This window comes from Vidua macroura, chromosome 3 (assembly GCF_024509145.1).
Source record: "Vidua macroura isolate BioBank_ID:100142 chromosome 3, ASM2450914v1, whole genome shotgun sequence".
In the NCBI taxonomy this organism is placed as follows: domain Eukaryota; kingdom Metazoa; phylum Chordata; class Aves; order Passeriformes; family Viduidae; genus Vidua; species Vidua macroura.
Window position 1 is genome coordinate 12,346,582 of NC_071573.1, and position 280,333 is coordinate 12,626,914.

The 280,333-nt window shown below is 45.5% G+C and overlaps 14 protein-coding genes and 2 long non-coding RNA genes across 32 annotated transcripts in view; 11 read left to right on the plus strand and 5 right to left on the minus strand.

The window, feature by feature from the left end:
- The first annotated feature begins 39,675 nt into the window (after positions 1-39,675).
- Positions 39,676-54,687, plus strand: LOC128805676 (plasminogen-like). 3 transcript variants are annotated; one of them, XM_053974526.1, is made up of 12 exons: positions 39,676-39,756; positions 42,592-42,727; positions 43,363-43,469; positions 44,527-44,641; positions 45,677-45,840; positions 46,410-46,539; positions 46,663-46,781; positions 48,217-48,379; positions 49,242-49,372; positions 50,210-50,369; positions 51,779-51,969; positions 53,449-54,076. In XM_053974526.1, the coding sequence occupies exons 1-12, from the start codon at positions 39,708-39,710 to the stop codon at positions 53,499-53,501; spliced, it is 1,518 nt and encodes a 505-aa protein (XP_053830501.1). In that variant the 5' UTR covers positions 39,676-39,707; the 3' UTR covers positions 53,502-54,076. The 3 variants fall into 3 exon arrangements, with proteins under 3 accessions (XP_053830501.1, XP_053830499.1, XP_053830500.1); XM_053974524.1 differs by lacking the exon at positions 39,676-39,756 and adding an exon at positions 39,980-40,134 and having other exon boundaries at positions 53,449-54,077; XM_053974525.1 differs by lacking the exons at positions 39,676-39,756; positions 53,449-54,076 and adding exons at positions 39,985-40,134; positions 54,101-54,687.
- Positions 54,688-59,138: 4,451 nt separating this feature from the next.
- LOC128805677 (epoxide hydrolase 1-like) lies at positions 59,139-68,494 on the plus strand. The gene is given in 11 exon segments (XM_053974528.1): positions 59,139-59,241; positions 59,244-59,277; positions 60,614-60,637; positions 61,513-61,726; positions 62,525-62,705; positions 63,482-63,712; positions 64,080-64,209; positions 64,533-64,747; positions 66,635-66,743; positions 67,081-67,200; positions 68,168-68,494. Coding segments are annotated over 11 exon segments (1,563 nt in total). The 3' UTR covers positions 68,370-68,494.
- MAD2L1BP (MAD2L1 binding protein) lies at positions 68,438-71,798 on the minus strand. Its single transcript, XM_053974535.1, has 2 exons — positions 71,578-71,798; positions 68,438-70,995 (listed from the first exon to the last, which is right to left on the minus strand). The coding sequence occupies exons 1-2, from the start codon at positions 71,761-71,763 to the stop codon at positions 70,465-70,467; spliced, it is 717 nt and encodes a 238-aa protein (XP_053830510.1). The 5' UTR covers positions 71,764-71,798; the 3' UTR covers positions 68,438-70,464.
- Positions 71,799-73,009: 1,211 nt separating this feature from the next.
- GTPBP2 (GTP binding protein 2) lies at positions 73,010-83,655 on the plus strand. 2 transcript variants are annotated; one of them, XM_053973784.1, is made up of 13 exons: positions 73,010-73,192; positions 75,411-75,437; positions 76,048-76,232; positions 76,515-76,623; positions 77,164-77,361; positions 77,638-77,812; positions 78,451-78,670; positions 79,096-79,231; positions 79,639-79,697; positions 80,429-80,600; positions 80,877-81,041; positions 81,423-81,630; positions 81,727-83,655. In XM_053973784.1, the coding sequence occupies exons 1-12, from the start codon at positions 73,010-73,012 to the stop codon at positions 81,618-81,620; spliced, it is 1,827 nt and encodes a 608-aa protein (XP_053829759.1). In that variant the 3' UTR covers positions 81,621-81,630; positions 81,727-83,655. The 2 variants fall into 2 exon arrangements, with proteins under 2 accessions (XP_053829759.1, XP_053829758.1); XM_053973783.1 differs by having other exon boundaries at positions 81,423-83,655.
- Positions 83,656-85,720: 2,065 nt separating this feature from the next.
- On the minus strand, positions 85,721-95,455 carry POLH (DNA polymerase eta). The gene is made up of 10 exons (XM_053973772.1): positions 95,088-95,455; positions 94,853-94,987; positions 94,522-94,763; positions 94,094-94,263; positions 90,761-90,864; positions 89,770-89,889; positions 89,032-89,155; positions 88,330-88,395; positions 87,502-87,665; positions 85,721-86,711 (listed from the first exon to the last, which is right to left on the minus strand). The coding sequence occupies exons 1-10, from the start codon at positions 95,453-95,455 to the stop codon at positions 85,853-85,855; spliced, it is 2,352 nt and encodes a 783-aa protein (XP_053829747.1). The 3' UTR covers positions 85,721-85,852.
- Positions 95,456-95,530: 75 nt separating this feature from the next.
- XPO5 (exportin 5) lies at positions 95,531-125,489 on the plus strand. Of its 6 annotated transcripts, none has more exons than XM_053973765.1 (33): positions 95,531-95,635; positions 95,891-96,012; positions 96,661-96,733; positions 97,303-97,440; positions 97,751-97,933; positions 98,841-98,882; positions 99,724-99,750; positions 100,046-100,231; positions 100,917-100,993; positions 101,427-101,526; positions 102,950-103,033; positions 103,432-103,557; positions 103,785-103,875; positions 105,465-105,593; positions 106,368-106,483; positions 107,262-107,417; positions 107,823-107,864; positions 108,464-108,571; positions 109,852-110,051; positions 110,682-110,781; positions 111,630-111,811; positions 116,899-116,999; positions 118,054-118,150; positions 118,774-118,910; positions 119,496-119,593; positions 120,040-120,086; positions 120,263-120,357; positions 121,205-121,267; positions 121,765-121,847; positions 122,482-122,589; positions 122,773-122,910; positions 123,075-123,239; positions 123,780-125,489. In XM_053973765.1, exons 1-33 carry the CDS (start codon positions 95,531-95,533, stop codon positions 123,918-123,920), a joined length of 3,660 nt encoding a protein of 1,219 aa, XP_053829740.1. In that variant the 3' UTR covers positions 123,921-125,489. The 6 variants fall into 6 exon arrangements, with proteins under 6 accessions (XP_053829740.1, XP_053829743.1, XP_053829741.1 ...); XM_053973768.1 differs by having other exon boundaries at positions 108,482-108,571; XM_053973766.1 differs by having other exon boundaries at positions 99,727-99,750.
- Positions 125,490-125,511: 22 nt separating this feature from the next.
- POLR1C (RNA polymerase I and III subunit C) lies at positions 125,512-129,969 on the minus strand. 4 transcript variants are annotated; one of them, XM_053973775.1, is made up of 9 exons: positions 129,841-129,968; positions 129,687-129,758; positions 129,412-129,519; positions 128,763-128,895; positions 128,539-128,658; positions 128,201-128,296; positions 127,881-128,030; positions 127,248-127,364; positions 125,512-126,936 (listed from the first exon to the last, which is right to left on the minus strand). In XM_053973775.1, exons 1-9 carry the CDS (start codon positions 129,907-129,909, stop codon positions 126,818-126,820), a joined length of 984 nt encoding a protein of 327 aa, XP_053829750.1. In that variant the 5' UTR covers positions 129,910-129,968; the 3' UTR covers positions 125,512-126,817. The 4 variants fall into 4 exon arrangements, with proteins under 4 accessions (XP_053829750.1, XP_053829749.1, XP_053829748.1 ...); XM_053973774.1 differs by having other exon boundaries at positions 128,201-128,353; positions 128,539-128,655; positions 129,841-129,965; XM_053973773.1 differs by having other exon boundaries at positions 128,201-128,353; positions 129,841-129,958.
- Positions 129,970-129,987: 18 nt separating this feature from the next.
- On the plus strand, positions 129,988-135,184 carry YIPF3 (Yip1 domain family member 3). 2 transcript variants are annotated; one of them, XM_053973777.1, is made up of 9 exons: positions 129,988-130,095; positions 130,167-130,373; positions 130,456-130,562; positions 131,167-131,212; positions 131,496-131,588; positions 131,927-132,058; positions 132,575-132,688; positions 133,149-133,272; positions 134,679-135,184. In XM_053973777.1, the coding sequence occupies exons 1-9, from the start codon at positions 130,015-130,017 to the stop codon at positions 134,798-134,800; spliced, it is 1,026 nt and encodes a 341-aa protein (XP_053829752.1). In that variant the 5' UTR covers positions 129,988-130,014; the 3' UTR covers positions 134,801-135,184. The 2 variants fall into 2 exon arrangements, with proteins under 2 accessions (XP_053829752.1, XP_053829753.1); XM_053973778.1 differs by having other exon boundaries at positions 130,021-130,091.
- Positions 135,185-139,919: 4,735 nt separating this feature from the next.
- Positions 139,920-146,230, plus strand: LRRC73 (leucine rich repeat containing 73). The gene is made up of 6 exons (XM_053973779.1): positions 139,920-140,302; positions 140,772-140,932; positions 141,972-142,094; positions 143,297-143,397; positions 143,947-144,130; positions 145,791-146,230. The coding sequence occupies exons 1-6, from the start codon at positions 140,031-140,033 to the stop codon at positions 145,859-145,861; spliced, it is 912 nt and encodes a 303-aa protein (XP_053829754.1). The 5' UTR covers positions 139,920-140,030; the 3' UTR covers positions 145,862-146,230.
- Positions 146,231-147,615: 1,385 nt separating this feature from the next.
- Positions 147,616-188,737, minus strand: TJAP1 (tight junction associated protein 1). 4 transcript variants are annotated; one of them, XM_053973687.1, is made up of 12 exons: positions 188,704-188,737; positions 187,493-187,567; positions 170,881-171,002; positions 165,611-165,705; positions 162,774-162,827; positions 160,559-160,717; positions 157,481-157,509; positions 156,646-156,807; positions 155,964-156,030; positions 154,049-154,156; positions 153,298-153,381; positions 147,616-151,612 (listed from the first exon to the last, which is right to left on the minus strand). In XM_053973687.1, exons 6-12 carry the CDS (start codon positions 160,682-160,684, stop codon positions 150,296-150,298), a joined length of 1,893 nt encoding a protein of 630 aa, XP_053829662.1. In that variant the 5' UTR covers positions 160,685-160,717; positions 162,774-162,827; positions 165,611-165,705; positions 170,881-171,002; positions 187,493-187,567; positions 188,704-188,737; the 3' UTR covers positions 147,616-150,295. The 4 variants fall into 4 exon arrangements, with proteins under 4 accessions (XP_053829662.1, XP_053829660.1, XP_053829663.1 ...); XM_053973685.1 differs by lacking the exon at positions 188,704-188,737 and adding an exon at positions 188,584-188,697; XM_053973688.1 differs by lacking the exon at positions 170,881-171,002.
- LOC128805171 (uncharacterized) lies at positions 154,996-166,371 on the plus strand. The gene is made up of 3 exons (XR_008436312.1): positions 154,996-155,046; positions 155,219-155,335; positions 166,105-166,371. It is a non-coding gene; the product is annotated as an uncharacterized LOC128805171 (long non-coding RNA).
- A 214-nt stretch (positions 188,738-188,951) lies between the features above and the next one.
- LOC128805150 (uncharacterized) lies at positions 188,952-192,901 on the plus strand. The gene is made up of 2 exons (XR_008436305.1): positions 188,952-189,229; positions 190,697-192,901. It is a non-coding gene; the product is annotated as an uncharacterized LOC128805150 (long non-coding RNA).
- A 6,274-nt stretch (positions 192,902-199,175) lies between these two features.
- DLK2 (delta like non-canonical Notch ligand 2) lies at positions 199,176-209,340 on the plus strand. Its single transcript, XM_053973449.1, has 6 exons — positions 199,176-199,260; positions 201,380-201,481; positions 203,036-203,099; positions 205,575-205,705; positions 206,304-206,448; positions 207,041-209,340. Exons 2-6 carry the CDS (start codon positions 201,409-201,411, stop codon positions 207,816-207,818), a joined length of 1,191 nt encoding a protein of 396 aa, XP_053829424.1. The 5' UTR covers positions 199,176-199,260; positions 201,380-201,408; the 3' UTR covers positions 207,819-209,340.
- A 601-nt stretch (positions 209,341-209,941) lies between these two features.
- Positions 209,942-226,662, minus strand: ABCC10 (ATP binding cassette subfamily C member 10). The gene is made up of 22 exons (XM_053973448.1): positions 226,435-226,662; positions 225,682-225,876; positions 223,389-224,757; positions 221,957-222,184; positions 221,615-221,771; positions 220,771-220,910; positions 220,220-220,299; positions 219,900-220,071; positions 218,811-218,909; positions 218,415-218,604; positions 217,966-218,043; positions 217,420-217,611; positions 216,852-216,987; positions 216,279-216,474; positions 215,204-215,547; positions 214,875-215,044; positions 214,411-214,571; positions 213,739-213,992; positions 213,283-213,428; positions 212,734-212,831; positions 212,427-212,539; positions 209,942-210,443 (listed from the first exon to the last, which is right to left on the minus strand). The coding sequence occupies exons 2-22, from the start codon at positions 225,840-225,842 to the stop codon at positions 210,308-210,310; spliced, it is 4,620 nt and encodes a 1,539-aa protein (XP_053829423.1). The 5' UTR covers positions 225,843-225,876; positions 226,435-226,662; the 3' UTR covers positions 209,942-210,307.
- Positions 226,663-232,462: 5,800 nt separating this feature from the next.
- ZNF318 (zinc finger protein 318) lies at positions 232,463-258,875 on the plus strand. Its single transcript, XM_053973565.1, has 10 exons — positions 232,463-232,828; positions 237,860-238,005; positions 242,911-243,544; positions 244,603-246,027; positions 248,486-248,585; positions 249,325-249,611; positions 252,754-252,957; positions 253,428-253,527; positions 254,515-254,633; positions 255,097-258,875. Exons 1-10 carry the CDS (start codon positions 232,463-232,465, stop codon positions 257,848-257,850), a joined length of 6,135 nt encoding a protein of 2,044 aa, XP_053829540.1. The 3' UTR covers positions 257,851-258,875.
- An 11,533-nt stretch (positions 258,876-270,408) lies between these two features.
- FAM98A (family with sequence similarity 98 member A) overlaps positions 270,409-280,333 on the plus strand; it is a 17,854-nt gene continuing 7,929 nt past the window's right edge. The window contains exons 1-5 of one of the 2 annotated variants that reach the window (XM_053974061.1): positions 270,409-270,488; positions 270,952-271,030; positions 273,931-274,079; positions 275,611-275,745; positions 278,565-278,749. In XM_053974061.1, coding sequence (XP_053830036.1) covers positions 270,978-271,030; positions 273,931-274,079; positions 275,611-275,745; positions 278,565-278,749 — 522 coding nt within the window. In that variant the 5' untranslated portion in view covers positions 270,409-270,488; positions 270,952-270,977. Of the gene's footprint in view, positions 270,489-270,656; positions 270,748-270,951; positions 271,031-273,930; positions 274,080-275,610; positions 275,746-278,564; positions 278,750-280,333 lie in introns of those variants that run through there. The other variant, XM_053974060.1, reaches the window with a different exon arrangement.

Below are 280,333 nucleotides of genomic sequence, written 5' to 3' on the forward strand. Positions count from 1 at the left end.
TTATTTTTATTTTATTTCATTTCATGTCATTTTGATTTAGAAATGTAATATTTCTGTTGTAGAAAATGGGGGCATGTTTAAGAAATATGTAACAAATACAATTACAGCCACGACAGGGCACATCTAAGTGTGGTATTTAGTGGTAGGTTCTATTAGTAATCATAGTTATAACCAGCAGATATAAAAAGGATGGAACAGCAGAAACAAGAGGGTGTTGTAAGTACTGCCATTCTGGTGTAACTTGAGCCTTATCTTAACCTGGGTTAAGTATTCATTTAATGATGGTTGCTTGCACTGAATTCAACTGATTTTTTTTTTCAAAGTAAGAAGTCTGTCTTAAAAATAACTGATTGATGTTTATATTATGTAATTTATTATGATGCCTTTATGAACCATGCTTCTCACCTCTGCATAGTGCTGGATTTTTTCACCTTCCACATGCTTGGATTACATGGTACTTTGTTCCCAAGCATTCTCCTTGAGAGTGCCCTTTATTTCTGTGCAATCTGACAACTGAAAAAAATTTCTTGGTGTATTTATAGTAGTGGGGCAAACTGGCAGAGCTATGAATACAACTCCAGCATTGCTTATGAACATAATTGAATTTCTTCCCATTGCAACATAAAACTATAATAATGTGTTCATTTTTTACCAGTATAACTACATCAATAATAGGGCTGCTACTGCCATACATTATAGACACCCATCATTAGCTTGCTGTGAAAGTGTCATTTATTGTGCTTACAAGAAGGAAAAAAGTTTATTCTGGTCAATAAACAAATTCCCATCTTCAGAGCCAGAAAGATGCATTTTTTTTTTCTTTGCCAAGGGCAAGGGCCTCTCTGAGGAACAGGCTGCACGGTTGAGCTGCTGAATCCTTGTCCAGCTGCACGCTTCCCATCAGCCAAATATATTATCAGAGCAGTACCCAGATTCTTTTGCTATAAACAAAAGCATGCATGTACTTTTTTGTGCCACTAACAACCCTTGATGTTCAAGGTTCATATTTCCTTAAAGTGCTAGATTAGAAATTTTTCAAACCCCTCAGACTCCATCCATATAAGATAATTAATACTAACAATTTCATTCTAATTCAAGGTCTTAAAACCAAGCTGGTCTGGTTTCCATTTTCTGTGTAAAATAGAAAGGCACAGAGGTAAATGCAATGTTTAGTATCTGTGAACACCTTTGCAAAGGTAGGTAGGTAGGTAGGTAGGTAGGTAGGTAGGTATGCATTTAATCTGCATTTGGTAGGGCCAAAGCTTAAACAGAACACTGGCAAAATCAAAGAACTACAAATTCAGCAGCAACTGGGCAAGAAGTGCCCGTGGTTTTGCAGGAGGGTGAAGCTGCAGCAGAAGGCCAGGCTTGTCCTGGGCCAGCTCATGTTTGCTGCAGGCTGCCTTGCTCCTGGTCTGTGGAGTGCTCTGACCTGCCGGGAGCCCGAGGGGAATTGTGCTGCAGAGCTCCTGCTTGTCTCTCCTTTGCACAAGCGCTCCATCCCTACCTCTGTGGGTCACAGCAGAGCGCGTGGCCCGTACCAACCTGACTTTCAGGGTGCGCTGGGGTGCGTCACAGCCGCGCCACAAGCTGGGCGGTATCTGCAAGGGTAGGGCACACACAGGGTGACGGGGAAGGGCTCTGCCTCTGGCTGGACATCAGCACTCAGCCACAAGAAGAAAGCCCAGAAGAAATTGTTCAGGGACTCTTGATTCTGACGTCCCTGCTGTCTAGTACACTAGGAGGAGCATTCAAGTTCCACCTGTTTAGGGAAGGCGTAACCTCTGACTTGGGCTGTAGAGCTGGCTCAACAAGCAGGAACGGGTCAGGGTGATGCAAGCCCTGCCCTTGCCCTTCCCTGTCAGGCTATTTGTTTCCTCAAAGGTATCAAGCAAACTCTGAAGCTTTTAAGCAGGAGGGAGGGTTAAAGAAACACATAACCTTCATTGAGAGCTGCAGGCAAAAATAGCCTGGCATTATTTTTACAGAAATGCATTTAGTCAATTTATTAAGGCAAAAGGATGCCCCTGTAAAGCAAAACATGTAGCTCACGAGAGCAAGGAGAAATTAGAACAGGTATTTGATGAAAGACTACTGAACTAATAATAGATATTAGGTGCTAGGACAACTTTGTTAATTTTCAGCAAAGACCAGTTTGCAGAAGAAAGGGATGCTGGGAGTATTTTATAAAAGAGAAATTTGCTAATCTGCACTGTTAAAAAGGCCAGTATATTCCCATGTATGAATACGGTTTCGAGGTGTTTCCAGGAAAAATACAATAGTGAATGAAGGGTACTTTGTCCACAAAAATATATTTGCAAGGGCTCTTAGACACGAGAGAGTCACCAGCTCTTGTGACACTGATGGCTTAAAAATGGGTTGTTTCAAGGGAATGACAAGAAATGACGAGACAATTAACCATTCTTGCAGGAAGTCTCAGGCAGTAGCAACATTGGCCAAGTTTAAAATTTGCTGAGGGTAGAAGCTGGGGATGTACTAAAACATATTGCACTTAAGGTTACAACTGAACAAGCAATATATTATTTTCCTTTCACTGGACAAAGACCCATGTTCTGCTTATGAACTGCTTTTAAAATTGCAAAACAAAAAAAAAAAAAAAAACAACCTCCCAAATGCGTCACAAATTGGAATTACTTGTACAAAACATTCATCAAACGAGTTCATGCTAATGCCTGTTGTAAGAATTGCTCAGAGTATTTGACATTTGTGCCACGATATTTGTGTGCTGTGTGACATTCACGATGCGTTTCTGCCCTATGAGCAAGCGCCTCTCTCAGAAGGTTGTTGCTGCTCTGCCGGGGGCTGAGTGTCAGCCCTGCACAGGGCAGGCACTGTGCTCCCCTCACATCTAATTTGTGAAAACAAAGGAAGGTGGGAGATGAATGGTGCCTCGGTCCTCTGCTGCTCTGTCTGCTTACTGTTGACATTTGATTCTCTTTAATCTTTTTAATTTTTTAATTAAAGAGATTTCAGCTACTTTTATAACAGACACTTAGGCAGATAAGCGAAGAAATTCTCTTGCCTCAGAGCACTGGGAATATTTTTTTTTTCAAGTCACAGGTCCAGGAACCATGTGAATTAGAGACAAATACAAACTCAGATTAAATTATTGTCTTCAGTTTTGTAGAATTGTTCTTGAAGACATGATCCAGAAATATTCTGAAGTTTCAGTAAGCAAACCAGAGTGAAAATAAAAAAGGATTTACATATACTTTGGCCAGCCTTTTCATTTTGGGGACCTGAATCATGACTTCTGAATGCCTGGATTAGCAATTCTGTATTTAGCAGTGACCAAAATATTCAAAAATAGCTTCTCACTATTTGTGCAGTCTATATTTATGCTTTGTAAAAGCCATCTAAGCTGCTAAAAAAAGAAACACAGACCTTGGCAGCTAGCAGGGCATGTCCACAAAAACCAATATGCAACATTGCCACTTGGATCTGAAGTTCTCTTCTGTTGCCTCTCAGCAGCAGCAGAGACTGACAGGAGCTGCTCTGAGACACTCCTCCTCATCTTCTATCACTTATCCTTTAAGTGTGATGCATAAAGCAACATTATTCAAAGTGATAGCACTTCCAAAAGGGCAGGATCATCAGGCAAAAACTTCATTTCTTTTTGAAGTGGGGAAAAAACTGATCTCAGAAGCCACATATTTGGAAAACTGTAGAAGGTGTTCCTGACTGAGAACAGACCAGCAAGCCTTAAGCAATTACCTGCTCTTTTCTGCCCAGTTCTGATTTATTTGTTGATTTTATCCAGTCACATATGTCTTATCTTTTACACAGTCCATCCTTTGGGACAGAAACCACCATTTACTTTTTTTTTTTTTTAATAACAATGCTGGATAATCTGACTGAAGTTTTTCACTTGCTATACTGTAAGTGTTAAATAAATAACAATTTTAGCCAATTCCTCATCTCACCTAACTCCTTTTGGGCTATTGTATCCCAAAGCTATAATAAGCAAATGAAGCAATTTAGTCAGGCTTCTATCTGGAAGAAATCCTCATTCCAGAATACAGAGTTTTAAAGCTGACATCTGGAGTGATACAGGCAAGTTTTCTTATTGTCCATATGTGCCTCCTGACACATTTATGTACTTAAGATGTAAACTAAGACTATTATGTTAAAAATGTGCCCCTCCTTTTCTGTTTTGTCAGCCTCTACACTACAGAAACTCCTTACAACTCCTCTAGTACAAATCCCAAATATGTGTTCTTTAATGTCCAGAATCAGAACCTGTCCAACACTTCCTCAGAGTAGCAGCCAGCCTCTCTCACCTGAGTATGGCTTGTGCAAGTGCCAGCCGCTCCCAGCTGCAACCCCACAGGGCACCAGCTCTTCCCTGAGTGCTTGCCCAGGAGAGCGGGACAGATCACAGGCAGGTCTCTCACTGTATTGATCAGTGCAAAAAAACCCTTCTAAACCACAAACAAAAAAAAATCTAGAAAAAGAGGATTTACAGTGCTTTAATCATAACAGGGAGTCCTTGTGGGAAACTTTCCAAGATAAAACTGAGCAATATTGCAATACTCTGGCCCATAAACAAGCCTGTGCCCATGCTGTTGCCTCAGAGATACTATGATGGAAATTTCTCCATGTCTCATTTTCATTTTAAGTAACTTATTCTGCCTAGAATTCCTGTGTGTGCTTCCTTTCTAAAACTTGTATCATCCTATTTCTGTGGTGCAAAACTCATATGTTCTGTTGTTTGCTATTTATTGCTATCTGTACATTTCTTATCTGTACATACCCCTAGGAATACATTATCTATACTTTAATAGGATGTGTTTGTAAAATACACTGGTGTGTGCAACTCCAGCAATGAATCTAAAGATGAATAGATTTTAAACTATGCCCAAGGTGGTTTGGATTACTGCACTGCCAAAAGTAGCTGGCTGTGTTGTGATGTTTTAATAGCTCCTGCATGGCAGATTCTTGCACATTATTCAATAGTCCTTAACTTTTTATTAAGTATAGACAGGAATAGCATGGAAAAATCCCTGATTTTTATCTCTCTAGTGTCCTCCAGGAATCAGCTACCGTTATTCAGGAGAAATCTTCTTAGAATCACTCCATATTACACCATTAGTGTATCAGTGAGAGGTTAAGACACATTGATTTATCCTGTTAGCATTAGAAACTACAATTATGTGTAAAATGAAAAATTATGCAGAGTGAACTATGCCATGACTACGCAATGTGACCTGCCAGAGCAGCCCTTCTGCATTGGTTCCTCCAAAGATCTTCTGTGACCCAAGAAGCTGCACTTCCTTCCCACTTCCCCCCTTCTCTCAGAGTCAGCAAGCTGTGCCATCAACTGAAAAGCAAACAGGCCTGAGCATGCAAGAAATCTGTCCTCCTCTGGGTTCTGTCTCTGTAGAATTGAAATCCTGCCCTTCAGTCAACATTCACACCAGCTGCCTGGGTAACCACATGTGATGTCCCAGCCTTTCAAGACTATCTAAAAACCATTAAGAAAGATTCTTTTCAATTGAGTTCCTTCAACCTGATGCTGAGATATATATATATATGGATATCATTATGTAAACACATATATATGTTTTTAGCTACGTAGAAACTAAAAACTAGATATAAAGAATTGCAAAATACTTGATTGTACTTTGTTTTGATATTAGCATATTTAGTACTTCTGTCACATTAAATAAAGACAAAAACCACTTTATTAATGGCAATAGCTATTATGCTACCCAGTTGCCTAATGAAATGCTTTAGAGGGAAATGCAAAACTCATATGTTCATCCACAGGATCTAAAAAATGTGGTTATACTAACACACAGTCTATCGGTCCATCTTCCAACCCTGTACCCAACAGAAAAAGTCACAGTGAACACAGTGAAGCATGGAAAAAAATATGTAAAAGGTCCTTGCTAGCGTTACATTTGTGCATCTGTAGCGACAAGCATGACAGCCAAGAGTCCCAAACACTCAATTTCTCCTTTGAGAGAAACTGCGTTCACGGTTTTTTTCTCTACAAAGACGCCTCTGAACTTGGATTCTTTCCTATGATGCTGAATGCCAGCTTGTTCCTTGAAAAGAAGGGGATTTAAAAGGCCATAAAACTAGGAGGACTTCTTCTGGATAGACAGACAATTAGAAGAAAAGGAGGTTTGCATTATATATAGAGGCAGATCTTCTTACTCCATTTCAGCATGTACACGAGACAATTTTATTTCCGTTAATTTCCTTTGTTTGTAATGCCCTTCTTGTGTCCTAATGATTCCTCTCCATGTAAAACTAAATAGCTATTAGAATGGCAGGAGGAGGTTCTCATCAAAATTGTGTGACTTTTTTTTTTTTCCATCTGCACTAACATATGACCCAGGGAAACTGGCTGAAAGTGTAGAACCCTTCTCTGCCATTCTTGATATTTATGAAGTGTTTCCAAACTTGTTTGCCAATTTTTTGGCTTTACTGTCTGTGTTGGACCCCTCAGTTCTCCGTCCCTTTTTTCTTTACTGCTTATCCCCGGCAGAGGAGCAGCATGAAGCAGAACTGGCTCCAGCAGCTCAGGCTGAGTGTAAGACCCTTTCTTGCTCATCAGTGAAACGGATGGATGGGCTCATTGGTTCAGCTCATTCACCAAACTTCCTGGTCAGAGCAGCCTGTCAGGCTCCAGGAGCTGCACTCAAGCAGGAGAAGTTGCACCTTTTTCTGTGCCCATCTAAATGCATCATGTGGTGAGCCCAAGTCATTTTCCTCCAACCCTATATCACAAGACAAGTAAAAACCAGGCTTGCTGTAAATTTGCTTACCACTCTCCAAGGAATGATTTGCTGCCTGACTTTTTATGGGCAGAGGGAGCCAGCTGGGGCACCCCAGAGAGAGACAAGCCTGGGTGAGCCATGCTGGGGCAGGAGCCAAGGGATCAGCAGCAGCAGGACATTGGAAGAAAAGACGATTCACAAAAGGAGACTGTGCCTTCCCACGCTGGGCTGCAGCTGGGGGCTCCGTAGCCAGCAGCAAGGCCAGACAGAGGTGACTCACTGAGGTGACTCAGAAGTGACCTGTGACAGAGTTTGTCTCTGACAGTATCTGCCCTTCTGACCAGAGTTATTATGGATGACCAGCTGAGAGGAACAACTGCTGTGGGGAATTCCTCGGTATTGATGGGAACTATGGCATTGTCTTTGGGGATAGGGAGACTTCACCTCCCTTTCCCCGTGGCTCCCACCACCCTGCTGTCTGCTACAGAGCAGCACTGGCACCGACTCTGCCTGGTTAAGCAGTCCCTGTGGCCCGAGCCCACGGATTTTGTGTGGGCAGAGCACTCAGTGATCCACTGCTGACAAGCACAGAGAGGTGTGGGAGCTCACACCAGCCTGTGAGAAAGCAAGCAGACGTGTGGGAAGCAGTCACATCTCTGGCCATCTGAGGATGGCCTCATCCCTACCAGTCTGGCGGTCACACAGCCAGGGACTGACTGGATGGATGTACCATAGGCACATCTGCTACCACTGCAGGTCCCACCTCTCACTCTCCTCTGCTGCCTTAGTCCCGTCAATGTGCTCCATAAAGGAGAATGAGGTGAACTCTTATGATGAGCTGGATGAAAAGATTATCATCCCAGCTGTTTGCTGCTGCCTCATCATCCAGTGCTTTTTCTGCCCAGCTCCCCTCTTCCATTACGTTCTATGAACAAGAAAACAAACCAGCCCATTAATGGAGGGACGGGTTAATTGTGTGAATAATCTGAGGTGTGATCTGGTCTCAGGGACAGCTGAAACATTTTATCTGGCTGCCATCTAAATCAGGTTTTATTTGGAAACAGCTGTAATGGCTTGAAAAGTGACCATTTCCTAGCTGCCCCTTGCACTGCAGGGATTGCTGCAGGTGACTGCTGCCATTCTACCCGAGTGTCACTACCTCTGTCACTCACAGGTTGCTTGCCTGAGTGCAAGGCAGGCAGCTTGGGCTGAGCCCCAGCACATGGGGGCTTCTAAAACCAGCCAAGCAACTTTGCCCAGAGGCTGGCATGCAGGCTCAGATGATGTGCTCTTTTAGGAGGATGACCCTTCAGAGCAGACAGCTGAAAGCAAATGGTCCAACACTGGCAATACTGTCTTAAAGCATCAAAGCTTTTTGTATTGTGAAGGTTAAGCCATCCTGTTTGGCACTTTAAATTCCAGATTATCTGAATTTTCCATGTACTTGGAAAAGGAATATTTTACTAATTAATCAAAGTAGTTTTAAAAATTCAAAATCTATTTTGATTTTTTTTTATATAGAATGGGTTTTTTAAGTTGCCCTCATATGTCCCTGAAAGTTTTGAATTTGCATACATTAGATACATAAGAAAAGCTGCAGCAGACCATCATCTCTTGGTTTTATTTGCCAGCAAAATCCTCTCTAAATACAGAAATTATTTAAGTTCTTACTACACTGAGATAAGCTTCATGTAAGTAGCTGTAATATTGTACAGTAATAATATGTAGGCACCTCAGTTAATTTTTCTCTAATCCAGAGGACATTGACATCTTCAAATAATCCATTCTAATAGCTTGTTCTCATCCATAGGATAACAAATCCACATCCCAAACACCAGGGAAAGAAAAAAAATAAAAGAGAAAAACTTTTTTTTTTTTTACTTCCCCTAAGATGTAGCACCCAGCCTATCCTAAAGCACCTCTGATAATATACTAGACCTTTGGGCTTCTCAGATCAGGAAAGCATGAACAAGTACAAAATAAAGTTTTATGACCAGAAAAGAATTCACTTTCTACTGAAAACACAAAGGTTCTTTTATTTTTGAGTTGAACTCAGTTCTTTAGTGATCTGGACACAATCATAGAGGCTAGATATTTAAAATACCAGCTGCTCCACATATTCAGTAGGAACATGCCTTGAGGCTCACCAGTAACTCATGTAACCAGAACTCTCAGCAGACAGACAATACTTTTCATTTCTAAAGCTGTGAACAAGCAAAACCTCACAAATCACAAATCAAGGAAGCAGACAAGCACATGTTGACACCCTTGCTTTACTCGCAGGGAGTGCACGAACGCTGCTTTGTGCAAAGTGGGGCATCTGGTGCTGGCGTTCAGCGTGCAGGACTGGGGGTGCCATCCCACAGGGGTGTCCAGACCAGAGGCACCTGCAGAACACAGCAGACCCCCTGCTCCTCTGCAGGCTTCCAGCAGGGATGGAAAGGTAGGTGGTATGGCATTGTGACAGGCACTATGTAAGGAAGATGCACAGAGCTCTGCCAAGGGCGTAAGTGACCAAGGCTTTTGGCCTTGCCACCCTCTTGTCCCCTAAACTTGATCAAGATTTTTTTATCCTTTCCACTCCATTTTACCTCCAAGACCCTTTCTCCTGCCATGCTGAGCTCTATGGCACCAAGCCCTGGGTCCCAATCACTTGCAGGAGAACTCATAGCAATACTGATCAGGATGATAGTCACAATTAATAATAAACAGTTCTTTCAGATCTTGTACAACAAAAGAAAAAAAGAGCAACCAAAGCAATCAAAAACCCCAGGCAAGACTGGAACCGAAAGAAAGCAAACCACAAAAGTTTAAAAAAACTTTTCTACTTACTTCATATATAATGGCCTGTTCCAGAACTGTGATGTGTCGAACATGTAACAGGGTCCAGTGGCTTGGGTGGAGTGGCAGTGGGTAAAAAACAAACTGCAGAAGCAGCAGAAACAGATTTAAAGGTCACTAAGCTCATTCACTTTGGAAAACAAGTGAACACTGCAACACTGTGAACAACACTGTGCCTACTGTCTGTTACACCACTCCTCATGACTGCTATCCTACTTCTTTTTCACTGTCATTGCAATATATTTATCAGTGGAGAGCTGTGAAACATCAGATATCAGAAGGAAAAAATGCAAAGTGGCAAAGGAACTAGCTTTGCCTGTATGTGCATGGTGGAAGGAAGCTGTGCAGGTACTTGCACTCCATGGAGACCATGACTTGCTGCTGGCTCTGTATAACATCAGCCTGAGAATGTATGAAGAGCTGGGTATTTAAATGATTTTTCCTACCCTAATAAAATACATTTAAAATTGAAGCTGTGTGTTGAATTTTCCATTTACTTGTCTAATAAAAACTATTGTTTCTTTTCACGTTCCCTACACTTGCTTTCTTCCAGTACTGGTTTTGACTGGGATAGAGTTGATTTCCTTCACAGTAGCTGGTAAGGGGCTGTGGTTTGGATTTGTGCTGGAAACAGTGCTGATAACACAGGGATTTTTTGGTTATTGCTGAGCACAGCTTACACAGAGCTGAGGCCTTTTCTGCCTCTCACACCACCTCACCAGTGAGTGACTGGGTGTGCACAAGGAGCTAGGAAGGGACACTGTTGGGAGAACTGATCCCAACTGACCACAGGGATATCCTGTATCATATGGAGTCATGCTCAGCATATAAAGCTGGGGGAAGAGGGAGCAAGAGGCAACATTCAGAGTGATGCTGTTTGTCTTCCTAAGTGACTGTTACATGTGGCAGAGCCCTGCTTTCCTAGGGATGGCTGCACACCTGCCTGCCCATGGGGAGTGGTGAATAAATTGCATGTTTTGCATTGCTTGCACGCGTAACTTTACTTGTCAAACTGTTTTCATCTCAGCCCACGAGTTTTCTCACTTTTACCCTTGTGGCTCTATCCACCACCTCACAAAACTCTATTTCTGCTTGTTGCAAATAGTGGCATTTTATTCTGTGTATGGAAGTTAAAGCGCAGCAACTGGAGTGAGACCACAGGTCATACTGGGAGAGAGAGCAATGAATGTACATGACGTGTGAGTATGCATGACAGGGTGTATGCATGGTGTATATGCTGTGTGTACAGGTTTTTTCTGTAAAATATGTTTGCACATTAAATAAAATATTAAGGCTCTTATAATTACTGGATACTGAGGTCTTCTAGATCTAGTGGATGCAAAACCTTGATTTTTGTCTTTGTATTTAAGGCATTTCGTAGCATTTTCATAGTTTTGTCTTATTGTCCTTTTATTGCCAATGTTTCTGTCTCTGTCTTCTGAAGTGTTTAGTCTTCTGCTTTTTATTTTGTGTCTGCACCTATTTTTTTCACCTGGTTTTAATGACACAGGAATCCTTCAATACACTTGCCAGGGTCAAACCTTTGCACCCTCACGAGTAGGACATATTCAAAGCAAAGCTATTGTGAGCTGTTCTTACTTCAATAACCAGTTACTTTCCTGGGAAGAGAAGGAAAGTGCCAGTGATTTAGTTATCCATCTCACAAGCTGCAAGATAAGAAAAAGACCTTGAATTTTCTTACCTTTTCTCATACCTTCCTTGTTGTTACTCTGCTTATCATTGCAGGCCAGTTCAAATTAGCAAGACACCACTCATATCATGGAAGCCATCCAGCCCCCATAGAAATAACTGCTACAGTGCTCTGCAATGTTTCTGTGACTTCGCAAAGGAAAGCAGGTGAAAATCTCTCTCTGGGTATCATGTTTAAATTCTCCATTGCACAGCTCTCCTCTCCATCAGCACTGACATTTCAATCTTGAGTCACTCCTCTTTTTCCTTTCTGGTCCTTTTAATCACTTCAACGAGGGAGAAAGAAGTGAAGGGAAAAGAGAAGGGACTAGAGTCAAGTTTCCATATAAATTTAGCTCAGTGGGATGGGCTAGGAAATAGCAAAGGAGTTGGAAATTAACTCAGTTAGAAACCAAAGACCTCCTGCCTACACACGATGTTGTGGTTACCAGGATCTTTGTAATTTTTGAACTTGTCCTGTTAATGCTTTTCCAAATAAAAATTCACAAGCAGCACTATTCCATGCATCCACAGAACAGCCCTTTCTTAAGGAAAATTTATGCATATATGTAGTAAGATCAAAGGGTGAGTTGGAGCAGCAGAAGTTCAGTTTCAGTGCTTTTAAACACAAAGCCTACTTTAACTTCCATCCCTTTGACTGATCCAAAGACCAAGGCAAATTCAGGAACAAAAAAGCATCTGCCCAAACTGAAGTATGATTTCAGATCACATGTCTGTACTTACACTGTATGTCTTTTTGCTGCCTAAGGACAAAAGGCTGCCTCCCACTTTTCTTATAGAATGCTCATTAATTGCAACCACAGTAAAACATTTTGTAAATTGGAGGTAGAACAATTAGAAGGTATATGGAAGGTATGCATTTTACTCCTATTCTTGCTTTTTCCCCTCAGGAAATGAAAACAAATTGTGGAGAAGGGAGATATTTGCATTGGTGTTACACATTCTCGAATGGTGATTTTCAGTCCTCACTATCCTCAATAATAAACAAATATAGTGAGTATGACAAATTTGATATAGTTAAAAAAAATGGGCACAACTATGGAAATGAAAGAGTAACAGTGGAAGTTAGCATGTCAGTGTTACTATAATACTTGTGCAGCCTTTAACTGAGAGTTCTCCTGATTCCTTGAAAGAAAAGGCTCTTCTTCCTTATAGTTTCACATGATGCCTGCTACAGAAAAGAGCTGAACATGTGACATGTGTGTGTGCTTCCAATGGGAAAAAAAAAATTACTTTCTTACATTATTCTTTGTCCTCAGACATTATTACTGGATAAGGAATTGTGAGAATTTCAGAAAGATGTATGTCATTTCTCAGTATTCTGAGTGTATAGTAAAACAGATTTTTTTGGTCACGTTTGACTCAAGATATATTGAAACATGAACTGAATTCATCCACAAACAGAAATAATAATATTATAGGTTTTTTTTTAATATCAGCACATATATTCTCAACAGTTGCAGTGTACACCGTTATTTTAAAGAAACAAATGATGGATGATAACATCCAAGATATTTCAGTGAACTAACCTGAGTTTTACAAGTGTGCATGAGTTTAGACTTGGATGCCATACCTTAAGCAGATGTTCTGGAGAAAATCTTTTTGTTAAACTCATAACAATGCTTTAGAAGAAGCACACAAAAAAGTTATGTAACTTTGAACTGAAAATTTTGATAAAGCACTGCAAATAGACCAGCCAATGTTTCTCTTTTTTACACATTTACATTTTAAAGTGTGGTCAGTTATCTGTACATATTGCCAGCAATGATATTTTGACAACATTGAAGTCTGTGACAACTCCCTTAGACCGTAGCAGCACTTTGATGATCTCATTTTCATGTACATATTGAATGAAATACAGCAGTAGTTCATTCATTTGCCTGTTTAGCTTTTTTTTTTTTTTTTTGGTTTGTGCAAAATAATGAATATCTTACCAGTTAATGATGGGACAATAAAAGCTAAATAGTAAAAAGAATAAAGCAGTTAGTGATAAGCTTAACACATAGAAAAGTCAAAAACCTGTTTTGATAGTATGAACATATCTGTAATATTGAAAATAAGGAAACTTTGTCCAAGTGTCTATGAGGGCTACTACTATGGAAAACTGCACAAATTAATGCTCTATCAATTTTACATCCTGACCAAAGTTTTGAGTGGCAAAGCTGCTTAGATATTGCAATCATCATAAGTAATAGTCTGCACCACAGGACCTCACAGGTCATCACAGAAAACATCACAGGCATGTACTGTCCTGTTTCAAGAAAATGTCAAAATGCTCAAACTTTAGCAGCTTCTGTGGATCTTCAAAGCCAGCTAGGTGACTCCTGCCTATAATGTAAAATCTCTCTCACTCCTGTAAATCTCCCTCCCTCAGAGTCTCTTCCTTTTCCAGGCAAGGGAAAGTACTTCAGCTTTTTTTGTTTTCTCGGCTATCTTTTGCCACATTACTGCCAGTATTTGTCCCCAAAACTTAATGAAATGGCTGAAACTACCTATTTATAAGAAAGAAGAAATGTCAATAAAAGTGGAAAGGCAGCACACATAAGAGTCTGTAGTCATATATAAAAGCTTGCATTACGGTAGAAGAGATTCTTCTTGGCTGCCTGGCTCAAAGAAAGCATGTATGGTCAGCCCAAACCAATTTGATGAGAAATCAGTTCTTTCACCTAGTATCTCAGCATTAAAAAAAAAAAAAAAAAAAAAAAAAAAAAAAAAAAAAAAAAAAAAAAATTTAAATGTCCAAAGGTTCTCAGCTCTTCCCACCCCATTAATGGCAATATGGTGAGCATGTTGAAGTAGAATGAGAACTTGCTCAGCATATTCTTGGGAACAAATGGAAATGAAGCAAGCTTTCCTTCAATGCAACTAGGTACTCTGTAGGTGGATTTATCTGATCAAATGCAGAGATGTGCAGTGTAGATGTCTCCTGACAAGTTCATCACACTAAATCCCTTTTGTAGTCAATGAGAGAAATGAGAATTCCCAGGATGTGGCTCATCCCAAAGTAGACATATATGTTTACTCAGACAAACTGTTTCCAAATACCTCTTCCTCAGCTGGTTGGAAAGGGAATCTGAATGGTGACTAATTAGTTACAGACTAGTTAGAAATCAGTATTTACCTAATATCTTAACTTCATCTAAAGTTAAGTGGGTTGAACTCTACATTTCTTTTTTAGTACAAGTAAAACACCAAAAGATTTTCCTGTATATTCTCCAGGTGCTGTCATTTCACCTGACTGAATGCTGGGGCTCCAGAGAGGACCTAAGTTTCAGAAAGTCCCTCTATTAATCTATCTTTTGGACAGTCCCTTCATCCTCCTCTTCATTTTGGGTAATGTTTCCCCTCTAGAATTCTGAGGTTTCACTATTTGAATTTGGTAAGTAGAATTAAAAAAAAAAAAAAAAAAAAAAAATCTTATTTTGGCTGTCCATTCCAAAATTCAAGCCCACCTCTTCTAGCCTTCTCTCCTACAATAGTGCAACTTTTTCTTCATCAGTCCTATGATAAGTTTGTAACCTGTCCTTAAGACATCTTTTCAGCTGATTTAATTCAGAATTTTCTTTTTGTGTCACGACAGATCACAGAATATGCAGGGTTGGAAGGGAGCCACAAGGGTCATCCAGTCAGTCTCCTGGCCCTGCACAGCACCACCTCAAATAGTCACACCAGGTACCCGAGAGCTTTTTGTCCAAAAGCTTCTCAAACAGTGTCAAGGCTGGTGCTGTCATCACTTCCCTGGGGAGCCTGTTCCGAGGCCCAACCACCCTCTGGGTGAAGAACCTTTTCCTAATATCCAACCTGAACCTCCCCTGACACAGCTTCAGGCCATTCCCTTGGGTCCTGTCACAGAGCAGAGATCAGTGCCTGCCCCTCCTCTTGCCCTCACAAGGAAGTTGTAGCTGCAGTGAGGTGTCCCCTCAGGATTCTCTTCTCCAGGCTGACCAGAACACGTGCCCTCAGCTGCTCCTCAAGGCCCTTCACCATCCTCGTGCTCCTCCTTTGGACACCCTAATAGCTTTAGATCCTTCTTAGATAGTGGCACCCAAAAGTGCCCCCAGCACTCGAGGTGAGGTCACACCAGCACAGAGCAGAATGGAACAATCATCTCCCTTGAGCAGCTGGTGATGCTTTGTGTCTGCCTTGAGTCTTCCAAATTTAAATTTAAGCCTATCCATCATGAAAACAGAGCCTCTTGAACATCTGAGTATCTACCTACCCACTGTCACAAACTGCTAATTTTCTCTTGATGTCAAGAAACCTATCTTGCAGGCTTTTTTCACAAATAATATCTCAAGACTGGCTATTCTTAGCATCCTCTCTCACACTGCCTTTGGAAATACTATGCCAAAACTGGATGATCTTGGTACTAACCCTTCTTCAGCTTGTGAACAGAGTGATCAGTCTCCTTTTCACACATTTACCTATTTTCCATAATTATTTTATCTGGATAAAATTAAGGCCTTTATACTGCCCTTTTTCCCCTGACTGCACCACCAGCTTGTCAAGATAATGTGGAATGCTACTGCTGTCCTTGAGTGTACCTGAACATGGCCAAGCTTGCAATCAATGGTAAATATTCCATCATACAGCCAATCTATGGAGACCCTAAGTGCTTGAGAGCCTGGCTGGTAAATTTGACCAGAGGTCAAATGACAGGGCTGTTGTGCATTTTGCAGTATTTTCCGTCCTTCTTTCTGGAAAACTGCATTTGCATAGCAATTGACAAGCCAAAGGAGAATTAAACCTTAAGTGCTGCTTTTCCTCCCTCTGTTGAACTGGTTTTCACCATCTGCCATGAGCTTGGTTTCCAGGTGGCACCTACGCCCCACCCCCCCCCCCCCCGACTAAAGCATCTTTCCTCTGTTCATGGAGCTAGGAACTTCCACAAGTGAAAGTCACTTTAAATAAGCCATGGGACTCCAGGGAGAGCCTGTCTCTATGGAGACCATGCAATGCTAGGCTTTGCAGGCACTTTCAAACTGTTTTCAGCACACAGACTTCTGTTAGGAGATCCTCTTAGAGAAGTTTTAAGTTAGAGACTGCTTCCCAGTTTGCCTCAGTCCTTGCTTTTATGGTTTTTACCAGGTCTGTAAGAGTTAAAAGGAGCCTTCCAGCTTGAAGTAGTATATAGGAGATAAGATTTCAACATGCACCATTCTATAATGAACTTTGATAATTTTTTTTATGTGTGATGGCATAATACAGCTCTCCAATTGCAGGGAAATAGATTGAAGGTCCTTTTCAGTCCTGTATTCCTTATCACGTGGGTAACCCTTTTATAGCACAGACAATTGGGCTTGACCATGCAGAGACCAGGATTCTGCTCAGAGACATTGTCCATGATTCTCAACAATATTATCTACATTTCAGTTAAGATAAATAAGCTTATTTAGTAAGACAAAAGCACCTTTTACCTTTCCCAACACCTAGTACAAACATTTAAATGTTATTTTGTAACATCTTACATTCTAGGTCATGTTTGGAGATTAAAAAATGGATATTGGAACAGAGGAAATTATTAACTTCATTTATCACATTTGTTTGCTGATGTGTAACACTGGTGGGAATCAATAAAAGTTTAGGCACTCACACACACAGCTTCAAGCCCAACCAGCTGGACTGAAATAGGGATTAGGAAAGCTGTCTTTCTCTTGCATTTCTGTGCCCGGGAAATATTTATTTGCCCTTACATTTGAATTAGTAAAGTCAAATCCAGGTATTTTTAGCATCAAGTTTGTGAAGTCACATCATGATTTTCAGATTTCCTGACCAATTCCAGTCACTGCCAGAGCATCAGACCTACAACAGCTAAGAATTACAAAAATCAAGAGTCTTTATTAAATTATCAACCTATTTTCTGAAAATAGTCATATGTAGATTTAATGTATAACTATTAGTAATTGCATTCCACATTAAAGACCTATCAACATAATCTGCAGATTTAACTTTCTTTGAGGAATAACTTTTGGAGGTGCTTGCATAGGCATGAAAATGAGTGCCATGCTCCTAACAAGCTGCTGCAAAATTCTCTATGATTTCAGGAGGGGATTAAGATATAGAATCCAAATACCACTAAAGTAGTATCAGGCTTGAGAAATTAGGCTGTAATCACACTGGTATGAAAATGGCTGGCTGGGGTAGTGCTAGAGAAACTGCCCTATTTGGATACCCTGTTAACCAGGGTCACTTCCCTGGTTATTCCTTTATAGTTATTTTTTAGGGTAGATAGATACAGTCTAGATGCCAATGTGTCCCTGACATTCTTAGAATAAGACTTTTAAAAGTCTAAAACAAAGTTTTATTTAATCTCAGTTAAGATGACATCTATTAACCACCACTGAAATGTGGAACTTCTCCTGTATCTGCTCATCTGTTGCTAAGAAATGTTTCAAAATTTAGCAATCCTAATTTCAATCCTCCTTTTCTGAAATCCAAACTTTTTAAAAGCACTATGAGTAAAGGCACAAAACATTCACTCTTTTCTACAACTGCATGTTGATGAAGATTTCTTACTGCATATAGAAATAGGACCAAAATAGACTTCAGGAGAGTTAAAAATCATTTACAGATCTTGCAGGATTTGTTTTTTTAGGGAAATGTAACTACATTTACAAAATGCTAAGTAATATGATAAAATTTAAAAAGTATTTATATTGCTTTTTAGTTTTTCTGTAAGAGTTTTGAACATTTGGGTAAATAGTTCAGTAAACACGGTACACAATCAGCTTTTGTATAGCATCAAAAATGTATGTTTTCACTTAAACATTAAAAAGCCTATTTCGCTGTGGCAACTGCATTTTTAAGATATAGCAACAAGCAGCTAAATACATTTTGCACAATTCTGCAGTAATTCAGATACACCATGTGACAAATACATAGAAAAATTATAAAGCATAGCAAGGATGTGCTCTGTATACTTTGGGTTATTAAAAAACTGTTATTAAATCTGATTATCTTTATTACTTCCAGTTATTGCAGTATTGTGCTATCAGAACCCATCCCTGTACGGGCCACCAGTTGTTGATGTCAGCGCTTGGCACCAATCAAGAGTGGATGGGAACTGACTGTCACTGTTAGTTTATTATCTACTGTAAGACTTTCATACCTTCTCTCTGTGAGTTCCCACAGGCAGCACCTCACAGCACTGACTCCTTTTCTTTCACACGACTGCCTGACTTCTCCCTGTCCCTAACACAAACACCTGACCCTTTCTGCCCCTAGCAGCACATTCTAACCCTCACTGTCCCTAACACAAACACCTGACCCTTTCTGTCCCTAGCAGCACATTCTAACCCTCACTGTCCCTAACACAAACCCCTGACCCTTACTCCTCACAGCAGCACAACCAACTGACTCCAGCTCTCCTCTCAACCAGCTAACCCACTCTTGTAACACTCATCCTTATTGGACCATCCTTACTGGACACAGCTGTGACTTATTAAGGGCAGGCCTGTTCCTACTCTTTGGTAATTAGTACAGCTGCAACTCCTCAGGGGTGAGATTGCCTTCAGCACTATCTCTATTCTCCTACAATCCATCCTCCCACATTGTGCCACTTAAATATCTTGGATTATCCAGCTTCTTTTCTAAGAGAAGTGTCTGCAAAACAAATAGATCCATTTATTTTTGTTGTTGTCCTAATCAATTTTCCTGTGCTTATAATAGAATGGGCTTCAAACCATGATGATAAGTATTGCTGATATTTTGAAATCAGTTCTTTACATTTTAAAGTCCCTGTCAGACAGGTGTTTAAGCCGCATTTTCCTTTTCTTGCTGCTGCTTAGAGATTCAATTAATTCTCACTTCCACTTGAGTATGCATCCTACCCAAATAGTCTTCTGTTCAGCTTAAGCCAGCTAGAATGCACATTCCTTTATGAGAAAAAAATGAATGAGTAACTGAACTGGAACTATTTTTGAGAATAGAATTTGAGATTAGAGATTCAAAGAGTCACAGATGGCTCACAAATTCATTGCTTTATAATCCTGTAAGGGGTTGTCAGAGAAGTGTTCTGCCTCACTGTCTACATACTTCCAAGGCCCTCCTTCATATCACATTTGATTAATTTATAATTTTGCATATATTTGTCCTCATGGCTCTGCTGTGAACAAGGCATCCCAGGTAACTGGAAGTGAGATCTAAAATGGCATAGTGCAAAGTCTCAAGGCATTGTTTGGGAAGAACCCTCTGCTATGCACTAAGCTAATATCCATCTTCAGATGAACTGCTAAAGGCTCTGTCTTTGCCCTGCCTGTTCCTGTGTTCCTCACTACCTATTCCAGCAATGTTACCCTGTACCACTCCCAGGAGAATGAGCTTTATTCTGTTTGTCACCATTAATGCAAATGAAAGAAATAACATTTTAATGCAAATGCTACATGGGAAACTGGAGATAAAGTCACATGCTGTCAGAAATAGGAGAACAGCTTGATCAAAACAGCCTATTGACCTTCATGTGTATTCTTCTCTTGGTTTCAACAGGGTCTTCCTGTTGAAAACAATAGAATTTTAATGAGTTTCCCTCCATAAGTACTGTTAACATTGCTAATTTTGCTTTATTGATGGTGGTGGAATAACATGCATGTTTCTGTAGGACCAGGGTTTGAAATTTGCTGAATATGTTATAACAAGTGCAGAATGTCAGGTAAGGCATATATAAAGTGATACTGATTCATCAGTGGTGTATTTTGTTTCAGTTTATCTCCTAGAGTGAAAAAAAGAAAAAAAAAAAGAAAAAAAAAAAAGAAGAAGAAAGGAGGGGGCAGGATATTATAGAGGCATAAAAGACAGAACTCTAAAGAGGGTGCTGTGCCAGAACATCAGTGTTTGATCTTGTCATATTTGTCTAAATATTATGAGTGATCATTTCTGAAATATCCATTAATAGCATACTTTAAGCAATACTATACTATAGATTATCAAAGACAGTTGCTTTTTGCTGAGGTAATTTATAGTGAATAATTTCTTCCACATATGTCTCAGTCTGACTTTTATCTCTTACCACAAAAGTAAGAAAGACAAATATGCTTTGAAGACACTGTGTAATTCACCCCATTTTGATTAAAATGGTATCATATGCTTCCAGTTTTGTGGTTCTTGTTCAGGCAAAACACACACTTGGAAAAAATACCACATTCTTAAATGGAGACAGGATTTCTTTGGTTAGGTAACAGATAGTATGTGATAAATGAAACTGAAATAGTATCATTACATTGATGCACCTTTTTCTGCCAATATGTTGATGTTACTATATGAGAAGCATGCAAGAAGGCCTGTTTGCTCTTCAGGTGGATTCAAACAGGTATGATGTGTGTTACTGGAAAATTCTGTTCTTTAATCACTTTGCTCTCTATATTAAAAGAAAATGTCAACAGTTCTTTATGGGAACCTCTTTTAAACCTTGTAGATTAGAACAATAGGTATGGCAATAAAAGTCAAATAGCTGATGCTGCACGAAAATACAGAGGAGTACTGTTGCATACAGTAATATAAAATTAAATAATAATAATGTAAATAAATAAATAATTTTGTAATTTAAAAAATACAGAGGATACTGTTGAATTCTCTGTAAACTGTGGATATGTGTCTGGTGGTTCTTCCAGGGCAGGCAATGGAGAGATAGATAAGCTTTTTATGACAGCTTATCTTATGGAAAAATATTCAGGCAAACACAGCAGATCCACAAGGGGAGTATCCATTTTCTTGGCTTTCAGGTTGCATGAACTGAGCCACAAACATTTGGAAAAAATAAAACCAAAAAAGCTTCACTAATTCTGTAATGATATTTTCCTTTCTATTTCAACTTTAGAGATTAAATTTTCATTCATGTGGGGTTTGAGAAAAAGTACTGCAGGAAACCTGATGGGACTGAAAATAGACCATGGTGTTTCACAACTGGTCCTGACACCACACTGAATTACTGTGGCATCCTGGAGTATAAACATGAGAGCAAGACATATTTAAATATGAAACAGCATTCAGATCCTTCTGTGTTTGTTTAATTTTGAATTTTTTTACATGTGAATTTAGAGCATTTTTATAGATAAGACTGAATTTATTCATATTAGTCACTAAAATGTAGTTTGATAAAGTCCAGTTACTATGCATAGAAGAAAGGACTTAGGTTTGGCTTCTCCTAAGGGTAGAGTACTTCTACTTCTCTGTAGCCTGTAGTGCTTCTCATCATACCTTTTTCTTGTCTCTTATTCTCACTTTTTCCTGCTCTCTCTCCAGTTTTGCTTTTCCAACTGACTTTTCACATTTTTCTTTTCAGCCTCTCATTCATCTCCCTAATGCTACAGTTCTGAGCCTGGTGGAGTGGGATCATGTAAAAGTCTCTACTAAAACTCTCTTCAGCACCACTGATTGTTTATTGATCTTGTGTGCATGCTGCAAATCTTTCTCAGGGTAGCAAATAGAGATTTTTGATCACTGGGGGATCTGACACTGAAGATTTTGAGTCTGCTGTTTGACAAATTAGAGACTTCTACTTTTCCTTTTACCTGTAAGAAAAGATAAGGATTTATCAGAAAGAACACAACTAAAGATATGTGGTAAAATTAAACTGCTGGACTTCACATTTCTTATTTCATGTGGGTGGGGGGAAAGTGAAAATGAGGAGAGAAAAAAAAAGAAAAGATAACAATTTATTTTTTTTTTTTAATCCTGGACATTAATGTCCTACATCTTACTAATGAAAAATTATATTTCAATAAATTTTTGAGCTGTATGTGAAGGCTTTGCATACAAACAAATGCAGCATGCCAAAGTGAAATTGAAATGCAAGTGCTCCTACCAAGTACCATCTGTTGCATGAAGTTGTTCCAGACACTCTTAAAAATGCCTTCTGGTCTCTGTTCTCAATCATTCCTGTGACTGCTTACTAATCTGTCTGCTTTTTCTAACTCACTTTTACCTATTTCCTAAATACTGAGAGGGCAGGGGGGAATTTTTAAATTTAAATAATAAATGAAACTAAGGGACTGATTTCTGCTGTTCATTACACACGCTGATATGTCAATGCAGAAGTTTGAATTACCACGGGTCAGTTTCTTTCACAGGAAAGAAATGGCAAGCCTGGAGCTTGGTGATGCCACATTGTCACAACAGAACAGGAAGGGGTTTCCCAAATGCGTATGTTTGGTTTGCATTGTTTGTTTTATGTCAGCCAGCTGCTCTTACTTTCCACACAATTGCCTTACAGTGCTTAAAAGTAGAGGAGAATGTGATGGATTTTTACAAAAAAATCATGTTTCCAAATATTAAATATAACCCTTCAGTCATTTTTTCACAAATTATGGGCTAAATGTAAATGAAGAGGATCCCTTTAAATTGCCCTTGAAATTTTAAGAGTTGTCATTACTCTTCAGGAACATATTGAAGAACAGCAATTCAGACATATGGCAAAATAGCTGTCTGCTTTTCAAAAGCATCTCTTTATAAATATTTGTGAGAACTGCAATAGCCTTTAAAGTGCTTTAGAGAGCAATAAATGTAAAAATTGAACAGCTTGTCATTCATCAGTGGCCTGGACTGTGTTTTATACAGCAAAGTAATCACAATTTGTAGCAAGGCTACCATTAGCTGTAAACTGTAATGGCAACGATAAGACAAATACTGTTAATTTAACTTTTTCAGCTTTCTCATCAGTCTTTTTTCCCCAAATCCTCCCAGTGTGTTCTGACTTCTTCCCACATAAATCTCTGTTCAAACCGGCCAACAACCCATGTCTTATTTTATGTTCTATCCTAAATCACTAGTTTCTGATCAACAATTTTTTGTGTGTATGAAATGATTCTGTTTGTGAAACTGTTGGAGATTCTGACCTTGTTCTGACTCAGGACACAAAAATTAATTGAGCTCTTTTAAATTCTAGGGGAGAGAAAGATCATTCCCCTCACTGTCCCACCCAGTGATTGCTGTCCTATCCAGTCATCACAGTGCAAGCTCTTATGTGGGGAAATGCTCACTGAATTCATTATAACTATTGTTGATTGGGAGTCCTCACTCAAATTCACATGCATATGTGTTCATATGTCCTTCAAACTAAAAATTACACAGGTCTTACCTTTTGTTTTCTCAATTTCTGATAAAGAAAAAGAGAATTTTTTTACTTTTATGGTAAAATCCTACTTATGAAAGAAGTGGTTCAGTTTAAATGGGAATTCAAAGGGGAAAAAAAGAGAATTTGTTTATACAGTTGCATAGATGTTCTCATGAATGTCAATAAGCAGGAATGCTATGTTGTGGGGCATTACTTCTCCAGTCAGAACATTTGTACAGCTGGTGGTTAAGACTCTACCAACACTGCTGGGTTTTATCAAGAAAGAAGTGGACAGTTGCCCTGCTCACTGAAAAGGCCCCCAGACTCTGTCAACTCCCAAACTATGGCTTGGCACTCTGTGAGACCATGGGCCAGAGCTATGCCAGGGAATGTGCCAACATTTGAACAGCTTGCATCATCATGGGATAGTGTGCAGGTCCAGGCTCTGGTCACGTTTACTTTACTGGGATAGACGTAGTCTTTGTCCCCTCTCCAACAAAGGACATCCTGAAATACTGAAATCATTACCAGTTGGGCTGGGAGGATTAGGATCATTGCACAAACATTCCAGCATTGGGATGAGGGAAGTACAAGGAAAAGCCACATCTATTTATCGAGGGAGTTCGCAGTACACCCAGTTCTGGGCATGGACACAGATCCCCTCTGAGACGGGCTGCTGAGGAGAAGATGGTCATTTGTGCAATTATCTGAATCAGCAAGAGAAAGTGTGATCCTGGCACTGTGGCAGATTACACCTGAGGTCTGGCAAGAGTGGCAGATGGTTTAGGACTGGAGAGTGGGCTAGGGCAAGGCAGATGTCACAAGGCACAACCACAGATTAATGAAAGCAAATTCAGAAAAAAACAGAAAACCATAGTGCTTCCTCAAGTTCAAAGGATTAAAACTCTCAATAAAAGGGGAAGAAGAAGGTAGAATTCTCGGGAAAAGGAAAATTCAGCTTACAAAAATTCCCTTTGAGTACTGCAAAATAAAAAAGTTCTCAAACTTAGTCTTTTTTATGCACACTTATTTACATGCATAATTATTTATAATTGCCCACCTAGACAGTACACTGTACCACTGAAGAGTAGGAGGAAACAGAGACTGTGGTACAGTCATTGTTGCCCTTTGGAGGATACATCCTCCTGCCTACCAAACACTCTTACCTTCAGCACCTGTCTCAGACTGTGAAGGAACTTGTAGAAAGTGGATTTGACTGTAATGTGGGTAGATGGTGCAATAGTAAATGCACTAAAAATAATTTAGGAAATATCTAGGTATAATTTCCAGATCAAATAGTGAACTGAGATTAAATTCAAAGCTTTATAGATATTCCTAACCTAATAGTGCTTTCCTAATAAAAACAACATGTACGCTTCCCTGGCAATGAATTCCTCTGCTCTTCGTGTCTGTAGTATGAAGATTTTCATCCTAGCCCACTGACAATGATTATCTTTTTCTGTCCTTATTACAAGCCTGTAGAAAGTACACTGCTCTTAGAAGTTTATTTTTCTAATAATTTGATCCTGTCAATATATTCACTGATTTGCTGTACTATTGTTTATGACTGTATTTCAAGTTTCTGTTTGATTATCCAAGCAAATCAAAATATTCTATTAGTCTTTACAGTTCAATTCTTATATTATTACTCAGGAGATAATATGCTTTAGCCTTCAACTAAAATGTGAGAGCTGAAAGGTATGTATTGTGCCTTGACCTTCCTTTTATAGCACTCCAACTACATGGCTGCACACCCCATTGTGCCATTCCTTTTTCTGTAAATGATCAGGAAGACAGGCTGCAGAAAAGGATTGCCCCATTACATCCCTGACTCCTAAATTATGTGAAAGATCTGTCCAAAAACCTTTTAGCCATTGCAAACCAAAAATAACCATGAAGACATGATGAGGACTCAGGTGCCAGAATCCCTTGTGCCCCACCAGTGATCCTGGGCAGACCACTTGGATGCAGAGGTCCAGGCCTCTGCAGAGGTGCAGCCTCTGAAGAGGTGCTCCACATGTGTGTAGGAGCATGAGCAAATGGATTTCATGAGTTTGAGATTTGAAAGGGTTAAAATCAACTCCTTTGACATTTTGTGGAAGAAATCACCTTCTCCTTCCTTGCGTGCTATTACATTTATAAATTACATTTATTATATCCTGCAGTGCAGGTTACAATGCAGTGCCACAAGAGCACTCACTAACTGCTGCTGAGCACCTCACTAGTGCTGCCACAGCAGCTCAGGAGTCAGTGTCTGCTGTGGATATCAGTACCCTGAAATGCCATTCCTGAGCACACTATCTCAGACAAGCTCGGGAGTGTCTCCTCCAGACGCTGTTAAGGCTAATTACTTTAGCTGCTGTATCTTGTTGATGTGGCTACCCTGCTTTTTACTCCAGAGCACACTTCAAAGCTCTCTTGGGTGAATCACATACCTGGCAGAGACAAGTAGAAGAAGCACAGGCATGATTGTAAGGGAAGAAACACAGCCTGACTCAATACATTGTGTTTTCAGGAAAAAACCTGACATTGTTCCATAAAAATATGAAAAGTAATGAAATTAATTGAAGAATGAAATTACATTAAATGAAAGTTCAGTCTTAGCTCCTGTCTGTGTTTAGAGCTTTTATGTCCTTAGAGAATCATAGAATCATAGAATATGCTGAGTTGAAAGGGACCCAGCAGGATCACTGAGTCAAACTCCTGGACCAGTGCAAGACACCTCAAGACTCACACCATGGGCCATGAGAGTGTTGTACAAATGTTTCTTGAACTCTGTCAAGCTTAGTGCTGTGACCATATCCCTGGAGAGCCTGTTCCAGTGCCCAATCACTCTCTGGGTGAAAAATCTTTTCCTAATTTCCAACCTAAATCTCTCCAATTCAGTTTCAAGCCATTCCCTTGAGTCCTGTCACTGGTCACCATAGAAAAGAGATCTGTTCCTGCCCCTCCTCTTCCCCCTGTGAGAATGTTAAAGAACACAATGAGGCCTCCCCTCAGTCATTTCCAAACTCAGTGAACCAAGTGACCTCAGCTGCTCCTCGTAAGTCTTCCTCTCAAGGCCCTTCACCATCCTCGTGGCCCTCCTTTGGACACTCTCTAGTGGCTTAATGTCTTTTTTATATTGTGGTACCCGACACTGCCCCCAGCACTCGAGGTGAGGCTGCCCCAGCTCAGAGCAGAGCAGGACAATCCCCTCCCTTGCCTGGCTGGTGATGCTGTGCCTGATGCTCCCCAGGACAGGGTTGGCCCTCCTGGCTGCCAGGACACTGCTGACTCTTGTTCCGCTTGCCACTGACCAGGACCCCCGGGTCCCTTCCCACAGCACTGCTCTCCAGTTTCTCATTCCACAGTCTGTACACACAACCTGGGTTGCCCTGTCACACATGAAGAATCTGGCACTTGCCCTTGTTAAACTCACAATAACTGTGTAATAGAGAGAACTTTTCACTGGCCAAAGTTCTGGATATGGCATTCATTAGCCCTTGTACAGCTGTAGTCATACATTCATTCCACTTCTGTGCCTCCTTTTTGCACATTACTGGTTACTGATGTACTTCCAGTAGCATATTTGCATTCTTTCTTCTTCGGGGAGACAGCGGAGAACCTTTAGTTTTCCTTATCCAAGACAGCTTTGTATGAAATGCAGCCACATCTTGGGGTCTTGGTTGTGCCCTGCCAAAAAAAAAAAAAAAAAAAAAAAAAAAAATTCTGTCTTTGGACACTTCTCAGATTAAGAACATGGTGGGAGCCAACTGATCCTGGGAATGGACTGCCCTCTCCTGGAAAGCAGTATGCATATTCAAAATACAAGATTTCAACTGCTACAAAAAAAAAAAACTTACATAAAAATATAAGGGAAAAAAAATCATCCATTATAAATTAAAATAAACTAACATTCTAATAATTAGCCAAAGGGATGGTTTGTTCCCCACTTTCAGTGTGCTCTGTATTTCGGTGAATTCTACAATAAAAACAGATGAAGCATCCATTTAAAATATCCCTTCTCTGTGCAGCTGAATCTCACACCTATTTCTAGCTCTCATAAAGGTTGTATTTGTTCTGGGTCCTTTGTGCTCTCAACCTTTTCACTGATCTGCTGTATTATTAAAGGCCATACTTCCAGTTTTTTCTCAGGGACTCCCATAGACTGTGAAGACATCAAGCTAAATTATGGGAGAGAGGTTCTCCATTGGCAGGCTTTGGCTGTGAAAGCCTTTTAGACAGCAAGTATGTGGCTTTGGTAATCTCCAGCCTCTAGAACTTACCTAACAGCCATCACAGCAATTGCTAAGCATGAGGATTATTTTCCCCTCCAAGATGCTGTGCAGGCAAAATAAATAGTCAGCAAAGAAGCCTTCTGTTTTAGAACTTTCTTATATTTGGCAATTGGCACTAGCTGTGATTTTTTTCATGGTCTGATTTGGTGCAAATGGAAGGGACTCTTTCTTCCATTTTGTGTATGGCAAATTCAGAACTGTTGCTGAGTCTCAGCACTTTAGGACACAAGATCCAGTAACACATGGGGTGTCCAGCTCAAAGACTTCTCCATCGGGCAGACTGAGGCAAGTCTTCAGTGTTGCTGACAACCAATTACAGTGCAAAGCAAAAATGGTATCAGATCCTTAGTACCCACCTTGTCTCAGTCTGTACACATCAGAGGCAGGATTTAACTACCCAAAAAGAAATTATTAGGGTCATTTAGAAAATTTCAGGTTTTTGCCAGCAAAAAAAGTTACAGGATGTGAAGGAGACCCAGTTCTTTCTCAAGTGACAGCTGGAGCCTCATGAGAATTCCCTAGGGAGTCTAAAATAGTAATAGGTACTTTGCTTAAACAAGTCACATCCCAGCTGTAAATCTTCTGCCCTATATGGAAATAATTTATATCACAGTGAAGCTGTCAAAGGTTGTCCCATTATCTGTAAGGATACATAAATAGGTTTTACTTCTCCATAATTTAAGACATGTAATAGAGGAAAAGAAAACAAAGAAGCTATAATGCATTTAATTCTTTACCATGCAGTTTAATACTGAAGAATCATCAAATCTTAGTATAGTTATTTAAATATTTTGATTTGCACTGACACATTCATTCTTCAGTGCCTTGTTCCAATGAGAGTTGTCCCTGTATACAAACAATACCATTCCTGGAATGCAACACAAGGAGCATTGCTTTTATTTCTGAGAACATAATGAAGCATCATCTTTAAGAAGAAGACTGACAAGCCATCTAGAAATATCAATATGCCCAAAAAAATCATCTGCACTCACAGCCCCAAGAGTAATTTTCACCCTGTGTTTAAGTAACTACTACTCTGGACTAGATTCAAATATCCAATGCACAAGACTTTCATCCTCTTGATCTTCTCCTTGGAGAACACAGAATAGTTAGAAATATTTTTTTTTAACTTTTCACTGAGTGGTGAATTTTGCTGTTTGTAATATTAATTTACTTTTTTTTAATGAATTTTTTTGTTAATTTCTCTGTAGAGTCAACAAAGACATCCAAAGCCAGCCTGACTCCTTTTTTAATTCTTCAGGATCTGTTTTGTAAATTCCAATGGCCAAATTTTTATTGCTTACAATGACATGTATGGATAGAAGTGCACTATTTCATTGCAGTTCCAAAGCCAGGTTAGCTGTACAATATTATCACTTAAGAGATTGCTGTCTTTTATCCAATGTCCTCATTTGCTACTTCTACTTCAGTTCAGTAGAGCTGAAAAAGCTTCTGAGCAAATGCATTGATTATTTCCCACATTGCATATTCTGTACAGATGAAAAAGAGCAATTGAATAGCTATTCCCTAAAAATATGTATAGGGGTTATTTATTATAATAAATGCACATTTGTAGACTAGAAAGGCATAGGACAAGTATTATTACATAGTAAGTTTTCAAAGAAAATAAAACCCTAACAGGTGTTAACATCTTGGCAAGAGCTAAGCAGATGTTATGTATCAGAGAGAGCACTAATGCAACAGTTCATTTTCTAACTGAACACCAAACTTGCAGTTTTTATCATTAAAGATTCCACTTTACACATGCAATATGCATTAGAGGATATACTCAGGAGACTTTCATTATCTTATTTGATTGGATAATACTGTACTTTCAGCACTCCTATTATTAAAAGAGTAACAGTAGTTGAACATGAATTTTTCAAGTGTCTTGACTTCATTATCTCAAAAGATGCAAGACTAAAAGTTCTTTCATTACTTGATTGCAAAGCTTTCAAACTCAAAGCATTAAGGCATTACAAAATTTAATATCTATATCACTCCCCTAAAAATATCACTGTTCTTTCATTTAATCACTATGCACTCGGTGTCTGTGGTTTCACTCATGCTGTGCTTAACAACCTTACATGTACATAACAGAAACTGGTAAACCTTTTAACTAGGTCCTTCAAAAACTTACCTTGTTTCTATGTTGATTTTCCCTCACATTTTTACTAAAAGACTCACTCTAAATAACAAAGACTAACAGTGCGTAGATATTCATTTTATTTCTCATATGAAAGTCCTATAAAATGGGGAGCTAGAGAGAGAGAGGGATAAAAACCCAAACAACTCAAATAAACAAAAAATACTTTGAAAACCAGAAGAATTTGATAAAGGATTATTAACTTACCCAGGCAGTTTTTATTATCAGTATTTACAATTTAGTAGACAATTAGATTATTTTAAGACTACTAATCTGATTTGGGTTTCTGTAATTTTTTTCACTCTGTTTTGTCTTCAGAGATGGTGCACTCTGTTATGATAGCCTGTGTTATATACTGGTTTAGAAGACATAGGTTGCTTAACTTTATAGTTTTTGATCTATAGTCAGAAATATCTGGCATGTCAGGTAATATATTAAGGATTTTATACCTTCCTCATAAAACCTTTCTCCGTGGCAGGGGTAAAGATAGTATACCATCATTAACTAGTTTAATTATTAATTATTAAAGTCATTTGCTGAATTGTCAATCTCACCTTTGCCTGTGAACTAAGTTTTCTAGTTTATCATGGTTTTAAATCTGAAACATACAAATATTTTTTTAAATAATTTTCAGATGTTGGTGGTGGCTTTTAATATAATCTTTTTTTTTTTATATGAACTGATTTGTTTATACCAGCTATTGTACAAGAGTCAAAAAATTGTTCAAAATGATGTTCTGCTCTTAAACAAAAATTTTGTGGGATTAGCCTCTTTCAACCAGATGTTCTTGTTTAAAAAAATTCATATTAAATCCAGTCAGCAGTTTGGTATCTTCTGTGTGAGATCCGTTGCATTAGGGAGAAAATAAGAATCTGCTACAAGTCCTGCTTTTCTTAGAGGATTAATGAAAAAAAATTTAAACAACATTTCAATATTTCTAGATTATCTGTAATTCCAGGACCATATAAAACATATTGATCTCTGCATATTTATTATAAAATGGAATTTGTTAGCTAGGTCATATTTTAGTATTCTGATTAAGCCTGTACAAAAAGACTTCCTGCAAAGTGAAAAATAAGGTCTTGCAGTGTGTGTGAACCAACCTGCTCTGTCTCACTCTCGTGTATCTCTTGATTCTCCTGCTACTTCTTTCATTGGTCCAACCTATTTTTACAGCTGGCATGGCTGTAAAAATTAGACAAGTTTTAAGGCCCAAGGAAAGACTTGTGTGCACAAAACTTGACTCATTTTTCAGCTGTAATAGTTGATCTAAGAGAAAAATACTAAGCCCACCTATAAATCTTGTCTTGCTCATGTTCTTAGACCACCATTACAGCATGAACAAGCAAATAAAGTCTTTTCCACCTTGATTTGCAAGGGGTGGAACCCTGAGAATCAAAGGATTCTCATTCCTCAAAATGATTCCCACATCTTCAGAGGGTAAGTGAATGGACAGACTTTTTCCACCTTAATTGTTCTCATGCAGTTAAGGTGACAAAAATACCCAAAAGCAGATGTAGTTATGGAAGAGTTCACAGCAATGCAGGTGCTGGCTGTGCCCTGCCCAGCATAAGCTGCACTTGTATGTATGTTCTTTACTCCTAAAGCCCTGTTTTTATGGATGTTTTTATTGATGCTGGGTATCTAAGCTTTCTAAAGACCATCTGGTCGTAGCTTATCTATTACTTTTTGCTTAAGATGTACATAGATAAATTGCTAATCTGACCACTAAAAGTGTGTACCGTGAAAGTGGGTGAAGAAGCCTGGTTTTTGCTCAGTGTGAGGAGCAATTTGTTGAACAAGCCACACAGATGAGCTGTTGAATTTTAAATAGTGTTCTGATCCAACTGCACAGTCTATTTGCCAGACATATTATCATAGCAATACCAAACACCCTTGACTGTGAACAAAAGTATAGATGCTGCTTTAGTAGCAACCCTCTTTTCTCCCTTCTTCTAACAGTAGAAGAAGGTTGCTGAAAGACAAGATATTTTTCAAACATGAGCAACAGTTTATCTCCCTGTGAAAAGAGTGATAAAAGCTAATATGCTTTCTGGAAGGATTCCCAAGATGGACAGCTAAATTAATTTCTGGTTTGCCAGATCAAGTGGGCTTGTTTTGCATTGTTAATGTGAAGCCTCGCTGCAGAATACAAATCACATTTGCACAAGTCTCTGAACATCAAGGTCTCTTTCCCAGGGTACCTAAGTATGCATTGAATTTGCAAATGTAAGGCTAAATTTTAAAAAGGCATTTGCAAGTCCCAAAATCTGCAAGTTTTGCAGAGGGTTGAGAGGTTGCACTGCTTTCTTTATCATTTACTGAGCACTCTGTCCCTGGATGTGTTGTCATACATGGAGGTTTGATTGCAGGGGAAGAGGAAAGGAAAACATTTTCTGTAATTGTCCAAAGGGACATTTTCTGGACCTGTCCTACCTTAACATAGGTAGGTGTCTCCTCACTCTCACAACAGGCAGTCAATTTAGATCTGTTTTTACACAAATACGTCCTCCTAGTGTCTCTAGCCAAGAAGCAACACAGCTAAAGACTGTATTGTTTCAGTCTCTGCTGTGAAAAAAAGCACAGCATCTCAAGGAACAAATCTGCATAATCTGACAGTCAGAAACTCCAGAAGCAGAGGAGAAGCAAGACGAGAACCTGGGCAACAGCTGCACAGAGGACAGAGGACGGTGGTGCTAAGAAGCTGTTTGCTAACTCATCAGGGAAAAACGTGGCATGACCTTACGTCAGAAGAGGGAAGAGTATAAAAATAGCTCATTACAGCATGGATTGGGCAGCATGTCCTAATATAAAGGGCAGTAGCTTCTGCTCTAGGAATTTAATGTCAAACAAAGTTGTTTCCAAGGAAAATAAGACTGCTATTGAAGGGAACTATATCCAAAAGCATGTATTCTGGAGTGGTTTTATAGGTGAAATAGTTTCAGTTATAGCGATTTCCTAAAAACTTATCCTTTACAAAAAGATGCTACTTTTTTCTTTTTTCTAGAAAATCCAGTTGCTAACAACACAAGCTAAGTTTCAGATGAGCTGGAGAGCAGAAGCTGAAGACATCAGACATCCCTTCACTCTTAGTTACAATTGGACAAACAGTATATTGTCTTCATTTTGCCAGACAACATTATCTTCTACCTCTGAACTCAGTTGATTGCTGACAGTTCATTTAAATTAAATGTATGTTGCCACTGCACTTGTTTGGTATTTCTTTTGTGTCGGTGAATCTCAGTCACTGACAAGTGACCTGTGACAGCATATGCAGCTGATCACTACCATGTCTCTCAGGGAGAAAGGAGAGGTTTGGGTGGGAAGTGTTCTTCACAGATGAGAAGGAACAAGATTTCCCTCACAGGGAAGCTTAGTTTAGGACAGAAAAATAATCTGTGACATAACACCTGAGAAATACGAAAGAAACAAGGTAAAGGTAGAGCTATGTAACCTATACAATGTGCATGTAAAATATTGTCCAGCTTGTTTTGTTCTTATGGTCAGTTTTGACATTTACTTGAAACCAAATAAAACACGTACTAATAGATGTCATAGCAGATTTTTATCTCTTTGCTCAGTGAAATTCTCCACAAAATGAGTAAGTTCTTCCCGAGGGCTGTAAGAGGCGATTGCGCCAGTTTTCCCTGTGCCACTCCAGCTCCCTGCCCAGCCGCATTCAGGAAAAGTCACAGTAGACATAAGCACAGAAAAAATAAGGAAAAAGGGTCCTTGTTCATGATGCATTTGAGCAAGCAAAGATAAGAGGCAGTCAGGTGTTCTGAACTTTCAGTTTCTCTGCTGTATGAAACTGCATTTGCAGATTTTTCTCTACAGAAATGCCTCTGACCTTGGACTCTTCCCCGCAGAGCTGAATGGCAGATCAGTCTAGGGAGAAGTGCAGAGGAGTGCATGGGTGCAAGATGGAGAGAAATAAGCTCCTGTTTCCTCAGTTCCCTGTCCTGGCTGTCCCTGCCCAGGCACACAGGGCTCCTCCATGGTCCAGGACACTGTGTCAGCCCCTGGCTGACAAGGTGCTGCAGCAGGGCTGGTCTCCAGTTCCCCAGAGCCCTGACCAGCCGTGGGCCTCTCAAAGCCAGGCCCCCCAGGGATGTGCCAAATGCCCGGCTCTGGGGCTGCCCTGGTGACTCCCAGTGCTGCTCCTATCTAGAGGTGGGACAGGCCCATTGGGAGTTCCTTAGGGAGCAAAACTGTTTTCTCCATGGTCCTTGCATCAGGAAAGGGTTTGTGCCTTGCTGTTTGATTCCCTGCTCCCACCTTGGTTGTTGATCCCTGCCAGTGATCCCTGGAGCAGGGAGGGTGCAGGAGCCAAAGCACGGGAAGTGCCTGTCAGGCTCAGGCAGCTCCCCAGCACAGCCTTGTCCCGCTGGCTGCGCAGAGACCTGCGCGCTCTGCAGGAGCTGCCACGCTCCCTGCCTGAGAATGTTTCACAGCAGAGCTAGGAAAGTCATCCTGGGACAGGCTTTTTTATCAACTAAATTTCTGGAAGTAAGCCCCTAGCCCAAGGTTTACCATCTGCCAGGAGGGAATTTATCATTTAACATGTCAGAGCACCAGCAGGTCTCTGGCTTTTTCTGCGGCTACAGTGAAGATGCTCTAGGATGACTAGTGGGAGGTTAGACAAGAAAAACACAGTAAACATCAGGGATGCACCCTTTGCAACCCTTCTTGCACTGCTTGTGTGAAAGCTTTGCTGGGATAAGGAGCAGAATGGCTGGTACAACTGGAGCACAAGTGAAGCGTCTTGGGCCAAGTGTCGCAGGAGTGGCCATAAGACTGTGGCTCTGTAGAGGGCTGTGAGACACTCTGAGCAGTCATCACAATCATGTCAGCTCAGATACTTGCTATCAAACAGCTTTTTGAGGCACTACTGTCACATGCCTGCTTGCTTTCACAGTGCTATTTATCATTAATATGGAATGAATATTAATAATTAACATTAATATTAAATATGCATATTATTTATGTGCAGTTTACTTGAGGTATTCTAAATATACTTCAAACTTAGTATTGCATCCAGTTATCTGAATGCATTTCAAAAAAAACAGCCATTATATTTACTGTATTATGTAAACCTAACCCATCCATGCAGAGGAACTAGTAGAAACTATGAGGCTTGTACTATTCTGGTTTGTGCTATTATTTTTTTGCAATTCTGCTATTTGATGCCTTGCTAATTTCCCACATACTGTAAGATATGAAAGAACTATACTAAGGCAAAACCCTTTAGGTTAGACATAGGAAAGCCTTAACACTAAGAATAGTTGTTAGCTGCTTTCCTGAGAAGGGTGTCCTGCGAGGTTTTTAAACTGGGGTTGTTCAAGCAGCAGTCAGGAAGGATATTGTAGAGTTGATTCTGTTGGAAGGAAGGGAGACTGATTAAGTGGCTTCTGGGACTCATTTCTACTTCAGCTGGTATAGGAAAGGACACAAACTTGGGTGTATGCACTACATTTCAAAGTAAAGATTCAGTTGTTGGTATTCACATGCAGGGGAAGAAAATAGGGGAACAAACAATTGCAGGAGAAAATTAGCTCTAGGCCTGCACCTCAAACCTTCCTCAAAGGTAAAAAGCTATAGTGATGTTCAGTTTTGGAAGGAGTTTTGCCTGGACAACCAGCTGTTTATGACTATGGATAAGGGCATCGTTCCTCTCAGTACACTCCATGAGAACACTCAGTCTTTTGGGTGGGTGTCATTCATTTACCAGTATGCTAGGGTCATATAAACTAAAGTGGGTATCAGTCTCTTATTTAGCAAGGTCATTTTAGTCAAGATGTTTTCCTAAAGCATTTTATTATCTGATAATGCTACTATTCATCTATTCCAAGTAAAGAGCTTTCAGCAGTGCTGGGAGTATGCTGGTAATGCCTGTGGTGCTGGTGCTGAGAAGCTGGGTGTATGAGAGCCTGAGGCAGGAAAGCAGCTGCTGGGTGGGAGCCAGAGCCCAGTTTGGTGGATGCCAGCAGGACACAAAGTCTCCCTCGTCACTTGCAGAACAGGCAGAGGCCAGGGATCAGGCCTAAACAAGTCTGACTTGCATTTCTCATCCTAGCTGGGGGGCACCCCAGCTGAAAACAGCAGAGCTGTCAAGGTGAGGTAACTCCAGAAGTTACAATTATGTTGTGAAAAGCAGGGGCAAACCAACTGTGCTTGGTGTGCCCCTGGGGCAGAGGAAGTTGTCACTTGAATGAAATGATGTTGCTGTAGGCTCATACTGGAGATGTCTTGAGAAAGGAGATTTCTGTGTGTTCCCAGAGTGATTTGGAAAATATTTTTCTTTCTTTGAAGCGACTGACTGATCAGCCAGTCTTCCTGGGGCAAGGATTCAGCTGTACTTTTCCCAAAGGAAACCAAAATGCTCTAAGAGTGACCCACAGACCCAGAGCACAGAACTGCAGCCTGCCAGCTGAGCAGGGCATGTAGATATAACCAGGGCAGGCAATGGGCACAGTGCTGTGGGAGTGTGAGCATTTCAAGAATCACAGAATATTCTGATTTGGAAGGGACCCACAAGGTTCATCAAGCCCAGCTCTTAAGTGAATAGGTCTGGAGTTCTGGAAATGTTTTTCTTCTCTTCATGTCTTTAAGCTGAGAGTGTATCAGTGGAGAAGGAAGACAGAAGAGGCAAAAGCCATTCTACAGAGAAAGAAGCATTATTGGTAATGGCTTATGGAGAGTTGCTCTAAAGCTGTGTTGAGGAATTTTTTAGGTTTCACAAAACTAATTCACAGAATGAGAAGGAAAAGGCAATGAAAAGGATTACTGAGTTCAACCATCATGGTGTAAGAACATGTATAGATCGAAAATGTCTGTCAGATGTTTATCAAACCTGTTTCTGAAGTTTCTAGTCATGAAGATCTGAAAATCTCCCCAGGCAAAATTTCTGGTCTTCCCTGAGCCTCCTTTTCTCCCAGCTCAACATCCCCAGCTCTCTCCTCACAGGACTTGTGTCCCAGACCCTTCAGCAGCTCCACTGCCCTCCTCTGGACTGTTCCAGGGCCTCAATGTCCTTCTTGTAGAGAGGGGTTCAGAACTGGACACAGCACTTGAGGTGTGACCTCCTAGTGCAGAGTACAGGGTGATTAAAACTTACACCAGGCCTGTCTAAAGCCCTGATTCCCCTGACAGAATTGAGTGAATCAGTGGCTGGAAGTAGCACTGTGATTAAATAACAAATCCTCTGCTCAGATCTTACGGAAAATACACACCCCAAGCCAGTGCAGCAGAGCTGCATGATGTTCTCTAACAAAAGTATCGAATGAGCAAGTGTGTACAAATCTTTCTTTCTCCAAGCTGAAAGCCTAAAGAAAGTATTTTATAATTTGATACTGGACATTCAAATTCTTTTTTTTTTTTTTTTGGTATGTTTTCATTACTGTTCAGCTCTTTATCTGCATATTTTTAAATTAATTCTATGAACATTATTTTGAACTTCCTCTCATTTATTTGTTTCATCAATATTTATTTTTTTCTTTTCAATCTAGTAATTTCTTGTCCTTCTAATTTTCCTATATTTGATTAAATCTGAGCTATTTTCTCACAAAATTGTGGGTTTTTCTCTGCTCCAATGAGGTAACTCTATTTTTCACTGCATCATAACCTTTATTATGTTTTTCAGTACCTCACAGTGATAATACTACATTTGGCTTTTTCCCCTTCACTGTTTCTCATTCTGTTTTTAATGTGTATTTCACACTTGCATGCTGTCTTTCTTACACAGAGTATTGCATGGAGAATATAAAGCTTTTGAAACTATTTCTATAAGTTCAAACCAATCAACTTGAACCTGGTTGTATTAAGGTAGGAAAGAAAAGAAAAGCATATTTGCGTACAACAAATTTCCTTATAAGATTGAGCTGCAATATGAGCTAGCTTGTGGACAAACATCACCTGACAACATAGCCTGAGTGTGGTCTGACACTTTTATCCATGCTGGGGATTTAATGTCACTCACTTTTTCCAAAAGCTATCATCTGCTGCACCCCTCTGGACATTGTCAGCAGAGCACGTTCTCCAGAAAATCTCATCCAGCGTGAAGTGGGATTGCAGCATAGTTTTCAGTAGCAAAGATGTGATTTCATTTGTTGCTATTGGAACATGGGCATAAAAATCTCTCAGCTTTTGATCGTTCTAAGATTTAAATTAACTCCAAGAGAAAAGATGTTTCCATACTATTTGCTAGCAGATATAGAGTGATTTCAGACTTCTGCATCTGTAGTATCTGAGAACAGAGCAGGTAGTGCTGTCAATGACAGAAAAAGCAAGGCTTGGCTCCCCATAATTCATTTCCCTGCTCATCATATCCCACTGCATCTCTTGGTAACCCCACCTCTCTGCTGTATTAAACTGGGAAATCTTCAGGTCCTGCATGCCCTTCTACCCACCTGCTCCAGATGATCCTGTAGTCCTGCTTCCTCCCATTTATGTCCCCATAATGTCTCTGTGAGCTGCTCCTGGCTTCCACAAGGACAGCCTGTCTCTTCCACAGCCATGTGGGATTCACCTATGCATGTGCTGACATGCTGGTTGGAGGGTACAGACTGGCTGGCTGGCCAAGCAGAAATCAGTGGTGATTGCTTCCACCATGAGTGTCTTTGCAGAAATTTTGGGTTCTTTTCTCTGTTCAACCACTGATTTTCTTGTAGGAGCCTTGTAGGAACATCCCTGTAGGAATATCCTTCTGCCAGATACGATACAGGTTGAATGATGTGCACAAACCCTGACTGTGTAGGTTGGGATGCAGATGAGCTGTGGATGTGTTGGCATATAGACACAACTCACCACAAAACAGTTACGACCAAAGACTTGTTTTCCTGCTAGTGCCACTCCTGCCTGTTCTCACTACAGGTTACACACTGGTAAGAGACCTCTGCAGTGTGACAAAGCTGAGGCAAAAAGCCCACAAAAAGGCCACTTCCCCACTGCCTCCTCAGCAGCCCAGGGTGCATTTCCCACCTGTGTCCTGGAGGGAACTTTGACCAGTCGCCTTTACCCCAGGTGACTCCCAGCACAGAGGGGAATATGCAGGACTCCCACCTTCCTCCCAACTGGGTTCTCATCTGCCCTCCCAGTCCCAGCTAAAGGCTACCCTGACTGGCCAGGCGAACCAGTTGAAACTCCTGAAGGCACTATGGCTGGGAGTGCCTGGCTTGCCTTAGCTGAGCCCCATGGTGTTGACAGATGTGACAGATGTTGCTGAAATGCATGGGGTACCCTGCACACACCCTGGGGTCTGGGCAGACTTGAGATATCAGCAGTTTTGCCTGGAGGCCAAAGGCACATCATACACTGAACCAAAGTGAATGATACCTCCCAAGTCATGAACAACAAAAACTAAACCAGAAACGGAAAAAGCTGAGGGAAGTATTTTTTTTTCCTCCAGAAAGGGCATTGGAGGCTGTTAAAAACAATTCTGATATAGAGTTAGCATTATCAGGGTCTGTTTTGGAGGACTGACACAGGTACATAAATCAGCAGCAGTTCCAATTTAAAGCAGTCCAAGTCTCTGATTGGAAATACTATTGGGACCTAAAGCTGAATACCCAGCACTATATAGAATTAGGTGGGTGGATTGTGTCTTGTTCCCATACTTTCCACCACTATGATCTTCATCTTTACCTTAACAAAGTGATGCCAAGCAATCTGAGAAAAAACAACAAACGTGTCCCACAAAAGAAGAAAGTGCCTTCACATTTCCCAGTATCCAGTAGAAATTATTGAGCCTGATTTGGTAATCCATCCAATTCAAGGTTGTTTTGATAGCCACACCATGGCAAGGGGAGCACAGCACAGGAGAATGATTAACTTAACCCTCCTGCCTTGTTTGTTCGATGCTGCCTCACTCCAGTGTGAGTCAATAAAACTTTGCGCACCAACAGACAAAACTTCCAGCACCCACCAGCTGGGCCAAAATGGGGATTAGCAAAGCTGCCTTTCTCTTGCTTTTCTTGCTCAGCTCAGGTAAGAGTCCTTTGCCTTCTGCTTGCCTGGTTGAGACTGGGGCCAAACACTAGCAGGCTGTGTGTGGTGAAGGTAGGTCCCTCAGTCAACGTGTCACTCCTTTCCTGGACAATGACGGGTTCCGGCCTTGCTGGTCAGAAGGAGCTGCTGCTGAGCAAAGTGAGAGCTGTGGTTGCCCCAGGGTTGTGTTCATAGCAACACCAGAAGACCAGCTGCCTTGGTGTCTGCATGGGCAGCTAATGGCCCCAGGCAAACACTTCCTATGGCCAGAGATGTGGGCACCCTTGGGAAGCAGCCTGTCAAACGCTTGTGCAAAACCCACAGCAGTCAGTGAGAAGTTCTCTCTAATTTCAGCAGGCTTTGGATCAAATGCTAAAGGTAAAGCTTGTTTACTGCCAAGCATTGTTAAGCACAGTGATACTGATTTTCATCCTTTATGACAGGAGTCTTAAAGCTTTGAAATAGAATATTTAAAACAAAATGAAAAAATTAACAGGCTCCTTAATATTCCTGTGAGAAATTTCACATTTTCTGTTGTCAAACACTTACAATAAAAATGTTGTCCCTTGTTTTCCTGAGGGCAGTAGGTAGAAATTTACTCCCCAGTAACCTAGATCACCTATTCCAGGCATATGTCCAGAATTCTTTCCTACAGTTCCAGAAGAAGATAGATATTCCACTGATGGTAATATATGGATTTCAAGCTTATCTACAAATTCTGTAAATAAATATTACACATATTACATATATTTCAATCAGATTTCAATCAGATACCATACTCTCTTGTACTTTGAAATGACATATAATTACATGGCACTTAAATGACTTTTTTAAAGAACTGATAAATACATATCAGTACAGTTTTTAAGAGTTTTTAATAGTTCAGACACTTAAGGTCAGAATACCAGGGACATATCATTGTGTGATTGTAGAAGGTTATAAAAGACAGCTGAGAAAGTGGGGGGTTTTATTTGTTCATTGTTATCAGCTCTAGCTGACTTGCTCAAAAGTGATGGTCCACAACTGCCTGAAAGCCAATTTTTATGTCTACTGGGTTAGCACTGGTCAAATCTGCAAAGATGCTTATGGAAGTGAAGAAATTTGGTTTTTTACATGTATTTGAATATACTGTTCAATTATCCTGTGCAATATCTGGGTTTATATAGATTTTAGTCAGACTAATATATTCCCTGGTGCATTTAAAATCTCTTATATTCTTTTCTTAAGTTTACACTTTGCAGTGTTTTTCAGGCAACCAGCATCACCTTTTCTTTTCTGTTATCTAAGTTTCTGCCAATCTGTCTTGCCTTTTAGTTTATGCATGCCATCCAAATTCCCATGTATTCATTCTCAATCCAACTGTAATAATTTTTTTCTTATAGTCACTGAAAAGAAATAGTATCCAAAATAGAGCTCTTTGAAAAAATAGAGTTTTAAGATGAGTAAACAAAGTTTGGGAAGGAGTATTTTCTTTTTCTAGTCCCCCAGAACAGTGGCCTCAGTCAAGTTAGGAAAAAATTCAGGAAAGGAAGCACTTGTTTACTAACTCCATCAGGAGAAATTAGTAGGCTAGGCTATTGGTGTTCTGCATAGTCCTGCTGTAACAGTAGGACTCTAGATCCCTCAGTGTCAGGGATTTCTTAAGACATGCAGGTTTTATAGCACTGATCCAACTCTGCAAAGAGACACAGAAAATGCCCTCAGGCAATGAATAATCTTATTTTCATTAGTGGCCAAAATATCTTTTATTTTGTGTGAATCTGTGTCATATGGAGGTAGGTGATGAATGGCCCATATGTCACGGGAATTAGTAACACTGGAGTGATGTTGCAGTGAATTCAGCCCTAATATGAGTGTGTAAATGAAAGATTCACAACATTACCTGTGAGCACGCTGCACAAAATTATGTACTTCCTGCATCTGTCAATAATAATCTATATTGAAAAAAATGAAATCATTAAACCATATGGCCAATTAAACTCACTTGTGCAACACTGTAACCTGATGCTGGAGATGGAAATAAACTCTTGTAGAAATTAGGAACAGAAACATAGAATCTTTTTAGACATAAAAAGAAAAATCAATTAGGTGGTAAACTCTATTGTGAGCTACAGTATTTTAGAGGTGTGTTAGAATTCTTAGCAGGTAGATAACATAAATCGTATGCATATGTAGCTTTCAGATCTAATAATACTAACTGATTTACTAATTTAAAATCTTGGGTTAATTTGTTGCAACAGAAATGTAGCCTGACAATTTCATTACTAAGCCTGCTCAATCCATTGCAATAAACAATGGTGGGCATTGTAAAAGGCTATATAGTAACTTTGTGATTGAGGTGCCTTGCTCTAGGACAGGACATCTTGGGACAAACAACTAGGCAGTGACCAATGAAGCTGCAGGGATTGCACAATCTACATGACAGGTCATAATCTCCCATCCACCTAATTCATGCTTCTCCAAAACCTTGATATGGGTATCACTTCCCTTCATCTTTCTCTGGTTGGTGTATACACCACTTAGTCTCTCTCTCCGTTCCCCCTCACTCTTGTTTCCCATTTTTTGCTTTTAGCTTCAAACTCATGCATAACTCTAATCAGAATTGCCTCTACATCTTTCTTCCGCCTCTTCCCATGACATGTTGCAGTCATTCAGCTGTGGTTCTGTCAACAGATAGAAATAACCTCAGAGTTTATCATCTTTTACCCAGAATTATGCAAAATAAATTGTGTCTTCACCTGTCCAAACTACATGGAAAATGGGACTGAAATCCAGAGATCTTCTTAACTGCAGAATTCTCATTTTTAACATCTGATTCCTTTCTTTCCCTTCTAGTGAAAGGAGATATACTGGATGACTATTCAAAAACAGATGGTGTTTGGATACTTACTCGAAACAAACAGCTTTATAAGACAAATAATGAAAGAGAATGTGCAGACAAATGTGAAGCTGAAAGAAATTTTACCTGCAGGTAATTTCTGTTGAATCTTAAAACTGTGCCACTGTGGGTGTCTGCATATCAATGATATGTTCCTACCTTTACTCAGAACCAACACCCCCATTCTGCTGCAGCTCTGCCTACAACAGTGTCTCCCACTGTGCCTTTAGCTTGTGACTTATCTCCAGCCATAAATTACCACAGGATCAAGTAAAGAGTGGATTTACAATGTACTACTCATTTTATGTAAATGTTCAAGTTCCCGTTTGTATCCAACATTACATGGAGAACTGATTGAGCCTCTCTGGCTGGATGCTGCTTTTTTCCACAAGAGTGCAAGGTTTCTAGTTCATTGTAGGGACAGTCACTCACCTGAGCAGCTAGGATGATGCTGATAATGTTTTGCCAATGCAGTTTCTAATTTCCCACACAATAATTTATTCATGTAGTCATATATCCTGAATAAGTGAGCCACTTGAGAGTAGTAGGTAACCCTAATCTCTTATTTGTCTAAAATATTGAGTGCAGTATCTGGAAGATAAGAATTAATATAAGACAGTGCTAGCAAATTAATAATTCGTAGAAAAATAATTATGAGTTGAATAATTTGAATTTAATTTAAAATATTGCTTCTTATGTCAATATTGCTTTGTTCTCAATTTCAACAGGGCTTTCCTATTCACCAGGAAAATACTACAGTGTTTAACACTGGCTGAAAATGCTAAAATGACAGTGACATTCACCAGCACAGACACAGATCTTTATGAGAAGAGAAGTATGTGTACAGTAAGATGTTACATATTTACTCATCAAGACTATTCTAATGGCATCATTCTGTTCTCTGCTGCAGTGCTGGAGCAAATTCCTGTATAGGGCACAAAACTAATAGAGAATTTGGGGGGCAAACAGGAAGAAGCCACATTACTAAAAATGCTGTTCAAGAAGGATCAAATACCAAGGCCTAGATCCATGGGGGTCTCCATGTGCCATTTGAACTGGGAAGTTACTTGTTGCCTTCCTCCCAGACCCAGTTATATAGTCTTCACCTCCTCTCCCTGGGTGTCAGATGTGTCCAGCTTTATTATTTAGACAGGCTAAAATAATTTAGGAGGAACACATTTTTTCCTAGCAGATTGGTCTCCTGTTAGATTGATTTAACATTGCCATTTTATATTTTGAGGTTTTGGGAGATTCTTCTTGTGCAAACAAAAAAGAGAAAAAAGAAGGGGAAATCAATATCACTGACCTCAATAAAGGGAGATTTTTCAGTGCCTGTTGCCAATAGAAGCACTATTGACATGATTTGCATTCTCTGTCTTAGAGTTCCTCTAGAAAAATACCTGGGAGAGTCCAAGGCTAGGATGAATCAAAAGTTTGGGAGCCACTTATATGACAAGTGCATTTTGATAACCAAGTATTTTCTGGCTTAAAGGGATAGCTGGATGACACCGACACTGCAAATGTGTTTATGAATAATACCTTTCCAAGAATCCCCAGCTGCTGGTGAAAGACATTCCTATTTATCTCTGTATTATAATAGTATAAGCCTGCATTTTTTTTTTGCATATCAAAAACTTGATATAGCTGTTCTTTTGACTTGCTTATATAGCTTTATAACAATGCTGCAGAAATTTCTCTCTTTAGATGCTTAGTAGCTGTAATTAATTTATTTTAAAATACATTATAGAATGTTTGCAGGCACAAGAGGTTCAAAACATGAGTAAAACATGGTTCATCATGTACAGCTGAGCTTAAGTTATATCTGCAGATTTTCAGTACCGGGAAATGAATGTTGTAACACCACTGAATTAATAAATTTGATTCCATTTCAGTTTACCTTATGCAGTGTAAAAGAGGGATTGGGACAGACTACAGAGGCACAGAAGCCAAGACTCAGAGGGGTATTCCATGCCAGAAGTGGGCAGAAAAAATACCCCACAAACCAAAGTATGTCCCTATTTACATTTCTTTTTGCTGCTCTGAACCTTTTCCAAGTTTTCTCATCTTCATATATATACGCAGATTTATAGTGCAAGTTATCAAATCCTGTTGTCAGGTGACCTTTTAAAACAGCTTTATCTTTATCTGTCTTGTTACTTTTGCTTCTATTGCAATGATCTGGATAAGGAAAGGATGCATTGTGAGCCAGAGAACTTGTGTCTAAATGTGAGGTTAAATGCTCCTTCTCTCAACACAATGAAGATTTTTGCTGTTGGTAACAGTGGGGTCAGAATTACTCTCCTCTGTATAAAGTGAGATCTGTCCAAATCTAGCCTCCCCCCCCCCCCCCACCTGCCATACAGATAGTAAAAAAAAAAAAAATTGAGAAAAGTATCCAAGGGCCAAATGGATCTGGCTAGGTAGAGTTTTCTCAGGGCTGGCTGCCATTGGGCTCACTGAAGCAAGTGGGGAAGCAGAGGTCCTGTGTCCTCTGATCTATACTGAAGTTTTATTTTTTTAATTATTTTGGTTTTATTCTAATTAAATACACTCAAATACTCTTGTTAAGATAATTTTAAAGTAATTTAGCCTTCTCTGGGAAGATTGCTGTAGGAAGAAGCCTAGCTTCACTTGCTTCAGATCTATGTGAGACCTAGTTGTGTTTGGTGAATAATCTCTAGAAATACACAACTTTTAAATTAGCTCCATTAAGACAAACACATGACAGAGCCACAGGTTGTACTGAGCTGATTAGATCAACTGGATGCACGTATTAAAGACAACAATTGTCCTTTGAGACTGTCATTGTCCTTACAGGCTTTAAGCTCACTTCTTACTAGCAACTGGGGCTAGGGAGAAAGCTACTAATAATTGTAGTTAGGAATGATTTTTCAGTTTTCATTTATGGTTTACAATGGGAAATCAGTTTCTCTCATTTTTACTGTGAATGAATAAAATTCACAGCTAGCTGAGCAGGTTAGACGTTTCCCTTCTGTGCCACTAAAGTACTGGGATTAAAATAGAATTTTAATACTATTACAGTTATACACCTGAAAAACACCCCAATGCAGGGTTGGAAGAAAATTACTGCAGAAACCCTGATGCAGATGAAAGTGGACCCTGGTGTTACACAACAGATCCTGCTACGAGATTTGATTACTGTGCCATCCCAGAGTGTGAGGACCAGGTCACGCACACTGGAGAAGGTATATTTACTTTTCAGAGAAGAGATGTTCAGTTAGATAATATTATTCCTGCTACATTTCTGTCCTTTATTTTTACAGATTATTTTTTTCAAATTAGAATTTAAATCAAGATGAACTTAAGAAGTTCTCAACAGAGAGGTTGTTTCCCTAACTGGCTTGAGTTATCAAAGTTATTTTGTAAATATAGAAGAACTAAATTTGCTGATATTGTTTGCTTTATCTTCAACTGTCTTGTTACATTTAACTCTACTGGCAGAGAACGACAATGATCTGGATAAGGACTATATTGCTCTTACACCAGCAATTTATTTAATTGTAACACGGGTAAAGACTGACCCAAGTGCTGTGCAACACACTGAACTCCCATTGCTACCAGTACATATAGACACATGACAAATTCCTCCCTGCAAGTGAAACATATTCCTGAAGCATTATTAATTTGGCCAGGCTGTAGTGCACAGATTTCTGAATTCCTTTCATTGTTAGCTGGAGCAAACCCCACTTGTCCTTTCAGCATAATCTTCCATGAACAGGCTGGAGCGTTCCTTGCTTTATTTCCTTCTGCCTAGGACCTACAGGGGAGTGCATGCAGTGTAACGGCGAGGATTACCGCGGAGAAGTTTCGAGAACAGAGTCTGGTCTGGAGTGCCAGCGCTGGGATGTCCAGGAGCCTCATATGCATGGATTTATCCTGAAGCAGTGAGTTGGCACTCAGCACCAAATTCATTCCCACAGAGCCTGGAAGACCCTGCCTGCAGACAGCCTCATTGCTACACATGGCTATTGCTGACTCACAAGTTTCTCTTCATTTTCAATGTACAGCTATCCAGAGAAGGATCTGAAGATGAATTATTGCCGCAATCCTGATGGTGAACTTCGGCCCTGGTGTTTCACTACCAACCCGAATAAACGCTGGGAATATTGCAACATTCCTCGTTGCAGTGAGTCTGATTTCCTGAGATCACTCCAGAGGATAGCTCATTAAAATTATGCAGGGAGGGGAAAGAAAAGAAACCACAGTTCTAAGTAACCTAGAGGTATCTCTGTGAACCAGGGAAAGTGCACATTAATAAGCAGAATCATTCATTAAACTTCTATTATGTAAAATCATGCATGGTCACTGAGGATGAAGGTGTCACAAAGTGCAGTACAGGCAAAGATGTTACGGGAAACCATAATTTGCCCTTAACCACTTTACTTTTCAACCTACCTGGGAGGCAAGACATTAAGGTTAAATCAGGTGGTAGTTTACTGCTGATTTGCTAACTCATAGAAATCATCTAAATTACCATGTGGCTATACTGTGATATTTTACCTGGGTCTGATCTGCACAGCCAGCACTGCCTTTTTCTTAGCAAGGGATGAATCCTGAGAAACAGGTTCAGGCCTCAGGAGAAAAACCTGACTTATCAGTGAGCTAGCTTAACCCATTAAGTTGAGCACACTAAATCTGGGTATTTCCAAGGCACTGAATTAAGAGATAACATTCCCAATTGTAGAAGTGTATTGCACTTTGAGAAAAAAAAATGTGTGTTTTTTCTCTCTAGAGATTGCTTTCTTATGTATCTGCACTTGCCAGTGCTCTAAGCAGTGGTGTGTGTTTGCTAGATGTAGTTCTCTTCAGCATGCTTAATTACAGATGGCAGAATAACTATTTACAGACTTTTGTATGATAAATTGTGACAGCTACCATAGCATTTCCATCCTGTTGTTAAAACTTAAAGTTTAAGGAGCATACCAACCTTTTAGGGTCATACTCATGTCCTTGGGAAATTCTGTATATTATAGGTATGCGCTGTAAATTAATTTTCCATTTGCTCTCTGCAGAGAGCCTCTGATCATTACTCTTGTTTTCTTTGCTGTTCCCCACATGGCAGACTATTTCACTTTCTTTTTTTCACTATATCTTCTGTCCCTCTTCCCCAATTCACTGACTCCAGAGGTTTAGCTCTGAAGGCTGTTCTGCTTTCTCTCACAATTTCTTCTTGGTCCTTTCTGGCCTTCCACCCTACCTGTATTATATTACTGTACTCCATCTCACTTGGGTTTACAAGACTGTGCAAGACTACTCACTGCCTTTCCTGTTCTGCTCTCAGGGAACAGTAGGCACAGAGTCTGGCTCAACCCAGCAAAGTTATTTACTGGCTGCTGTAAAAGGGCAGACACAGGACATCCATCTGGCAGTCTGGAGGCTCATAAAAATGTCCTCTTTGATTTTGACATGGTTTTTAACCAGTGTAACCTCTGCTGAAAGAAAAAAGAATACATCTGCAACATTACAGAAACAAAGGTGTTTATATATTTTTGAAAGCACTACTTACCAGTATTTTCCTCCCCTTCCCTTTCCTTTTCTTTTTTTTTCTTTTTCTGTTACAGCTACACCCCCACCACTCTCTGGCCTAGACTCCCAGTGTCTTTCAGGGAGAGGTGAAGACTATCGAGGAAGGATAGCTGTCACCGAATCGGGAAATGCCTGTCAACACTGGAACACGCAGTTTCCTCACAAGCATGGCTGGATTCCTGACAGATATCCCTGCAAGTACGCTGAGCCTCATCATTCTAACAAATACCAAAGAACAGTTATTCCCTATCAATCCAGATGCAGAGGCAAGAGGAGGACAGGTTTTCTTCATTTATATTGTTAACTTGTAATTCTCACTAGCTGTCAGTGCTCATTACTTCTGTTCAGGTCTTGCTCTTCGTTTTTTTCTGCCTCCCTGTTTATTCTCGTGTATTTTTCTCACTTGTCTCCTCCACATCCCACAGCAGAGTTGTAAGTAGTTCACTACTTTTATGTTAAAAATCCCTTGGCTGTGTTTTGGTGCATTTTCAGTGCATTACTCTTTTGAAGAGTGATGCTCCAAGGACAACATACTCCAGTACATCCTTGTGCTCCAAGGTCAGAGGAGCTGAGTTTGCAGAGCATTACCGATGTGCAGGAATAGCTGCAACTGACCTGGTTTATAGCTCTGTAGTTTGATCCTGCAAGTTTTCCTAGGGAAGTGAAACCCTGTTCACTCTCACAGGGCAGAGAGCAGCATGCAACAGTGCTCCTATCTACACACTTCCAGTCTGTCACATCCAGCCTTGCCTGGCTCTTACTGTAATCTCAGGGATATCAGTGCCTTGTGTGCTCTTACTGCTGCATCTTGACCTCAACAACAAGAGCAGAAAGTGTAAGCATTGGAAAAGTTCTTCCTATATCTTCAGCATTCAGACTGTGAAGTTGAAGACCATTGATTAGTCCCAAAGGAGTGATGCATGGTTTAATCAATATCCAAAAAGAATAAATACACCACTGAATTGAATTCTGCGTGCAGTAGTTGTTAATAGTCCTGCACATAACTCTTCTGGATTTCTATGACTGGTTTAAGGTCAATGTTCCTATTTCCTGTTTTAAGGGGCTTAGAGGAAAACTACTGTAGAAACCCTGATGGAGAGAAGAAGCCTTGGTGCTACACCACCAACAGCAGCATTAGATGGGAATATTGCACAATTCCTCCCTGTGACAGGACAGAACAAGGGATTGCTGGTATGAATGGTGGACTGTACTTGAGATAAAGACTTTAAAACAGTGAAAGATTTATTGTTTCAGATTGTAAATGTATTGATTTTTTTTTTTCAGTCACGTTGTCACTCTTAATGTTTGTCTGCCTGGCATGTTGCAAAATCTGCCAAATATTAAACTTTCAGTGGTTAGGGAAATACAGTGAAAGATGCAAATCACGAGCTGACTCAACAGAAGAATTACAGGATGAAAGATATTTATGTTTTTATATTCCTTTCTTCCCAAAGGTAGGCCAATTATAGCAAAATAATTGAAAAATGAAAAGGTTTAAAGGGATGAAAAATTGCTAAACAAAATTAACTCCTATTTTTGGAAGTTAGCCACAAATGAGAGGACAAGAGCTTTCAATGTAATTAAAAATCACATTGAAACATTCATTCATTTAAGCACAAAATTAACAAGAACATCTTAGCACAATCAAAAGGATGATAGAGAGACTGAAGTTTAACATAATGTCTGTTTGAGAAATATCACGGGCAAAATCACCAGTATCTAATCTTTGAGGATTTTGCATGAGAACATTCTTATCTTTAATTCTGACATGTTCACTGATGCCAAAATGAAACTAACTGCTGAACCCTTCACTGAAAAACATCTAACATAAGATGTTAAAACTGTGAAAGTTTTCTCAGTATCTTTGGAAATGCTCTTCTGCTGCAGGTGTGATGACTTCACTGGATACTGTCTGCATAAACGAGTCATTTATTTTTGTCATCCTGTGTGTTTGAGGCTTTCTTGTGCCTGCTCAGTAAGAACATTAAAATTACAATGCCAAAGACCACTTTCTGTTGTTTGCCACAGATGTGCCTGTACAAGCTCCCCTAACAGAGGAGTGCTACCAAGGCAAAGGCCAGAGTTATCGTGGCACAACTTCTGTCACTGTATCAGGAAAGAAGTGCCAGGCCTGGAGCTCCATGTTCCCACACAGGCATATAAAAACCCCGGACAGATTCCCGGACGCGTACGTTTATCTCACCTTTTCTCGCTTTCTCTGGCAATAACAGTTGCTGGTTGTATTATCTTTGCACAGCTATGCTTTAAAACACTGCTAAGGAATATATCGATAAGAGAACTTTTCTAAGATACAGAAATGTTTTCTGATAGTCTCGTTTGTAAGAATTCTGTTTCCTTGTTATCTAAATTCTGAGTAAAATACAGCTGTGTCCCTTACTCTTAAATATGATCTTCTGCAACCAACACCAGGAGACTTGCACCCAGAGACAAGGCACCTACTGAAATACGTGTTTCATTTATGAATTTGAGACTTTTTGTTGTGGCCTTTCTAATGACTTAATCTGGGCAGGACACAGCATTTATTATATAAAACACACAGTCAGATATGTCAGGCTTAGAAATACCAACTAAGTGTTCTTTGCAGTTGGAATTGGGCGCCCAGAATTGTGTACACTGAAATTTCCCCTTGATTTATCTTCTTCAGACTAACAAAACTGCACCAGGAATGACTGGAGCAGTTTCAAGATAATCAAAATCACTAATGTGCCAGTTTTTAATAACGGCAGGAGAGCAACGGGGTAACAATTACAGGAGCAATTGTGAGGAAATCCATCATGCTTAGTGGATTATAAGCAGGAAGGCTTAATACTTTTCTAATTTTTTGTCCTTTTTATGCTGTCACCCTAAATAATTTGAAATTTTCATTTATATTTTGTCATTAAAAAAACTGGAATATCCTCAGAGGGGGATGATATCTTTCAAAAATATTTTTAAAAATTCAAATCAAGCTGGGAAATGTGGGATTCATGTGTTCTGTCATATTCAGAGAAAAGGCATCACAGTTCTTTTTTATTCTGAGACCATGCTGTGATTTAGGAGGGGGAAATACTGCAACTCTGCAAATTATTGAAAAGATAAATTCTACTCCCCCATGCCCCAGCAAGCACAGGCATGGGAGTGGTCTCACTGAAGTCAGTAAAAATGGAGTTTTGGGGTATAAGATGGGATCAATTGCATAAGCATTTATTTGCCATTCTTCTGAATATAAGAAGGAATTTTGACATTTAAAAAATTTTGGAAAAGCCTAAGTTCCCCCCAACAGTATGAATGTTCATGCATATATATTACTAATTCAGACATTCTGTATTGAAATATTACATCCAGAGAATAAGCCAGTAGTTGAATTGTTTCCTTATGTATACATATAGTCAAGACTCTAATGCACATGTGAAATACAACTCTTCACTAGCATCACAACCACAGATGTGCTTGCTGGTAATAGGATATCTGGCCATAAGTAAAACCAACAATAAATCTATTTATTTGTACTTTGTATTTTGTATTTGTATTTTGTCAAGATATTCCTATGCTTACTTTCAGTCTTATGTAGCATGACTGTTGATTTTATTTGTGCAGGGATTTGAGGGACAACTATTGTAGAAACCCAGACGGTGACAGCAGCCCGTGGTGTTTCACCACTGACCCCAACACGATATGGGAGTACTGCAATCTCAAGAGGTGTGATGATCATACACAACAGTCTGCACCGAATGCGTCCCCTGGAATGATGGAACGAAACATTGGCCTGACTACACTCACCACATCTGGTAACAGCTGGCTATAAGCATCACCTCCTGTAGAGTCTGTGGGTACAGGAAATAGCAACCTATCAAAATTATTCTTGAGTGTCATGGTTTAACCACAGCCAGAAACTAAGTACCATGCAGCTGCTCACTTATTCCCCCACCCCTTCTTTGGTGGGGAGGAGAATTTTAAAAAAAGTAAGACTCATGAGATAAGAATGGTTTAATAATTTAAACAAAATTATATACAATAATTATAATAATAATAGCAGCAATAATAATAATAATTGTAATGAAAACGTGAGAGAGGGACAAAACCCAAAGAACAAAAGTGATGCACAATAAAATTGCTGACCAAGGCACAGCCTGTCCCTGAGCAGCAATTAGTGGCTCCATCCAGTGTATGTAATAAGCATGTTGTTCTTTGGGATGGAATATCCCTGTGGCCAGGCCAGGTCAGCTGTCCTGGCCGTGTTTCTGCCCAGCTTCTTGTGCACCTCCTCACTGGCAGAGAAGGGGTAACTGAAAAGTCCTTGACTTAGAGTAAGCACTACGTAGCAACAACCAAAATATCAATGTGTTATAATTGTTATTCTGATATTAAACCTAAAACACAGCACTCTAGCAGCTACTAAGAAGAAAATTAACTCTATCTAAGCCAAAACCAGGACAGTGACTAGGCCTGCAATGTAACAATTACATCAATCCTGCAGCTCTCAGATCTGTACTGCTGCATTTTGCAGCAAGTGCTCTTTAGTTAGTATATGTCCTGTAGCCTATGTCATTTTACAGTGCATTCTGAAGGATGTCTTTTTCTTTTAGGTGAATAAGAAGAAAACAGACATTTCTAGTATTTCTCTAGTTATGTGCTACTTAAATATGTGACTGTTATTATCATAAGAATTCTGCTTGTGTTGTGCTTTATCTTTTCAGGAGGGTGACCTTAGCTTGCATTGTTAAAAGGCAGCTTTGTTTTGCAAAATTAGATAAAAGAGGTTTTGCTCTGTCCTGTTTTGTCACTTCCTTAATTCATAGTTCACATTGGTCAAAGTGGTACGACATTTCTTAAAGTATAGTGCAGCTTTGCATGAGTTACTTATTTTGCAAAGGAAGGTGACAGGGTTGAACAAAAGACACATTCCTAAATTGAGTTGTGTGCTCTTCTTACATGCAGCAGAAAAGAACTATCTGTAGCAAAGACCTTGGAAGCAAAAGTTGCTCCTTCAGTTTAATGGGCTGCTGAAATATGCTTCTCTCATGAAAGTGCTTACTGATACCAATTTAGCAAAAACCTTGAAGTCTTTCCAGATATTTGCAATATGTTACAGAAAATGCCTGAAGTTCTTTGATATGAATATATAATCACCCTGAATTTATGAATGGAAATGTTAAAAATAATTAATTTTGTGGTGAATTTACTTTGGGGAGCATGGATAACTGTGGGGTAAGAATAATCTAACTTTGACTATAAGCAGGTAAATGCATGTAATTTGGATTTTCAAGGCTCAGAAATAGTTTCAGAAGCTCAACATCTCTGCATGAAGCCTAAGAACTGAGGTATACACAGCATTTTATTTTTCTTAATTCACACAGTCGACCACCATAGAAGGTAAATTGTGTCAGGTAATATCTTACTCATATTAGCCCAGTGTTGTGAATACCCCACTCACCTGAAGCAAAGCCTGTAATATACTGCCTGGACTTAGAGACTGTAGTCAGTGCGTTCATTGGTAGAGTCAAAAATCATCAGACACAGGCATTCATATCCTGCTATGCCTGCATTTCGAGGAACAGCATTAAAACAGTTAAATTATTTTTGTCCAGATCACACAGGCTGGGGATGTGGAAAATTAGGAAAGTTCCATTTTTGTGTGTGTAATTGACCTCACGATGATCTGGGGATGTACTCACATCCAAAACTGGTGGATCTTCAGAACAAGAGCATGGCCTGGATGCTTAGAGACAAGGGGTTTTTTCCCCCCCAATTCTTTTACTCCAGTAGGTCTAATAAAGCACTTTCTCTCTCTACAGTCCTTGAGTCAGTCACATTTTAAAGCCTTTGGAGCTACAATATTATTCCTGCCAGTATTTTGCTGATTGCATGCTTAGTGTCCCTATTACTAGAGAAGTTACTTCATACTCTTTTCCTCCCTAGGCTGAAGTTGGAGGACCTCTGGTCTGCCAAGAGAAGAACAGATTTGTCCAATATGGAGTCACCTCTTGGGGACTGAACTGTACCCAGCCATCAAAGCTTGGTTTTGTCCAAATTCCTGGTTTTGTTTCTTGGATCAAGAATACAATGGCTTCCCACTGAATCTGGATGCAGGCTAATTTTTATGGAAAGCAGTCCCTGTGTCAGAAACAACATTCCATGTATAGTTTTATGACTGGCTTTAAAAATTATGCAATAATTCATAGGAATCCTCAATAAATACCACTACTGGCTGAGTGTAAGTAGCTATTGCAAAGCAGTAGCTAAGCTGACCAGTTGCTACTGTCTGTCAGAGTATCCGTGTTATACCTGTGTGAGTCAACCATGATTGCATGTGACAGCAGCTGTAAAGCTGCTACTTCACCCCTGTTACACCCCAAATACTTAAACCCAGGAATTAAATTGAAGGTTCCTTTATACTAGTTGGCACAAAGAGAAATCCCAACCAGATACTCTCAAGAGGTGAAAATCACATAAAAGCTTACTGGCAAAAACACAGAAAATAAAGGGACTTTGGCAAAAGGATTAAATATGACAACATATTCACTTATCATAGCATTAGTTAGCATTAATTTAGTACTTAGCATTTACTTAGCTCATTTCACCTAGAAACCTTTAAACCTATGAGATCTGACATTACCCACAAAGTTCCATGAAAAGAGAATTAGGATAAGAAAGAGAGAGAGACAGAGAAAGACAGAAAGACAAAAGAGATTTAGAAGAACACACATAGATCTACCACCTCCTAGGATTCCATTGTGGGGGACATAGGAACTCCAGGAAGCTGGCAGGGTCAAGACCATGTGCTGGCCTTGTGCTCCATCTATTAAGCCTCCATGGGCTTTCCCCTAAGGAGAGACTTCCAGTCGCTTGGCCAGTCAGCAGCTGGGTTAGCACCACCCTCCCATGTCAGTGATTGATTGATTGATTGACAGCTCTGCCAGGGCTGAGGGGGTCTGGGGGCAGGGCAAGGCACCACCTCACCTAGCAGCACATAAGCAAGCATTTCAAGCACCCCAAAAAGTGGCTCAAGACACTAAACCTATCTAGTCTTTGACAATGATCCTGCATCTGAAGTCATCAACCAGGACCACCGCACTGAGACCTTTCTTCTTTTGGTCTAATCAGGGTACCTTTCCTCTCCCAGTCCCATCTAGCAGGCAGAGTAGAAAGGAAAGAAGAGGAAAGCATATTGAAACAATGGGCAATTGTTATATCAATAAAACCTAATTAACATCTTTTTATGCAGTTCATTCCCCCCACCATCCCATGAATCCAAAAATCACAGGATAATTAGGTTCTAGGGGGTGAGTCCATGCAGCAGTCTTTCAGCACCTAAAGAAATCCAGCAGATCATCAGTGATTCCCTGTGCTTCTGGAGGCATCACTTTCCTACTTTGAGGTTTAGCATTCTCTAACATTAGATAATTTGCACAACTATTTGTGATACTTGTTGGACTTGTAAGCTGAGTTCCAAAAAAAGCTTGGCAAATTCAATTTAGGCCACCTTGCCTTTTGGTCTCCACAATCTTACATGTCCAGGTATCCCTACAACCCAAACAAATACACATGTCCCAGATCACCACCCTTATCCCTCCCACCAAGCAGCTTTCAGGGAGATTCCCAGAACCTGTACTCAGGGAGAGAGAAAAGGTCAGTGGACATCATGGGAAATGATATACAGTACAATTCTACTACTAAAATGATCTGGATCAAATTTCTTTTAATCTTTCCCTGTCTACAGCGGGAAAGAATCAGGAGCTGGGTTCACACAGCCTCCAGTGATTGATTGATTGATTGATTGATTGATTGACAGCTCAGCCAGGCTGGGGGTCTGGGGGTGGAGCACTGTCTCACCAGAAGCAAGGCCTGACCCATCCTCAACCACACATGCACCAGCATTGGTTTGAGACACTCAGCTTATCCAGCCTCTGACAGCCACCCCGTATCTCAGGACAACAGACTGGAACCACCGCACTGGGGCCTTTCCTCTCCTGCTCCCATCTAGTTGATAGAGAAGAAAGGAAAGAAGAGGAAAGCATGCTGAAACTCCTGTAAGGGGCAGCTCCTATTCATAAATCTAGTTAATATCCCTTTATGAAGTCCATTCCCTCCAGCACCTTTTGAGTCCAAAAACTGCAGGACAATCAGGCTCGAGGCTGGGGGGGAATGCATGCAGCAATCTTTCAGCACCCAAGGGTCAAAAAGATCATCCATGATTTCCAGTGTGTTCTTGGAGGCAACACTTTCCTTCTGTGAAGTTTAACATTATCTAATATTAGATAATTTACACAACTATTTTTGATACTTGAACTTGTAAGCTGGGCGTGGTTCCAAGAGTTTTGTTGTCTCGGTCCTGATCTTTAAATTTTGGAACGAATAACAAGAATTTGGGCGAAGGCCAATAGGGTATCAGCTCCTTCTTGGGCACTGTTAGGAAGCCCACCACTTTCCACATACTCCCAGTACTTTCATCACATGTTGGACCAGGGAGAGGGATCAGTTCTCCCCCCTCTAACAAGGTTAAACTTTTCATACAACAGTATGAAACTATATGCTTAAAAGACTAGAGTCCTTTACCATGTGCTTTCTCTTCAGAAAGCTTTATTTCATTTCCCCAGTAAAATTTTCAAAAAGTCTCTGACCTTGTAATTTAAGCAATTCTGTTGCAGGGTGTGGTATTATCACCTTCAGATCTGCAGTTTGGTCTGCTAATTCCTTAACAGAAGGGCAGGGCTGAGTGTGAGTGTTCAAGGGCACTTAATGATTACAAAATCAATAATGATAAATCAACCATATACTAAAAAATTCCTATGTGCTGTTTGAATGAAAATGGCTTGGAGAGTGCCTATGCACATCTAAAGTGCTACCCTGCACAGAAGCTTTGACTACCCCAAACTGGTCAGTAGCCAGTCAAGATTCACATGGCACCTCAGAGTGAGAGGCACTGTCTGAGTAATAATGGCAAAGTGACCACGGTTCATGGCAAAAGGCAGTAACGATGCCCCTTCACATCTGGAATATTTGCATCCAATGCCATTCATGACACATTCTGATGGCAATGTGGTTGCTCAAATCCAAACTCATGTCCTGAAGCCAGGGAAGCACAGAAGTTGCAGCAGAAAGGACACCCAGGTACGTGCAGTCTCAGAGTTGCTGTACTGGAAGGAGAGGCAGGCTGCACAGTACTCAAGGGTTGCAGCACGACACAACAAAATGGGAGCAAGTTTGCACCAAGAGGTAGCAATCATCAGCCCTAGTAGCTGGCAGGATAATCAGAAGTAACTGTTTATGTGGAAGAACTTAGTGAATATTTCATTTTGAACCATTGTTGACTCCCCGATTGTGGAGGTCTTGGGAGTGTTTCACGTGCTTTTTGCCATGGGGACTGGATTCATAAACATTGGTAAATAAATGAAGGCATATCCATGAATCACTACTTAGGCACATTACAAAGTTTTGATTTAACAACATTTTGATTTAGTAAACCCACAGGGTTATTGTGGATTTTATGCAGTGTAAATGCTTCTTTTACTATATACTTGCCTGGGAACATAAGTTGTCAACATAAAAAAGCTAGAAAGCTGTGGTTCATTTTTGTTCCTCCTACTCTTGTAATTCTCTCTTTTGTTTATAAAGCCTTCCACTAATGTATTTTATTTGGAAGCTTAATAACAGAGACAGCACAGTGTAAAAGAATCTTTAACTAGAGGCTTCTGAGAGGCAGAACAAAGTAACAGAAGGATGAATATCAGTCTTTCTTGACTGTAAGCAAATAAAACTCTGGTGACAGTCTCCCTGCCACTGCTCTGCCACTTAAGGAAGCAAGGAGAACAGTCCTTACTGAAGTACATGTTCTTGTTGAAAATGTAAAAGGCACAATATTGAGCATACTGCATAATATGTAGTGATTCACCTTCCACTTTCATGTATGCATTCTTTTTTCCATACTGCTCTTCTGCTCACTTCCCCCCCACCCCCCCAATATTCCTTAGGCTTTGAACTCTCATTTACCCAAGCTGTCAAATTCCTATGAAAGAGAAGCCTTTATCCAGGACTATTTTATCAACCACAAGGAAAATGAAATCTTGGTATCTGAATTAAAACATAGCATTGATTTCCATAAAAAATTAAAAACTGAACTTTTCCTTTATGTTTTGGCTGCTGAAAATCATGGGTGCACCTGGAATGCAGCCAAGTGATATACAGGTTGCAAGGGACACCTGGAGGTGAGCGCATCCCAACACCTGCTCTAAACAGGTTCAGCTACGTCAGATTGTTCAGTGCCTTGTTCCTGTCAAATTTGGAATGCCCCCAAGGGTGAAAATCCCACATCCTCTCTGGGCCCCTGTCCCAGAATCAGAATACCTCAGTGGAGGACTAATTTCTTCTCATATCTAACCTTAACTTCTCTTGTTACAATTTGGGTCCTTGCATTTTGTCCTTCACCTGCTGCTTCTCCATGATGACTCAGTCCATTTTCCCTCAGCTTTTCAGTGGTTAACTGTGGACAGAAATAAGATCCCACCCTTTACTCTTTCCTCTCCAGGATGAAGATGCTTCTTCTCCTTCCTCGCACACCACATGTCCCAGCCAGCAGCTTGGTGGCCCTGTACCTCCAAGGCTGGGCTCACACCAGGCTGTCTTCTACCAGCAAGGCCAGAAGTGGCTGTGGCAATCCAGGTGCGGTCTCAGGAGCGCTGAGGAGAGTGAAGAACCCCTTCCCTCAGGCTGCTGGCTGAGGTTCCCGCTGCAGGGCTTTGTACGGGCTGTATAACCCAGCTGGCCTTTGCTGTAAGGAAGCGGTGCTGTCACAGGCTGAGCCGAGGAGCTCGGGGCAGCCTCTGCAGGGTTGCTCTGGGTCCATTTGGCATGCGGTCTGCACTGGCGCACAGGGCTGTTCCTGCTGCACGCAGGACTCGGCCTCCGTCGAGCTCAGTTTGCAGCTGCACGCTCAGGCAATAGGTGGCACTGATGGACGATGAGGTTTGCGTTGTCCCCGAGAAAACGTCACTGCGGAAGAGAGAGCCAGAGAGGAGAAACTGGGATTGTGTCCTCACTGGGAGCAGCGGCCAGGCAGGACGAGCAGACATGTGGCGGGAGATCCTTCCAAACGCATGGTGAGATCTCCTCGGCACGGGGAGCAGGGACTCCAAACTGGGCTCCCTGGGCTTGGGGCTACGAGGAAGCCCCGGGAGGGTCACCAGGTGGTGGGAGAGTGGGAGCAGGCAGCTGAGTTCTCCTGAGCATGAGTGCGGAGGAGGTGTTGATCGACTGAGCCTTGTTTTGTGTCGCTCAGAGAGCTGCTTCTTTGTTAGCAGTGCTAACAAAGCCTGTTTCAGGCTTGCTTTGTTAGCAGTGCAGGGTTTGTTCTACTGCCTTGATAGCTGTTTTCATACCTCTGCTCATCGACCTCCAGGATGTAAGTGCAGGGGGCTATTCCTACCTGTTGCATAAGCTGTTTGTTCTTATCAGCCCTGTTCTTCTATGTCTGGAAGTGATTTAAGGGGGGAAAAAATCACACAATATGTTGTCTCAGCAAATGTTAGCAAATTGCCTTGGAGGTTACTGAGATATCCAGTACAGGCTCCAGGTTCTGCACTTCAGACAGCAGAGGGAAACAATTCTAGGTGATAAGAAACACCCAGTGGAGTTAGTATTTCACGGATTAGCAAGTCTTTTTCCTTTTTGGTATTTGTTCTGGTTTGTTTTCTCAAAGTACTATTGTACCAAAGAACTTCCTAATGTAGGTGTGTCCCACAAGGCAGAGTAACAAGACTTGCTTCTATTGTTGCTAGATTTTAGGTTGTGCTTTTGTACTAGAAGCTACTAGGCTTAAAGGGAACCGAGGAGAATACTTTCTTTTCCTAGCAGTCAGGGGAGACCTAAAGGCTTGATATCCAGTCAGGAGTAGCTAAAAGTGTCAAAGGTACAGCAGCTCCTTAAACTCTGGACAGGGAGGGATCCACAAGCCTCTGCTGGTGCCAGCCCTGCAGCACGATCAGCACCACATGGCTGGGAGCAGAGCAACCCTGGAGCTCGGAACTGCCCTGCTGAGGCTGTGCACCTATTGCAACACAGCAAAGTAAACAATTTTCTTAGCTCAAGTTACATGGCTGCTCACAGGATGAAACACCGCAAGGATACCTATGCAGTTGTTTACTGCCTTTCATCTAAGTTGTGCTGAAGGAGGGAATATTATGGCAACAAATTAAGTAGCTAAAGCACAGCCCAGAAACACTCTGTGCAGAGGCAGTGCTTTGTGAGCCCCTCTCTGCCCATCCTATCCAAAGAATAGGAAAAATAATGGCAGATGTTGCCAGGTGGCTAAAGAGCTGATCACATCCCTGGGCAATGAGTGGTGCTGGCAGGGGACATTCTTTGCACCATCCAGAAGGGTTGGAATAGGACAACACTATCAGACTGTAAGGATCTTTGTTTTTTCCCCTTTTGTAGGGAGAGCATCATGTCCCGGATCAGGTGAGTGGAATAGCTGTTCTGTGCTGCGGCCTCCTCTTTTGGTTACTGCCCTGACCGGTGCACAGCATCATCCCTTCTGTACTCTGGATGACAACAGCAACAAAATCTTCACTCCCAGCCCCCTTGCAGCCCCCTGCAGGAGCCCCAGACACCTCTACTAATCCCCAAGGGAAGCTGGAGAACTTGAAACACAAGTCAGAGGGATGGGAAGGTACACTACATTTAGGACTGCATGTCTGTCAGCTCCAGCTCTGGCAACTTGGCTCCCACACCTCAAGTGTGGGACCTTGTTGTTCAGAACAGAAACAGGGGCACCAGCAGATACTCCTAACATGAGAGCTACAGGGGAGAGCCAGGATTGCCCTAAGAGATGATTGAATCTGTAGGGGAGCTGTGTATGAAACACTGACAAGAGGAGCATGTCCAGCATATGCAGCTCTCCTCAGCAGCTGAAGACTTTTGTCTCTCCTCCTGCTCCTCAGCCCACTCTGCCATGCAGCTTTTATTCCTGGACAAGTCCAGCTGCTACTGTCTCATTCGTTGCAGTACCTGCCTCAAAGTAGCTTGGCCCATATCCTATTGAACTTTCTTCCCCTGGGCATCCTGGTTCACAAGGAAAGGGACAAGGAAGACTTGTGATCAGCAAGTCCTGATCAGCAAGGACTTGAGACCCCTAAGAAGCCTTCGTAGATAGAACCCTGCCCCAAACCTTACCTGTGATCTTCAAAAACAACAGAAATGCCCAGTCCGTGCTTACTGCTTGGGATTTGGAGGCATTTGTCCCTACTCATTCCCTATGGATGTGCAAACAAGCTTCAGCATAAGCCCCTTTGACGCTGCTGTTGTTTAACACAAGCAATTTTGTGCCTCCCCAGGTCTTTTGACTATTCTCAGAAGAATGCAGTCCTGGTCCCCGTGGCTGCCCTGGGGGTTGGAGGGATGCTGCTTTACTGGCTCAGATCTGGACGCAAGATCGAGACTATTGACGTGGGCGATGGGTGGTGGGGCGCAGGCGAAAGGCCCCCCAAAGGGAAAGAAGACACAAGTATCCGTCCCTTCAAGATTGAAACATCTGACAAAGAAATCGAGGTACTGCTGGCTGGGGAGTAAGAAAGGGCAGAAAGCTGCAAGGGGAGGCAGTCCATCACCCACCTCACTGCCTCGAGGTGATGCCTTGGGGGTGATAGCAGGGCACTTCCATGTGCCAGGGCAGCTACCCAATTCCATTAGATGATGCTCTGGCTCACCATTCTTTACGAAGGGGATTTGAGCTCCAGTCCCTTGCAATGTCCCCTAAAGGCTTTATGAGACAGCAGCCCCTCTGTGCAAGCTGGGGCTTCTCCTGCAGAAAGGCCACACTTTGAGCAGCAGACTTAGACAGTGGGTCTGTGGATAGTGGAGCAGGGCAGGAGGGCATTGGGACAGCAGTGGCACCAGTAGGGCAGGACTGAGGGGCTTCCACAGAGGAAAGGGCTGTAAGGCTGAAGAAGGATGGTGTCTTGACTGAGTCATAGCTCCTCCATCCCTGCATGCCTGTTTCTAATTATCTGACCAAGCAGCAGCCAGCAGCTCAAGGTGAGATTCGTATTCTCCCAGCCAGCAGTGCTGCCAAGCTCCTAGTGCCAAAAACCCTGAAGTGAGTTAGCAGCAAGCCAAGAGTAGGACCCAGTACTCCTGGATGCCCATGGGAAACTTGTAGAAAGTTGTATTCCCCATATAAACAATTCAAGCAGTTAGTTAGAGTATGGCACTTCTTCAGGAAGGCTTGTGGTGTCCCAGAGAGCAATACAAAAGCCAGCAGAGCCAGGAGACCCTGTCTGTGCTTGCCCTGGCACAGGGCACCTGCTAGCAGCTGGCCAGCCTGGCAGGAAGAGCTTCCTTCCACAGGATCTGCATCAGCGCCTGGATCGGTTCCGCTTCACACCCCCCGTGGAAGGAGCTGCCTTCCACTATGGCTTCAACTCCAGCTACCTGCGGAAGGTGGTGGCCTACTGGAGGAATCAGTTTGACTGGCGCAAGCAAGTGGAAGTGCTGAACAAATACCCCCACTTCCACACCACCATTGAAGGTGAGGGGGCCTCTCTGCCTTGAACAGGTCTCACTCAGAAATGCACAGCAAGAAGGGGGAGATGTAAAAAGTGACAATATTTGAGATAACTTATGCAACAGCTTAGTGATGCAAGTGAAATGTAACTACTGGAAGCTCTATTATTAATAACCTTATAGGGATTAAGATCATTACACAGTGGCAATAAGATTAGGTCTGCTTCAAGATGGGCTTCATGTAGCTCTGAACCCATGCTAACTAATGATGAGGTGCTCTTCAGTGATTGCCTTGAAGCCACCTTTGAAAACTGTCAAATTTAGCCAGAATGAGGCTGGAATATCCCTCCCCACCACACAGTAGTTTAGCCAGGTGAGTTTAGCCAGACTTTACATAAATGATCTCTAGATTAGGGTAGAAAGACTTTACATAAGTGATCTCTATGTTAGACTTCTATCATTCCCTTTTTCATGTTTCTCTTTTAACTACTGTAATGTTTTTGCATGTATCTTACCCACATTATGCTGTTCATTCAAGTGCAGTTCTTACTTATATACAGTGAAACGAGTTTCTCAGGAGATGGATGCTAATCTCCAATGACCCCAATAACTGTGGCTGGGGTCAATATCTCTCTCTGTATGTAAAAGATGAGACAACTGATACTATGCCAGGCATCCCCTTTCAGCCAGGCATCTTCTGCTGCAGATGCTAATTACAGTTTTGCCTCCCTCCTTCTACAGAATGCAGAGCAGAAACTGTGGTCCCAGGGCTTTAATTTTTCTTTCTTGGATGTGTGGCAGGGATTGATATCCATTTTATCCATGTGAAGCCATCTTATGTTCCTCATGGTCAAGCTGTTCGACCTCTGTTGATGGTCCATGGCTGGCCTGGCTCCTTCTATGAGTTCTACAAGATCATCCCTCTGCTCACGGAGCCAGCCAAGCACGGCCTGAATGAGGGTGATGTGGTGTTTGAGGTCATCTGCCCCTCCATCCCAGGATATGGTTTCTCAGAGGCCCCTCACCAGAAAGGTAAGCAATGAAAAAGCTCTGTTGGAATTGCAGTTTTTGGAGTAACACCTCAACCATCCCAGGCAGCCCTGGGCACTGCAGTTTGTAGTGCAGATGCCTGGCTCTTCACTAAGGCCCATGTGGCTGAGGCTCTGGGGCTGGCTGTGGAGATTTGCAACACAGTGTTAACTGGAAGTCAGGTCTGATTTCGCTTTCCACTGAATTTCTTTCATCTTGTGCTCACTTTCTTTCCAAGGAGTGAGGCAGAGCAGCATTGCACACTGTCCCTTCCCACAGCTCCACACACACATGCCTCGGCCAGGTCAGTCTTTGGCCAGGGGAGGAAGACTAGGACCAACAGGTCTCCTGTGTTTCCCTTTACCTACAGACTTTGACTCCATAGCAACTGCTCGGATATTTCATAAGCTGATGAACAGACTGGGCTTCAAGGAGTACTACCTACAGGGAGGAGACTGGGGATCTCGCATTACCACAAACATGGCCCAGATGCTGCCACAGTAAGTAGCAAAGGAAATCAGTGCAGAAGAGCTGCCTCCAATTCCTACCCTACCTTCTGGCTCTATAGTCCTACCTTCTGTTTGCCTGCTTCTCATCCCCTTCTGCTTCTGTTTCCTTCAGGGACAGCCCCATCCTGCATATTCAATTGCATTCATATGCTTTGTATTTATTTTTTTTTTTTTTATCATGATGAACCTGAAGGGCTTGGTGTATTTGATTCAGTCCAGTGTTTATCTCACAGCTGCAGTCAGACTTGTTTTCTAGAAAACTTGGAGACAGAAAATTGCTTAATTTAACCCTCTATTCCTTAACTTACTTTCAGGTCTGTGAAAGGGCTTCATCTGAATGTTGTTTTCATCACCATAGACAGTTTGGGAAAGGTGATTGGTACAATGCTTGGGGCTTATGTACCATGGCTTGTAGGCTACAGTAGGGAAGATGCTCGACGTCTCTACCCTTTCATACAGAAGAATATATATGATGTCCTGCGAGAGACTGGATACTTACACATCCAAGCCACCAAACCAGACACTGCAGGTAATGTACCTTCTCTATATCCCTGTGAACATGGTACACTAATCACTCGTGGTACATGAAAACAAAGGCCAGCCATATTTAAGAAGCAATGAGTTCTGGTGACTTGAGTACAAGAGTCATGTGGGCAATGAGCTCATGGGGATGAGAACTGTATAAAATTAAGTCAAAAGAAACCACTCAAAAAAAGATGGAGATTTCAAGTATAACTTTTCAAGGACTTTTCAATAGCATGCCACTTTCCTTGAGAATTAACCCCTTTCCATAAAGTCTCTCAAAAGGTAAACACAGGGTTCTGAAATTGAAGCTTTGAGAAGTAAATGGGGCTGAAAACAAGAAAAATACCACAAGCAAAAGAGGTGCAATATGAAAGTTGAAAAAAGGTAGACAAAGTTCAAACACCTGAAAAGCCAGAATGTTGACATCCTGGGGCCAGGGGATAAGGACTGTGAAGAAAGATATGGCCATTTCATAAAGCTTAAAGGAAGTCTTTGCATCAGTCCCCACTAGAGAGGATTCTGGGGTATTGCTTTATTGAAATAATTCCTCAGGAATTCCTTCAGGAAAGACAGCAGAGCTGTCTCAGGCTGGTGTCAGATTTAGAGACCAGAGAACAAACAGTCCCCCATCCTGGCAATTCACCAAAGGAGAAGAAGCAGCTCAAACTGGAATGTCAATGAATGCCTAGATTATTACTTGAAGTGATTGCAAACTCAAAGAATTAAAATGAGATAAACAATATGCCAGGTGGGGGCAAGTTGTGGTGGTGGTGTTTCTGGTTGCTTGGGTGTTTTTATGGGCCAAAAAAGTGTAGGTATCCAGAGAAAAATGAAGATTACTATGTCTAGTCTCTGAACAGGAATCTGACAGAATTGTTTAAACAAGGAGATTTGATTTACAGGGGAAAATATCACAGGGAAATCATGTTTCAAGAATCAGAGCTCTGGCAGAATCAAATAGCTATAGACCCACTAATGGAAGTTATATAATTTCAAAAAATATTTTGTTGGGAAATATTTCAGTTCAATATGGCAGTTCAATTCTTAAGAAATTGAACTGCCTTAAGAAAAGGATTAAAACTAGTCAATGTGAGAATCCAAGCACAGGAAAAAATCCACGAGTTCCAGGGGAGGGAGAGAATCACAAAAATCTGACACCTATACCCTTTAACAAGACCCTAACTTCTCTATGAATAAAAGTTAATAATTAGATGTAAAGTTGATGGCTATCCAAGCTTTGGTTTATAAGTGACTGGTTGATAAAAACAGCCAATAAAACCTGATATCAACAAAGTTCAAAGCAGTTTAAGAAAGTCACAATTCAACTGGGTTCAAGTTTGGCTGCTGTCCTATGAGAGAATCCATGAGTCAAGGGTAGTGCTCTCAAAAATCATCTGGATCAAAGATTAAGGTAATTTTGCAAACACTTAAAAAAAAACCCAAAAAGCAAAACCACAGAATCCATTATATGCATGATATTCTGAATCTGTTGCATTCCTGTTAGCCCTGTTTTATAAATATATTTTAGAATCAGAATACATCCCATTCTAAGGACAGTGCTCCCAAATACTTTACCTGAAATTTATTTTCAGACTGCCATCTCTTTACATCTGAATTTGCTCCTTCTGCCACACATCACCAAGAAGCCAATGGAACTTCCTTAGCTCTCAGCTTCTTTTGTATAGGAATCAGATGAATTTGTAGTGCCCTCAGTTATAGCCAGAATTCCTTTGCAGGGAATTTGTCACAAATAAAGCACTATAAGGGATAGATAAATACAGACTCTCTACTGAATTCTCTAGAAAACTCCAAACTCTTCATGAAAGTTCAGTTGCCTGGCACTGAAGCATTGCAGTGCCAGGCAACTGCAACAGCTCTTCTCCTCAATTAGGTTGTGGACTGAATGACTCCCCAGTGGGGCTTGCTGCATACATTATGGAAAAATTCTCTACCTGGACAGACAAATCATTTCTGCATAAAGATGATGGAGGCTTGGAAAGGTAAGATGTTAGGTTATGACCTTATTCCGTGAGAAGTTTCATTGAAAGAATGACTGGTGGGAGCTAATATGAGGATACAGGTAAAATACTGGCCTGTCAAAGGTGAAATTTAAGGAGGAAAGGCTGACATGACAAGCACTAGTTTAAACTTACAGCAAACTGCATGCACGCTACTGCTTCAGCACCAGGTAGTTTTGCTCTGAACACACAGGTGCCAATTAATTTGCTGCTTGAAAATAAGTGGAGATTAAGAGGGACATCAGTTCTTCAGAGCATGAGCCCAGTATAGAGCACTGAGGAACAGCTTCCATTTAAATTTCTTCCTCTCTCCCAACAGCAAATACTCTCTTGATGAGCTTTTGACCAATGTGATGATTTATTGGGTGACATCCTCCATTGTGTCCTCAATGCGATACTACAAGGAAAACTTTTCCAAGGACACAAGAATTCACAACAGGTAAATTATGTGGCAAATTGCAAGGCAGATTTGCAAATGAGGTTGAAACATTTGCCTATATCAACAGTTAGATCACTTACAACAGCACATTTAATTAGTTCTAAGAAAAATGGAAGTCCAAATTCTTACTTGCTTTTGATAAATATAGTTAAGGGTCACTTTTCTTTTGAACCTAATGCACACAAGGTAGCTTGCAGCCAAGACAATGCAAAAGACTTATCAAAGCACCAAGCACAGTCTTGTGTTCAAAATACAAGTCTATATACTTATTCACCAAACAAATGTGATTTGTAGCCCTGTTCAGTGAAAACAAAACAGAAGATCATGGGTACATCTAAGAGAGAAATTTAAACTGAATTAGGAAGGCTACTACTTGCTGGAGGATAAGCTAAGAACTACAAGGGTTAAGCACAAACCTGGGGTAGCAATTTGGAGAGCAGTACTTGAAACCCAGCACCTTGTGACAGCTGGTACATAATGATGATGCTAAGAGAGGCTGACCACAAAATGTTGCTGAGCAGACTTCTCCAAGTAACCGAGCAGCTGAACAAGTAGGGGAGTCTTTTTCTTGGTGGACTGAACCAGCCCCTTTCCTCTCCAGAGGGTCATTTGTTATGCATTTGGTGCCAAATTCTAAAGCAAACAGGAGCTGGCTCATTTCTCAGAGGTGTTGTATCTTGTGATGTAGCACAACACTGCAGCTTACAAAAGTTAAGCTCAAAGATAGGGAACATTTCAAGAGCAACCTGTGTACAAAGTTGGCTCTACTTTGCACCTCTACTGATATCATCTTCAAAAACTCAATGATACCTGAATAGAAATGAAACTCCTCAGTGGAATGCAGACCAGGAGGTGCATTGCACAAAGTGGGGAAACTTCTCCAGCTGAATGTGTTCCCAGAGACAGAGGTTTTTATAGACTTCCCCCAGGACTTGTTTCAACAATGCAATTAACTTATGTCTTCTAGGGTTGGAGTATATGTTCCCACAGGCATTGCAGCTTTTCCTCAGGAGATTGTACATATACCACGTGTCTGGGCAAAGGATGTCTACAAGAACATCATCACTTACACTTACATGCCACGTGGAGGGCATTTCGCTGCCTTTGAGGAACCAAAGCTCCTGGCACAAGACATCATGCAGTTTGTCCGAAAAGTGGAACGGCTGTGAGCCTGCAGTTGAAATATATGCACAGAATGGAAGACTGGATTTGTTTAATCCCTCAAAATAATCACATATAGAAACCAGCATTTTATTTTGATAGTAATTACAGTACGCATTTTTAAAATCAAGTTCTAAATGTTTTCATAAAAAAAAAATCCAAAAAGCATCTTGTGTTCCTTTGTTCCCAGCACCATATCATTACTGCATTCATAGTTCAAGTATAACAGAATATGTAAACAGTTTATTGCAGTAACATTGCACTCATCTGAGGAAGAGAGGTGAAAGGAACTGGTCAATGTGCTTCTGTTTAAAGACTTATTTAAACACTTGGGCACCTGCATTCTTAAACATGTGTCACAAGCAGTTTTGGTGGAAGCATGAAGGGTTCTAATCTCCTGAGCACAAACACTCCTACATTCAAGTTATATTTTCAAGAGACCTGAGGTTTCATATTCAAGTGGGCAGCTGCACATAGGCAGCTTTCTTCACTCAAAGTGTTTTCCCCTAGAACAAGCTTAAGAAGCAGCTACTGCACATTGTAGACAGATATTAATGGATATTACAGCAGAGAGGGCACTCTAGTGTTCTCCAAGCTCAAAAACATCAAATTAAGTTCCTACTACTTCTCATTCCATTCGAAAAGGTCAAAGTTAAAATATGCACCAAGCATAGAGGGTTACTTCAACCTTCCCCCTCTTCACAAAGGATTTTTACCACCCCATTTTTGACTAGTAATGGCAAGTACCCTCACCAACAATAAGTTCACCTTTCTCTTCAAATAGGATGGAGTTATTTCAAGCTACTGAAAGCTCATTACAGCACAGATAATAGTCCAGCTGACTGAAGACAACTCCAGCAGATATCTAGTTCTAACACTGCTCTCAGGGCTTCTCTCCCTGTCCTGTTCTGCAGTAGACACCAGCCCAGAAGAACAGGCTCAAGTTCTGATTCTAAGTAATACAGTCTGACTAAGAACAGGAATTTGGCAGGTAAAGATAGTGCTAAACTTGATCACATTCCCCTGATTTCTATGCATTTCAGAAACATTTAAGTCAAAGTTTCTTCCTCAAGTAAGAGTAATCTTCCATTATTGCAGCAGCACTTCTAACTTTCTCTGAAGAGGGTTAGCAAATAAACTGCTTACTTTTAATCTTGTATCTAACCAATTCTGAGGGCTGTTAGGCAAACATTAGTAAAAAAAATAAATGGCTTTTTGCTACCCTGCCTCCACAGTACCGGTCCCTTTCCATCTCCAAGTCAGAACCAGCTACAAGATTTTTCAGTTCCTTAAAAGTCTTACTTTGGAGTGTTAAGGAACAGAAGGTGAGTTATAAGAAAGTGTAATTTTACCAAATAGATGGACAAGCACTTGATGACTCAAGTGGGGCGCACACCGTTGCAGCTGAGGCAGTGTCAGGAGCTGCGGCTGTTGCTTGCAGGGTTGCCAAGGGGCCCCTGGACGCAGCTCCGCCCATCTCCACGGCAGCCCTGGCAGCTCCAGCCCTTTGCAGAGGAACCGCCTTCATCCTGCCCCATTCTTTACCAGCTGGAAATAAATCCCTCTTCCGCAACAATGTTACCTCTGTCCCGCTCCAGTTTTGCCAGCTGGTTTTCCTGCTATAGGGAGCCTTTCAAGGACTGCAGGTTTTCCTGCCAGAGAGTTATTTTGCAGGAAGTAACTTCACCTAAGAGAGCCTATGGGTAACATGGCAAAGGCAGGGTCAGAAAATGGCCACATTAAAACTCAGGAGGAGATTGTACATATCCAGCCTTTACCAGTTCAGCAAACACACAGCAGGGAAGTTTTACTCCCAACACATTAATTCATCCCATCAGATGAGATCACAGATCAGGTCCCTAAAGAATTGCTGAACCTGTGTACAACTGTTCCTTAAAATGGATTTACCTTCAACAACAACTCAGGAAATAAGGACAATAGAGGAGCGCAGCAAGATACAGGAAGGCAGTAGACACCATGAAGAAAAAAAAAAAAAATTCAGACAGACGTGGTTCAAAAATACATGGTTACATTTGCTAAAATTAACGCCTAAAGGAAAAAAAAAAGTAATCAATATTCCAATTAAATTTCCATGGAAACTATTCATTCACTAAAGCCTTTGAGGGTCACCGGTGCTTGGAACCAGACATAGTCCTCCCAAGCAGGTGCCGTGTGCTGTGGAGGTGAGGCGCTAACGTCGAGGTCTCCATCACAGGATAACTTAACAGTCAGCTTCCTCCCTCGGGCCGGCACTTGGTAGTTGAGCTTGGGCCGGAACCACTCAACACCACAGTCACGGTGGCCCTGGACCAGGACAAGAGTGCCTGTGACAGGGAGAGCCTTAAGTTCACTGAAGACATCAGCAACAAACAGGCGGTGAAAGAGCTGGCGAACACAGGGCGCAGTCTGGAGGCTCTCTTCAGCAGAGCCCTCACAGAACCCTTCCAAATTCAGCTCATAGAGCTCCTTGGGGTTCATGACGTTGCCTCCAAGTAGAAAAAGAACCCGAGGAACCAGTGTCAGACTAAACATGACTTCCAGGTGCTGGAACAATCCCTCCAGCTCCATCAGCAGCTGCTGGCACTTTCTGCTTGCCAGGCCCAGGGAATGTGATTTCCCAATTCCATCGCCATCCTGGAAAACAAAAATTCATATTAACACATTTCGTTATGAACATGTATTATACTCTGCAGAAAGCATGGCCCATCCCAGAGAGTCAAGGAACAAGCAGTTTGTGTTCATTTTGAGAGCTACATGGGGAAGATGCACATCTTCTCTCCACATCAGGAGATACAAGAGGAACACGAAAGCACAATCCATAGCTACTCAGCTAGAATCTGAATCGCACTACCAAGCCCATCTTTCAAAGATCAGCCATCTCCCTGAAATCACTTAATAGTACTTTTTTTGTTTGTTTTTTTGCTTAGAGGTAACAAACAAAGCAGTGACTCGCTTTGAGCAGAAAATAGGAAACAATCAATTAAGAGCAATTTGTCGGCACCTTCAGCAGCCTGAATATAACGCTGCCTTTGCCTCGTTTTGAAAAGAAGAGGTAGGATTTATGGATGCAGCCACAACAAGCGCTTTACTTTAAAAGCGCCGACACGTTACTGTACGAGTCCCCGAGCGAGAACAGGAGCTCGCAAGCAAAACCCAAATGCCACGGCCCCCCTAATCCCCCGGCCCGGGGATGACCCCGCGGCCCACGCCCCTCACCTGGGCCGCCCGCCGGCAGAAGAAGGCGAGCTGCTCGTAGGGCAGCGGGAGCTGGTTCCGCTGGTGCAGGACGTGCTTCAGGAGCTCGCAGGCGAAGCGGTAGCCGCTGCCCCGGCACACAGCTCCCGGGAACGCCACGGCCACCGCGGGGCTGCCCAGCACCGACCTCTCCCCGTGGGGCCCCATCCCGCCGCCGCCGCGATCCAGGCCCGCCAGCGCCGGGGAACGAGGGCCCAGGGACACGCCCCCGCAACGGCCGCCGCGGGTTTAAATGCCGCTGCCGCCGCGGAGCCTCACGGGAGCGGCGCGCGGGCCGCGCCGCGCGCCCTCTGGCGGCGACGACGGCGGAGCCACCGCGCTTGGTGGGCGTGGGCGTGGGCGGGGTCTCTGTGTAGCCCCGCCCCTCCGCCCCCCATCCGATCCCGTCCCGGGGCCGCCCGGCTGAGGCCGTGCCGGGAGCTGGGGCTCCGCTTCTTGCAGGGCTATCCGCAGGAAACGGCTCCGCTCTCCTCCGCCCCGCTCCCGGCAGCTCTGGCGGCTCCGCTGCCTTGCGAAGGAGCCGCCTTCGCGGGGCCGCGGGGTGGCGGAGGCGGGGAGCGTGCAGGGAGTGCCGTGTTTGGAAACATTGTGCCCGCCGCCCCATTGGGTGCCGCCTCCAGCACACGGCGAGTGGAGGGCGGGACGGCGAGAGGAGCCTCTCGGGGGCTGCTTTACGGGAACCGCGGCCACCTGTGCGGAGCGCCACGGAGGGTGTCAGTTATACACGAACAATGAACCAGCGTCGCTCTCCCCAGGGCGTGCGCCGGGGAAAGAGACGGCGCAATGGGAACTGGAGATTGGGAATACACTTAATGAGGGGATGCGGCGCACAGCTAGAGGTTCTTTTGCTGTTCCGGCCGCCCCCTCGTTGGATCTTAATGTGTGCTTTGGGATCGCTCTGTGTCGGGCTGCTGCCTCTGCGTAGTCATGAGGTACCTCCAATGCCAAACAGCTTCGAAAGTGCCCCAGTTTCCCGAATCCAGAATGGCTGATCGCTCGATGTCAATAACCAGGGAACCCGGGGCTGTGAACTGCCAAAGGGATAACCCACGGGCGTCCGCAGGTCCCGGCAGCGGGGCCCGGGGAGGGCGGCATCCCGCGCGTTGTCGGCCGGGGCCGACAGGCGGCGCCCTCTCCCTTGGACTCCAACTCCCATCAGCCCCCGCGGATGGAACCCGTACGGGACCGAGCTGGTCGCGCCGCGGGGCACGCCGGGAGGTGTAGTTTCGAGCGGGCGGCGCGCGGTGCGTTCTCGGCGTTGTAGGCGGGCGGGACTCGCTTTCCCGGGGCGCCGCGCGGCGGTCGGTGACGCCGGGGCCGGAGCCGGGCCGGCGGGGCCGGGCGGGGAGCGGAGGGGGCGCTGCAGCGGGGCGGCGGGGCCGCGGTGTCCACCATGGACTCCCGGGTGTCAGAGCTGTTCGGGGGCTGCTGTCGGCCGGCGGGCGGCGGGGCAGGTGCAGCGCTGCGCGGGCGCGGGGGGGCTGCGCCTGGCGGCGGCGGTGCCTCGAAGACGAAGAAGAAGAACGGGCGGAGCCGCGGAGGGAAGGCCAACAACCCCCCGTACCTGCCGCCCGAGGTGAGCTCCGGCGGCCGCCGCGTCCCGTCAGCCGTGGAGGGAGCGAGACCAGGCCCGGGGGTGGGGGCGCTGCCGCTGAGGGGCGGGAGGGGCCGGAGGGCCGGTGCCCCCCCAGAGCGGGTCGGTACCACGGCCGGACTCCGCAGGCTGGGTGGCGGGTCTGGCTGGAGGTGCTGGGGCGGGGCCGTGCCGGGGTCGGGCTGACAGCAGCCGTAGGAGCGGTCCTGCAGCCCCGGCCCCGGGAGCCGTGTGCCCGCCTGCCCCGGGCTCTCTCCTCCGGGCCGTGCTCGCGCCCCCGGTGCCAGCGAGCTCCCTGCGGGGTCCACCGGACCCTGTCCGTGACTAGTATCGCGCTGCTTGGCGTCTGTCTGCGGGCGCTTTGCCGCCTGCGATCGAAAAAGCTTCGAAAATAAAGCTTTGCTCGCCTCGTAGTTCCAAACATCCCGTTTGCATCTCTCTCTCTCCCCGAGAGACGATCTGGTGGGTCTGAGCCCCTTTCCGGGTTCCGGTGACTCCCTTCCCAGCTAATTTGACAGCTGTTTCCTCACACAGGGCTGCAGATGGTATGGGCAGGGGGTAGGGCACTTGTCTCTTGCAGCAGGAAGAAGTGGCATTGGTAGTACCGTGCGTGTGTGCTCAGCTGGGGCAGTTGTCACCGCTCTCATAGAACTGTCACTGTGGGGGGAATTACGTTGGCTCAGACTCAATTCCTCGGCTCCTGTCAGTGAACTTTCTGTAAAATATATAGTGTGCTGGGAGGGAGCAGTTCCTCCACAAGGCAGGCCTGGGACTCTTGGGAAGATGTGAAAACAGCGCTTTGCTACTGTTAGATCTTCTCCACGGGCAGGACCGTGCCCTGCAGCCGCAGTTTAGTTCTTGTTCCTTTCAGCTGGAGGCTGGAGAGTCCCCTGTGGTTTCAACTCAGTTTCCTGTTTCTGGCTACCCTGTGCAGTGTGTGCCCCAGCAAGTCTAGACTTGTTGCTTTTCTAGTGTCAAGTGCCTTGGAGAAGACCCACTCCCTTATTTAGACGACAGTGCAGTAGGTGAATGGGTTTTGCTTAGAACTGGAAAACTTGTAGATAGCAAGAGAGGAAAACCTGCTACAAGTACCTTTTCCTCACGGCACAGCTCTGCTGCCAGAGAACTGAGCTGACAGTTGAGAACTTCTGTTGGCCTTTTGCCACTGTAAGCACCGCTGTGGTTAAGAGCTGAGCTGGAAGGCAAGGAGAGGGCTGTTGCCTCTCCTGACATGCAAATAGGTGTCCAGAGGAAAAGGAAGTGCCTACTGTTGCCAGCCCCATTTAGTCTGACAGAGTATGTGCCTTCCTGCAGGCTCCAGCCCTTTCTTAGTGGTCCTTATACAGAATAATTGGGAAAAATTTACTTAAATATTGTATATCTAATTGTAAAATTAGATATTCTCTTTGGTAAGCTGGAGCCTGTTCTGGTTGAATTGAGCTTAATGAGTATCTGGACCTTTCTGTTACAACCCCATCTGGCCTTCCCTGAGAAAGTACTTCTGAGCATCTAGTGTACAGACAGTCCCAATCAGGTCTGGCTCTCCAGAACTTTGGCCAGTGACTAGCTGGCAAATGAGTCATTACCTTGCTTCTTTATGTCTGTAGTCCTTCCCTGTAGAGAAAAGATACATAAGGATGTAGAAAGGAGTCAATGAAAAACTAATTGAGTGAGGGAGAGTATCATTGAGCAGGAGAGGAAGTGGAAGCTTTAGTTCTCAGGCCCCTGTTTCTGTGCACATTGGATGGATGGAAGCTGCTGGATAGGGTGGGAGTGGGATGCTGTGGGTGGCATTTTGTGGGTCACAGATGGGTGAGGGGGGAGACTTTAAATCATATGCTGGCCTGTACCTTTTTGAAACTGGAACTCTCTCTCTGTGTGACTGCTAGGCTGGCCCTATTCTTTACTGTTCAGAAAAAAATTCCCCCCCAGACAGTATTACCCTTCTACCCCACTCTAGTTTTGTCCTTTGGTGTTCATGATGTGGGATACAAACAGCACAAACAAACCATAAGGAAAGTTCTAGTTGAGTGCAGGAAAGAATGGCAGAAGGCTATGACCTAACACAGTCTCTTTCTGCCACTTCCCCTCTCTTTGAAATCTTCAGCACCAGCTTCAGAATATATGGGCAGCTGGTGCCTGTAGATGTCCCTGTGGGCACAGCATCTAACTCTTCTGTCTTGTTTCATTCTCTGACCAGGCAGAAGATGGGAACATCGAGTACAAGGTGAGTCTTTTGAGGTTGCAGAAGGAGGTCTTCCTGCCAGAGGGTTATTTTGCAGTGAATAACTTCAAAACACATAGACAAAGACAGCCTATGAGTAACACGGCCAAGGAAAGGACAGAAGAGTGGACACTGCACTAAGGAGCTACCATTCATCTTTTGTGTCTCTGTGCCAAGATTTAACCAGTCTACTGAGCTGGTAAAGCTTGATCTCAGTACTGATTTTTAGGAATCTCTTCTAGCATGTGATGCCTACTGTATTTTTTTTTTGAGAGATGCAGATATCCCTGAAAATGATTTGCCACTTTCTTGTGGCTGCTCCGCCATTTGCACTTATTGGCTCCTGGATCACAGATTGGTCCCAGAGTGCTGTATTTAACCCTGCAGCAGGCAGGGTACAGATCCCTTTGTCAGGATGCAGGAAAGTTCTTCTACCATATATTTGTACCTTTGTGAAACCCCTTCTCACCTGTCCCATAGCTTCTGTTCAGACAGTAATACAGGCTGTGCTTTCTAGAGGTGGGTCAGGGTTGGGAGCATTGCTTCACAGAATTGGGCAATGGGATTGCCTCTGCATCCAGCCTGTGACTAGAACTACCCCTCTGTTAAACAGCTAAAGCTGGTGAACCCCTCGCAGTATCGCTTTGAGCACCTGGTGACACAGATGAAGTGGCGACTACAGGAGGGCCGAGGTGAGGCCGTCTATCAGATCGGCGTGGAGGACAATGGGCTGCTGGTGGGCCTCTCGGAGGAGGAGATGCGAGCCTCGCTCAAGACGCTGCGCCGCATGGCAGAGAAGTACGTGCTCCCTTTTGTCTGCAGGGCCCAGAGCATGACTCCCTGGAGTCCCCTGAGCAGCTGGTGGCTCCATCCTACAAAGCCCCTGTATGACTGACATTCCTTCAGTCCTGAGGCTCTGGAAACATGAGAAAAGTTATAGGGCTTTTGTCTGGAAGCTTGAGGCTCCTTCCCTGCTAATCCCCAGTCTTCATCCCATTCGCTTTGTCAGCTGTTATTGTAGAGGTGCAAGAACTGTCAAGTACAAATGTGTCTCACTCCTTCCTTCTGTCTTTGTGGCAGGGTTGGGGCTGACATTACGGTGCTGCGGGAGAGGGAGGTCGATTACGACAGCGATGTTCCAAGGAAGATAACGGAGGTGCTTGTCCGAAAGGTGCCTGACAACCAGCAGGTAGGGACCTGTGGTTTGGCTGTCTTCTCCTGCTGGAGACCTAGAGGCTTAGTACGAGCAGCTTCCTTTTGGGATGGGAGCCCAAGCCCTAGAGGCATTTTGTCGTAGGTTGGCCCATAGCAGATGCTTTAAAGGGCTGCCAGAGGGAGGCTTGATGATAACACTTCTTATCTCCAAGACTGTGATTGAGGCAGATGTCAGTGCGGGAGATTGCCTGGATCAGAGGTGAAAAATTATTTCGCTTCTATGGCAGTGGTTCTGATGCAGACCCATGTGCAAACAAGAAAGGATTTAGAGGTCTGCTGCAACAAATAGCCTTTTTTGTGATATCAAAGCCTGATATGTCACATCTCAACTCTAGAAAGTGTATCACGACTGCTGGGCAGTGATTTGCTGGAGCAGAATCTGAGCAAAATTAAACTACACATTGTCCCTGATGTAGGAAAGCTCTCTGAGCTGCATCTCCACTGCCCAGTAGTGCCTGTGCACTCAGCACAGCAGTGGTTAAGTTTAATGATTTCTTTGTTCTTTTTCCTGTAGTTCCTAGACCTTCGAGTAGCTGTCCTAGGGAATGTGGACTCAGGGAAGTCAACACTGTTGGGTGTCCTAACACAAGGAGAGCTGGACAATGGGCGGGGCAGAGCACGCCTCAACCTCTTCCGGCATCTCCATGAAATCCAGTCAGGAAGAACATCAAGCATCAGCTTTGAGATCCTCGGCTTCAACAGCAAAGGAGAGGTAAGAGAAAGTGGGTTGCTGAAATCAGAAAGCTGGAGGAGACTAGGATTACCCTCCTGTTAGAACTGTGAGTGGGACAGGAGGGAAGAGAGATGGCATAGTTCTCTGTCCCTTAAGCTGAACCTGAGTGTTGGTTGTTCGTTTGCAGCAGACACTGTTTCTTGCACCCATGGTGGATGATCTCTACTTAGTAATTCTGACATCAAAGTGGATAGATAAGGGTTTTCTTTACTTGCCTGCTGGGGCTGCCTCTCTCACAAGCTCCTTATCCCTTAGGTGGTAAATTACAGTGACTCCCGGACAGCAGAAGAGATCTGTGAGAGCTCTTCCAAAATGATCACTTTCATTGACCTGGCTGGCCACCACAAGTATCTGAAAACAACCATCTTTGGCCTCACCAGCTACTGCCCAGACTTTGCCATGCTGGTGGTTAGTGCCAACACTGGCATTGGTGAGTGTTGCCCTGCCTGCATGGATTGAGTGCAACATGTGAAGAGGAATGGAGAATGAGGGGAATGGGTCCTTGTCAGCTGTGAATGGCTTTCAGAAAGGTTTATTAATTTGTAAGCTTCTACTGATATCTTGTAAGCCAGTGTCTGTGAGTGCCTGGGAGGGGAGTAGATCTGGGGTCCTCTTACCAGCTGTAGACCACATTAAACTGTACCCTGGACTGAGAAGCTTTGTTTGGGATTTGGGGCAGTGTTTCTCAGAAAAGAAAACAACTTTGACATATTCTTAGGGGTGCTGGATCCCAAAGTCTTGTAAAAAGGCATCTCAAGTTCTCCCGCATCTATCTCTGACATTTTTGTGACTGTTCTCTGGCAAACTTTGGTCAAAGAATGAAAACTACAGCATCTTTCTGAGGCAGACAGATCAGTCACAGAATTTCTTGGTAATTTTTATTTTTCTGGACTGATGTTTAGTTTTGTTTAACAGAATAACTGTGCTTTTTCAATACATGATGAACTAAGCAGTTACAGTGAAATCTCTAGAGTGGGCCCATGGGATAGCCAGGAGACACAGCTATCGGCATAAACAAGCTACAGTGGTGACTGCTGCTGCACCTACACTCTCACTTGTCTCCTGCAGCGGGCACAACACGAGAGCACTTGGGCTTGGCCATGGCCCTCAAGGTCCCCTTCTTCATTGTCATCAGCAAAGTCGACTTGTGTTCAAAAGCCACCGTGGAACGGACAGTGAAGCAGCTGGAGCGAATCCTGAAGCAACCAGGCTGCAACAAACTCCCCCTGCTTGTGAATTCAGATGACGATGCAGTTACAGCAGCACAACAGTTTGCACAATCTCCCAAGTAAGGGACCATTCCTTTCTTCTGCTGGGAGCAGCCAATCCAGACTGGGCTGCCATGTGGAGCTGGGGAAGGGTGAACACAGGGGAGCTGAGTACATCTTGAACATCTCTGCTCCTTGTCAGGTTTCGTACCTTTGCATTCTCCAATAAGGCATTTTTCCCTCCCAAACTTTTTTCTGGGCTCTGGGAGCAAAGGCTGCATTAGAGTTACTTCTTCATAAGAAAAGTGTGTGTTGACAAGGGATTGGTGCCTCAACCTAACATTGAGGCAGGGGTTACTGTGGAGTTGTATCTAGCCTTCCTGCTTTAGCCACTTCCTGGTACAGTATCCATCTTCCTGCGGGTCTCAGTAGATTCAGAATTCCAGAAACCTTCTGGAACTGTGCTGTGGCCTTCTGCTTATTTCTGTCTACTTGTGTCTGACAGCATCACCCCAATCTTCACACTGTCCAGTGTTTCTGGGGAGAATCTGGATCTCTTGAAAGTCTTCCTCAACATCCTCCCTCCACTGACCAACAGTAAAGAGCAGGAAGAATTAATGCAGCAACTTACAGAATTTCAGGTGGGTAAGGGTAGTTTGTTTCCAGCTCTGATACTGGATTCATTGCTGTGCCATGGAAGAGACATTTGGGGAATTTAGACACCACAGGTAGAGATGTGGTGAACTCCTGGACTATTGAGAGACATTAAAAAAAGGACTTGGTCCTTGATAAAAGCCTGATAGGCTTAATCGTCCCTAACCATGAGATGTCTGTCTCAGGGATAGGATAATTTCTCTGGTTTCTATTTAAAAGGAAGAGCTTTGTTCTTCTAATGGGAAGGTAGTGGGAGCTGGTGAAGCTCTGAGACAGTATCTGATGACTAGCAGAGAGATCACCTACTTCCACACAAGGGGCAGGCTCTTTGTCCTCATTCTGGAGTGCTGTTTCACAGCTGTCTGAGCAGCTTATTCTTGTTGCCTTGCTGCAGGTTGATGAAATTTATACGGTGCCAGAGGTGGGGACTGTTGTGGGAGGAACTCTGTCGAGGTAAGTGAGCCTAGACAGATATGTATGGATGTGAATGGTTGCTGCAGAAATGGAAGCTGTGTGAGGCTCAGTCCTGACTGCTGCCAGATGACTGAGCCAAGTGAGAGTAGAGCCCTACAGGGTGTTGGGAAGTGACATGAGCAGACCATTGGTCATGTGGTGGCAAGCAGACAGTCTGCTTTAAAGTTGCTGGATTAGGAATGTGTCCTGAAGCATGCTGAAAGAAGGCATGCTGGAATCTAGAGTTGGCAGAGGTTAGGCATGATCCCAAGGAGTTGTTTTCTTCCTTCCTCAGGTTGGGGGGGGAAATGTTAAAGGTAGATTCTCTGATTCCAGCAGGGGTTAACTGCATGCTACCTCATGAAAAGGCAGCTGTCCCTCCGTGTTCAGGGGCAGTCAGAGCAGTTTGGCCATCAGCACACCCACACTGAAGGAGTGTGGTGGGGTGAGGAGTCATCTGAGGTCTTTCCACCAGAAACAAAGCAGTGTGGCAGAGCACTGGAGGTGCAATGGCCCCTGTCTGTACCTGGGATTCTTAAGAGTGCTAGTGTGGCTTTCACTCCTGCTGTAAGAAATCCTGATTCTCAGCAGCTTTGTCTCCCTGTTATTTGGTCTAGGGCAAGAGTCCAAAACCTTGGCCCTGGGGAATTTGGTCAGGTTAATCTTGGAGGGTGAAATGTCTTTGTCTCCTGATTAACTGTGTCCTTTCTGTGCTCTTCTACCCTGGGCAGCGGGATCTGCCGAGAAGGGGAGAACTTGGTGGTTGGTCCCACTGACGATGGGAAGTTCCTTCGGCTGAAAGTGTGCAGTATCCAACGGAACCGCTCTGCCTGCCGCGTGCTGCGGGCTGGGCAGGCAGCCACCCTGGCACTCGGACCCTTCGACCGTTCCCTGCTGCGCAAGGTTAGTTCTGCTGTTGCAGGTCATTCACTGGTTCAGTGAGCAGGGCTGGAGGCTTCCCTAGGCATCCCCCATTGGTAGGGTGGGAATGAAGTAGAAATGTTTGCAGGAAACTTGCTGGAAGGGGAGGAAATGGCCAGGTTACAAATTACAATGAGTACAAGGCTGAGAATTGGATGTAAGCCCAAGTCACAGAGTGGAGATGTATTTGTTGTTTTGGGGCTTTTCAGAAGCAAGGGGACTGGTCCTAACTGGTCTGAGCTTTGCATTTTTCTGCAGGGCATGGTAATGGTGAGCCCAGAAATGAACCCCACCATCTGCTCAGTGTTTGAAGCCGAGATTGTGTTGTTATTCCATGCCACAACTTTCCGGAAGGGGTTTCAGGTGACGGTGCACGTGGGGAATGTGCGACAGACAGCTATTGTAGAGAAGATCCATGGAAAGGTAGGCCATGGGAAGAAAGGGGAGGAAGATAGACCTCCCTGTGGGGTTTGTTGGGTTTGTTAAGATTCCACCACACCCTCTAGTAAAGTTGGGGGCTGCTGGTATTTTGAGTAGCTGTGTCTCTTCCTAGGAGCAGACTCTATCCTTTTATCCTGCCCATTTAGTTGCTCTTCCTCCAAACATGTTAAAGAAGAGAAGTAAACTCTATTCTTCAGAGCTTGTGTCTTCCTCTCTCTTCTTATGTATACAGTAATGGGAAGGGCTCAAGCCTTGCAGTCTGAAGAAGGCTGTTCATTTGCCTCATCTTACCATCCACATGTACCTCTTCCTGCATGCATCAGCTTGGGAGATGGGTCTAAGCTCTCCTATTTTTCTTTTCAGGACAAGCTGCGGACAGGAGAGAAGGCAGTTGTCTGTTTCAGGTTCATCAAGCATCCTGAATACTTGAAGATTGGAGCCAAGTTACTTTTCCGTGAAGGAGTCACCAAAGGCATTGGGCATGTCACTGACCTCCAAGCCATCACCACCAAAGAAAACGGCCTGGAGGAGTCCCTGGGGCCTGGACAGCTGAGCTTCTGACTACCAGTAGGTCAGAGAAATCTCCACTCACCAGCACCTGGGGAGAAGGCTGGAAGCTCCTGTGGCTTTCTAAGCAATGCCTGGAGCTGCTGCTGTCCCGTTCTAGTGTGGATGTCCCTCCTCTGCACTGTGAGATGGAGCATGAGAGAGTTTCTTGCATTCAGTGCCGTACGTGGGACAAGTTAAGCATGTTCTCCACATCGCCTGCAGCTTTCATTTGGAATAGATTCCTTCAGAATAGATCAGAGGTACCTGCAGACCTGGGCAAGCAAGTATTGGCTTTGTTTACTGTTTGAAAATTGCTGGTTGGGAGGCACAGCGACCTTGAAGACAAGCAGTGAAGGGATGTTTTTCCATCTCTGACACAAGGTCTGGTCCCATTTTTGATGTCTGAGCACTGAGTTGATAACAGTGTTCTCTCAAATCATCCTTCAGTACATCCTTCTGGGCAGGGGATGGAACAGGACATGCTACCCACATCAGGGGCTTGGCTGAACCTCTCGGAATGTGTTCAGGACACTTTTTAACCGTTTGAATCTTGGTTGGCTTTAATCTGCTGTGTGTCCATTTGTGCATCGGTTTTGTGTTACTCCAATCTGAGTGTCTTACTGTTGGACAGTTGTCCTGTTCCCCACTCACATGTACACATTTCTTCAGCATCCCTCTTTATGACTTCCAGGAAGCTGTGGCTTCTCTGAGTGGCACAGCCTCCTGACACAACATCATGAAGACAAAGTTTGTACTTGCATCTGTTCCTTGCAGCAGCTGGACAGGAGGCCATTCTGTGGAGCAGAGCAGGGCCCAGGCCAGGTTCAACCTGCTGGTGAGAGCAGGTTGTTTCCATGGACGTTCACCTGAAGGTGCCATCTGCACATTGGTAGCAGTGGTTTGCAGTGGGCTCCCTGGTGTGGTTGTTCCCAGCCCACCTTGTTCCTCACACGTTTGCCTTAATGCGTGAGGAGGACAGGCTGCATTACCTACACAAAACCAGGTAACTTCTGTTTTGACAGTGGCATGATTTTTATTTCTCTTGGAGCAAGAATTCCTTTCTTTCCATTGCCACTGGTGTTTGTTGTCAGAGGGAAGCTGATGTTGCCATCAAGGACTCTGTATGTAGAGTGGAGCACAGGTCTCCCACTGTCTTGCAGCTCTGCTGTGTAGCCTGGAGCGTGCAGCAGGGCCTGTAAAGCTGTAAATAGGCTTTTGGTTTTATTGTTGACTGTTAGACCAAATGTGTCTGCTGTGAGCAAAAGGCCTTCAGCAAGCCCTGCTGGTTGGTGTGATGGCCTGCTAGCCCTGACTGAAGAGAAGGATGAGGGCTGGTGATAGCACTTGGACACCCAAGTGGCCCTTGTGCCATCCTGAGAGCAGGTTCTGCTGCTGGGCTGCTGGCACAGGCGCTGCTGTGCGGGGCCGTGGGCCTCTGCTGGGTGAGGCCATCACGGGGCAGGAAGGTGGGGGCTGCACCCTGCCAAGAGCGTGCTGAGGTGAGGGGAAGCCTGTCAAGCGGTGGCATAAATGAAGGGAAGGCAGCTTAGTAGCTGCAGGAATGACCTGTCCCTTGGAGGGAGCACTGATCCAGCTGAAAACTGCTGCATCCCCAGCAGAGAGAAAGGAGATGCTGGCTCAGGGTCAGTGCTCAAGCAGGATCCCTTTTTTCCCCATTCTGGCAGTGGGCTGGGTATTCCAATGACAGTCTTTTTACCAATACCTGCAAGAAGGACAAGCCCCAGCTGCCAGCTGGCTGTTCCCTTTGGTGCTAGTGGCTCACAAAGAGAGCTGGCTGGGGGTGGGGGACTCCAGCTCTTTGCACTCTTTTGCACTGGTGTTTTCTGCCCCAAAGGGGGGTGCTGTAACCTTTTCTGAAACAGCTGATGGCTGGTCTCACCTCATCCCTGCCATCTGTGGCATGACTGTTCTTGGTGCCATGCTCTTCATAATTGCTGTTTTGTTGTCTTGAATTTTTCTAATGCTGGGGATTGTCCCTGTTCTCCAAGCATCTATATAAATGTACAGAATAAAGATGTTTTATTGAGCTTGCTGGCTGAGTTGTACAATGAGTGAGGGTGGAGCAAGGCTCTTACCCTGCTGCCCTTGGAGCTGGGTCACAGTCGGAGCTGGCTACCCTTCACCCGTTTTGAAATAATTCCATTTGAAATAATTCCTAAGCTTCCTGCGTTCAGCCCTATAAATACCGCGCCGTGGTGTGGAAAGAATGCACGCGCTGCTGTTTACAATCTTGCGCTCCCGGCTTATCTGAGTAAGCCTGGGTGTGCAGCCTGAGGTGACAGGCAGCCACGTCACCCTGAGCACAGCACTTTGAGCTGCTGTGGGCGGAACAGGCTGTGGCAAGAGCCTCCTCACAGTCACAAATTCCCCCACAGCCTAATTAAAGAGATGCTTTCTAGGGCACACATCTAACCGGTGATTTGTTTCTAAAACAGCTTTGACCTTATCAAGAGGTTCATGACTGCCTTGTCTCCATGAGAACTATTCCCTTGGGACAAGTAGAGGCAGAAAAGTTTCCCTATGGAGATGACTTGTGACCGAAAGGATTTGCCTCTTCTAGACTTGTTTTTGTGTCAGATAGTGGCATCTGCAGAGTCCAGTCCTGCCAGACACTTAGGAAATGAGATGTGCCACTGTCACAGATGAGACAATCCTGCCAGACTGGTTGCTGTTTCTCTTCACGTGAGGACTTTGGGAAATTTGTCACTTTGCAATGTTAGGACTGTCATTAGTGGGAGTGACTTCATAATTCCTTCCTCTACTGATTACCAAAGCTGCACACACCAGAATGAGTTTCTTGTTGTTCTTGAAATCTCATGACTACGTTGTCAAGTATTAGACTCCACTGACAGTAATGTAGCAGCATCCCAGCACAGGCTCTCTGCTGGAAGGAAAGAGCAGCTCAACAGCTGCATTTAGGATGATGCAGTTCAGAAAATAGCACATAGATACAGAGCTGCAGTTTGCATCATCTGCTGCCTGAAAGGCTCTCTCCCCCACTACCCAAGGAAGGGAAGCCTGCAGCTGATGAAACTCCCTGCAATTCCTAACCCCACCCAGAGCTGCCTTGACGTGGTACATTCTTCCCCCCGCCCAAACAGCCACGTTCAAATTATTGGCAGCAGAGGTTCTGGCAGGCTCCAGGCAGCTCAAAGTGTAGCAGAGCTGAGGGCAAGCACTTCTCTTGCCCTGGAGCCAGTCTCACTCTCTCTCAGTGCCTGCTCGTCCCCTCCGTGGTATTCTGTTTTGTTGGCTGTTGTAATCTGTGGAGCTCTGGAGTGGCCACTGTACTGTGGCCTGTGGCTCAAAGAGCTGAACAAGTCATTTGGCAGAGCCCATTCAGAACAGGTCAGCAAGTTGTATCTAGTATCACTCAGTCTGGGAAGGAGGAAGAATGTGGTTATGCACTCTACACTGGACAAAAGCTTTCATGGTGCTCTTTGTGACTCTTGGCATGTTTTCTATCCCTTCCAGTGAGGGCTCTAACAGACTGTTTATGTGTCAATAGCAATTATTATGAATTAATGCAGAGTTTTCAAAGAGCCCACCAAAAAGTATGCCCATGCAGCTACTGCTTCCTTAAATCTTTTATGACAGGAGCAGTCTTTCTTGTGTGCTCCTGAGCTGCTGATAAACATCATGCAATGGATTGCTACACAGAGGGATTGAACCATCTATAACATAAATCCTCGGTGTGGGAAGGAGGGAATAAAAATCAGTCTTCCAGGTGGAGGGGAGAAGGAGCAACTGAGCTAAGCTACCACATATAAATTACACAGTAAGGACAAGGCCTGCATATGCAGCCAGAGTAGAAGCAGGAGTTGAAAGTTTTATACAGAGTGATTAGACGGGAGTTCAAGCCAAGGCTTAGCTGGAGATTCCCTGGGATAAGCTGCTGCACTTACAGTGGCTGCTTTTATAGGAGGAACAGAATTAATGAGCAGTGATGGCATGCAAATACCTATGTTAAGAAGTGTAGGTGAGAGTACCTTGCAGCTTCTAGTAGCACCAGGCAGGCAGAGGCAGGCTTAGCTGCCACCAGCTAAACTGGCTACATCAACACAATTCATGAGTTCCAGTTCCTCTTAGACTTAGAGTGAAGATAATTTTACTAGACTTTTCAGCATTAAAACCTGACAGGCAGTATAAAAACTTTTAACTGTATTTAAAAACTGATTATTTAAAAACACTGATTATTTAAAAACACCCAGTGTGGCTGGGAGTTAAGGAGGTAAGGGCTTAAAGAAAAAATCTAAAGTTCTTGTCACACCTTCTTTGGGTCTTTTTGTACTAGATCCTGCTGGAGTCTTGGGCTTGTTCTTTGCCTTGGCAGGAGACCTGGAAGCCACAGCCTTTGCACTGGGAGCTGCTTCTGGAGCCATGGGAGGGCTGGGCTCCAGGAAGGAGCTTTGCAGCTCCAGAGCAAAGTGGTAGTCCATGTGCTCTGGGAACTCCCACACCAGCACGAGCTGGCCACACTTCTCACAGCGCTGCTGGTCCCCTGGAGAGGCAGGAGGCAGCAGGGTGAGCTCAGGAGAGGGTGGCAAATTCTGCTCATTTCCCTCCACAGCTGGCTGTAATTTCAGAAGGGTCCTGGAGCTGGGTGGAGTTGAGGGTGTTTGTGTAGCATCTGATGGCAACTTCTCCTGGCGAAGCCTCTTGTACAGAGAAGAAGGGCTGGCATCGCTGGGACCCTGCTTCACAGGGGACTCCAGGTCACACTGTACAGAGGCAAGTCCAACAGGCAAGCCAACAGCAGCTCTCTCTTGGTGCTCTGGGGAGCTGGGCACAGCTGGCTCTGTAGTGGGCAAGCTGGTTGCTGCCACTGCCTGTGACAGCTGCCGTTCTGCTGCCTTTTGGAAGAATGACTCAATAGCGCTAGCTGGCTTCTGCCGAAGCTCTTTGCTCGGGCTCCTAAAGAACTTGACCCCGGCCCTCCCACAAGATGTGGCATTCTGGCTGGTGGTGGCCGTGCCATCAGGCTGGGCATCACCCGTTAGGAAGGTGGCAATGCCTGTAGAGAGGGTGACAGGCTCCGAGAACTTGCTTGCTGAGAGTTGCACTGAAATCAGCGGTGGAGACCTGCAAAGGACAGACCGACATCAGCTCAGACACCAGCCTGGAAAGCAAGAAATCTTTTGAGGTAAGACTTTAAACAACACAAAACATTCACAGACAGGGGAACTGTAGTATCTGGCAAGGGTTGGGACAGATGTTTGCTCTGACAAAGTTAGTATTGCTGCCTCCAGAACAGACATAGCAGGCTGTGCTGGGCAAAGCAGAACCCCTCTTTCCAAAGCAGCAATTGCCAAAGGAAGGGCTTTGGAGCAGGAGCAGCCAACTGCCAGCCTGGACTTTCAGTCCATTACAGGCTGAAGCTGCTGTGAGATGAGAGCACGCTAAGGGAGCAGCAGCCTTGTCAGAGTTTAACAGACAGAACCTTCTTGCCTTCACTGCAAAGCAGAAAGAAGAAAGGAAGAAAATGCTGAAGACAGGAGTTGTGCACTTTCATTTTTCTTCCTGCCCCAATGGCTTCCTCACAAAAAGCTTTGTCCTTAGGGTAGGACAACAAGGCTTAGCTAATTTCTTCAGCCCAGCAGGGCCAGGACAGCCTCACTTCAGCTGGACAAACCCCAGCCAGTAGCAATCCTAACTCCAAGTACAAAAGTGTCTCACCAGATGTGAGGCTCAGAAGAGGCCAAGCTGTCCTACCACTAAAAGGTCTCTACACTCTACTGTGAGGGTGCTGGAAATCACTTTTCCTGCCACTCAAATTAACCTGAGTTCCTTTCCAATAGGTCTCTGGCTTGTCCAGTACCTCCCACATCAGAACCAGTCCTGACAGAGGTGACCCACTTTGTCCCACACTCACCATGCTGCCTGGTGAGCTCCAGCCATGTTGCAGGTTTGGATGAGGGTGAAGGCGTCATTGCACATTTTCTGTGCGTCATAGCGGGACAGGGCACACAGGCGTGACACGCGGGTGTCCCCTTGCTGGCGGATCACCACCATCAGCTGCCGGGCCACGCGGTGGTTCTGCCGGGAGAGTAGAGCTGTGCTTCCAGCGACTCCTGCAGGAAGGGGCAGGAACAGCCGAGGGGACTGTTCCCTGCCTGGAGCCCTCCCCAGCCCCACACTCCCCTGCCATCTCCCGAGGGTGGGGTGGGACATATCCTGCCGGGCCTGATTGCCAAGGGATGGGATACACAACAACAAGTGCTTGTACAGCTGTGCCACACAGGATGGGAAGCAGCTAGTCCTTGCTTTCCCTCAAAGGCAGCTCCACAGTTTTCTTGGCCCCACTGCAGTGCCAAAGCTGGTGGATTGCTCCCACCCTGGCCTGCAGCCTACCGTCCAGATAGGAGCACAGTGCTCCCTCTTACAGGGCACACCTGTGTCAGCAAAAGGCTTGCAAGGGAGCACCAGTGCAGCAGAAGGAAGTTGCAGTGGCTTTCAGATCCCTGCATCCTAAAGCATGGGACAAGCATTGTTCTTAACCCTGCAGTGTTCTGGGGCAAAACCATCCTGCCTGGCCATGCTCTTGCACACCTCTCTTCTTGGGACACCTCAGCACACAGGCACACATCGGTGGGTGAGCAGATTTCCTCCCCTCCCACACAGCACCCTCAGACTCCTGCAAACCACTCGTGCTACAAATGCACTATGTGCCTCCTTGTGTCCCTGTGCCTCGCCTCCTTACCTGGCTCCTGTCCTTGTTCAGTCTGGACTCCAGCTCCAAGGCCAGCTGCAGGAGCCAGTGCTGCACCTGGACAAAGCAGGGGTAACAGACAGGTTGGGCCTCTGCTCACAGCAGTATCACAATACAAGGGGAATGCTGGTGGGGGATCAGACTGGAATGGACAGACTATTGTAAGGCCCCATATCTGTAGTAGACCTTGAGAAATCAGTCCAGCTGAGATTCAACACTGCAGGAAAGGACATTATAGATACCATACAAGCCCTACATTATTACTAAATTTTGCCAAGTAATCTAGGTTCCCTGTCCTGGATTTCTCTTTCCATCTTCCTACAGCTCAGTGGGAACCTCTCCCCAGCTAATAACTAAAGTGCATCCTGTCTCTTTCTTTGGGCTAGTTACCTTCCTTCTAGCAACCATGCTCTTGAAGCTAGGCACTGTGAATAACTTTCCAACAGCACAGGCCCAGTTTTGCTCATGGAAATTAGAATCAGGATGGACCTCTTTGTGCAGGAGTTTGTCAATGCATTTCTGTCAACAGGGACTTTCAGAACTCAAACCACCTTCTCCCACTGAGCCTCTAGTCTGAGTTTCAGGGCATAATTGTGCAGAAAAGCAGCAGTTTTGCAAGCTAGTCTGTTTTTAGTATTCTTATCTTCTCCAGTGTGAAAGCCAAGCCTTATGCTAGATGGAGGCTTCTCCTACCGCCTTCTGTGTGGCCAAGGCTAACTTCCCAGGGAAATTCTTGCTGCAGCCAATAGACTGGGGCAGGTACCGGTTTTTGACAGGTTCCTCTTCAATTCCTCTACACAAGTCATAGAGCCAAGACCTGAAAGACACAGAGAAAGCATGAGGTTAAGGAAGCTACAGACAGGCAGGCATCACTGGGCAGCATGTCAGTCTCCTGCTGAGCCCCACTTTCAACTCAGCACCAGCTGTGACTGTCTCTCATCCTCAGCTTTACAGTTGCAGCCACAGCTGAACAAGCAGGATTCCTTCAGGCCACAACTGCCTGTCAGCACAACTCCTCCACCTCTTCTCCTGAAGTGGCAACAGTTCACTAGTCTGCAGGGCAGTCCAACTGTTGTGGGCCCAGAAGTTGTGTTTCAGGCTCCAGCCCAGCCTTGTAATTTCCTCTATGATGAGACTGTCAAGACTACCCTCTTTCCAGCCTGCAGAGAACCAGCCCTTTGACCCCATCCTTGGATGCTGTAGAGGAAGGCTGAGGCACTGGCTGGCAAGCAAAATATTATCCTGGGGAGGGTGCCTGGGAGCAGGCAAGACTTGAAACCTGCTGTGGGCCCAATGGATCAATGCCTCCCAAAGATGTTATTGAAGTTTTACCTTCCAACCTTCCTAATCACAGTAGAACAAGGTTCTGTGAAAGAAAGGAAGTCTCAATGCCTGCCAAGAGCTAAGTTGTGGTGAGTGGTTAATCATTACCCAGTTTTGTCTCCAAAATGTGTCTGGAGCTCAGTCTCACTGAACTGTGTCAGCTCCCCGATGTACTCTACTCCCAGGATGTCTGTGATAGCAGTGCCAAGCTTGCCTCCCAGGTTACGGCTACAAAACAAAGAAAAAAAAACACAAGTGAAGCATCATGTGGAGACTGTGACAAGTCTCATTGCAGCAGCTGTTCTTAAATAAGGATAGGTAGAAGCTGCTAAGAGCTAGCAGGACAAAAGGAACACCTGGCACTTGGCTCTTCTGCTCATAGTAAAAGGACACATAGGAGTTGATGTAGGAACTGCTCCCTAGGTCCCCCAATTTTAGTGCTTCTCCCTCATCTCCATCTGATCTCAAATCATGCTCTGAAGAATGCCTCACATATAGCTTCCTTCTTTCTCCACAGACAGGAGCCTCTCCCATACACACCTCTCTCCATCCCTTGCACAACACAGAAAGCAGAGAACAGCAGTGCAGGTCTGGAGAGCCGGATTAGGGATCCATTCCTCTGAAGCAGCAGTACTGGTAATACTTCCCTACACCAGGAAAAGTACTTTGTGGATGCACAGTGTGGATTCTCAAAAGAAAACCACATCTGCTCTCTGTGAGGACAGCTGTCACTCACACTGGGGAACAGCTGTGGCCTCCTTGCCCACAGTTGCTTCTGGCTTACACCTATGCATCCCAGCAGTCATCCCGGGCAAAGCCTTATCCTGGGAAGGGATGCCCACAGGCTGCTAGTGGCCTTTTGGCTTGTGGTCCCTTCACCAGCAGGGCTGCAGCTTCACAAGCACACTCCCCCTGAACTGTTGCTCACAGCCAGAAGAGATCACTGGCAGGATTCCCTCTGTTTGTTAGGAGCATTGACAAGCAGTTACAGTGTAGCTGAGAGCCTCTGCTGGCTGCTATCAGTGAGCATCAAATTGCTGTGCTGAGGTGGCCAGGAGCAGCCCCAGGCTGCACTAAGCAGCAGCTCCCTGGTACTTACATGCTGCTGACGGGCAGCTGGCTGAAGAGCTGCGGCACAAATCGTGCAGACACCAGTGTCTGGCGGTTGGGCTTGTTCAACCCACAGGCCAGTTTTGCCAGTGTCTGTAACACAGAAGAGGGTGGAAACTCTGTTATTATACACTGTGCACTGGCCTAATGTAATTCTACCTAACAGCTTGTGCTGCATCACCTCTAAGACTTGCCTTCAGAAGAGCTGCTAGGAATATGTGTACAGGGTGCACCACTGCTTGCTCTTAGGCAGTATCCACTTCAGGATTCCACATGCACTAGCTGGGTACGCTGAAAGCAAAGCTGCTTCCAGGCTTTAGTTCTGTGAATTGCTGGACTCCTGCTCCAGGCAGATAAAGATCTTTCATCTATTGTGGTTGCTATAGTTTTCTATCAGGCAAGCATGCTAGAGCTTCTGCAGCATGCCCATAGTCCTCCCCCAGGCTATGTCTCAATATGCCTTTTTCCTTCATCTTCTGTGTTTGTCTTGCTTTTTGTCAATGTCACTATTTTAATCTTCTCTCTGTGAGGTCTGCAACAGCATAGTGCTGCAAAAGGAAACCTTTAAAATGCATAGTAGAACAGCCTGGAAGGCATGTTCTCCTATATAGTTTCCCTTCCCACTCTAAGCTACCACAGGGTCAAAATACACAGACCAGCTTGAAGTACTTTTAGCTGGGTGTTTGAGGTTTTATTGAACAACTCTAGTAACTTTCTCTTTCAGTGCTTTGCCACACATCCTGTAACTAAGCAAAATTTCTTGCCTGCCTGTTGAGCTATGACCATTATTAACAGCCCCTTTTACAGGCTTAAATACATTTGAAATAATTTCTAGACAAAGTAGATCCTTTCTCAGATGTCCAATCACTGTTTTTCTTGTCTGGTTGGAGACTTCCAAGTTTACCCACCTCATATAGTGACGTGCTGCAAGCAAAACCAATCACTGAGACTTCATGGGGAGAAATCATTTACTTTTTCTGACACCTTCTGTAAACTGCACATGCTGAAACGGGACTTGGCATTTCTACAAGAGCATTTATATTACTGACTCATCCTGCTGCTTGTCCACAACAACTCCAGGCTACTTCCTGACTTACTGTGACTTAGCCAAAATCCTGCTGGTTGCTTTTTTTCTATAAACCACAAAAACAGTCAATGAGCATAAGAGGAGCATAAGAAGCAATGTTTGCACTGATTCTAAGCTTTTTCAAGCTCAAAATTTTCAACTCTAATTTTATCTCGGAACTTTCACAGCCCAGGCCCCGAGCCCTATCTGTGCAATACCTGAATTCATACAGCTGTTCCCTCTTTGTAGGCTTCAGTGAAAATACTGGCTCTTAGCAGACCTCGGACAGATTCCCCCAAGATCTCAACATTCTCAACATCCCAGTTTGAGTGCACCTCACTGAACAAAATCATTATGGGACACAGTAATGTTTTCTTCAGCTAGATGCATGCCCTTCAGACAACTTCAGCCATGTTGTCTGCTACAGTGTCATCATCAGGTTATTCAGCTCAGGGTGAGGTGTGTTAGAAGCCTTAAGGTTGACACCTCACATCTGGAGTCTTTCCTGCACATTTGGCCACTTATGCTGTCAAGGAGGGCACATAAATGAATTTGGCATGAGTGGTTCTTGAGAAAACCATGCTGTTATCCTCCAGGTGCTTCCAAATTTTTTGGTCTCATTCATCATCTGGGTTCCTGGTGTACTCTAACCAGGTCCTTCATTGGGAAAAGCAATTCCTTGGGAGAGTTTTCTGTAGAAAAAACACAAGCATAAAGCAGATAATCTTCACCTTGAGTTTCAGGCAACAGTTGTTGTAGCCTGAGAATGGTTTTTACTGACACAAATTCCCAGCAACTCAGCAGCAGAAGACCAGATTGGGGCACTGAGGTGAGTAGGGTTGCTTTTCCTCTTTCTGGTGAGTCAGTATTTACCCTGCTGGCCATGGGGATTTGGGTGATGCTCAGCCAGCTGCTGAGAGCAACCACAGGAGCTCTTGGTGCATGACAGCAGCTGCAGAAACAAACGGACTTTGATGACTTTGATGCTGTAGCTACAGAGGGTTTCCTGCTGGGTGGAAGGTGAGCTGGTTTAGTAGGAGCACCTCTTTTGTTCTGCAGAAAAGGTTTGTACCCACCGAGGTGAGCTGGCTGTGGAAGCACAGCACAGTGTTCTGCACAGCCACAAGTATGCTGTGGTGATCTCTGCACTGCTGCTACACATACACAGTTCTTCACGGATAGTACATCACCATGTCCTTACTCTTAAAAAAAAAAAAAAATGCTGGCATAGAAAATGGAAGCTGGGAGAAGCTGCTAGGAATATCATAGAAGTTTTCTGTTATTCTTGACTAAAGAAAGCAAAAAGGCAGATTAAACATACCTTCCACTAGAAATTTCTACACCAGTGACATTCTTCACCTAGCTCATTTCTATCTCACAGTCTCTGCTAGTTTCAGACTAAGCCAGTGCAGAACCAGTTCCAATCCTTGTGTACAGATGGCAGTACTACCAGCTGTTTCTGCAGCAGTCAATAAAATATATCTTCCTTGAATTCCAAAGCATCCATTTAGTCTTCATTTTCTTTTTTTTTTTTTTTTTTTTCTTTTTTTTTTTTTTAAGTCATAGCTTGCCTTTATAAAGTCATTACTGTATAAATAAGCCTCTCTTCTGCAGAGCAAAAGGGATGGTCTCAGCAAACCACCCTGCATTTCATCCAGCAGGAAATCCTCTGTAGCTGCAGCATCAAAGTCCGTTTGTTTCTGCAGCTGCTGTCATGCACCAAGTGCTGCTGTGGCTGCTCTCAGCAGCTGGCTGAGCATCACCCAAATCCCCATGGCCAGCAGAGTACATACTGACTCACCAGAAAGACAAAAAGCAACCCAGCTCACCTCAGTACCCCAATGTGGTGTTCTTCTGCTGCTGAGTAGCTGGGAATTTGTGTCAGTAAAACTGGCTATGGTGACTGTTGCCTGAAAATCAAGGTGAAGATTACCTGCTTTATGCTTCTGTTTTTTCTACAGAAAACACTTCTGGAGGACTTAAACCCCTTTTGTTCCAAGTGAGCTCATTCATTAGGGTACACCAGGAATCCAGGCAGTAAATGAGTGGATTGCTGACTGCCCAGGCCATAGCTCTGGGGAAACAATTCCTCCCATTTCCAGATGTCTTATAATTTTTCTGAAGGTGTGATCACACATGGTTGCATTCCCAACTTGGTTCATCTTCTACAGGAAATTTGTAAGTATAGGAGAGCATCTACAGCATGTTCTGACTCTGCAACCCAGAAGAAATCAGGCTGATGTGTTATGCACATACCTTGTTGTGCGAGATGCCAGCTGAACACCTGAATCCAGTAGCTTCTTCCACTGCTACCCTAATTTCTTCCACAATTACTGCGCCCATGGTCAGCTGCAGGTCAGGACAATCTGGGTTATCGAAAGACAGCGACGCCAGCCACTCGTCCAAACCACGCTGCCGCAGCTCCTCTAGAAAAGGGACACAAAAGGGATCTCAAGGGGACACGATATGGTACTCCTTGCTGAACCCAGCAAAGGGACCGCAGCAACCTGTCCCAGCCAGCAGCCTCAGGCTTCTGTGAGCACATTCCAGCCACAGGGAGGACAACAGGCACCTTAAAAGCCATTCGCTGCGGAAAACGCAGACCCCATTTACCACGCTCTCGATTCGGGGGAGTCAAAGCAGGCGGAGTGGGCCTTTCCCGGGGGGCGGGGGTCGGTGCGTACCCTTCCCGCCGGGATCAGCTCGGTGCGCGCCCTTCCCGGCGGGATCGGGGCCGGGCTCTCCGGGCAGTCCCTGCACGAAGGTGCTGGGCAGCAGCGCGGCCGGCAGGGGGCGCCCGCGCAGGTCGCGCAGCCGGAGGCGCGCGCTGCCCGTCAGGTCCAGGTACGCCTCGTCGATGCTCGCGCGCTCGATGGCGGCGAAGCGCGACAGCACCTGCATCACCTCCGCGCTGGCCTCCCGGTACCTGCCGGGCGGCGGGCACGGGCTCAGCCGCCGCCCCGCGCCACCAGGGAGGCCCGCACCGCCGCCGCCACCCCCGGCCCCCGCTCTCACCGTGTGAGGTCCGCCTTGCCCCGCGCCTGCGGCACCCGGGCCAGCGCCAGCTCGGGGCACAGCGCCCGCGCCTCCGACGCCCACATCCCGCGGGACACGCCGAAGGCGCGCGCCTCGTAGCTCACCGCGATGATCCTGCCAAGACACGGAGGTGAAGTGCGGGGCGGGCCCGGCCCCGCAGGGAGCGGGGTGGGACGAGGAGCCGGGGTCGCCAAGCCGGCTCGCCTACACCTACCCGCCGCCCTGCCACTCGGTGTACTGCACCACGGCGCAAGGGCGGCCGCGCAGCTGCGGGTCGAGGCGCTGCTCCACCTGCATGAAGAAGCAGTCCATGTCTACCAGGGCCACCACGCGCTCCCGGCCCCGCGACATCCCGCCGCCACCACCGGCTCCCGCCCGACTGAGGGAATGATTGAATAACCGCCCGCTCGGTGGGGCGGAGAACCCCGCCTTGGCCCGCCACTTTGCGGCTCCCGTACTTTCCGCGTGGGGCACGCCGGGAGTCGTAGTTCCCCAGGGTGCGGTGGGGCGTGCGCGTGTCCCCGCCGCGACGGTGCGCGGCGCCCGCGTTCTCCCCGTGTCCCCGCGTCCCCCAAGGCGCATGCGCGGAGCTGCGTCCCGGCCGCCCCGCTCGTCCCTCCCGTGGGTGGCCGGTGGCGCGCGCCCGCCGCCGCCGCCATGTCCGCCGAGCAGGTGAGCGGCCTCTGCGAGCAGCTGGTGAAGGCGGTGACCGTCATCATGGACCCGGCGTCCACGCAGCGGTACCGCCTGGAGGCCCTCAAGGTACGGCCCGGCCGGGGAGGGAGGGACGGAGGGAGGGCGCCGGGCTCCGGCCACGCGGGCGCCCCGTCCGCACGGCCCCGGGGCGGGGGAGAGCCTGGCGGGCCGGTGCCGGTCGTCCCCTGAGGTGCTGGGAGCCGTCAGCAGGCGGGGGTCGGGCGGCCGCGTGTGCCCCGGCGTGCTCCGCCAGGGATGGGGCTGCCGCCTCCTGCCCCGGTGTGTAACTGCGTGTACGTGTCCCGGCCCTTCCTCCCCTAGTTCTGCGAGGAGTTCAAGGAGAAGTGCCCCATCTGCGTACCCTGCGGGCTGAAGCTGGCGGAGAAGACGCAGACGGCCATCGTCCGGCACTTCGGCCTGCAGATCCTGGAGCATGTGGTCAAGTAAGTAGCTCGTCCCGTGCTGCCGAGCCGGGGAAGGGTCCCAGCCTGCCAGCTCTGGTGGGATCTTTGCCCATTCCGGCACCTCCCACCCCAGGGAGGCACTTTCAGGACGCGGGGAGTTTGTTCTGCAGCAGAGGACAGTTGCAGTCCTACTGTGGATTTTTTTCTTATTCTGGATTTTTTTCTTATTCTGTAAAAGAAAGAGAGGAGAGAATTGCTTTCAGGCAGATTGGGAAGGTGAGCTGTAACACACATTCATATCACTGAGCTGTAACACACATTAACATCAAAAGATGAAAACAAGCAACACACTGGGTTACCAATAGGTCTTTGCAGAGTTCTGTCATTGGCCTCCTGCTAACAAAGAGGCTTTGTATTAGTTCAGTTCTGAGATTCCTTTCTCTGTCGCCTCTACAGACCTGATGCTTTGTGCTTTTGCTGCTGCTTCTGGTGTCTGTTGACCTCGGTGGGGCATGCCCATTTGCCAGCAGCAGCTTTAACTCAGCCCTTTTATTAAGGAATTGGGTGCTGACAGAGACAGGGAGCTGGTAGTGTTTCTAGTTTAGGTAAAGAAGCAATGGTTCCTTGAGAATCAAGTCAGAGATCCAGATGTTTTGACTTGGTTTCTTTTTTGTTTGTTTTTAACAGATACCGTTGGAACAATATGCCTCGCCTAGAAAAAGTTTATCTAAAGAACAATGTTATGGGCCTCATATCCAGTGTAAGTATCTGCTGCCCCAGGCTGTTCTGAAATGTAAGAGCAAAAGTAAAAAAATACTCCAGTTAATTAGCACAGAGGATCTGAATTCAGTTTTTCATTTCATTGCTTTTTTGCTTTGCATCTCTGGTTGTTTCAGTGCTTTTCTCTGTCTTGTCAGGTGAATAGCCATGTTACCTCACATGGCAGGAAGTTGTGAGGCTTGTATAACGTATGTAAGGTACTTTTTCTTTTCTTAGGAGGAAATTCATTAACTATGGATGTTCTTATCTTTTGCAAAAATGCTAAAGCCATTATCTTAGTTGTATTTTTTCTGTTGTTGTGATTGCTCTCGTGACCAAGTGACCTTGTTTTGAGAAGAATCTCTCTGGTTCCCAGAGTTTATTAGCTATGGATGCTTGGGAGCATAGGAGTGTCATCTAAGGTAGCTGCAATGAAGCATTGCCCAATGTTGTGTTTTGTTTTGGTTTTAGTTTCTGTGGTTTAGACTGTTTGCAAACACTGTTTCCCAGGTCAGAGTTATAAATGTCTGATGCGTGCTGTTTTGTGCAACTATGCCCTTTCTGTCACAGGGAACCCAAAGTATCCTGGAGGAGGAAAGTCACATTAAGGATGTGCTGTCTCGCATTGTGGTAGAGATGATCAAGCGGGAATGGCCTCAGCACTGGCCTGACATGCTAAAGGAGCTGGATACCCTCTCCAAGCAAGGGGTATGAAACACAGCTGTCTGGTCTCTTTTGCTTGCTCTTAGTGTGGGGTTCAGTCTTCCATCATCCTGAGAAAAATCTTAACTCGCTCATGGTCAAGTGAGACAGGTTGGTGATGGACTCAAAAATCCCTGTAAGATTAAACTATCTTGAGATGACTAATAGAGAGAGGGCCATCCTGCTGTTTTATTTTCTCAACATGAGACCTATGTCTTTATGCATGCTTGCTTTCTCTCCATGTCTTTGAGCTACTCTCTAGAGATTTTAATGTTTGGACTGTGCTGATGCAGTGTGTTTCACTTTGGGACATCAGGAAACTCAGACAGAACTGGTGATGTTCATCCTCCTACGTTTGGCAGAGGATGTAGTGACTTTTCAAACTCTACCTACCCAGCGGCGACGAGATATCCAGCAAACCCTCACCCAGAACATGGAAAAGATCTTCAGCTTCCTACTAACTGCCCTGCAGCAGAATGTCAACAAGTACAGATGCATGGTAAGAGTCTCCTTCCCTTGGGTTTAGTTGGTGCTGGAGGCATTTAGGAATTGGGATGCAGCTCCCAAATTGTTGGGGAAGCAAGTGCAGAAACTGAAATCTGTTGCTGCCACTCTGAGGTAGGGATTTGCTGTGGCCTGGCAAACTGGTGCTGATCAGAGAGACTGAAAACACAAGGCTGGTAGTGTTGATATTTTGATTTTGCTAGTGTAAATGGTTTGAGTGGATGCATGCTTCATCCATGCTGTTGGAATGTGTGCTGGCACCAGGGGTGTACAGCTTAAATGAAGGTGTGGTTGTGGCAGAAACAGGTAATTTGGGGTGGTTTATGTAATACACAGTGATTAAGAGATGCCATCCAGGAATCGTGTCTGCTGTCTCATGGTGCAGTGCTACATTTGAGGTGATGCACCAAAATGCATGAGTTTCTGATCTCTCAACATGTTTCTGGGCCTCTGGTCCTTTTCTCCAAGAGCTCAAGAGCTTTTTTTGGTGAAGTTGTAGTGAAGAATGCTCTTTGTATTTTTGTGTAAACAGACTTCTTTCCTGAATTCTTACGTAGAATCAGATGTGCAGGTCAGTCACAATGGAGGATGAAGGGGAGTCTCTACCCCAGTCTATGCCTGTGAAAAGGAAGTGGATTTGAGAGTGATGTGAAAGTGGGAAGCAATGAAAAGCCCTTTTTCTACCTCTCTTCTGTACACCTTCCTGATGCACTGTCAGGCTGAGCAAACCCCCGCCCTGTAGAGCAGACAGTTTTCTGTGCAGTTCATGGTAGCGGGAGGGTGACCTTTGTGTGTTTCGTAGTCTGGTTGAAATGCATTTCCAGGTAAGATTTGCATTGCAATGCTTGAGGCTCTGAAGTATGGCTGCTTCTGCTAACGGTGGAATCTTTCTGATTGCCAAGGTTGGAGCACCCCAGGATCAAGAAGTCCTCACCGCTCCACAGGTTAGCAGATCTTTGGGCTGTTTGTGCACAGGGTCGTTTTTGAGGGTTGGGTGTTCATCTGTCTGCATACAAACTGAGGGAGATGATGGATAGGTCCCCAAGACTGTAATAGTGTGCAGTGGTTAAAAGTATGATGGATTAATAGATAAATGTGTTTATAAGGTGGGTCATATATGAGATGTTTGGAACTCAAGCTGATTAACTTAAATCACTGCAGTGAATAGTCCAAACCAAAAGCTTTCAGTAGAAGGAAATGCTTGTGGTGTCTTTGCATCTGAAAAACAAATCAAACCTGAGTATCTGAGGGATTTGTTTGCATTAGGCAAAAAGATGGTACAGGCAACGCATTGTTGCTGTTAAGTGTCGTAGGCCTGGAAGTCAGGCTTTAAGTTGTTGCTCCAGCTCTCTCCAGCTGCCTTTCTGACCATGGACAAATCACCTTTTCAGACCTGAATCTTAAAAGCCATCAGCATCTTTTCAGAGTCTGGCTTTTGGGTGTAAGATGCTCTTAAAAGGTCAAAAGTTTATTTCCTGGAAGCCTCCAGGAGGTACCAAAATGCCTTTCCTTCTGTCTCCTGTGTCTCCCTGGTGCCTGCTGACTGGAGTGTTACCTTTTTGGATGAGAAGGGAATTGTGGCTTAACTTGGCAATTCAGGGTCCTGTTATCTTACCTAGCTGGGGGCTGCAGAGGTGACTTTGTTGGCTGCAGCAGTGTCCTGAGTAGGAGACTGTGATGCATCCTCTTTTTTGGTTGCGTTCTTGAGGCTAAGCCTATACAGCAGTGGCTGGTTGGAAGTGTGTGGTGTAGCTGTTACTTACCCTCTCTTGTTTTCTTTTTCAGAAGACTGATTTGTCTCAGGAACCAAAGGTGAGAGGAGCTATATGAGAGTTAGCTCATTAGTAATTCTTAATCTTAAGGTTACTTAGAACTAGGCTTTTCCCAGGCTTTCGAGTCTGTTGCCTGCAGTTTCATGCAGATGGATTTGTTCACTCTTAATACAAACCCCTTGAGAAGAGACAAGTGAGGAGTGGCAGCAGAAGGGTCCAAATCTCTCACTTTCTCAGGGGAGTTCTTGGTACTGTAATTTCAGGGAGTGGGTGGCTTTAGATGGGAATTGCTGTTTTTCTCTGGCTCTGACCTTGTGCCTCCTCTCTGTTCACAGGCCCAGGCAAACTGTCGTGTGGGGATAGCGGCACTCAACACTTTGGCTGGCTACATTGACTGGGTAGCCCTAAGCCATATTACAGCAGACAACTGCAAGCTCTTGGAGATGTTGTGTCTGCTCCTAAATGAGCCTGAACTCCAAGTTGGAGCAGCAGAGTGTCTCCTGATTGCTGTCAGCAGGAAAGTGAGTTATTCCTCTCTGGCTCTTCTGGTTTCCTTTTATTTTTCTCCTATTCTCCTACATAATTCTTCAGACTGAGCAATGCTATCTTTGCCCTTTTATCTGAGAATCAAAATTCAAAATTAATTGATTCTGTTGATATTTGGTGTGACTATCACGTCAGCACAATACACAGAGCAACCATTAGAACCCTCTCCAAATTCTGTGCTCGCTTCTCCTTGCAGTTTGAACTTGGAGGTCCTCACTGACCTTTTACCCCCCACTTCCTACAACTGTGAAGTGGAAAATAGTGTCATCAGCTGTGTCACCTGGCAGCTCAGAGAAATGACAGCAGGATCTAAACAGGTGATTTGACCCATTCATTCACAAGCAGCTGAGTGTCAAGGCTGAGTGCTTATTAGCTGCCTGTAAGTAACTAGTCAGTCTTCTGTGAAGAAGAAAGATAATGTTTCAGGGTCAGTTTTGCCATTTAAAGTTCCTGTGGTGGAATTGCATGGAGGCATTTTTTAGATCAGATACCTTGGAATTTTGGCAATTTTTTACTTAAATGATATGTGGACTGTAAGCCCCTCCACAGATGGAAAGAAAACTGTGACTCTCCTAATTATGCTTGCAGATGGAAATATTTATGTAGGTGGGAATAAATAGTTACATTCTAATTGAAGTGTCTGGTGTGTTTTGTGCACAGGGTAAGCTGGAGGATCGGAAGCCTCTGATGGTCTTGTTTGGAGATGTTGCCATGCACTGCATCCTCTCTGCTGCCCAGTGAGTACCCTGGTGCGCTGTGAATTCACATGAAACTGCATACAAATGGCTTTGTAGGTGCAAAAGATACTGCTGCTTAAGCAAAGGAAGCAGACTGGATAGGAGAGAACAAAATCACCACTTTTTTGCAAAACCTGGAAAACCAGGGTTTTGTTTTTTTTTTTCAAAACCCATAATTGAAAGACAAAGAGGTGTAAATATCACAGCTTCCCTGGCTTTCTGTTTTAGCCTGAAATTGATCCAGAGGAGGGACTCTTTCAAAGAGGCAATTTCAGAGGTTTTAGATGCCAATAAAGGAGTACTTGTTGATAATAGCAAAGATCCCACTGTGATAAAATCAAATTGCTCTATCTACAAGATAGACAGCAGTGTGCCTGTCACCTACAGTGTGAGTAACTGTGATCCTGTTTTCCCACTCTTCCCTCATTCCCAGGACAGCAGATGGAGAAGGCCTGGTGGAGAAGCACTATGTTTTCTTGAAGAGGCTTTGCCAAGTTTTGTGCGCATTGGGCAGCCAGCTATGTGCGTTGCTAGTAAGTCTTTATTAATACCAAGAGCAACCCTGGCAGGGCTAGTTTTTAGGGCTGGGGCTTAAGGCAACCCTGATCTAAGGTAGGACCAGGGTTCTCTCTGCACATTTGGCAGCTGTAGGGTTCTCTCTGTGCATTTCCAAAAGGCAGAAATGCCTCTGCTTTTAAGTGGGTTAACTGTCCTGCCAAGTCATAGGAATGTGGACTGGAAGGACCCTGTCTGATGCCAGGGCTTTGCTGTCATCAAGAACCATGTCCTGTAACCTCTGTAAAATGCTGAGCTTCACTGAAAATTGGTCAGGTTTTTAGCTGACTACTGCTACAGAAAATCTAGTCCAGGAAATTACTCTTCTATTGGAAGCCTTTTAAATTTCTCAATAAAAAAACTCAGAGAGTATACCTGTCTGTTCCTCTACCAAGACTCTCTGAAGCTGAAGGAAGAAACGGGTTTTGTTGCTGCTGTTCATCTTTGTAATGCTTTGTGTCCATGTTGGGATGAAGATGCAAATTCATACTGTTCATGCTATGCTGGTGCTGAATTCCCACTCCCTCCATTCAGCTGAGTGCTTCTACAATGAAGAGGCCAGGCTTGTGGAGAGATGCTGTTTGTGGGGAGATTGAATCAACCAGCCTGTGAAAGCAATAGAGCAAAATAGTCTCGTGGTGAGAGAAAGAAAAAAAACAACCTTTGAGAATTCATCCCTAAAAAGAATGGACAGCACACAGAGTGCATTACTGTTTGCAGTGACTCCACTTGCTGTTAGGCAGTAGTAGCTGTTAATCCATAGTGAAGTAATTAGATGGAGCTTGCTAATTCAGATTCACTTGGGAGAGGCAGCACTGAGCTGTACAATTTCAGGGATCTTGAGGGCACCAGATCATGTTACAATTTCTGAGAAGAAGCAAAACCTTGAGTTTATGGCTCTGGGTAAAACTTAATTTCCTGACAGACTTCCAAGAAAGTTACTGGTCATGGATACCCATATGTTAAATACACAAAATGTTTGGAGAAAATGAGTGAAATTATCTGGGTGTATTTTCCTGTGAAGTTCTTCAGTTTGAATTGTACTACTTTGGTAATGCTGTGTGGGTTTGACCCAACAGGAGGGAAATTGTGACTCACGGCAGCAGCAGTGGTTGTAAATTTGGTTTTAATGGAGCTCCACTATGTGAGAAGTCACCCATAATTCTTGAATAAGGGTGGTAGTGGTGTCTCCAGCACCTCCAGGCTGGTCAACAGAACTTGATGCTCCTTGGACTATACTGGTTTCAGAAAAAAATCAGTTGTTCAGTGTTTCTGTCTCTGCTCCTTTACAGTCTATGGCCTTGGATCTAGTGCTCCTGCTTTACCCTGAAACATACCATTTGTGAGCCCAGCCTGCCATAAAGTTAGTATTTTGTCTGAAATACTTCATGTTCCTCATAGGGCTCAGATTGTGATGTGGAAACGCCAGCCAACTTTGGAAAATACCTTGAGTCATTTTTAGCCTTCACAACCCATCCCAGCCAGGTATGTAAAGGATTGAAAATCTCATGTGTGTCTGTGTGTGTGAATGCATAATTGAGGTAGCCTGTAGAAAACTACATAACTTCAGCTGCTAAATATTGCTCTCTAGGCTCTCCATTTCAGCTGAAGGCCTGGAAGGCACAGTATTTTCTACTCCATTACCACACCATCAGGAGCAGTTCCTGACACACAGAACTGAGTAGAAAATGCATAATTTGCAGCCAGCCCTAGTATTAGAGATTTTTGGCTTTCTGGGAATTTGCGTTGTACCTTCAAGGTGCCTTGGCCTGAACTTGGTATAATTTGCTGTTGCTTTCTGATAGCAATACTTAATGTTAGCAGTGGAAATTCCAGCACTGAAATCCTGCTCTGCTCCTCTCTTTCCTCTCTTCTTCCCCTAGTTTCTGCGCTCTTCCACCCAGATCACATGGGGAGCCCTCTTTCGGCATGAAGTTCTGTCTCGTGACCCTTTGTTGCTGGCTGTCGTTCCCAAGTATCTCCGTGCATCTATGACCAACCTGGTGAAGGTATGTGGAAATCACAGTTGGTTTTGAGAAGGTGCCTGGTGAACGTGGGCCTATGGGTCGTGGGGGAAGAAACTACACTTATACTGTGTCGTGGCCAAACATGATCTCCAGGCTGCTGAGCACAGTTGTATCTTGCTCCTTGCCTCCAGCCTTCATCTCCTTGAAGCTGGTGTTAGCTGTGATGGTTGACTTCTCTTTCTTCCTGACCTTTCCCACTTTGTCTCCAGGTGGGCTTTCCTTCCAAAGCAGACAGCCCCAGCTGTGAATACTCCCGTTTTGATTTTGATAGTGATGAGGACTTCAATGCCTTCTTTAACTGTAAGTTGCCATGACCCTTTGTACATTCTGTTGTCTGTCCTTTCTTCCTGCTTTTAGTCACTGGCTGAGCTTGGAGCCTACCAAATTGGCTTGGCAGCTTCCATTTGTTTCTCAACTTTTTAAGTCTGGATCTTGGAGTAAATTAAGTTAGAATTTTCCTGGGGTAGCTCATGTGTTTAATTTTAGTATTTGCTGTTGTTTTGCTGGCTGGTCAGAGAGATGGCCTAAAAGCATTCTGGTGTCAAAGCAAAAGTGTCTTTTGGGTCACCTAGAGGAGGAAATCAAACAGCCTCAAGTCATGCTCAGGTTAGGAGAGGAAGGCAGCTTACAAAAGACTTTAGATGTCATTCCAGAAAGAAAATCTGTCTTGGCCCTGGTAGGAAGTTTCTGGTTTAGTACCAATAGCTAGAGTTGAGCAATTAAAATAGCCAAATTCAATCGGGATCTTAAACCACCACTGGATATTAATGACTTTACTTTTTCTTTCATCTTGTATTTTTCTTCCCAAAATGGAAGCTGGTTGCTGGTGTAGTTTGGTACCAATTTGGTGGGTGGGAGGATACATTGAATAAATTACATCAATTTTTACTTTTTATATTTATGTCTGAAGATTTTAAGTGTTGCATTTTTATTGCTTACTAGATAGTTTTACTTATTGTAAGAAATCCTTTCAGTAGAAACTATAAAGTAGCTAAATGCACAAAGCCAGAATCTGAAATAGTTTTAGAGGGTTAAGTTAAGATGGTTAAGACATTACATATATAAGAAAATAGAACTAATTTGAAACACAAAATAAAATTACTTGGCAACACAACTTTAATTAACAATGCAAGTTACATTTCTGTAGTCAGCACAGCTGACTCTTTTGTGTGGTCATGCCCTCAAATATTTTGGAACAAGTGAAATTCCTGTTCTGTACTTCGTTTTTAGTATCTTTGAAATTGAAAACAAGGCAACTGTGTTTTGAGATCAAATTTGTTTGTCATTAGTTGAATAATGTAGGAAAAGTGTGTTTAGCCAAAGGAAGTGGTAGTTAATCTAATGCTGGTATTTAATCTCAGTATCCCAAGATGCTCTGTAAGCAGCAAACGTTTATAGTTTGAAGCATATTTTAAATTAACAATAGAGTTGTAGTAAATCTGGTTTAGCATTGATGCCTTTTCCTGGTCTTAAAAAATTGAGAGCCAGACACAGTTAAGGGATAAGGGATTTTTTCCTTGCTAAGGTAAAAGGTGCCACAATGCACCTTGGCAAAGTGGTGCTCTAATAAGGATCCTTATTAAAATACCAAGGTGGAAACCCCTTATCCTTTAACCATGTCTGGCTCTGTTTTTTAAGACCAGGAAAAGGCATCAGCATAGAAGTTCATAATTCATACTGCATTTTAATTGTACTTTTCAAAATTTTAGTCTGTCATTTTTTAGTCCACTTAAATCACTTCAAAAATTGCCCATCCTGCTGTACCTGCTCTACTGGTTGTGTATCTGTGCCCACTACACAGCTATTGCCAAAGCAAAAGTCCATAATGTTCGTGGGTCTGCTAAATTTGCAGCATCAGCTGGTTTCTTGGTGTGTGATTTTTCCTGCAGCTTTCCGAGCCCAGCAAGGAGAGGTGATTAGGATGGCTTGTCGTCTGGACCCTCTAACTGGCTTCCAAATGGCTGGTGAATGGCTGAAGTACCAACTCACAGCTCCTGTTGATACTGGACCTATGAACTGTAGGTTACCTGAAAAAAATTGGGGATATGGGATTTGTTTTTTAATTAAAGCCAAGAAGAAATTTCTTGGCTTTTTTTTTTTTTTTTTTTTTTTTTTTTTTTTTTTTTTTTTAATGTTGTTGGAATTTTTTAAGTGCTAGGCAAGCCTCCATGCTAGATTTTCAGGATTTTAATGTCTTTGCAAGTTAAAAGCAAAACCAAGCCAAACCCACCCCTTCCCTAATTTATCCCTTTGGGGTCTACATATGGAATAAGTAATGTAAAGCCCCTGGCTCCTCCTTTCCTTCCCTGAAATTGCTCTGCAGAACAGGTAAGCTGTCCCTCTGGTAGAATTTTACAATTATTTGGGCTATTTTATCTTTGTAACATATTTATTACTTTTGTTAGGGAAGTTATGCCTATCTGGCAAATTCCTTGTCATTCACTTTGCTTTCCCTGCTCTGAAGAAAGGCTGCTTGGTGCTCTGCAAAGTCACACTGAGGACAGTCTTGCCTGCAGTGCTGAGTCTGGGCATGTGGTCTCCCTTCTTTCCCCTTCTGTGATTTGTTCATATTGCTCTGCACAGTATCTCAAAGACTTATGCCTCAAGAGTCTTCACTTGAATTAAGCAAATCACACGAGATTACCTTAATTGCTCCTCGTACATCCCTGGCAGGGATGCAGGGAGAGCTGTGTGCTTAAAATATCTGTGAGTGCTAAGGTGTTGCAGCACAGGAGCTTACCAGGCTGCTGTTGAGGAGCATGGTGAGAGCTCCAGTGTTCTCTTCCTTTCAGCTAAGACAGGCGAAGGTCTCTGCTCCATCTTCTCTCCGTCCTTTGTGCAGTGGGATGCCATGACCTTCTTCTCAGAGAGCGTCATCAGCCAGATGTTTCGAACCATGGATAAAGATGTAAGTGTATCCCATGCTCCTGCCTTCTCTCCTGGCTTCCTCTGGGTTGACAGCAGGGTTTTTGCAGTTATGTTATCCTTGAGCAGTTTGTAGTAACTGTTTACTTCCATGCAAAACCCAGAATGTTTCGTGAGCCATTCTCATGAGGAATAATGACCCTTCTTTTGATGACACCAAACTCATACTGGTGTGTCTTAGTTTTGGACACTATGGGATGAGAAGTCACAGGAGAGTGCTCAGGTGACATGCTTTAACATAGTGCCTTGCTAGAGGAGAAGAGATTGCTTAAGGAAAAATTTCTTGAGTTTATTTAGTTATCCTCTTATTAGATTTTTTTTTTTTTAATTTCTAACTAAATGAGAGGAACTATGCCCAGAGAGTAGGAGATCCAGAAGCATTTTCTTTCTCTCTTGTTCAACAGCAGGCAAATCAGAAGTATTAGTTTGATGTAGACTGACTTGATTTTTTTTATTAGATTAAGCTGCTCATGTACTCATCAATCTAATCACAGTAGAATAATTATATAGGTCAATACAGTTGGTTAAGCTTGGAATATGTTGGACAATGTCAAGAGAAGAATTGGGAGACAGACTGGGAGAGGAAATCTGCCTTTCCCAGAGATGCAAGCAATACTGATGTCTCAAGACTGTCCTATCAACAGTGGCAATGCTGCTGTCCTTTTTGCCTCAGCCTTTTCCTAGGTTTTGTAGGAAGTATACTACAGGTTGAAGTATTGAGTGTTGCCTCCCTTTTTCCTTTCTTTTTGCTACCTTTCTAGGAAATCCCTGTGAATGATGGCATAGATCTGCTGCAGCTTGTCCTTAATTTTGAAACAAAAGATCCTCTCATCCTGTCCTGCGTGCTCACCAACGTCTCTGCTCTCTTTCCGTTTGTCACTTACCGACCAGAATACCTCCCGCAAGTACTTTCCAAGGTGGGTATGTGCATACCCTGCTAAAATCACATCAGCTTTTTGTAGTGCAGGGCTCTTGGACTAAACTGCAGGAGTCAATCCTCTTGGTGTTGCTGTCAGGGAAGGACTATCCTTCATGTTAAAGATGGGAGAAACTGAGACTGAGGCTTGTCACAAGAAGAGTAATGTCAATTAACCCAAATTTTGTAGTTCTTAGACTTAAATCTTAGTATTAATTACATGCTCTGGCCATGTTTTATTTCAAGGCCTCACTGTATTGATGATTTAATCTTTCAGCTCACTCAGGGGTTCTTCACTGACTTCAATGAAATTGCATTAAAATCCTTATTACCTGTTCCTTGAGCTCAAAGAGACATGAGTGCTAAATATTAACAATTTATTCTTTTTTTTTAAATTTTCTCACAGCTGTTTGCTTCAGTTACCTTTGAAGTTGTAGAAGAAAGTAAGGTACGTCTGAATTATTATCTACTAATGAGCTATAACAGTTGGATCAAATCATATTCTAGTGGAGCCAGCATCCTGAGTCTGAAGACTCTGCTAAAGTAGGCTTCTGAGTATAGTTCTGCTCCTGAAAAAGCTAGGGAGTCTAGCTGTTGCTGACCTCTGTGGTTGACATACCCTACTAAGCTTTGGCTCACAAACTTAGAAGGCCACAGGTGTGCTCTAAGGCCAGTACACTTAGTTCCCTAGTTAGTGCTGGCCTTCCTGAGAATGAAATCCCTTCATTAGCTCTGGGTGTTCTTTCAGTCCTCGGTATAAATGGCTCTGAAGGATGGCTGTAAACCCACCATTTACCTAAGGAGTACCTGGAGTCTTGAAATAGTGAATAAGAGCTATGGCATCCTCGCTCCTGAAGTACACTTTGTTTGAACATGGACTGCTTGAGTTGACTCCTGCTTCAGAGAAAATTTGGTTGCTGCATGATTGTTTGGGGGGGCAGGGGAGGCATGGAAATGTTTTTTTAATCTGTGCTCAACAGCACATCTTGAATTGGTCTCTTGAAGATACCCTGCATTTGGCTGAACTTTTGTTTTGTTGCATTGAAGTTTGTTGTGTCTGTCCAGGCTCCTAGAACTCGAGCAGTGAAGAATGTGAGAAGGCATGCGTGCTCCTCAATCATAAAGATGTGCCGGGATTACCCTCAACTTGTCCTGGTATGTAAATACAACTGTCATGAAGAGTCTTGCCTCAGTTTCAGTTGGATTTTGTGGGATCTTCAGCTTGCATAGCTACAGTCTGCTTTCCATGCAAGAAACATTTCTGTTGCACAAATGGCAAAGTGGTTCATTCCCTGTACCTCTTTTTTCCCCACTGAAAAATTTTCTGCCTGAGGAGTTGGATTGTAGATTGGTGGGTTAAATGTAAAAGGGATGATGAGGAGGATACAAGCAGCACTGCATTGGTATTATGGGAATGTTTGCTGAATGTCCATGTTATCACCTGTGCTGGTCTCAGTTAATTCCTTTGCTGAAGACACTAGCATAGCTAATCACTAGATTTTCTTCTGTTACTTAACAGAATATAGGAGAAAAAAGAGAGTATTTGTTTTCTGGATGAGCTTGAGGAGATCAGAAGACAAATACATTCAATTCCATGAGCTGTGTTTTGTTTGTTTTTCTGAAGTAAACAGTCTCTGCCTGCAACATTCTTTAGATGTGTTTCTGTGGAGTGGGACCTAGGATTATAGGAGGACCATAGGACATTGCTGGTTTAAACAAAGACATTTTTGAAGGATCTTTATTAAGGTAATTTGGAGGTTCCAGTCTGCATTCTGTAATTGATGCTAAGAACTAATGGGTTGGTTTTTGTTCCGCTTCATTGGTCCTTGAGCTATAGCTGTCTCTTTCCTATGGCCAGCCAGACATCCTCACTAGAAGAGCCAAGGACCCACAGTTGCCCCAAAAGATGTTCAGAGGACTTTGCTGAAGAGGATGATTGCTAATGTTTGTACAAAATTATGGGTAGATGTGGTGACAGCTGGAGAAGAAAGGGAATAAATGCAAGAATTCCTGTGGCACTCATTGTAACCATATGAATTATTACTTACCACAAGCAAAGAGATGGAAAAAATCTAAGTCTGGCCAAAGAAGCAAGGTGCTTTCTGTGAGCAAATAAAAGCACCAGAACTTTTTTGAGGTGTTACACTGCTTTAAGGGATATAACTATTTAGGGAGAGATTTCCTCTTCTTATTTCAGTCATTCTGGAGAGTTAAAATAAAATGGATGCAGGATAATGATAGAGGTGTAGGGAAGAATAGAAGTTCCCTTAGACTGAACATGCAGAGAAACTTGAGCGTGAGGAGGAGATGGCTATGTTGAGAAAAGGTAACAGACATGCTCCTCTAGCTGTACAGTACACCCCTTCTCTACCTCCCCCAGTGGCCCTCCTCCATACCAAATGTATGATGCTTTTCCACTTGGATGTGTTTTCTAGCCAAACTTTGAGATGTTGTACAACCACGTGAAACAGCTACTGTCAAATGAGCTACTTCTGACGCAGATGGAGAAGTGTGCTCTTATGGAGGCCCTTGTCCTCATCAGCAACCAGTTTAAGGACTATGAGCGACAGAAGGCTTTCCTGGAGGAGCTCATGGCTCCTGTGGCTGGCTTATGGCTCTCCCCAGAGATGCAGAGGTATGGGTTATTTTTCTTTCTGTTGGTCATTTCTTTTCCAACTTTGAGCTGTAGGTGTTGAGGAGGTAATGCCGTGCCCAGTAAGGAAACACACAACCCATAGGAGGATGGTGGGTTGCCTCTTGACCTCCTGTGCTGTGGGCAGTCATTGTGATAATGGTTCTCCTACAGTTCAGAAACTGCCAAGAGACTAAATGCTGTTTGCTGAAAATTTCTGGGTAAAAGTTGTTTAAGGTAATAAAGGAACATTCTCCAGCATGCTCAAAGCATTTGTAGAAAATGAGAAATGAAAGACATCCTTGCTCATCCCCATGAGAAGGTAGGAAGCTTGAGTTCTTACTAAAGCTGAGATGTCTTGCAGCTCTGGGTAGCTGAGCATGCAAAAAAGTTTTCCCAGCAGGCCTATTTTCATAAGAGATTTGAATCTTTTAGATCCCCACAGCCCAAGAGAACTGATAATGTTTGGAGAGTGTACACATCTCTGATGCTTTTTAATCATGTTCCCATGTACAGGATGGAGTGCTACCTAGCCTCTTTAGCCTGCTCTGTATTTGTGTTCATTGACAGTGCAAAGCTCTGCTTAAATTCCCTGGCACCGATAATAATCCCATTGCTGTCTTTTGCTGCCAGAGTCCTTTCAGATCCTGAAGCCTTTATATCCTACGTGGGTGCAGACAACAAAATTGCTGATCCACTCTTGGAAGATCCTAGTGGCCTGAACCGGTCTAGAGTGAGTATCGTTACCAGGAGAGGTGTAATCGTTAATGAAAGGAGACCTGCCTCCTTCCATCCCCATTTCTCTTGTGATTGCACACGAGGTCTCCTGATCATGTACTCCTTTAGATTGCAGAATAACAGGCTGGCCTTGGTCTTTAAGCTCTAGTAAAGAGCATGCAGGCCATGCAAAACAACATTATTTATCAGAGTGAAACACATTTTTTCCTCCTCTTTCAATTAGAAGCAATTGATTTACATAATTTTTAGAAATATGGCACAGTGAATTGTGCTTTTTAAACCAGGCAGTATGGAAAACATCATGCTCAGACTGGAGCACAGAATATAATTAAAATTCATCTGAGGAGATTTGTATTGAGTTGTTAGTGTAAAGTCTTCACTTGAACTGCAAATGGAGTTGCTGTCCTCAGATCTGTAGAAGACACTGAAATGCAGTCCACAGAGACGTGCTTGTGATTTGGGGCTAATGCAGTTGTGTCATCTCGGATCCTGCATCTGTCCCAGCACATGAAGGACATGAGGAGCTGATGGTCTAGACCCTTACTTTTAGCAGTCTGCCTGGCTGCTTGCATGCTCTTGAGGTGATATGCATTGGTAATTTGTCTGATAGTGAATTCCTAGGCCATCCTGCCATGGCCAGGGCTCTCAGAAGGTGATGGAATACAGCATGATCATTTGCTACGTTTTCCTGGCAGCAAACTCACCAGGGTTTGTTCCTATCACCAGGTTAGGCTCACTATAGAACATTCCCTTTGAGATGGGATGATGACGTGTTTTTCTGAAAACTGTTGATTCAGACTGTGATCTGGGTAAGAAATGCTTTCTCCACATCTCTTGCTGCAGATAAGCTTTTGTGTGTACACCATCCTGGGAGTTGTGAAACGAGCTCGTTGGCCTGCTGCTACTGAAGAGGCAAAAGCTGGAGGCTTCTTTTTGGGATACCTGCCCAGTGGAACTCCAATGTACCGTAATCCCTGCACTGAGCAGGTCCTGAAGCTTTTTGACAATTTACTTGCTCTCATAAGGTGGGTCAAGTTGATTTGAAATCATTTATGTTGGCTTATAAATCTCTGAAAGCCAAACTGATAAATTTGTGGAATGCTCAGAGCATGCTTTGCCCAGTGAAGCCAGTGGGAATATGGGCTGGTGCCAGTGCCCGAGTACTGTTCCTGACTGTTCACAGTGGGGAATGGCACTGTGGAAACTGGAGCCTTCTGAATGTTCATTGGCCTGGCCTGCAAGAGGCCATCAAAACTAATGGGAGCTTGTGCTGGGGTTGCCTCCCCCACCTCCACTGCTGTATTTCTGCCACTCAGTTAATGATTTCTCAACTAACATCTCTGCTCTGCCCTCAGCCCCTGCAAGGCCACCTCTCCTGTCACCACCAGGGCAGTCCCAGCTCTCATCGCATCCCATTCACGTTGTTCTCTCTTCAGTGTTAAATTAAGCTGGCTTTAGTGACCATGAGCAGCAGCCTCCTGAAGCACTGTCTGCTCTTGAAATCAATGGATGCATACTCTCAGGCTGTTGCTACCATGCACCAGTGGTGTGTAGGTCTTGGGCAGCCTGGGGAGGGAGCAAGAGAAGACAGAAAAGGGAAATCCTGAAGAACACAGTTCCCAGAATTACAAAGGAGAAGTCTCTCTCAGGGTAACTCCTGACACTAGGAGTTTGCCAGACTTATGGGACAATTTTGTGAGATAACATGTTACATACTTGAAAACTTGCTGCTCTGTCCTTGGCAGGGGCCTTTTGAGAAAGAGCATTTTCAGATCCACTTAGATTTTTCAGCTCCTGGGTTTGTAAGGGAAGGGGCCCTGTTACCTGAGCTCCGTTTAGTCAAGTATGTTTAGTAGTCACTGAGCTCAGGAATGTGCTGCTTCCAGAGAGAAGCAACATGCTGGACTGTTGGGACAAGCACATGCTGTCATGGTCCACGCTGGCAGTGTTTCTCATCACAAAACTCTGTAGCACAGTGTGTGGTACTTTGGCCAGTGACCAGGTAGACTTACAGAATTGTGCTTGAAGTGTTTTTGCCTTTTATCCTGGAAGGCTAAAGATCCTATTGATGAGCTTTTGGGAGAGGTTAGGTAGAGTAGAGTTGCCCTGAGTAGTGGTAGCCTCATGCCATTTCTTCCATTGAAAGCCTGCCATGTGTCATATTGTGTGAGACCAACTAAACCAGTGCCCAAGGTACTGAATAGGTTGCAGCAGACACTTTTTCCTCGTGCAGTCACTGTCCCTACCAGAATTTGTGCCTCAGTAAAATCACTTGGGATCTCTGTTACAACAAGCTTAGGAAACTATCGTCCAACTTTTGTCACCACTTCTGTGAAGAAGCAGAAACTCTGTGCCTGGTTTTTACCACCTCCAAAAGAACACGTGAGCTATGTTCTCTATCCAGGATATAAAGGAAGAGGCTCCATGGCTGGTTTGGGCTTTTTTTGAGATAATGCATCTGTGTTGTTCAAGCATCTCACCTGCAGACCAAAATATTTTCTGTGTACATGGAGAAACCTGTACTTCACTCAGAGGCATCTGGGCTTTTCTTAAGGCTGGATGCTCCAACAAGAACTAATGAATTATGTATTCAGAACAGTAGATCTTTATGCTTCATATTTTTCCATTGCTGCTGTTGGATATGTAGGCCTTTGTTTGACAACTGCAAGCTCCTAGTTGCTCAGTGCAGGTGTTGATGCTGCTTAAGTCTTTCTGGCAAAGCTGGATCTTGTGCTGTGGAGCTCCTGTTGTGTTCTCTGCTGACTTCAGATGCCTTTTCCATGTATGTCTTCCTCAGGCCCTCTTTAATATGGATCACGCAGGAGAATATGGAATCTGTAGCCACCTGTCAGCAGGCAGGAGGTATGGGGATATGAGGAAGGCTATGTGGAAGGAAAGCTGCCTGTGTTTAGGATGCCTTCAGGGACATAGTTACATTACTATGTGGGATGGGTGCTTCTCTTAGATCTGTGCCATTAGGCAGCTCTCTGTATGGATGTGCAACACTGGGATAGCACTATGGAAGTCCCTGCAGGCTGTGTCGGTTTCTGTGTGAGCAGATCTGCAAGTAGTAGCATGGATCCTGCTGAGCAGCTGAACTGAGCACCAAGTCAGGCATCAGTGTCCTAACAGAGGGGGATTTTCAGGCTGAGCAGGTGGGTCCACTGCTCTCTGGATAGTGTGTGGCATTCTGCTGCTGTGTTAGCAGACAGAAGCAGTGAAGCTGTTAAGCCACTGGGCTTTTGCCAGGGTAGTAAGTAGCTTGAAGGTAGGTCATGGGTGAGATCAAAGAACTGAGAAGAATAAGGTAGTCGAGGTAATGGAAAAATAAGGTAGCTTTGAGTGGCATCTTATTGTGCTTACCTGTATTTGTCTCTTGTCGCTGTTGAGGCAGGGACGGGAATGAAGAGACTCCATCTTCAGAGGGCAAAGAATGAACTTTATTAGCAAGTAGCGTTCCTCTTTTATAGCCAGGATCGCTAAGGTGAAATATGATCGGTCTCAAAGTGAAAACCTTTCACACCATTGGTGCACTATGAACAGCACACTGTGATAGAACATATCTATAAACAATATGAACAGAAAGAGAGATAACAATTGTTTGAATTCTTTCTCCTAACTTTCCCAGGCTAGGCCTGGAAGAATTCTCTCTCTTTTCTCTCTGACTGAACTGAGAATATTCACAGTCTCTGTGTTGGTAGCTGTGTTAAATGAATTATTTTGAGGTTGCTTTATTAATCACTGCTTGCAGTTTTCAGAGTAATGATTCTCCTGTCCTCTGTGGTACCTCATTTCATATAGGTGTTTTGTAGCTTCTGGCTTAAAATGTTCACTCCTGAATTTAAACCCAAATCATGATTTTCAGCCACCTTGGTGCATTTCTGCAGTCAGTAGCTGCATGACCTGATTGGTCCAGAGCCTTTATTGTGCTGGGATTTTGCTCGTGTTTTGTTGCAAATTAAGTGCTCACACTCAGCAAATGCTTTGCTTAGACAAAGTTTTTTTTGGAACTCCTGATGATGAGATGCTGATATTGCCAAAGCATTAATGCTGGTGAAAGAATTCTTGGGTAGACATGGATGTCGTAGGCATTTTCATTGTAGAGAACTCCAGCTTTGTAAAAAGATTCTTCAGTCATGGACTGTCCTAAAGGACTCGTCTTCTGGTTTACAAGCTGTTCTCTCTAGGCATCAGATACTCTTTCTAGCAGAGCTATGACCATCACTGAAAATTCCCCAAGTCCTGCCATATCCTTTGCTTGTCTTTCCTAAAGCATAAATGTTTCTTGAAATTAGTTTTACTTTGTTTTTCTGTGTGTGGGGTGCCCAGGAGTGCTGATAAGTCTCAGCTGGAATATGCCTAGGGTCTACATCATCATACATGAGAGCTGTTGGATGCCTTTTTAACTCCCATAGGGAGAGCGTGGTTGGCCATTTTCTCTCCATTCCCACTGGGAACTTGCTAAAGTATTAAGAGAGCTTGCCCTGTAAGTGAACAACTGCCTCCCCACTCTCAGACTTAAAATGCTTCAAAGACTCTGAAACAACTAAGGACCATGACCATACCTTCAGGATATGACTGTCTGGCCTGTCCTGCTGGAGTTAGTGCACTGTGATTTCAGGGTTCACCTTTGCAATTTCACAGTCCCTGCATTTGCCCCACTGGCCTTCTGCCCAGCATGAGGCAAAGCCAACACTGACATGGAGTGGACAGGAGACAGACAAGAGATTATTTTAGTGGCTAGGTTTCAGGATAACCTCAAGCAAAAATGTACAGCTTTTTGAGTCAGTGGGGCAGCATTAACCAGTGTGGAAGCTGGGCTGTTCCCTGGCCCTTCTTGGCAAAGCAGAATCAGCTTGTGCCCCTTTGAGGCCTGTTGCATGGTGTTAGATCCAGCCCAGAATGAGAGTATGAGTCACTAAGAAGTCATTTCTATAGCTCTTTCTCATGAAGTTCACATACTTGCCTTCCTCATGTGCACTGAGCAGGGAAGTATTTAACACTTGCAGAGAGAAACAGGCTAGTTGTGGTTTTGGAGCTTTCTGCAAATGCAGGCAGACATCACTGCATCACAGTTACCAGAATTATGAATGTAGGCCTTAAAAAAAAAAAAAATAACTACATGAGTGAAAGCTGAGACTCTGGAGAACATCCTGAGGTCTGTCCACCCTCCCTTCCCCCAGCCATTCCCATGTACCCCCTGCTTTGGGAAACGCTGCTCGAGGAGGAGATACTGAGTTGCCCTTGATCACCTCTAGCAGCAGGTACAATGGCATTGCAGTTTTGGAGGAGGCTGCAGGATTTGTGCTGTGTGCAGCTGGCGACACCCAGAGTGGAGGTCTGAGGTCTCAAAGGAGAGAGGTAGGTGAGAGAGACACCCCTGCCGAGTCCAGCTCTGAGTGTCAGTACCCTGGCTAAGAGAGAGGACCCATTTTGGCCTGGATGGCAAGAACCAGCCACCCATGGCTGAATTGGTGTCCCTTGCAGACAGCTGACAGTGGCCACTTCCTATGACGCGGAACTGTTCCCAGCTGGATGTGTTGTCCAGGGGGCACACGTGCCTGCCATGAGTAACATCTGATCAGACTGATGTTCTCACTAGAGTCTCTCCAATGCCACCTGCTATTCTGGGGACTGTGACCCATCCCTGAGGGGCAGTGTGTGTATTTTGGAGCTGAAACAGCCCCTCCCTCTGCAGGGGCCTTAGGTGCAGCAGTTCTTTTGAGATGACAGAATCCATGTCTTGTCAGTTCTAAAAATACATTCTCTGATCCCTTTGGCCAAGCTAATAAGTTGTTCCCAGCATCATCTGGAGAATTGCTGGGAGTTTTTACTGCTGGTGCTTGCAAGGGGTGGGATGAACTGAAATAAGTGGAAGGGGCAGCCAGGAGATTCAGGACATGAGGTGGAGTCACTCCATGTCTCTGTTGGGTCAGCTTCCCCAGTATTTTTGCAGGTGGGGAAGGGGGATCCCATGCACACGTGCATGGTCTCACCTTCCTCATCATCTGCCTCTGAAGAGCTGTCCACAAGCTGAAGGAGAGGATTCCACTGTCAAGGGCAAAAAAGGATTGATTTACATGAGTATAAACCAAGTGCTCTTCTGTTTCAGGACTCACAACAACCTCTACATGCCAGAGATGGTGGCTAGGCTGGGGGATACATTTGCAAAGGCCTTGGACATGCTGGAGGTGGAGAAGAATGCCATTCTAGGTAAGAGGTTTCTCTTCAGGAGGAATGTGTGGGCAGATTCTTAGAGATATTTGAGTTCGCATCTGTCCAGTGAAATAGGGCTGGAGGACCAGCTTCTTCATAGTGTTTGCAGCTCAGCTGTGATTTGAACCGGCTGAAACTAAGATGTAAGTAAGTTATTGGACAGACAATTGGTTTCTTCTGTATGCATTGAAGGGTACACTTCCAAACTGCTTATCCCATCTGTGGGATGGTGGTGGTCTCTGCAACATGGCATTTCAGGCTGCAGAGGCTGGAGGGTGCTGTAATTGTCTGCCTTTGAGCAGAATTAGTGCTCAAAAGGAGCCCTGAGTGCTGGAGCAGAGACCTGTACTGGAGGGCGAGCCAAGTTGTGCAGTGTGGCTTTGGCACTTGTTTCTAGACAGCATCTTAGAAAGAGGCCTTTGGAACCTTCTTAAAGCAGGTTTGAGCTTGTGAACACAGAAGTCTTTCCAGCCAAGCAGAAGTGGGTGGCCTTGCAGATGAAGTGTGGTTCATGACTTTGGAAATTGGGGTTTAATGTCAGGCTGGCAGACAGTGAAATATTTTGGGGAAGTTGCTTTTTCTTTTTTTCTCCATTTCCTATCTATAAAATGAGAACACAGTTCCTTTACCTGTTTTATGTGACTTTAAAAACTCTGTGAGCCCCTGCACATAAAGCTGCTCTAAACTTTTTAATATCATAGTTGGACAGTAGCTTGTATCCTGGCAGAGAATACAAACCTGAAGAGATGAGCTATTAGAAGAGCTGCGACAACTATCAGCTTTGCTGACTGGGTTCTAATCACTTAAGTTCTACTTTGGAGAAATAAGGCAGCTACAACAACCTCAGTGGAAACACCTCTGCTCTGGGTGCAACCAGCCTGAACCTGGCTGACCTCTGACTTTCTGCCCCAGGGTGGCTGCACCGCTTCCTATTTGGCTCTTGCCAAGAGCTTCCCTTCTTGCTGTCAAGCTGGCTGGGGCCTGCCCAGTATGCTCTGAAGGTGCACTGTGCTCTCTCGTTAATGTAACTGAAGCTTATTCCTTCCCACAGGTCTCCCTCAGCCTTTGTTGGAACTTTATGACTCTCCTGTTTACAAAACAGTCTTAGAAAGGATGCAGGGCTTCTTTTGTACCCTCTACGACAACTGGTAAGAGCATTACATCTCTCACCACATTCTAGCACTGCACAGCCAGAGCAGTAGGTTATTGTGGGGTCCTAACTTCCTTTAGAGTAGACTTTTGATGTGAGCTGCATTCTGCAATACCCAAGTACAAGCTGCAGTTGTGGCATGCAGCTTGTATTTACATATATAGATATAGATATAGATATAGATATAGATATAGATATAGATATAGATATAGATAGATATAGATATATATACAGTGGTTGTAACCTGCCACACAGACATAGAACAGTCTGGAAAAAGTACCTCAAAATGGGGGATCTGCTTTTTGCTCTTCTGTGGTTAGGTAGTCAGATTGGAGCACTTACCTGATATCCTGATCTAGTTTGTCTCTTTTGCCCCTTCTAATTATATGTCAGGGTACATCAGCACTTGAAAGCACCTTGTAGTGCTTAAATGCTTAACTCATTGTCCCTCTGCAGGTATCCCAGAAAAAAAGAGATACTGTGCTAAAATTCCTCTATAGTATTTGTTTAGGAATGTGACAACTGTGTAGTCTCAAGATGATAGTACTTGTAGGCTTTGAAGATCAGAGACGTGGTACTTGTTATCTGGCAGACTTGTAACTAAGTTGTTTTTTGTTGAAGTTTTCACATCCTGGGAAATGCAGGCCCCTCCATGCAACAGGATTTCTACACTGTTGAGGGTCTTGCCACCCAGCTCCTCAGCTCTGCTTTCAACAACCTCAACAACATTCCTGATTACAGACTGCGACCCATGCTCCGTATCCTTTCATCGCTAACTCAGGCCAGCTTGGGAGGGTCTGAACACATAAATTTAAAGCATGCATTGTTTTCAGTATGGCCAAAACAAAGAAGGGTGATTGAGGAGGTAAACAAACAGGGATACACCTGGTGTGTGCAAGGAGGGCACAAAGAGAACAAGCAGTGGATGGGGTCAGAATAAATGCAAAGGATTTGTGTGGTTTTGGAGGCACTGTGAGAGGTGAGTAGTGCCTTCTGAGGGACAAGGCAGCTTGGATAGTGAGGAGCTTGACATTAGGATGTGCTTCTCTGGGAGATCATGTGGGTTTCCCAACCTGCTTTCCCAGGCTGGACATTCAGTCTCACAGCTAGGAAATGAGTGCTAAGTGTCCTTAACTATTTCAGCTGAACTGTCAGGGGAAAGAGCTGAATAACTGATGTTCTTGCTGTATAGAGATGCCACTTGTTAATTCAGGGCTGTGAGAAGGTGGGCTTCCAAGTGTGTGTCCCTTGGCCTCCCAGTGGAATGGGCTGGCTTGGGCAGTGTGCTGCAGTCTCCCTAGCAGCTGGCTGTGTTGGATCTCTTCCTTAAATGGTCTGTGCAGGTGTGTTTGTGAAGCCCTTGGTACTTTCCTGTCCTGCAGAATACTACGAAACCCTTGTCTGCCCCATGCTGGGACCACTCTTTACCTATCTGCACATGGTAAGAAACAGCTTGTTCAGTGTCTGTTCCTTGACATCCCTGACTCCTTTTAGCAGCTGGCAGCAACATGTGGGAATGTTGGCTCTACAGAGCCAGCAGAGAAAAAGGCAGAGCCTTGATGCTTAATGATTTTGATGATGTTTAGTGGGGGTCTTTAAAGTGCATTGAACCCTGGCAGTTGCACAGCAACCCTTGCTGTGAGTTCAAACCCATGGACATGAACTCCTCAACCTGCAGCCCTGATAGTTTTTGGGTTTGTTTATGGGTTTTTCCTGTGTCCTCTCATTTTCATGACAGCTCATTCACATTCCAGCACACTTGATACCAGTTCTCCTGCCATTCAAAATGGGTCTTGGCATTTAAAGCTCTTGTGCTTCTGCCAGCAGATATTGCTTGGGTCTCCTTGCATTGTGTCCAGACTTAATCTTTCCTTCTGTCTTGAACAGAGGTTGTCCCAGAAATGGCAGGTGATCAACCAGCGAAGCATGCTCTGGTAAGCTTCCACCCCTTGGTAGAAAGAGGGAAATGGGGTCTTTTATGTGGCCCTTTGCCCAGGAACATCCCTGCCAGCAAGGGCAGGAAGACACACTGGTGATTCATTCCCTGTGTTTGGGTGGAGGGGTACTTGAAGACATTGGCTCCTGTCAAACTAAAACCTGTTCTCCTCAGTGAGGATGATGCTGCAGATGACAACCCTGAGTCTCAGGAGATGCTTGAGGAACAGCTGGTCAGGCTGCTGACTCGAGAAGTCATGGATCTTGCCAGTAAGTGAAATCAGATTAAGTCTCCTAAGATATTTGGGAAGTTTTCCTTGGAGCGGACAACAGGAATTCCCAATGTGCAGTAAAACTTAATTAGAACCACCATGGTATGTAACATAACCATGAGAAGGCAGATGTGAGACAGCCCTGCCAAAATCTTAGCTAAAACCTAGCATGAGATAATTGAAAACCTTCAGAAGATATATTCTTCCATTTGTTAACTTTTAGGGCTCCATGGTTTTGGCACCATTCCTGTAGGAATCCAGTCCTGCAGGGAATTGGGTTCTCCCATTCTGTGCTTTGGAACTCTGTATGGGACATGGATTTGTGGACAAGCCAAATGTACAGCAGCTTTGTTACTGGCAGTTGCCATGCCTCTAACTAGACATAAGGCAAGAGTCCGTCTCCCAAAGCAGTCTCCCTTGTATTCCCCTTCTCCAACATCATGTGTCAGCATGGCTTTGTACAGCAGGGCTGGGGAAATTGATTCCATGGAGATTATAGATCTCATTCTTACATCTCCTTTCTTGACTGGCCTTTTTGCTTTAAACCAGTGTTCTTGCGTTATGGGCTTCAGATGGTTTTGCACATTCCTGGTTCTCAGTAGTAGGAAGCAACCACTGTGCAGCAGGTTCCACTGTGGGAAGGTACTGTGGGTGGGGTGTTACAGCCTTCCAGGTAGGGCAGTATTGAGCTTTTATACTGGGCTTTCTGATTCTTCTGATTCCCTGTAAGAGTTGGGGGAGCTTGAAGCAGCTCTGAGCCCAACAGAGTCTGTAGGATAATCTCTGCATGTTCTGCAGTAGCATCTTCCCTTTTCTGCTCCTCTGACGTGCAAATGTTTTTGCAGCTGTTTGCTGTGTTTCTAAGAAAGGTGTTGAACAGAACACTACTGCTGCTGTAGATGGGGATGGTAAGTAAATGCCTACCTTTGCCTTTCCTGCCCTCGGAGTACAGAAACGCTGTTCCTTTCCTGTTTCTTGAGGGAGAGGCTGGGCTGATGCTGGAAGTTCTGAGTCAGGGGTATAGGTTTGGAAAGAAGTCTTCAGCTCTGTCCTGCCCAGCGTGCCTGGGGGGCACAGAAAAGCCCACTCTAGCCTGGAAATGAATGTCCTGTAGGGTTCACAGGTGACATATTGTAACAGCTGGTTCTTAAGGTTCTGAGAAGTGGGTTGAGGAGCAGAGGGGGATGTGAACAGTTTCCCAGGAGCTGAAAGTAGCCAGTTGCATGCCTCTCCTGCCCCACAAAGGGTGGGTGCTTTTTGCTTAAAAAGAGATGTTCTGGGTAAGCTGTGCCAGGACACTGATTCTGTGTGCTGTCTCCTGGCTCCCAGCTTAGTTCTTGCAGCCTCCCTGTGTCCCCCTCAGTCCTTGGGAGGCCATGTTCACAGTGCAGCCTTTGCTCTGCAGATGATGAGGCGATGGCCACGGAGGTGACTCCCCCTGCCAACGCAGAGCTCACCGAGCTTGGCAAGTGTCTGATGAAGCAAGAGGTAAGAGCATGTGCTCTGACTGCCACCATCCTTTCTCTGTACTCTTTGTCACACTTGTCTGCTCTGCAGCCAGACACTGCTGCAGAGATCTAGGCTGCTGGAGCGTTCCCCATGTGGGAATCACCTCTTAGGAACATATATGGCTTCTAAGGGCCTTGCAGAAGCCACAAAGCAAATGGGGGTTGGGATCCAATTACAACACACAGCTACAGAGCTTCAGCCCTCCTGGGGAGGAGGCCCTGGATATCCAGCCCCCAGGGTGCTCCCTGGCTCTGCCTTCATCCTGGTTCCCAGTTTTCATCCAGCTTTATTTTTCTGTACTCTCTGCTGTGGATGCCTCAGAAGTTCTTGTAGAAGCTTTTGTAGTGACTTGAGAGTAGCAGCTGAGGGGAGTCCATGAGTGCTCCAGGGTCTTTCCCAGGGAGATGAAGGGAGCAGGTTAACTTAACACTGGTCCCTCATGGTTCTGAAGGTGCACACTGGGTGAACACTTTTCGCTAGAGCAACAGTAAGAGGCAGGATTCTCAGAAGCTCCTGCAGATTCTCTGGATTGCTTCTTGGCTCCCATCAGGTTTGAATGCTGGAAGTAGAAAATAGTTCCTGTGACTGGTTTTCCCCTCTGACTCCTTTTCAGGATGTTTGCACTGCAGTGCTGATCACTGCCTACACATCCCTGTCCTGGAAGGACACCTTGTCCTGCCAAAGAACCACAACACAGCTTTGCTGGCCACTGCTCAAACAGGTACCTCTGGGAGGAAGAAGGGATTAGTTCTGACAGGGTTGGAAGAGGAAGCTCTGAATGTTGTGAGAAGTGTGGCTGCTTCACCCCTGGGCACCTTCTCCCTCAGGAAGAGCAAGCTGTTGCAGAAAGTTGGTAATGTACCACCAGTATCTTGCTTCAGTGCTGACAGTGCTTCTTCTCCAGGTGCTTCCAGGAAACCTCCTTCCCGATGCTGTGTCTTGGTTTTTCACAAGTGTGCTCAAGGGCTTACAGGTTCATGGGCAGCACGATGGCTGCATGGCAGCTCTTGTCCACCTGGCTTTCCAGATCTACGAGGCCTTGGTGAGAAATTCTGTTCTTCATCCAAATGTGAGGTTGAGGAATGTGAGGGGAATGGTGAAAAGTAATCCTGTGCCTTGTGGGTAGGGGCAGAGGAGTTAATGGCCCCCAGTGAGGGCAAGGCTGTTACTCTAGCAGAGCTATGTTAATGGTACTTCTCCATGCAGCGCCCTCGCTATGGTGAGCTGAAGGCAGTGATGGAGCAGATCCCAGACATCCAGCTGGACTCTTTGGAGCAGTTTGATTCAAAGCTTCTCAACCCAACACTGCAAAAAGTGGCAGACAAGCGCCGGAAGGATCACTTCAAGCGCCTCATCTCAGGTTGCATTGGGGTAAGTGATATCCCAGAGGAACGTTTCACACCTGTATGCAGCAGAAGAGATGGGGTGGCCGGTCTGCCTCTTCTCACCAACCACCCCCCTTCCCAGCCATGAGGCTGTTGCAGCATGTTCTTAAGTGTTTGTTCTGCCTCTCTTCACCCTGGAGGTCCAGCAGACTGAGCAGCCCCTCCAGCAATGGCCTCTCACTGAGAGGCAGTGGGTACCTTGCACAAGGGTGCCTGGGGAAACAGAGTGTTAAAATGTTTGTTTGAAACTGCTGGGTTGGCATTGGACTTCTGTGAGGGGGGTGGTGGTGGAGCCTTTGACATTGAATTAGAAGCTGGGGAGCTGGTATTCTAAAGGTTACCTCACTTGGTAATTTGGCACTTGGGAGAGGCCAGGCCTGAAATTCCTCAAAATGCAAGCACGGGGTTCAGCCTAGGGATTGCTCAGAACCGGGGGTATGCCTCTGATGTGCAAGCAAGCTACCCCTGAGTTGAGTGGGGGTATGAAGACAGTAATGATTGATGCCTGCCTGTCTGTGCTCTGCAGAAGCCCATCGGGGAGCAGTTCCGCAAGGAGGTTCACATCCGGAACCTTCCGTCTCTCTTCAAAAAGGTGAAGCCATCACTGGAGACAGATGTGCTAGAAAACGAGGATGGAGAGGGCTTCAATGTACTCTTTGAACCCTGAGCCTGGGATGCTGCAACCATCTCCTCCCCTACCTTACAATTTGTCTCTCCTCATAGTAAGCACATTAGATTCTTCTTGTCACTGCCTCCACAAGCATTCATCTAAATAAAGCCCCTTACGGGTCCTGTCCCCTTCTCTTCCATACACTGGGATGGGGCCTGCGGTGGCATTTGAACCAGTCAATATTAAGCTCTTCCCGTGACTCTTTCCCCTCCATTGGATGAGCATCTTTAGACCTCTGCTTCTCTGCAAGGTGGGAGCTGAGTCCATAGACCTCTTTAGGGTAAAGCCTGATCATCTTGTAGCCTTGGGTCACTCTTGCTCCACCTCTTCAGCCCTTGGGGTTTAGGATTAATGCAAAAGGCAGAGTAGTGTGCCATGTGAAAAGGGGCTACCCTAATCTAATCTTATCTTCCTCTGGGTGCTAGTAGCCAGGCTTTGTAGGGAACACATCGGACACTCCTGTTAGGCTTAGCAGCACTTGTCCCTAGCGGACTGGAATTCTGCTGAATCCGTTTCCCTCCAGGATGCTGAGCCTTGGGCTGAGGGCTGCGTGCCAGGAAGCCTAGCAGTGCTCTAGGATCTCCTGTGAGATCAGCCTTTCTAAGGTGCAACTGCTCTCTAGAAAGAGGCAGACACTGTCATATATATACATATGTATGTATAGATATGATCATACAGCTTGTTCTACCCAGAGCCAAATGGAAGGCTTTTACTTTGTGCCAGCCTTTCTTGGACATCTCTCAGGGGGAGCAGGACATATTTTTTTCTTAATTTTTTTTTTTCATTTTTCCGTGCCCTGTAGTCTAGAACTTGGCCAGCGCAGGGCAAATAAAATCTGGACCAATACCTGAAGCACCTGAAATCCAAAAGGGATCTCCTTGCCCTGTTGCAGTGGAGGTGGCAGTAGCCCCTGTTTTGCCCAGTCTGGTATTCCCCAGAGAATTGCATGGTGGGGCAGGAGGGGTGGGCTTTATACTGCAGTTTACAAGGGGGAGCCAGGTGAGAAACTGGGTTTTAGATGTGGTGGGACTCTTATGAAGCCACTCCAGTCTGCAAAGCTGGTTCTTCTTACATGAAAAATACTACACAATCTATCCTAGAGTTAGCACAGGAGCTAAGAGGGTCTGTCCAGAGCTAGCTGGCAGTTTTGGCATCCAGGAGACAGAACAAGTAATAAACTGTGGTAGGTGGAGAAGTGATGTCTCCACATGGACAGACTGGACAAAAAGGCTGGGGTTGGGAGGTGTGGGAGTGCAGACAGGAAGAGCAGGCCTTGGGCATCCACTCACCCTCCTGCCCCTGCTGTTCCACCAGCACCCTCCACTTTCTTCCTAGCCTCAACTTTTTTTAACCTCTGAGCTAACATGGCTCCTGGCTCTAGCAAAGGCAGGGTGTATTTATTGTGTTGTGATATTTTTAACATTCTGTGACTTCATGCTAGACACAAGGGGTTTTTGTAAAATGGGTTTTAAACCTTTTTTGTAGGAATGTTTAAAAATCCGAAGCTGTCTCTGAACTGGTTGTGTTACACCTGAATGTCAAGTAAAGCTATTCCAGTTTCATACACATGGTGTCATGTTTCATTTTTATTCATCTGTTTCAATAAGATATGAGGCCTCTGGTCTGACCAGACTGCCTGCCTGGAGATTTCTCAGCATTCATTTTTCCAGCTACCAAAAAGGGGACACCTTTGCTGGTGGTTAATACACTGTCAGGGAGGGGATGAACCATTCCAGACTATGTAGTTTAATTAGGTGAGGGGGAAATTGCATTTTTAAAGTATTTATTTGTCACTGCTAGTTTATTTTAATTCTAGGTCCCAGCTTACAGCTTGAGGGGTATGTGCTGTCAAAGCAAAACCCTTAGGCTTTTCAAGGGTCTGTCCCATAAGCATATGAAGCAATAGCACAGAGAAGTAGATAGATAGATAGATAGATAGATAGATGCCAAGTGTACCTCTTCCCTACAGCATATTCACCCTAACAGGATGTTTACACTCTAAGTAATTCTACCCCAAGGAAACAGAACTTTCATTCTACCTACTTGCTGAGGTCTAGCACTATAGTGTGCATTGATTTCAGCAACTAGGACACAATACTCCCAGACATTTTCAACTCTTAACACTCAACCATGTTGCTCAATGCCGCATCTAATCTGGCCTTGAACACTTCCAGGGATGGGGCATTCACAGCTCTGGGCAACCTGTGACAACTTACCTCTACCCTCATTGTAAAAAATATCTAATGTTCAATAGAAGTCTACCTTCTTCCAGTTCAACACTGTTGGCCCTTAGCCTGTCACTACAGACCCTGGTAAAGTCTTTCTCCATGCCTCCTTTATATACTGAAAGGCCAGAATAGGGTCTCCCTGGAGCTTTCTTGTTCTCCAGGCTGAAGAATCCCAGCTGTCTGTTTTTTCATAGGAGAGATGTTCCAGTCCTCTAACAGTACAGCCTTTTCTCTACCGTATTAACTATCCCTGAGCTGGTCTGAAACACCCACAAAACAGCTGTGCTCTGATAGCAACTCGTTGAACCTCACTGACCTGCTTGGGAAGTGCTTTACGACGCTGCCGTATCAGTCCTCCTCACTGCATACCATCTAAAATAAATGCTCTTCCTCATCTTTAGACATGCTGCCACTTTCTTTTCCATGTACTATGGTTTCACAATTGTGAATGGCACAGGAGACAGCTTTAAAAAAAAAAAAGGCTTTATTTTAGTGCATCTTCTCACTGTGGCTCATTACCAACAGAAAAATCCTAAGAGATAGTCCTTGGATTCCTAGCAAGCCCCTAACAAGCCTCCTGCCTATGGAAAAGGAATCCCCCCTAGAGGCAGGTGCAGGAAGCCCAGAACAGCAGTGCAGGTTTCTGCTTTCCCAGCTACAGCCTGGTCACTCCATAGACACAGAGTCCAGTTCATTGAGGAAACGCTGACACTTTCCCATCAGGATCTTGATGGCTTCACTCACCAGCACATCTGGAGGCAAGATACCCGTCGACTCCACTGAAACTGCACAGAGACAGACACAAGTCAGCACAGCCACGAGGCAGCCTCAGCCTCCATGCACCTGGCTCCCTGCTGTCCCTCACCTTCCCTTACACCTCACAGCAACAAGCCAGATCTTCACAGCCAGAGAAGCGGCTACCTTTGCCAGCAGGAAGCACCAAGAGATTCAATCCCAAAGCAAGTGGTTACCCACCGCATTCTGAATGTATGGATGCTGAGGGTAGGAAGAGGCACAGAGCCAGCCACACGTGCTGGCCAGTCACTGCTTGCTCACACAAACCATGTCAGGACTCTGTGGAAAACGAGGCACTTACAGATGTAATGGTTCCGTACTCTTGCCAGGCGCACAAGGTTTTTCAGACCCTCATGTCGGAAAACTTCTCTGCTGAATGTGTCCAGCCGTGCATTGGCTACTCTTGCCACCTTTTTTCCTAAAGGGAAGATGAAATGAGATGGCCAAATTGCAGCAGGTGGGTGTCTTATGGTCACAGCACGTGCTTACCTCAAACAGGCACTCCCTCCTCACCAAAGGCTGGGAGACACCAATAAAAAGAATTAGCATATACCCAACATGAAACTCCAACCTGGCAGGAAAACCCGAACACAAAGCCTACATGCACCCTGGAAGGACACAAGAAGTCTCCACACTCAGCTGCTTTTCCAGCTCACTACCCAGTGTCACAACTTAATAGCACTGGAAGCTGCAGTCAGCAGCTGCAGAGCTCTGTGGACAGGTATCCAATTTATTTCAGGGACATCCCTGTTCATCACCCAACACATCTGCACATGGCAGCCACTCATCCATAAAAGTAGGCTCAGAAGAACATGAACCATTGATCAGCAAGGCAACATCACAATGTGGTTTTGTTTCTGCAAAGTTTGGCTCTAAGCTCCAATCGGTTTCTACTAAAGCTTGCAAGGAACAAGGCAGCGCAGGAAAAAAGTACCATTGATATTCTGGACCTCAATGACCCCAGGGGAAAAGCACTTCTGCAACGTCTCAGCTGCCTCATCCTCAATAGGCTGCAGGAGAGTAATGTCAGGAAGCAGTCGATAACTGGCTGTGGCCACAGGAGAAAACTTGGCATGATCCTTACCTGTATGAAGAGTTAAGAGTCAAGGATGAGAGCAGGCCTCAGGGAACAAGGATCCTGGGGCCTGAAGTTCCAGGGGAAAAGCCAGTTCTCCACCCTTCCCCATCACACTGCAGTGCCCTAGTCCAAGCACTCACATTCCTTGTTCCGCTGCCCCAGGAGCCACGACTCACCTATACCCTTGACACAGTGCATAAGCACATCTATTTCCTGTCCAGGTCGCAACAGTGCAATGAGGATGTCATCGTGAACAGGTCGAAAGTCAGCATCTGGAAAAAGGTCTGTCTGATTCCCCAAGGGCACCCATGTCATGTGTTTACTGTACACTGCAAAGAGAAGCCACAAACATCAGCCAGCTGCTGCCTCAAAGCAGGTCACTCACTTGTACAGAACTGGAGATAGCAAAAAGTTTAGCAGAATGGAATCAACTCTCCCTGTGAGCACATAGGGCTGAGAAAACAGCCCAAGACCAAAACAAAAAAACAGCACCTATTTTTAGAGGCAATCTCACCTTTATGATTGAAATATAGTTCATCAGGATCAGATGATTCCTTGGCAGCCTGAGGGTTTCGTTTGCATTTGATTTTCAGCTGAAACTGCAAAGTATCAATTTCAGTGCCTTCCTGATCTCCTGGGAAGAAGCATATGAAATCACACTTCTGCTCAGTTTACACAACCTTGATTTCCTACTTTGAGAGAAACCTTCAATATTTCTATTCTATTCAAGATTCTCACCTTGGTTTCTGTACTCAAAGAGCCGAGGGTCAGCTCGGATAGGGATGAGGCCCAACCGATGAGCCAGAATTTCATCCTGCACAATGGATGTGTTGTTGTACACAAAGACCTTCTCTACAGCCATCGTTGGCACCTCAGGGAGACAAGAGATCAAGTCAGCCTAAGACAATACCTGAACTACATGCCAAGAGATTATCCAGTTCAAGTGTCCCTCCTCTCCCACAAACAACTGCCAAGCAGACTATTTTGAATGGTATTTCTACCAAATCAGACTATGCAATATACCATTACACCATATCTATTCCCATCCCCATTTTTTTAAGCAATCAACAGGTGAAGGACAGGAGAAAGGGCTCTGGGGCATCCTTTTAGTACTTGGCAGCATTATGTGGCTTCTGTTGGGTTGACAACATAGCTGTATCGAAAAGGCTGACCCGCAGACACTACGAACAGCACCCCTAGGACCAGTAGGCGGTATCACCCATGCTGCTAAAGTCCTAATTCTCTTTGGGCTCCTGGCACCCACGCGGAACGAACATGTGCTTCTCTTCCAAAACCCGCAGCTGTCCGCAAGGGCTGACAAGGCTGGACATTCCACGCTCCCTGTCAAGCAAGTCTTAGGCCGGCACCCCCAGGTGAGCACCGCTACCTCGGCGAGCAGGATGCGGCGGAAGGCGTTGGCGATGGCGGCGTCGATGCCCACCATGTCGAACTCCAGGGTGTCCCCTTCCTCACGGATCACATCCACGCGGAACGCCTGCGGGAGCCGCGCACCGCGGGTCAGCCGGCCGCAGGGCCCGGCCCCGCATACCCACGGACAGCCCCGGCCCCGCATACCCACCGACAGTCCCGGCCCCGCATACCCACCGACAGCCCCGGCCCCGCATACCCACCGACAGCCCCGGCCGGGCGCCGCTCACCCACCTCCTCGAAGCGCCGCTGGTCCCAGGCGTCCTCGTAGCCGGGGTAGTTCCCGGGGAAGTCGGTGGTGTGGACCTGCGAGGAGAGGGCACAGGCGGGGCAGTGAGGGGGTGCAAGCGCCGGCCGCCCCCCGTCCCGCCCCGCCGTGCTCGCTCACGTTGCGGACGCCGAACTCGCCCAGCACCACGCGGTCCCGCATCTCGTCCGTGCCCCGCCGGGCCGCCATGAGGGCGATGGGCGGTGCTCCTGCGCCCTGGGAGCGGCTCCACGGCCGCCGTCACATCCGGCTCCCCCCCATCCGGGCCAGCGCGGCGGGGCCGAGACGGGCACCATGGCCGCGCCGGGGGCGGCGGGCGGCGGCAGAAGCGGTGCCCCCGCCGCCGAATGGGGCGGTTTCGAGGACAACATGCAGGTGGGGCCGGGCCGGGGGCGGCGGCAGGGCCGGGCCGAGCGGGTGCTGACACCGTGTCTGCCCCGGCACAGGGTGGCGGCTCCGCCGTCATCGACATGGAGAACATGGACGACACGTCGGGCTCCAGCTTCGAGGACATGGGAGAGATGCACCAGCGCATGAAGGAGGAGGAGGAGGAAGAGGCGGATGGCGAGGCGGGCGCCGGCGATGAGGAGGACGGGGAGTTCCTGGGCATGAAGGGGCTGCGGGGGCAGCTGGGCCGGCAGGTCGCTGACCAGGTGAGCGCTGTTCCCCGGTCGTCTCTGGCCCCGGGGTCCCTGCCTGCCCGCCCGGCCCCTGCCCACTCCCTTCTCTCCGCAGATGTGGCAGGTGGGGAAGAGACAAGCCTCCAGGGCCTTCAGCCTCTACGCCAACATCGACATTCTCCGGCCCTACTTCGATGTGGAGCCCGTCCAAGTGCGAGCCAGGTGGGCAGCCCCCGGCGCCGGGAGGCAGCGGCTCCGTGCCTGCAGGAGTCTGGCTGTCAGCTCCGAGCGAGCAAGCAGCAGTGGGCTGTCGGCCCTGCAGGAAGACTCACGTATGGGCAGACACATTGTGCATTATCCTGCCCGCCTTAGGGAGGTCCTGTGGCTGGGCTGACAGCCCTGTCACCTGGCATTGCTGCTGAGGATAGGAGAAGGGGCTCTTTTTGTACTTGGCTGCCCTATGTGGCTTCTCTTGCGTTTGCATCACAGTTGTGTCCAACGAAGCATAGTTTTGTGAGCCTTTCTGAGGAAAGTTGCCTTTCCTTCCTGCTGTTCTGTCAATGATCTCTCATAACTGAGTGGATCCCTAAACATTTTCATTGAATCTGCCCCTCCTCAGCAAAGTTAACCCACTGACAGTAAGGTTTTCCTTCTTTAGTGACTTTGCTTCACCCTTTAGAAAGAATCCTCTGTCCCTCAAGGCCTGTCAACACAATAGCAAACACTGGTAATGGGTATATGGTATCTTATACTTACGAAGCATTTTGTTAACTATCCTGTTGTTCTCCCTGCTGCTGTTGTCATTCCCTGCTTTCCTGTGATGCAGACTGCTGGAGTCCATGATTCCTGTGAAGATGATTAATTTCCCACAGGTGAGTTCCCTTTTGCTGAATCAGACTCCATGGCCAAGTGACTGTCCCACAGACTTGTAATAATCCATGTTATTAAGGACTGAGTTTGTTAGGTGTTCTTCTTCCTGAAAATGTTGGTGGCTCCTTTCCATGGTTGTTCCAAACCTCAGTGTGCTGTCACCTAACCTCAGGTGATAACCCGGGTGATAAACTTCATCCAGTGCACTTTTCACATTGCCTTTGGTGGGGACCCTGATATTCACGGGCTCTAACCAAATTTTCCCTCACCTGTCTTCTCCTGTAGAAGATTGCAGGCGAGCTGTATGGACCCCTCATGCTGGTTTTCACACTGGTGGCCATTCTTTTGCATGGAATGAAGACCTCAGACACCATCATTGTACGTCAAGTTTCATTGATAAGTGGTGGTTTGACTGGGCTCTGGGTACAATAATGACACTAGAAAAGGAGAGGAAACCTCTTCTATAACTGAATAAGCATCCTGCTGAAAAGAAGATTGATTTGAGGATGTTGGTTTGGGGGTGGGAAGAAGGATGTAGCAGAAAGTCTTGACACTCTGCTGCTGGGAGAGCTTGGGGTGTAGGTCCTGTGGCCCCCTGAATGCTGCTGGGCAGCTATTTGATAATGCCTACAAAGTGTCTGGGACTCTCACAGGTTAATTTGGGTACTGGCAGGTCACTCCTTTGAGTTCTCCTCATCCTGACACTGTCTCCACAGAGGGAAGGCACGCTGATGGGCACAGCCATTGGCACCTGCTTCGGTTACTGGCTGGGCGTCTCATCTTTCATGTATTTCCTGGCATATCTGTGCAATGCCCAAATCACGATGGTGCAGATGCTGTCACTGTTGGTATGTACTCATGGAGCTACCCTATGATGCACATTGGCTGTATGGTGTTCCAGAATAAGCTTTTCCCAAAGAACAGGAAAAGTCTTTGTAAACTGCTGGTCCCAGGTAACTGCACTGGGACAACCTGGAATTCCAGGATGTTCTGACCTGCCCTATCCCAGGCACAACAATAGTACAAAGAGGCAGTTCCTCATGCAGGTCTCCTGCTTTACACTTCCTGATTTGAGAACCTGGTGGTAAAAAGCCAGAAAACTCCAATTTCTCTGGGATTGGAGGATCTTTCCTCTGTTTCCCATGTTGTCACAATCTCTGACATACCTGTGAATCCTTCAGACAGATTATCTGTGTGTGAGCTGCTGTTGAAGTTGTTGTTCTGGTTGACTGTTCGGCAGTGAATGAGTGGTTTGTGAGGCTTTGCTGTGGTGAAGTGTTGCAGGAATAGGCTGTTCGTACTCTTGATCAATGGCCCTTTGTGTGGGACTGCTGCTTATAACATGGACATTTTTGTTTTGTCAGGGCTACGGTCTTTTCGGACACTGCATCACTCTCTTTGTCACCTATAATATCCACTTCCACTCCCTCTTCTATATCTTCTGGTTGGTTGTTGGTGGACTCTCTACACTACGAATGGTAAGGGACAGGCAGCCTGGGGTCCTTCTGGGACAAAAAAAGGGAGGGAAGTGTTTGCTTTCTGTTCCTTGGCCTGGTGTTTCATTTCACATCCCGACGAACTGCTGTGGAGAAAATTATGCTGCTGCATATTTTGGCCACTGCTATATGGAGGTGCTGCTTGGCTTAATATCCTCACCCATTCTAACAGCTGCAGGAGGTTTATTTACTCCCTTACAGCCCTTGCTGCTGTGGAGAGCCATGCCTGAGCATTCTGAACTCTTGACAAGACTGGGCAAGGTTCACCTATACAAAACAGTGTCAAATTACTCCAAATTTGTTGGTGAAAACTGTGAAAAAGATTTAGTGTAGTGTTCCTGCAGATTCTCACTGCCTGACCTGTTCTTCCATGTATTCCTGACTGCAGTGCCAGAGGCTCAGGTAGCAGGTGCCCTGTCTCTGATCACCTCCTCTCTCTTAGGTTGCTGTGTTGGTGTCACGCACCGTGGGACATACCCAGCGGCTCATCCTGTGTGGGACTCTTGCTGCTCTGCATATGCTTTTCCTCCTCTATCTGCACTTTGCTTATCACAAGGTGGTAGAAGGTAAGCAAGGGAGATACAAAGACATCCTGTTAGATCTGGGGGAAGACAAGTTGTTTTTTCTCTCTCTGAGAGAAAGGATGGACGGTTTGAATCTGTCCTTTGGGCATCTGTGCCAGTTTCCAACTCTAAAATCACTACCACTAGCTTTTTAGAAGAAGCTGTTCAAGTAGGGCAGCAGGTAAACATTGGGGTAGTTACTGTGCACTGAGTTTTAGCACTTAAGACCCAATTTGTGAGGCAGGATCCTAATTATTTCCCCACAAGTGAAGTGTAACAGCACTGACTGTTCTTGCATGCAGATGTCCAGCCCCTTCCTGAATATTGTTGAAGTCAGGTTGCTTTTCTCTGATCAGGAAATGTGTCATAAGTGTTTTTCCTTCTTTGTTTAACATCTTTTTCTATCTTGTGTTGTATAGCACAGATAGCAGAAGCTGTATCTTCCCCAGCTGGTACTGTTAACCAGGCCATGGATGTTCACGTCCTTTTTCTATCTCTTCTTCTTTTCTCCTAACGAAGTCTCAACTTGCTTTAAAAAAAAAAAAAAAAAAAACCAACCAAAACTCTTCTCCCACCCCATCTCTAGAGAGTTTCCAGATCAATAAATATGCAATTCTGTAAGTGTGTTCTATGAGTTTAGGCAGCCAGACCCGTTTGTGATATTTCTGATAAATCTGCATAATTAGCATAATAGCATTACAAGTCCTTTTGGATATAAATCTTGCTTTTCCTGAATCTGTTTTTATGGCAAAGGTTCTGATCTGCAGCTTTTTGGCAGATGAAATAGAATAAAATATACTCCAAGTAATTTTCCTCAAAGCACTCCAAAACTGATTATCAATCTTGAGAGGGTAATTGACGGAGAATTGAGGACATTTGCATTGGTCTGTGTATTTCCTGCCAAGCATGGGCTGTTTGCATTGCAGTGACAAAAATTCCACATTGCAGCACAGCTGCAGCTCCTGATGTGAGTCTGCAAGTGTATTTCAGGATAAAAGAGAGTCTTGGTGTAAGAGCGAGATCTGTGCTGGGATGAAGTAGAAACATGATTTTATCAATTTCCCTCAGCAGGGCAACATCTCTGGCAGTACTTGCATTCAGGTCAAATGGCAGGGGACTGGATCTGACACCCTCAAAGCAAAAGGATCTGTGTTCCTTTTGGGAGCATGCAGTTTTCCTGCCTCAAGCACAAGCTCTGATGTGTACCCTGTGGTCTCTGGATGGAAGTGATTACTACTGTTCAGTCTTTGGGGCTAGATGTCTCTTCCCATTGCCTGCAAGTGCTTTGCCTGTTCTGGGCCCTGCAACCCTCAACCACTACCTGGAGAGAGAGAAAAGCAAGAAGAAACGTGCCATCTGCTATCATCTGAACTAATTCTTGCCTTTCTCCCCTTTTTTCTGTTCTCCAGGTATCCTGGACACATTGGAAGGACCCAACATGCCACCCTTTCAGAGAGTTGCCCGAGACATTCCAGTTGTTTCCAATGCTGTATTGAACACAACAGCCAAAGCCATTGCATTGACCCTCTAGTTTTACAGACTTGGACTTGCTTCCTTCACTACTTTTGGGGCTGCATAGGGCCACAGTAACCTGCTGCCTGTTAGGAACAGGACAAAACAGCAAGAAGACAACTTGGTTTTGTTTTCCTGGACCTGTCCTCTGCATTACGGTTTTGGGCAGCTGAGTGGACTCAGCAGAGGTGAGTCACACCTCAGTGACTCAGGAGAGCTGCACTCTTCCCCCATCCAGGTCTGGGCTATCTTCAGTAGAGTGGTTCTGTTGCCTGCATGTTTAGCTGGGATTTCCCAGCACAGTTTGTTCCTTAGCCCTCTTTCCGCTTGCTGATGTAACTCCAGGAGTATCTGCCCTGTTCCTGTCCTGAAGAGGGAAGAATTAAATTGATGTTGGTGCTGAGTGATGTCTTATGCTTGAGCCTGCTTGTCTAATGGGAGCGTGGTGTTTGGGTCTCTGCGCCTTCATCTGTCCTGTCCTAGGCTCAAAGCAGGATTCTTTGCATTTTCTGCTGTCCTTTTTCAAATGTTCTGTGCTACATGTCCTGTTCTGGGGACCTTTTTCAAAGGCATAGTAGTTCAAAAGGCACAGGAGCTTCACCTCCTCTGGTGATTTTCAGGAACAGCACAGTGTTTAACCACATATTGATCCTTCTCTCTTCACTTGGTCCAAGCTGCTATCTCATCTCAGCATCCCTTCTGCTCTGTATGTCAGAAATGTATCTGTCCCCATGCTTTCACTGTACCTTTTGTTCCTCCCACCCTTCTGCCCCTGTTACTCTGTGTACATGCAGGGCAGCATGTTTGTGCATGGTCTTCAGTGGATATTTCTATTAGGAGGCCAGTTCAGCCCCTTGTGCTGCTGGCCCTCATGTCTTCCAGCCATGGGACTGTCACCTCTGGGCAGGAGTGGCATTCTGTTCCCCAGACACCCATTCTGTTGTGTGCTGCCTGGCTTTTCAAGCTGAGTCTAGGCCTTTGTTTGAAAAGACTCTTGGGGCCTTGAGGGTCTCTGGGAAGCTTTTCTCTGGTGTTTCCATTTAACAAAGGGAGAAATAGCAGAGCGTGTAATGGAAATAGAGTGGCCATATTAATCTCCAGTGTATTGATGCAGGAAATCTCCAGTAAGGATGGATAAGCAGAGCAGCCCAGTCTAGGCTTACCTGCACTGCAGCAACTCACAACTGAGTAGTTCAGCCTTCCCTCACTGCTCAAACTTCTACTGGTCTGCAAGTAGAAGCTGTTAGCTGGTAACTGGCTTTCATCTTTTCTCTTCTGTGGTTCTGGATGTCTGAGGGAGAGGAGCCACCCCTCAGAGAAGTTCATCTTTAAACTCGGGCAGAAAAAAAAAACAAGATACGGCCCTTCCTTGGTGTGCCCACAAGTGCACAAGGAAGTATGTCAGAACTGCACTCTTTGGTCCCTTGTTTATATTAATGGGAGAGGATGCAGCTGTAGTGGCATTCAGACTACTGCCAAGGTGCAGTGAAAGAGAGGAAGATAGTGCCAGCTACTGTAATCAGGTTTTTCATCTGCTTCAGTTGAAAAAAATGTCACTGGACAGGACTTGATTATTTTCAGTCACAGACCTACTTTCCACTATTTGCTTATTTCCCACATTCATAATTTGTTCCCCTTTCAAGAGCAAAAAGCTTCACTGCTAACAATCACATGTGTAACAGACAGGTTTCCTCACTCTCTTCTCCCCTTCTGACCCCCTTCCTTGGGAGACATTTTGGCTGAAGAACAGCACTCGGAGCAAGCTACTTGGGGGAATTGTTAATTATTTTGGCTATTAGTCTCCATGGGGGTTTTTGGACCAATTGAACCACTTTAAGCTCCTAGAATTTCTATTACTTCAAAACTTGACAAAATGGAAGTGTTAGTTTGTAATGCCGCTTCTGGTATTTCCCTCTTTCTATCTCTATGGGAGGTTTGTTTCTAATTCCAAGTTCTTGCCCTGGCAGCCTAGAATGGATCTATTTCTCTTGGTGCAAACTCTGGAAGTACTGGCAGGGGGGAGGAAAGGAGAAAGAGACAATTGTCACTGGAGTAAGTTCAGCTGAGAGAAAAAAATCATTCTGCACCAAACTTGTACCGTTGCTGATCTGTGACACAATTGGAGAACATCTGTGCTCCCTCCTGCACTGAGCCACTGAGCTGAACCAGAGGGGTGAAGCTGTGCCCTGTGTTTTCACTCAAAGCACAGAGGAGAGCAATGAGCAAACTCCTCATGCTTCCCCTGAGCAGCTTATGTGTTGTGTCATCTGGGGACATGATCAGGGTGACAACCAACCACCTTCTTGGAAACTGTGGGGCTTGCTCTGCTCCAGTTCTTTGGCCCTGATTAATTCTTTGTGCAGCAGCAGCTGGAAGCTGAACTGTTCTTTACTGCCAGAAATTCAGTACTCGGCTGAGAGCTCCAGCATTGCCTTTCACTGACAGAGAAGGACATGTTTTTTCAGAGAAATGTGTGCATGCTGCAGTTCCAGGGAGCATGCTGAGCATGCAGGCTTAATGAAGTCCTTGTGGGAGGGCATCTCAATGCTTACTCAAGTCTTCTAGTTATCAGAGCAAGCCTTACAACCCTATCATGCAATACTATCTCTTTGTTTCTTGCCTGAGCTCTTGCAGCAAATTTCAAATCATTTTTGCCCTTCTCCCTTGCAGCAAATCTGAAATAACCCACTCACCATTTCCACCTTTTGAGTAAAGGCAGCTCTGTGCCCCTCTTTATTAAATATGGAACAAACATATAAAGCTGTCAGATTAGAAAGAGAAAGCTGTATATTAAAGCTGAAAATGAGTATTAAAGCATCTGTGATCTCTTCCTCTTCTATTCAGTACCTGAGAGTCCAACTCTTCTTACAGTCTATCCTTGTTGCACTAATGGTCACCTTAGTTGTGATTTTGGGTTACAGGTAGGCTCTTTCTTCTCCCATTTGTTTCCTTTCCTGTCTCTACTCTCACTGTAGTTGCTGTTCATCCACTATTTTTCTCTGTTTATGTGTTACCTCTCAGTGGCATCACTCTTTCTGCCCCCAGTAGATAAACAATAAATGACCTTCCTTATACCTGCTGGGTAACTGCACATGACAAGGAAGAAATACCTAGTTCTACACAAAATAGCATTGCCAAAGTCCCCTCTGCATAGCCCTGCATTAGGTTTGGTGAGCCAAAGCTTTGGACCATTAGGTCCTGTGCCACTTTTTCAATGAATTGAGCATAAAGTAGGTGGGATACTTGTCTCCTCAGTGTGCTCTGGCTCCTGACAACAGGCAATGATGAGGCACTAGGGCATCTTCACCAATGTTTTGAAACTGCTGCTGTCAAATGGAAGTGGGACATGTCCCAAGGGCTCTCCTCTGAGCACCTCTCTAATAATAGTCTGTTTAAAAAAGCATGGGTTGAGTAGTGCCTGGAGGTAATTGAGAGGTGCATCTGAGTGTAGCCTTCTAGTTGACCTGTATACAGTAGCAGCAGCTGGGATTTTCTTGGCTATCCCCTGCCTATAACTCTGAAACCCAGTCTTCTGTCCCTTACCATCTTGCAATATGTGGGATCACATTCTCACCTGGGTCTTTTAATGTGACCTGAGACATGAGCTGCTCCTTTTCTGAAAGCCACAGTACCGCAGCTCTACCACAGCTGGATGCTTGCAGCTGCTGTTCATATTGCAGCACAGATGAATTGCGAGGCCAGTAGTTTGTTCTTGGTGTCTCTTGCAGGAACAATATCAAGGTCATGCATCTCTGTGCAACAGGGAAAGAAAGAGGAGGGTGTGTAGGTACTCTAGAGAACAGCATGGAATACTTAAAGGGTGTGGTGATACCCACATTGGGAGTTTAAGCAAAAGTCTTAAAGCTGCTGCTCCCTCTGCCTCATCCAGGACCTAACGTGCATCCTCAGCTCAGGTGATCTCCTTCTCTATTTCAACGGAGGAGAAGTGCTCCATATCTCCCTCCACACCCTATTTTTCTTTTCACTTTCCATCCTCTCTCCTGGGCCCTGGCCTGCAAATCAAACAGAGGAGCCTGTTTTTTCCCAGTGCTACCCACTGGGCTGGAATTCATTTGAGCACTGCTATATGCAGCAGCCAGATTAGTTACGTGCAGAAAGCTGCCTACTTAGGCGGTTTAACCTAATTTCCACATCACTGCCTTCCCTTCTCAGCTCAGTGAAGTTGAAAACGCAGGGGCCCTGCTTCCTATTTCTCTCCAAGAACAGGATTACTCAATGGGGAGAGAGGGGACAAATCCCTGTGATCCATACCTGTGAATTAGCAGGAGGTGGGGTGTGCCCCACTTACCTCAGGTCAGGCTGAGGGCAGAGGCTGTGTGCTCGGGGATAAGGAAGTTTGTGGCCCTTCCCCAGCCCTCCAATTTCACCTCCAGGCAGCAGCCTCCAAGCGCTGGCTCTTGCACGCTCTGGGCTATGAGGAGCAGATCAGATTGACCTCGCCACTAAGTCATGGGTTGAGGATTCAGGTTTAGTGAGTTTAAGTATTAAAAGCCACTGAAGCCATGGAACACCACAGTTTCTCAGACCAAGCATCCAGAGTGCACCATGGCCCCAATGGCATGGGCCTCTTTCACCAGGTGGGAGCAGGGCTGGCATGGAGAGCCTTTCCCAAGTGCTTCTTACGCCCTTCCTCCCCTCCTGCACCCCCAGTGTCGGGGACCCAGCCCGGCCGGCCCTGGCCCCGCCATCTCCTCAGGGCAGCGGGCAGGTGCCAGCGGGCGCTGCCGTCGCCCCTCGCGGGCTTTGAGTGGCGTCGGGGCCCAAGATGCCGGGCGGGATGCCGGGGTGGGATGAGGGATGCCGGACCCCCCTCTACGCCTGCTCCGTTGCGCGGGGAGGCGCTGGCCGGGCGGGGAGGAGGGCTCGGAGAGGCGGCCGGGGGAAGGCGGGGCGGCCCGGCAGGTGCGGGCGGAGCGGGGCGGGGACCCGCGGGACTGCCCGGCCCCCGCCCGGCGCTGCGGGGCGGCGCGACCCTGCGGCCCGGTGCGGATCAGCCCCCGCCGATGGCTGCCCTCGGTCACACCGCCCCGCCGGGCGGAGCGGGGCGGCCCGGCGACCGCCGGTGAGGCAGCGCGGTGCCGCCCCCGGGGCCGCGGTGGGCCGGGCCGGGACTGCCCGGCAGCGGCGGCGGCAGCAGCGGCGGCGCCCGCCCCGGCCCGCAGCGCGGCTCTCCCCCGGCGCCCGGGCTGCGCGGCCCCGGGATCGGCGGCACTCCGAGCCGGAGGAAGATGCTGCCGGGGTCTATCCAGATCTCCGGGGAGACACTGTCAGGGGCGGAGATCCGGGACATCTGCGAGAGCCTGCGGGAGAACTCGGTGCGGCTGCTGTCGCTGCGGGGCTGCCAGCTCTCCGAGCGGGACTTCGGGCACGTCTGCCGCGGGGTAGCCGAGTCCCGCTCCCTCGCTCAGCTCAACCTCAACCTGGGCATCGTCTCCAACATCAACCGCGTCAAGCAGCTGGCCGAGGCCCTGAAGACGAACCGCTCCGTTCAATCCCTCTTGTGAGTACAGTGCGGCGGCGGCTGCCGAGGGGGTCCCGGTCCTCTCCCGGGCGGGGACGGCTTTTTTGGGGGACTCTCAGCTCGGGGCCAGTCCCTGAATTTGAGTCTTGTCGGAGGGAAAATGACCTTGGTGCTGCGGAGGATAAGCCCCTGCCCATCACCTGGCTGGGAGGGAGCCACCTCTGCCCCCGCCGGCTGGGCACGGCCCTACCTCCCAGTCTCGGTCTTCCAGCCCCGGTGGTGGGGCTGCCCCTTCAACGCTGGCATTCCCTGCACCACTCGTCCCGGCCGGGAGAGAAGGGCCACCGTAGCGGCCAGCCGACCCTAGTGACAGAGACTTCCCAAAGCTTTTTGCCCACTTGGGGTTAGTATTTGTCATCCACCTCATTAGACTGCTTCTTCCTCCCTGTCAGGTTAGTTAGCCCCCAGGAAGAAGGCTCCGTAGTAATTTTCCCTTTTACCTGCACAGCCTCCATGGGAGTCCCTTGACAGATGCAGGCTTGGCCCTCCTCAACCCTGCTCTCTCCATCCACCCTTCGCTGGTGGCTCTGGATCTAGGAGACTGCATGCTGGGTGATGAAGGCATCAACCTTATCTGTGGGCTCCTGCCGCCTGATGGGGCCAAGTCTGGTAAGCACCAGGGGCTGTGGGCTGCTCAATGACTGGTGGAGCTTTCATATAGATCAGATGTATGCAGCACTAAATCCTCAGCCCTAGAGGAAGCAGGCTCTACGGTTTGCCAGGGCTAAGGATTTATTTCCCCTAACTTAAGAAAAGCAGATAAGCCAAATAATAGATGAGTGATTCCCTTGGGCAGGTTTGGGCTTTCTGCTACTGATCTCTCCTGCTAGCAGTTTGGAACTCAGGGACTAACAGGTTGTTTCTGGTTCATGTCAGCAGCATTGAAACTGGAGGAGAGGAGAGCTTGGACTTGGAATTTATTATTTTGCATTTGTGTGTTGATAATCACCATAGATAAATATATTGTGTGCCCCTACCTGAGCACTGAGCTTTATTATGAGTGCCTGGGAGTTGTCCCTGCTTGCGGGTGCACTCCATGAGTGTGTAGTTGCATAGTCACAGCCTTCGTGCCGACTCAGGTCTTTGCAGGGAATGATCTTTGGTGGTGTGAGGCCAGTGACCCATTCAAGCTGAGAGCTGGCATGTGCTGAGGTAATACCACTCCTTTCTTCTGACCCTCAAAGTGCTTTCCACCTTTTCCCAGCACCTCCTCCTCTGTGTGTGCACAATGCAACTGATGCTGTTATCTCTCCTGGCCACCCCTCTCAGGTGCAGGCTTCAGAGCCTACTGTCCCTGTTATCCTCTCTCCAGCCTGTCACTCCATGCCACCTTCTTTGCCCAGTCAGTTGTCTCACACACCCCTTAGTTTCCATTGTGTTTGCTATTTAGGGTAAGCAGGATGCAGGTTGGGAGAGCAGATAAATGAGGCAGTTGCAGCACGGTTAGATGAAGGGCCACAGCTGAAGGCAGTGAAATATTTCACTGATCACTGAAATATGTGATGACAGTTGTCAAAGCAGACCAAGCCCTTAAGCCCTACAGAGTACAGGGGACACAACCCAAAGCTGTTCTGGTGGGCTGAACAAGTTCTCCTGTGACTGCTTTGGGGACCCTAAGGCTCTGGTTTGGCTTCTCTCTCTTCTCCAGGCCTCAAAGAGCTAACACTGAGCGCCAACCCAGGCATCACAAGTAAAGGCTGGGGACGCCTAGCCATTGCAGTGGCTCACAGCTCACAGCTCCGCGTGCTGAACCTGGACTACAACCCCCTAGGTAAGCTGGGGGCCGGGGACGAGGAGCACACCTGCCTCTCAGCGTTTGTGTGATTTGCACCAGTGGGTGGCCAAGGACCAAGCTCTGGAAAGGCGGTAGAGCATCAACAGCAGGATAGGGCAGTTCCTTGCATAGGTGCCCTCTATTCCCCAGCAGCAAGTTAACCCTGCCAGGCACCTTCAGCTGTAGGAGAAGCCACCCTCACTGCTCTGCTTCTGTGAGGTGGCCACATGCCCCGCAGGGAGGTGCAGAAAGGTGGCTGTGCCTTGCCCACTCCACTGCCTTTGTCGTCATGTTTGACCCTCCAGGTCTTCCTTTTTCCTGAAGCCCTGGGTGCTGAAGCTGGCTTGGCAGATGCAGTATGTCCCCACGCTCCCCCCTTCATCTTCCTGGAGGAGCAGGGAGGAGGAGGAGGAGAGCCTGGCACTCGTTGCCATAGAAACAAACTCTCTCCTGCTCTGCTGCAAGGTGGTGAAGAGGAGATTGGGCCATGCCTGAGCATCAGGATGACACTCCCCTCCTCAACCTGTCTGCCAGCAGAGCCTCTCCCAGGCCCTCTTCTCTGCCCAGGTACCTCCTCTTGGACAGGAAAAGCCCCAGGTGTTACTTGACAGTTTGGATTTTGTTCCAAGAGAAGGTGTCTCAGTTGTATGGCATTTTGACACTCGACAGAGAATGTCAGAACACATTCTGGAGTCGTCTCTTCACCGACATCAATCTTCAATGCTCCTCATCATGCTGCATCCCCTGTCAAAGTCTACCCCCTTTCCAGGGAGGCAGTCTGCCAGCTGGTGCAGAGTCCTCTGTCTGACTCCAGCCTTTCCCTAGACTGAAGTATTCAGCTGCTATTCTGTGTCTGGGATGCCCTACAGGGACTGTTAAAGGCCCTTGCCTCCTTGAGCAGGAAGAAGATTTGGGAAGATATGGTTCTTTGGGGAATAAAACCAATCTCACAGTGTTCCTTTGTGTTCCCCTGATAATCAGTGACTGCTCCCATAACCACAAAATGGTGCACCTTTCCTTGTCTCTTTTCTCAGTTAACAGCTTTTTTTCCACCATGAGAAGTAACAGATTTGGAAGGCTGTCTGATGGCAGAAATACTCAGAGGATGTTCCCATGACAGCCCCAGGCACATGAGGGCATGTGGCATTACATGAGGGAAGGCGGGCACTGCTGACAGCCCTGGTTTGCTCCTCCCACAGGTGACCAGGTAGCCGGGATGCTCGCTGTCGCTGTGGCCTCCAGTCGAACCCTCGAAGTGCTGGACTTGGAGGGAACAGGACTTACCAACCAGTCAGCTCAGGTATGGGAGCCCACAGTCACTCTACAGCATCACGGACACCTCAAGGGCCCAGGTCTGGGGTGTCTGCAGAGGCCCCAGGACCCACACCTGCCTCCAACCACACGCTGGAGTCCACATGCACCCCCTTCCCTCTCTGCACCCAGGGGGGTTCTTGCTTTCCAGTGGCTTTTTCTTGGAAGAAATGGGGTTGGATTTTTGGCTGAGAATCAGAACTAAATCTCTGTGGACAAACACAGGCCAAGGCTCAGTTGCAAAGACTCTCCTCTCAGATCTCCAGCTTCTACTGGTAAGAGGGAATGGACCTGGATATGTAACAGCAATAGTGTAGAGCACTCCCTTCTTCTTTAGATAGAGCCAGAAAATCCAAACTCAGCTCTTCACACAGGAAGATGGGAAGTTCTCAGTCTCTCATAAAGCCTGATGAAGGGAGGTCAAGGGAAGGTAGAAGTAAGGAGAGGAGGGCTGGAGTTCGCAGGGAGACAAAGCACTGACACTTTCTACTCAGCCCTTGTGATGCTAGTCAGCCTGTTTATCTTATTCTCCCCTCAGACCTTGCTGGACATGGTAGAGAATTACCCCACAGCCCTACGGACACTCATCCTGGCAGAGAACAACATTAGTCCTGAGCTGCAGCAGCAGATCTCTGATCTTCTCTCAGAGGGCGAGGAAGAGGAGGAGACAGAGCTCCATGAAGTCACAGCCAGGGAGAAGAACCCCTGGATCTGCCAGAACAGTAAGAGCTCTGGGAGCTGGGCTGGGGGGCAGGAGCTGAGGGGCTCCTGTGGTGTCTTGGGTGTTTCCAGTGCCACTGGCCTCTTGCAGTGGGGCTGCTGAATGCGCCTGTCCCTTTTCCCCATGAACTGGAATGCATACAACCTCCATGGAATGCATACAACCTCCACGGAATACATACAACCTCCACGGAATACATACAACCTCCATGGAATACAAACAACCTCCATGGAATACATACGCCTCCAGGCATGACCTTCATGTTAAACAGCGTTGGGCTGCGCCTCTCTTGGAAAGGCAGCCTCCAAGGACAATGCGGCTGCTGCAAAGAGTGGAAACGGTACCTCTGAGACATTTTTCCTGATGCTGCAGGAACAAAATCTGAAAGTCTTAAAACTCAAGGGCAGGAATATTAAAGATCTTGGGAGTCTTTGCCAGATATCCTAGCCAAAACTTGTGTCATTCCTCACTGTTTCCAGAACCTCTTTGCAATCCGCACAGCATCAGCTGTTCCTAGCTCTATATCCCAAACATGTGAAGGGTTAGCCAGGTGCCAATGTCTGTCTGTTGCTTGTAATGGAAAAAAGGTGTATTACAGAGATAGCAGTAGCCTGTTCTGTGTAGTTTGTATATATGATATTGTATTTTGTCATGCCTACCTTGTGATCCAACTGGTTTGAGGGTTTGCTTTTTTTTTACCTTCATTCGTCCTTCACCCCTCACAATTCTCGTATCAGACTACCAATAGACAAGCACAACCAATCCTTGAGCCTCAAAACATCTGGATCCTCTGTTAAACCCATAAAAATAATTTAGTGACAGTTTGGCCAAGTTTTGGATTTAGCTTCCAGAAATTGATTCCTGAAATAGAGATTCCCCTGCAGTAGTTTTGAATGTGCAGGACTGCCACTAGAGATCTCCTCCCTCCCAACCAGGAAAAAAACAGGGTTTTTTCAGTTTCAAAAGGCTTCTGGATGGGAAACTGGTACCCTGCTAAGTTTCTTACTTGCTATGCAGGCCCATTCTCCTTGCAGTTGATTCACTTGCTGTAGGGAGAGTTGCAGTGTTCCTAGCTGTGGCTCTGAGCCATGGCAGAGCCAGCAAGCTGCCCTCACCTCCCCGAGGCAGGCAGGGGAGGGCTGCACAAACCCTCCATTCATGCAGTGCAGAAAGTCAGTATTTCCAGGCCTCTGCTGCTGTAACATGGCTGATTGCCCACAGCATTCCCTGCTCTTGGGAAGGCAACGCCACCACCCTGTGTGGTGTTGGTTGGCTTGCAGCCTGAAGCCTGCCCCACCTGGACACTATCTCTCTACTGAAAAACACTCGATGAGGGTAGAATTAAAGGCCTGTGCAGGGTTGGGTAAGGGCACGGCTGGGCCAGTGCAGCCAGGATCACCTGCATGTTGGGGATACTCAGACCTGATGTTCCTCTGGGCTCTGGCTGCTGTCTCTGCTTTCTCCCCATCCCCAAAAATCGATTCTGTTCTGCTGTGTAGCCAGAACAGGCCTAGTTCCTACTTAATCTCACACTTCTCTCAGCAGTTTTCTTCCCTCCCTGCTGTGTTTTAATTCCTCATCCTCACCTCTGGATCTGGAGTACAGCCCTGCGCTCTCTGGCAGCCCGAATGGCTCATGGTTCTCTCCCTCTCTCCACACAGATTCCAGCTCCCAGATGGTCCTGATGACATCAGGCCTCGGTGACAGCCTCCTGGCAGAAACAGAAATGTAGCTGGGCTACCCTGCCTGCTTCTGCCGAGAGAGAGCTCCGTGCACCCGCCAGCCCCAGCCTCCGCTGGGCTCCCCAGCCCTCTTCTCACGCATCTCACCTCCTGTCGATGCCTCCCTCGGCTCTGAGCGCAGGAGCCCGCTCCAAGCGAATCTCTACACACGTCTCTGTGTCGTCACACGCCTCGTCGGCCGCTTGTGATTGTCCCCGTCGCCGCATGTGTAGCTCACGCCGCCCTGCCACCCCCACGCCCGGCTGCGCCCGCAGGGCGCAGGCTGTATTTATTCAGATGTGTATAAGAGATGTCCTTTCTATCGCTTGTACTGCTGTTGCGATGAGACTTTTATAAAGGTCACATATGTGGTGGCACCACTCGGCAGCGTCCGCCTCCACCACTGTGCGACCCCGGGAGGTGCCGGCAGGGACGGGCAGGGCCTGGGAGGTGCCGGCAGGGATGGGCAGGGCCTGGGAGGTGCCGGCAGGGATGGGCAGGGTCTGGGAGGTGCCGGCAGGGACGGGCAGGGCCTGGGAGGTGCCGGCAGGGACGGGCAGGGTCTGGGAGGTGCCGGCAGGGACGGGCAGGGCCTGGGAGGTGCCGGCAGGGACGGGCAGGGCCTGGGAGGTGCCGGCAGGGACGGGCAGGTGCCAGGCACGGGCAGGCGCTGTGGGCCCGGCCAGGCCAGGAGCTGCGGGCCCGGAGCGCCGGCAGGGGGCGCCAGCCCCTCGCCTGCCGCCTAACGGGCTCTGCCGCGCCTCCCCGACTCGGTCCCGGCCCTGGGGACAGGTCGGTGACAGCCTAATTTTCTGTCCCCTAGGGCCTCCCTCGGGCCAGGAGGAGCGGGCTGGGCTAATCTAGCTCTGCAGGGAGCTTGACACCAGCCGTGCACACCCTGGTGAAGGCTTCAGCCCACACCAGCACCGTGGTTGCAATGCCTGCACTTTGCCAAGCGTCCCTTGCTGACAAGGAAGATCGTGTTTCAAGGCTCAGATTAGGCTAGAAGATTAAATTGTGGTAGCAGCTGCTACTCAAAGGAACAAGGAATAAAATCATTAATTACGAGGACAAAGAAACAAGACACTCTTTCTAGCATTAGGCTTGCACGCAGCAAGTTCAGAAAGGCACAGGCAGCCTAACTTGGGAGATGAAGAAAATTCATCAAAGCCCTCTGACCTCTGCAGCACCCTTCAACATGAAAAAGAAATACTTCATTTGTCTGTATCAGGATCCTGCTGGAACTCTCTGCCTCATATTTGGAGGGCTTCCTGACTGGGTTATATCCAGTCACCCCCAATCCTCCCTCCTCACACGAAATACTGAATCTAGAATTATAAACCTCTTAGGAACCCCAGCAAGGAGGTATGTTATGTAGTCCCAGTTTCTGAAGTGAAGTGATACTCTCAGATGACTCCAAAAGCTGGGTCTCCAAGAAAACCAACAACTATTAGAAGGATTAGCTCCACCTTATCCTACACTAGATGAGAATGTGGAGGTGGGCCAAGGCAGTACATCAGCCAGTACAGCCAGCAAAATCTGTGAAATGGGGTAGGCAGAAACTTACGAGTAACACTGAGGGGTAATACATCACCAGCTTACAGGTCACAGGATTGCTCTCCTTGGATGAGACAATGGGTGGCACACACAGTTCAAAAAACTTGGGACACCGTACCATGAGTAGCTAGTTCTACACCTTCACATGCTCAGGATCATTCCAGTCCAGGTCTTATTCAGTATCAAGTACAATACAGCCATTGTAATCTACTTTTAAAATAGTTTATTTCTGGTCTTAAAATATACATCAGTTTGAAAATCTCAGAAAAAACCACATTAGTTACAGATTAACAGTCTGGAGTTGGGACACTGGAACTCGGATGGGCTCAAGGCCCCAGAGCCAATACTGCTAGAGGTGGGCAGGAGTGCACAGAACACAATGCCCACAGGGCAAGACAGGGCTCTGCTGCTGCTCGAGGCCACCACTCCCCCTCAACCTCTGCCAGCATCCTAATGCTGCAAAGCACAAGTGTCTAGTGAGGTGGTGGGCATACCTTTGCCACCCCTCCACTTCATTGTTTTGCTTTTCAGTCTACCTTGACCAAAAGCAGAACGAAGCCAGCTCTGTTCAACATCATCAGCACCAGCTGCCTCAGCGGAAGAGTTTTGTCCACTGACCAGCATGCCAGGATTCAGGGGAGATGGGCTGAGCCCTGGGGGGCAATGCCACCCCCACTGCAGGCCACCAGCAGCCTCAGAGCCAGAGCAGCTCACTCAGTGAGCAGCCAACCCCAGGTGACATCTGTGAGGCAGGGTCTGGCAGCTGCTGCAGATGCAAACCCTCAGCAGTGCTGCAGAAGAACAAAAGAAATGCAGCAGTGGAGTGGCTGATGGCAGCAAACACAAGGACAACCCCCTGCCCCTCCACAGCTGGAACAGGGGAGATAAACACTCTGCAGGCTCAGAGGAGGCTCCCATTCTCAGCCTGTCTGCACAGCAAAACACTGCAGTGAAATACTGAGTCCCACCTCCCCACCAGAGGGTGGTATCCAACTCTACAACTGTCCCAGGTGGGAAACAAGTTGAGTGTGTAGGCAGCAGCTCTGCCCAGGGTCCATAAAACAACCTACACAGCTTGCCAGAGAGGCCTGCAGCTCCCCTTCATTGGCCATGGAGCCTCCAGGCTCAAGCTGAAGCCCTGGCTGGCCCCAGCTACAAGCTGCAAGCCCTTTACAGAGACAGGGGTTTGGGGAGGGGAGCAGGCCCCCCAGACAGCTCTTGGCTGCAAATCTTGATGTAAGCATATGAATGAACAGATACTCCCTCCTCGAGAGAAGGATGCGCTCCTCCAGCCCAATGAAGAGCCTGCATGATGTAGGGTGGGAGGACAACACAAACCCAACTCAAAAACCAGACAGCGGGCTGAGGGCAGGATTTGAAGGGGGTATGGTGAAGGGAACTGGGCTGTTCTCTGCCCTGCACTCCCATGGAAGCCAAGAAACACCAGACAGACAAGAGCACAGGACAAAATTAAAACAGGAGGCCTGGGCTTTGTAAGCCCTCAAAAAAATACCTACATCTACAGACCTCTCCCCTTCCCTCCCCCACAACAAGACACTGAGCACACAAGACTGAGAAGAAAAGTCACACAATATCACACTACTCTAGGAAAAACACGCAGAGAGCCCTACCCAGGAAGGGAGGCCCCAGAGAGGCACCAGAGCCTGAAGCCCCCCCAGAGAAGGGGGCGTGCAAGGAGACCCTGATGAAGGGCTGCTGCCGAGCCATGAGGTAGTGCATCTGCAGGGAGCAGCTCCTCAGCACGCTGCCCTCGCATCCCTGTTGGCCCTGCACCAAGCCCTTCCCAGAAAAGCCCGGTAGCATCCTTCACGCCTTGCTTGCCTGGGGCAAAACCTTGTTCTTAAATCTGGAGGGGTTTCTGCAGGCTGGAGGCCAGGATCAGAGGGAAGCGCAGCTCTGATAGCTGAGACTCCTCAACACACCCTCAGTGCAGGCATCAGACCGGCTGCCAACAGCTGTGTCTATTTATGTGTGGTGGGGGAAAGAAAAAAACAATACACCCCAAAACCAAAGGCTTGGAAAGAAGAAAGAAGCCCACCCAAGAGCAAAGCATCAGCACCGTTCAAACAAAACAACAGCACAGAGAACAGGGGAAGAGGTGTGAGGGAGGAGACACACAAATACAAACCCCAGCGCCCACCAGGCACTGCCTCCCCGAACCACCTCAGCAGGCAGCAGCCTTGCCCCACACCACAGCACCAGCCCCTGTGCACTGCTTCAGTGGGGACCAGGTGCTGAGCCCAGCCCTGGAGACACACGACAGCAACCTGCAGAGGCAGATTCTGGAGACCCACCCAGTGGTGGCTGGGGAAAACAAAACCCAGGAGGAAAATGAGACACCAGCAATCCCAGCTCATCCCCACGGCACACAGCCATCTGCTGGGAGAGTCCTTGTGCCCCACTCACAGCCGCTGGGGCTCCCAGGGAATCAGACGCCACCACACAGGCACTCTGCCCTGTTGGCACAAGTTAAAAGAGAGCAGAGCAGCTGCAGGGAAGCAACACGAGAGCACCCAGGGCCTCAGGTACCTGAGTGGGAAGGGGGATGAGAGCAAAAAGAGGCACAGGCACCAGGACAAGGGGTACCAAGAACTAGCTCTGGTACAGGCACCAGTGTGAGGCTGTGAAGAGAACTGCGAGTGTGTCAGGGCAGTGGGTGTGCTTCTGCACACTGCGTGTGCTTGTACTGAGGGTCTGAGGTGCCAGGGAAGGGAGATCCCAGCTCTTCCAGGTAGCAAAAGAAGAGAATAAATATAAAATCTCAGATATTTCCCCTGGGAGGAGGGTACTAAGGGAGGCTTCTCGCTCAGGTGGACTGATGGGGGTACCCCACAGTTCCGCTAAGCGTGGCTGCTTCTTGCTCTGCCTCAGCTGAGAAGGTTGCCCTGTTCCTGGGCTTGTGTTAGACTGTCTTTGCGATGTAAGTGGTGCACCCCCATCCTCTTGGGGCTGCGGTGCGGCCGACTGAAAGGAGGCTTGACCCTGCCTTCTCCGCTTTCCTCTTGGACACCTCCTTGGCTGCTCTCCCTGTTTCCCTGGAGCAGCATTTCTCTCTCCTCAGCTGGGCTCTCAGGCAAGCCAAGGTCTACATAGTCCTTGTGCTTCTCTGGTGAGGGGCTTTCAGGCTCAGCAGTGCCTCCACCACTTTCAAGCAACAGCTTCTGGGCTTCATCCTGGGAGAAATCTGTACCATAGTCTGAGGAGAAATGGCTCCTGCGGGCTCTGGACTCGGTGCTGTCTGTGTCCACGCTTGAGTCCCGACTCACGGTCCAGCTGCAGCTCTGTGCAGACTCCTCACCATCTGAGTAAGCTGAGGCTGCCCTACCCAGCTCCTGCATGGAGCGGCTGAACCTCTTCTGGAGCTCGGGGGCTGTATCACGGCTGAAAGCCGTGCGGTTCATCAGCACTCGCTCTGAGGTGGGGGGTGCCTTATCCACAAACATACGCTGCCAGTTAGCCAGCAGGTCCTCCTCAGAGCTGGCAGAGCTGGCAAAGGCGCTCGGGATTTGGGGAGGGCTGCTGAATGGGCTGCTCTGGGAAGAGCCGTGAGCCCTGGCTGCTTTGGGGGACTGCTGACAGGAACAGCTGGAGGCTGAACGGTGCCCTTCTGAAGCAGGGCTGCTGGGGAGTGTCCGGTGCCTGTCACAGCTCTCATCTTCGCTCTGCACCAAGCTGAGGGAAATGGCCTGGCGCGTAGCATACGTACAGTTGGGCAGGGGGCTGTTCTTTGGGATCCTTACCTTGTCCTCAGAGAACTCAATCACTTTGCGCCCTGGGTACATAGGATGGGGAGGTGAGGGAGTAGGGTATGGGCTTAGCTTCTCAAAGGCAGGCACCTCCTCAGGAACACCTTCCACACTACTCTGTGGCTTGCAGCCACCATTCTGCTGTTTCCCTGCATCTCCGCCCTCCTTCCCCATCTGCCCTGCACTGTTGCAGGCATCAGGAAGGGCTCCGCTCATGTCCACATGCACAAAGACATCCTCAGCCATGGGACAGCTGCCACTGCTAGACTTGGCTGAATTCAGTACCAGAGATTCTGGTTTCTCCAAGACTCTGGCGATAACTGAGGTGGGCACAACATCAGATGGAGCCAGGGTGTGGGCCACCTCTTGGCCAGGGCCTGCAGACTCTTGTGTGCTGTGCAAATGCTTATTCACCATGTCCTGCAGCTCATAGGGAAGCTAGGGAGAAGGAAAAGGACATTAAAAGGGGGCAGCCACACAAGCAATTTAGTTTCATGAAATCTGCTTTTTCCAACCAACCTACATGTGTATTTTGTAGTCATTATCTTGACCCTAACATTCACCTACCTTGCTTTCAGAAGGGTATCTTTTTTCAAAGCAAAACTGCCCCATGAGTGACTAACAAGGCTCTCTAGCAGTCATAGCAGTCATGCTTCTAGGCCATGGTTCACAGGCCCCATGTAGCAAAGCAAACAGGTAAAGACAGCACATGGGCTCAGTCCCACATGCCTGTGAGCACAGAGATAAGGCCCAGCCAGCACATGCTAGGAAGGGGTCTATTGATCTGTGGAAAATCAGCTGGTGGTTGCACTGAAGTGACTCTATAGCCCCCACTGCTGAGATCCACAGTGCTCCCTGAATGCATAATTGCAGCCATGCTGCCTTGGCAGCCTGCCCACAGACCAGAATCGATGCCTTCCTGTGTTCCTACCAACTCCAACACATCACCCGCTTCCTCACTCTATCCATTTCAGAGAGACAAACATAGGGCTTATGACCAAAGTTGTTGGACTGGGGTCTCACCAGGGGGTAAAGCATTACCCCTAGTCCTGCAAATGGGCACTACTGCTCTCCCCATTACTCTGCCAAGCTGCCCTCACCTGGGTCACCACAGGCAAGTGAAGTATGAAGTGGAGAGCAGAGGTCCCCAAGCCACCCAGTGGCACAGCGAAGCCTGTCCCATCACAGCCAGAAGGAAACTGCACCCACATCTGGGCGCGCAGGGCACACTGCATAACAACAACTGGCTGTGAGGCAGGCTGTCTGCATAGCTGCTCAGAACCAAACTCCCTCCAGTGGCAGCCATGTGGAACACAGTGCTCTGGGGGACAGAATTCAAAGCTCCAGAGAGGGGGGACAGCTGGGAGAGAGGTCAAGGTTACCCCAGCAGTAACTGATACACTGACCTCAAGAGTGCTAATTTGAGACACAATGGGGGAGGGTGACATAGTGGTCACCTGCTAAGTTAAAACTTAGACAAGCATGTAGTTTTGCTGAGATGAACACAAGAAGGGAGAGAGACTAGAGGTATGGCGAAGAGAGAGCTGGGCTAAGGGCCTGGACAATACTTTCAACTAAAGAATTGATACTACTAATGTGAAAGAAGATGAGAGCAGGATGAGCTGAACTGCCCCCACCCTCATCCCTCCCCATAAGGGGCAGTGAGTTGGTACCAGCTTCTCCTGCTCAGAAGGTCTAGAAAACCCTAAATGCTGCCTCACACATTTCTCCTCAGAGTGACATCAGGTCAGACTACTGCTGCTTCTTATGAGGCAGTATGGCCCTTCCATGTGGCCAGGTGAGGAAGGAAAAAGGATGGAGCAGAGTAAAGAGAGGTCTGTCCTCCTGCCAGCTACCAGCATGCACCCAGGAGACTATCAAGTTCAAGGTTATTGTGCTTTTTATAACAGCTCCTGGCTGAACTGTGAAATGAAGCTGTCATGAAAGGGGAGCTGGCAGAAGCTCTGTGCTGCCTTCTCAGTGGGAGTGGGAACAGGAACCTCCCCCTACCTCTGAGACTAAAGGATGAGAGGCCAGCAGCTCTGTGGAGAAAGGTGGAGAAAGCAAAATGCAGTCAAAGCCCATGAGCCCTTCTTCCCCATCTCAGCAGGATTACTACTCACATCAGCAAACTTGTGGTTCCTGAAGTGAGACTTGTTACACTTGAGCAGCTGTACTGCGAGGTTACAGTCCTGTCGATAGCGTTCCTGCAAGAGAGGGCACAGGTGTGCAACACTGTCAGACTTGCTCAAACTCTTACCCAACTGACCAGATACTGCTTGAACAGAAGCCAGAAGAGCCATCTGATGAATCGTTCATGAGGGCACTGCCATTCCCTCCTCCCCGTACTTTTATGTATTTTCTTACAACTCAGTCACAGTGTCCCTTTCAACTCGAGTCCTTGTTCCTGGCATATCCACTGTCAGTGTATCAAGCCCCACTCCCTCTGGGGATTTTAACCATCCCCAAAAATCCCACCTTTTCTCTCCCATCCCACAGCTCAGCTATATCTCATGATGCAGACAGACTGCAAGGAGTTGAGAGCAGTTAATAGAGTCAAGCACTGGATCCAGGAACTTCTATATTAATGGTGTAGAAAAGGTTCCCTCCTAGCTCTGGAGTGAATGACCCCCTCCTTAGGTACAGCCCAGACTCAACTCAAACCCTAAGCTTAAAAGAGCAAATACATCAAACTTGAAGATCCGTTCTTCCCTGTTCAACCCCTCAGACCCTCTTCTATTTGTCTGTCCCTGTTATCCTGCACTTCCATACACACTGGAGTCATTCATGTGCACCTTTACACTAATGACTTTGAACAAAAGGAAAAGCCCACACCTCACACACTTTCACAGGCATTTGCAGACTGACACTTACATTGAGTTCCTCCAGCTTATTGATGGTGGTTTTGGCATCAAGCAATTTATTAGTGAGCTCTACAATCTCCCAGTCCAGCGTCTTGCGGTCCATTTCTGCCTTTTTAATCTGGGATGCAAGAATACCAGGTTTAAAACTCTCAAGCACAGAACCTGGCTTTATCACCCACCTCAGCCCAAGCATAGCACAATGACATGTTCTGCTGGGATACAAAAAACTTCTAGACAGACAGACAGACAAGGGACACAACCTCTTCAAAGGAAGGTGATTCCAAAAGCCAAATGGGACCAGCCACTCTGCTAGCTACAGAGACAACAGGTTGAGTCTGAACCTCCTTGATGCAGTATCTCTTCTTGCAGCACCAGCATGTTTCCTCTCTGCCCCTGGTTCCCATGGTGCCCCACAAAAACCTAGTGGTCTTGAGCGATCAATCCCAATCTGCCACTGATAGCAAAGACCTCTGAGATTCTTCTTGCAGCACCAGCATGTTTCCTCTCTGCCCCTGGTTCCCATGGTGCCCCACAAAAACCTAGTGGTCTTGAGCGATCAATCCCAATCTGCCACTGATAGCAAAGACCTCTGAGATTGTGATACTCACCCTCCTTCCTGGGGAAACCAAAACAAGAATACTGCTTGAAAATAGCAGTCAATACTGAATGGACAAAAGGGGGAAGGCACCATCTTGCAAGAGTTTAAGCCTTGCTCTAGTAAATAAAAGGACCTGTCGCTTCATTTGAAATTCAGCTAATGTCCTCTGTAAAGAAGGCAACCTTGCCTCTTCAAACTCTCTAACAGTTCAGGTACAGGGACAGCAGCTCAGAACAACCAAGCTGTCACTGTCTCAAGAAGTTCTTCCAAACTGCCCAAGGGTGTTGTGAGGCTGTGACCAGCAGGGCCAGCTGTGCATCACAGGTAGAGCACAGCAACAGGCAAGTGGATAGGGGAGCCAGTACTTCACCAATATGCAGTCTCTTCAGGACCAGCATAATGAATAATTGGTAGTGAATATTAACCCAAGAAATTCAAGTTCTAGAACCAAAAAAATTCATCCTGGGCTACACAGAAGCAATCAGCACCTCAGCTATTTGACTTGCCTGCTCACAGCTCAGAAGGGGAAGGAAAGGGAGCAAACAAGGCTCACAGCCATCCACACCTTATGCTGTGTTGCAGCTTATGGGCACCACTTCCCAACATGTCATGCTCCAGCTGGCTCAGAGTCAAACACTCTTAAGATGAAGCCCTGCAAGCTAGGACCTGCTGCATCTGCGGGCAGCTGCTGGATACCAGGTGAGCCCTTGGCTGGACGAGGGCTGGGGCCCCTCCATCTGAGATGGTGTATGTGGGATTGACAATGAGACAAACAGGCTGAGACATGTAAAGAGGAAAAAGGAAAAACACACAAACGAAAAGACGCAACTGCAAAAATCCAGCTTTGGCTGAGAGAGGCCTGAGAGGTGAGTGCGCCCAGAGTGTGCCAGCGGCAGCGTGGGGAGGAGAAAGAGAAAGAGAGGGGGAGGGAGAGAAAAGAAACAGCCATGAGTGTTATGAATGCACACAACAGACATACACGCACATTGGCTCTGCTCTGACTGCCCCGTCCTCCCAGGATGACCACCCCAAGACTAGCTGACACATCCCTGGCACTTTGAGAGGGACTGAAGCAACATGACGGAACACCATGCAATTATGTTGTGAGGAACCAAAGCTCTCATGCATGACCAAGTACGGGCTCAGTAAATCAAGAAAACCACTCATGATACCAGCCAGAATGGGGAGTAGATGATCATGGCCAGAATCTCACCCCTCACTCACTGCCACATCTGCTGCGTAAAGACAGGGCCCCTTCCCCCATCTGCTCCTAACACACATTGGTCTCTTCCACCTCATCTCTCTAGTGACTGAATAGGGCACTCACCAGGGCATGCAGCTTCTCTTCCAGGTCTTGGTTGGTTCTCTGGGAAGCAGTGTAGCTGTTCTGCAACCTATAGAAACAAGTTTGTATGCTTGGGAATGGATCTTAGGCACCTATTCAAGTTGGCTTCATAGGTGCCAAGAAAACCACCAACTCCAGAACTCAGAAAGACTGCTACTAAGACAACCAGCATATTAACCATGCCTCACCTCTGACACATGATGGCTTTCAGACCCCAAGTTACTGGAGGCAAGATGAGGCTGGCAGGGTGAAAGGATCCTGCAGGATGGGATGTAGATGACTTTGGAGGACTCCTCTGAGCTATGTCACATCTAATCACATTACCAGTGACTGGCACTGATTTTTAACTAAGGTACTTTTCAGGTAAAGCAAGGATGTATTTTCTTGCAGCCACCAGTGGCTCTTTTTGCACACATGCTTACATCCAACAGATGAAGAATTCCCTGTCATCAGTCTTTTATGCTGGCAGCATTCCTACACTGTACCTGGGAAGAAATAATGGCTGCAGAGCCTTTATCTCCCCTAGAGTCTGGAGGTGCACCTTTTCAAGGATGCAGCACACCTTTGATTTCCACAACAGGGCACAACCTGCTCACGCCAGCTGAGGGAGTCTTTGGTGTGAGGGATCTTTCTAACTCTACCTCTCTCATTTTCTTTGTCATACCTACGGAATTTGTCCTTGAACTTCTCCAGCTCCTCACGGTTCTGGCCCAGTTCCATCTCAAGGTAGTCCTGCCCTGACTCCAGTTCCCTCTCCATTGCCTCCATTTTGTTAGTCACGTATGTCAGCCGTCGACGAAGCTCCTCATTCTCATGCTGCAATAGCCTGGAGCAGGAACCAGGAGCAAGGTACCACTGAGTGCACAAGGAGTATTCCACACCAGCACCCCCACCCCACTGCCCTGCACTAGGGTCAAAGAGCCCTCACAGGGGCCTCAGGAAGTTGGGAATTGAATGCTCAGGAGACTCCAATGCATGAAGCAAGAGGTACATCTCTGTCAGGACAGACAGACAAACACTCTTAGAGCAGGGGCAAAGAAGTACATGCCAGCTGGCCAGCCATGGTTCCCAGCTCCCTCTCAGGTTACAGTGCTTGCATAAAGACAGATGAGCTGCACAGCTCAAGTGTCCCTCACTGATGAATGAAAACCAATCAATAATTTATCCCAGTCCTGGCTGGATGAATAGAAGGGAAAAATCCTCTCTCCATCTCTGTTAAAGACTTCATCTACTTTCTTTCACACCCATCAACTCCTCTGCCTGCACCTGCACTGAAGATCCATGTTCCCTCCTCCTCCAGCGGGAGGGACATGTAAGGCACAGGTTGGCAAGGCAAAGACCAAAGCTCTGCCCACACGGCCCCAAGAAGATTGAAGATCTGAGAGAAGCCTGCAGGGCCAGTCACCTTCACTGTGCAGGTGGCACAAGCAGGATGTGAGGAATCAGCACCCACACAGTTGCAGTATGACAGGGGCATAAAGGGGGAGCAGGACACTTACTTCATCCTTTCTGCATCCGTCAAGGGTTCCTGCACAAGGAAGAAAACAGCTGTGAGATTCTTTTAGAAGAGGAGTTGGTCTCTCACACTGTCCTAAAAGGCAGTCTTGGTTGCTAGACCCTAGCTGTGACTCTTCCTCCCCTGCTCTGACAGTTCATACTAGGCAAGCTTAGAACTACAAGGATTTGTACACACTGCTCAGCTGTCTGATACCAAAACACACTGTGTGTTCTGGTTCAGGGTAGAAGACTAGAAACCACCACTCAAGTTAGGTAATTTTACCCTCCCACAGTGCAATCTCAGCATCTCTTTGGTAACACCACTACCTTAGCAGGTCCTTCACCTTCCTCCACATCCACAGCTGGTGGGCAACAGGAATCTCACAGGCCAGCATACACAGGATTCACTAGTCACCACAGCAATCACTTGTGCAGCCCCTGAAGCCGCACAAAAATCACGAGCGAGAATCATTTGGGAGCTGAAAAATATAGCTACCAATTATATGACCCAGATTGTGCTGCAAAAAAAGGTTTCTTTCTGCAGACCTGAAACCAGCCACTGTAACTATTCTAGGATAGCAAAAGAAACACTAAAGGTCAGGAAAGCCTGTAAAATATAACATTATGGGCAAGATCCCCAAGAGATAGCTGGAGCAGAGCCCTGCAGAACAAGGAGACAGAGAGCAGTGACAAGAGCACACAGCTCAGCTATTCTGAACTCTCTGTGCTAACCCATGAGATGGCTGCTGCCTGCCAGGATGGCCGGGAGATATTTAATTAGCACCAGAAACAACTTTTTTTTGTGAAAGCCAAGACTCTGATCATTATCACAAAGTCCAAACTGCCCATAGATTATTTTTGGTGCTTGATACCAAGAGCACTTCACAAACCCAAGCACAGACACACTTCAGATAGTCTGTTAAGTGTCACAGTCAGCTCTGGGCTGAGAGACCATGTCACACAGCCAAGAGCGAGGCTGTTGAGCTGCTAACAATTCCATAAGATACACTATCCCAGTTCTGGCCTTAAGACATCATGGGGCTTCTTTCTTCATTAATTCACACTTTAAAAGAATGGTCTTTAACACCTGCATACACCCTCCTCTTCCTGAGAGCAAAGTATCAATCTATTATTTTCTTACCTCCTGACTCCACTTGGCAATCAGTTAATTCACACAGAATTATCTAGCAACTGCCTCCCTTGCCCCCACAAATACACAAACAGCAGATGATAGTGACCAGGCAAAGGGGATAATGTGATTCTTATCAATACAAGATAATGCCATTACTGCAAAGTGGGCTAGAGAAAAGAGGAGAAAGCTTAAAAGTACCTGAAACAGCCATCATACAAAGATCAAGTACCCTGAGGCAGCCAGGCACAGGGCACACACAAAGCACTAGGAACATCCCAGCACTTCCTGACAAGGGAGCTGCCTGCCTCCTGCACACACCTACTACTCAGCAGCCTGAAGGGCCTCCAACCAGCAAACACCTGGGAAGTCTGCAGTGGGGAGAACAGCACCAGTTTCTACCTTCCTTAACTCCTGGGGCCAAAGGGAAGCTGGTTACTCCCAAGAAGATATACCCAAGCTCTAGCACCCACAAGAGAGCCAACTTGTGGCGATTAAGCACCCACAACATGAGGTCTGGGGGCCTGCTCTCAGTCTCTGGCCCTGACATTACAGACTAGATGAGATCCAGGTAAGGGTTTGGCCTTTGTGAGAACCCTGCCTGCAAGTCGGTGACCCTGGCACCTACCTTGTTTAGTGCCAGGTTGAAGGAAGGGGAGGATCTAGATGGGGTAGGCCCCTCCTCCCGACTCCAGCATGTTGGAGTGGAGCAGGATCCTTTCTCTGGATAGTTCGGCTCCACTGTACGCTTCTGCCCAAGCTTAACACACTGATGGTGTGGCTGTAATAGCTGTGAACAGGGACTGCTTTCATCCCTTCTGCCCTCTGCACTGCTTTTCCATGAAGACAGTGAATGCTGCTGCCCAGAGGATGTCCCTGCCCCCAGGTCTGCCAGCTGCTGCAGCTCATACTGACACACATCTACTACCCTTCTCTCCAAGGAAAGGAGTTTTCCCTTACTGTCCTTCCTCCCAAGGACAGGTTTCTTTCTTAGTCTGGAAACTCTCTCAGCTTCCTCAGCATACTTTCTCTGGCCCGAAGCCATTCCCAGCCCCTCACTTTTCTTTTCTGCTTTTCTTCTGCTTGGGCAGGGGGATCTTTCAGTTGCATGCTTGGTTTTGACCCCTTTTAGGTGACCTTCCCCTTGGCCTTCTTGCATGGAGCTTCTAGGGAAAAGGGGAGAGTTCTGGCCTTGTTCTGCTCCCCTGGTCTCCCCCTGTGAGCTCAAGCGGTTGGGACTCAGCACCCGCTGGGTAATCTCATCCAGGAATTTGGAGAACTGCAGTTTTTCCTCTGTGATCTTCTCCCTGCGCTTGACAGAGTCAGCGGCCCTGCTGCTGCTTTGCTCCAGGGAGCGCTTCTCCCTAGGGCTGAGGCAGAGCTGAGGATCACTGTATTTGCGTGAGCCACGGCCATGGCAAAGTGTCTCTACTGAGCGGGACTTGCATAAGCTCTCAGGGCATGAGCCAGTCATGTTGGTCTGCTTCAGGATCCCTTTGAGAGGCAGGTGTGTAGAGGAGACACGAAACTTCCTCGGTGTCAGGACTTCAGGAGGCTCTTTAAATATAAGTGAGCGTTCCAGGCTTCTGCTCTTGAAAGAGCAAGTGGGATGGTGTCTTTCATCTCCAGACACCAGAACTGTCTCCATGCTACGGCTCACAAATTTGCTGCGGTGTCCACGACTGCGGTTCGGGCACCGCTTTCCACTTTGCTGCCCCATCTTCCCACCACGCTGAAGTGCTGGAGAGACAGTCTGGCTCTTGACGTTCAACTCTGCTCTGCACCCTGCCACTTCCTTCTCACTGCTGGACTCCAGGGACCACGATGAGGAGAAGTTCAGGTTGCAAACCTCAAACCCCTCTGCCTGCTCGAGCTGGCCTGCCTCGGTGTAACTAAACCCTATTTGCTGGTGCAATGGTGTTAAGCCCTTTGTCACCCGGCAAGTTGTTACCTGACTCTGCTCAGCCAAGATCACTCCATCCTGGTCGTCACGAATGATGGGCACCTCATGTCGGATTTCCCGATGCTGCGGGGGCGCCTTGCGGTAAGGCTTCTTTGACGGGGCTGCGCTCGACATCCTCCCACCTGCGTGGCTCCGAAAGCGGGTTACCTACCAACAGCAGAAAGTGCACAGAAGAGAGAGTCACGGCTGCTCCATCGAACCCTAGAAGTGACCCAGCAGGAATTTGGCTCCCCTGGAGTCCCAGAGCAGGTCCCCATGCAGAGTGCTAATAGAGCAGGTATAGGATGTAGCCACAAGCCTTGAGCAGCAGCCGCAGGAGAGGGAGCAAAGTAAGAGGCAGCTGTGTCCTTCTCCCAGCTAGTGAGAGCAGAGGGCTGGCACATCCTCTCCCCCCTCTACACACGCTCACTCACGTAGTTGTGTGTCCAGATTATATATAGCAAATGAGAACAGACCTCACAGCAGCATATTGATTAGGCTCTTTAGGAAAGGCCTTTTTCAATATGGAAACTGCAAGCCTTACAGGCAGCAATGACATCTGGAGCAGGAGTTATTGATCACGTCCCGTCACTGTCAGCAGGGACTATGTGGGAGGAGACTTCAGCCATTAAAGAGCCCAGATTTTTTTGGCTTACACTGGGACCAGTGCAGCAGACCACAGAAGATTGTTAGAAGGAGAACTGATTACTCTGGCAGAAAAGACAAAGACAACCCCCAAGTCACAGGTGGCATCAAATTAGGGAGTAATGGTTTTGACCCCTTGGTACTTAAGGCCAGATTTTGCAACACAGAATCACAGAATAGTTTGGGTTGGAAGGGACCTTAAAGATCATCTCATTCCAACCCCCCTGCCATGGGTAGGGACACCTTCCACTAGACCAGGTTGCTCAGAGCCCCATCCAGCCTCAAACCTCCAGGGATGAGGAGTTCACAACCTCTCCAGGCAGTGCCTCACCACCCCTAGAGGGAATAAGCGCACAGTATGTAGACGTGCAGCTGTACCAATAGTGGAAAGATTAATTCCTTCACCCTAGCTATGCTGGGATTCTTCCTGCTGCAGGAACAGTACAAGAGCAAAAAATAGGGTAGAAAAAAAGCAGCTATCTTGTATACATGAAGAAACACCTTCCTTTCTATCTTCTAGGTTTACAGTTGAGGGCAGGTAGACTTCCCCACAAGCAGCCAAAATGTCAACCACCCTGTAGTCCACAAGACAAGAAGTCTCAGAGCTATCAAGCAGGTGCTGCAGAGCCCAGTACCAGACTTTCCTCAGTGACAACATGTGCATCATTCATTGTTGTCCTATATTTGGAGTAAGTGCCCAATTCTCATTCCCCTTGCAGGACCCTTACACTCAGCAAACCTAGCATCTCTGCAATCCTCAGCACCTGACCTGCAGCCCTTCAAAGTGCACGATCCACTCAGATCACACTCCCTCCCCGCTTCTACAAGCAGGGCCACACAACTCCCTTTTACATATCTGTAGTCGATGGCTACCACAGGGCCCGTGACCCAGCAGATTTCACTTGCTTTGTGTGTTGGGCAGTGGCGTTTTACATGGTAAGAGTCTAAATGGAGCCTTGAGAATTCTCTCCAATTTTTATGCTCGAGAATTCTCTCCAATTCTTATCTAGCTGCCTCTTTTGACACCCAGATTGAGTCCCCTGAGAGGAAGGCAAGTGGGAGGTGTCTGCACCAAGCACAGAGCAGTCCCAAGCCGTAACAGGCTTTACACTTCACAGGTACATTTGCAAACCATCCTTCACTCTGCTATAAACACGACTTCACAGAAGTTTCTCACACATTTCCACAAACACAAACACCTTCCTAGGACTAACCTGTAAATCTCCCCCATCAGAATGCTGGGAACTTCCCCTTGCCGCAGTCATTCCCCCAAAGTCCCTTCTCCTAAAAAGACTCAAGTACATGCAGAGATCTCTAATATTTTAGAAAAATTACACCCATAATACCAAATGCACATTTCATTTTATCTCTAAGCAAAGCAGATAGGTCTGATTTGCTGGGAAGACATTTCTCTTTTTTCAAAGAGAAAAGCCAGAAGAAGGTTTGTAAATGGCCCACTATCAAACAGGTGGTCTAGGGGACTCTTCTCTCAATTTCTGCCAGGACAGGAGATGTGCATGAGATATGCCCGGCTGAAATCACAATCATTTCTCTAGTTCATAAGGACACGAGCACTTACCAGCTTGGGCTCAAATTCAAAGCCTCATGAAGCCAGGACACTCACTCAGATGACCTGAAGAAGAGAAACAAATAGCTTAGCATCCACCAAAACAGCTTGAAATCTCATCCCATAAATATATAAGGCGCACGGAATATTTATAGCCAAGGACAACTGAGATGGCTACTCCTTCCAGGTACCTGCCTCAACCCACATCAGATCTTCTGAAAGTAAAGAAAATGAATTTACAAATACCTGGCCACATAGCCCAGCAAAAGCCGGAAAGGGACATGGAAAGGAAATGTTCAAGGCACTCAGGCAACTGAAATCACATAAACTCAAAATTCATGAAGCAATGGCTTCAAAGGAACATTGGTCCCAGAAAGGACTAAACACACCTCCTTTAGAATGGGACCCTCCCAGCTAATCTTCCCTGCCACTGCAGGGGGATGCTAACTGTGAAGCCTTCAGTACAGAAGTTTGGTGATGCTAACAATTATCTCACTCATCCTTTTAAGTGAGTGCTTTTCACCCACAAATGAGCTGGCAATTATCAGGCTTTTATTTGATTCAAAACATTTGTGCCTAGAGCTGTGATAACCCACACTTCCACAAGGGAGGAAGGCAAGCTACTCTCTGATTGCCATCAGGCAGCATATCATACTCTACCTTGCTGTTAACAGGCTTCTGTAAAACATCCAGCCAACCATGGACACAAAACAAGTTCAGAAACAACGTTCCTCTCTGGTCAAAGCCTGGGGTATTTAACTGGTTTTGTCTGGGATAGAGTTAATTTTCTTCCTAGTAGCTAGTAAGTGCTGTGCTTTGGATTTCGGATGAGAAAAATGTTGATAACACACTGATGTTTTAGATGTTGCTAAGCAGTGTTTACATTAAGGCAAAGATTCTTCAGCTTCTCACCCTATCAGTGAGTAGGCTGAGGAGCACAAGAAGAGAGGTGACATGGCCAGGACAGCTGATCCCCACTGTCCAAAGGGATGTCCCACAGCATATGGTATCAGGGTCAGTATACAAACTAGGGGGAAAAGTGGCCATGGGCCACCGCTCAGGAATTGGCTGGGCATTGGTCAGCAGGTGGTGAGCAATTGCACTGTGCATCCCTTGTTTTGTACATTCTACTTATTTTACTATGACCCCTTCCTTTTCTGTCCCATTTAACTGCCAGTATCTCAACTGACAAAACTTTATTTCTTTCCCAAACCTCTCCCCATTTCACTGAGGGGTGAGAAGTGAGCCAACAGCTGTGTGATGTTTAGTTGCCAGTGGAAATCAAACCACAACAGGTACCCATCACTACAAGAAGAGAATTGGGTAATCTGGTGTCGGAGCCTTCCCCGGATTGGGGTGACTCCGGCTGGTGGTGAAGTCTCTCCTCCAACCCGTGCCTTCAAAGAAAGACTCAGCAGTCTTCAGTCGTCCGGTCTCAAGGCAGTTTATTGCATGTTATCTCAAGGCACACAGACTCCCTGACATTGTCCCTGACTCTGTCTGTCCCCGTCTCTGGCTGTCTCCTTTCTCCCCTCCCCGAGGGGCTGGTGCCATCTTTTATATCACACATTACGTATTAGGTGTTTATAGTTTTTCCCCAATGCCTACTACCTATGTTGAACAGTGACTTTCTACTCTAAACCAATCTGTGAGTGCCAACATCACCAAGAACATGGAGAATAGGAAGAAGAGAGAAGGAGGACAGGGCACGCCCAAATCCCTCCATCTTAGAACCTCTGACCCCCATGTACAAACCTCAGACCCCCCTGTACAGGGCCTAAAACCCCCCTGTACAGCACTCAAAAATCCTACCTTTCACCTTGTGACTACTTCTATTATAACATCTAAACTTTTGTGATTTCTTGTTCTTCCTGCAAGGTTGGTAAATTGTTCCATGGGTCAGGCTCAAGACCACAGGGGTCCCTGGCCGCCTGCCAGGGTCTCAGAGGCTTCTGCCCTGGGCCCAGAACATCCAAGAGTGTCTGAGGGACACCTTGGGTTCCGACAATCTGGGCTAGTCAGCTGTAAGAGAGTAGCTTTGTGGCCATCACTCTGCCACTGGCATGAGAGACTTCAGTAAAGCCTTCCTTTCCCTGAAGCACTAGTGCTGCTGTGCTACTTTTTCCATGTCAGTGGCATGAAGCCCTGGGAGTGGGACAGGAGGCAGGGTGTGGAGCAGTTATACATGCGCAGGGAGAGTCAGACTGAAGGTGAAAGGAACAAGCAGGCAACCAGGACCATGCAAAATCAAGTTCTGCCAAAACAAAGTGAAGAGGTGCCCTAGTGCTGGCCCTGCCCCAACGAGCTGTCTGGCCACTTTCCTTGCTACAATGCTGGAGTCGGGTCTCAACTAGCACACGGAAAACCAGCTTCACAACAGCTTCACAGTGGAACTGCTGTGTGGGGCAAACTGTAAAGTATGACGGGAGAAAGAGAGGGAGAGCTTGCACCTCCAGGAAGGATCAGACCAGCATAGTTTGAATCTGCCTTCCATCAACTCCCAGCAGAAGCTGGTTCAGCATCATGGCATAACCACCAGCCACATGGCAGACAGACAGAGGTTTCCAGTAACAGCTGCACCCATGGGTCCATGCATGTTTCCATTGCAGCTGTGCTCAGAATGAACATGCCAAAGGCCTCCCTGTCTCTCAGCACACTGCTCCTCAGGCTCAAACAGAACTCTCCTGCTTCCTACCCTAGAGGCAGCAACTATGCTACCTGCCATCTCATCCCCACTTACCTGGAAAACATACCAGGATTTGAAATCTACCCTCATGATCTGAGAATTTCCATAGATAGTTAAAAACTCACAGGGCTGCCAGGCAACTTTCCCTCAAACAAGGACTTACAGATCCAAAGTGACGACGTGTCCAAACATTTCTGGTCGTTTGTCTCCGAATCAGCTTTCTCCTGTCAGTATTCAGCAGCATCTGGCCAACAGCTCCTGAAACATGAGAAAGGAAACTTGGTGTCAGTCACCTATCAGCACAAAACATGGAAACAACCAGGCATGCTCAGAGCAACCCATAGCCAGGTGACAGGGCAGAAGTCAACAGCAAACTGCTGCACCATCAGACTACTACATAATGCCAGGTAAAATGCCTCCACTGTAAAAGCTCCATGTCTTCACTGTATCCCAGAAAGCACAGGTCTTTTAACCATCTCTCCACCAAGCAGGATGCCCGGTGCAGACCAGTAACTGACCTCAGAAAGGCAGCTGTTTTTTCTACATAGCTCCAGGGGTCCCTGCTTCCCCACCTGCATTCCTGTCCACCATCAAGAATCCAGTCACTGTCATTCTGCTCCAACCACTCTTCTGCACCAACCTAATTTTGTTTTGCAGACATCCCTGCAGTGAACAGCACAGCAAAGGCCTCCTCATCTACAATACCTGAGCATCTCTTGCTACCACAGAGTGAGAACCCTGAGGTGGTTCAATTCATCACACCTCTGTTCAGAGAGGAGCAGATACTCTCTGCAGAACAGATGGACCTTGTGCTCCAAAGCGGAAATGGATATAGGTAATATCCAGAAATAGAAGGTGGCACTAATTCTGCTCATCACACTATTCACAAGTCTCTCTCTGAAGGAGCTTGCTGTCAAGTCCACATTAAGACTACCCTGCAGAAGCTCAATTTTAGCCTGGAGCTACAGCAGGAAGCAGCTCTTCAGCTATTTTAATTAGCACTGTAATACAAGAGGAAACTTAAACTCCTTTTTATCCATCCTTTCCACCTTTCATCATTAATGCTCCTTAACATTTACAGTCCTCTTTCTACCAGTCTATCACCTGCAGTATGTCCAATTCTATTGTCTTCTAGCTATGACCCACTGTTGTTTCAGTATGATTTCTAAGGTCACTGATAGTAACAGCTTCACTGGAATGGTTTACTAAGGGCCACAAGGCTCACACTGACAAAACACACACAAACTCTTTCTTCACAGGGACACCATCTCCTGGTTACAGCTGGGACAGAGTTAATTTTCTTTCTGGTAGCTGGTACAGTTATGGGGTTTGGATTTGGGATGAGAATGATGTTGGTAATACACATGGTTTAGCTGTTACTATGCAGTGCTTACTCTAACTCAAGGAATTTTCAGTTTCTTGTGCCAGTGACAACGTGCATGCATGAGAAGCTGGGAGGAAGCATAGTCAGGACAGTTGACGAAGCTCAGAGGGAGCATAGTCAGGACAGCTGACTCAAACCAAGCAAAGGAATATTCCATATTTAATGGCATCATGCTCAGTACATAAACTGAGGGGAGTTGCTGGGAAGGGCCAACTGCTGCTCAGGAAGAGGCTGGGCATTGGTCAGCAGGTGGTGACCAATTGCATTGTGCATCCCTTGTTTTTCCTTGGGTTTTATTCCTCTCTCCCTCTCACCATTACAATTGTTACTATATTTTTCTTTATTTAAATTATTAAACAGCTCTAATCCCAAGCCACAAATTTTACTTTTTTCCAGTTCTCCTCCCCATCCCCTGGGAGCAGAGGGGAGAGTGGCCAAGTGCCTGTGTGGTACTCGGTTGCCAGCTGGGATTAACCACAACACAGCGACAGAGTACAGCTGCACAGGCAGCACACAAGCTTGACTCTAGCTGACTTTACCAGAGAGCATCCCTCAGTGTAAAATCCACTTGCAGGGTAGGTCTGTTCTCTGTATGATCTGAGAAAGGCAAAACCTTTACCACACACCACAAACAGATGTCATCTCAGATGGAATTGCTTAAGACAGTTCTGTGGGCCCTGTACAGAATAAACAGCCACTTGGCATGCATACAAAACCACACCACCACCCATGAGCATTGCTTTATCTCCAGTAACAAGAAAGAGGGCCCTAGCAGAGAAAGGAAGGTTCAAACAGGAATGCTTTGGACAAAAAGGGAAAGAACAAAAGACAAAAAGGGAAAGACAAAAAGAGAAATAAGAAAGGCAACATCTGTAAGCACCTAGTGCCTTCCTCATATTTGGCAAGTCCCTTGAAGCCTGAGGTAGCCAACACTGGTTCTAAGATGCACACAACTTCCACCTGCTTGTAGTTGCAGCAGCTGAACATTCCCTGTAAAGAGGCAGGGACATTCCCAGTAAAGAAGACTTGCAGGCTTTTCCTCATCATCACCTTCTCTTGTGTTGCCTTTTCTGACCTTATAAAACAGCCTTCTTACCAGTGCTGAGGGTCAGCAGTGTCCCTTCCTCAAGAAAAATACAGTGATTATGATGCAGATACAGTTTCTTATTTCAGGTACTGTATCGCCTTTCCAGCTTTTTCCTCTTAACAGCAGCATTTCTTTAGCACTGCTTTTTATTCAGAAAGATAAACCTGTATTAATGAAAAAATACATTCCATATCACAATCACAGTCACATTTGTTTCTAATGCAACACTACAGAAAGATTTTTTTGTGGCTATCAGAGTCAGCACACTCCAAAAACTTGCAGGTACAATACCCACAAGTAACAAAACCAAATGTCCTGTGATACATATCTGATCACCACAGTTAACCTGGAATATTGCTCTCTGTGGGCCAACCTATATTCTGCACACATATCCAATAAAGGATATTGGCACATCCTGCTTTAGGAGGTATCAATATTTTCTGACTAGCTTCATGAAAAGCAAACACAAGAGAGTTTTGTCTACTTGCCTTCCTGTGCTTATGGATAGAGGAAACCTTAGATTTCAGAGGTCTCAAGCCACACTACCTGAGAAGCTTCTGCAGAAAGCCTGACCAAGACAACTAACCAGGGAGACAGACAATGCAATAACTGCACCAAGGGATGTCTGTCCAGGACAGGAAAACAAGCTGTGTGAAATTAAAATCAGCACCTGTAGACTGCTGGTGCCAAGCACAATAGAAAAGGACTGCAAGGTTATTAAAAGGCCCTTTAACATTTAATGAGAGAGATCTTTTCATTCAGAGAAGGCACCTCAAAAGAATGCTCACATGTATTCTACTGCTGGCTGTGTTGAAGCTCATTTTAAAATAAAAGGATGACAGCTCCAAGTGCAGACTCACATCTCAGTTCTGCTTGTATGTTAATGCTCACGATTCAGATCTGAGTAATAGCATTATAGTGACTCTTGGATTAAAATAGAATTTCAGGCGGATTATTGCTCATTCCTGCTTTTCCATACCAATTAACCTTGACTGTTAGGCAGAAACCTCTGTTCTCTGCATGGGAACAATTCCAAGAGCTATCAAGAAAAAGGGATCAGGCTAGCTGTTGAACAACAGTCCATGTAACTAGCCCTACTTAACACCTAACACATTTCCAAAGAAAATGAAATCCCTAGACTCCAGTCATACATAGTTCCTGTTGAATGGAAATACCACAGGACATATCATGTATCAGTCACATCCACTGCACCATGCAGAATTCTCTTAAAAATTATTACTTTTCTTACAGTCCTGCTCTCTCCTTCCACAACACATATATCTCAGTCCCCATAATTCAGTTGCACTCCACACCCTTAAATGTGCATTTCATTATCTACTCTCTGCTGTGTTAAGAGTAGCTTAGCTTCCCTAATTCTTTTATAGAAGCCAGGACTGGTCAACACTGACTAAGAAATGCTAGCATCACTAACATGTAACTGGAATAGAATGCAACAGCTGATTAACATCTGAACAGGAACAGCACAGGAAGCAAAGGACCAGAATTCAATTCCCAGAAGGAATGTTAATGGAGAATAAAAATACCCAGGGGAGATTTTGACCAGGAAATGAGGACCAGCTTTTTAATACATATAAAGCATAGAACCACCTTTAATGGCTACACCTGAAATTGCACAAGAACTAGCTCAGCAAAAGGTCATTTATCAAGCTACCTTTAGCACAGACAGCTACATCAAGGGCTAATGACAGCTTCTCATTCAGAACTGCTGACACACCAGAAGCGTGCTTAGTTTGTTCAGTGATCCTTCCAACTCTCACAAGGTAGTTTAGGCTACAAACTTTCAGTCTCTTCATCTTAGCACCCTAGGTTTCACGTCCTTCCTCACTCTGTCTTCTTACCTGTTCTTTTAAGATCTCCCATGAGAAGATTTCTGGAATATATTGCTCAGAAATTTAAAGAAATACCAGAACATTAGATAAAAACTCATGGAGATCAGGAAAACTCTCAAAAGTTTCTGCAAGTGTCTGAACTCAGTTAGAAAAAGCAAATCTTGATACTCTAACAACATGTATCTGGATAAAGCTGATAGGTCACATCAGGGAAATTTGGGAGTCATGGCCTTAAACTTTCTCTAACACAAGCAAGGGAATGGCTAGTACAAGCAAACATTTGAAGAGAAGTGGAAGAGGGAGATTTCTGTAGAAAATCATCATGCAGGAATTCATTTTCCAGACCTCTGTTATATCCTGTGCTATGTAGGAGGGGAAGAAGAGGGTAAAAATCCTTCATTACCTTCCTAGAGCATAAAATCAAAAGGCATTTAATTAGGACAAGATAGAAGCGGCTTAAATTTTTCAACTACTGAAAGGCAGATTCTCAGCCCCTGTAAGTATTCCCTGAGTCTCACACAGCCCCCAGCAATTAATATCAGCAGTCCTCTTGTTTCAAGCTTTGGTTCAGAAGTTCTGGGCAAATGGCAATCTCCATCTCTTCAGTGCCAGGAACTGAATGCCACTGAGCAGAGACACAGTAACGCTAGAGAATGCTCCATTGCTGGAGCACTCAATGATACACTTGCCACAATCCACTCTCTAAAACATGCCCTCTGTCCGAGTCTCTCAGAGATGCACAGATGGCTGACACACTATGCAGGATCTACACAGTGTAACAATGGAGCAGAGCACATTATTTGCATTATTTACAGAGGACAGATGGACAAATTGCTACAGTGACCTAGCCTACAGAGCATCTGCAATGCTGAGGAGGCGCTAAGTCCAGCTCTAATGCTTGCAGGTGCTGACAAAAACAAATTCAAAAAGTAAAACGGCTATTTACAGCAGTCAGCTTTATTCTGAAATGCTATCACTACAACCACGCTTGCAGAGTAATTCACATGCCAGTTTTGTTCCCATAGAGCCTTAACCAGCAAGCAGAACACAAGATGTATTGACTAGATTTATCCTTTTCAACCAGAAAGAGAACTGACATCTGCAGTACTTACTTATTCCTTGGCCGTAAGTTCTGTATGTGTGTAAATCACCACATAGAGCAGGTGGCACATACTGTTGGGAGACACAGACCAGGAAGGAAACAGCATCAAAACTGGGTGGCGTTCATTTCAAGCTATGGATGAAGAAAAGTAGCAAAATTCAGCTCAAACCTGCTCAAATGTTTGATTTTTTTCAAACATTAAACATTTGTGCCAGGTTTTAAGATGTTGCTTTTACTGACTGAACAGACAGGACACTAACCACATTGCAGGCACTTTTATTGGTAGGCTGAGAACGAAACTTACCATTACAGGGGTCTCACATCTGCTCTAGACAGGAAAAGGCCTCATCTACAATTAGGATCAACCTACTTTAATTGAACACTACGGATAAGAATGACCAAGTTGTACAAAGGCTTACAATGATCAGTTTGCCCATCCTCCACCAACAAGCACCACAACAGGCTCTTTCATTCCATGATCACATGGCTGCAGCCAAACATGACAGACTGTTCAGCAAGTAATAAAAGGGATCAGCTTTTTCCCCAAGGTCTTGTCTACATATACACTGTACTAAATTAAATTGATTTAGAAAATAATATATAGCAGCATAACGCTCCTGGGCAAATGTTCTTAATTCAGTTTAAGAGCACTTTACATTGAAACAACTTAAGTTAAATAGATAGATACAAGACACAAACTAAATTAAGGATGCCTATACAGGAATGCTGCACTAATATAATCACAGCTGTCTCTAATCTGATTAAGTTAAATCAGTACAACTTCCCTGCAATGGCAAAATCCTTACCGATATTGACATTAACCCTTTTTTGCACTTTTCTACTTCCAAAGGCTTTGTTGTTTCTGTGTTTGGTTTGGGGTTTTTTCTTCCAAAAAAACCCGAACTCACAACAGTGTGGCCTCTCTCAGAATCAAAATAAGCTAACTACACTATACAAGGTATATTAAGACACTAAAGGTATTGACATTTATATGTCTTGAAAGTTTTATTAATCCTATGCCAAATAAACATCATAACAATGCTCAGACCAGCATAGCTTAATATTTTCTCTACTTTCCCCAAGCAAGATGGAAAAGGTGATCCCAAATACACTGTACGCTGTTTTCCATACTCCCACACAGCTTTTGCTTGCTGATGTCTAATACCCCTGGAGCAGTTCTGGGAAGACAGTGTTCCCCGCTTGCCCATTCCTAAGGGTATGGCTCACCAACAGTTTATCTGAGTGAACTGGAGTGTGGAGTTAGAGCACGTTATCTAACTGCCTCCAGGCACAGTCTCACTACTGACCCTCTTCTACCAAAATATGTTCTCCTGTTAAATGTGGGGTAAGCACAAACACAAACCAAATCCTAGGTCACAGGCCTAACATGCTACAAATCCACACTCTAACATCATCTCTCATCTCCTCAGTTCCCACAGCGTTTCCCCAGGAAACATATCTGTAAAAATTAAATCTCAACAATTCTAAAATTAGTAGTGTTCTTTCCATTGCTCATAAAAACTATTCAAACTCTTCCTCCTGGATATCAAGATTTAATTTATCTTCAGTCTCTTGGCACTCTTTCATCTCTACCTGCTTTTTCAATCCTGTCTGTTCAAGCTTACCAGGCTTCCTCACATCCATTCCAGCAACACAATCATTTCTCTCTCCTCAGGGCCTCTCTCCTCTCCTCTCTCTCTCTCTCAGGGCCTCCTTCTATGCTGTCTCTGAGCTACCATGTGTAGAACTAACTTCCTCTTCATTGCAAATTTTCCAAGTTTAGCACAGAAAGACATCATCAAGAATCCTCTCAGAGCCCCTTGAAGAGAACAAGAGAACTAAATCCCTCATTGGCCTTCAGAAACGAAACTGTGCCACAACTTTGAATAAAGTGGTGAACTGTCACTTAAGTACACAGAGCAGCCCTGAAATCAACCTGAGTTGTAAGTTTTTTTCTTTTTTTTTTTTTTTTTTTTGAAAGAGCTATTTTGAAGCCCAGATTACATGGCATCAAAGATTTTAGGTACACAAGAGTTTGGCTGCTAAAGGAACCAAAAATACACATTTTTGGTTTTATAAGATTTAAACTTCAATTCTAAAAGGGCTGCAGATTTATTTTTACAATAAACTGTTTTTTCTTAAGTCTCAGATTCACATTGGTGCAACTATAAAGTTATGTGGCCGGGCACCAAGTCTAGGATTCATTGTCACCATAAATACATGCAAAGAAGGTAGGAATAATTTCCATTCCAGAAGTAGAGAAATTGAGGCACTAGGACAAAAAAAAAAAACAGTTTTCTGCACTGGTTTTGCATTAAATTGCAAGTTAAAGAAAAACAGACTCAGCTGTCATAAGAAACAACTGCAAAAAAAAAAAAAAAAAGCAAGACAGTCTTATTACTTGCACCTAAAACAAGACTGATTTGCGATAGAAAAGAGAGAGTGTGCATGAGCTAAACACCTACCTGACAGCAACTGAGTTGAATAGCCTGCAATTCTTTATAAGAACAAATAAAGCAGCAGCCCTGATCCCTGATATCCCTTATCCCTGATAATATTTGTACTATACTCAATTTTTTCTGCTGCTGGGGTTTAATCCCAGCAAGAATTGTTTTGGTTTAATTAGCTTTTCCCTAGCAGATGGTCAGATATGAGAGGCAGAGAATGGTACAGGCTTAACTGTTGGGTGATTGTGCAGCTGCATCTGTAGCTGAACAGTTAAGCATGTCCAGGGGTCCAGCTGTAGTTTGCACGACACAGGCCATCTCTGCCATTAGCCAAATGTCAGCTTCCTCTTTTCCCAGATTATATACCAGTCAGAGGCACATCCAAAGGCAGGCAAACAAATAATATGCAGCTTCACCACCATCCCCTTTCTCAGACAAAATCCTCAAATCTTCATCATCTGGAAGTCCCTCTTTCTTTGGTGACAGAAGCACATTCAGAAGCATTGCCATGGGAACTCGAGACATCCTCTATGCTATTCACCAGAGAAGATCTAGCACAGAAATATTTTATAATCTCTACAGCACTGAATACTTACAGTAGTCAGCATAATGAAGTAGAACTAGTGACACCAGTGTTGTGTGAGGATAGTAGTGGGGCGTTCTTCAATCAAGCTGCCTGTACCTTGCAACACCTACAATGAGCAATAACTTGCTGTAAGCTGGCAGGGAAAAGCAGAGCAGCACTGAGAGATGTAAAGTGGTGTTTGAGGAATAAAACTATACAGCCAAAGGGATGAAAGAAAAAAGGGGTCATCACAGCCCTTTCCCTGATTATATCCTGGCCCTTTCTCTTCCCAGAGGTTACAAGTGGTGTTGCTACTGACTCCTTTGCAAAGCAGGATTTCTACCAGGCACAGAGATCTCCCACTTAACCCATGTCACAGCCACTGTCTACTTTGGAGGCTAAAACAAGTATTCCTCATTGACTTCCACTCAGCCTCTGTATCCAGGCACAATGCTGAGTGTTAGAACATCCACTCCTGTACACACTGGCAGTAGTCATCTCAACAGGCCACAAAAGCAGAACAAGGAGATGGCTTTCAAATCCATGCTTTTGGCCTAACATATTCACAGCTGAGCAAGGGGCAGGAAGAGGTACAAAACTTGTCTCAACTGTAAACAATACAGCAGCATGGCTCCTGAAGCAGCATGTAACCCTGGAGCATCTTCTCTCTTTTTTTGTGGTGTGGTCCTGTAGTTAATCTGCCTCAGTTTGCCTCATTTGTTTGGTTTGGGTTTTTTGGTTTTGGTTGGGTTTTTTTAATGATTCTCTTAGTCTTCAGCACCACTGAATTACTGAGAGATTTCATTCTGAGTTCAGTCACAGAAATGTAACATGGCTTAATCCAGCTTAGGAAAAACAAACAGATCCACCCATCTATCTTTCACTGATGACCCGTGTAAAGCACGCAACTGACTACAGCTCCTCTCTCCCTGTTTCCCTGGGCTCCAGTCAGTCCTTTTAACAGCAGGATCCCAGCCACAGCAGAGGGGACTCACACCTCCACCCCCTGCCCTGCACAGGGAGGCTGCCTCTCACCAGCAGTCATGTGCTGCACTGCTTGTCCTTCTGTACATACTGTATTGTACCTCCTAGGTTCACCTTCCTCCCTTGGAGGGGGATAACCACAGATTCCCCACTTGTGACCAAGCTGGGTTGCTTCAGCACTTCCCTCAGACACAGCTTCTCTTTGTGGCAGACGAGTCAGAGTGAGCTCCCATTAACTACCTCCTTCCACATCTGTCATCATTGCTAGCACCAGTGCTGTTCTTCAGCTGGAGCTAATTATGAGCATCAATTGTCTCAAGGGGCAATTGCAGCAAAGCCCCATCACTTTCTTCTACCACAAGTTTTACCACAAGGTCAGCTTCTCCAGTCTACTTCACATCCCCTGCCTGGCATTGCTTTTGTAAAACTGAAATGCCTTTACCACTGTTGTCCTTTGGGATAGCATAAGTCCATTAATTATTCTAAGGTTAAGGAAAACCACTCCTTTTTAGTAATGCTAAACAGACAAGCTCCTCCCCTACACAAGGCTCCTTCCTGTAGATCCCCCATAAGTAAACCCTAATGCAGCTTTTCAGAGAGCAAGCAGGGAATGCAAAATAGTTGAGCTACAAGTGAAATCACCTATCCTCAAAGGGGCTCTAACTGATGACTAATAAACCCCAGATATCTTAAAGAAAGCAAGCCACCACATTCCAGGTACCTTTTTTTGGTCAAGTGTTAGACAAGAACCCGAAGAGCTAGTAGCTCACTGCTCATCTAAGGGCAAAGACCATGGAGGAATGCCAGCATATAGCCAGGCAGATGTTGCACAGACAAGGTGTTTGCTCAGTATCGACAGTGAGCTGTTCACTCACGCCTTCAGCTTCATGCAGCTGCATGAGTGTGGCTCTGCTGAGTCAGTGACTCTGGACTAAGGAATGTCTCAACTGGACAAACACCACATCTGCTGCCGGCTCAATGTGCCCAGGATCAGACCAATTCCCAATTTTACCGTCCAGCCATAGCGGTGCCTTCTACTCTCAGTTCCACCAGGGGGAGATCTAGCTACTTGGGAGGGTTACAGCTCTAGCCAGAGGAACACATTGCCCGGATACAGGAGCACAGAGGCCTGGATTCCTATAGTCTTGAAGTTCAGAGAAGGGAAGCCAAAACAAGGAGTTAGTGACTTTCTCTCCACAACGTATTAAAACTCACTGACAGGATGGAAAAAGGCCAATAATCAGCTGTACTTCCTCCTCGGCCAACATCATATCAATTTCATTCTTATTTCCTCACTCCTTTCCTGGCAACTGGAAAGTGTCAGCAGAAGCAGTATGTAATCCAAAACAAGACCTCCATCTTTGCAGCCATAGCCCATACTGCATGACAAAGCTGAAACAGCCAGTATGGCAATGATGATACACACTTAAATGTTCTGTCAGTAACCTGCCACACAATCCAATTTTGGACTTACTTATATTTTGCTACCACCTCCTGTTGCTGCAGGGCATATTGTCCAGTCTGCCACTACAGAACAGAAGAAGAAAAATGAAGATTCAGGCAACACACTCGCTCAGCATCCAAGCCCTAATAATCATGTATGGAGTCAGTGGCAACTAGTTTGAAATGAAATGCACACTTTACATGAAACCAAAAGAGAAGAGAGTCCAATGTGAGTAATTTCCAACTGTTTCACAATGCTAAGAGCCTTGGAACAAGTAACAATCCCTTAAACACCTATCACTGAGATCCTGCTTTGAAAAGTGATACAGCCTTCTGGAGAGAGGGTGGCATGGACCTGTTTGCGGTGAGCTCTGCAGTGACCCACGTGGTGAGTGCGGCGACAGCTAAAATGCAAAAACTAAGCTAAAAAGCCAGAGAACCTCTGAGAGCAAATTCTTTAATTCCTGCTACTATCTAAGGATGGCAGCAAGGAGGTCCTCTGCAGAAGACTAATAAGGAAGTGACTGGCAGGTCACAGAATTTCAGGCTACTAGAAATTGCCAAAAGGGAAACTGCAAAAGATCCAAGCAAACAGGGTAATGAACAGCCCAGGGCTTACCCAGAACACAGAAGATGGTCTGCTGTTACTTCCACAAACCTTGCCTATGGGCTGCCCATAGTGACAGCAACACGTTTCCTTGTGCCAGGCAAGTGAAAGATTTGTATAGAGGACAAGGATGGCTTGCATGACGGATGCATAGTAAACTAGTGACCATTTCTCAAAAGAGATCTCATATCAAGGATCCCAAAATAACAGCTACATCCTGATCTGCCATCCTTCAGCAAATTTCCTGTCCTCAGTTCTTGGGGTACCAACTAGAAAAGGAAAGATTTTCCACAAGTTGGAACAGAACATTTACCCACTGACTGGGGGAAGCACTCCTGCCCAGGTTAAATCCCAGAGCCAGGCAGACATCTCAGGTACTGAGCAGAGCTGGATGGCACAAACCACTCAATCATCTACTGATTGCCAAGAGCACACAGGCTGCAGGGGGGACCAGCCAACCTTAATTTGCCTTATCAGTGTAAATTAAACCGTACAACACACCCAAGCAAACAGTCAGTTCCTTTGGAAAAAGAAGGCATGAGTTATTTTGCTGCAGCTATAAAGGAAACATTGCTGCTAGGACATGCCCCTGGAGTGACTGTGCCGCTCAGCTCTCCCGGTGCATTCCTGGGGTTGTTTAGCATGGATTCAGCTCCAGCCTTTCCACAAGTAAGAAGTCTGAACCCTGAATGCCATCTGCAAACACAGCCAGACTCCACCTCCTGCATGCCTGCAGGCCACCAGGTGTGGCCAGGAATGGCACAAGCTACACACTAAATACACCTTTGATGTGGAGCTGAAAGCATGTAGCCACGGGGCATGAACAGCACGCCGCCCGCCGCCGTGCTGACTCCCACTGCAGGAATGCGGCTGCAACCACAGGCCAAGGAAGGCAAACACATTGCATTCCTCATCAGGCAGAGAAGGAAAACAAGTAGCAAGCCCACACACCCACCCTGCTGACACCCACCATGCTCCCTCTCCACACTGCCTGCATGGCCACTGTCAGGACCCCAACGACAGCTTCAGCCCCTAATTCATTTGTGTGAGGTCAAGATCTCCAGGCAACTTCTTGATCCATGGGACAAGAAACAGAGCAAGGCAGGAGAGTTCTCAATTGGACATGCAAGCCACAGGGAGAAGAGCTGCCACCCGGGCTGGAAAGTAGCCACAGTCCAGGGCAGGAACAGCTCTGTGCACTAACCTGGGAAGGGAATTTCCCTGACTATTCCTATAAGACAAGGGGTAAATATAACACTGAGACATTTTGAGCTGAGGGGGCAGGGCTGAATAAGAAGTTGACTTTGGACAACAGGGATGCTTGAAAGGATCCAGGTCTTTTTCTACCCCTAGAAAACCATCCTACCTTAAGTCAAGTAGCTTTTGTGGGATGGAGGGACTTCCTCATTACCCCAAAAATTCTTCTGTAAATACTTGTCTCCACTGCCCACACACACAGATCTGACATTCACTGTACAACATTCTTCCACTACAGCACTGACACTGGGTCATTTCAGTGATCAAGAGAAGAAAAACTTAATGTACAAATACCCAAGACATCAGGTAACCTCTTATCTCAGAACCTCATCATTTTAGAGTTGCAAAGAGACTCTGTGCTCTAGTCAGAAAAAACATTATTCCTCCTACATGTGGCACTCCTACAAATCCTAAAGCTTTCCAAAGAATTCACATTCTCAAATATGAAGTTACTCTGAGGGATGCCTCAGATGTGAAACTGTCAGCAGAATTCTCAAGTCTATATTGTGAACTCCCCACATTGTAAATCTGCACTTACTCTGTGCAACATAACTAAACAACAACCCACTCCTGAAAACCTTAAAAATCCATCCCAGTGCTAAGGACTGAGACTCAACAGCCAGTGCTCTCTCAGCACCAAATAGGAAAACCAACACTCTCAAGAGCACTGCAGCAAGAACACACCCAACTTGAATGTAACAAACACAAAACAGTGTCAGAAAATTCAGAGAGAACCAATTAAGGGCTGAAACACTGTAACCTCTAGGGAAACTCAAAGGGGAAAGGTCAATGTAGCCATAAGCTCCAGAGACATACCGATGCATCTAGCAGGCTGCTGGAGCAGGGATGATTTATAGGGCTTGAGGCCCAGCTGCTCCACACCCCACACGTGCATTTCAAGGCCCTCACAGAGGGAAATGATCTGATATTAAGTAACAAGAACAGACCAGACTGAGGTCCAGTAGATTTTCTCTCGCCTGTTGAAATTCAAGGCCTCAGGCTACCTGTTCCCTTCATAAACTGCAGTAGCTCTAGTACTTGGAAGAATGAGGCATGAAAGGCAAATTCACCAATAGATTTATATCCAAAGATATAAATAGAAGTCTGGCAGGATTTACAGATTAGGTGTCTAAATCACTGCAAGCAGGCTTCTAACCACTCCATACCTCTCCAACCCCAAGACCCAAAAGAGAACCCATTTCAGACAGGACAGAAGTCCCTGCTGTTCTACACATTGCCAAGGGCCATCCCTGTGCAATCCCCTTCGATGGTGACGGCACCCGAACTCCACAAGTCTCAACAATGCAACCTGCAATGGCTGCAGCTCTCACAGAATGTAGGTCTGCCTGTTTCCCAGAATAGGAGCTGCCTCTACATCCTCTCCTCTCCCTTCCCCCACTACATCTTTACTTTTCATAGACTCAATACTGTTTCAAGGTACCCTCATCCTGCCACCGGTGGGTGGGTGAGTGGGGGAAAGGGGCCCTTTATAATTGTAGTGTTGCAATCTGCCAGCCCGGCCAGGCAGCCTGTTCCCGCCTGCACTGTATTAAATACCTTATAACTGATTACACCCCCATGGGGCATGATTAGCAGTCTTCAGAGAACAAAGTCTACTTTCATAAGAATAAGAACAGACACGTACTGCTAACCTACTACACAGCTGGGCAGGTGAGGAAACAGGGAAGAAAGGAGGGTGTGGGGGGGATGAGTTAACTGTACTAACTCTATCCCTCCCCTTCCCTGTCCGGGCTGAGTTGAAATTTCCAGTGCACTGAACAGTAGTACCCCTCAGACCCATACCACAAAATTCAGGTAACAAAAGCTCATAAACAAATTGTTGCCTGTAGAAGTCAGGCAAAGTTCTAACCTGGAGAGGCAGGGCCTTGAGGCAAAGTGGATTGAGCTTTGCTCTGGGTGACAGCAATTCCTTTGCATCAGTTCCCGGGGAAAGGGAAGGGTGAATTCCAACTTCAGTATCAAAAACACGGAGAAGGAGGGAAAGCTCAAAATACGATCACATATCCACGCCCCTCTCTAAGCTCAGTATGCACCTGAAAGGTCTACATAAGTAACAGCAAAACATCTAATTCAATCTGGAGGTTAACGGCTCTCCAGGTGATGATTTTCTTGTGGGGAGAGAGGAGGTAGCAAAGAGGAGGAAAGCCTTCTCCATTTGAGATAGGTAAAAGGGATCTCCAAACATACACAGTCCATATGCATTGCCGCAACAAAGAACCAGCTCAATGGAAACTCAGCCAATCTGACATGAAATGACCTACAGCTCATCAGCAAAGTGCCTTCCAAATCTCAAAATGCCCACACAAAGAGCCACAAATATATTTGGTGCTATCTGGCCTCCATCTCAGCAGATGGAGCCTTTCACCAAAAGCAGTAAGAAAAATAAGCCTAGGATCAGCCCTTCCAGCTACTCTCCCCAAGCCTCCAACAGAAGCGAGCACAGCAGAAAGCTCCAGGAACATGGCCTTATTTGAGAGAGAAGCACATGCAGAAGCTTCAATAAAATAGTAAGTCTCCTAATTGTGTTGTATTGGAAACAATCACCTGCTTTATCCAGAGCCCACCATTTTTGCCGGTGGCCCCATGGATGGTCATGGTACAGCCTGGAAGCACTCATGTTCAGCTGATGCATCTAGAGGGGACACACTGCTGACACATTCCACCTAGATTCTTACCCAACCCATCCAAGAAAGGATTTGTTAATGAGTAACCAATTCAGCTGAAAATGATCTACTTATATCTGCTTTACTCAGCAGCTAGTCCTTCAGCCAGCACACAGATCTCTGAACTGTACTGTCTAGTCCCATCTGTACAGCAAAACTTGCATATTCTCTTTATTACAGGACGACTTGAAGGTACCAATTGACTTTAGGCTCCGATGTACTTGCCATTGATATAAAGCATCAATACATTTAGAGTTATACTACTAAACAGATTGTGCTTTCAGGGTTTGGATAAATGGAAGCTTTCACCATAAACACGAGTTAGTCATTAGAAGCTCCAGGAGGTAATTTAAATTATTGCAGCCAGCACAAAAATAGTTTTCCTTTGGGAGCTGAAGTTGCAAAGCTGTAATAAATCCAAGTGACACAGTAAAACTTCTTATAAAAGCTTAAAATTAGTTGTGAAGCCCCAAATGGCCTTGCATATAATTTGATTCTGCTATCGTGGGCTAGCAAAAGGGAAATCACTCTTCACACTGTAAAAAAAACACTGAAAAACTCTATCATCCTTCAGCTCCTAGGAGACAGAAGTAGGCTTACATTTTGTGTCTCTATATATATGTGTAAAATACGTAGAAATAATATATATATAAATAAAATGTTAAACCCACAGAACTAACAATGACTTATTCAACCCCACACAGTGCTGGGCAGCTATCAATCAGGCATCAAAGCTCAAATTGGAGCATTGCAATCCAATGCTCTCTCCTGGCTGCTGTACCCTCACAGATACCCTGTACCCACCCCCATTCCCAGAGTAAATTGCCTTCCACTGCTGAGAAGCACTCCTGCTATTCCAGTACTGGTATTCACCACCAGAGCAAGAGACCCTAATTTAGCCCCGCACGGGCCTTCTGCAAACTGCTAATCCCCACTCCACAGCTGCTTTTCAAATGTACGGGCGTGAGCAAACCATAAACGATTTATGGCGCGTGGCAGGAAGACTCCTGGCTCCCTGTGTAGGCGGGGTTTTGGGACAAGATCATGCTTGGACTAATGTTTATATTGCGAGTTGTCAGTCAGGCAGTAAATCATCTCTGGAGCTGCACAGAAATACAGATCCATCCAGCTGGGGCCTTGACAACACTGAATTCTGTTACAGCCATTTCAGATACACCTGGGGATCTATTTGCAAAGGCATCATCTAATCATGGAAAAATGAATACACTTATAAGTAGAATCTACCAAAATTCTGCAGCTCAGAAAGGGTGATTTGCTTTCAGGAATCAAACCAAACTGGTATCAGATGTTTGCCAAAAATGACTCTCCACATCAGTCATAGAAGAAATTGGATTGAGTGCCTACACAGACATCTAATAACAGAGAGTATCTCTAGCAAAATGCAGTTACCTGAGAAAACCCTTCTGAGCAAAGTTTTCATTTCCCAGTATTCACATAACTGTAGTGTAAGCAATGCTTAAATTTTAAAAGGGAAATAAAGATATTTTGCATACTTTAGTGCACAAGACACTTTCTGCTCAGAAAACTAAATGCACTTAAAGGCAGGATGTAAGCTTGAAGTCCATTCTCAAGAAAGGTTACTCAAAACAATTTTAAGCACAAAAATCCTGTCATTTTCCACTTTCTTCTCCCATTTGAAAATGCTTTTCATACAATACACTGGGTACAAATCTCCCATAGATAAAAGAGAAGGGAGAAGAGTTCTCCATAATGAAAAAATTATAAATAAAATACTCAAGGGGAAACAGAACAGTAGCTTTAACTGCAATCACTATTCAGTTGTGAGAGACACCAGATTTCAACTCATCTCCCTAGAATATTTTAATCTTCCAGTTGGGCAGCAGCAGAGTCATCACTAATGAACACTAAAGCTGCAGGAAGAAATCTGATGTAGGAGACAGAGCAGCAAAGCATCTTTGAGAATTGCAGAGAGCTTGTGAAGTAAGACATATGTAGGTCCAAAACCAGTTACTCTGAGTAGCATATGCCAAAATAATGGTCAAAAACCTTACAGCCACAACAATTATCTAATTATTACCTTGGGAAAATAACTTATATTCTTTTGAAACAAATGCTATAAAGTAAAACTCGCCTTAGGCTTTTTATGAGCCTATGTGTAATTCCTCAATAGTTAGAGAGACTACCTCATCTGTCCCTTTTGATTTCAGAACCATTTGTGCATGAGTGTTACATTAACACAGCTGGACAACTGAGACTTTAAACACAGGAGTAAGAAAATCCAGTTATGACTCCTACAACATTCCCAAAGCCAGCTTTATCACAGAGCTAAAATATAAATACAGAAGTCAACCAAAGACATAGAAGTCACTGTGGGACTTCCACATCTGAATTTGCTAACCCTTAAAATTTAAACAAGTTTTCTCTTGCCACCAGAAGGTGGTCAGATACTCCCTGCCTAAAAATCAGTCTAAGACTTGCAGGAAAACTTACTTTCTAATCCTGACCATTTTACTTTAACAGCAATACAAAACTTTTGTGAAAGTCAGTAACTGTTTATTCTCAGCTGTTAGCCCTGCCACAAAAGGGTTAAGGACACCTGCCCTAAAGCACATGTTGTTCCCAAAGAAGCCCATAGGGCCCATACAGGGATCTCTTGTGCTTCTGTCTCTGAAAATACACAGACACTTTCCTTCAGTTCCCCTTGCATTTAGGCAAACATTACAAACACACAGCTTTTTATACATATCTTCATGCCACTGCCACTTATCTTTATTACCCTGTGCATCAAATTGAATTTATACCTACTTGCAGCACTGATGATTCTCCTGATCCTCAACAGATTGGACAGGAGCACAGGACACAAACCATCTTCACAGACATTAGTACACTGAGGCTCATGCTACAACATACCAGAACTCCCTTGAACAGCCTTAAAGCCCTGCCTTTCAGACAACTTACAGACCGAAGTCCACAACAAGACTGCAACGTGGAGAGGCCAAACTCCACACATTCTTTCCCCTTACAAACAAAGAGAAGAAGCAAGCAGCAAGTGCTCTGCCTGACCACTCAGCATGAAAAGAAAATAGTTGCACATCTCCATGTTTATCAATAAGACGGTCCTCCTCTAGGAACCACACTATCTTTCCACAGACCCTGCTCTTCACCAGCTTAAAATCCTCAACTACCAGGACTAATCAGAGCAGCTGCAGTGCTTTGTGGATTTGTTCTTTGGTTGGTGATTTGTTGTTTCTTTTTTTTTTTTTCTTCCCCATAATGCAGTTACCACAAAAAGCAAGGTCAGTGAGCAACCTAACATAGCACATAAGTGATTCAATACCTTGCCCCTGATACAGACCAATACATTAAGGTGGTTTAGTAGCTGGAGCAAGAAGCCTCAGTGGACAATTATGGAACACACTGCCATTTCTTCAAACCTTTAAGAGGTTGTTAAGAGATTGGATTAGGTCTAAAAAATACACCTTCTAAAACGAGTTTTTTAAGCAAAGCAAGTCTGAACATTTCCACTCCTAAGTGCTTGATCTTTTCTGAATCCCGCTCAGCTCTTAGCCTCAGCGCTATTATGTGGTAGTGAATTTCCACAGATTAGACATCATGTGAAAATACTTTAAAATCATTATTCAGTTTGATGCCTATCAGTTTCACTGAATTGCATTCACCTCAACTGAAGAATACATTCCAGCTCCTTTACCCCTGCACAGCAGTCTTCCTCAGGCTTTGTTGAAAAGCAGAGGAAAACCGAGCCCACCCAAGTGATGCTTATACTGCATTCCAACCATTGCAAAGCTATTCTTACACTCCTACATGGTTTTCCACGCCATTTCCTTCCTAAGAGCAGCTTGTCCCAGGAGGACACTCTGGAGAGGCTGGCTCATGTCATTCCAACTACGAAACATCCTGCAAGCTGCTGCTTTTGGCCCTCTCTGGCTGAGCATATTTGGAATAAGCCATACATGAACATCCTGACAATGAAGAGAACAGTACTCTGAGAATGGAACAAATAATGAAGCAAAAAGGAGAAAATTGTCCTTGAAGTCAAAAAGATTCAGGCAAGGTTAGACATGAGCAAAGCAAGCAAATAGTTCCTGGGAAAGCAAAAACAGTGAGGCCTCAGAGTGCCCACTTGCCTTGAACAAGGCAGGGCCTGACTTGCACTCCATAGCAATTTCACCGTGTTACAGAACACACAGGACAATGGATCACACAGGGTTCTGCTTCATTTTGAAGTCAGAGCTTGAAATACCTTTTCATTTCTCCTCCACCAAGCCTTACTAAAGCATTCAACACCACAGTATATAAGCATCAACACACTTATGGGTTCATCCTCAAATCCCTACTAAGACTGGTGTTAATCTTTTCCAAGGAAAGAATGAAGAGTAAAAAACAGTAATGATCTGAACACAATAAATCTGTGGCAGAAATTAGGTATCTTTCTGACCATAACATCGCCCTTCCCCTCCAATGAGCTGTAAAGGTATTTCAACTTTAAAAAGTAACATTCTTCCTACTACAGTTACAGATTCAGCCAATCTAGATATAAGGAAAAGCCCTCAGGTAGGGGAACTGGCAGGGAAACAGGATGGATGATTTCATGCCCTAAGGCATTCGTCCTGTTTGCATAGGTTACACACATAGTTCCTTTGCAGTCCTGCGTAAAAGAATCTCAGAGAGGATCATATTTACCCAGTTACTAGTGATCTGAAATACACACAGCTGGCATGAATGCCAACAAGCACTCTCTCTCCAAAGCTCAGGATGTCATACAGAAAGGAGGTACCTTCCCAACCAAAAGCCCTCAAGCAAGGAGATGAATATACCCAGTTTCAGGACCTTAAATTTACTCTCAAAGCATTAATCATGTCAAATGGTCAAGAAAATCTGCTCTATTATCAGAATTGCAGATCCCGACAAGCCCAGTAAAAAGAACAAGGTGAATCAAAAAGGTGTCAAGCCAGATCCTCATTTATTAGCAGAGGAATCCTACCCTCAATCTGCATCACTTGCAGGCTCATTTGAGACCTCTACATGTTGCATTTCTCCCAGCAATATGTAAGGCAGAGAGTTCTGTTGTCACTCTGTGCTGGAGAAGCGAGGCCCGTGACAACAAATACATAACACAGTAAATTTGTCAGGACCTAACCTCCAAAACTGCTTCTTGGGTCTACACTGTAGATGTGGCGAGACATGGAAATATCAGAATCCAGTTTTCAGTGGATTCTCCATAAAACATGGCAGACATTTTAACAGGTTAGGGAGTTCACCTTCAGAAAAACCATCAGCCTCTAAGACTCACAAGCATGAAATCAACTACCAAAAAATACAGTTACATTTTACTAAAACTTGTTTTCTTTGCTACCTCTCAAATAGCTTGGCTTTCTTCGCCTTTTTAAAAACACTTTATATGCCACATCAGCTGCCACAAGCCCTTTTTCCAAGCCAGCTCTGGTACTATTCAGACCAGCATGCTGAATGAAAATCATTTGTCCCATCTAACTTCATTTGTTCTGCTCTGGGACAAGAAGCAGGCAGACTTGCAAAAGACTACACATTTTTCAAGGCTTTAGCCTATCTCCCTGACAAGCTATACCATGACTGTATTTAGGGGTGGATGGCAGAGATAAGAACTGAGGGTTTGTTGGCTGCAAAGCAAGTGACTTAGCAAATAACTTGAAACAGAGTGGAAAAGCACGCAAGGTCATCTTTAGTTCAGAAAGCTGGTTTGGAGTGAAGAGGCAACAGGTCTTGGCAAGTAACTCATCCCCTCCTGACCCAATGCCTTGTTAATATTAAAGATGAAGATAACATGGGCTGCCCTTTGGAACTCCACTGGCCCTGCTGAAATGCATTCAGAGGATTTCAAGAGCACTGAGTGCCTGGGAAGGAATGAAAAACTCCTCTCGATACCAGAGCTAAGACCTGGTAGCTTAAATGCTGATTTAACACCCAGAAGCTAAACCACACTGTATGCAAAGCACTGCTGGGATACAGGCGCTTTCTGCAGTGATCCACTAGGAAGTGAAGAAGAAAGGAGTTGTTATAAAGGTGATCTGACAGTGTACAATCAAAAAACCAGCTGCTGGGTACCAAACAACTGCTCCTCTAAACTGGATCTCAACAGTGAGTTCTGGTACACCTGCACCACCCATCACAGGAACAGTTAAAATTTGTGTGGAAAAATAACATGGTGGAACAAATAACCTGACAGAACAGAGGGCCACCAGAACCACCCAACTTTGACATTGCCACTATTGCAAGAGCAGGATCATTGGAAAGGATTTCATTTGGATTATGGCTGAGCAGATCCCTTATGATTATACAGACAGAATGGCTACTTTGGCACTGATAAGAGCACATTTAAGATTGCTTTCCCAGATGGCATGTCAAGAGCACTGGCTTGCATCTTTAATTGAACTTTTCTTTACAGAAATTCTTGCTAAATTTCTCAGGGTCGCTCCCATTTCACTGACACCCTTGGCCTCTCAATTCTGGCAACACAGGCCTACTATGATGCAGAGAACACCACAAAGAGGGCCACTGTTTCAGGTATGTGGTTCATATGTTCTCAAAAAAATTCCTGTAGTGGTACAAAAAAACCACAGTCTGACTCAGCATCAGCTCATTCCTGACTTTCTTACCTGCTGTCTGAAGCTTTAGTAAGAATTCACGGCTTCATTTCATATAGGTCCTTTATCCCACTTCCTTCTCTGAATCTGTAAAACAGAAAAGTATAGCTCTGAAAAGCTTTCTCTGGCACAGAACTGTCTACCTGTGATGGATGATTCTTTTCAGTGGACAAGATCCACCTGGCATCTCTCAGATCTAGGTCATTCTCAGCCTTGCCAGATTTGTGTCTCATTTGCACACCCTGATGCCTACCTCATGCACACCCAAAAATCTGTGTATTAGCACTCAGTCCTCTACTCCGCTCTACACAGAGTGCTCAAGCTCAGAGCCAGCAGCAGTACAGCATTTACTGTTTACCTGTTTTCCTTCAAAGTCTCCCCATGTTCCCAGAGGCTGCACACTGGTTCTACAGGGGAAAGCATCCCTTGCACTAGAGAGGATGTCCAGGCTGGCAGAGAATTTCCCATTAACCCCCGCCGAGTCTGACACCAGAGAAATGCTGATTCTTCCCTTCCAACCCTGCCTCTGCCAGTCACACTCTGGTTCTTTAACACAGCTGCTGGCCCAGACTTGTTCCACTTTGCAGCTCCTACTCCAGCAACGCTCCCTGCAGAGATACTGCTTTCTCATCCTCCACACCATCTAAGTCTCCATCACACCACCTAACTCTCCATCACTCAGAAACAGCTACACCCTGCGAGGACGAGGTTCTGCCTGCCGATCCCGTGCCTGCGCTGCTCCCTGACACGGGTCTCTCCCCGGGAGGAAGAGCTCCGTAACGCCCTGATGACTGAGGCAGAGCCATCACCACCCTTCCCCACGGAGACCATCCCTTCCTCGGGGCCTCGCCGGCCGCTCGCACCCAACCCACGCCCCACCTGGCTGACCCCTCCCGGCCACGGTGCGACCCGCCCGAACCCGCTGTCCTCGGGGAACTCTACAATTCCTCGCCACACACGTGGACAGAAAGGCCCACCCCGCTCGCTGGGCACCGTCCGAAGCCCGCAGAGGCCCAGGAGCGTAGGGGGCCCCGCCCGGGGCTTCGTCCCCAGCCGGTCGCGCTCCCCGCTCCCCGCCCCCGGAGCCCCAGCCCGGCTCTGACCCGGTCGGGCTCGGCTCCACCAGGGGTCCCAGTGACTTTGCGGCCGGTTCGGCCTCGGTTCAGCCCCGCCTCGGGCCCGCCCCAAACTTTGCCCCCGCCCGGCCCCGGCCCCGCGCTCACGCCTTAGGCCGCCATTTTGCCGCGGGGCACGCCGGGTAATCCGGCGGAATCCCCACGTCGCGGCGCGGCTGCGTCATCGGACGGCACGCGCGGGGGGGCGGGGCGGGGCAGTCCCGGCAGCGCGGGGGGCGATGGGACGGGAGCTGGGAACCGCTCCTGCCCCTTCCTTCCCGCCTGCCCCGGGACCTGGCAGTACCCTGAGGGGCGGCGGGACGGGAGCTGGGAACCGCTCCTGCCCCTTCCTTCCCGCCTGCCCCGGGACCTGGCAGTACCCTGAGGGGCGGCGGGACGGGAGCTGGGAACCGCTCCTGCCCCTTCCTTCCCGCCTGCCCCGGGACCTGGCAGTACCCTGAGGGGCGGCGGGACGGGAGCTGCCACTGTCAATGCCAGGGGCCGGGACCCGCTCTTGCCCCTTCCTACGTGTCCCGTGTTCTGGAAACGACCCGACAGCCTCGGCCGTATCCCAGCCTGTCGCTAGGGAAATAGAAACCCAACAGTGGGACCAGGTGGAGAGGGAGGGAGAAAGGTAGAGTAGTAAATGGAGAAACCCACCTGAAACCCCCCAAGAACAACTGTCTGCCTCTTAAAGGAGAGGTGCTGAGGACAGCGTGTGCCAGGCAAGAGCTAGTCAAACCCTGACACAATTTGTGAATGTGCTTTGGTATTCATTTGCAAAATCTTCCGCTGTGTTGTTCTAGTCTTGGGTATTTGAAAAATCAGTACATTTAATCAGTACATTAATTTCTAACCAAATCACCCCATTTATTCAATGCTGAGATCAGACAGGTACTTTTTCCATTGCTTTTCATACCCAGTGCATAGACTTACTTACCCACTGCTTCCATATCCTGTTGTTTCACAAACATCTCATGAATTGATGATTCACACAGTAAACAATGGAGCCTAGTCCTTAGGAAATTCACCTAGTTCAGAAAAGTCCTGATAGAATTTACATGATGTTCTTCAATGTACTGCTACATTTACAAAACCTTCAGATTTACATTCAGGTAGTACCAGGCTCACAGTACTGCACACTCTGTCCAAATGGTCCCCTCTCTTACACAATAAAAGACAGGTGCTCAGCAGGACCCCACTTCCATGACCTTGGGAATATTGTGCAAAAACGTCTGCTGAGCGCCCAGCAAGGGCCGTCTGCACAACACCACGCGTCAGCCAGGGATATTTCAAGAAAGCCTTCGGTACTTGTGCCCCCATAAATTCTCCAAATCCTCCCTGTGCTGGAGTCAGATAACAAGCAGAAGGACAATGGCTCCAAGAATCCAGGCTGCCCATCTGCTCTGCACTTCCAGATTCTTGCTTCCACAGCGCCAGCTGATGAAATTTTCATAGCTGATGAGGTTTCTCATTTCCACCGGGCCTTGCTGCCCTGGAGCCTTCACAGCTGTGGTCTGTTCAGGTTTCTGTGGGTGAGCGCTGATGGCAGCAATGATTAGAGTACTTTGCTTTCTTTTTGTGACTTGTCAGAGTAGGATCTTCAAACTTTTCTCAAGTCTAGGTGAAATAAGCCCTGAATGAAGAAGAGAGGCTGATTTTCAGATGGTCTTGTCATTTACTGCTTCCATTAAACTCAGCTCTTCTCAAAATCAGATCTCAAGGTCAGACCACCAAAGGGAGACAGGAACTTGGCTTGGGCTGGCTGAGCACCAGTCACCTGCTCTGAGCACCAAAAAACACTCTTCCCTCAGATCCCAAAGGCCTTGATTCCCAGTCTGGCTTCCTCTCCACATACATCCGCCCTGCCTTTCCCCATATCCGGTATGCTTGTGAGCTGGACTCACCATTGCCCTGAGCCCAGAGATGTGACATGATGCAGAAGCATGACGCTAGGTTACATTATATTCATTTATATAACACCATTAATACCAAAGTGCAGCTCCCTGCTAGAGCCAGTTGCTCGCTAAAGCCTCTGAAGTTCAATTAACAAGCACCAGGTAATCTAACACTTGACTCCCAATAATCCTTTTATTTTAAGGGGCCTCTGGCGGATGTAAAGCCCTCAGCAAACAGTCCTGGAAGTACATTTGAGATTCTCTCAAATACCAGCTGAATTTATGACCCTTAGTGAAGAGCAGGGAGGAATCTTTTCAAAATACTTTCCAGCTGGCAGCACTTTATATAGACCCTTGTAACTGAATAAAAGGAACCCCTGGAGGGGCAGGTGCCACCCTGTGGAAGGACAAATCCCTCTGAAGTGCCTATGGTCTTGCCTAGTGAAAAAGGAGATGCCAGAAATAATGTCTCCCCACCAGAAGAAGGCAGTGCAGGCTTGGTCCTCTCAAGTTTTCCACCAAACCTGATCAAGTGAGGAAGATGGTGGGTGCCGGACAGCCCCTTGGTGGCTGACTTGGAGGCTGTCACCTGCCTAAGAGTTGCAGTGGTGAAGAGACTTCTATGAAACATTTGCCTCCTCAGCTACTTGTCTAACTCCAGTTGCACAGAGGATTCCCCAGTAGACATCAGCTGGGAAACCTTCAGAAGCAAAAGATGTTTCTTGGATGGATGAGCCCACCAAAACCAAAAGAGCTGAGACTTAGTTTGAACAGAGTTTTCACTCTGGGATATGCCAATACAAGAGGAGCTCAGCACCCAAAACTAACAGCATTTCAGGAACAATAAGATCAGTGAAATACTGCCAGCCTGTGACAGTCAAACAAGTCTGTGGATGCCGAATTGGACAGCCAAACACATTCTGCCAGTATGCCTGGAGCATACGCCTACCAGACAAATACAACCAACCCGCCAGTAAAACAGTTGCTAAAAACATACCCACGTGTATAGTTCAGGCCATCCCGCCATGTAAGAGTGAGGGCTAGGACTCAATTTTCAGTTTAATAGAGATTCAGCCATCAAAAAACCACTGGAGTCTTTTCACAAGCAAACACATTCCCCAGCACTGGTGGCTGAAGAACGAAACAGTGCTGACTCAACACAACCCAAAATGCTGTTTGTCTTATGGGGACTGCCCAAAGGCACCCACTGTGGTTAGGATGTAGTTGTGCTGGGCACTGCACAGAAAGACAAGCAGACACAATATCCTGCCCTTGAGGCTTGAATCTCTGAATCTTTTGAATCTCTCTCAAAGCCCTTCTGGCAATATGAAACAGAAGATGCAGGCAGAACTGGGGAACAACGACAAAAATCCACCATTGCAGCACCCCAGTGCTTGGCACAGCTTGGTGGTTTCATGCCATCACAGGTTTGAGCAGAGCACGATGTACAGCTCACACTGGTATTTCAGACATACATAGGGGCACTTTCCCCCAGCCTCTATGCTTGAAAAATACACTGCACATCAATGCTTGCCCATTACAATTGCTGCCTATGCAAGTCTTCTATATATTTATAAATGTGTGTGTATAAAAATAGAATAAAACAAATATATATCAGTGACCCCTACTGGTCATTTCTAGCTAGCCACAAAATTGTGCAGCAGCAGTGAGCTCTTGCCTGTTGCCGAGGTGCAGTATTTCGATGTGAGGCACAGAGTGCAGAGCCTGGCAGTGGTGTATTCGTGTTCTTTGCACTCACTTTGTGCTGGCTGCATCACTCCTGGGGGCAGGCAGCTGAAATCGGGATTTTCTGACCTCAAGTATTTGTTTGTGGCATCCCACTCATTTCTCTGCTCACCGCCAGCTCCACGCCACAATCCCAGCTCTTGCACTGAGCCCTTTGCAGGTGCCTCCAACTCTTACTCTGCACAGTTGCAGGGCTCTGCAAGAGACCAGGTATTGGGCTGTGACTTTATACAGGGTATTTTTTCCAGAAGAATTCAGTTCCCAGCTGGGACCCACACCACAGATACCACTGCTCTTCGAGGTCAGATCCCTACAGAAGGAGCTGCCCCAGCACTGCACAGTTTCTCCTCCCAGCAGCCTCACCTTAGCCCCACCAAAGCTCACTGTAAATTCTTCACCCCACTGGGAGCTAAATCCAGCATGAGTACTGCTGTGCAGCAGAGACTGAAGGGCCCTCCTGGCCAGTGATTTACCTTGGTGAAGGAGTGGAGAGAATGTGCCTGACAGGCAGGATGGCTGCTCCAATGCAAGGCAAAACCCCATGGAAAGCAAAGGCTGGAGTCACTCTGGCAGCCTCAGACCAAGACTCAAGGGGCTCTGCCTCCCTTCCCTTTCGTCAAAACTTGTTTAGCTTGTCATGCTAATAAAGTGTTTGAAATGAACTGAGTTAAAAGTATGTGGAGAGGAAGGGGGAGGATGTCTACTGGAGCATATGGGGAGGTGGCAGAGGGTTAGGTGTAACACCAGCTCTCCTTGGTGTGTGCAAGCAGACAGGGCTTCATCCAGGTTTGGGCACAGTGCTTGCCATGTGCAGGGGGAGGACACCACACACTGGGGTGTGGGGATTGGCACTTCACCACGGTACACAAATGGGGAGGGAGTAGCTGATCTCCCAAGCGCTCTGAGGCAGAGCAGGGACTTGTGTATTCTATCATGTAGACACACGTGGCTGTGTGTTGTCTCTCAAAGAGCCCTTCTGTGTGGCTAGCATGAGCCTCCAACTCACAAAGACTTTTTTTTTTTCCATGAAATCTGCAGCACTGCTCTCTCTGTGGAGCTCTTGTTGTTTATAGGGACGGGTCCAGGCAGGCCAGGGAGGAATTACCTTTCCCTAGGACACGCTTGGTGCTTGGCTGAGCACACCGCTTCTCCGCTTCACGGGAGCTGCTGAAGACCAAGGAGACAGTCAGTCTACAATTAGCCTCCCGCCCAACACTCGTCCACATCCCCTGGGGCTGCTAATTATGGACTTCTCTGCAGCCAGGGTTCAAGTCTTTCTAAGCACAGGCCATAGTTTCATGAAATGACCTTGACATTCTCTGCAACAGGCTCTCCTGCCAGGTTTCACTGCAAACACGAAGATATGCCATCCCCTGTAAACACCCAGGAGCAAGCTCAGAGGCAAGCACTGAGAAAGCACGAAAGATTTGCTTCAAGAGTCTCCCATTAAATGCTTGTGTGCTCCTGGTGAGATTGAGAGGTTTCATTGCTAGAGCTGCCAGCTGGAAAGGGAGACCGCATAGCTGGAGATGGGCTTTGAGGCACCCACGGGTGTGTGCCAGCAAAAGGAAAGCCTGGCAGGCATCTCCTTCCCATTCCAGCCCTTCCAGACCTCCTCCTGGCAGCAGGAGGCAAGTGGGGGGAACGGATACACCCCCTGAATCAGTGCCCTTGGGAGAGCCCTGACATTAGCTGTTGTACATGCACCTAGAGGGAAGCCAGAAATCACAGGGCAAAACAAGATCCTACACCTTCTCATGAACTCATGAGGGTTTTTTGAAGGGGGTTTACTCAGCCTTTTGAGCTGTGGGGACACAGGTAAAACCTCTTTTCTCTAACTGCCCTCCATATCCCCCCTCTTCAAGTCTAGGTCTTTTTCCTCTAGTATTTAATCTTTCTTTTTTTAATTCTTTTTCCCCTGATACCTTTGTCTTGTCTTGGATTGAAGTACTGAGGGTGGATTTGAGGAATCTGTATCTCAAAAGAACATGTGATTTAAGCTTACTTTTGCTGCTCCTCACAGCAGGTTTGAAGGCTGTCAGGTACTGAACTCAGGTCCATCACAATGACACATGCATTCTCCCACACTCAGAGGATCTGTTTTAGTGAAGCAGTCCAGCAGGCAGTCAGATTTTAGTTAGTCCCAACAGAGCAGCTGCCTGGAGGCCAGTGGAGAGTGCAGACAGGAAGCAGCAGCCCTGGTGATGAGAACTCCCTGCATCTGGCTCTCAGAGGAGGAGAAGCAAGCTGATGATCAGAAACTTGGACAGAGGCTGACACTTGGCTTTGAGCAGCTGGGAATCACCTCTCCAGGACATCGCACAGGCACCACCAGGGCATCCACACAGCTCATCCCGCCTTGGCCTCACTAATGGCACATGTGTGCAGTGTTTATGCATGGATGGTGCCTACCCATGCCCAGCATCCTTTGTCTCCCAGTGCTGGGCCTGCATGGCTCAGGGAAAGGTACAAACATTGCCTTGCACAAAATTACAGCAGAATCTGCCCTTGTGGAAAGCTGCTCCTTGTACCATCACCTAGAACTCATCTTCAATGCCCTGGAGCAAGAGGGTTTATAGCTCTTTGGAGTTCATTCCTATTTATTCTCATTGTCTATATAAATGTCTAGTCAGGTTTTTTTTTAATGAATGCCTTTCCTTGTAACCCAGTGGCAATGAGTTCACTGGATCATCAGTGTTTAGGATGAAAGTAATCCTCCCTGTCATTCATTTGGATTACGTTTTTTTCTCATTTTGCCTTATATCCTGGCAGGTCACAAAATAAGCAAATAAAAGAAACTCATGCCAAGTCTAGGCAGTGTTCCCAGATACTCTGGGGTCACAGGGACTGTGACATTGGACTTGGGCAGCATTCCTGGAGGCTTTGGGCAAATACAAAATACATCTTGGGGAAGCCTAGGATAACTTCTCTTAGCGCAGTAATGGAACCTAGGAAGGTGAATCCAAGGGCAGCTCCCATTCCCTGAGGCAACCCTTGCAAATGCACCAGGCATGGGGAATTGGGTACTTCCAAGTGGCATTTCTGGTGGTCTCAGCCTAGGAAGATTTGAAGAGTTTTTGGAGGCTTAACTGCACTTTTGCCACCAGAGAGCAAAACTTGGGGCAGGGTAACACCAGATAGAGTCACCAAGACCACGGCTTGTCCTTTTCTTCATCATTCCCCATATATGCCATCAGTTCCACTGCTGAGTGTGTGCATTGCTGTCTGCCAGCCTGGCCATGTGCCACAGTGTGGCAGAGCATCGAGATAGTGCAAATTGCGAGAAAAGAGCCAGGAGGTTTTCTGCCTTCAACTCCCACTCCCTCCCTGTTTCTCTTTTGCCTGCCCCCTCCACTTCCCCGCTGAAGGCACAAACACCTACTGCCCATGGAAGCTATTTCTAAGCAATCCCGGGCATCTGGGGAATGAGGCTCTGAACAAATATCAGAGCGTGTGTGTGCAGAGAGTGCACACACATGCACACACACACACACATGCACAGCCACGGTGCTGCTGCAAAGTCAAATATAGACCTTGTGGAAGGGGAACAATGGCTGGGGTTGGGTTACATGGCTGTAGGGCCAGCGAGCTGCTGTTTGTTGTGGGCTGGGGTGGAATTGGAAAAGCAAGGGGGGTGGGATGGGGGAGAACATTTGTTTTAACCTAGAGACCCCGGGCTGGTGCTGTACGTAAGGCGGAGAGGGTGACCCAGAGCAAGAGCTGAAGAGGATGATCATTTGAGTTGGCAGCTCAGAGCTGTTTGCAGTCTTTCTCCAGTTTCTTTGTGCTGCTTTTCCGCCTTTCTTGAGGAATTAGAGTGAGCAGGAAGGGGTGAATTTCTCTGGGCTTCTGCACAGGGAAGAGCTTCTGCTCTGGAGAAGGCTTCTTTGTGAAGGAGAAGCGGCATCATTATCTGTTTTCTCAGCCCACCATCTGCCTCTTGTCCCTGATGTCTGGCTGCCTCCAAGGTGCAGGTTCCAGACTCCGGAAGAAAGGGAAGCAGCTTCAGCTGGTTTTGACAGGTAATTCCTCCCTCTGTCTGTGAGTGGTGACGGTGTGTTGGGATGGTGGTGGGGGAGGGAGTCTTCATCTGGCATGGATTGGAGGGAAAACCATGACAAAAAGTTGCTCCAGTTCCTGCTCCAGGTCCCTACTTTGTGGGATTTCCTTCACTGGAGGGAAAAGCCATGGAGGGACTCTTATGGCTAGGAAAAAATCCTTCCTAATTCTGATCCAGCAGCTGTTCCATCTGAGACGCCTCTAGGGATGGCACGGCAGGGATCAGAGCCTAGTAGAACGGGGTCTAAGCCAACCACAGCAATACATTCAATGCCCATTTCTTGGGTCTGCAAGTAGAGCTGCTCTGATTAAATAGTATTAGGCAGTCCATGGACTGACACAGCAAATCTGAGACACAGGATTGTGCATGAGGATGGGATGGAGCCCTTCGGTGTGGAGGAAGGAGTGCACCCAAGGTTCACATCGCATGGGTCTCTTCTCCCTCCTCTGTATTCCCCTTTCACTCCCATCCATCCCTGCCTGCTTCTCTCTGTGATACTCACATGCAAAGCCAAGCTTCAAACCACTAAACACATTTCCTCAGATATCCCACCTTCTGAAATCACACCCTGGATTTTGTTCTTCATTCCCCTTCCTCAGAGCTCAGATCTTCAGCAACCAACTTTATCTCCTCAGCCTGGATAGCCTTCACTTGCTGGTACCTCCAAGAGAGGCAGCACAGGGAGAGCCACGTGTCCCAATCTGTTGACTGCAACCTAGTCCCATCTCCCTCTCTCACAGCACTTGTGCTCTGGATGCAGATACTTACGGATATCAGCATATGTTGGGGTCCTTCTGCAGGCCCCCTCCTATCTGCCCATTCAAATGCACACATGGCATCCAGAGGGTTTTCCTGGGCACGTTTAAGCAAGTGAGGTTTAAGAGCACCGGGGCATGGCTGTGCAATGACGTTGCAGTGCAGTGCAGTCAGGACCAGGGCAGATCCCAGCAGAGGAATACAGGAGCTGATGAGGATGTTGCAGGAGGTGGTGTTCTATCTGACACAGTTAGTGAAGGTGGTAGGATTTCAGGGAGGAGGTGAGGGTGAGGCTGAGCAGCCTACACTCAGTGTTGGAGGTGTCGCCTTAGGCTCCAACCACGACTGGCAAAGAGTGCAAGGCAGGGTGTTGTGGGTGTCAGAGCAGAAACGTGGATCATTCCAGACCCTAGAGCTGTAGTGATGGAAGGAGATGGTGTCTGGTTTTAAACCAAGTACCAGAAGCTGTGCTTCTCCTTCAGTCTTCCCCTTTCCTTTTTGCTGTAAGCTCCAGACATGGTAGGAATCGGGGTTCAAAAGCGGGCTGAGCTGGCTGTGAGGGATTGGAGGATGAGAATAGATGTAGAATCACAGGAAGTATCTCAGGATAGAGCTGGTGCACACCTGTCCCATAAATATCCAAAGAGCTGATGGAGCAACCTAAGCAGGAGGTGTGGACTTCTCTGTCCCTCTGTCTGTGGGGTGATAGAGACAGGAGGAGGAAGAGGGCAAGGAAAAGAACAGGGCTCCTGGCTGACAGGAAAGCAGAAAGGAGGCAGGAAGGAGGTAGGCTGAGGTAGGCAGGGTGGTAGGCCCCCATTTTATCGCTCAATCATGTTGTGTTGTCTAGGCATGGTAAGGATGGGCAAGTAGGGGTCCCTACTCAGAGCTGGCAGAGACCTTGGCTTTGATGGGGTTGCTGCCTGGGCTCTTACTGGGTCCTGAGGCCTGCAGAGCTACCCATGGTTGCCACAGGGTGCTGACAGGGCTGTCAGGAACTGCAGAGGGCTGGGGGGACTAGAGAAGGTGAGAGCAGGGATGGGTTGAGCTTTATCTAATGAGATGAGATGGAGCGTGAAAACATCCATTAAGTGCCTGTAGGACATGGTTCTTCCTTCCTGGTGAAAATGAGCAAACCTTGTGGGATACAGGGGTAGAAAAAAGCTGACTGATGTGAACTTGTAATCTAATTAAGGATTGCTAGGACCTTTGAAGGCGATGGATATGATCTTGTCAAGCAGCAGAAAGGCCATGCAAGGTGAGAAGGAGAGTGGGCAGCTCTTTCTTCTGAAGATGTGACAGCCCAGATCCTCTCCCACAGTTGCCTTAATTGTTCCTTATTGTCCCCTGAAGTGCTGATGTCCACATCTTGTGAATGGCAGTGAGAAAAATGCTGGGGACCACAGCTTCTCTGGATGGCTTCTTTTTTTGTGGGGTGATTACTACAAGTTGAACCTTTATTTTAACGATGGGGCTTCTTAATCCTACAGTTTGCCATTGGAGATGTTTTAGTGGACCCCGGGACATCAGGGAGGGGCTGCAGGAGGTGTTTTTGCTTATTAGTATTATTTCAGATAATCTGCACAAAACGAAGGCTCGGATCATCACGCACCTATTTCTGAGAGGGGTGCCGGGCTGAGAGGCTCAGTGTCCCGCGGGACCGCGTCCCTGCCCAGGCGAGGGTGGCGAGCGCCGCAGCCCCTCGGAGCCCCGGGCGGGGGTACCCCCAGCAAGGCCGCGCCCCTGCGGGGATCGCCAGCCCGGGAAACCTCTCCACGCTCTGCGATCGGTGCTGGGAGCCGGGGCCGGTGAGCCCTCGCAGCCGCAGCTCCCCCGGGGCGGTGGGGTCGGGCGGGGCCGTGCCGGGGTCCCCCCCCGCCCCCGGCGGCGGGAGCAGGGCAGGGGTGAGCGGGCAGGGGTGAGCGGGCAGGGCGGGCCGGGTCGGGGGCTGCCTGCGGTTTGGGGCGGCGGGAGGCGGGATGTCCCGGGGAGGGAGCGGGGATGTGCAGGCACACGCAGCCGCTGGCAGGCGGCCGGGGCTGCACGGCGGCGGCGGCGGCGGCGGCGGGCGGAGCGGCGCGGCACACGCGGCGGCAGCTCCCTCCGCAGCCCCGCGCCTCCCCAGCCCCGCCGCCGCCGCACCGGGCATGGCCGCCCCCCGCCGCCGCGCCCCGCGATAGCCCCACGAGCCGCCGTGTCGCCGAGGTGAGCAGGGGCCGGGGACCCGCAGCCCCCCAGCCCCGCCGACTCCCTTTTCCCCGCCGCCGCCCCGGCCGCAGGGGCACCGGCGGGGCTCCGCGGAGGGTCCCCTCCGGGGACAGCCCTGGGGTGGGGTGGGGTTGGGGGGAAGGCGAGCACCCCCGTGGCCGTGCCCCTCCGGGGGGCACTGGGGCTTGGGGTGGTCCCAAAGCCGCGGGGGGATGGGGGCGGGGGGACAGGCGCGGCGAGCCGCAGCGGCGCGGCATCCCCCCAAGGTTCCCACCCTTGCCCCCGGACCCCAGTCCGGAGGGGTCCCGATAGCCTTCGGACTTGGAGCACTGCCTGATAGCCCACGTCCTGGGGATGTCCCTGGTAGTCCCCAAACGCACCGAGGTCCCTGATACCCTCAAAAGGGAGGTAGATAGACTCGGGGGTTGTCCTCACAGCACCCGGAGGTCTGGTAGCCCCCAGCCTGGCCAGGCAGAGGTGGACAAGTGGGACGGAGGGAGCTCCCTCGCCCGTGTCGTTGTGACCCAAAGCCAGGCCTGTCCAGGTGGGAGCTGCATCCCTCCCAGGGTGCCGGGGTCCGGGTCGACCCCGGGGGTTCTGCTGGGAGCAGCACCCATGGGGTGACTAGGTCAGGAGGCCTGAGAGGCTATGCCTCGAGTGGGGAGCTGTCGGGGAAAATCAGCCTTTGCAACAGGGAAAAAACAGCCTTTGCAATGGCATATGATTGGAGCTTATGCTTCTCACAGCCCTGAAGGAATATGATACTCACTCTTCAGCCCTAAATTATTTTATAAGTTTCATAGCAATTGCTTCACCCCCCCCCTGAAATGCAGCAGCTGTTTGCCACTGCCCAATGTTTAGGGTCATGAGGCAAAGGAAGGTCCTGCAAGCATTTTGTCAAAGTGTCTGTGGAGAGGGAGGATGCAGCAATCCATGGTGGGATTTGGCTGGGGCAGTGGCAGTAACATCCTGTAGTCCCTCTGAAAATGCTGCATCCTTCGTTGGTGGTGGTTTGTTTGCTGGAGAGATGCTTCAAGCAACATCAATGCTTTTATGGGCTATTACGTCCAGTCCAGGCAGGTGAAGCTCTTAGCAGGGATCCCAAAACCTCTTCCTGCAATGCATGTGTACATGTGTGTGGGAGGGCTTATGTCCCCATCTTAGAAGTGTCTCACACAACTATGGACCAAACATAACCTTCCAGAGCTGGAGTCAAGCTGAAAGTGGAATGGCCCCTGTTCATCACACCCACGCAGCTGGATAGAGTCTGCTCCATACCTTCACCGTTCTCTTAACAGAACTGTTTAACCCCTCCCACCTCATTACAGTAATATATTTATGATATCACCCTTGAATTTCCTGCCCTTAACAACCCCAGAAGGCTGGGAGGGAATGAAGCATTTTTGGAAAGTATTTAATGCTACTTCAAGAGGGCAGGAGGTGGTCGGAAAATAGATGGGTGCAGGAACCTTGGGCTGGCGGGGCTCTCTGCAGGACAGCTGAGGAAAAGGACCGGACCACACCTAGTGAGAGGTGTGTGTTCACATTTCCTGCCTGGGGCTGCAGCCCAGCTTTAGTGCCTGCCGCTACACTCTTGCTTGGACAATGAAAAAGGGCTGCTGTTTTCTGTCTGCTCCTCTGCTAGATCTACTGGACTCCCTGCTCTCCTGCAGGGCTTGAAAAGCTGCCTGGGCACTGTGAAGAGCACTCAGCCCATCTATTCATTCAAATGTGCACATGTGGACCTTATTTAACACAAAGCGGAAGCGTCCCAAATCTAGGGAGGGAAGATGAAGGTCCCCACAGCTGGGTGGGTATTTCTCCTGACAGCAGCTACCAGGGGCAGATGCTCCAATATGTGCTGTAACAGCCTGAGCTATTACACATTCAGGATTGAGTGTGAACACTAGGTTCTGCTGTGCACACATTTTCAAAAGCTTTTTAATTCTTAGTGCCCCAACACTGACTTAGAGGAAGATGTCTGGATGGAACAGAGGGGAGTGCAGTGACAAGGCTATGTAAAACTGGATGTTTCAACTCAAACTCCCAGGCAGTAGAGAGGAGCTGTGCTGTCAGCCAAGGGATTTTGCTGAGCTTGCTCTTTTTCTCTCTGTAGGTGCTCATCTCGGTGGGGCCACACTGACCATGCTCAGGAGCTTCTGTCTCCAGCTCATGTCCTTGATTTGGATCCTCTTGGCCCATCACCAGCTTGTGCAAGGTGAGTCTCTGTACACATGGGTCCTTCTCTTTCATATCCATCTTTCTAAACCTGTCCTTGGCATTGCTGAAGTCTCCTCAGTTTTCCATGCAAAATCGAGATGGTCTGACTTGGAAAAGCAGAAAATGCTGCCCAGTCATTAATCACCTGGGGTGTGACACTAGAGGCACCTTAGAAACTCTTGCCCACAGCGGTGGCAATGCCTGAGCAGACTGACAGAGATATCCCTGCTGCTCTGTCTTTCTCAGTTAGCGTGAATGGGTTCCCAAATTTCCAGCTTGCTCAGGGGAAAGAAGGTCCCTAAAATGAACAGCTAACCCTGGATCCAGTGAGACAAAATCCTCTCCCAAAGATTAGTTTGCTCTATCCCTGCTCTGGATAAGCAATGAATTCCCAAAGCCATGTGCCAGGAGAGATGGTTACAAATAGGAAAGGTGGCAATATCCAGGCTTGGGGCTGAGCAGTCCCAGGATGCTGCTCCAGCTCCATAGTGACTTGTTTTAGGAGGCTCTTACCCTGTGCAGTGGGACCTGCTGCCTCACTGCAGCAAAATTGCATGCACAGGGGATTTCTTCCCCTGCTCATTTTCCCAGCAGCAGAAAATACTGCTTGGGAAAGCCTGAGCACATCTCTAGGCATGGGGGCTTTAATCTGTTTTGGTCCAGGATGGAGGCACTCAGGTAAGGACACTCACCTCCTGAGCCTGGCCTGCGCAAGACTTGCACAAGACTTCTGGAGAAACCCCCCTGCTTCTTGACTTCTGCTCTAGTTCTGCTGCTTATGGAGCCGGAGTGAACCAGCTCCCCTGTGGAGCTAAGATGCAAGCAAGTGATGGGGAAGAAGGGAAGGTAGAGATGAAAGGGAACACCTGGCACAAAGGAGAGGATGAGAAGTGGCACAGCGAGGCCGTGGCTCAGTTACAGCTTCTATGGCTTTTAAATAAATAAACAGAACTGGATACCTGGCCCTGTGTGATGCCAAGTCCTGCTTCCCTGTGCTGGAAGGGGAGTTCTGGCAACTTGGTCCTAGAAGAGGGCAGGAGCTCCTGTCAGACCACTCTGTGCCAATAGCTGTCCTTGGAGATGGTGACATCCTGGGAGGTAAAGAAGAACCATTCTTTCCATTTCCATCCTTGGTCCCTTTGTGCCTCTTGCAGTACTTGGCCCTGAGCTTTCTCATCATACTTGCTGCAAGACTGTGGGACCGAGGTCCCAGGTGGGTGAGTCCCTATTGTACAAGTTGTCTTAATGCACAGGCAACCCCAGCTCTTGCCCAGAAGGGCCCAAAATCTAAGGGAGGCAGCAGAGAAAAGGTGGGGAAGATGACCAGAGACTGGGTAATTTTGAATCAGAGCCCCATTTCTCAATAAAGACAGTGGACTGTGAAATCTTAATTTCTTGTGTGGCATCCAGTGAGTGAAAGGAAGGTCCCCCACCTTACAGTTCTGGGGACAGGTAGGCTGAGCACTTAAGGAAACACCCAGGGTCATGGGCAGATCTGGAATCATCTATAGTTCTCTGCTTAATCCAAGTCCACATGTCTCTTGTCTTGTAGGGGATGACTGCAGTGAGCGCTGCAATCTCGCCCATGGCTGCTGTGACCAGGATGGAAAGTGCAGGTATGGCTTGTCTTTGGCTCTCTACTGCTCCTTACTGTAACTGCTCTCCCTCCCTTGACATTGTGTCCCTGGTGCCTACACCCCTGCCCAGAGCTGAAGCACCTCCTCCTCCACTCACCCACACCTGGAAGCGATCACTTGGCTCTCTTCTTACCTGACACCCTCTGGAGTGAGAGATTTTGATGCCTGAGCCTCTTGCTGGTCCCCTCTAGCCTTTGCTCCAGTGCTTCCAGGGTGCCCACCTTCACACACTGACCAGTGTTATTCTGCTGAGCCCTTTTTGTCTAGAGGGAAGCTTAGGACAGCCTGGCTGTGCCTGGGTGATGGGAAGCAGCCTTTAGGCTCAGATATGATGGGGGGGAAGTCATCAGGCAGCAGGGCAGGCATGAGGGCTGGCCAGCTTGCTTGGCCTCCTCGCTGATTGAGGTGGAGGTGCTCTCCCTGAGGCATGGAAGAGAAGGGCTTCCAGTCATGTGTATAACTGAGGGCTTTGGGGTCCCCTCTCAGAAGCCTGAGCTGTGGTGGGGATCTCTGGATGTTTTCAAAAAGGGTTTACCAGCAAGCTGTGAGCTACAGCAACAGAAGTGATATTTGGCATCCCAGCTCCAGCTGGTGCTCAGGTCCCACAGGTTCAAAGCTCAGAGCCTGATCCTGCACTTCAGCCTGGGAAGCACCCATATAACTGCTCTGGGCTGCCACAGACCCACTGCCTGTTGTCCTACTGTAGGGCCATCGGGAGCTCCCACTCTAAAAGGCAGCACTGGGAGGCAAAGGCTGGCTTTGGGCTGGCTGGGACACCTGTGGCTGTAAGGGGACAGACTGCCCAATGCCACCCTGTTCTCCTCGCCAGGGCATGGTCAGTCCCCTTTCACAGAACAGCCCCTGGTGTCACACCACACCTGGGCCACTTGTTCTCCTTGCTGGCTGCTGCATCAGGGAGTGTCCAGCTCTGGTTTGGCTGGGCCCCCGTTTGCAGCTGCATAGAGCTCCTCCCTGAGCCCTTTCAGCAGCTGTGGCTGGTTGGGGGAGCAGGGTGCTGCAAAGTCCCAGTGAGAAAGGCCACATGTCACCATGTGGCAGGTGTCCCACTACAGATCTTTCCGCACGTGAGTTGCTGCTGCTGATTTCAGGCCTCCAGAGCATTTGCTGAATCTTGTGGCTTGGCAGTACCTCAAAATCACCTCAAACTCAGGGAAACTTGGCTGCTTACCTGGCCCCCTTCCTGGCAATTTTTAGGTTGGCCAGCTCCCTTTTGGAGAAGTGGAAGAATTGGTAGCACCTGCTCCTTGCAGGTACTGGGGGGTAGGGGTGTAAACATCCCTCTGCTCAGGGCTGTCCAGGTATGAATGTATTTCCCCAGACTATAATAGGCACATGGTATCACCTCCAGTCCCATTGAAAAGCCTCTAATTAATATATGTGTGTGTGTACATATATTATATATATATTATATATATGTATATATATATATATATTTGACCATTTTCTTCACTCCTCATCTCTTTGGAATAACATACAGCAACAACAGCCAGCTCAGGTTTGAAAGTGCACCTGTGGGCCAGCCCCAAAAAACTGCAGTCACCACACATTGTGCTTAAATGAGCCCCAGCCATGAAAATGAACCCCCTTCCTTACTCTAGAAACTGTGTTGTTTTTGTTGGGTTTCATTTTGTGCTGGTTTGAGAATATCTTTTGTTGTGGCTTGGTGCCACCTCCTCTGAGCTCTCATCTTGTTATCACTTGCTTTCTGCCTTGGAGCTGGCAGGTCTGAGGGATGCCTGCCACTGGAGCAATGCAGCTTGGCTTTGCTTAGGCATTGCCACTGCCCTGCTCTCCTGGAGCCAGAAGGCTCGTTGTGTGCTGCAGGTTCTCCCGTTGCACTGCCCGTGTGAGCTGGCTGATAAGTCTCTTCTGTGCACCAGCCATAGCAAGCAAGGTTTCACAGCTGGCTTACAGTGCACTCCAGCCAAAAAATGACACACTTTATAATGCAGAGAGGAGCAGTGAAACACTCGGACCTCAGCAGCCTCTTGGCCCTTTCCCTCAGGAAGCTCAGGGTTAGGGATGGGCTTCTCTCTGCCTGTTAGAGTGGCTGCCTGCTGTGGGAGGCACAGGAATTGCTGAGCTAATGCAGTGGTGTATACAGAGTGGCTGGTTGGGGGAGATCAGAAGGATGTGGGCAGTGAAAATGAAGTTGCTGAGCTTTGCTGCTGGCCACTCACCCTCCCTGGCTGCAGGGGGTGTCTGCTTCTCCTCTGTCTGCTTGCTTCCTCGGACAGATGAGATGCCAGTACTTACCTCTGGAGGAGGGAGCTAGGAGGTCATGGGGCCTTTGGGAGGGTATCTGAGCACTGCTGTATCTGTAGGGGCCCTGCACAGCACGTAGCCAGCTTTTCTGCAGCCCCTGCTTGGATTTGATTTGATTATTTGATTTGATTTGATTTCATTATGCTGCTATGCCCTGTCCTCCTGCAGGTGTGATCCAGGCTGGGAGGGGGAGTACTGCGAGGAGTGCGTGCGTATGCCGGGCTGTCTTCACGGGACGTGCCACCAGCCTTGGCAGTGCATCTGTCACTCCGGCTGGGCTGGCAAGTTCTGTGACAAAGGTGAGTTGTGGGCTCGGCATCCCTGCCTCTGGTGCTGAGAGCAGAAGCCCAGCACACCCTCATGGATATGTCAGCCAGTGTAGCCAGAAGCCACCTGGGTGATGGTGTTTTGGCTGCCTGGGAGAGGGGATGTTGCCTGGCAGCCACAGCTGGAACTATTCTGTTCCTGCAAGAGAGGTCAGACTGCTGACACTTGTTCCCTGGCTGTATGGCAAGAGCTGGTGTGATGCTGGCCAGCCTCAGGAAATGGAGCAGATGAACTCATTGCATTTCCCATGCTGCATCAGGACTCCAAGCAGCATCCCCTGCTTTCCCCAAGGCTTCCTGCCTTCAGCAGGTGGCTGGGGGACTCCCCTTCTCCAGCCCTTGGGACTTGTCTGTACCAGGGGGTCTCCACTGGTCAGACAGTTGGCATGCACTGCATCTTCACAACCACGCAGGCACTGCACTTGTGTTGCTGCAGGTGCCTATTGGAGGGGAGAAGAGAGAAGCTCTTGCCATTTCTCCATCCCCAGGGGGTTTGGTGGATTGTGTTTGCACTGAGTTGGCCACATCAACCCTCTTTTCTCCCTAATTCACACTATCTTTTTCCCCTCAGACATACACATCTGTGAACACCAGTCCCCCTGCCAGAACGGGGCACAGTGCATCTACGATCGAGATGGGGAGTATTCCTGCTTGTGTCCAGAAGGTTTCCATGGGAAGGACTGTGAGATGAAGACAGGGCCATGTGAGAAGGCAGGGTGAGACACTGCAGTGAGATTACAGACAGCATTAACTTTGGGTCACACACTTCCAAGTGGAGGCCCAGCTTGGCTTGTTACCTGTGAATTTCCATACAGTAATGGAGTTAAGCCAAGATCAACTTTGGCTTTGGTTTAGCAGCATGCAGTGCATGGTCCCACCAGGGTAAGGGCTTTGTTGCAATCTGAACAGATTCCTGTCCCTGCTGTAGGAGGGAATCTGTTCATCATGCCTGGGACATCCTATCTCCCAAGCAGCCAAAATGCTGTAGGCGTGATGAGCTGATATCCATGATGCCTTTGGGGAGCATCAGGAGGGCATGTTTCCTCTTCAGATCATTTGGCTGAAGACCTTCCCTGGTGGGTGGTGGGCCTGAGCACAGCCACAGCCTTTGAGGAGGTCCCATGGCCTCTCACTCAAGGAAACAGGAGCTCCCATCCAGTCTTCTCCCAGAGATAGCTGCCCCCACAGAGAGAGCTGGACACGTTGACCATGCAAGCAGCTCTGCGTGTTTACCTCAGGTACACCCCTGGGGTGGGGGAAGCTGCTTGGTTTCCAGGGCCATGACCTATCCTTGCTCTCTCCACACAGGTCTCCATGCAAGAATGGTGGGCAATGTCAAGATGAAAATGGCTTTGCCAGTAACTTCACCTGCCGGTGTCTCGCTGGCTTTGTGGGGGCTCTCTGCGAGCACGATGTGGACGACTGCCTGATGCGCCCCTGTGCCAATGGGGCCACCTGCCACGATGGCGTCAACCGCTTCTCCTGCCAGTGCCAGGTGGGCTTTGAAGGGCGTTTCTGCACCATCAACATCAATGACTGCGCCAGCCAGCCGTGCAAAAATGGGGCAAAGTGCTATGACCGCATCAATGACTATGACTGCTTGTGTCCCGACCGTTTCACTGGCAAAACCTGTGAGATCTCCGTCCCTGAGCCCACCTGGTCTCCTCCCTACCACCCTGCAAACCATGAGAATGCTGGAGGTTTGAAAAGCACCACTAGTGAGATGCCAGGGGTGACACAGCCAGAGCCCATCAGGACTGTGGTCACAGGGCGGCGTGTGGCCAACCACAGTGAGAAAGAGCCAGGGGGAGGGTTGTTGAAAATCTCTGTGAAGGAGGTGGTGACCCAAAGGGACTCAGGGCTGAGTGAAGCCCAGCTGGTGACAGTGCTGGTGTTTGGGGTGCTGACAGCAGTGCTGGTCCTCATCACTGTCCTGCTAATGCTGAGGAACTGGCAGAGAGGCCGTCAAAGGTCGAACTGGTGCCAAAGCCCTTCTCAGGCTGCAAGAAAGCTCCAAGACCAGGAGTGTCAGGTGGGCATGCTCAACACCATCTTGATTGAGCCAAGGAAGACCACAGAGCTGTGAGCTGCGAGGACTCTGAACCAGGCCCTGGCAGGTCATCATGCTGGCAAACCCCTTGAACTGCACCCTGCGGAGCCACACTGGCACCGACTGGGCAGCAGGAAACGGCTCCCAGGGCAGCAAACACGTCAACAAAACCCTGGGTGTTGAGCACTGGTGTGATGGCCCTGCCTGGGTCTGAGCTGTCTCCTGTCTGGCTGGCTCAGCTGGCACCCACGGGCATTTGAAGGCGGGGCTGTGTTGGGCCAGCCCTGCAGGGGAGCAGTGGTGTGCTGCCTGCAGCAGCCCGTGCCACACAGGCACCATTTTCATCTGACTCCAGCACTCAGAAACAGGACAGGTAGTGCTGAGGAGGGCACAGCCCTCTTGCAAGCCCACATACTGCCAGACCCTTTGTAACTCCTCTCTGTGATTACGGGAAGGGGCTTTTTCCTAATTTCTGCTGGTGTTGGGATGCTTCTTCTGGGGCCTTTGGGACAGTTATAGCTGCATGGGTCTCCCTGCCACAGTACTGTATGGGGTAGTTCCTGGCTGTTTCTGGAGGCTGTCATTTCAGATGCCATATCCCTAGGGAGTGAGCAAACACCCTTGCTCCCTCGCCTTGTGGTTCTGTAAGCCAGTTCAAAGAGACTTCAAAAATCATTGCAGGTCTCATGCCCTTCTTCTGCCCTGGCTGATGCACCCTCCTCTTGCTGTCAGACTTGGGGGTTACAAACTTTCCTCCTGATAATCCAGGGATCTCTTTGACTCACTTACTAAGCCGTCCTTTCTGGTCTGGCCACAAATCACCAAGACCCTTTGCCTCTGCAGTGTGCTCTTCTGCCTCACTATTTGCTCTCCTCTGGGCCTGAGCTGATCCTTCTCATATGTCCTCATAGGTAAAACTGGAGATGGGCAAGGCTGTGCTGTGGCTGGTTCAGGAGCAATAGAGGATCCAGGTCCTCCTTTCTTCTCCCATTCACTCTGAGGCAGGCAGCTGGCTCTAACCTCAAATCAGTCACTGCAGCATTTCTCGTACAACAAAGGCTAAACTCCCCACAGTGGATGTGAGCCTGGGATGAACATAGCAAGCAGACACAAAACTGCCTTCTCCACCATTGCTAAAGCATGGCTGAGAGGCAGCAGATGGTCAGGTCACTTACCCTTTGTACGAGGTCTGTTCCTGCCTCTGCTGGTCTGGTTTGCAGCAGTTAAGTGTCTCTGTCCCAGGACCAGGGATTTCTGTGCCTCCTCATGGACAGATGAGGTAGATGGCTAAGCAGTGGGGCAAAACTCCCCACAACCCAAACCCTACTACTGGCTTGTAGGGTTGCAGAGCTGGGTTCAAGGGGGTGTGAAGTGGGGCAAGAAGTGACCACTCAGGCAGGAGTGAGACCTGGGAGAGGGGACTGGGGCTTCATCAGAAAGATTATTTTTTTAATACATGGATGGATTATGTACCTTTATCAAATAAAACAAGTACAAGCTCAGAAACAGTGTATCAGAAAATCATAAAACAATTTAGGTTGCAAGGGACCTCTGAACACCAACCTCCTGCTCTCAGCAGATCCAAGTAGATCAGGTTGCTCAACAACTTGCTGAGTATCTCCATCACTTCCCTCAAGAATGCAAACCCAGACTGTGGTACAGGAGTTGTCCTGCCTTATTCTCCATCTGCAGGGATGGGGATGGCTCCTACAGCCTCAGGAAAAGGAACTGGCATCTACCCCTGGACAGCATAGCAAAGGTGTGGGCTAGGCATTGCCTTAAGAGTGTTGGGAAGGAAGAGTCCCAGGTGCCTATGGCAAAAGCAAGATCCTAAAACTGACAGCAGCTGTGGGTTCTGTGCAGCTGGAAGCAGGGCAGGAGGGATAGAGAATTTCCCTTGAGGGAGTGGTCTTGAAATAAACTAGCCTTAGAGGCCTTTAATGCAATTGCATTCTAGCCCCTTCAGGGAAAGACCTTCTCCACTGAAAACCAGAGGAAAAGTAGCAAGGTCCCTGGGTGCAACCTTCTGGGCTTGGAAAAGCCTTCTGGGAATAGTAGAGAGTAGGTAGGGTTGTCTTTGTAGAGAGGGCACCACTCTTGTATCTCATAAGAATGTAAGTGTCTGATGAGGAAAAGGGCTAAGGACCTGAATCAACAGCTTCACAAGGATATTTCCACTTTATTTTACATTGTGTATGTCAGAGTAAGTCTCAAAGTAGGAGTTACTGATTCTTCAGTGAGTAGAAAATCCCTCTGTAATCTCAAAGGGAAGTCTTGGAGGGGAGCGGGATCCCACCAACCAGGCTTGCATAACTCTAAACAGCAGGTCACATCTTCCCTATTAAAGGAAAGGCCACAATGCCACACTCCAGTCCATCCCTGAGGACACACAGCTGCTGCCTGCAGACAGGAATAAGCCCCTCCCTCACCTCAGCAGGCCCTGCAGGGACAGAGCTGGTGTCTGAGGTGAGAGGAAAGCCAGGCACCCAGCTGATGGGCTGCCTGGGCTGAGCCCAGGAGGGAGATCATTGCTGCCTGCTGTGCAGGAGGTGCTGGAACAAGGAGCCATCTTTCTGGCTTAGGCGGGCGGGCGAATCCAGCTCTGCCACTCTCCCACCTTGCATCACCAGCACGCGGTCCGAGTCCAGGATGGTGTTCAGCCTGTGGACAACAAATGCCAGGACACACATTGTTGGATCTGAGGAGAAGCTCTGGATAATGCTTCCCCTGCTGTTAAGGACGGCCCAAGACATGCCCAGCATTAGGAGCTGTGGAGGATCTCCCTCTGCACTCAAGGTCACAGTGCAGTGCAGCTCCCCAAAGAGCCCCTGCTCGCTGCTGAAATGCAGCACCTCTTAGGAGAGCACAGTGATGCCTTCTAGTTGCTGGGCATGGCAAGGCACCAGGAACACAGAGGGAAGTTCTGTGGGGGGAAGCTCAGGGCATGCCTGATTCTGGGGTTGCACAAAATGTCTCCATCCCCACAGGGGTTAGTGAGTTGCTTTATTTGCCCCAACATTTCCTCACTTTCCACCTCCCAAGGGCAGCAGAAATTGTGCATCAGCTGTTATTCCCCTGCAGTCTAGCATCTTTGCTTATGCTACTACCACCACCGGATTTGTACTTGCCAGACAGCCAACCACAGGACCCACTGCACACATAAGAGCCCAGGTCTGCCCAGACCTCCAGCAGAGCAGCAACCTCTGGTTCTGGATAGGGAAGACAGGGCAGCAGGAATGTTTTTGCACAGTTGTGCCCCATTTAGCGTGAAACTACAACCCTATGAATCTGCAAATCACAAGGAAGACACTACACAGGATTTGAACAGGTAAAAGGCATTATGGAGTTCAAGAGTCTGGTTACACATTCATCTCCAAGAGAGTGCAGGCTGCAGCACTGGAAATGACTTGGAGGGGCAAGAGACAAGTACAGAGTCATCTCCCATCCTGGATTTTACCCAAAGCTGAATGGCATGGAAAAACTATGGATACAAAACAATCCCATCATCACCTCTCTCTCCTTACTGCTCTCCCCCATTGCTCTTCATCCCAGTGGAAAAGGGGCTGGGGCCATCTTCAACTCAGTCTTGCTGCTTTGCCTTCCGCCACTCCTTCCTCCGCTGTTTCTCCTCTTTAATTATTCCCCCATCAAAGGTGGCCTCCCCACACCCAACCCAAACACACACCTCAGCCCACAGTGCTCTTGCACTTCTACTCTATTTATGGCTAACATCCTTAGTGTAGGAACCACATTCCCTTCACACCCCTCCTGCCTCCCTCCTACATAATGTATTTAACAAGACCCAGTTGATTCACTTGCCAGGCCCAGCCCACCCTGCCTGTCATCCATCACTCCCACTCCTGTGCAGCAGGACACCAGCCCCTGCCACCTGCTCATTTGATTTTTATTTTTGTGGTAACCTCTGTGCTTTGAAAACACCCTCCATACAATTGCATAACCCTCCTCCAAACGCTCCTCCACTTGGCAAGAGTAAGAGCAGAGAACAACACCTAATGCTGATCCATCCCTTCTCTGCAGTATTCATGTTTTGCCCTCCTCCCTCTGACTGCAACCATCCACCGATTGTACTTTTAATCTCTCAGATGGGAGGCAATCACTGTTGTCCTGTCCTGCCTGGGCAGTGTCTCTCATGCTGGCATAAGGTACTAAAACTCAGGATTTTGGAAGACAGAACTATCCAGGAGCTAGCTGCAGCCCTTTGCTGCCGGCTGTCCTGCACTGCCCTCTACTGAGCCAAGGACACCTGCTCCTCCACTATCTCCACACTGCCCCTTTCCATAGGATAGTTCTCCATTACTCCTCGCCCTAATGTGGCAGAACCACAAGGAACGATTCATCTGCCCTACCGATGCCAGCAGGCAGTGCCCAGGAAGAGAAATCTGTGCTATGATGTGGCATTTTTGCCTTTGTTGACACCAACTTCTGGGTACAACATTTTCCCCTTTTCACATCCAGTTGTTCCCAGCACCCAGCAGAAAAGCCAAAGGGCAAGGTCCAGCTTTGGCACTTGAAAAATCTTATCACAGAGACCTCCATGCTCAGCTTGAGGTCCAGGCATGGCATGTGCAGCCACCTCTCCCTGTGAGTGGTAGGATGACTTTAGGCACAGAGGTTCTTCCATACCTGTGAGCAATTGTCAAAACAGTTTTGTCAGCGAAGCGCTGGCGGATGGTCTGCTGCAGCAGCTGGTCTGTCTTCTGATCCACACTGGCTGTGGCCTCATCGATGCACAGCACCTGCCAGGGACAGAGAGTGAAGGGAGCTCCCAAGCACCACAGCAGAGACCCCACTCCCTGGTTAGAGACAGCCTGAGAAGTTAGGATATCTGTTCCCATTACACCTCCAACTCTGCAGCGCTCTCCTCTGCTGTCCCCAGACAGCCACCAGCAGGTCACCCTCCCCCTTGCTCCGATGGAGGCAGTGCACTCACCTTGGCCTGTGTCAGGAGGGCTCTGGCCAGACACACCAGCTGCCTCTGTCCCACAGACAGACTCTTTCCCCTCTCTCCCAGCTCACTGTCCAGTCCACCTGCAGGGATCAAGATCAGCAGTCACCTGCATCATCTGCACAGGGCCTCAAACAGCTCCACCAGTCCAAGGTTTTCCCAGAAGTACACAAAATCCCAATTCTGCTCAGGCCCAGGCCTTAGGAACTGGAGCCTTTACACTTAGACACAAGCAACATCTGGCACAGTTCCCTTAGAACTAAGGCCTGGCTTATCTCTCAGCTACTCCTCTAAAACCACCGAGGCCTGGTCTCACCAGAGAACTTCTGCCACCCAATCCATCACCTGCCAGTCCATTTGCCTCCAAATGTCAGGTAATGCCACCGGGTCCCACTGACCTGTTCCCACACTGGTTCTAACCTTGCCTAACCCATTCCCTACTGCATCCACCTCAGTTCCCTGCCTCAGCTAAGGCCTTCCCTCCTCTCGCAGAACCCGCACTCATCAGCTGCTTCTCACTGGTTTCCAACTCACCCATCTGAGTAACAGCATCCCACAGGTGGCACTGCTCTAGCACCTCACGGAGCTCAGCATCCGTCTGCTTTCCCTGGGGGTCCAGGTTTTCTCTGATTGAGCCACTGAACAAAAATGGATCCTGCGGGATGATGGCCAGCCTAGATCTGCAAGCAAGCAAAAGCTGAGGGTTCATGGGATGGGTTCTGCAGAAAAGCAAAGATCTGCTACTTCTTTTTTCATGAGGTGTCTTAGTTTGCTACAAATCTTAGAGGCACAGAGACATGGGTCACATATTCAGCCTGGTTTCCTTAGCACAACTGTTGACAAACAACAGAGGGACTCATAAAAAGCTGCCACAATTAGAAAAGAGGGTGCCACAACAGTGAGTCCTTTGCTTCTCACTCTTTACTTTGGCATCCAGCCACTGATAGCTCTCAGCCACCGTCAGCTACCCCTCACTCTGTTCAGCCATACCTCAGCTCCTCCAAGCCCACCAGCTGGCTGTCAACACCATCGAGGAGAATCAGGCCTGATTTCATCTCCACCATACGGAAAAGGGCCAAGAAAAGGGTGGATTTCCCAGATCCTGTGCGACCCACAATGCCCAGCTTCTCTCCAGGGTAAACAGTGAAGCTCACGCCATCAAGTGCATTAGGCAAGCCTGCTCTGTATGCCAGGACCACTTGCTGGAACTCCACAAGCCCCTCACTTGGCCAGTCAGCAGAAACCTAAGAGGGATACACAGATGAGAAAGGGTATGATAATGATTGATTGTCATCTTCAGCATCACCTCCCCACAGTCCAAGTCCCACCCTTCCCTTTAGATGGTTGCTTGGCTTCTGAGCAGAACTAACACACAGCCCAGTCCCACCTCCAGCCCACTCCTAGGCTTGTTCTTCCATCACAGCTTGTATCTAGCACCCATTCTGCTTCCCTACTCCTTCCCATCACCCCAGCCTTCACCAGTTCCTGCCAGAGATTCATCCTCCCCAGGAGATATACTAGTAAAAGATGAGCAATCAAGGTGGTTTCTGTGCGGAGAGCCCTCCACCCATTCACTGGAACCCTGTGATCCCCCCAGGGGGCAAGTGCAGGGCAAAGGGTGAGAAGATGGGCCAGTACCTGAGAACACATTTGTACTTTTACCTGGACCAATTTATCCTGGGGCTCCATGGGGATGTCTGTGGTGTACTCCTCTGTCCTCTCCACACTCACCATCAGCATCTCTGTGTGAGTGAAACTGGCTATGAGGCCTGAGAGCAGGTTTGTGACAGACAGGGCGTATGAGAGTGCCAGGCCCACAAGTCCTGTGAGGACAAAAGCATAAACAAGAATGTCAGTGGCAGGGAAGGAGCTGACATCTTGGGGGGCAGACAAAAAAAAACCAAAGGAAAAGTCAGGACTCTGAAGTCTGGGGTCACACTTGAGGTTGGGGACACACAGGAGCAGAGACAGGAGCTGAAGCACTACACTGTGGGTGACTTGCTAGGGACAGGAAGCAGGAGCTTCCTACACCCCAGTGTAGGAAAATATTTAGCTCTGGGCTGGGAGAGGAGGAACCCCTTGGGCAAAGCCTAGGACTGGACATAGATCAGTCCCTGGCAGTCTACCTGGATTTCCCAGCTGCTTCTGGTGCTGGATGATGGCAATCCCTGCAATAGCAGTAACCACAGCAACCCCAATCATCTGCAAGCGGATGTCCAGCCACTCCATCACTGTGTTGCTGGCAAAGAGACAGCGCTGGTTCTGCTCCAGACGCAGCTGATTCTCCAACTCAAACCTGTCAGGCACACAACAGAGGTTTGCACCACTCAAATTCCTCTCCCAGTGTTCCAGACAAAGGGCATTCCAGCCACCCTATAACCAGCCCCACAAGAGGAAGGCCTTGGCCTATAAAGCCAAAGCTCTGTCTCTCTGGGTGCTTGTGCTTCCTGCTCACCTCTTCGTTGCCCGCATGGCTCTGATAGTGCTCAGTCCTGAGAGGGTCTCTGAGAAGTGGCTGTAAATGGGAGACAGGGTGACACTGCAGAGGCGCTTGAGCTCCCGGGATGTGAATCGGTAATAGCGCTGAATGAAGAAGTAGACTACAGCCAGAGGGAGCAAGACCAGACCAATCCAAGGGAGGCCATAGGTCATTATCACCAGCATGCCCAAGAGCCCGTAGATGTTGGCTAGGAAGATGTTGAGGATAAATGGCAGGCTGTCATCCACACAGTACAGGTCTGAGGAGAAGCGGTTCAGGACCCGGCCTGTTGGTGTGGTGTCAAAGAAGGTGACTGTGGCCTGTGAGGGAACCAGACAGTAAGAGCCAGTCAGCTGCAGTGAGATCCAACCACAGCGTGAACAGAACAGTGTGCAGGACAGCAGCACCAAGGGGAGCAGATAAGGCCGCAAGGAGGTGGCCACCACAACCCACTTCCTCACCTCAGCCTCCAAAGCCAGCATCCACTAGCAGCCAAACAACTCATGTTGTTTGCATGGTAAAAGGAAGCACTCCTTCTGTATCGAATGGCTGACAACTACTGAGAAAGCAGGCACTCAGACACCATGATGGCCCAACAGTAGCAAGGTACATCTAGCCTCTAATCCGAATTTACAATCCCCTAATCCTAATTCCAGCCTGAGGACCCAAGGAACACAAAAACCTAAAGTTAACCGACACATGCCAGCATCAGCCCTAGATCTTGCTTAATAACTCCTTCCAATCTCATCTAAACCTGAACTCACCATCCTGTAAAAGCTACTTTGACTTGACTGGCTATATATCTAAGGCTAATGAGTGAACAGATGCAGGTGGGAGCCATAAATCATCCGTCCATGGAATGAACAGGACACATTCTGAACCACAGATTATTGGCCCCTTGCGCTGGCTGTGGTGCAGCCCTTTTTGAATACAATCCTACCAGCCAATACCAAGAGAAACCTTAATCTATCTCCCACACCTGTACTCCCAGCTATGAGAAGAATGGCAGCTTGCAGGAGGCTCAGCCTGCTCTGGACTTTGTGCCCATTACCTTTAGAACCCTTTGGAGCAGTCGATCGTGAATGACAGCAGCAGCACGGAGAGCACCATAAGCAAAGAGGAACGCCCGAATAATGGTGAAGAGGGAATTGGCCCCTGCAATGCTCCCATAAACTATCAGGTAGAAATTCACATCCACTGAGCCATTGGGAGGGCCTGGGGTCTTGTCCAGATCTTGAATGGGGGAACTGGAAAAAAGGAGGAAGATTATGAATCTGCCAACATCCTCCTGACAGTAAATTCACAGACAGGGCATGAGAACCCAAGAGCATATTCCAAGGGAAATCAGGATACTTTAGCCTGATACTCCTGTTACACCCCTTTGGCATGTGGGGACAAATACTCTGATTACTATGCAGCTAGGGGTCTTCCATCAGCCCCAGACAGAAGCCTTTTTGGCACGTCATAGGGTCAGGGATTTTGATTCTCTTTGTCAAAGCAGCCACACACATCCCCTGAAGTGAAGTGGTCAGTTTATCTATCCCTGCTCTCCAGGACCTTCACCAGAAATGCACTTAAGGACATTTCTTGCTCCCTTTGGCACCTCTGGACCATATTCACTTACACAAGCCCAGCAGTGGAGAAGAGAAGCAGCTCTGGAGAAGGCAGGGAAGCTGAGCAGGCCATCACAGAGGTATTTGCTGTCTGGGATATGCTGGAGATCCAGTATGACAGCCACCAATCTGAGATATTTCTGGATGCTACAGAGAAAGACAGACTATGTAAAGAGAAATTCTATTTCTGGATCAGCAAACATGAAGCAGACAAGCTGAAGGGGAAGCTGCTGGACAACTTTTGCATAGTCTTGCTGCCCAGTATAGTCTTCCCCCTGTTAGTAGTAGAGCAGGAGCAAGTGAACAGCCTTGAGCTGCAGCAGCGACACAGCACTGCTAGAAGTACAGTAATGCAAATGCAGCAGCGAGATGCCAGGTACAGTTCCCACGTGTGCCTCCTCCTCCCTGCTAAAGTAGCTCTTTGAGCTACTTTAATTTGGGGAACAGAAAAGTGGCCTTCCTGCTACAGGGAGAGTGTTTAAAGCCCTGGTGTCTTTCCTTCCAGAGTCCATGCAACCAGGGAATGGGACAAGAGAAGAGGAGTGTTTGAAGAGATGTGCTGCTGGGTCACTGCCTCACCTTGCATCAGGAACAGTGAGAAGAGGATTGATATTGCCAAGTAGCTGCCCATTGCCATCCAATAGGCCTTGTACACCTGAAAAGCCACTGCCCCTTCCTTCTTCTCTTCCTCCTTGTGGATGAGATTATTGTTTTGGGTTGGTTCTTCTGCTTCTGTCTTTATGGCCTCTTCCTGTTCCTGTTCATTAGGGGCTGTGGTTATGGATGCAAAAGCAAAGGTCAGTGAAGTGTTAAATTCTTCCTGCAGCTGTTCCTAAATGTGAACAGAGCAAGTCTAAACTATGAGTGACACTTTTTCCCCTCCTCTCTCCTCTTGCAAGACAGGTGCACTAACCCGGGCAGTTCTTTGTGGAACAACAGCTTCAAATACTGCTCCAGACCAATACCCAATGATATGTGGGCCTCCTGTCCTTCTGTGTATACAGCACCCACATATCAGCACTGCCACAGCAGAACAAGATAAAGCCAGCAGCCATCAGGTACAGGTTCTGTCTGGAAGGTCAGCTGTGCTGCCCCAGCTACCCCTTAAGCTCATCAGAAACAGACCTTTATCCTTATGCTCCTTGTCGGTATCCTTGAACTTGGGGAAGGCTTCAACAAGTGGCAGGATATCAGCTGGTGTGCCTGAGAAGAGAGACATGCAAATTCTTCAGCATCTGTGAGGAGCAGGTGACAACTTTTCACCTTCCCACTTCTTCTTGCTGTGAAATGACCCAGTTTTGTTCTCTCATAACATTCCCCACGTTACACAGCAACTGTACCCTTGAAGGCTCCACTCCATTCAACCTGTTACATCCTTCTGCCTCATCAGCTCCCCACATCTAGGGCTGTTCTGTTTTATCTGTACATCTGCACATTCTCTTCCACCCCATCTTCACCCACATGCAGTGCTCTCAGTGTCCTCTTTTATCACTGGGTTCCCCACTAGTTAATCCTAATCCCCTCTAGCCATTCCAAGACACAGGCACAAGTGAATGCCTGAGAAGACAGTGTACCTGTCTTAACTATCCTGCCATTGTCCATCAGCAACAAGGCATCAGCCTTCTCCAAAAACTCTGTCCTGTGAGTGCAAAGGACCCTGGTCTTATGTTTGAGAACTCCGAAAATGCATTTCCGCATAATATGGTTGGCTACATCTGCATCAACAGCAGCCAGGGGATCATCAAGGAGGTAAAGTTCTTTCTCCTGGGAGGAGGACAAAAGAAAAAAGGATACAGCTGCTGGCCCTGCTGGAGCAGGCAGTGCTGTAGAGAAAAGTCCAAGTGTCTCCATGGGGCAGCACCTTTAGGCTAGCACAATGTGCTTTAAAGACATGCTGCCAGAACTGTACAGCAGAGTGCTTCCAGCCTCGTTATATTTGACTCAACATGATCTGCCACACAGTTATTTACCTGGTAAATGGCTCTGGCAAGGGCTATTCGAGCCTTCTGTCCCCCACTGAGTGTCACACCATTTTCACCCACCTCTGTCTGGTCACTTGCTGGTAAAATCTGAAATATTCAAGAAAATAATTTAGAAAGGGACAAGAAACTGCTGGGGTTCCCCAAACCAGGACACAGGGGCCCCTCTCCAGTCTCTGGCAGTAATTTCTAAGGCTGACACCTTACCAACAATTAAACAATGCAACAGTCTATACACTGGTTCTACAGACAACCAGCAAGCTTAATTTATGCAACAAAAATCTCTTACACTCCAGAATAGGGTGGTCACATCTGAACTACCCATTGAGAGCAACTTCTGGTCCAAGGTAATTGTACACAGTAATTTTTCTGTGAGAACAAGAGCTGTGCCTGCATCAAAATTATGTCAGGGTCCTTCCAAACAGTATAGCAGTAAAAACTACCTAATTTCAATACCTGGAAATAAGACTCCTCTCAGTTTGGTAGCATAGGTGTACTCTACAAAATCTCAAATAAAAATCTTGCCTTTACAGAGTATTCATAGCTCCAGCCAAAATAAACAGCAGCTGCTAAAGCCTGGCACTTCAGAAAATCAGGCATCAGCTTATAAACTGGGAGAAGGCTATACTCCTACCATATATACAGCCAGGTTTACTGGCTAATACAGTCATAAACCTCAAACTTAGAATATATGTCAGGAGCACTGACTTAGCCCTTCAAAACTGCAAAGAAGTTGCTTCTGATCCTCGCCCCAAAAAAGCATCAGCTGCTGATAAGTTCTGACTGAAAAACCCAACAGTCATCAGCTCTGCAAGAACAACTCCTTTCCCCAGCATGAAGAGCTTTTGGCTCAGCAGCAGAAGAAACCAGCCAAAGTGCTACAAGAGTGACTTCACACCTTAAAGAAGTATGGGCACACTAGGAATGGTGTGGGCTTGGTAATCAGAGCAACACTGTGTGACGGGACATTGGAACAGCAGTCTGCACCCTGAAACAATAAACACTGATCCCAGTGAGGCTCAGGATGGATGCAAAAGCCTGCCAAGAAGGCCCAGGAAGGTTTCCAGCCTAGGCACTCACATTTAGGTCCTCGGAGAGGGCACAGGCCTCCAGCACCTCCTCGTACAGTCTGGCATCATATTCCCGCCCAAAAAGGATGTTTTTGCGGACAGTGGTAAACTGTATCCAAGGCTCCTGTGTGGCCAGACCAAATCCTTGCTCCAGGTCACAAACATACACTCGTCCACCTTGTCTGCAAGCACAACAGAAGTAGGTATAAAGGGCAACAAAGGAAAACTGCTGGCAGATCAAAATTACCTACAAGATGGAATAGCACTGGACAATTCCCACCTGCCATAGCATGGAGGGACCAGGCAGGGAAAAGTCTTTAGGCTACTTACTTAATGAGCTCTCCAGTGATGGCTGCAAGCAGAGAGCTTTTGCCAGAGCCAACCTTCCCAACAACCCCCAGGAGCATTCCCTGCAAAGGGAAATAAAAAGAAGCAACCTGATGTGCTAATACAGGGTAGCTTGTCCAGATTTCTTGACCCACACGTAGCCTGTAAGGAAGCTGACTGCTAGGACCATCTCATGTTCAGCAGTGCAGCTAGGTACAGTTGCCAGGTAAACCAGACTCCCGATATGACAGGACACAGATTTGCAAGGAGTGTTAACTCTAGAGCCCTGCTCTGTTCCCTGTCCAGTTGTCTCCAGCAGCAATATTAGAAAGCAGAGATAATTATTTCATCTCCTGTCTGTAAGCCATGGATATTCTCTAGAGCCTTTCAGCTCTGAGATGTAATATGTGTCCCGTGCCTCTTGACCAAGAGAAGATTTTGATGCATAGCTCCTGGACTGAGGAAAACATGCCACCTCTGCTCCATTATTTCTAGTTTCCAGTATTTTTTCTGTAGTACCAGTTTTCTATATTACCTCCCATGTCCTTGCTTACCTTTCTCACTGACAGGTTCTCGATGTGCAGTTGCAGAGTGCCTGTGGATGAGGGCTGCCTGGTGCTTTTGTCCTCAACTGGCACCCATGAGAAGGCTGCACATTGCATCTCCATGGCAGTAGCAGTATCTGAAGGGCTATCTACAAGTGAAAAGCCAAACAGCAAAACATTGCTATGAGAAGACCAGAAAATTAAAGGCACCTGGCATCACAAATATCATCAGCTTTGTTCCCAAAGGCAGAGACCATGGATGAAGCACTGCATGGTGCCTCTGACCCAGCCACAGAATGAGACTCTTGCCTACTGACTTGCCCTTAAACTTATACATCCCTTCTTCCAACCCTTCTGTCTCCAGCTCACACCAGACACACATGGCTGCCAGGGAGACACTGTAAGGATATAACCTGGTTTTATTATTGCTGAAGGTAAAAGAATGGCAGGGAGCTGGCCAAAGGCAATGAAAGAAGGAAAGGGAGCTAATATGGCTCAGGAGAGGGGCAGCCACTCAAGCCTTTCTGCCACATGAAGCCAAGTTTGTTGATGGCTTCAGTGTCAGAAGAGCTCTGTCCTCTGACAGAGCCGCTTGTTCTATTGGGATATTAATGGCTCTGTTGGGACAAGCAGCAGCTTATGGTTGGTAAAGTGGAATGTTATAGCTTTGTCTCCTGCTTTCCACAGAAATTAAGTGAAGTGTATCCACTCTGCCTCTACCCAACTGAACATCCTGAATCACAGGGGACAGCCAGCTGCCCTCCAGCACTGCCCCTGGGCCTTGCACGTCATCTCTCTGCTCTGAGTGTCTGCTGACCAGAGTCTCAGGCCTGGCAGATTCCTTAACCATTACCTAGGGCATAATAAGCTTCCAGGTCCTGGTCCATGAGTTCAAAGAATTGCTGGATTCGATCCAGGGAAACTTTGGCCTCCAAGATCGCATTCAACACCCATGGGAAGCAGTTGAGGGGTAGAATAAGCATCCCAACAAGGGCCAATGCTGTGAACACCTGCATGGGTAAGCAAACAGCTATCAGCTGGAGCCAGTACCTCCCCTGTATCCTCCAGTCAGAGCCTGAAGAGCTGTGGAGAGACATGCGTTAATTTCCCAGAGAAGATGCCTCAGGATTGCAGTTCCACTGTAGACTGTGTTCTGTACAAGACAAGTCTGGAGCTCTCCCTACTACTTACTCACCTTCGTGGCAGTGAGCTGGTGACCCAACAGGACATAGGTGACAAAGATGGCAATGGAGACAACAACAGGGAGTGCTGCCCACATGTACACACACAAAGCATCCAGGTAACTGACGGCCCGTAACTTCTGCAGCTCTTTAGCCCGGCAGGATTTTATTCTGGTGCTGAAGTGCTTCTCCCAGGCGTAAAACTTGATCACACGAATGCCACATAGAAACTCTGTCATTAGCTGCAGGCAACAAGGAAAAGAACATCAAGCAAACATTGCCCAGGCAGCCTGGGCTGTGCCTGGGTGTGCAGGGTCTCCTGCTAAGGGTCAGGCTAGAGCTGTCAGGAACGATTTATTGCTAACAAAGGCAGAAACTTAAGTGACAACTACTGGAAACTTTGTGCTCATCCATCCCACCAGCTTCTTCAGCTATCCATGCTGCACACAACCAATAAAAAGGCAAAATATTACACTAACTTCCAAGTGAAAGATGAACAACACAGGTGAAGGGATGTGTGGAATTGCTAGCTCCAGCCTGGATACTATTTACTTGTGTTGACAGTGCCTCGAGATAAGGTCTGACTCTCAGGCCTGGTCCTGCCCTGACACAGCTAGTCTGTATCCAGAGCCTGGCTGGTTGATTTCCAGAACTCTGGTGTCCCTGCACAGTGCAGTCCTCTCCTTTCTGTTCTCAGGTCAGCATATGTAGAGCAAGCTGACTGCCCAACATTAAAGAAAACTAACAAGAGTGACTTTATTCAGCAAACCAGTCTTACAACAGTTAGAGAAAGTTCAGCATAATCAGATACAACTCTGGTAGATGCACCTACTGTTGGGAAAATAAGTATTTTTAAAGCTGCCAACAGTTCTGACAGGGAGTTGACCTATGTTTAATGCTCCCAAAGCATGAGTGAAACTGCTGTCTTCTCAAATTAGAGATACAATGCTAAAAGGTGGGAATCAAATGTCTGATATGTGGAGAGGAGAGATGGCACTGCAAATAGGGGAAAAGCAGTGGAAAAGATGACTGAGGGTGCCAAGCCTAGAGCCATATAAAATTACATCCATGATCATTGCCTTTGTCCAGACTGAAAGCCACTTCATCCTTGATGGCATCACTGGAGCAATAGGATGGATGCATATCTAGAGGAAGCCATTGGGAGTCTGACCTTTACTACACACAGAAAAGAAACTTGTAAGGGAACCTAAACTAGCCCAGGGGACAAGACAAAGGGGACATTAAAGGGTCACAATCTTATGGGTGGTGAAACTACATCACCCTGAAACTCTTAACCGAAGTGTGTGTGTATGTCCCTTCTGGCATTTTTCTCAACAGCTGTAATTCAGTTAATCTGCTTTGGACTATGCTCAGTGGCCAAGAAGCCAACGTTCTGGGACAAACAGGGAAAAAATACAAACTCAGAGAGACACCACTGCCCCTCACCTTGACTCGTGTGTCTTTGTGTTTCAGCATCTTCTCGTTGTTCACCATGATGCGGTTAGCTATGATCTTGTTGATGGGCACGAGCAGCAGTGCCAAGGCCACGCCTCCCAGAAAGGCTACCCCCACTTGCTGGTAGAGGAGATAGAGGGTAATAGCAAGCTGGACAGGCAGGCTCCACAACTCGTGGAAGCTTTGGCAGAAGTTGATCAACCTATCGGTGTCTGTGCTCATGAAGTTGACAATTTCCCCCACAGTGAAGCGGGCAAGGCTGGTGCTGCTGACACGCAGAGCCTTGCGGTAGATGGCAGAGATGACAGCGGCCCGCACCATCAGCGCCATCTTGTTCATCTCGTACCTGAACTGGCTCCGCAAGAGAGCACCCAGGAAGGAGCCAGCAAAGAGCCCAAGGGCATACAGAATCCCATGGCTCAGGGGCTCCTGACGTGACTCCATGAAGTTCACCAGCAAGTTCAGAAGCAGAGGACCTGAAAAATCCAGCAGACTATCAGCCAGCTTGAGAAGTCCAAGGGTGTAGAAACGAAGCCCAAAGGCCGCATGAAGGACTGACAAGAAGCGCACAGCTTCCTGGGCATGGTGTGGGCTGTCTGGAGCATCACTACTCCCTTCACCTCCAGCAATGACTGGGCTAGTAAGAGACACTGTCTCCTCCTCTGCTTGCTGAAGAGCCACTTTCTTCTGCCAGCAAGAGTAGAACCGGTCACAGACCCTGGCAGTCTGGAGCTGGTGAGGAAGCACATAGACGTCCTGTGGCTGGTTCAGCTTCTGCTGGTAGCCACGCTCCATAAGGGGGTTCATCCAGGTGTAAAAGAAGCGTGAGAGCCAGCTCTCACCATCTTCTGCCACTCTCTGTGGGTCAGGCACCGGGATCCCTGGCTCTGAGATGGGCTGGTCTTGCTGCCAGGAGTAATTGATGGAGAGGAAGTGTTGCCTGCCAGCAGTGGGGAAGAGGTAGCTGACCACATAGGCAAGCAGAGAGGCCAGCTGCAGGCAGAGAATGGCAAACCTGGAGGAGGCACCAGGGTGGGCAGGGGACCAAGCTGTCCCACTCTGGCAGTACCACACCAGTGTGATGATGAAGGAAGGTAGGGGTGAGAGGGTGAGGAGAGCCAGGGCTGCAGGGCCCCTGGTAAAGCCATGAATGGACCTGCAGAGCATGAAAAGAGCGAAGCCATGCACCAGCCATGTCACGGCAGCAGTGCCATTGGCCAGCACTTCCAGGTACACAGGGCCCAGCTCCTGCTGGGAAATGGTGGCTGGGATGGTGTCAGCAAGGAACAAGCCAGCAAGTAAGAAGGAGGTAGCGATTCTCCACCCCCAGCTTGGCCTGCAAGGCACATCAGAGCCAGACCTTGAGGAGGAAAGAGCAATGAAATAAATTACCGTTGGAATTCCACCACCTCTCAGTCAGTACTGTCCTTTCTTCCTCTCCTCTTCCCCATATTTATAAACCCACTCCTACTTAACCTTCTGGATACAGCTCCCTAGATCTGTAACATTTTCTGTCTGTAGGCATTGCTAAACTACATCGGGTCAATATAGCCCACTCTTTGGTCAACACCAGAGATTTAGACGCTACCAAAGAAAAGCATTTCTTTACAGAAATTTGCTTGCAAATTATGATATTTTGTGGTCAAATCAGATTCTAATCCTTAGGATTAACAGCAAGAAAAAGTATATTTAACCTCTTTAACACAAATTTTGGATGATTAAATTCTCTGTCACATCTCTGATCCTTGATTTCCTTGTCTGTCAGATATTTTTTCTAGAAACATTATTTTTATCACTGTGAGTTTCAGTGATGCTGTGCTTGTAAAGTTTATAATCTATTGCCCATCAAAATACTTCATTATCACTGGATTCTTTGTGGCCTTTCTGTATCAATGAATGTTGTCATGTTTAGGAATTTCAGAAGAGGGTAAACAGAAAAACAATTTTGCATTTCTCTAAACTTCTTATTGCCTTATATACATCTTCTATGTCACCTTGGATTTATATCCTCTACCAGAATACTCCCAGTTTCCCCAGTCCTCATTCACTGAAAAAGTTTTTAATTACTTTCTGTGATTTTATGCCCACAATCCCCTCTATTCTTTCTGCATTCTTTTCTGTACACTGAATTAAAATGGATGCTGACAAATATAATAGCATTATAATATTGTGTCCTTCCCTAATTACATATTCAGCACATGATAGGGAAATACAACTTCCAGCCTTTCCACCCTACCTCCAGTCCCACATAGTAATAAGGAGCCAGGAAAGTCAGTTGTCATACCTCGGAGTGCCAAGGAAGCAGGCACTGACCACTGCAAGGATCACATGAGGAATCACACTTAGTGTCAGCTGGTTAAAGCAATGGCCAACGCTGCCACGAACCCACACGGGGAGTGGATCTTCTGGGCTGGTCCCACACAAACTAGCCAGGATGTTTTCCATCCTTTGCTGGTAATTCAGTGTGAGTCAGGATGTCCTAAGGTAAAAAAAAAGCAGCATGAGGTAAAAAACATAAGAACTACAGCCCTAGTCTAAGATGGAGTGATGAGTAATTAACACAGAGCTAGAAGCAAGTTCCTGGGTCATAGTCCAAGCCTGGCTATTGTTCACTCACTATCATACAATCGACTTCTTAAAATGATAAGCTCCAGCTGAAAATAAATTATCTTGTTTATTTCCTTAAGTCACCCTGGGACTGCAATGCCCTGTGAAATTTGATGCTTTCTAATTTCCACGGTTTTTTTTTTTTTCCCAAGGTGAGTTTATCCTCTGTAAGTAGTATAAGAAAGTATTTTCCTGTATACGGATTGGTATGAAAAATATTCTGAGCTGCTTAAACAATAACCTATTCATTGTATTTCCACGTCCACAACACTTCCCACCAAGGTACTCCTTAAGGCAGCCTGTAACATGAAACATCCCCCAGTCGGCAGGGAGGATGCTGGTGCCCATCCTGAGAAGCAGGCGATACCCGTAAGCTACACACGACGGGCCAACCAGCCCCCTCTGCGTGCCGGCCCGCGGACCGAAGCACACCTGGCAAGGCCTCGGCTTTACAATGATTTCTGCTCGCACCAGCCCGTCCCACCTCCAGCCCGAGGCCGGCTGAGCGCCACGGGCCGGACACCGCACCGAGCTCGGCACGCAGAGGGGGCACTGCAGCACCACGGCAGCACCCGGCACAGCGGCCCCCGGCGCTGCGGCCCCCGGCACAGCGGCCCCCGGCACGGGTCTGGGCCGGCGCCAGCCCCAGGAGCTCCCAGCCGGGCCGGGGGCGGGCGCTGCGGCCGCCACGTGCCCGGGGCCGGGCGGGCCCCGCTGTCCCCGCAGTCCCCGCCGCCCCCAGCCCCGGTACCTCGGCTGCCGCGCGGCGCAGGCCCCGCACGCTCCTGGCAGCCCGGAGAACGCGCCACAGCCCCGGCAGAGGCGGGGCGAACCCCGGGCGGCATCCAGGCCGGAGCAGCAGGCCGAGCTGAGAGGCAACAGCGAGCCAATGCAGCACGCACAGCCCGCTCAGACTTCAGTCTTCCGGTTAAAATTACCCAAACTAAAAGCTAGGCTCCAGCCATGAACAAGGGTGATTTTCCCCAGAGTTCCTCTAGTTCTGTCCTGGTGATCATATCCCTCCATTCCTTCTATGATTTTTGGCTCACAGCATCTGAGCAGTTTGCAAACTGACAGACACCGGGTGCACATTACAGACTTGCAGTGTCACCGTGTCAACCAGCACAGGAATATTGGACCACTGTGTTATCCAAACATCAGCAGGTATAGCCCAAGCAGTGCTTTTACAGGTATAAATGTACTTTTACAGGTACACTCTTTTACATTCTTTGGTTGTAGACATTACAACAAGATGAAAATAACATTATAAGAGCACCTTGCCAATAACATATTAGTCTACTCACAATGGCAGAGGTCTCCTGGCACAGTGAGAGATCGTGATGTTAACACAACCATCTGAATAACACAGGGTAAACAAATCCTCTCTGTTTCACCTGTATTGTGTTCAGTGACTGTCTGGAGCATGAACACACATGTAAGCAGCACCCCCAAATGTGACACTCATTCTTTACTATAAGAGTATGTTGCATTGGAGTGGGGGGAACAAATGCACAACTTTCCAGATGAGAGAAAGCAAACTGGAGAGGACATCCAGCTCCATCTGCTCTGGACTATTATACAGTAACAGGAGAGTGCTGTAAATGTCACCACTGCCTAGCAATTTTAGCTGCTACTGGTGATTTTTATAGCGGATGATCTGAATGCTTCAACTGTCCCAAACCCTTCCTCAGTACTCTCTTGCCAGGGAAAATAAGCATATAATCACCACAGGTAGAAAACTTTACTTTCAACATGCAGCTCACCAGAGATACAAAAAGCATTCTCTGAGCTTGGAGGTGTTATCAGTGTAGTGCTGAGGAAGGAAAGTATCAGTGACATTCCTGAGAAAACAGAGCAATCTGGCTAAGGGAGTGTGGAACAGCAGCTAAGAGCAAGAGCTCAGTGGCCACACTATTCTCTAATTATAGCTTCCTTGAAAGGAGCAGGAGAGTGCATTTTCTGCAAGTCTCTCTATCTCCTTGTTTAATAATATTTTCACATGCCTGACAGCAATCTTTGTGTGTCAGAGTTGAAAGGTTGCCTTTTTACATGACCAAGCTACACATACTGTACACTATATTTGGCCAGCCCACTCTTTTCCCCCACAGGTCATCCAAAGGTTTCTAGACTAAACTTTCCTGAGGAGGCCTCGAGAGTAAGCTTTATGTCCTCTCTGCTCAGGGAAGCTTCCCTTCAACAAAAATGCTGTGAAAGCAGTAAACTCTCAAAACAGCAAGTAGGGGTTGTGTGAGGTTGAAACACTGAATTGCACAGAAGTGAAGCTGATTTCAGATTTCATGGTTCTGATGTCTTATTTATTTCCATATGAAAACAAACAAACCCAAACAACTTAGAAATGTCCAAAACCAACTAAACAAATACCTTCAAAATACCCACAACCCCAACTGGACAAGTACTTTCCATGTCTTAATAAGATACCAGAGAAGTTCTTGCATATCGACAAAAGACAACCTTTCTCACCTGAACTAATCACTCTCAGAGCTTTTTCATTCAGCCACACTGTATTTTAGCTTTCTCTTTTTTCACGTGCTGCATTCTGCTTGCTCAACCCTCCTAACCTCTTCAGGTTCAAAACCATGAACTTTATCACTTCAACTGAAAGATGGAAAACTTTCACGTGCCATGGATTCCTTTTTGGTCCAGACAGCACTGCCTACACTCATATGGGAAAACAAACACAAAAGGGTATTAAAAAAAGGAACTCCAGGAAAATACCAATCCACCCTAACTGATCTGAAATCACTTTGCCTGTTCTGCATAAATGCATTTAAATAGCATCACAGCAAGAATTTAAGTAGACATTCCTCCTTTTCCTGCTTCCTTTTGGCTATTTCTCTTGCTCCTGAATATTGCTGCCTAGACCATTTACTGCTATATTTTTGACAGATTTAAGATGTGCGGGCACGTGGCGTGGTGGCTATGTTGCATACAAAGTACCTTGTGCACTATAAATAATCATACACCTGGCAATTATAAAAAAAAATCACAGCATTCAAAATTGCAAAAAAACCCCACCAACATTAGGTTTAATTTAATCCACCCCCACAGGCCATGCAGGCCAGATTTTATTCACTATTATCCAGAGTTTTTTAATGCTCTAGATTGATAAATCCCCAGTGAAGAAGCGCTATCTGGCAAAGGGAGACTGCCTCCCCCTTTTCTGATGAGTTTGTTTTGTAACCGATTACTTAATACCAATCCCAGGACTCAGGGAATCAGTGTAGGCTGCATGCCCATTCCACTTCCCAGCTATAGTAAATATTGAGCTGAAACAGAAGCCAGCCTAGACAAGCCTTAAATTCAGAAATATCAACCTTGTAATTATAGATGTAAAATCTCTGAAAGCAATTGTCTGTTTGGATGTGTTTTCTGTGCTCCCAGCCAGGACTCTGCTATCAGCTGAACCATCCTCAAATTCCATGACGACACAGCTGAGGAAGGTTTGATTACTTGGCTCAGTCCAAAATTTTTCATGAACAGGCTGCTTTGCCTGGACCTGAAGGCACAAGCTAGATATTGTGCCCTGTTTTCCAGGGAAAAAATTAATGCCAAGTTCAGAAGACAGATGAGTATCTTCTACTGCATCTCCTTGTGAGAACACAAATTCTGTCATAGAAACACAGAAACTGTCTTTGTTGTTACTCATAACCTAGCCATTCAACATTAGATGGTTGTCTCATGCCCCTGGATCTAGTCTTGACTCAGACAAGAAGGTAAAAAATTATAATTAAGGTATTACGTTTTTCTTTTTCACTGGTCTGCTTCTTAACCTAATGGTCCAATCTGAATTAACTTCAATTCTGATTTCTGTTTACTTGTTCATACAAAACTACTCCTAACTTTTCTTATTCTGTTCTTTCTTGAATGTCATTTGCTCCCCTTTCTTATTTGGGGCCTAATGAGAATTCAGAGATATCTCATTACCCCAACATTGCCCTCAGCATCCAATTAGCTAAAACCTCTCCAAGCAGCAGCTAATTGCAAGCTCAACTATGAGCCTTGGAATTCCAAAGAGGAGTTCAGGAGCTGAACTTCTACCAGAACAGGCTGACTGGCATCTCTGTCATCCAGTGAGTGTCTAGAACACCAATTGCAGGGATGTTACAAAAACCTCTGCAAAGCAGGTAAGGATCTTGCCTGACTTTTTCAATCCTTGAGACAAACTGTAGTGCTTCCTCTTCCAAAGATGTGAAAAGTTTCAATTTGCTCTGCACCACTGGGCCCAGTTTTCAGTACTGATTTTAGGAATAATTTAACTGGATCCCACTATGGATGCTCAGTCCCTTTGAAAACTTAGCTTCTAAGGCATGTGGTTAAAAGATGATAATACATCTAGTTGAAAATGAGTTTATAAATTGCAATTATAAATTGTAATTGTAAGGCAATGCTCAGTAAGATGACAGGGTGCTAGAAAATGCTAATGAGCACTGGTCAGTCTCCAACAAATGGCATTTTAGGAACTCTTTTAACATCACAACACGCAGGGTGTTTGCTTTCTTTCTACCACTTCTTCCATGAGCAGTTTTCTTACTGGTGTGCAGATAAGACACTTTAATGAACTTTATCTTCAGTTTTTATTATCTGGAATATTTCACCTTCCAAATGCCACTAAAATCCATGATCAGAAACCACTAGAATACCTCCTGTAGACTTCCTTTGGCTATAAGGCAAAAATGTTAGGAAAAAAATCATTTTCTAGCATTCTGCAAAGTTTTTAGGTATTAGATGCACAACTATTATAGAAAACTGAATTTAAAAATGTTTTGCAGAGTTTCTTGGGTTTGTGGCTTTTTACTTGTCCATTTAAAAACCAAACTATAGTTAAAAACTGATGTAAAGAAAGCAACAGCATGGAAGAGATGTCCAAAACCAAACAGGTAATTTTTCTCACTCTTTTTATCACATTCAGCTATTTTTGTTTACTTCAGTTGGTGAAACTGAGTGCTTGATGCAGACACCTGACACTAAGGCATGAAAACATGTTCCTCCTTTGAATAAAGTAACAGAGCATATCTGGGTAACAGTATATTCCTTACAGTGATAAACTACTTGCATGTGATCAACCACAAAAAACCAGAGGGGAAATTCCAAAATACACATCAGTTTTGTGGTTCTCTCAAAGTGTTCTGCTTGTCTGGGTGTCACTGAGTTTGCTGCTTAGGGTAGTTAATTAGAACAGGTTGAGCATCCATTGGTCTCACAGGAAGTAGATTTGCAGTCTCCTGCACAGCCTCAAAGATGAAAGTCTTATCCCAGGAATTCTTACAGTTGAATTAAGGTCACTGATAAACACTGCAAGCCTTAGGACAGAAAGGTGAGAAGAGGACAGTGGTAACAGAAAATAAGCCTTTATATAGCTCATGCTTGTTTTGATGACTGAGTGCATTTCCTGAGCCTGGGTAGTGATGCACTCATTCAGAAATCTTAAAGGGGGTCAGTTTTAATACAATTGTAGTAAACCACTCCCAGCAGAAACATCAGACAGATCACCATCCTTGCTGCTCTTTGTCGCTACTACTTATAAATAGTATGCTTCAAAATGATGTGTATGTTCAAGTAAATGCATTCCCAAACACACAAGCAAAATTTCAGCCAAAAATCGACTGGCTCTTCAAATACAAGCCCTCACATGTCATTCAGCTAAGAACAAATTACAAATCAAGATATAGAAGCTTGTGGATTTTGGAAATGAAGCTGAAGAGTTTCATGAGAACCTTACTTTCTCTGCTTTCATCACTTTTGACCGCTACCCCATTTTAGTAAATTGAAAACCCCCTTCCTCTCTGGAGACAGCCCCCAGAACCAAGTAAGAGAATGCTTCAGCCGTCGCAAGAGAGTCGAAGCCGTCCCAGGCGCTGTCCCGCAGGAAGCGCGGTCGCTCGGTAGCGGGCGGTCAGGCAGGAGAGGAGGAGGAGGGAAGCCATTTCCTACCCTGCCATCCCTGCTCCCGGCAGCCAAGAGCACGGAAATTGGTTCAGGAGTTTTCTGAGCAGGAGGCTCAGCCCCGGCACCGCCTGATCGATCAGGCAAGGATCGCACTTCTGCTTGAAGACAACACCACCTGTACGGACCAGCTCCACAGAACAGTGCGCGCGTGTAGGGGAGGGAACAAAAACCAATAAAAGCAAGCAAATAAACAACCACAACAAAAAAAATCCCAAACAACAAAAAAAAGCCACCAAAGCCGAGCGTGCCCCAGTCACGGCCGCTGCGGACCGAAGCGCGGAGGGAGGCAAAGAGGAACCGCACAGCCGAGCGCAGCAGCAGCAGCTCCCACCTGCCGCCGGCCGCCATTTTGTGCGGGCGTCACCAGGCACCGCCCCCCCCCGGCTCCCCCTCCCCCGCCCGGCTCGGGAGCGCGCAGGGCAGCGGGGAGCGCGCACGCCGGCGGGGCCGGTCCGGAGGAGCCGCGGGACCCCCGGGCCACTGGCGCCATCATGTACCGCTCCAGCAGCGGCCGCTCCGGCCCTTCGTCCTCGTCCTCCTCCCACCGGCTGAAGGAGGGCGGCTCGTCGGCGTCCCGCGCCTCCCGCTTCAGCACATCGGGGCCGGGGCCAGGCCACGGCCGGCCTCCCCCGCCGATGCCCGCCGCCGCTTGCGCCGCCGCCTCGCCGCCGCGCTCCGCTTCGCCCCGTCCGCCGCCGCTTCGCCGCCACCGCTCCCCATCGGGCCACCGCGGGCCCTGCCGCCGGTCCCCCTCGCCGCACCGCAGCCGGAGGTTGCCATCGCCGCCGGGAGGAGCGGGGCTCGGCGGGTCCCGCGGCCGCCGGGGCAGCGAGCACGGAGACGGCAGCAGCAGCAGGGTAAATACTGCCGTGCACCGAGGGGGCTCGGTGCGGGCCCTGCCCACTCCCCTGGGGGCTGTCACAGCCACAAACTCGGCGCGGCCAGGTCCTTGCAAAATTACACCGGCCCCGGGCTCTCCCTGTGCGGAGGGAGAGCGGCAGTTTTCCCCCTATTCCTTAGAGAGCCAAATGGGGGGAAAAAAAAATACTGATTTCCATTTTAAGTGATGTTTTCCCACTCGTTTGCATTGCATTTTTATTTATCTTACTGGCTAGAGCCATTTTAGAGAAGATTCGAAGATGATGCTGTCTTTTTGCTAAGGCAGAGGATGTAATTTTCCTCCATGTAACACATTGGGTTGTATTAGTATATAAATATCGTTTAATTTATAGGAATATAACTTTTTAGACAGCATGTTGAATGAGTAGTTTGTCTGAATTCTTCCTGCTGTCACGGCAGGCATACAAAGAGGACTGTTACTGATTTATGTCTTTGAGAGGTATTCTTTGGTAGGCACTGCTTTGTAGTTGAGGATGTGCACAGGGTGTTCCAAATTTCTCACTTCGTCTTGGCAAAATCTGATTTGGGCATGCGAAACTCTGTTTTGGTATCTGTGCTAGGTGGCATCTTGGATGCAGACACCTTCCTAATAAATCAAAGTGTGAAGACTTTTTTTTTTTTTTTTTTTTTTTTTTTTTTTTTTTTTTTTTTTTTTTTTTTAATGTGGGTGGGATTTGCTCACTTAGGTTTTCTCTTCTTGCTCCCTGGTGCAGGGATTGTTTTGTCTGGTGACTCTGAGCTGTGGTGTGTAGTGAGTTCATTGTGAGTTTGAACTACCATGAAAGAAGAGATTTTCATACTGGGGTATTCTAGGCAGTGGTTGCATGATCACTCAATCCAGCACACATACAGTTGCAAAGAACGGTATACCTGCCTTTCCCTCTTGCTCTGCAGTATATTCTGCCCTCTCCCGTGTGCTCAGGCGTGGATTTGTGAGTTGCAGGGTGGGCTGATGTGAGGAAACAATGTAGCTGAAAGTCAGTTCAACTAAAGTGTGTTATCTTGCTGGTTCATTGCTTGGTGGAACTCCCAAGAGAGCATGGGGATTGCCCTTTCTTGTGGTGATATAGGTTCTTACTGGATTTCTTTGGAGATGCAGCCATAGAAGAGGTCACAAGTGATTGTAGTGACATTAAAATTCAGGTATTGGTGTTATTTCGTATTGCAAGGTGAGTTGCCCTGGAGATGCAGGAAGATAATGTTGTCTTGGACAGTTAAGCCAAGCCAGGCTAAGAAACTTGCCTCTGTCCGTTTGTCTTCACATGGTATTTCACCCTTATCTCCATCCTCTTTAGTTTCCTGTATGGTACCCTTGCAAATTGCATTACTAGTAACATCCACGATGAAAATAAGTAGTTTTTTAAAAGGAAATGTTTTTCTATCTGATTCATGTCAGATGTGTTGTGGCTTGATGGACAGTTGCATGTTCACAACTGATGGGTGGCAGCCTGGGATACGGGACATAACTTTCTTAAGCTGACATCACCGTCACTCAGTCGCCCATTTCACTGTATCCACGATAGGCTGTGAACCTGTGCTGGCTGTAACAAAACTTTCAATGCTGAGTGTGTTGGTGGTTCAGACTTGGAGAAATTTGATCTAGGAGTTTTCACTAGAAGCCTCACACTCCTTCTTTTCATGGGGGGGAAGGCCACAAAAAACATCCACTTTACACAAACATTATTTTTGACAAACGCTGCTCTTCTAGTGTTACTTTACACCCTCCTGGCTCAAGTTAAATCAGTCATCTCAGCAAATTGTTGCAAAATAATGCTTTTTTTCTTGCCTGTTCTAACTTCAGAGAAGGATTGAAAAATTATTTATCCTAGAAATTAGGCGTTAGCTAATGCTGTACTGATGAGCCAAATGGATTTTTTGTTTATTTACAGGATTACTGCATTTAAGGAAAGCCCTTCTGTAGGAAGCAATTGTCACAATAAGAGATCTTGAGACAATTAAATAGAGTTCTTCAACCTATATTGTGCTGACTCTTGCGTTTGCTAAAGCCCAGTGTAAGTAATTCTTAGAGTGTAACATCCACATTTTTTCCACGGAAGCTTTTGTCCCCCAACAGGTGTTTGACTGACAACTGACATTACTTCTTCTTCAAAAGTGATATTACAAAGCATAAAATACGAATATGTATGTAGGTTGTTTTTTTTTTTTAAGTGCCATGTACAAAAGTAATGCTAATTAGAGAAAGATAAAAGCTGGGATTATGCTGTCATTTTCCAAAGAGTGGCACTAAATGTGATGGAAACAGAGCAGACAGCAGATATGTTGGGTTATCATGACTGGTTGGGGTAAAGTTTTAATAAAATTTTTAGGATTTTATGACTTAAGACCCTCTCTTCTCTTCAGAAGCTTGAGAATATGAAATGTGCAGATATGGGAAGTTACACAAATAACTAATAAGTAAGTGGGATTTTGGAGTTGTCACTGAAATGACATGAATTCAGACGCCCAAGGAAGAGGAATTTAGGTTGCAACAAGGAAAGAGGACTTGAAAGAGGGGAATATATGCTTAAGGGTGGGAGATGTAATATGTAGAATGAAGACACTGATGGGATAAGGGCATGGGTTTGAAATGGAGAAAATAAATTTGAGTACAAGGTCCCTATCCTACATATGAATTGAGATATGAAAGCAGCAGCCTTGGAGATTTCTTACTAAATTTTCTTGTTTCTGGGAGTTGTTTTGGTTTGGTTTTTGTTGTTGTTGTTGTGATTTTTTTAAATTGTTATTATTTGTGAGGTGGATTTCATGCATTTCCAGGTTACGGCATTGTTACACATTTTGTTGTGCATAACTGGGACGCTGGCAGTGGAGCCATGTATTGGATGTTGTAGGTAGGGATGGTGTTAGTTTCTTATTAGCTGAGGAAAACTTTGTGGTGATTGGAAGAACATGGAGTGACAGCAAAGGTTTGGGGTGAGTACTGAGAAATGTAATGGAGGAGGGGAAGGTCAGGGCTTTACAGCGAGAGATTTTGGCAGACTTTTATTTGTTCTTGCAAGGCTGACACGTACTGCTTTTATTTATCCCTGCTGACCTGCGTGCTTGTTCTTTTTAAAGGTTTGTTTTAGCTTCTTTGCTTTCTTGTAAGAAAATTGGCTGAGATTAGAGGACTGGAGCATGTGGGGTCAACAGAGGATGGAGAAATGACAAGCAGGTATGCAACCTGTTCAGTAATATGGCAGTGGTAACTGTGGTTTAGGTGACAGAACAGGAAGGGAGAAACATGCAGTGCAGTCCACACATAGGTATGACTAGTGGTGGTGTTCAGTGCTCCAGATACAAAAACCTTTTAAAAGTGGAACTTCTCCAGTTTAAAAAAAATATATTAAAAAACATGAAGTTCAAATATTTACTGCACTAACTGCTGTCTGTGGACAATTTATATAGATCAGTCATAAGCAATCCAAACATCCCAAACATTCTTAATGTAAAGTATTTCTTTCCTTTGCCCGGAGTTTGTTCTGAGATGTAATCATCACTTCTCTGTCTTCAGTAGAGGTGATTGTCATCTGTATGCCCACAGTCTTGATGACAAGAAGATGGCCTTGAAGATAGTAATTTCTTGAGGCAGCCCTCAAAATTCAGTGTTACAACGGGCCCAAGTCAGAATGTGTTTGTATGAGACACATGCACCTCGAATATGTTGTATCTCAGCCAGGCTGTTAGAGGATTGTATTGTGCTGGACAAGACAGTTGGTCTTCAAAAGTAATTAAAGTGTGTTCTGATATATGCTGGGATTCAGCTTAATGAACAAAACAGAAATCACTAATATGTTACCTTAGAATAAAGCTATATGCACAATGGATTCTAGTACAGATTTGTACTGCAAGTGGATTTTGTTAGGTAAACTTGTAAAGGAATTCTTTTGTTTCTGTTGGAGATTATGTACTGTTCCTTTGGTCTCTTGGAGGATTGAGCTGAACCTGCTGCATGTTCTCAGGGTGGATGTGGACAATTCAGTGCACCTGCTGCTTGCTACTGCAGTTTTCAGCAGTAAAAGCGGAGTGCAGTGCATGACTGGTTTGGCAGAACTGAAGCTGGTTCATAGCTTCGTGTTAGGCAGAATCTATATTGTGTTGGTTTAAAAAGCAAATCAAGTATCTCTGTCTTTAGGGAGTCTCACCTGTTTTTTATGGAACTCCCCTTAACTCTGATCAGTCCTGTGTTCCAGTCTTGTATTTTAGAATAATGTGAGGCATAACTAGTTAAACATAACTTACCAGTGATGGTGTTTTGTGTACTGTGTATGTGTATGAAGGAAGGCCTGTGCAGAGGCAATGAGCACAGGTCTTCTATGCTGTAGATTTTTCAGAGGCAACTTTATTTATTTTACTCTGGTTTATCTCTACCAGCTTTAAATAACGGTAGTGGGAATGTTAGACACCTATAGAAGGTGTTTCTAGTGGCATTGGTGTTTTTAGTATTATGTTGTGTTTATCTGCTGAAAGCAGCATGAGGTGAGGAAAGCTGTTAAAAACATCACTGCTAGGAAAATCTTTGTTTACACTGGTTCATGTTGTTACTAAAGTTGTAAAGGGCCAGAAATCCAGACACTTTCTTCAGAAATTCCTGGCACTATTTTTTATGCAATGTTTATTTAGCTGCTTCTTCTCTACAAAGAAAGGAGAACAGCAGCAAATTTGGGACTTTGTGACTTTCTCTTTGGTTTTATATCTTCCAAAATGGTGCTTTATGAGTGTCTTTTTGCGTTGAAAATTTCTAGATAAGTTAAATATAGAGCATGTTATCAGCACCTGGGATGAGAAGTTAAATGCAGTCAATACCCTCCCCTTTCTTTATTAACTAAATAGAATCAAAGTATTTGGAACAGTTGTTCTTCTAGTTTGATTTTTTAATTGATCCATCCCCCCAAGTCGAATTTATTAAGCAGAGCAGAATCACTTTCCTTTCTGTAGCTGAGATTAAAATCCCCTGATTGATGGGCTTGCACTCTTTCTTCAATTTACAGAGGCGCTCACCGAGTCTCCGCTCTGAGTCTTCCCTGGAACACAGTTTGCGGATTACTGTTGGTAATGACCGGTATTGCATTGGCACGCCGGAGCGAAGGAGGCTGCCTGATAGACTGGGCTCACCAATTGATAACCTGAGTGACAGGTACGGTCCTCTGCAGGTGGGGATTCACGTGGGTGAAACAGCATGGGAATGGCTCTACTGGATGAGCCCAAACATCTCATTAGCCCACTGAATGCCTAGGGAATGAGGGTAAGCATGTAGTGATGCTTTGCAGGAATATTCCCCCAGCCTCTCGCAAGTTGTGGTGCAGAGAATTCCTGAATGAAAGTCTCTGCCTGTGTAACTCAAAACAGATACTTCTTCTCTAATTCAGCTGCTTCTAAATCCCATATAAACTAAGCGTGCACATCATATATTGCAGGAGGGAGTCTGATGTCAATCCCTCGGGTGCTTCCTTCCCCTTAACGGAGGGACGTCACATGGAGACACTTCATTTGTCATTTCACTGCTTCAGCCACCTTCTGTTTCTTATGAATCTACCTAGTCCTTATTTAAAGGAAGGTTGTTTAATATAAGGATAGTGTAAAGCTTCACCTTCCTCATTTATTGGGAGGAATTGTCTACTTTCCTGATTTTTGAGACTAGTCTAGAAGATAACTCTAAAGCAGCTTGAAGGAGATTATTATTTTGACTTTAAAAACCTTGCAGAAGAGAACATAGACAGTCTCATGCATTATAAAGGAAGTGTTAGAATTCTTAAGATCCTTTGACTGAAATTGGAAGGAAACAGTTAACGGAGAGAATTGTTTTGTGTTAAAATACTTCACTGCTGTGAATAGTGAAGTATAAATATTAGTAGATACAAGTAGGAACTCTTTGCCTTCAGTAGGAGAACCAGTAAAATCTGGCAAAAGAAAGAAAATCAGAAAACTGTGCAAATAATTCTCTTTGTCTTGAATTGCAAAATTAAAGATGGCATAGCTTGTGCCCTGGAGCATACAGTTGCACTTTCAGATCAGGGATAAGCATCCAGCACAGAAATAAACAATTACTACTTCCATTTTTTATGCAAATATCATCAACTTAAAAAAAAAGAAAAGATGAGAGAGAGGGAAATGAGCAAAATAAATTAATTTCCTGTCTTTCTCAGGTGTGAAGTTAAGTTTCAGCAGCGTAGAAAACAAAATGAGAGTTTGTGTAGACAACAAAATTAGTTTGATTTTTGGTACTGTCACTTTTATGCCTTTAACTCAGTTCTCTTGGCTTCAGTGTCTGATTTGTAAATCCCCTGTGCAGTCTGCAGTCTTCTAAATGAAATGAGTGGATATGCTCAGGGAGAGTACAGTGGTTGGAAGGAAAAGGAAGTGATATGTTGGGAAGTGTCACTTCTCTTGCAAATTAGGAACATTTGAGGACAGGGGGTGATGGTGTTTGTCCCATTGATTCATGTTCTCAGGTGAGATTTTAGATTTGACCTCTTCTGTGGTGCTGATGCATGGTTAGAAGTAACATCATGTATAGCACAGTTTATTTAACGTAAGAGTGAGAAATCACAAAAGTTGACTTCTTTATTACAGAACCCATACATATGAAACAGAATGGTAAGAATAGACTCCAGAGAACGTTTAAAAGTGACAGATGAGTTAGAATGAGAAGAAAACAAAGAGAGACCATGTAGACTTTAAGTGATTTCCCTGTATTTGTAGTGTAAGTACACAAGAACTTAATGTTGTTACATTTGCTTATTTTTTTTTTTTGTTTGTTTTGTTTTGTTTTGTTTTGGTTTTTTTTTTTTTTTTTTTTTTTTTTTTTTTTTTTTTTGTTTGTTTTTTTTTGTTTAATCTGTGCTGGCTGCACTTTTCTGAGTGATGCCCTTTGTCCAGAAGCTTGAAGTATGTGACAACCAAGTCACCTGTTAACTTTTCCTAAATCATCTAGGTACTACTTTTGAATTCTAAGTTTCTTCACTGCTAGCCGTTTTATTTGTTTTCAAAAGACACTTGGTATTTGGTTAAGGGCATTGTTTGTCAAGTATTTTTCATCATGTATTTTTTCCCCTCCTTGAGAGGCTGCCCTGGTATTGGAACACTGACTTTATATCTATCACTGGGCTGTAAAATGGTCCTTATTGTTACTACTCTTATCACATTTTTATTTTGCATGTGGTATGTTCTCATTCTAATAAAAAAAAAGGCAAAAGAAAAAAGTGTTTCCTGAAGATGTCTCCTCAAATTTTGAAGTAATTGGAGCAAATAATTCTGAATTTAGTTATTCTCAGCTATTTTTGCTAACTACTCTGGTATTTCAAGCAGTCACTTTGACACATTATTCTCTGTAATTTATAGGGCCTTGGGAGAGTAGAGATGTTCATTAGTCTATAAAGGAAATAAAATACCAAAGGAGGGAAATCAGAGAGGCTTTTAGAGTCTCCTGCAGCAGTGGATTTTCAGGATGCCCGAGGAGACTTTCTAAAGGTGTGTGTTCCCATGCAGGTCTGTCCTAAAACATCTGTAAGAACTTGCCCCAAGTTTCTAGGGAAGCTGGTCTCCTGCACAAGTCTAAATAGGCACACTGAATGCTGCTGACTGTGTCTTCAAGGTCCCCTAAGCAGTTTCAGTCTCCTGCTTGGACCAATAAGTGCATTTTTGTCTTCCAGAATCTCAGTCTGTCAAAGTGAAAAACAAATCTTTTTCTCTCTCCCCATCTTCCATCTGTCCGGCTCTCCGTATTTTTAAGACATTCTACTACTATCTGAGCTGGCACAAGCTATGGAGAGCATCCCACCAATTCTTGCATCTGAGATTAATACAAAAGATAGACCAAATCACTGCAGAGACTTGGTCTGCATTAAGCTGTGTTCTGAAATAGCGTTTTTTTGGCATGGTATCAAGAATAACAGTTGGCCTGAATATGAGCAGCTCATCTGACTTCCTATTCAAAGACTGTGTATTAAAGTGGAGTCCTGATGATTGCTGAAAGCAGAATACCACTATTTATTTCTATTTCTGTGTATGTGAACAAACATGCCAAAAAGTAAATTACCTTACGCTAGTTGTAGGTCTCTGAGGCATCCTGTGTGTGTAGTCTGTGGTCTGTTTTCCATCTTTGAAACTTCAAATTCCAGTGATTCATGGATTCTTTGTTGGTGAAGGAATTGGGATGGTCACAGTGGTACCACCTTGTATCCTCTCTCAGGGATGCAGTAGCCAGTAGTGGACATCACTGGGTGAAAGCATCCAAACCATTTAAGAGGGATGTAACTCTGTTGGACTGTATGCACAGAAAACATGTTTCAAACAATCCTGTAAGGCAAGTAATCATTTTTCCCACAGCTGTATTTAATTTTCAGGTTTTAAATTTGCATTTTAGCTGTTCAAAGTGTATTTGGAATGTCTTGATATTTTTAAATACAGTAGATCTGTTGTTTCTTTCTTTCCAAAGTATAATTAAAAATTCCTGTGCTTTGTCAGTCCAGTCAGAGTGTTTGAATTGTAGGTGACAGCTGTCAGACATGCATCTAAATAATTTTATTTGCACAAAAATCAGCTGAAGGTGTATGGTGAAACACATCTGTTGCTCCATCAAGTGTGTCCATGCAGCTTGCACAGGTTTAGCAGGCTTTCAGAAAACGTCCCACTGGGAATAGACATACCTTTATGTAGGCTGTGAAAACAACATTTATTTATGAAATTTAGTTTAGCTATTTGTAGATATTTTTGTGCTTTTGGAGGAGGATGTGTGTAGTTTGCTTTGGGATATGTGTAGTTTGCTGAAAACTGAAAAGATGCCATTCAACACAATGGGTACAGGTGCATGCCAGATTTGTTTTATGTGTTGGACTGATAAAGTATCTAATAAATGCTTTGCAATGATGCAAGGTAAAGTGAAGGTTTGTGTGGATTTTGTTCTTAAATATGCATGTGTAAACTATGAAAATACCCAAGAAAAAGACTTGTCTATGCATCTCTGTATCTTTGTTCTTTAGTCTGTTGTGAAAAACTGGGGCTGTAATTTATTTGCAGATTTTTTTGAAGATGTCTTCTGGCATGACTTGATTTGTCCCTTCTCAAATCTACAGAGGGACCTTTTTGAGTAGGAGGATGTGATTTTTGTGGATTCAGGCCATTATACATAGTTTATCTCAAATTGATTCACTCAGGAAAGAGTCTTCTGTCTCATTGATGTCACTTAGGGAGCACATTTTGTTTCTTGGATGATCTTGCTAGATTTTGAAATATCACTGAGTAAAACCAGCAGCTGGTAAATTTTAAAGAAAAGTCCCAGAAAAGTTTTTAGGAAAGAAAAAGGCCATAGTTTAAAAAGTATCCCTAATTGTAGGTGTCTGTAGGAATTGGTCCAAAAGTAGATATTCCAAGGAAGAAGCTGGTTATTCTGATGCTGTGACAGCTGCACATCCACTATGTGTAATAATGCAGGGGCTGGCACAGAAGAATGGTACCATTACACTTAATCTCCTTGGTTTATAGATACCAGAAACTGTGCTTCCTTTTAGTTATGGGGTTCATGTGATTAGTGACAGTCTGCATATCTGTTGCAAAAGAAAATGTTGATAGAATTTGTGGTCCTTGTCCACAGCTGAAGATAAAAAGAGGATCTGGTTGCATTTGCCAGTGTGAAACTGAATTATACCTTGAATAATTCATAGGAAATCTGACCTTGGCATCTTACTGGGAGAGGCAAGGAAAGGGATTGTGGTCTGAAATACGATAGTAAGAGTTTTTTAAAACGTGTAGTCTCTCACATTCACAGAAATGAATCCATCCTGTCAATTTTTCAAGGCTCTTATTCCTCAGTATGAGTTGAATTGTTCATGTGGCTGTGTTTGCAGGTAACTTCCTAGGAGGGATGTACAGTACTATTAAAAATAAAAGTCTCCCTCTCTACCGTGCCTTTTAAATACATAAAATGTTGGTTCTGTTTAGTGAGGGAGATGTCATTTTGAAACTGGTTTGGAAATTTGTTACCCTTGAGTAGGAGTTGTTTACTCTGATTCAGGTACTTCTATTCTGTGTTTCTCTCACACAGGGATGATATGGCTGACGGTACAATATTCACCAGAGGCCTCACATGTTCTCGTGGTCTTGAGAGATACCCAGAACATGAAGATCAGCCTTCAAGTCCCTTCATTCCGAGGCATGACGAAGACTACCGCAACCGAGATGTTTTCCTCCACCGTTCAGATTACAGTCCACACTATGGCCGTCGGGAGGAGCTGCCTCGTGGATCTGACAGAGATGGTGACAAACTGAGGAGATCCCCCTACCCACTGAGGGCAGAGGAGAGGGGACGAGAAATAAAGCGTCCACGGTATGAAAAGGATGAAAAGATGCATGGTGTGAGTGGAGAGCATCAGGGTTTCTCGTCAGGAACACGAAACTACCGCAGGCGAAGCCGCAGCCGTAGTAGAAGCCTGAGCCCGTCGTACCTGAATGAAGAATTCCGAGAGCTTGACCGTGCAAGGAGGAAAAGAGAAGAAGAAGAGCGCAGTAGAAACTCGAATCATGATGTTTCAGGCACTGGCTACACGATCCCTGGCCTGACTAACACACTACAGACTTCTGAGCCTCGGTATACATACAGGCCTGAAGAAATCCCACCCATGCCCAAAAAATCTATTTTGAAGAAACGAATAGAGATGGAAGTAGAGTCTGCTGTTCAGGTTTGGTCTCTGTGTGTCTGTCTGTGTGCTTCTACTTTCCAAAACAGTTACTTCATGATACAGAATGTTAGTTTGATTTCCAAAATAGGAAAGCCAAATCTTTGTCTCCTTTTCCTTAAGAGGACAGGTATCTTTCTGCAGGGCGGTATAAGTTTGAAGTGGATTAGAAACTTTAAATGGTTACGGCATAAAATGTCTTTGTGGAAATTCAGCCCATGAAATCTGGGCCAATTTTCATAGAAAAGCTGACTCTCATAGTACCACAGGCAGTCAGGATATTGATTGAAGCTCTTCCCTGTCGCAGTCTCTTTCTTGTTTCTTTATAGAGAACTGCCTAATGCATCCTCAGTACCTCTGTTTGAAAACAACTTTTAAATTTCCTTATTTTTTTCCCTTTGAACTATAGACTGGGATCAGCCCTACTTAATTTGTACCAAACCTATACCAATTGAGTTTCAAAATTAGGGCAATAGACAGATAAGTGGCTGTGACTACTGTGATAAACTGACTTTTTGTATTTTCACACATCACTTTGATTTTGCCTGTTTTACTGATCAGTGTTGGTTTGACAGTGACATATTTATCTCAGGAGTGCTTAGATACTGAGCATCCCATTCCATACTTATTACTGGAAATGCTATTTAATATGGCATTAATTATGAATATCTGAAGAAATGAATATTTGAGAATAACCCCAATGCAGTAGTTTTTATCTGACTTAAGGTATTGAAACCCTATGTGACTATGACTAAACTCAAAGCATATCCAAAATGATGTAACAGGGTTTCAGTTTAAAATTGTCAGTTCTTATGCTTGCAAAAATTTTGTGAAATATAATTGTGATTTTGTGTGTTCTCTGAGATAAGCATTCATTGTTGGACATTGCATTCCAGAATTATTGGTCAACTTGGTTTGTAATATTCTGTGTTCTCTTTCAACTGCATATTGTCTCTTCTAACACTTTTATTCAGCTGTGAACTCAAGGAGAAATGAACACGTTCCTTTGTTCTGTGAGGTGCATAGTGCTTTAGCAGTAAATAGTATCTTCTCTCTTTCAGCCCGAAGGCTTTTCAAGCAGTCCAGCCCCCAGCAAGGATCTTCCTCTTCTTTCTAGTCAGTCTTCTTTGCCCCAGAGCAACAACATAGCTCCTTTTGCTTCTGAAGTGGAAAACTTTCTCAAAAGGTTTAACAAAGGCTCTCTTGTGGAGTCTTCAAACAAGGAGTTGTGTGAAGGTTTGTGTGAGTGGAACCCACTCTCTGGGCCTCCCAAAGACACTTCGATGTTTGAAGAGAAGTTTGGAAGCTTCTTAAGTCACAAAGAAAAAGTAGAACCCAAGTCAGAGCCCACTGATCGCCATACTGACTTCCTGCTGCCTCATGAGAGGGCCAGTCAGGATGGCAGTGGTTTCTCCCGAATTCTGGGCATGATGGCTGATTCTGTCAGTGCTCAGGAGAAGAGGAGGCGTAGCTTTCCTGACATTGAGGACGAAGAAAAGTTTCTTTATGGTGATGAGGATGAAGAGACCAAAATTGAATCTGTCCCCGCAGAGAAGCCCCCAGTTAGTTGTAGCAATGAGATAATAATACAGAAAATGAGCCCACCTCCTTCTCCTGCTCCAGCTGTCAAGATGGATCCTTTAGAAGAGCCAAACGCAGAGTATGCAAAGATCCACGACTTACTCAAAACCATTGGACTTGACATTGGTGTTGCTGAAATTGGAAAACTGGCTGTTCGTACCCAGGAGCGCCTTCATGGCAAAAAGCCGGCATCTCGTTCTCCGGATTGTCGCTCTTCAGACACTCGCAGACTGGACGCCTGGGAGCTGCGCCGCAGCCGCAGTGACACTCGTTCTCCTGAGTCGGGCCAGCAGCGTTCAGCGTCACCTCCGGGCTCTTTCCAGCAGCCTAAAGATGCGTCCTCTCTTCAGAAATCAGACTATACGAAGAACAAGCCAGTGGGACAGGAGATACCTCCACATGCACCAGAACAGCCTCTTCCTTCTGTCTCTCTCATTCCTTCAATTCCACCAACTCCTGCTGGTTTGCCACCTACACCTACTTCTGTTTCCCAGTACCAAATTCCCAGCTACTCCCACTACACTGCTGCTCAAATGCCCCAAAACTATCCCACTCCCACAATGGCTCCTCCAGGATATGATGCATATGGGCACTATATGGCATATGCAGCCCCTGGCTGGCCCATGTACCCCACTGCCCAACAGCCTAATCCTACGCTACCAGAAGCTCATGGTCTTCTTACTATGGCCATGTCAGCGAACCCCACACGTCCCAATCTCCGGGTAATTGAGACAGTCTCTCTGGGAAAGGATGTCCCTGATGTAAAAAGAGATGGTTCTGTGCTTGTTCAAGTCCCTACCACTCCTTCTCATTCCAAAGCACCCCTTCGTCTGTCATCACACCCTCTCAAAAATACCACAGAAAGGATGTCGGATGAAAAAAATCGGGCAGCTCAAAAGCAGAAGGTATGTTAGGTATTCTGATACTTCAGAATGTGTTGGATTACATGATTGGTGGGGTGGAAGCTTTTTCTCTTCAGGTGCACCTTTTTTTTTTTTTTTTTTCTGAGTTGCTCCAGTTTAACCCTCTGCTCCAGTTTAAAAATAGTTTGACCTAGTTTACTTCTGTTAAAGATTTCTAAGCATTTGTCTGTATTAATCGGTGACACTTGTAAAAAATGCATTGTAAATCTCCCGAAGTTGTATGCCATCAGCTATGGCAGAACAGATGAAATCAAAAACAAAGTTGAATTTCTTTGAACCAGCCAAAATCTTACAGAGAAAACACATGGTGGCCACAGCTTGGCTTTATTCTGGTGAAATTTAGATATTGAATTACCTGAAGATATCTGGGGATATGTAAAAATCTGAAGGGACAGTGTAAAGAAAATTAAATGGCTTTTTTCACTGATGTCCAGTGGCAGAACAAGACACAGGAGGCACAAATTAAAACACAGGAGCTCCATCAGGACATGCTGCATTGTACAAAATACCATGGTTATACCTGTATTAGACATTCTTAACTACACTCTAAAGGATATCATCATTCACCATCACATACAACCTTCCCTCTACATTTATATTAATTCTCTTACAAAAATCACAAAATGAGAAGAATTTAGGGGAAACTACCTGGTGACTCTGACACCAGTTCAGGTCATATGTGTTAGTGTTTTCCTCTTTTAATTATCTTGGTTTGTACAATAATTAGAGAGTAGTGGGGAAGAATGTATTTTAAAATAGGAAACTGTACTTACACAACTGTCAAAGATCTGGATGATGCCCAAAAGTTGAGTTTTCAGACTGGCGTCCACTTGGTCTTTATTGTTAAAATAAGGGCACAAAATTATTTGCGTATGAGGGGGCAATTAAAAATCATCTCCTTCCAACTCCACTGCCATAGACAGGGACACATTCCACTAGACCAGATTGCTCAGAGCCCCATCCAATCTGGCCTTGAAGACTTCAGGGCTAGAGAGTCCACAGTCTCTATGGGCAACCCGTTTCCATGCCTCACCGTCCACCTTGTAAAGAAATGCTTCCTTTATATCTATTTTAAATCTACCCTCTTTTAGTTTGAAACTGCTGCCACTTTTCCTGTAACTACAGACCTTGGTAAAATATCTGTACACATTTTTCTTTCAAACCCCTTTAGGTATGGAGGCTGCAATATGATCTTTTATTATAAGAGCCTTTTCTTCACTTGTATGAAGTGCCACGTCAGCAAATAAGTGAGCTTACACTTCTTGTAGGAATAATAATTTCTTCAGCTGACATAGCTAAAATTTTGTTCTTAATGAAATTTAGTAACTTTGGAAGAGCTCTCTTGGCTAAAGGTGTGTGGTTTTCTTCTGCCCTGACATACCTTGGTAGCTCATTTGTGCATCTTGGTAGAACTTCTAAGGATTTGTCTGCACTACAGAAATCTTTGTCTTGGGCTTAGTCCACTGGGTTTTTGCTGGGATGACTTGGAGTATAAAAATTGGCATGCTCCACTTGATGCCCCCATGCTGCAGAAAACTCAGAAGGAGAGAATGGTGCTTTGATGATTAAAAAAATAGCATACAAAACCAAAATAATAATAATTAAAAAAACTCCTTATGTTGTTAAATATGTAGCTTAACTGTGTTGGTAGAACTACTTCAGGAAGGATTCAGGGATCCTGCCAACGTTGACATTGCTATAGTAGAAGAGATTGTCTAGGGAAGTCAAGATCACTTGTTTGTTAAGGGAAGAGTCTGTAGTAAGATTTAAGAGCCTTGTGAAGGTAAAAAAAAGGAATTTCTCTCTTGAAAAATGAAGCTGGAAAAGAAACTGAAAGAACTTTTCAGATTTCATTTTAGCATATTGCTTTGTTTCCTTCTATGAGAATAAATGAAAACCAATGAAAAAAGGATTTGTGAGCTCCTCATGCCACAGTTTACCTTATTGAACAAGAAACAAATTTCATCCTGATGTTTCATGTCAGATTGAAGCACACCTAACTATGAGCTAAAATGGGTCAGAGTCAAAGCAGGAGGCAAGGTGAAAGGCTGTGAAGGGTGATGGAACATGCTAGCTGTAGAGATTCTACATGAGTTTTGAACAACCATTGTCATTGATCTTGATTTGCCCTGTAGAAGATAGTCAGCTGTGCCTAGGGACCTTGGGAAGTGGTGCAACAAACAGAGCAGTTTAGAGGAATACACTGCCCAAAAGAAAAAAAAAAATCCTACAAACTGGGTTGAGGCATGACCACACAATACACTTACTTTCAGATACAGAGGGAGAGGTGTATTTATTGTGTTAAAATACTCAAGAACATTTTGGGAATAGCAAGGAGTGTTCTCTGTCTGGAAAGCTGAGTTCTTCCTGTCATTCTTGCAAGACTGTTAAACTTGTGTTGGGAAGAGAAGAAAATCCAGACACCTTCCAATTTATTTAGGTGATAGAAGAGAGAGAAAAACTGAAGAATGATCGAGAAGCACGGCAGAAGAAGCTTTACTATCTCAAGACTGAATTGGACAGGCTTCGTAAACAGCAAGGTAAAGTGCATTACCACCCTCCCAGCCCCTGCTTCTTTTTTCTCCCCCATTGGGATGTGTCACAAGTCCTGGTATCTAACAGGAGAAGGAGGACCAAAATAAGAATAGTCCATAATGTATTTTCATACTCCTGGCAATGCACAACTCTTGAAAAAGCAGTGACCTAGTTACTATATTAAGATGAATTACATCAAAATTTGAGCAGTTGCTCTTGCATCTTCTTGGCTTGATAAGCTAAAGGAATTGTACTTTATGCATTTTAGTGCTTCTTCAGAAGAAGTGAGAAATAGTGACTGAAGATGTTATTGTGCATTTAAATTTTTCATGAATCTTATCTGGAGGTGGGAAAGTTCTCTCAAGAGAGCTAATTTTTTGTGTCTTTAAAATTTTTTCGTCCGAGTAAATACTTAATTCCCTCACCTTTATAAAATTATAATTTCAGGTTAGAATAGGCAATTTAACTTTTGCTTGTTTTGTCACACAGGGAAATAGTGATTATAAATTGATACTCTGGAGGTGCCTCTCTTAGGCTGTGTGTTATGGTAGTCCCTATAGAGGCATATCATGCAGATTTAGTGATGCTGTACCTGAGAGTCAGTTCCATCTTTACAACTTTATAGCGAAGATTTAGCCATAACATTTTATATTAGTATTTTACTTGTTGCTGGAATTATTGTACAGATCTAAAGTCAGTTTTCCTGCTGCATTTCTGACTCTTCTGCTTCCTTAATTGGCTCAGGCGAGATGTTGAGGAAAAAACGTCGTGAGAAGGACGGACACAAAGACCCTTTGTTGGTTGAGGTGAACAGATTACAAGAGAATATTATGAAGGAGATTGCAGAGCTACATAAAGAATCTGATGCGGCTGACAAGAAGCAGTCTGAGCTTGACAAAGTAGCACAAATCTTGGGGATTAACATATTTGAAAAACCCCGGAAACCATCTGTGGAAACTAAAGATTCCTCAGAAAAGAACAGCAAGTCAGAAAATGCAAAAGGTGTAGAGAAAACATCTTCCTCCAACAAGGTAAAGTCTTAAAGTTTGTGTGCTAATGAGTTTCCCACTAAGAGAAGAGGGCACTGGGGAGACAGCTAGTCCCAAACATTTACTAAAGGATCATTTGATGTCATTTATTACCACATCTCATACACTGGCTTTGATGGTGCATGCAGGTGAGAGTCAATGTATCAGTGTATATAATGTCCCTCAGGTTTTGTGCAATTCAGCACCACTTACTGTTTTTTATCTTGGTATTGCTGAGATGTTGGTTGGATTGAACAGTGTCATGATTGTGTGTAGCTGTTTGGGCTCAATACCATACCAGGAGGACAGACTTTTTTTCTCTACATATTTTCTGTCATGGCCTTTCTGGGAGGAGTGTTTATAGCAGCAGTGCTCTCTGAAAGTTGGGAGCACTTCTCACTGGGTAATGATAGTAACAAACCACAAGACTTAAAGATGATGGTCCACATAAGATGTTTTTACATATTTATACATATGTTCTCTCTTAAGAAATGTCAGTTCAGTATGGTCTCTCTGACAGGGTCTGTACTACTCTGTGCTGGATGTACCAGAACAGGCTTACTGCATTCCAGAAGATAGTTTTACTTTCAAAGTAGGATGGATACTACCATCTGAAAGGTTATGCTCGTGTTCAGGAAATCAATTATCCTGCTTTTCAGATGTTTATTCAAATATGTAACAGAAATAGCTAATGGGAAATTGTAGATTAATTTTATGTAGATCTTAGCATATATATTTTTTGCAGGGAGGAAGATGTTGGTAGGGTAAGAGGTATAAGGAAAACTGAGAGGGCACCTCATCAGTTTATCTGAAGGGAGGATGTCAAGAACGTGGAGCCAAGTTCCTCTTCTCAGTAGTGTCAAGCAATAGGCAATGGGCAGAAACTGATGCACATGAAGTTCCAGTTGAATGTGAGGAAGAACTTCTTAATTGTTTGGGTGGCTGAGCACTCAAACAGATTGCCCAGAGAAGTTGTGGAGTCTTCCTTACTGGAGATACTCCAGTACCATCTGGACACAATCCTGTGCTGTGTGCTCTCGGCTGACCCTGCTTGAGCATGGAGGTTGGAGGTTGGACCAGGTGACCCACTGTGGTCCCTTCAAACTTTACCCATTTTGTGATTCTATATTTCCTCCAAAGCCACTCAAATCTGTTTATCCTGTTAAATTTTCCTTTTGCTTTATTGTGGTCTGAGAACTCATTAGATATCTTTAATTTAAAGACTTGCTTTTGGTTTTTTGTTGTTTCTCGAAACATCTCTGAAGTTTACTGTCCACTTACTTGAACAAATCGTTTGCTTCTGTCACCACTTTATAAAACTAAAGTAGGCAAAAATATTTGTTAAGTCCTACATTGCATTAAGTTATATTGTTTTCTTTTCTTGAGATATGTGTGAATATATTTCTCATTACTTTAATTTGCATTGTCTGTGTCGTCCAAACCCATAACGACTTGATCTCCTTTTCATAGTTCCTTATTTTAACATGGAAAATTGTGAGTCCTGGACAGGAACATTTAATATTTTTATACATATGTAGGCACGTAGGACATGGCCTTTAGCCTCTAAAATTCATGTTGTAGTTCTGATTAATTTTTTTTCATGAAAAGAAAGATGGTGCTGGCCTTTCAACACTGAGATTGGTTGACTTTGCCAACCTGAGGGCAAAAGCCTTTGCCTTTCTGCTTATTTGCAAGGCACCTTGTGGTCCCTTGCTGCTGACCCTGTGTCTGTGTGTTGTAGTTACACAGTCAGTGCAGAGTGTTACTGTGCTAAACAGACAGGCTCTAAATAGTAGCAAATTATAAAGGCATCTTTGAGCTGGGGTAACGCACAAACTGGTGTTAAGAGTGGGCTGAGAAGCATTGTCTTTTTAAAGTTTTGATTGAGATAGTATTTTTATAGGTGTATGTCTATAAATAACATAAACATTGATGCTTGTGTGACATTGTGAACATCCTTCCATGCACCTCCTGCAGATCATAGGTTGATCTCATTGTTCAAGAGAATGTATGCTATGTTCTTGCTGACAGAATACATGCAAATATTCATTGGGTCACTTCTTATTCTGCTACCAAGAACTAGATTATATTGGGATATGGCTATCTGGGGGGTGCATAGTGGCCTGGCTGTGTCTTCATTCTTTGATTTACAGTGCATGTTGTGGGGAGTGGTGTTAAGGAATTTAAAGTAAGGCAGATGTTATTTGACAATTTTCAATCTACTTAAATAAATTTGTTCAGTGCTGGTAGTGAATAACTTGGAAACATGCAACCAACTTGAGTCTGCTAAATTAACATGCTGTTCTTTCCAGACTGCCTTGCAAAATGATAACATGATGGACTTTATGCCATTGAAAATGTAACTCAGAACTCAAAATACATCTAGTACTATTGTAATCTAAATTACCAGGGCTCATTAATGGTATATTTCAGGTAATACTTGTTTTGCTACAAGTTTAGTTTAGTATTAATTTTGGATAGAGTTCTGAAATGTCTGTATATCACTATATGGTGTCTTTCTGTACAGATCAATGTAAGTGCAAACATCATATGTTTAAATCACAAGATCCTTCACCCTATATGCTTAGGTAATTAACAAAATGCCATCTTTCTTTTATTATTAAGCAATAAGTTTTCTGGAGAGTTCAGGAACACTCAAATAATCTGATAAAGATTAGAGGATAATCTGATGGAGTTAAATACTTGTAGTCACCTGATTTTTGCTTCCTTTTCCATTCTGCTTTCATCCAAGCTACTTTTACAGTTACTTCTGAATACCTCTAGGGGAACCATTTGAGGTCTTCTGGGCACTGTTTGGCTAGTATGGTAAATTGGAACTGTTATGTGAAACCAATAAAGTGGGAAGGGTGCATGCCACAGGGAATTTGTTCATTTGGTTCCTTGATTACCTACAACCATCCAGCCATTACATCTGGGACCCTTATTGGAAACTTCACTGCAGCCACGCAGCATCTTAGTCGGCAATACCAGCTCTCTGAAACAGTGGAATTAACCTGGGCGCTGAAAAGCAGGTGATATATTTTTTTTTGTGTGTATGGCTTCTGCTGGAGGCAGGTTCTGAGTTCTAGAGCATTTTGTCTGTCCTGCCTTGTCTTAGAGAAGTGTTTCCTTCTGTTCAATTTAGGAATCAAAAACTACTAATGAAAAATCGAGAGGTAGAAGCCCGAAGCCTGCAGAATCCTCTTCACAGTCCTCCAAACATCCTTTCCAGTTGGCCAATATTTATGAATATTATGATGCAGGGAACCACTGGTGCAAAGACTGCAATACCATCTGCGGGACCATGTTTGACTTTTTCACACACATGCATAATAAGAAACACAGACAGGTATGTTGCAGGCTTCCTTCACTAAGTGCATTTCATATTGCTATGAATATTAACACTAAAACATACATCACAGAACTACATTTTACAAGAGAACCTGAAGTAATAACGAACCCAAGAAGTAACTTACCGAATTCTTTTCCCCTAATGTTGGACTTGAGCAGTTGTACAGCTACTGGTGTATTCCAAATAGTCTAAATGGGGCCTGTGTTCAGTTTGTTCGGTTGCCACTTGTGTTTCACATGTTTACCTGTTATTTGTGGTCATTTATATTTTACACTTTTCACAGGTTATTTTGTCATTGTAAATTGCAAAATGGGAGGGAAAGGAGAGGAAAATTAGTTGTTGTAAATATTTGCACATTGATTTTAATGTTCAGTGTTCTAAAAGAATATTAAAAAGGAAAAAAACAAGTGTACTTGCCTTGCTAGTGTAATATATGAGCCTATATACCTCTGTCACTGTGCAAATAGACCCTGGATCCTTACAACAGACCTTGGGCATCGAAGACCCAGAGCGAGACCAAACAAGAGTCCATAAAACGCATTGATAAGATAACGGTTCCTGCCAAAGGTATGTTAATTTTTATTAACTTGCCTGTCATCCCTCTTTGCCCTCCAGCAAGTCCCACTTGCTCAGAGAAAGGAATTTTCAAAACTTTACCTTGGTATAGCAGCACGTATAGATACTGTATTATTAGGAAAAAGGCAAATTATTTAGTTTCTTGACTGTTCTTGTGGAAAAGGTCTTGAAGCAAGAGTGTAGGAAAAGTGTGGTTTCTTCTCTTTTTTGAGATTAGTTTTTTATTTTGTATATCAGTTGTCTTTCAGTGTAGTTCTGAAGTAATTTTAGCCAACATATTAGAATTCAGAGCATTACCACAATAGTTGGCAGTGTTTGAGTAGATCTTGCACAGTATTCCACACAGTCTTGTAGTACACTTTTCCATTCAGTACATTTTTAGCAGAGTTCTTCCTGAAAATTGACCGATAAGTACTTGTTATAGTGCAGATGCAGAGAATCTGAGACAGACATATGGAAGAAGCTGTAACTGAGTTGAAAATTATTATAGAACTTAAAATATGAATGTCTAAAAGGCCTGCCAGTGATCAACTCCTTTTACATATTTCTAGTAGTGCCCACTAAAGAAGAATCTGCGGTGTCCTAGATAATTGTAGCAGTTATCTAAGGATGCAGTCTTGCTGAACTTCAAAGAAAATACTTGTGTTCTCTTTATAAACCAGGCATTTAGTATTTCAGCAGACTATACCACAAAGATGGAAAATAGATCAAGGCTGTAGGAAATGTTAACCTACTTGAATACTCAATTACCTTAATATGATGGAGAGCACTTAAATCTTGAACCATAGTAATAAACTTCTTCACTTTGCATGTTTTTTCCTGGTGGTGGTGGTTCCTGTGTAACTGTAAAGATAGCAGCATTAACTGTTCCAAAAAGAACATTACTGGAGGTTTTGCTGTTGTTCTTTGACCAACTTCGTTAAGAGCTTGGCATTTATTAGGTTTTGTTTCTCTGATAATTTTCTTTGGCCTTTTCAGGCTCTGAGTTTCTGATTCCCATCACTGGATATTATTGCCAGCTCTGTCATGAATTTTTTGGAGATCAGATCTCAGCAGAGCAGCATGTGAAAAGTCATCCCCACAATGAGAAGTATAAGGTTGGTAACTGATGTACTAGGAAAGAGACATTCCCTAAATTAGGTTCCGTTTGTTCTGTCTTCCTTTCCTGAAGAATGACATTTAACTCCTTGGAGTGTATGTATTTGGTTATCTTCACTACATTCTACTGAACTAAATAAGCAGAACTTCCCAGTACACCAGAACATAGAGTGTATGTATTTGGTTATCTTCACTACATTCTACTGAACTAAACAAGCAAAACTTCCCAGTACACCAGAACATAGATATTTTATCTGCATGAAGCTGAAACATGTCTACTGTAAAGTAACAGCACTGCTGCATGCAGTTTGTAGTACCTCAGTTTCTTGGTAGGAAAAAGTTCCCTGTTCTCTTAGTGTTGAGATGGCACTTACTGAGCAAGTCAAAATTGTCAGAGACCTGCATTTATTTATTTATTTATCATGGAAATGGTGGCTAAAATGTTGCTGTTTATTTCCACAGAAATACATAGATGAAAACCCACTCTATGAAGAGAGGAGAAATCTAGACCGTCAAGCTGGATTGGCTGTAGTTCTGGAAACAGAGCGCAGGCGGCAAAACGAGCTGAAACGGAAACTGGTTGAGAAACAGAAGGAAGAAAAGGATGAGAAAACCCCAAAAATAATAAAGAAGGAGGAAGTAAAGAGCATCCCAGAGTCTGGAGAAGGGAATAATGAAACTCAAGGCAAAACAGATTCTTCTGGGCGAAAAATAGGTATCACAGTAAAGCTAAAGAAGGAAGAGAAGACAGAGGAGAAGAAAGAAGAAAAGAAAGAGGAATCTAAAAAGGAAACACCAAGCCAGACCTCCTTTGGGAAATTCAGCTGGAAAAAGACTGAGAGAGAGGATAAAACCCCAGGAGCTATTGCAAAAGAAGAGAATACAGAAGGAAACAAAGAGGAGAACAAGTGTCAGTCTGTGAAATCCCATATCAAGCCCATTGAAATCAAGCTGTCTGGGAAAACTGTTATTCCACACACTAGCCCATGGATACCAGTTGTTTCCACACCGATACCAACAAAAATTCTCCCCAATCTACCAGTCCCCACCATGATTTTCAGGAAGTCTAGTACTGCAACAGTTAGTAAACCACCACCTTTGAACACCTTTTTATCCATAAAATCCTCTGGAACTACCACCAAACCACTGCCAGTAGTAAAAGAAACAAATGCAGATCTTCTACTGCCTCCAGAAATCATATCAAAGGCTTTTGGAGGAGAAGAAGTAATTTTAAAAGGCTCAGAGGAGGATTTGAAAGCAGCAGAGAAAAATGAGTCTTCTCAGACAGCAGATAGACTACCTCCACCTCATCCTCCACCAGCAGTCCAGCCGGCATCTCTCATCCCCGCAGATGAAGTAGCTCCAGGTGTGTCTGAAAGTGAACAGACAATGTTGGCAATGCCTGTGAGACCACCACCACCTTCAACTGCTTTCAGTGAACAAGCAAAAAAGATAGAGAAACGAAATTCTTGCTTGGCCACAGCCAATGCTAAAGATCTCTATGATATTTTCTATAGTAGTGGTGGAAAGGGTTCAGCTGACAGCAAGCTTGCAAGTTCTGCGCTTCCAAATGGAGAAAACCTTAACATAACAAAACCTGCAGATTTATCTGCAAATCACAGAACAAATAGTAGTTCATCCTCATTGAAAGAGGATTCTGAGAATGTGGATTCTTCACAGTGTAATAATCAAGTCACAGGGAGTTTGGTTCCTGTTGAAAATCAGGCTGAAATGAACAAGAAATCACTTCAGCCTCACCTATCAGAAATGTCAGTCACAGAATTACCAGAAAAAAACCCTGTTTCTGGTATCCAGATGCCTGCAGAAATTGGACTTGTTGATACAGGAGGTGGAGAGCAGGCAGGCAGTCTGGAATTTTGTGCTCTACAGAAAACTGAGGTCCAAGAGAAGGTTGGACAGGAAGATGGAAATAAAACTCCACTTACAAACACAAATGTTCCTAGTACCTTGGAGACAGAGATGAAAGACTGGGAAATAAAAGCAGTAAAGCCTAAGCATAGCCTACACCCAAAGACCTTGTCACCTGAGATACAGAACGAAATTCAAAGTTTGGGAAGTTCCCATTTGGTAGAGAAAAAGTTAAATGATAACTGTAGAACTCACTCAGAAACTGATAGTCCAGACTTGCTCTGGGGCACTTCCAGAACTAGTAATGGAAAAGAACAGATAGTCACAACTGATTCTTGTTCTGAAAGTGGTTGGGATCTATCAAATACTCCAAATCCAGAAATAAAATCTGGTTCTAATGAGGTTAATGCTTCAGAACTGACAGAGGGACAGGCAGAAACGAAAAGTACCCTATTAGAAGCTCAAGAAAAAGTTCAACCTAAACCTTCAGGCCATACCATGTTAGATAACCAAACCCAGAAGCAGGGAGTTGAACAGTTAGTCACTACCTGCTCGAACATTGTTGAACTCAGATCCAGTCTAGAATTAGTAGCTGAAAATGAAAAAAAGTCATTAGGACACACTGGATCTGATGCAAGAGCATCAGATAGTCTTCTTTTCAAGAGACCATCAGAGGATGTGAAACACATGAAGACTCCCTCCCAGAAAGCAGACCTTGAATTGAAAAGCACTGATTTCAATTTGGTAGGCAATAAGGTAAAACATGAATGTTTCAGCATCCTTTCAGAAGGACTTTTAAAGGAAAATACAGAAGAAGTCACAAAAATAGAAACCATTGCTTCCATTAGGCTGGAGTCCAGTAAACTTAAAAAACTGGGCATTGAAAGAACAGTGAATGAATCAGAGATTACTGATTTTGCTACATTGACTTCTGGTAGTTGTGAAGATAAAATTTGCACACGGATTTCTCAGAAACCTATGCTGCAGCCTGGATCACAGACCTCAAATAGTGACACTACAGAAGTGGTCATGCCAGTTCTAGAAATGCAGGGCATTTCTCCCACGTCTGAGATACTTGTGCCAGTGAAGGACAGCAAAGGTGGCACTGTTGAAATGCTGGCACTGAGTTGTGACAGAGGCAGCACAGAAGGTCAGGCATCTGGGTGTGTGGAAACTTTAATGCCTGGGCTCAAAGAAACACATGGGAAGGTGGGTGGCTCAGGAGGCAAGAGAATGTGCACCATCCAGAGCAAGAAGACTGAGCAAACAGAAGCTCCTGACAGTAGTTTGGAAGCTACAGTGAATTCAGGAATTGCTGAAAGCATAGCAGAAAGCCCAGTGGGTTGAAGTAAACCCAGCCAGTCCCAATATTTGAGGAGCCAGAGCTGGGATTATGTATATGGTTTTTGTTTGTTTTTCTTTTTGTTCCAGCTGAGAGTTTTGGGTGTATTTTGCATTCTGTGGTAGGACTTGACTAAAGTGAAACATAAATCATCAGAAGGCAGCCACATACTTTATTCTGTACATAATTAATTGTGTAAAATGTTTTTTCATGTGAATTTTTTTTTGCCAATTTCTTTTCTACACTCTGCTATTAAAATGGAATCTTGTTTATAATGTGTACGTCTTCTTTATTTTGGGGTCTTTTATTCTTTGACCATTCCTGGGTGATTTCCAGCTCACCCAGTTTGTGTCAGTAGCACTCTGAGTAGCCCAGCTGCTGAGACAAGCTCAAGAACAGCAATTTAGAACTGAGGAAATGGAGACTTGCAGAAGACCTAAACTGAAAATTTCTTTGAACTGTAATGCATGGGTTTGTTTACTTTTGTTGTTTGAAATGCAAGAATGTGTTTAGGGTTAATTTTGTCTGTTTATCTGTCTCTGTGATTTGTAATTACTGTTGTATTACATCTGTACTTAAGGTGTTTCACTGTATTGTATAAGCCCATGTATGGATGCCACATCACTAAGCAAGGGGAGAAAATCTGTCCTGACTGGCTTTTGGAGAAGAAAACTAATCGGTAAGGCTCTGTGGCCTGACACCTGGACCAGACATATTGAGGTCACTTACGTGATTTGAAATGGGCTTTCTTTCATTTTATTGTGATCCAGTAACTATTTGTGTTAAATCATTTAGCAGCTGACCAGCTCTGAAGAAGTAGAAGATCAGAACCCTGGTGTCAGGAATTGGACTCGCTTCATGTGACACAGACTCATGCATGCCTACCCTGAATGGTCCTTGAGCTATTGAGTGTGATGGTTCTCATTTGTATAGCTTGTTAAAGACTAAAGTATTAAATGTGTTTCCTTGGATAAATATAACATTTTTACTTGTAAATTGTTTTAAAAAATAAACATGGAGGTCAACAAGGCTTTCTTTTTGGTTTTCTTTTTTCCTTAACTCAGTAAAAGTGTTTTTTTTCAATTAGTTTCTGACGCCTGTAGTAGTTGATAAAATTGAGAAACTGTAGAGAATGAAGATACTCAACATTTAGCCTGCTCAATAAAAACCAGTTTATTCCCAGCTGAAATCAATAGAAGAACTACTGCCAACATCATCAGTGGAAGCTTGTTTGAAGTCCTGAACCCTGCATAAAACCAGAGCTGGGGCATCAGGGAGGGACCCCAGCAGAGCTTGAATTTCTGTTATCAGTACTTGCACATGGACCTCTGGAAAAGGCAAAATCACCATTTGTCTTTGTTTTCCATGACTGTGTGTGAGGAAGGTATGAAATGTTTCTCAGAGTTTTATGGTGTTTTCATATAAGAAATGTAAGAACTGTCTAAGCTGAATTTGGAAATCTAGTATAAATGGTCAAGTCAACAGTAAAAAGGTAATTAAGAAGGGAAGAGAGTTTTGAGAAAATCTCTTTGAGCTGGTTTTATGATGTCAAGCAGTTACTGCATTGAATATAGGAAATCTTTTTTAGTGTTGTTGCCCTACTTTCATCAGATAGCTGATTGACTGTCAAAACCAAAGCAAGCAAGGTTTGACATGCTTTGATATTTTAAAATGGAGTTGGGCCATGAGTAGAGATTGCTTAAATCCTGATTTATAGAAAAGTCCTTTGTAGTTGCTTCTTGGTTTTCTTCTGTATTTTATAATATACCTGAGTTTGTTTGTTTACATTTGACAGATAAATTTTCCCCCACATTTTCTTTAAAGTTTTTTCAGTGAAGTGCTTCTTGTAAATCCACATAGGAGGAGGGAAATTAATTTTCTTACCTGCCTTGTATTGAGAGATATAAGTGCAGGGAAAGGAAATAGTAAATATTAAATACGAATTTTTCTAGAGTTCTGCACTTTAGATGGTGTTGTTTTGAAATACACACATGCTTTCTGGTTAGTTTCCTTCTGCAGATTGGTTTTCATGAAGGTCTCAGTTCATAGAGTGGCAAACATTAATCTGGACAGTCTTCTTCAGACAAGCTTATTCAATGCTGTGTTACCTGTGTGGAATTTAATTTTTAAAATTAACTTTATTTTTGGGGAAAGGACAATACAATTCTGTTATCCTTGTTCTGTGCTCTACAGTCGCTTCTACAAGTAGTAGTCATGGTCAGTGCTGAACGTGGCTGGCCATGAATGGAGAGGAGCTAGCACCAAGGGCAAGCAAGAACTTTGCAAAGGAGAAACTGGAAGTTGTTACCCCATGTATGTCTAAAGCTTTCCAGAATCTGAACTTTCCTGTGGTCTTAATTAGATACTACTTCTCTTCGTGCCCTTTAGTCTATCCTTGAGAGGAGGTAGAGCTCTTTACTCCTGGAAGGAAGATTAACTTGGTCTCGGGGAAGAAGTAAACGGTAATCCTTGAACCTCTGGAGTGGACAAGAATATAATGGGTGGTGTCTGCCAATCTAGGCAGATTGGCAGACAAGAGGCATTAACACTGTAATTTCATGAAATGGCATGTATTTTTATTTATGTATTTTTTCTTTTTTTCTTTCTTTTTTTCCCCATTTTTTTTCCTGTGGTTTCCAGAGGCTTGCAGTAAATGATTTATCCACTGTACTCATTCCCTGTGCTGGCAGAGCTGTAACATAGTGCACTGACTGGGAAGCCTAATTTCTAGGCTGGCCTTCAACTCTTCCAGATCCTCAGGAGGAGGGGTGAGTTAATGGGGATTTATTTGTCTGTTTGAATGGTGCAATACATTACCTCTCCTTCCTGACATACTTCTCTAAAATCTGCATAAAGCACAAGAAGTTACCTTTTTCCTGGTTTTCAGAAAGCTTCTGATAGGGAGGAAACAAATACAGTTTGAATGTTTCTATCTTTACACTACTTCAAACCAGGCACAAATACCTAGTAAATTTAAAGAACAATGGATTAACTCTAAAGTGATTTGATGCTGTAACCTTTAGTTTGTCATAATGGAGGCTGGTACATCCTTCTGGATGAAGTTTGTTGCAAAGCCAAGCTTGATTAAAAAGCAGTGGGAGACATAGAAAAGCTGCAGTCATCCTATCAGTCTGTTTTAAGGCCAGGTGGGTTTTAAATACTTCTTCCAGTCTCTTTGAATGCACATTTGGAAAGGAGAAAAAAACCTTCCAATGTTTTAGGCAAAACAGTAGTTTTTCCTGGGGTAGCCTGTTGGGTAGGTAAACCTTGCTTCTAGCTTGAGGGAATCTTGTCTTTGACTAAGTTTTAACTAAGCAGTAGATAGGCTTTTGGGGGGATTTTTTGTTTGTTTTAGAATTTTAAATAGTGTGTGAGCAGGGAAGAAATGTAGCAACCATCATTTTGTTAGTACATTTTTTTCAAATGTATTTGTGCTTTAGTGGTAAAAAGTATAAGTAGTAGATTAAGATATAAGGTCTCTGCTGTTTGGCAGAATCATCATGCTGTTTCTGGAATCATCATCCCTGGAAGTATTCAAAAGACACGTAGATGTGGCACTTGAGGACATGGGTCAGTGGCGAACACAATGGTGCTGGGTTAACAGTTGGACTCAATGATCTTAGAAGTCTTTTCCAGTCTTTGTGGTTTTATGATTCCTTAATTTTTGCCAAGGGTGGAAATAAATGCCTAATTCTTATCTAGGAGAAGCTTCACAAAGAACTTAAAATTTTCTCATGGAAACAGTAGGAAATGTGGGCAAAGGTCAGTTATTTTTTATCCTGGTAAACCCCAAACAGTTTTAAGAAATACCTATGAAATTAAGTGATGATAGCAGACGATTTAAAAAAAAACCCCACAACCATCCACCAAACCAGTGCATTCTAAAGCATGACAAAACTATATTTCTTTAGTGCAGAGGGCAAGAGAAGTCACCTGAGACAGGTTTTCATGTGGCACCTGATGTAATACTGTGCTGGTTTATTATTCTCTCAGAACATTACAAAAGGTTAAAGGGAGCAAAATCATTCTCTGAGACAGACTTCAGCCGTTTTGTGCCTGCTGCATGGTTATGTGCAAACAGCTTACATGCTGATTTATTAAAGAAATATGGATATTGATCTAGCACCAATATCCAACTGTGACGGACAAAAACTCTCTAACAGTTTAAAGTTAGAAAGTGTATGTTTATTGCGACGCCGGACAGCGTGCGGGATAGCTCCCAAATACACACCGCGCCTTTCAAATGATTACAGAGTCCTTTTATCCACACCAGAATTGAATACCCAAAATACAAATACATATTCATCATTTTGGTACATCCCATTCCTCACTTCGTATGCTAATCATTTCAAAAGCTATTAAGCATGCGTAGTTTGTTCCTTGAAATGGGTCGGTGGTCCCTTTCATGGGGAGGGGTCCCAAAATGACGAAGTAAATGAAGTCTTCCTCATTCTGACCTTTCCACCTTTTTAATGCAAGTATGACAAATGAACCTTGGTAGAACTCCCATTCCTTGTCTTCAATTGGTTTCAGAACAGAGGAGGCCCACAATTGTCTTATGTTCCTAAAAGCTATTTGTCAGTTTCTATATTCTTCATTATAAACCCAGCTAACTAAACATTGTGTTGACAAGCAATCAATTATTAGTTAACTACTAACTCTTAACTTCATCAAGGCCTACTTACAGAATCCCTTTATTTTAATTAACTCTAGTATGGCTTATCTCTAACTAAAATCTTAGCTCCTCTAAAGTCTCTAAATCTCTTAAAGTTTATGTTTCAATGCCAGCAGTGGGCGAGTACAAAGCAGCCATAAAATTTATTTTACTTGACTCCTCTGCTTCTGTCTGGCAAGAAGAAGAGGGAGATGCAAGTTATGATTGCTAGACTATCCTTTCTGTCAGCTGTTTTCAGACAATATGGATGTATTCATGTTTATAACCAACTTGAGCAGAATAACGCAGCTGCAGACTGTTATATTCTGCCTTAGAGCAGAAATCCAAGGCTCCACAGTTAGGTTCTGGATTTTGTTTTGTGATCCCACCTCCACCTCTTCTTGGGCTGTCATCTTGCTTGCGATGAGAAGGCTGATTACTGTATGTTAGCAGTTCTAGGCTCTGGTAAAATGAGTCAAGCTGTTGTTACAATTCCTGTGAAGCCACACCATCAATGGTGGATGCAGAGAGCAGAACCATTAGAATTGGTTGGGCAGGTGGCGGAGAATAGTTGAACACCTGTGGGAAATAAAACCTGCATCATAGCTGCTTCAAGGCAAACAGTATTCCCTTTTCCAGCAGCCTGACTGAAGAATCTTCATTTTACAGACAGCAGACCACACAAGGTAATGTTTTCAATTCTTAATCGAACACAATTTTTGTTCAAGAATCTGGTTTTGTGGAGGAGTTTCAGCCAGAACGTTAGAAACACTGAAATACTACAAGCCATTTGTGTTACTACCCTGTTTTATTTGCTTACAAACTTTCGATGAGTGTAGAAACAAAATAACGCTTTAGGAGCCATGAATGTAGAAACAAAATAACGCTTTAGGAGCCATGAATGTAGAAACAAAATAACGCTTTAGGAGCCATGGTAGCTGTGATGGATGAAAAGCCCTGTAATAGCTATCTGGTAAAGAAATTATAGGGATGGTCTTCATTATCAGATCTCACATTAAGCTCTATTCATGTCCTGTCAGAGATGAAAAAAACAGGAATTAAATGTAAGTGCCAATAATTAGATGAGAGGAGTCTTGTAGCTAGGCACCTGCAAGATGGGTATTTAGACATGCTTGATTAGTGGGGGAAAAAAAATAAAAAGTCCATTGGCAAAGGAATATCTGTCACTGCATTTTCTCTTAAGAACTGAAGGCTTAATGCAATTAAACCCATTTAATATGTTGCTTTCCAGGTACTTTTTAAATGTCATGTCCTCTGCTAATTATTTTCACATGTTATATTGCTTTACCAAGGTGAGGGAATGTTCAAAATCAGTGTATCCCTGTCAAGTCCAAGCTAGGGTTACAAAAGTAATTCACACTTCTATTGTATGTATTCAGTGGAATGAAGTCATGCAATGGATTCAGTTTGGCTGGGTGAAAAAAATATCCCATATTTGCATTGCTATAGTCTTTCATCATTCACATTTGATCTATCTGGCATTTGATAAAAGATACAGGCATGGACAATCTGCCTCAAGCTGCTACAATGTCTACAGAAGAGAGATCATCCAAGATAGTAAGTGCAATTACTTCTCCAAGAGTTGAATTTGTGGTTCAGAATACAAGAAAGGCTTACAGGTTGAAGGTTTATTTTAGGTTTGTAAGATGAAACCTTATGCTTTATATGTTTAGCATCCTAGACTAAAGCATCAAATACATGGCTTTTAGTTATCCTACTTCTTACAAATCCCTTCTCCTAGTGAACTGTCTACATTCACAGTGTGTTCGTTCACAGCTGTTTTCATTTTGTATTACACTTGTGTTATGACCCATCCCTGAAGGTGAGGTAGCTGAGGTTCTTGTTCATAATCCATCCCTTGGGGTGGATTAGAGTGAAATGACATTAAATGACCAGTGTTTATAAATATATATATATATATATATATATATAAATGCCAGGTTTATTTCAGAACAATTTGGTTGCAAAGGATAGGAGGCGAGTAGGTTTGATTATCTGTAGAAATATAACAATACAGATGCATAAAAATAACATGTAAGAAAATGTATAAAGAAAAAACAGAGAAAGGATAGGTGAAAGGCCTCAGAAATTAGTTTGAGGGCAGCTTGGGGGGCTCTGTGGTTTATGACACCTTCTAAGACATGACAGCTGCTTCTCATGACAGCATATTTTATGCCCTGTCTTGAGGGATGAACACCTTCAGGCCTATGTGTGAATGCCCCGATACCTCCCCAGCTACCCCACTTCCAAAGGGTCTTTTTATCGACCTTGTCCCTTATCTGGCTCAAACCCCACCTGTAGCCCCCTCTGCACCTGGGCTGTGACATGCACATCTTAGCAAAAGCACCCAAGTGGCTGTTTGAGTCATTGTCCATTAACATTCCAGTCTAACAGCTTGACAAATTCCTTGCAGACTAGCTGTTTAGCTATTGAAGGGTTTTGATGGAGGGGAGGGAAACAATTAAAAGGGCCTAAAATTTGGGATTGTAACAGTCAAACCCACCAGATGCTCCAGCAAGTCGGATTTTATGATGAACATACTTTGCTGTAACAAGTCTTTGCCTCTTTGTCTCTTGATTACTTTCCACAGGAGCTAAGAAAATGTTATCTTCACTTGCCAGATTTCTGGAAACCTGTTCTGAGAAGGTGAGTGCAGATTTGCATGACTGGAATGGTATCTTTTGCTCTTCTCTTTGGAGGGCACATTATTTTTCTTATTATTAATGTGACTAATCAGTGAGTCTCTATATTCTTACTGGTTAAACCTGCTGGTCATGGGTATGTCTCTAATTTAAGTTCCTTTGCCAGCATCCAAGAAGACTCTGTATGTGTGGATTCCTTTCTTGATTAAATAGTGTTATTTTAAAAACAAACATTAAACTTTTATGAAATAATACTGATTCCTGAGTGTTGTTTGTTTAAAAATTATTCTCTAAAGAGGATTTTAAAAGTGCAGGCTACTACAAGGTATTAATAGTGGCAAGAGAGGGCGCTGGATTCTGAAGCTACTTGATTCATAGGCTTTCTGTATCCCTTGGAAAAGCTGCTTAAAGTAGAGAAAAAGGCTTTTTAAAGCTCCTGTCTCTATACTTAATTTGGAATCTTGCAGCTATTTTTGAACTCAGCTACCCTGTTAAATTATTCATGCAAACTTCTTTGTCATGTGTTCACAGAAGTGCCTTGTTAACTCTTGTCACAAGTATTTCATCTCAAGGGAAGTGGTGTTGTGTTTCACCAACAAAAATATCCTGACAGCAGCTGCCAGGCATGTAAAAGAATAAAGACAGCCCGTGCTTATTTTTTTCCCCAAAGATTTATTATAACTGTTGATTATTCTCAAAAATAATGTGTAAGAGATCGCTTTGCCGTGTGTAGATAGACTCATCCTGCTTTATATATGACTAAAACCCCACAAACTAGCTCGTTGCTGCTGCTCAGGGAAGAACATTTTAGAAATTCTTATTTTTGCCACACAAACTTCACACAGTCAGTCATACCCATCAGTATAATCCTAAGTACTGAATTGTCAGCTCTTAGCTTGCTGTGTTATAGATCCTCTTTCTCCTTCCTTCATTGCTGCTGCAGAGGCTGACTGGTAAACTAATTACTGTAGCACTGACATCTTTTGGCCAACAGAGGGGTAATCCAGGGGTGGATTCAAACAGCCTGCCTAGAAGGGATGGCCTAAACTTTAATCATAATTAAAGCATCACAGCAGCAGAGATCCAGCTGCTCTAGAAAATATTCAGGAACATGGTCTGTACAGGTAGTGAAAAAGTTATTTGCCACCCAAAGGCTGCATTTTAACCATGTTCTTCAGCAGAAATTACCTCCTGCCTGCAGTAGAAGTGTTGGTTGGAGTTGATAAACCTGGTAGCCCAAGAGAAGTGAAGCTGCCTGCATCTTTGTCTCGCCAGGTCCAGGCAGCATGAAGGCTGTGTGTGTACTCCCAGTAAGCACACAAACATGCTGATGTGTGTGCACATGGCCAGCCACACAGACAAACACATGTAAAACTAGAAAACAGCACTTCTGCAAATGGAAACGGGACCAATGCCATAATCCTCTTCCCCTCTCTGGAATGAATGTCTGCAGTAGAGCATACTGAGAAGACATACAGCATGGGCCTCCTTAGTTACAGGACAGATGCTCTTTTATCCAGTAGCCAGCCCTGGATCCTTGTTCCCACCAGCTGCAGACACCTGGTCATGGCAAGACCTCAAGGCTCACTGCCCCACTCAGTTTGCTGGCACCCACAAAGAGGCACCCACAGACTGCACATCCACTCAATAACCAGCCTTGGGCAGTCCCCCTGTCAGCTGGCCCTGGTACCCTCTGGTCTCTGATCCTCTCAGGCAGAACCTTGTGGCACAGCAGTAAGGACTGAAGAAAGTCCAGAGAGCTGAAAGTAGTCAGAAGCTGGGTGAGTAGTAGGGGAAGTGTCATTTGTCATTGTCCTGCTCTTGATCTTTCATGGTATCCAGCAGGCCATTTGGCTAACCAGAGCATGCTCTGAGCCAGAACTGACATTCCTCGATACCTGGCAAATCCAGCTGTATGTCTGGCAGACAGTGGGCTTTTAGCTGCAGCACAGTGGCTGGATTCTGTTGCATCTAGACACTGAGGAAACTGCAGCATCCTCACAGAAATTAGTAAAAAAATCAGTTTTGATACAAAAGCGCTTAGTAGCACTTTACCACTCTGCATCTGTTAACACTTATGTGTGTTTCATGCTGTTCTGCAAGTACAGATTTCATATTTCATGTCTCTGTCATGGGATTTCTGACAACCACAGAGCCAACCTGTGGGGCAAGACCTGAGGTGGGGTGGTGTAAACCCTGTGAAAATAATTTGCCTGTCATGAAAGAAAACTTGCCTTAAAGTTGTTGGTTTTGGCTAGCTTTCCCATGGAAGTGAGTTTTAAACCATCAGGGTGTGTCTTCAGTGACCTGGGCAAGTTCAACAAGCCTCCTCCACACTGGTTACAGGTTCTTTTGGTGCAAAGCTGAAGGAGGGGCTACAGCCTTACTTTATTAGCTGTGAGAGAATATGCACAGGAGGAAGTAGTTTATCTTCAGTTAGAGCATCTCACAGCATCTCAAACACCAAAACCAATCAATCACAAAAGGCAAGTACACAGGAAACCAATTGTCTTTGTTTAATGACAAGTGGCATCCAAGCAGTGGAGCACCTCACACCTCTCAGAATAAATATATTTGAGTTGCAGAGCCTCAGGGCATGCATGGGATGCCACCTTCCTTAACCTGTATGTAACAGCCTGGAAGCACCTGACCAATATCCACCACACCATCCCCATCCCTCCGGGGCTAAAGGGGCCAGGAGGGGTTTAGAGGGGTCCCATGAAGAGGACAGCAGCAGTCTGGGCTGGCTTGCTTCTTCCCATAGGAGAAATCAGTACTACATGGCTTTTCCAGTGCATGGAGTCCATGGATGGCTCCAGCCAGGACGTTGCAGTCAAGCTGCCTGAGGGACATTGGACTCCCAGTCTTCCAGCTCTCTGTGAGTCAGGGCAGGGAGGGAAGTAGGTGTAACAAACCTATCCCAGGGAGAGAACAAACCCAAGGAGAGTTGAGCTCAGCTGTGCAGGTTGACAAGTCTGCAGATCCTTGTGTAGCCTAGGGAAATCTACCCCAGTTACAGCTCTTCCCTGAGCCAATAGCCCAAGTGGCAGCTGCTTTCAGAAGTAAACTGTCTGCAGAACTCTGGATCTCATTGTGCAACAGCAAACTGCTCAGGACAATATTATTTTGTTCAAGAAGTACTCAAAAACTGTCCAATGTCAAAATTTATTTCTTCTAGGGGGCCAGGATGCTGCACAGTGGCCATTCATACCTCCCATGCCAACAAAATTTGCGTGATGAAAACTCTGTGTTGGTAGGAAAAGAAACAATCATGACTGATAAGAGACAATGACAAAGCAAAGCTCTCATCCCTGTCCCCAGGAGAAAATTGTAGCTGCCTGCTCAAGTTAGCATCACACGTCCAACTGTTCTCCCCAGCCACAAGATCCAATGTTTTTCAAGAAAATATTGGTCCTCACAGCACAGAAAGGATGTTAAAGCAGTCATGGAACTGAGTGATACAGACTGGAGAAGATGCCTTCCAAACTGTCCCTACCCTGCAGTGTTGGCACAACTGAACCCAAGAGAAAAATACATTTATTTGCTTCAGAAGGCAGATGTCATCAGCTGGGTGCCAAGATGAATATGACCCTTCTGTGCCAATGCTTATCTGAGCAGTAAATGTAAAATGACAGCAAATGTCCTCCTGAAATTAGCACAAAATCCTCGCTTCTCAACATGTGCAGATTCAGCAGTGGACCCAGGAACAGTGTCAATGTGACAAAATTAATTATTTCATGTACTGCTTGCTCCTGTGAATGCTTTTAAACCCTATATTTAGGGCAAGAAAAAAGAAGGTTCAGAAGTAAGGGCTAAACATTATCATGACCACAAGCAGCTGAGCAGAGTCAGACTGTGGACGTACTACCCAGCTTTGTACACTTCCACCCATGCAAGCAAGATGAACCCAGCCATTACATAAAAATAAAAAAAAACCAAAAGCAAAACAACAAAACAAAAACCAAACAGAACTCCCGAAGTCGACCAAACAAGCAAAAGGTCACAAGCTTTCAGCAGCAGTGTTGAATTTGTGAGGAAAATCCTAATTGCCCAGATCTCCAGTTTAGGCTAACCCACCCAGCCGAGGCTCCCAAGCACAACACCTGAGATGCTTTGGATCAAAAATGAATGGACTAAATGAAAATCAGGTAATTCTCATAGCCCAGCAGTGATAAGGCAGCTTGCCAGAAGCCTTTATCTCTTTTCTTTTTAAAAAATCGAAGCGGGCTGTGGCTATGCTGTACTAACCACTATACAACTAGAAGCAAATACACAAAGCAGAATGCCTGTATTATTCCTTTGACAATAAAATTTTAGGAGGCAATAGGAGGCAATTTTCCTCCAAATGTGTAAATTGATATGTCTTTAGTAGTAGAACTGGTGACTTAAGATCCCTACTCTTTATCCTCCTACCTATCTTGAGGCTCCTTCACATATTGACTGCAGCTTTTCTTCATTGTGCCTGCCGGGGGCAGTTTCGTGAAGAACAGGACTCCCTTCCTGCAGCACCAGCTCGCTGCTGGTGACTAACTGGGATCATTTTTGGCACGAGTGGTTTTGGCTTTTCCCTAGCACGGCGTAGCCATCCCAAGATATCGTCCTACCGTGCCTCCTTCCCGGCGCTGACGTGCGCTCTGTGGGGCTGCTGCGGCCCAGGCAGCCGGGCGGTGCTGCCGGAGGGGGCTGCAGCTGCGAGCCGAATGATCGCCTTTGGCCCCATCCCGGAGCTTTCTAGGGCTGGATCTGTACCCACGTGCACGGCTTTCCCTCTGGACATGCTGGCAACTGGAAAAAGTGAACGCTGTTACACCCCCTCCCCCGCCCCCCGAAGTTAAAATAATTTTTAAAAAGCTGCCAGAGCGTCGCCTCGAGGAGTTTCCCGGCCAGCACAGAGTCGGGCAGGCTCAGCCCGCCCAGCGCTGCCTTCAGCACCCCTAAAGGCCACGTCCCGCTGCAGCCCGCGCCGCCAGGCCATGGAGCAGAGGGAGAAACGAGACCCGCGGATTCCATTTAGTAATTGAACTGAAACGCCTTCGATTTATTAATTTAAATAATTTTATTCGGCGCCAGGTGCCCCCCCGAAAAGCCCTGTCGCGCGCAAGGCATGCCGGGATTTGTGGTCCCAACCGCGTCGTGGGGTCCTGCAGGGTGGGGACGGACTCTCGTTCCCTGGCGCGATTTGACCCTTCCACCGCCCCGTCCTCTCCCCCTGCCCCCGCCCGTTGCCGCGACGCCGCTCGCCGCAGCGCATTCCTGCGCGGGCTGCGCGGCGGCGAGGGAGGAGGCCTGCTTCCGGGTCTGACCTTACCGGCGCCTGAACACAAAAGTGAGATCCTTGGCTCGTCCCGGGCTCCTCTTCCCCCAAAAACGGCCCGTTGTCCGGTCTCGCATGCGTGTCCCAGTTTAGCAATGGTGCTCCGCTCGGCAGATAGGCGGAGACCGCCGCGGACGGAGGCGGCGCCGATCAGGCACCGGGGAGGGCGGCCCTAGAGAAGCCGGGTGAAGAGGGAGGCCGGGGGCCTGCGGCGCCGCGCTCCCCGCCCTGAGATGCCAACCCGGCAGTCGGCGGCGCAGCTGCGAGCGCGGTGCGTGGGGCCGCGGGGCTCGGGGAGGCGAGCGGGCATGGGCGGCGCGGGGAGAGGGGCTCCGGCGCCGGGAGCTCTCCCTCACCGCAGGGCAGGGGGTGAGAGCTGAGTCTCCACCACGAGGACGGGATGGGCTGGAGAAGGGGGGAATAGCGGGCGGTGGGAGTGCGAGAACTGGTAGCGCTGAGTCCCGCTGTCGCGCAGGTCCACCCCTCGTGCCCCGCCGCAGAATGGAGTTCGAGCTCCTGGAGAACGATGTGCTGGAGTCGCTGGAGGACCTGGGGTATGTGTCCGAGGCTGGGGGTGCGGGGCGTTCCCGGTGTGGGCCGGGAGCAGAGGGCGGCCCCGGCACGGACACAGCGCCGCTGTCCGCCCCCACAGGCCGGGCCGCTGCCGCTCCGGAGGGCCGCGGCTCAGGGCAGCGCCTGGAATGGTCCCTTTTCGTCAGAGCCGTCCCCAGAGCGGGGCTGGTGATGATGCCCCAAGCCAGACGGGCAGGCTTTAAGCTGCACGGCCTTGGCGAGTGTGTCGTTTCTCCGTGCGAGCTGATCCCCTTGATTCCTGAATGCCATCTGGTCTGTTGCTGCTCTGTTCTGCACAACGGCCCTAGCTGAGGGTGGGACAGGATAAAGAGATACATCAGACCATAAAAAAACTTTCAGGCTTTATATTTTTTGGGGGGGAGGGTGGAGAAAAAGCATTGTAAATGAGCAAGTGTTTTTCTTTACATATTTTAAAGGGTAATATAGCACAGGAAACTTTTGCTGTGTAAACCTGTTACTTTGTCAGAGTCAGGAAAGGCTGCATAAGCATGAAAGGAAGAACATGGAGAACACATCCTGCTGTAAGCTCCCATGTCTGTAAACTGTTGAGAGTTCAGAGGACAGGCAGCTACAATTTCACTTCTACTGCTGGTTCTATGCAAACAGCTGTATTTACTCACATTGGCCCCATTCCCGTAAATCACTTTGTGGCTAGAGTCATTATGCTCCAACAAAGATTGTATTTCCAGGGTACGTTAGTGATGATAGTTGCAAAGCTTGACAAATAGATTTCTGTTTTAGCAGGTATTTCTCTTGACTGAAATGTGAAAAGGCAGCTCTGTCACAATTAAAATACTTTCTTTTTTCTGTTTAAAAGGACACTTATGGCTTGAAGGAGTGGTGATTTGTGCTTCTGATTTGTGCAATTATAGACAGAAAGTGTTGTTGATTTTTGACATAAGTACTTAAAGCAAACAGTGAACGTAGATGAACACATAAATTATATGAAGCAAAATTGACAACAGTGAAAAAAGTAAATTTGGAGGATGAAAGACATGAGACCTCAGCAATATTGGTAACAACTGGGAAGACTATAGCATGTGTCTGAAGGATTTCTGATTCTTGGTGTCTGGAAAGACTGGGTGTTTGAGGCTTTATGCTTTGGCAGTAGCTCCACGGTCTTCATGGTGCAACTTATTTTTTCTCATCAGATACTGAAGATATTCCGAATATATCACTTGATTTTTTTTCTCATAGCATTACATGTTAGAGAGCTGTTTCTCTTTGTAATTGTGCTCGAGGTGTTCAGATGGTGGCCTCTTGTTTTGTACATCAGTTTGTTGAACTGTTGAAAAAGCAAACAGATGGGATAGCACAAAGTTACCAAAAGAGAGTGTAGCTCTGGAACACGTGCCGTTGGCAGAAACAGAAGGAAAAACTGCTTGCAGTTAGGAATCTGAAAGTTGGATTATTGGCCAGATTGATGTGTAGCTGAAGTCATAATTATAAGAAATTGCACACTCAAGATGGTACCTCTGTTAAAGAAAAATTCGAGAAAAGGTGCCTCTAGAAGATCTGAGCAGGGACTTAAATCCCAATTCTTCCAAAGCAAAAGGCTTGTCATTGCTTCCTTTCTACTTTGACCTGTAACTGGATGCTTCTGTTCTGAGTCCCAGGTGTTCCCAGACCTGCACATGTAGGGATGGGATGGGACTGAAACCTGCTCCAATTAGCCTCTTGAAGTGTCCAGCCTGCTGTGGTCATGCAGTAGGGTTGTAATACATGAGATTACAGCTTCCCACCAGCTGCCAGTAGATTAACTTTGTCACCAATCAAGCTGCTCCGTGAGGGAAAAGTTATTTTTGAGTGTGGCTTCTTCTTTTTACGTGGCTGAGGTAATAGGCCACTACAGTGAAGGCCAAATCCTTTGTATGTGGTATTAAGCACAGGAGCAGAGTGAGGAGAATTACATTTCAGTTTGAGATGGTTTTTTATTGCTGAGGTTTGCCAGGAGTTGCCTGTTGGATTGTTGTGAGGTAGTGGATGACTTTACCCGGAAGTTCCCAAGAGAGATTTCGTTTAGTTATGAGCACTCTTGGATGTCTTTGTCTTTTGGGAGCAATATTTCAAAATAATATTGTACATGTTTTTTCTAAAATACTGAGGTAAACTCTGACTTGTGCTTCTACCTGGTTAATAAGGTAGCCTTCTCCCAACTCTTCATTCTCCCCCTGAGAGATTATCAGTACACAGATGTTCTGAAAACTATGTTTTCTGAGATCTGGTCTATAAACTTATCCCTTTCTTTCAGTAGGTCTGATTTTTGGCTTATTTTGCTTATGCAAAGAACCAGTTCCCTTAATATTTCTTGTGTATATTTAGGGAGGTTGGTTTTTCTAGAGATGATATTGTTATGCGGATCACTGTTGTAATATTTCTATCAAAGGCTTTGTTTTGTAAAGCTGCCCTTTCATACGTGATAGGAAATGACAGTAAAGATGCACTTGTTCAGCAGTAATTATCCAACATCCTGTAAAGCAGTATGTAGAACTCAGGAAAGATTCTTTGAGACTGCAGTTGCCCTGGATAGTCTATTGTCAGTAACATCTTCAGGAGGTGGTGGCAGAGAAGTTGCCACTGTACATGGTAACATTCTTGTGGAGGAAACTTTTGATAATGCTATTTTGTGACACAGTCTCTGTGATGGTAAGTTAATGTGCACACAAATTCTGCGTTTACTCTGATGTTTTCAATGTGGTTCTTGCTACAGTTCAGTCCAGGAATCCCCTTTCCATGAGATCAGCACTGCAGATGTGTTGTGATTGTAGCTCTCAATATGCATATGGCATAAAATAAATCTGTCAAAGGACATTGGTCACAGCAAACATTAATAAACTGTGCTTTTTGTTTTGCTTCTCAGTTACAAAGGTCCATTGTTAGACGACAGAGCGCTGGCTCAGGCAGTCTCCCATGGAGCCAGTTCCCCTGAATTCACCAAACTCTGCGCTTGGTTGGTATCGGAGTTACGGCTCTTCTGTAAACTAGAGGAGAACGTGCAGGCAACCAACAGTAAGTAGTCATAACTCCAGCACAAACATGCACTTAATGTGTGTTCTTGCATGCCACAGAGATTAGGGCTGGGCCTATCTGTTGTACCAGGGAGTGTTGTCTGCACGCTGCCAGATTTTAGATATTTCCCACCTCAAATTTGCCTAATGAACAGCCAGTAGAGGTTGAAATAATAGTGGTGATAAAACAGTCTTTCTCCTGAAATTAGCTTTTTCTGTTAATTTTTCAACCATATATTTTTTTAAAGTTCTTAGAGGGATTTAGGGAAACATTACTGTTAGTGGGATTTTTACTAGATCATGAGAATATTTTTATTTCAATGCTTCTGTCTGTAATTTTGATGTCAGTAATGCTACTGTTCAAGGTTACATTCTCATGACTACAGTAACCATATCTTCTCTTTTTACTGTTAGTTCCCTTAACTCGGTGCTTGCTGTGAATTTTTGAGAAGGAGCCTGAAAATGATTGTTTTTCATTTTGGTAGAGGAAGCAAACCGTAGCTTTCAGAAAAAAAAAAGTTAATTTTGGTCAACTAGTCATGACAATCTACAGATTAAATTATTAAATTGGTGTGATAACCCATATTCCTGAATATCTAATATATTAACTCATAATGCTTTCATAAGCTTAGCTTTGTATTTACTCAGTGGCCAAAGGTTGCTGCCTTCTACCTCAGCATCTGTTACTTTCCTTTCTCTTTGTTTTTGACATATTCATTCTTTCTTCTTTGAGTGTATTTCATATTCTTTCTGTGTAACAGTACAGTATCTCACTCCTTCTAGTAGTAAAAGGTTCCTATTCTTTGTTTTGTGTAAAAATACAATCCAGAAATAGTCCAACATCTATCTCAAATTCATAAAACACAGTGACAGAAACATGTTAGCTGGAGTACCATCAAGTCCTACCTTCATTTTGTATGTCTTGATTTTAGGAATAACAGACATTTGGGGTTGAAGTCTCTTCCCAAAAGATAAAAAAATGCTATTTCTCATCACTTTTTTTTTTTTTAACCTAACAAATTCTTTCTTGTCACTGTTTTTTTTACCTAATAAATTCTGATTAGTTTCCGTAATGTCAGTATTTTTGACAGAAATATCAGTCTAAGGTTTGGCTTATGTGACTTTCTTATTTTACCGGATATTGATATGAAATAAAATCAGTTGACAAATGAGAGCTTACAGGGAGAAGTAATAGAAAAAAAGTGAGACCTCATAAACCATATTTATTATTCATGATAGTTTTTAATGTCCCCTTTCATTGTAGAAGTTGCCCGTGCCTGTCTGTTGTAGCTTGGAAAAGCAGTCAGTGAAACATAATTTTATATTAATGGAGCATATAATGGTTCCAAATAGGTTGTGCTGTGTCTTGGAGGAACCCAAGAAATGCACTTGGCCTCCATTAAAAATGGGTCTTAATGTTAAATAACAACTTGAGCAAAATACATATTTTTTAAATAGCTAATTCATACTAATCACACCCCCTATATATTAGCAATTAGCAATGAATGAATTATTATTCTTTTTTTTCTAAGGTCCAAATGAAGCAGAAGAATTTCAGCTTGAAATGAGTGGGTTGCTGTCTGAAATGAACTGTCCATATACGTCATTAACATCAGGAGATGTGACAAAACGCCTTCATAATCAAAAGAACTGTCTCTTGCTGCTTAGTAAGTTAAAAGGGTGCTTGCAAGCAAACCTGATTTTCTGCAAGATTTATAGTATTGTTTCTTACACTAATGAGTTACTGGTTACTTTACCACAATGTACTACACTACAGTTACCTAAAAATATGCATTATTTTTACCATAATTTACAGCATTAGAGTATTTTACTTCTGGGTTTATTAGTCAATACGTACCCAGTATATGATGGAAAATACTCTGTGTTAACCTTTTTCACAGGTTAACAAAAAGCCTGCCCTATTACTTCTCAAAAGGCACAACAAAGAGGGAATTATTTGAAGATTCCTGCCAGAATTTAGCCACTGAACTCTACTTAGCATGGTTGTAAAAATGACCACTAACATCAGATGCATCATAACTTTAGAGGCTCCCACTGTGATGACTTGCAAGGTGTAACAGAACTTGCATTTTCCTACACTGACAGCAGTTGGAATTGTTATGAAAGAGAGAATGTTTTATCCCAATTCCCAGTTCTTTTGATCAACATCCGTAGTAAATAGCTTCACTGTTGCTTTCTGCTGATTGAAAGGAAATTAACATTAGCAATGGTGATGTCTTCCTTTTTCCACCCATCAGATCTCAATAGCTAAATTGTTTTTTTTCTCCCTATGAAATGTTAGAGGAGAAGAAATAGTACTTGAATTTTTAAAAGGTATGTGATATTAATTCATTAATTCACATTATAATAAAAAAATACAAGCTTGAGTTAGAAACTGTAGTACTAATTTTAAAATCAAGCTGAGTTAATGTTTTATTTGCTTCCTCAGTTGCTGCTGATTCTTTAACTTTTCAAAACAGAAATTTAGTTCTGCTGCCTTCTGAGATACAAGAAATTATTTACAAAGTAGGTTCCTGTATTTCAACAGTAGGAGAAAGATGATTAGACTTGATCTGAATATTTCTTATAGTATGTTTAAAAATGTCAGATGAAGTGAGGTAGTTTCATTTGAAATAGTTTGTAGCTCAAACTATCTTCTCTTCAGCTTGTTTTCTGTAAGCCAAGCCATTCAATAAATTTGGCTTGTCTGTGACACACAGTTTATCCCAGAGGTCATTTGGGATGTACATTTTGGTAATATAAGGCTGTGTTCAGGAGCTGAACTCTGGTATCCCATCTGGCAGGAATGCTGTGTTTACTGTCAAATGGGAAATTGCAGTAGTGCCAAATTCCTTTTTTGTGTACCACCATAGTTGCATAGCTTTCTTCAGCTGTGTTAAGTGAACTTACTAGGTATCCTAGGTATGCTGTTGTATGTGAGCCATAAAACTAGGTTCTTTTTCAGGAGAAACAGGGTAACCCTCTGTAGTGAAATGCCAGGGTATTTTACATTTTAATGAAATGCAGCAAAGTTTATGTCACTTGGAAGATGTAGCAGTATTGCTGGGAGATGAAAGCACCAAATAAACCCAAGTAGTTAGGATTGATTGTCTAATGTGCAGCATCACTAGAATAAAATGTTAGGCACTAGCATCTACAAAACAAAAGTACAAGAGTTTCAGGCTGGTTCAGAAAAGGTGTGCAAAAAGAGAATAGCTATCTAAAGAACATTCATCTTAGTGACAGACTTAAAAAATTCTTGGTAGAGGAGGTTGAAGATAGCTTAAATGTGATCTCTAAATTTTTGAAACAAAATTCTCCTGCTAGTTTCTTTTTCAGTAGACCTGAAAAGAGTGTTAATAATTGAAAATTCAATGTAAGAAAAACCTATATAAAGTGTTGCTGAAAGAACTTACAAAGGATGCTTCACTGTTTTACATATCCTAAGTTTTTTATTTATAAGGTATTCTGTATCTTTAGCAGATGACATTCTAAAGATCATTAAAACACTGTGTTCTTTTCTTAGTCTTTTTATCTGTCCCAGTTTTATAAATAATAACCTTCTTTTGTGTATCTGTGGGTTTACTTCCCTGCTCATAAGTGTGTCTGCAGTATCAGTTTTTCTTATTTTTAGAAGTGTTTATGTATGTTATTGCTATGGCCACTCACTATGATTAATGAGAAAAGTATTGTTAAACTTGTGCATTTTTAAAAATTCAAACCTTAAAGTTGTGACACCTGCAAAACAAACAAAGGCTGTTAGTATAATTGTAAACTTATATCACTGTAAATGACACCTGATGCTGAAATTCTGGACATATACCGTGTTCAGAAATTGTGATTCTGATTTTTCTCTTTTTGTTTGAGGAAGGAGTTACAATGTAATAGTAGGCTCTTACAGTTCTGATATTGAAGAAGACTTCAGCCTTCTAACTTCTATTCTAGCTTCTATTTCTTCAGTTACAGCCTTCCTTTCTGAAGTTATTGTAAACATGAATTCTCAATAGTGCTTCTCGGTGGGATTATTCTTCCACTCTACATTTTGTGTGGGGAGGTAGAGGAGATTCATCTGACATTTCACTTCTCGCTACTCATTACCTTGCTTGTTTCCTAGAGCCTCAAGAAGTGCTTGTTTACCCTAAAATGCACATCTCAGTCCCTTATCCTGCTTGTTTCCATGTTCCTGTCTTTGCTGGGTAAAACCTGAAGGAAAAGAACTGTGCTCTGTTGAACTCTGGGATTAATACTTGCTGGAATTTTTCCAGACTTTAATTGGTTGTACTAAACCTGTCCTCTGTTTCTTGTGTTTCTAGCACTGAACTGAGTAATTGTAAATATGAGTGTTCTGTAGATACAAAATTTTTATCCCTCACTCTATCTAAAACAGTCAATTTGCATGTTTGTTGGTTGTAAGCACTTGAGTTTTCACTGGCTCTAAAATAACTCTTTTATATCTGATAGTCAAATCTAATTTTTCTTACCTCAGCATACCTCATCTCAGAACTGGAAGCTGCCAGAATGCTGTGTGTGAATGCCCCTCCTAAAAAAGCCCAGGAAGGGGGTGGCAGTGAAGTCTTTCAGGAGCTAAAAGGCATCTGTATTGCTTTAGGCATGTCCAAGCCTCCTGCCAACATAACGATGTTCCAGTTCTTCAGCGGAATTGAAAAAAAAGTAAGATCCAAAGGAAGAAAAATTTGAGTATTTATGATGTTATTGCTTTGATGGAAAACAGTTCTGCTACCTGGGTGAGGTTTGCCTCTTGTGCAACTCCAGTGTTTGAATTGTGAAGGAAAGTTAATGTGGTTTACTGCGTATACAAAGAGTCAGAATCTTGAAAATTATTTTGAAGGCTTTTTCCATGCCAAGGCATGAGGTCAGGGACTTTTGCTATCATTGCTTTCCAGGGTGACTGCTCTAGATTTGATGCCATCACTTGTTGCAGAAGACGTTCATCTTAGGCCTCAGGAAAAACGTTAAAGAGAAATGTTTTTCAATAAATACACCTAAACAAATTTGTATGGGAACCTAATGTTTTAAAGATGTTTTGGTTAAAAGGTGGTGTAACTAAAGTAAAACTTAACATCTTCTCCCTAAGACTTCATAATTTCTTGTGATTCCAGTTATTTTTATTCCTGGCATGTGTGTGTTCTTCAGGCTGTTGTGATTTTTAAAAAAAAAATTTACTTTTGAGTAACTTTTATAAATCAGAGAAATTAAATGGAATGGGCTGTCCAGTACACATACCAAAGGTCAGGGACAGAAAGCTTTGAAATCACATTTAGTGACTTAATTTGCAGGATAGGGGAGAGCAGAACAGCAGAAGACAACCCTTAACTTTAAAGAACAGGTATGGGTCCCTTCTAATGCAAAGCTCCCCAAAACACTCTGAATTTGACAAACCATTTAGTTGCATTTTACTTAAGCAAAACCAAGAAACTGAAAATAGTGTTTTGTTTCTATGCAAGATATCAGTTTGGTTTGACCTGTTTAAGAGGAGGAGGAGTATGGTTTTCCATTAGGAGTCCAAGGTGTAGAATGAAAGCAGTTTGTTTTCTAGTTTTGGAATTATTGTGAGCACTACACAGACACATAAGAAATGCTGTGCTTCTATTTTATATAAAAGGTAGGAAATATTCATAATAATGGACAATGCTAGGAAGCTTTGCTGTTGAAAGAGACTCTCTAAAAATACAGAATATAAAGTAGATTAAAATCCTCTTAATCTGGGGATTCTGTTATGCTTCTGTTTTGCATTGTCTGGTACAGTTAAATGAATATTCTCTCAATGACTTACATTAAGCTCCCTCCTCCTTAACCATCCTTACAGTGTAATGAAGTACAATCAGGACTTTCTAAACTACGGTTTTAGCAGAAATTGTACATAATTTGTGTTTACAGGCTGAATACTTCACTTGTTAGCAGTACTTGAGAAGGAGAAAGTAAAGCGAGCTAACAACTGAAAAACTTATTTCACTTTGTAAATGAACACATCACCGTGTTCTTGTTTATAAAAAGTGAGTCTTAGAATGGCAATATTCTGATTGATTGTGTGAAAATCAAGCTAACTTTTTCTTCACATATATGTAGTATAGTTTGGGTTAGGCTCTTTGTGTAGTTGACTCTCTTTGTTCATGATCCACCACATTAAGAAAAGGAACTGCTGATACTTGAATGAACTGCCTCTGCTATTTGAAAGCACTTAGGTTTAAAATCTTAAATAAATTTGGCTCACTATCATTGGAAAACCAGGTCACT

What these genes read in the sequence shown, in the direction of transcription:
- POLH (XM_053973772.1), bottom strand. Translation starts at nt 95,455, where the DNA reads ATGCGCCTTGGGGGACGCGGGGACACGGGGAGAACGCGGGCGCCGCGC. An exon ending in ACCGAGTGGCAGGGCGGCGG is followed by an intron (nt 94,988 to 95,087) that starts GTAGGTGTAGGC and finishes GTGTCTTGGCAG; the next exon opens with GATCATCGCGGTGAGCTACG. An exon ending in GGCAAGGCGGACCTCACACG is followed by an intron (nt 94,764 to 94,852) that starts GTGAGAGCGGGG and finishes GCCGCCCGGCAG; the next exon opens with GTACCGGGAGGCCAGCGCGG.
- LRRC73 (XM_053973779.1), top strand. Translation starts at nt 140,031, where the DNA reads ATGCTGCCGGGGTCTATCCAGATCTCCGGGGAGACACTGTCAGGGGCG. An exon ending in TTACCAACCAGTCAGCTCAG is followed by an intron (nt 143,398 to 143,946) that starts GTATGGGAGCCC and finishes TTCTCCCCTCAG; the next exon opens with ACCTTGCTGGACATGGTAGA. An exon ending in CCCCTGGATCTGCCAGAACA is followed by an intron (nt 144,131 to 145,790) that starts GTAAGAGCTCTG and finishes CTCTCCACACAG; the next exon opens with ATTCCAGCTCCCAGATGGTC.
- MAD2L1BP (XM_053974535.1), bottom strand. Translation starts at nt 71,763, where the DNA reads ATGGGGCCCCACGGGGAGAGGTCGGTGCTGGGCAGCCCCGCGGTGGCC. An exon ending in TCTGCCGGCGGGCGGCCCAG is followed by an intron (nt 70,996 to 71,577) that starts GTGAGGGGCGTG and finishes TTTGTTTTCCAG; the next exon opens with GATGGCGATGGAATTGGGAA.
- TJAP1 (XM_053973688.1), bottom strand. Translation starts at nt 160,684, where the DNA reads ATGTCGAGCGCAGCCCCGTCAAAGAAGCCTTACCGCAAGGCGCCCCCG. An exon ending in TTCAAGGACAAATTCCGTAG is followed by an intron (nt 156,031 to 156,645) that starts GTATGACAAAGA and finishes TTGTTTCTATAG; the next exon opens with GTTGCAGAACAGCTACACTG. An exon ending in AAGAGAAGCTGCATGCCCTG is followed by an intron (nt 154,157 to 155,963) that starts GTGAGTGCCCTA and finishes CTTGCATCCCAG; the next exon opens with ATTAAAAAGGCAGAAATGGA.
- ZNF318 (XM_053973565.1), top strand. Translation starts at nt 232,463, where the DNA reads ATGTACCGCTCCAGCAGCGGCCGCTCCGGCCCTTCGTCCTCGTCCTCC. An exon ending in GGGCAGCTCAAAAGCAGAAG is followed by an intron (nt 246,028 to 248,485) that starts GTATGTTAGGTA and finishes CAATTTATTTAG; the next exon opens with GTGATAGAAGAGAGAGAAAA. An exon ending in CCCACAATGAGAAGTATAAG is followed by an intron (nt 254,634 to 255,096) that starts GTTGGTAACTGA and finishes TTATTTCCACAG; the next exon opens with AAATACATAGATGAAAACCC.
- GTPBP2 (XM_053973783.1), top strand. Translation starts at nt 73,010, where the DNA reads ATGGACTCCCGGGTGTCAGAGCTGTTCGGGGGCTGCTGTCGGCCGGCG. An exon ending in ACCGTTCCCTGCTGCGCAAG is followed by an intron (nt 80,601 to 80,876) that starts GTTAGTTCTGCT and finishes ATTTTTCTGCAG; the next exon opens with GGCATGGTAATGGTGAGCCC. An exon ending in TAGAGAAGATCCATGGAAAG is followed by an intron (nt 81,042 to 81,422) that starts GTAGGCCATGGG and finishes TTTTCTTTTCAG; the next exon opens with GACAAGCTGCGGACAGGAGA.
- YIPF3 (XM_053973777.1), top strand. Translation starts at nt 130,015, where the DNA reads ATGGCCGCGCCGGGGGCGGCGGGCGGCGGCAGAAGCGGTGCCCCCGCC. An exon ending in GCCGGCAGGTCGCTGACCAG is followed by an intron (nt 130,374 to 130,455) that starts GTGAGCGCTGTT and finishes TTCTCTCCGCAG; the next exon opens with ATGTGGCAGGTGGGGAAGAG. An exon ending in AGACCTCAGACACCATCATT is followed by an intron (nt 131,589 to 131,926) that starts GTACGTCAAGTT and finishes CTGTCTCCACAG; the next exon opens with AGGGAAGGCACGCTGATGGG.
- DLK2 (XM_053973449.1), top strand. Translation starts at nt 201,409, where the DNA reads ATGCTCAGGAGCTTCTGTCTCCAGCTCATGTCCTTGATTTGGATCCTC. An exon ending in CCATCACCAGCTTGTGCAAG is followed by an intron (nt 201,482 to 203,035) that starts GTGAGTCTCTGT and finishes CTTGTCTTGTAG; the next exon opens with GGGATGACTGCAGTGAGCGC. An exon ending in GACCAGGATGGAAAGTGCAG is followed by an intron (nt 203,100 to 205,574) that starts GTATGGCTTGTC and finishes GTCCTCCTGCAG; the next exon opens with GTGTGATCCAGGCTGGGAGG.
- XPO5 (XM_053973765.1), top strand. Translation starts at nt 95,531, where the DNA reads ATGTCCGCCGAGCAGGTGAGCGGCCTCTGCGAGCAGCTGGTGAAGGCG. An exon ending in TGATACTGGACCTATGAACT is followed by an intron (nt 105,594 to 106,367) that starts GTAGGTTACCTG and finishes TCTTCCTTTCAG; the next exon opens with CTAAGACAGGCGAAGGTCTC. An exon ending in AGAAGTCATGGATCTTGCCA is followed by an intron (nt 120,358 to 121,204) that starts GTAAGTGAAATC and finishes ATGTTTTTGCAG; the next exon opens with CTGTTTGCTGTGTTTCTAAG.
- LOC128805676 (XM_053974524.1), top strand. Translation starts at nt 39,996, where the DNA reads ATGGCCCCAGGCAAACACTTCCTATGGCCAGAGATGTGGGCACCCTTG. An exon ending in CCTGACAGATATCCCTGCAA is followed by an intron (nt 48,380 to 49,241) that starts GTACGCTGAGCC and finishes TCCTGTTTTAAG; the next exon opens with GGGCTTAGAGGAAAACTACT. An exon ending in CCGGACAGATTCCCGGACGC is followed by an intron (nt 50,370 to 51,778) that starts GTACGTTTATCT and finishes TTATTTGTGCAG; the next exon opens with GGATTTGAGGGACAACTATT.
- ABCC10 (XM_053973448.1), bottom strand. Translation starts at nt 225,842, where the DNA reads ATGGAAAACATCCTGGCTAGTTTGTGTGGGACCAGCCCAGAAGATCCA. An exon ending in GGATGCTGTTACTCAGATGG is followed by an intron (nt 212,832 to 213,282) that starts GTGAGTTGGAAA and finishes TGATCCCTGCAG; the next exon opens with GTGGACTGGACAGTGAGCTG. An exon ending in GTTTTGACAATTGCTCACAG is followed by an intron (nt 210,444 to 212,426) that starts GTATGGAAGAAC and finishes TGTTGTCCACAG; the next exon opens with GCTGAACACCATCCTGGACT.
- POLR1C (XM_053973773.1), bottom strand. Translation starts at nt 129,909, where the DNA reads ATGGCGGCCCGGCGGGGCACGGACGAGATGCGGGACCGCGTGGTGCTG. An exon ending in GCGAGTTCGGCGTCCGCAAC is followed by an intron (nt 129,759 to 129,840) that starts GTGAGCGAGCAC and finishes CTCTCCTCGCAG; the next exon opens with GTCCACACCACCGACTTCCC. An exon ending in ACTATATTTCAATCATAAAG is followed by an intron (nt 128,354 to 128,538) that starts GTGAGATTGCCT and finishes TTCTCTTTGCAG; the next exon opens with TGTACAGTAAACACATGACA.